At 40.3% G+C, this 288,358-nt stretch overlaps 2 protein-coding genes across 2 annotated transcripts; one reads left to right on the forward strand and one right to left on the reverse strand.

The window, feature by feature from the left end:
- Positions 1–74,924: 74,924 nt before the first annotated feature.
- Positions 74,925–191,636, reverse strand: SERINC5 (serine incorporator 5). The gene is made up of 12 exons (XM_010588243.3): positions 191,485–191,636; positions 144,716–144,883; positions 117,608–117,786; positions 117,042–117,124; positions 115,014–115,107; positions 106,094–106,305; positions 102,722–102,817; positions 100,625–100,751; positions 88,921–88,987; positions 83,812–83,851; positions 82,983–83,127; positions 74,925–79,077 (listed from the first exon to the last, which is right to left on the reverse strand). Exons 1-12 carry the CDS (start codon positions 191,509–191,511, stop codon positions 78,930–78,932), a joined length of 1,386 nt encoding a protein of 461 aa, XP_010586545.1. The 5' UTR covers positions 191,512–191,636; the 3' UTR covers positions 74,925–78,929.
- Positions 191,637–242,506: 50,870 nt separating this feature from the next.
- SPZ1 (spermatogenic leucine zipper 1) lies at positions 242,507–244,464 on the forward strand. Its single transcript, XM_010588301.3, has one exon. The coding sequence runs from the start codon at positions 243,025–243,027 to the stop codon at positions 244,129–244,131; it is 1,107 nt and encodes a 368-aa protein (XP_010586603.1). The 5' UTR covers positions 242,507–243,024; the 3' UTR covers positions 244,132–244,464.
- The last annotated feature ends 43,894 nt before the right edge of the window (positions 244,465–288,358 follow it).

Genomic DNA, 288,358 nt, shown 5'->3' on the forward strand with positions numbered 1-288,358 from the left:
GTATTTTCTGCAACCACCTAGCAAGGGACCCGAGCTTACATACCATTCCAGTTGGGGCCAAGGATCATTGTTTTTCTCCCACATCCTTGGGCAGTCAGTGTTCCCAAGGACTTCATGTCCAGGCCCAGATGTTTTCCTTCTTGTTGCTAAGGCATTCTTCGGCCTTGGCCACTGGCCCAGTCATGCCTCTCCCGGCTTTGTACCTTAGCCCAAGTCCATCCCAAATTCATCTCCAGCATGCTTCAGGAAGAGCAAAGCTGATTCCACTAGGGAGGGGATGCATATAGCTGAATAGCATTACCCTACACTGGTGTATAAAAATCCCAGCTCTCTCATCACGTGGGGATTGCTCTGAGGCAAGCATTCTACGTTGTTCCAGCATGAATAAGCTTCAGTTGCCCTCAGTGGCATTTGCCTCACTCTCCCCATGGTTCCTTCACCTCCCAAATAAACAAGCAACACTCAAAATCCTTACCTCAGGGTCTGCTTCTGGGGTAACCAACTTAAATTCCCATCAGCACCGGCCCACTCAGACTTTACGTAAATCCAGAATTGGGTCATCTTAGGTTGGAAAGGACACCCTGTGCTCATACGTGCAGAAATTTCCAGCTTCTTCCAGAACCAACTATTCCAAAGACATCCATCTCATTCAACCACTGGGCTAGGCTTTATTGCCCCTCCAAGAATATCCCCGAAGCCCAATAAGTAAACCAAAAACTAGAACAAAAAAGGAATATGGTACTGGTTCTCAGTTACCTTTTTAACCCCTCCCACCACAGCCCCTGGCCCTAGGTAAATATCTGTTCATCAGAGAAGCAACTGGAATACAGCAGCCTGCCTCTGATTGACAACACTCCTCCTTCCAATCCTCTACTAAGCTATCTTATCTTCGTGGGCAACAAGTCTGCTTCCCCTAGTATTACTCTTTCTGCACATGACTTGATAAAGAAAATGCATTTGGTTTTTTCAAACTATTCTTCTGCATCCTCAGAAGAGTGTGCCAGGAACATACTCTCAAAACAGCCTGTTTATTCCTAGTATATTTTCATTTTAGCAAGAGCAGCTGTCACTCCTACTGGAGATCTGCTGACTTATTGAGGACTGCTCTGTCTCACCCCTTGCCGCTTGCCCAAAGGGAAAATTTAATTCACATGTAGAATGCCTGCTTCAACCTCCTACCCAATTCAGGGATCCCCTCAAGTGCCTCCCTGAACAACAGTTACTTTAACGCATAGATGAGAAGCAGGGACAGATTACCCAAAAAACAAGGTAAGCCCGTGCTTAGGATATCAACAAAACAGGGGCACCACTTGGCTAAAGCAAAGACCCATGGGACGCCAAGCAGACAGGGCACAAGGAAAGGTGAGCGCCACAGTGGAAGGGAACTGATAAGGCACTAAATGAAATCGATACCAGCTCCAGTGCATGAGAACGTACTGGCTGGAAATAAAGTTCATGCAGGATCATGAGGCCGCCCACATGCAAGGTGTTTAAGCTATGAGGCCCCTACCACTTCAACACCTTTGTTGACATCTGTCTCTTGTGGTCCCCTCCCATGTAATTGAAACTCCTTATCTTAGTGGGTCTGTTGGGAGTATATCATGTCTTTCTAAGAAACAAGACGTGGGGGTGTGCCGTCCAGCCTAACTCTCCATACATTCACCCAATACGCAACTGGATCCAACACGAGCAGTTACTGGTCAAGGACAGATTATATCAGTAGCTAATAGGTCTCTGATCCATTTTGAGAGAACCGTCTTATACATGCACGTCTACTGACCCAGAAACTCCAATCAGGAGGGCGACCGATGCTCTTTGCCATGATACAAACGCAAAGGTATGCTATTGCGCACATTCTGGTAAACAACCTATGGGAACTCCAGTTCCAGATGACATGCAAAAGCAAGGGAAATTGAATAAGTCAACCATTGCAATGAATTCAATCAAATTACTTTTTAACCGTATAGCATTTACATACAGAGTTATGTCCTAAGTTTTGCAAACAATAATATTTATAACTTTAACTTTAAAATATGTTTGGCATACATGTGGATGCAATTTAGCATACATTTAATATAATACTAATGAGTAATAATTTAATATAATACTAACATAGAGAACATCCAAAAATACTGGAAATATTGATATTTAACATGAAAAATTTTATTTTATGTATCAAATGAAGTTCTTTCAAATAGATTTTCCTTCTTAAATAATGTGGATATGCCTGATGAAGAATGCATAAAGGCATCCCAGAAATTAGTGCAAGCTTACACTGATGACTTAAATACAAACCTTTACAGAGAAGTGTGACAATTTCATTAAGCGAGAACTAAGTTTACAGATTCAGGAAAGACAAATTTTACTAATGTAGGGTTCCATAATAAAAGATAAAATACAATGTGTATTTTCCAACGTTGAAACTGTTTTACACATATTCTTAACATTAATGATCACAAACTGCACAACAGAATGCTCATTTTCATCCCTAAGGAGACTCGAAAACCCTCAGCATACAATGATTCAAGAAAGACTCTATTCACTATCCTTATTACGTATGGAAGTAGATATTGTTCGGCAGCTTAATTGTGACAAAATCACTGAAGAATTTGTAAGAGCTAAGAACAGAAAGAAATGTTTTTAACTATAACATGTTAGAGGTGAAAAATCTGTCTAAAAATAAAATAGTCATTTGTTTAAATACTTGTTTTCTGACAAATTTCTTTTATGACATCTTTTCATTTGTTCATTTATAATTATAGCATTTATTATGAAACAGGCATTAAATCTGAAATATGAGCCATTTAAAGCAAAATTGGTGAGGTCAATTTTTTGTTGTGGGAGAGCAACAGAATTTTACACTGACTGTTGAAACAACTAAATTCACTTACTCATTTTCTTTGTTGTAGAATATTCTTTTGTAGAAAATGTGGTATATAGTAAAAACCTTAGTATCCCACATTCACTAAAAATTTTATAACCCAATTCCTCTCATTCCACTAAAACAGCATATTCCACTTTTTTGTTAAATTGCTAATATTATAGTCACATTTGAAAGTTACATCCAACTAAAAAATATGTGTCTTTTGGTTACAGAGATATATATGCATGAGTAAATATGTACAAGAAGGCATATATGAATATATGGATGTATAGGTATAGATGTAACTGTAGGCATATGTACATAAATCTTTATGCATGATGCATATATTTTTAGATATAAAATAAACACATAGGGGGCACAGTTATGGATACTTCCTAGACACAACCAAACACTTCACGGGATTGTTCTACTGGGTTTCAGGGTTTAGGACCATGGTCTCATGGGGCAAGTCGGTCAATTGGAACAATATAGTCCATAATGACAATGTTCTACATCCTAATCCCGAGTAGTGTCTGGAGTCTTAAAAGCTTGTGAGTGGCCGTCTAAGATACAACTATTGGTCTCTACTCATCAGGAGCAAAAGAGAAAGAAGGAAACTGAAGGCTCAGTGAAGAAACTAGTTTACACAACCAGTAGACTACATGAACAATGACATCACCTATCTTGAGACCAGAAGAACTAGATGGTGCCCACCTGCCGCTACCGGTTCCAGCTGGGGACTGAATGGATGGTCCCAGATAGAATGGGAAGATGTGCGTAAGGGTTGTACCCTTTCGCCATACATATTCAGTCTGTATACTGAGCAAATAATCCAAGAAGCTGGACTATATGAAGAACGGGGCATCAGGATCGGAGGAAGACTCATTAACAACCTGTGTTATGCAGATGACACAACCTTGGTTGCTGAAAGTTTTGTCATCTGCATAACACAGGTTGTTAATGAGTCTTCCTCCGATCCTGATGCCCCGTTCTTCATATAGTCCAGCTTCTTGGATTATTTGCTCAGTATACAGACTGAATATGTATGGCGAAAGGGTACAACCCTTACGCACACACCTCCTGACTTTAAACCATGCAGTATCATTTTGCTCTGTTTGAACAGCTGCCTCTTGATCTATGTACAGGTTTCTCATGAGCACAATGAAGTGTTCTGGAATTCTCATTCTTCACAATGTTATCCATAATTTGTTACAGTCCACATAGTCAAACACCTTTACCTAGTCAATAAAACACAGGTAAACATCTTTCTGGTATTCTCTGCTTTCAACTAGGATCCACCTGACATTAGCAATGATAACCCTTGTTCCACATCCTCTTCTGAATCTGGGTTGAATTTCTGGCAATTCCCTGTCAATGTACTGCTGCAACCGCTTTTGAACGATCTTCAGCAGAATTTGACTTGCATGTGATATTAATGATACTGTTTGATAATTTCCACATTCAGTTGGATCACCTTTCTTTGGAATAGGCATAAATATAGATCTCTTCCAATTGGTTGGTCAGGTAGCTGTCTTCCAAATTTCTTGGCATAGACGAGTGAGCACTTCCAGCGCTGCGTCCATTTATTAAAATATCTCAATTGGTATTCTGTCAATTTCTGGAGCCTTGTTTTTTGCCTTCAGTGCAGCTTAGACATCTTCCTTTAATATCATTTGTTCCTGATCATATGCTACCTCCTGAAATGGCTGAACATCTGCCAGTTCTTTTTGGTATAGCGACTCTGTGTTTTCCCTCCATCTATTTTTGATGCTTCCTGTGTTGTTTAATATTTTCCCCATGGAATCCTTCAGTATTGCAACTCAAGGTTTGAATTTTTACTTCAGTCCTTTCAGCTTGAGAAATGCTGAGTGTTCTTCTCTTTTGTTTTCCTCACTCCAGGTTTTTGCACATTTCATTATACTACTTTACCTTGTTTTCTGGAGCCACTCTTTGAAATCTTCCATTCAGCTCTTTTATTTCATCATTTCTTCCTTTCACTTTAGCTATTTGACATTCGAAAGCAAGTTTCAGAGTCTCTTCTGACATCTTTTTGATCTTTTCTTTCTTTCCTGTCTTTTTAATGACCTCTTGCTTTCTTCATGGGTGATGTCCTTGATGTCATTCCACAACTCGTCTGGTCTTTGGTCATTAGTGCTCAGTGTGTCAAATCTATTCTTAAGATGGTCTCTAAATTCAGGTGGAATATACTCAAGATCACACTTTGAGACCAGACTTAATGGTCTGACTGAGACTAGAAGGACCCCAGTGGTCATGGCCCCCGGACCTTCTTTGCCCCAGGACAGGAACCATTCCCAAAGCCAACTCTTCAGACATGGATTGGACTGGACAATGGGTTGGAGAAGATGCTGGTGAGGAGTGAGCTTCTTGGATCAGGCGGACACTTGAGGCTATGTTGGCATCTCCTGCCTGGAGGGGAGATGAGAGGGTGGAGGGGGTTAGAAGCTGGTGAAATGGACACGAAAAGAGAGAGTGGAGGGAGGGAGTGGGCTGTCTCATTAGGGGGAGAGTAATTGGGAGTGTGTAGCAAGGTGTATATGGGGTTTTGTGTGAGAGACTGGCTTGATTTGTAAACTTTCACTTAAAGCACAATAAAAATTACTTTAAAAAAATTACAGCCAAGAAAACACTAAAAAAAAAAAAATCACCCTTTTGTTCTCGTGGACTTGTTCTAATTTTCTTCAGCTTCAACTTGGACTGGCATATGAGCAGTAGTCGCCCTTTAAGTTGTTGAAAAAAGGTATTTACAATGAAGAAGTCTTTAGTCTTGCAAAATTCTGTCATGCAATCTTCAGCATCATTTCTATTACCAAGGCCATATTTTCCAAAAACCAATCATTCTTCTTTGTTTCCAACTTTTGCATTCTAATCACCAGTAATTATCAAGGCATCCTATTTGCATATTAAATCAATTTCAGACTGCAGAAGTTGGTTAAAAAAATCTTCAGTTTCTTCACCTTTTGCCTTCCTGATTGGTATGTGAATTTGAATAATAGTCGTATTAACTGATTTTCCTTGTAGGCGTATGGACATTATCCTATCACTGACAGTGTCGTATTTCAGGATAGATCTTGAAGTGTTCTTTTTGACGATGAATGCAACACCATTTCTCTTCAAGTTGTCATTCCTGGCATAGTAGACTGTATGATTATGTGATTTCAAAATGGCCAACACCAGTCCATTTCAGCTCACTAATGCTTAGGATATGGATGTTTATGCATTCCATTTCATTTTTGATGATTTCCAATTTTCCTATATTCATACTTCTTACATTCCACGTTCTGATTATTAATGAATGTTTGCAGCTGTTTCTTCTCATTTTGAGTCATGTCACATCAGCAAATTAAGGTCCAGAAAGCTTGACTCCATTCACATCTTTGAGATCAACTCTACTTTGAGGAGGCAGCTCTTCCCCAGTCATCTTTTGAGTGCCTTCCAACCCGAGGGGCCCACCTTCTAGCACTATATCAGACAATTTTGGTGAGTATTCATAAGGTTTTCACTGGGTAGTTCTAATGAAATATGAGAAGACACGTATCCATGGAGGAAAAAAAAAAGAACCAGAATTTTGTATTTAGGGAAAAGTAAAAAGGATAATCAGAAAACAGAAAAAAGCTCTTGGGAGTTAGAATTACCGTAGCTGAAATAATAAGTTCAATAGAAATAATAGAGGATCAAATAGAGGAACTATCTAGAAAAATAAAATATAGAAAATGGGAGAGAAAAAAATGACCGATCTAGAAGGCCCAGTATCTATCTAACTGGAATCCAGAAAGAGAAAACAGAGTCAATTTCCAGGATAGAAAATTTAATTGGCCAAACCCAAGTCATGTGCCCAACCCATGGCTGAGAAGAGAGGGGAAACTTTGAGTTCTATAAGGAAAGGGCACTGACTCTCACCACAACTATACCCAGGAGTGTGGTCCCAAAAGAGGAACTAATGGGTGCTATTAGGAAGTGAGGTTAGATGATGGACAAACACTACAAACGTCCACTACACTGGAACCCATGCTGACTCTTAGTAACTAAAACATACTTCTCTAAATACTCATAACATTTTAAATAGGATCTTAGAAGCCTATCTAATGCAAAACCTACCTTTTGTGCCTGGGACCGTTTATTACATCATCATATAACCCATTCACATCAAGTTGATTCTGACTTGTAGATAAGACTTATTGTATATATCCTACACACCAGTTCCTTCACATGGATTAGCCCATTAAAGGCTTAAACAAAGCAAAAACATATGCTTTCTATCTGCCCAAAGAGGTTAAGAAGCGTGCCCACGTTCATTCAGCTAATAAGTACAAAAGCCCAGACTCAGATATAGATAAGCTGACTGTGGAACTGCACCCGTAACCTTACACCACCTGTCATGAATTGAACTGTGTCCCCCAAAGATATCGGTCAGCTCAGCTAGGTCATGATTCCCTTATATGATTGTCTACCATTTTATTATCTGATGTGATTTCCCTGTGTTGTAAATCCTATCACTATGACGTAATAAGATGGATTAGCGGCAGTCATATTGATGAGATATACAAGATTAGATTGTGTCTTAAGCCAATCTCTTTGAAAGATAAAAGAGAGAAGATAGCAGAGAGAGAGGGGGACCTCATACCACCAAGAAAGCAGTGTTGGGAGCAGAACGTGTCCTTTAGACCGGGATTCCTGCAAGGAGAAGCTCCTAGTTCAGGGGAAGATTGATGAAAAGGAGCTTCCTCCAGAGCTGAGAAAGCTGAGAGAGGGAGCCTTCCCCTGGAGATAACACCCTGAAATTGGACTTGTAGCCTACTAGACTGTGAGAAAATAAATTTCTCTTTGTTAAAGCCATCCACTTGTGGTATTTCTATCATAGCAGCACTAGATTACTTAGACACCACCCACTTTTGCATACTTCTCCCAGAAGGTTTCCTAGGGCTCCTGGAGACCCTAATGCCTCGCCATACCTGGGCCTCCAAACAGGATTGAAGGTGGGTCATTAAATGGCCATAGGAAGGGTTATAAGTTGAATTGTGTCCCCCAAAATTATGTATCAACTTGGCTGGGCCATGGTTCCCAGTATTGTGTGACTGTCCACCATTTTGTCATCTGATGTGATTTTCCTATGTATTGTAAATCTTACCTCTATGATGTTAATGAGGCAGGATTAGAGACAGTTACGTTAATGAAGTAGGACTCCACAAGATCAGGTTGTATTTTAAGTCAATCTCTTTTGAATATAAAAGAGACAAGCTAGCAGAGAGACAGGGGGACCTCATTCCACTAAGAAAGCAGTGCACATCCTTTGGACCCAAGATTCCTGTGTAGAGAAGCTCCTAGACTAGGGGACGGAGACAGAAAGCCTTCCCCTGGAGCTGGCACCCTGAATTCAAGCTTCTAGCTTCCTAGACTGTGAGAGAATAAATTTCTCTTTGTTAAAGCCATCCACTTGTAGTATTTCTGTTACAGCAGCACTAGATAACTAAAACAGGAGGCCTCTGCGTACCAGGAGCTTTCTGCATGCAGCCCAGCACCTTGGCTCAGAGCATGTCTGGCATGCCTGGTCACCCACAGGCAGTTGAGGGAGGGCCTTCAGCTTTCCCCCAAGTCCACCAGCATGTGAGAGCAGCCAAAAGCACTCACCTCTCCTTCTCTTTTCACATCTTAATCAGGGGCTGCCCACAGATTTGCTCGAGCTATGGAACTGGAACCCCTGCTCCTTCCTGTCTGGGAACTGGACAAAGCAGCTCCTTGGGTGGTTTTGAGAGCTACCAGGCAGCTGACACCCCAGCAGTAACAGACAAGTTTCAGTGTTTCACAAGCATAAGTACATGACAGCAACTATAGGTAAGAATTATTGGGCACATCCTACAAGGAATGTGCCGGCATTCTTTGGGCTGGTGGAGGGTTCCATGGGCACAGGTGTGAGCAGAGGTGGACACCTGCCTTGGAGCATCCTTGTCTATTTTTTCTGCCTCTCTCTTGCTCTTTTCGTTTCAAATGTTGACTTGGACCAAGAAGCTCTCAACATTTGGGAAATAGTAATTCTAACTCCGTGGAACATAAGATCTCTTTAAAAACTCGAGGAGCTGCGAGGGGGCCAAGATTGTCCACAGACCCCCAGGGGAGCTGGGCTTCTGTGATATCTCAAGCCCAAGAACTTGAGGCGGAAACTTCCAGGACACCCTTCACCCCAACCAGACCGTCCCTTTCCCCCACTCCCTTCCACCAATCCACCCTGCCCAGCACCATGTAAGTGCTTCCTAATGATGCCCCCTCTGCAGCCCTGGGGCTTCTTGGGGATTTGCACATTGTGGCACACTCACTGCTGAGATGGCTTGTTCTCTGCATCAGGCTGGGAGTTCAAAGAAAGACTAAGTCACAAGAGCTGCAGTGAGTGCCTCAAACCCATCTAGAAGGACCTCATGGCTTAGGCCCAGCCCCATCCCTAACCATGCCAGAAAATCTAAACATAGAATTGGAACAGAGGAGGGAGGAACGCACTTCAAATCAGCGTGGTTTTGTTGAGCTTCTGGCCAGCACCGTGCAGGGAACTGTGGAGTATAAAAAGAGAACTTACTCTGGCCTTTGCTCTCAGCAGTTTACAATCGTTAACAAGAGCCAGGACTTTCACATAATTAGACAAGACGCCGCTGAAGAAAGGAACAAGGCCTTGGACAAGGCAAGTCTGTGTGTAATAGGAAAGTGTTCTGGGTGAACACAGAGGAGGGAAGTGTGTAGGGGGTCAGGAGTTACCAAGGGTGGCTTCAGAGAGGAGGGAGGACTTGAAAAGGGAGAATGTCCTTGTCTGAGAGAGCAGGTCCCCAGGCACAGGTGGGCACCAGGTGGTTCTGCTCTTTGTGATTGTTGAATAATTTTTTAGGGAGGGATCTAGGGCAAGGCTTCTAGGGTTCGGAACCATAGGAACATCTTCTGGGCTTGAAGATGCCATGCCTGGCCAGCCTTCTTCATGCATGCCCAGAGCATGGGGGCAGTCAGGTCCTGGCCCCTGGGGAGACTGCATTCAGCAGGGGCATTGGCTGAACCAAGCCTCCACCCTTGGCCAGCAAAAAGCAAATTTCTAGGATCCACAGGAGGGGCTGAAGGGGAGAGTGGTTCTGAGGGCAAGAAGCAGCTAGAGTAGAGTCAGGGGAAGGGAGGACCTTTCTTCCTGTCCTTCCCCAACCCCACAGAAAAAGTCAGACACTTGCTGCTGCCCACATGGGTGGTTCGAGGGTCCAGAACTCAGACAAGGGTAGGAGCAAGAGGGCCACTGGGCCTGGGTCCTACATTCCTGAGAGGGATTCCTTTTAGATTTTGATGTGTTTTCCAAATTATGGTAAGTCTATATTCACTTTGGGATTCCCAGTGTGGTGCAGATAGCTAATGTGCTCAGCTACTAACTGAAAGGTTGGAGGTTCAAGTCCACTCAGAGACACCTTCAAAGAAAGGCTTGGCAAATCTGCTTCCCAAAAAGCAGCCACTAAAACCCTATGGAGCACAGTTCTACTCTGACACACATGGGGTCACCACAATTCAGAGTCAACTCTATGGTAACTGGTTTGGTTTGGTGTATTCACTTTGTATGTGTGTGCTTGCAGGGGTAGGTTTTATACTAGTGATTGAAGGTTTAATGAGAAACAGGATATTAATATAGTTTTTTGGTGAAAATATGCACAACAAAACACACACCCATTCAACAATTTTTACATGTAGAGTTCATTGAAAATGGTTACATGCTTCACATTGTATCACCATTCTCCCTATCTCTGCCCACATGGTTTCACCACTGTTAACTTAGACTTTTTGCCACTTAAGGTTCTCATCTGTGCTTTAGAGTTACTATGGTCATTTCCATCTCATACAGGTAATTTTTTAAAAGGACACAATGCTCCAGGCAAAAGGGCACAATGCTCAAAGCAAACATTATTTATTGACCTGAACTGCTGTTTAGTTTAAAGATGACTTCATGGGATTGTTTCGGTTCAAAGTTTAACAGTTGTTTACAGGCAATAGATTCCAGGGTTCTGCCAGTCTCAATATATACAGTAAGTCTGGTATTCAGTAAGAATTTGAAGTTCCATTCCACAATTTTCCTCCTTTTGATCAAGATCCATCTATTGGGTCCCTGATCAAAACATTCTGTAATGGTAGCCAGGCACCATCCATTTCTCCTAGTCTTAAGGCAAGGGAGGTAGCAGTTCATGGAGGCAATTAGACTTGCAGATCATTTCCTTATCCAATTCCTGGGTCTCCTTCGTCTGTTGCTCCAGGCAAATAGAGACAAATTGTTGTATCTTGAATGGTGGCTAGGATGCTTTTAAGACCCCAGGCACTACTCACTGAACTAGGTAATACAGCAGAAACTTTAAAAAATATTAGGCCAGTTGACTGGGCAAGCCTAAGAAACCATGAGCTTAAACTTTTGCACCATGAGGTGTTTTTTTGTACCTAAATGTAGCAGCTCTGCAGAAGAAAAGACCTGGTGATCTGCTCCTATAAAGATTACAGTCTAAGAAACCCTATGGGGCAGTTCTACTCTGTCCTGTAGGGCTGCTATGAGTTGGAACCAATTCAGTGGCACACAGTAACAGCAAGAAAGTATCAACAGTTGCAGCCCCCCCCCTTTTTTTTTTTTTGGCTGCTGTTTTTGTTGTGAAAGTAAGTATAACAATCTATTTGTCATTTTCATCTTTTCTTATTGTACTTTAGATGAAGGTTTACAGAGCAAACAAGCTTCTCATTAAACAATTAATACACATATCGTTTTGTGACATTGGTTGCAAACCCCAAGATATGTCAACACTCTCCCCTTCTCAACCTTGGGTTCCCCATTACCAGCTTTCCTGTCCCCTCCTGCCTTCTCATTCTTACCCCTGGGCTGGTGTGCCCATTTAGTCTTGTTTTGTTTTATGGGCCTGTCTAATCTTTGACTGAAGGGTGAACCTCAGGAGTGACTTCATAAAAGGTGCCCGGGGGCCACACTCTCGGGGTTTCTACAGTCTCTGTGAAACTAGTAAGTTTGGTCTTTTTTTTGGCAGGGGGGGCGGGGGGTGAGTTAGAATTTTGTTCTACATTTTTCTCCAGCTCTGACCTGGACCCTCTGTTGTGATCCCTGTCAGAGCAGTCAGTGGTGGTAGCCAGGCACCATCTAGTTGTGGAGGACTCAGTCTGAGTGGAGGCTGTGATAGTTGTGATCCATTAGTCCTTTGGGCTAACCTTTTCCTTGTGTCTCTGGTTTTCTTCATTCTCCCTTGCTCTAGACGGCATGGGACCAGTGGTGGCCACTCACAAGCTTTTAAGACCCCAGACGCTACTCACCAAAATAGGATGTTGAACATTTTCTTTATAAAATATGTTATGCCAGTTGAACTAGATGTTCCCCAGACCAATTTTCACCCTTGTTTATTTACTTTTTGTACTGGTATACAACTTAGTGATATCAGTTACAATACTCAAATTCTGTAACTATTACCCTTAGTTAATGCCTCACCTCGTATGTGTTTTTAAACCATTAATTTTTAAAAGTGCAAATATTTAAAGTAGATCATAACACTGGAACCATTCCCAAAACCAAATCTTTGGGCAGGGATTAGACTGGACTCTAAGATATATAACGATACTGGTGAGGAGTGAGCTTCTTGGCTCAAGTAGACACATGAGACTATGTGGGCAGCTCCAGTTTGGAAGGGAAATGAGAAGGCAGACAGGGACAGAAGCTGGCTGAATGGACATGGAGAATACAGGGTGGAGAGAAGGAGTGTGCTGTCTCATTAGGGGGAGAGCAACTAGGAGTATATAGCAAGATGTACATAAATTTTTTATGAGAGACTGACTTGATTTGTAAACTTTCACTTAAAGCACAATAAAAATAAAAAATAAAATAGACCATAACATTTTTAACCTGTTTTGGCATCTCCAGATTTGCAATACATCCTAGAGCTACCACTGCCCCTCTCAGCCCCAAAATGAAAGTGGCCAGGTCTCTCTGTACTTCTAAGAAGCCCCAGTACAGGGCCTTGGCATCTCTCCTGGGATCTGGAGTGATGGTGCCTGGGCAAAGCCTCCATATCTGGCCTGAGAGCCAGCTGGCACCATTAGGCTGAGGAGAGGATGCTGAGCGTTCTCAGTAAGCTGGCAATATCCCAGCTTCTCTCTCTGCAACCCCTATAAAACCATCTGGAAAATGAAACTAATACATTCTGCTTCCTACGAAGCTCCAGGGACCCTGTGAGGGACAGGGAGAGATTATCCACTAAGCCCCCTCATTCCTAGAGAAGGTTGCTCTGGAATAGGCTGTTGTATGGCTTCTTTTACCCTAAATAGCACAAGTAAGATGCTAACCAGTGCTCCTTCCAGCTGCCTCTGCCTCCTTTCAGGAGCCACTTCTGCTTCTAATCTACCTGACTTACAGTGAGGCTTCCCACAAGGCTCCCACTAAACTCCTCAGCGGTCTCTTCCCCCTCCCTGCTGTCTCTCAGCCCAGTCTGAGCTTCAACCCCTACAGGTGAGTCAAGCAGTGCTATACAAACTCAATGTGCTTTTTTTTTTAATTACAGTAAGTACATAGGTAACAGAACATTTGCCATTTCTATAATCTTCACATGTACATTTCAGTAACATTAATTACATTCATCATTCATACATCAATGGCCCCTGAATTTCTCCATCACCCTTAACAGAAGCTCAGTGTCCCCCAAGCATTATGTCTTCCTTTCCCCCTCCCTCCAACCCAGCCCAAACCCAAAAAAAATGAACCCGTTGTGTCAATTCCAACTCGCAGCAACCCTATAGGACAGAGTAGAACTGCCCCATAGAGTTTCCAAGGAGCACCTGGCGGATTCCAACTGCCGACCTTCTGGTTAGCAGCGGTAGCACTTAACCACTAGGCCACCAGACTTTCCCCCACCCACCCCAGGTAGCCACTAGTAAACTGGTCTCTGTATACTACTCGCCTTTTCTAGATATTTCGTATAATCCAAAGTGCTTCTGAGTCACCTGAGGATTTGCTAGAATGCAGGTTCTGATTCAGTAAATCCAGGATAAGGCTCTGAGATTCTGCACTTCTAACTAGCTCCCTGGAGATGCTGCTGCTACTGCTGCTGATCTGAGCAGAAAGCGCTAGACGGTACAGCAGGAGGGGATTGTAGTTTCCAATGCATTGAGGCCAGGCGAGGATGCCTTCTGCCAGAAACCTGAGCTCCTGGGGAAGCAGCTTGATGGTTTTTTGGAGGCAAATGTGATGCTCTCCACTGGCTGCTCGGCCCTGCTTCCAGGGGGATGAAACCCCGGTCCACCCCGAGCTTCTGCCCAGCCACGTTGCCGCACACTTCAAGGCAGCACAGCGACACAGCCCTAGGGTCAAAGTGACATTTAGCCAGCTTCAGGCTGGCGCCAGAAATTAATCTTTGGGTCAGGGCCTTGGGAATAGGTAGGGGCGCACAGCTCAATTTGGAATGCATATGAGAAACAAAGCTGCCCCTCTCCCCAAATGGGCTTCTCTGCACCTTCCCTCCTTCCAGCTGGGGCTGGCCAGGCCCAGGGCAGATTTGTTCTGGTTAAGTGCACTTTTCCTGGCAGAGCTTCCAGAATCATGAAATAGGTCTCTTGCCAAAAGCAGAGGACCATCTGGCAGCAGAGAATGCAAGCTGTAGCTAATCAGGTGCAATCACTTCTTAATGACATCTTTTTTTTTTTAGTAATTATGAAAATAATACAAGCGTATTTTAGAAAATGTCGAAAAATATCAAAAAGGAATAATCCTGCAATCCTGGAACTCAGAGGGGCTCAGTTTTAACATTTTGGAAAATGCCCTTCCAAGGGTTTATGTGCATAATTGGAATGAGTACACAGTTCTATATTAGACTTCTCTACCCTGCAAAACAGGGAGCCCTGGTGACACAGTGGTTTAAACGCTTGGGGGCTGACTGAAAGATCCATGGTTTGAACCCACCAGCCCCTCTGTGGGAGAAAGATGTGGCAATCTGCTACCGTAAAAATTGACAGCCTTGGAAACCCTGTGAGGCAGGGCTACTCTGTCTTATAGGGTTACTATGAGTCAGAATCAACTCAGCGGCCACAGAAACGGTACCCCAAAAACTTAACATTGTAGGAAGTGCATTTATCCGTGCCGAAGGGTCCTTGAAATCATGATTTGTAATAGTCGCATAATAGTCTATTCTATGTTTTTTAGTTTCCTGGGGCTGCTCTGGAGACCGTGGTGGTGTAGTGATTAAGGGCTACGGCTGCTAACCAAAGGGTCAGCAGTTCGAATCCACCAGGCGCTCCTTGGAAACTCTATGGGGCAGTTCTACTCTGTCCTATAGGGTCGCTATCAGTCGGAATCGACTCGACAGCACTGGGTACTGGTACTGGTAGGGCTGCCATAGCAAAGTACCACAAGCTGGGTGGCTTAAAACAGCAGAAATATATTATCCACTGTTTTGGAGGCCAGAAGTCAGAAATCAAGGTGTGACATTGGTTGTCATCCCTAAGACATGTCAACACCCTCCCCTTCTCTATCTTAGGTTCCCCATTACCAGTTTTGCTATCCCCCTCCTGTCTTCTTGTCCTTGCTACTGGGCTGGTGTGCCCATTTAGTCTCGTTTTGTTTTATGGGCGTATCTAAACTTTGGCTGAAGCATGAACCTCAGGAAAGACTTCACTACTGAGCTGAAAGCGCATCTGGGGGCCATACTCTCACGGTTTCTCCAATCTCTGTCAAACCAGTAAGTCTGCTCTTTTTTTTTTTCTTTTTGGTGAGTTAGAATTTTGTTCTACATTTTTCTCCAGCCCTGTCCAGGACCCTCTATTGTGATGCCTGTCAGAGCAGTCAGTGGTGGTAGCCGGGCACCATCTAGCTGTGGTAGATTCAGTCTGACGGCAGCTGTGGTAATTGTGGTCCATTAGCCCTTTGGACGAATCTTTTCCTTGTGTGTTTTGTTTTCTTCATTCTCCCTTGCTCTAGACGGGGTGAAACCAGTGGAGTATCTTAAATGGCCACTCACAAGCTTTTAAGACCCCAGATGCTACTCATGAAAGTAGAACGTAGGACATTTTCTTTATAAACTGTGTTATGCCAATTGAGCTGGATGTTCCCAGAGACCATGGTCCCCACAGCCCTTAGCCCAGTAATTTGGTCCCTCAGAGAGTTTGGATGTGTCTATGGAGCTTCCATAACCTTGCCTTATACAAGCTGTGCTGTATGAAGGATATGACAGTACAGTAACAGTACTGTGTACTGTCATATCCTTCACCAAAGTTACCATTTATCTATTGTCTAGTTAATGTTTTTCCAACCCTGCCCCCTCCTTGTAACTTTAAAAGATTGTTTCTTTTTGTGTGTAAATCTTTTCATGAGTTTTTATAGTAGTAGTCTTATATAATATTTGTCCCTTTTGTGTTTGACTTACTTCACTCAGCATAATGCCCTCCAGATTCATGCATGTTGTGAGATACATTGCAGATTTATCATTGTTCTTTATCATTGCGTAGTATTCCGTTGTGTGTATGCACCATTGTTTGTTTATTCATTCACCTGTTGATGGGCATCTAGGTTGTTTCCACCTTTGTGTTATTGTAAATAATGCTGCAATGAACATGGGTGTGCATATGTCTATTCCTGTGACGGCTCTTATTTCTCTAGGCTATATTCCTAGGAGTGGAATTGCTGGATCGTATGGTATTTCTATTTCTAGCTTTTTAAGGAAGCACCATATCCTTTTCCAAAATGGTTGTATCATTTTGCATTCCCACCAGCACTGCTTAAGACTTTCATTTGCCCCAAAGCCTCTCCAACATTTGTTATTTTCTGTTGTTTTTATTCGTGCCAGTAATGCTGGGGTGAGATGGTATCTCATTGTGGTTCTGATTTGTATTTCCACAATGGCCAGCGATCGCGAACATTTCCTCATGTGTCTGTTAACTGCTTGAATGTCTTCTTTGGTGCAGTGTCTGTTCATTTTCTTTGCCCATTTTTTAATTGGATTATTTGTCTTTTTGTTGTAGAGGTGTTGGATTTTCCTATGGATTTTCGAGATTAGACCTTTGTCGAATTTGTTATGGCCAAAATTTTTTTCCCAGTCTGTAGGTTCTCTTTGTAGTCTTTTGGCAAACTCTTTTGATGAGCATAAGTGTTTAATTTTTAGAAGATCCCACTTAACTAGCTTATCTTCTAGAGTTTGTGTGTTGTTAGCTATGGTTTATATCCTGTTAATGCAGTGTATTAGGCCTCAGTATTGATGCTATTTTTTCTTCTATGCTCTTTATAGTTTTTGGCTTCATATTTAGGTCTTTGATCCATTTTTAATTAATTTTTAATGTATGGTATGAGGTACGGATCCTGTTTTTTTTTTTTTTTTTTTTTGTCGGTGGACATCCAGTTTTGCCAGTACCGTTTGTTAAAAAGACTGTCTTTTCCCCAGTTGATGGACTTGGGGCCTTGTCCAAGATCAGGTGACCACAGGCGGATGGATTTATATCTGGGTTCTCAATTCTGTTCCATTGGTCAATGTAACTGTCTGTATACCAGTTCCAGGCTATTTTGACTACCTTAGCTGTATAGTAGCTTCTGAGGTCAAGTAGAGCAAGTCCTCCTGCTTTATTCTTCTTCTTTAGTGGTGTTTTACTTTTCCAGGACCTCTTCCCTTCCCATATAAACTTAATGATTAGTTTTTTCATCTCTTTTAAGAATGTTGTTGGTATTTCTATTAGGATTGCATTGTATTTGTAGATTGCTTTGGATAGAATTGATATTTCACAATGCCGAGTCTACCTATCCATGAGCATGGTGTGTTTTTCCATTTATGTAGGTCTCTTTCAGTTTCCTGCAGTAGTGTTTTGTAGTTTTCTTTGTGTAGGTCTTTTACATCCCTGGTTGGATTCATTCCTAAGTATTTTATTTGTTTAGGGGCTATTATAAATGGTATTATTTTCCTGATTTCCTTGTCATCATTCTCCATAGTGGTATATAGGAATCCAGCTGATTTTTTTATGTTTATCTTGTATCCTGCTATTCTGCTTGGTCTTTCTATTAGTTCCAGTAATTTTCTTATGGAGTCTTTTGGGTTTTCTACGTATAGTATCATATCATCCACAAGTAGGGACAGTTTTACCTCTTTATTACCAATTCGAACGCCCTTTATTTCTTTTTCTTTTCTTATTGCTCTAGGTAGGCCTTCCAGCACAATGTTAAATAGAAGTGGTGATAAAGGACATTCTTATCTTGTTCCTGTTCTCAGTAGGAATGTTTCCAGCCTCTCTCCATTAAGAAAGATGTTGGCTGTTGGTTTCTCATAGATGCCCTTCATCATGTTAAGGAATTTCCCTTCTAGACATATTTTATTGAGAGTTTTTATCAGGAATTGGTGTTGGACTTTCTCACATGCCTTTTCTGTGTTGATTGACATGATCATGTGATACTTTTATTTATGTGATGCATTATGTTGATTGGTTTTCTAACGTTAACCATCCTGGCATACCTGGTAGGAATCCTACCTGGTCATGGTTTTTGGGTTTTTTTTAATACATGATGCTGAATTCTATTGATTAGAATTTTGTTGAGAATTTTTGCCTCTGTGTTCTTGAGAGACACTGTTCTTTAATTTTCTTTTTTTGTGGTGTCTTTGCCTGGTTTTGGTATCAAGATCATGCTGGCTTCATAGAATGAATTCAGAAGTATTCCTTCTTTTTCAGTGTTCTGAAATATTTTGAGTGGTGCTGAGGTAAGCTGTTCTCTGAAAGTTTGGTAGTATTCTCCAGTGAAGCCACCTGGGCCAGGGATTTTTTGTTGTTGTTGGGAGGTTTTTGTTTTGTTTTGTTTTTTACCTTTTCAATTTCTTCTCTTGTTATGGGTCTGTTCAGATTTTCAACATCAGTTTGTGTTAGTTTGGGTGGGTTGTGTCTTTCTAGAAATTTGTCCATTTCCTCTAAGTTTTCAAATAAGTTGTAGTATAATTTTTCATAGTATTTTGTTATGATCCTTTTTATTTCAGTTGAGTCTGTCATAATGTTCCCTATTTCGTTTCTTATTTTGGGTTATTTGCATACTTTCTTTTTGTCAATTTGGCCAGTGGTTTGCCAATTTTATTGATCCTTTCAAAGAACCAACTTTTGGTCTTGTGGATTCTTTCTATTGTTTTTCTATTCTCTATTTCATTTATTTCTGCTCTGATCTTTATTATTTCCTTTCTTCTGGCAGCTGTGGGCTTCTTTTGCTGTTCTCTATTTGTTTGAGTTGTGTATCTAGTGTTTTGATTTTGTCACTTTCTTCTTTTTTGATGCCATAAATTGGCCTCTGAACACTGCTTTTGCTGTGTCCCAAAGGTTTTAGTATGATATGTTTTCACTCTCAATTCACTTTAGGATTTCTTTAATTCCATCTTTGATTTCTTCTATGACCCAGTGGTTTTTAAGCAGGGTGTTATTCAGTTTTCATGTATTTGGTTTTTTTTTTTTTTTCCCTTGATCTTCCTGCTGTTAGTTTCTACTTTGTTGGCATTGTGATCAGAGAAGATGATTTGAATTATCTCAGTGTTTTGGATTTTTTTGAGGGTTGCTTTGTGGTCTAAGATGCGGTCTATTCTGGAGACCGTTCCATGTGTATTGGAAAAGAATGTGTACTTTGCAGCTGTTGGGTGGAATGTTCTATATATGTCTATGACACCAAGTTTGCTGATTGTGCCCTTCAGATCAGTATCTTTGTTGAGTTTCTTTCTAGATGTTCTGTCCTTTACCAAGAGTGATGCGTTGAAGTCTCTGCCTATTATTGCGGAACTGTCAGTTTCTCTTTTCAGTGCAGTTAAAGCTTGTTTTATGTATCTTGGAGCCCTGTCATTGGGTGTGTAGATATTTATTATGGTTACGTCTTCATGATGGATTGTTCCTTTAATCATTCTATAATGCCCTTCTTTGTCTTTTATGGTGGGTTTTGTTTTAAGTCTATTTTATCTGATATTAGTATTACCATTCTTGCTCTTTTTTGGTGGCTGTTTGATTAATATATTTTTTCCATCCTTTGATTTTTAATAAATTTAAGTCTTTGTTTCTAAGGTGTGTCTCTTGTAGACAGCATATTGATGAATCCTGTTTTTTAATCCATTCTGTCACTCTCTGTCTCTTTATGCGTGCATTTAGGCCATTTACGTTCAGTGTAATTATTGTTAGGTGTGAGTTTATTGCTGTCATTTTGTGGTGTTTTTTTCCTGTGGTGCTGATGTTTTCTTTGTTTCTCTTACTTTCATGCTGAATTCCTTTTATTTGTGGGTTTTTTTTTAATTTCTTTGTTTTTGTAGATTTTGTGTTTGCTGAGATTTTATGTTTTTCTTCTTAATTTTGATGAGTAGGTTTGTTAACTTCCTTTGTGGTTACCTTGAACTTTACCCTTATCTTCCTAAGTTTGAACCAGTCTTCTATTACTTGGTATTGCCTTGACTTCCTCTCCATTTGAATGTTCTGTATCTACACTGTTTATTCCCTCTTTTATTGTTCTGATGTTTTTGTCATTAAAGATTAACTTCCCTGGTTCCCTGTTGTAAATCTTTTAGTTTTGATTTATCCTTGAGAGTTCATTACCTGTGTTGGTATCTGGCTCATGTGGTCTTGCATCCTAGATTCAGGCTGTCATCTGATGTTGTGGTTCTGTAATGAAAGGACTTCTTTCAATACTTCTTATAAGTTTGGTTTGGTTTTTACATATTCCCTTAATTTCTGTTTATCTGTAAATGACCTAATTTCACCACCATATTTGAACAAGAGTTTGCAAAATATATTATTTTTGGTTGGCAATTTTTTTCTTTTAAGATTTCATATATGTCATTCCATTGCCTTCTTGCATGGTTTCTGCCAAGTAATCAGAGTTTAGTCTTATTGTTTCCCCTTTGTATGTGACTTTTCATTTTTCTGGAGATGCTCTCAGAATTCTGCCTTTATCTTTGGTTTTAGTGAATGTGATTATGATATGCCTTGGTATTTTTCTTTTGGGGTCTACCCCATATGGGGTTTGTTGAACTTCTTGGATAATCAGCTTTTCATCTTTCATGATATTAGGGAAATTTTCTGTCAGCAATACTTCAATGATCTTTTCTTGTGTTTTCAGTTTTCTTTCCTCCTGTTCTGGAACTCCAATCACGTGCAGATTTTTGCTTTTTATTTTATCCCACATCATTCTCAGGGTTTCTTCATTCTTCTCCATTCTTTTCTGATTTTTCCTCAGACAAAGTAGTAGCCAAGGATTTGTCTTCAATTTTGCTGATGCTGTCTTCCATTGTTTCAAATCTGCTCCTCAAACCTTCTATGAAACTGTTCATTTCTGAAATCTCGTTGTTTATCTTTTGGATTTCTAATTGTCGTTTTTGTATGATTTCTAGTTGTGAATTTATTTTCACACTTTTTTCCTGTATTATTTTCCTGAATTCTTCCATTGTTTTGTCTGTCTTTTTCATGATTTTGTCTCTTTTCCTCATTTCCTTCTGCTTTTTCCTTCAACTCTTGGATAGCCCTGAATATTAGAGATTTGAATTCCCTATAAGGTAGTTTGAGTGCCTTTTCTTCTACTGGAAGGTCATCTAGAGTTTTATTTTAGGTGCTCACTGGAATCATCCTGTCCCTCCCCCCTCCCCCCCTTTTAAATGTTTTGATATTTTCTGCTGTCTTTGGGACATCCAGTAATTATTTTCTTTGTTTATTGATCATAGATTTGTTTCATCCTGCTTTTTGTTTTATTTGTTTATGTCTGAGCAGGCGAGCTGGGTGTTCCTTGTTGTTGCTCATCTGTGGGTACAACACTTGTCACCACTTTGTCCAATGGGCAGGGCTAGTTGCTCAGCTATGGTGCAGCAGGGCAGGTCCAGTGGAAGAGAGGGGCTGGGATGGGTCATTTGTGGCATGTACTGGATCTGACAGGGTGGGGGCAGGGGTCAGTGCAGGTCAGGTTCTGGTAGACTGTGCCCATGCTGTTTGGGGCTGCAATGCTCAGTGCACAGTACAGATAAGCAGGAGGGAGAGAGGAGTTTGTGATGTGTGTGGGAAAGAAGAGAAAGAGAAACAGAAGCCAAAAAAAAAAAAAAAAAAAATGGAGGGATTCTGCCATTGGAGTGTCACAGACTCAAGTTAGCTGTATGCTGGAGGCTTTCCAGTTGAGCAATGAGACACAGCCCCTCAAGAAGGGACAGACACAGCACAACACATAGGTAGGTGGGTGGGAGAAAGGAAAGGAAGGAAAGGGGAGAGAGATAAGAGACTAGATTTAAAAAGGAAAGAAAGAGAGAAAGGCACATATGGCTAGGTGGTCAGGAAAAAGGAATAGAAAAAATGTAGATAGAGACAAGAAACTGAGAAAAAGAAAAAATACGTATGCCAGATGGCTGGGAGAAAGGAAGATAGAGACAGGAAACTGAGGGAAAAAAAGAAGGAAAGAAAAAAAATGCCCCAAGGAAGCCTACCAGAAGCTGGGCCCTAGCCGAATAGCACTGCACAGCCTGTCAAGAAGCAGCAGAGATGGCACATGGTGACAAGTGTTCAGGAGAAGGTAAGGAAGGGAGGTAGATACAGACACAAAATAGGAAAAAAAAGCAGAATGATAGGGGGAAAAAATGCCCCAAGGGAGCCCACTGCTGTGTTGGTGCAGACCAGGGAAGTGGCTACCCAGCTGAGAGGCACTGCACAGTTTATCTAGAAGGGGTAGACATGGCACACAATGCCTGGTGTTCAGGAGAAAAGAAGGGAAGAATGGTACAGAGAGACAAGAAACCAAGAAAAGAAAGAAAAAAGAAACCCTCAAGGGAGCCCAGACCAAGGACACAGACCAGGGAAGTGGCTTCCAAGCCAGCAGTGCTCACAGCCCGTCTAGAAGGAGCAGAGATGGCACACAGTGCCAGGTATTAAGGAGACAGGAAAAGAAGGAAGGTAGAGAGAGATGAAAAACTGAGACATGAAGAAAAACAAAAAGGGAAAAAGAATAAAAAATGCTCCCAGGGAGCCCACCGGGTTGGCAGTATGGACCAGGGAAGTGTTTCCCCAGCACAGCGGCACTTCACAGCCTGTCAAGAAGGAGCAGAGATGGCACAGGGAGCCAGGGGTTCAAGAGAAAGGAAAGGACAAAGGTGAGAGAAAGAGAAACCAAAAGAAGCAAAAAAAAAACCCAACAGCAACAAAAAAATGACATTGAAGGAGCCAGCCAGTGTGGGCAGGGTGAATCCAAGTGGCAAGGAGATCGCTCCTCCCTGGCTGAGTGACCACAGCTCACTAGAAAGTGACAGAGGCTGAGCAGGGGGAAGAATGGTGGGGGATGGGAAAGCATGTATCACTGGTTATCGGTTGCTCTGTCTCCTGCTGGGACCTCTGTAAAGCTGCCTTCCTGTACTCCCTGTCTACCGATATTGGTGGCTGAGGAGTCCAAGATGGTGAATCCATGCTGTTTTAGCTGATAGGGGACCTCCACTCCATATCTCTCCTCGCTCTCTATTTTCTGTCAGTTTCTTATTCCATTTGGTACTTGGTTGAGTTCTTTATCCCCTCATTTGACCCTTAGGATTCCAGGATTGATGTTTGTCTCTATTTTACTTAGTGTTTTGGGTCTTTGCTGTGGAAGGACAGCGTGGTGATTCTGTTTATAGCACCATGTTGGCTCCCCTTGGCATTTGATTTCTTGACTGCTGCTTCCATGGGCATTGATTGTGGATCCAAGTAACATAAAATCCTGGAACACTTCAATCTTTTCTCCACTTATCATGATGTTGCTTACTGATCCAGTTGTGAGGATTTTTGTTTTCTTTATGCTGAGGTGTAATCCATACTTAAGGCTGTAGTCTTTGATCTTCATCAGTAAGTGCTTCAAGTCCTCTTTGCTTTCAGCGGCAAGGTTGTGTCATCTCTATATCACATGTTGTTAGTCTTTCTCCAATCCTGATGCAACTTTCTGCCTCATATAATCCAGCTTGTCAGATTATCTACTCAACATACAAATTGAATATGGTGAAAGGATACAACCCTGACTCACACGTTTCTGATTTTCAGTCAGCCATGCAGTATCCCCTTGTTCTGTTTGAATGATTGCCTCTTGGTCTATGTACGGGTTCCTCATGGACACAATTAAGTGTTCTAGAATTTCCATTTTTCACAATGCTATCCATAATTTGTTATGATCGGTCCAGTCTAATGCTTTTGCAAAGTCAATAAAACACAGGTAAACATCTTTCTGGTATTCTCTGCTTTCAGCCAGGATCCATCTGACATCAGCAATAATATCTCTCATTCCATGCTGTCTTGTGAATGTGGCTTGAATTTCTGGTAGTTCCCTGTCAATGTACTGTTGCAACCATTCTTGAATTATCTTCAGCATAATTTTACTTCCGTGTGATAGTAATGATACCGTCCGATAATTTCCACGTTCCACTGAATCACCTTTCTTTGGAATGGGTACGAATATGGATCTCTTCCAATCAATTGGCCAGGTAGCTGTCTTCCAAATTTCTTGGCATAAACAAGTGAGTGCTTCCAGCGTTGCATCCTTAAACTTATTATCTCAATTTATTTCCTTAGACGAAATTACCAGAGTTGAAATATTGAATATTTTTTAAAGTTCCTGATAGTGTCTTAGTCATCTAGTGCTACTATGACAGAAATACCACAAATGGATGGCTTTAACAAAGAGAAATTTATTTTCTCACAGTCTTTGTTTTTTTTTTTTTCACAAGGCTAGAAGTCCAAATTCAGGATATCAGCTCCAGGGAAAGACTTTCTCCCTCTGTGGGCTCTGGAGGAAGGTCCTTCTCATCAATATACCCCTGGACTAGGAGCTTCTCCCCTCAAGGAACCCCAGGTCCAAAGGACATGCTGCTCCCGGCACTGCTTTCTGGGTGGTATGAGGTTCGCTTCTTTTATATCTCAAAAGAGATTGGCTTAAGACACTAATCTTACAGATCTCATCACTATAACTGCCAATAATCCATCTCATTGACATCTTAGTGATTGGATTTATAACACATAGGAAAATCACATCAGATGACAAAATAGTAGATAATCACACAATACTGGGAATCATGGTCTAGACAAATTGTCAGATATTTTGGGGAGACACAATTCAATCCATGACAGATAGTGTTGAATTGTTTCCAGAAAGCTCTCATGAATCTGTTCCCTGCCAGTGTGCACCTGTTTCAAAGCATGCTTGTCAGTATTGCACATTGTCTACTTGTTTTCTTTCCCAACGTGAAAAGTAAAAGTAGTATCTTTTTTTTATCCACATTTTGTTTAACTCCCAGTGCAGCTGAACATTTTCTTCTGAGTTTACTAGCCATTCATGTTCCGTCTTCTGTGACTAGTCTATGTATATCCTTTGTGCTCTCATTTTTAAGGAGAGAGAGAATGGGCCACAGGGTGGTATCTGTGCAGGATCTCCAGCCATGCTGTGTCCCACTCATGCCTGTTGGCAAGACTGACCCCCAAACATGACACTACCAAGCTTGCCTTTGGTGCTGGACTTGGGGTACTTTCACTACACCTCTATTCTTGGGTGCCCTCAAGATAGCTCAGTGTTCCCATTATCCTTCCCTCATTTCTTCCAGCTCCTTCTCCACATCAAGGTAAAAGAAGGGGGTTCAAGACAATAAACTAATCAAAGCTAAATATCCTGACCCTAGTCAAAATGTTCACTGTCTACTAAAGCTTCTTAACAAGTGGACTTGACTAGGGGTTTTAAGCAAATATTTTCAAATGAGTGATGCTTTTATAGACAAGAATAGTGTGCCTCAGAGGCTTTATTGATTCCACATAAACTAGGGGTGTGGCTGAGACAAAGCCTGATCTGGTGCTTCCCAAACCAGTTGTCCACCCCCTGGGCTTGATGCCATGGTCCCAAAAAATGGTCTGTCCTCCAATGTGGTTACTGCTATTACTGGCTTAATTATCCTCATTTTTTTTTCAGACATTTTACTATTAAAATGAAGCAGGGAGGAATTAAGCTATAAACTTCTCCCAAGAGTCATAATTGCTTGGGTGAAAGTGGCAGACACAGATTCCTAGCAGAAATTCCAGACCAAAGGCCCACCCAACCCTTGCTCAGCCTCCATTCCAGGAACCAAGAAATGTGTTATAAAACTACAAGACTGTCCTCCCCAGTGACTTTAGTGGATTAAGAATTGCCCTCTAAGGTCAGAAGCTGGCCAAATGGACAAGAAAAGAAAGAGTGGAGGGAAGGAGTGTGCTGTTTCATTAGGGGGGGAGCATTTAGGATTATATAGCAAGGTGTTTATAAATTTTTGTATAAGAGTCCAACTTGATTTGTAAACTTTCACTTAAAGCACAAAAAAAAATTAAAAAAAGAGGTGGGAGCCAAGATGGTGGAATAGACAGATGCTTCCAGCGAGCCCTCTTTACAACAAAGACCCCCCCCCAAAAAGTCAAACAAGTGTATTTGTGACAAGCTGGGAGCCCTGAGCTTCAAAGGCAAGCTTAGACAACAAACTGAGGAGCAGGGGGAGGAAGAGATGGTTCAGAAGTGGAGAGGTGTTACCGGACCTGACTCACGGGGAACCCTCAGGCACCATTCCCGGAGCCACAGCAGCAGGCTGGTACTAGCATTTGGCCACAGTTTTCTCAGGCAGAAGCAGCCAGCCACACAGTCTACTCACATGTCCAGAACCTGAGAAGAACAGTGCTCCCAGCAAAAGCCAAGTATTTGCGTATATTTTACCAAGCCCCCCCGCCCCGCCCACCCCCAAGCCAGCTTCAGCGGCTAAATTCCCTGGGCCTGAGATAGGCACTGTGGAGCACCTAGAGCCATCCTTCTGGCCTTGGAGAAGCAAAAAAATTGCAACTGGGGGAAAAGAAAATTTGCTAGCTCCACTAACCAGGGAAACTCAGGACAGAAGTGGCTCCTGTCCGGGCATAAACTGTCCATGGATTTTGAGCACCTTTCCTTTCTGGATGGATTTGTGTGGGCCTATTTTGGGAGAATAGGCCCTTGTTGGCAGAATCCAACCATTTCAGCTGTGGGGCAGAGGTGGGTGTTTGATGTTTGACATTTCTTTGCCTATTAAACAACGTCCTCGCTTACCCATATCAGGGATCTAAGGACTGGTAGCTCCACTCAGGTTACCCAGCCACCCACTACATGGGTCCAAAGATAACTGATACCTCCCAGTACTTAAAACCAAAAACTTTGGGTGACCATGGTCCCTCTGCAGAACCCACCCACCTGCACACTCTAGGAAACTGGGATGTATTTTCCTCAGAGACATGACGGGGCTGGTTCTCAGCTCCATGCCTTGTTCAGAGCATGATCCCCTGCTGCAATCAGATACCAGTATATATGACAACCACCCCTGCCCCTCTAAGACTGTAGGACAGAGCCTGTGCCACACACTTGATGATCAGCTAGCTGGACACCTGAGCTGAATTCATACAAGAAAACTGAATGGACTCCTAGACTCATATACCTGATAACAGCTCTAGCCAGCTGGGGACAGGACTTCAGAGCTCCAAAGGCAAAAATAATCAAGCTAGCTCACTCCAGTAACCCATAGGGGTATACCAAAACAAAACAAAGCAAGAAGCTGCAACACAGTAAGCAAAGATAAACTAATGCAATAACTTATAGATGGCTCAGAGACAACAGTCAATATCAAGTCACATAAAGAAACAGACCATGATCACCTCAACAGGCTCTCAAAATGAAGAATCCAGGGATCTTCTAGATGGAAGTGCATTTCTGGAATTACCAGAGGCAGAATACAAAAGTTTAATATACAGAACCCTTCAACACATCAGGAAGGAAATGAGGCAATACACAGAACAAGCCAAGGAACACACAGATAAAGCAACTGGAGAAATTAGAAAGATTATTCAGGAACATAATGAAAAGTTTAATAAGCTGGAAAAATTCATAGACAGCAATCAGAAATTCAGAAGATTAACAATAAAATTACAGAATTAGATAACTCAATAGAAAGAAGAGCAGAACTGAGCAAATAGAAGCTAGAATTTCTGAACTCGAAGATAAATCACTTGGCACTAATATATTTGAAGAAAAATCAGATAAAAGAATTTAAAAACATGAAGAAACCTTAAGAATCATGTGGGACTCTATCAAGAGAAATAACCTATGAGTGACTGGAGTACCAGAACAGGGAGGGATACTAGAAAATACAGAGAGAATTGTTGAAGATTTGCTGGCAGAAAACTTCCTTGATATCCTGAAAGATGAGAAGATATCTATCCAAGATACTCATCGAACGCCATATAAGGTAGATCTTAAAAGAAAGTCACTAAGATATATTATAATCAAACTTGCCAAAACCAAAGATAAAGAGAGAATTATAAGAGCAGTGAGGGATAAACGAAAAGTCACCTACAAAGGAGAGCCAGTAGGAATAAGCTCAGACTACCCAGCAGAAACCATGCAGGCAAGAAGGCAATGGGATAACATATTTAAAAAATTGAAGGAAAAAAATTGCCTGCCAAGAACTATAAAAAAAAATATCCAGCAAAACCGTCTCTTAAATATGAAGGTGAAATTAAGACATTTCCAGATAAACACAAGTTTAGGGAATTCGTAAAGACCAAACCAAAACTACAAGAAATACTAAAGGGACTTGTTTGGTTAGAAAATCAATAATCTCAGGTATCAACCCAAGACTAGAACACCGGGCAGAGCAACCAGAAGTCAACCCAGACAGGGAAATCCAAAAAAACAAAACAAGAATTAAAAAAAAAAAGTTCAAAACAGGGTAACAGCGATGTTATCATATAAAAGAAGACAACATGAAAATAATAAAGAGGGACTAAGAAATGAAATCATAGACCTTCCATATGGAGAGGAAGATACGGCGATACAAAGAAATAAAAGGTTTAAATTTAGAAAAATAGGGGTAAGTAATAAGGTAACCACAAAGGAGACAAACTGTCCTACACATCAAAATAAAATACAAGGGAAAAATTGAAACAAAATCAACAACAATAAATAAGAGAAAAGGACAACATATAAAGATAATCTACTCAGCACATAAAATTAAGTGGGAAAAAGAAACTGGCAACAACACACAAAAAAAGACATCAAAATGATAGCACTAAATTCATACCTATCCCTAATTACCCTGAATGTAAATGGACTACGTGCACCAATAAAGAGACAGAGAGTGGCAGAATGGATTAAAAAACAAGATCTGTCTATATGCTGCCTAGAAGAGACACACCTTAGACTTAGAAACACAAACAAACAAAATCTCAAAGGATGGAATAAATACAGCAAGCAAACAACAATCAAAAAACAGCAGGAGTGGCAATATTATTTCTGACAAAATAGACTTTAAAGTTAAATCCATCAGAAAGGTTAAGGAAGGACACTATATAATGATTAAAGGGAAAATACACCAAGAAGACATAACTATATTAAATATTTATGCACCCAATGACAGGCCTGAAGATACATAAAACAAACTATCAGCATTGAAAAGTGAGATACACAGCTCCACAAGAACAGCAGGAAACTTCAACACAACAATTTTGGTGAAGGACAGGACATCCAGAAAGAAGCTCAATAAACACGTGAAAGATCTAAATGCCACAATCAACCAACTTGACCTCATAGACATATACAGAAAACTCCACGCAACGGTAACCAAGTATACTTTCTTTTCTAGTGCACATGAAACATTCTCTAGAATAGACCACATAAAGCAAGCCTTAGCAGAATCCCAAATAGTGAAATATTACAAAGCATCTTCTCTGACCATAAGGTCCTAAAAGTGGAAATCAATAACATGAAAAGCAAGGAAAAGAAATCAAACACTTGGAAACTGAACAATACCCTGCTCAAAAAAGACTGGATTATAGAAGACATTAAGGATGCAATAAAGAAATTCATAGAATCCCTTGAGAATGAAAACGCTTCCTATCAGAACCTTTGGGATACAGCAAAAGCGGTGCTCAGAGGCCAATTTATATCAACAAATGTATACATCCAAACAGAAGAAAGGGCCGAAATCAAAGAATTATCCCTACAACTTGAACAAATAGAAAGAGAGCAACAAAAGAAACTCACAGGCACCAGAAGAAACAAGTAATAAAAATTAGAGCTGAGCTAAATGAAAAAGAAAACAGAAAAGCAATTGAAAGAATTAAGACCAAAAGCTGTTTTTTTGAAAAAAATCAACAAAATTGATAAACCACTGGCCAAACAGACTAAAGAAAACCAGGAGAGGAAGCAAATAACCCGAATAAGAAGTAAGATGGGCGATATTACAACAGACCCAACTGAAATGAAAAGAATCATATCAGATTACTATGAAAAATTGTACTCTAACAAATTTGAAAACCTAGATGAAATGGATGAATTCCCAGAAACACACTACCTACCTAAACTAACACAAACAGATGTAGAACAACTAAATAGACCCATAACGAAAGAAGAGATTGAAAAGGTAACCAAAAACTCCCCCCCCCCCCCAAAAAAAACCCTGGTCTGGACAGCTTTACTGCAGAGTTCTACCAAACTTTCAGAGAAGAGTTAACACCACTACTACTAAAGGTATTTCAGAGCATAGGAAAGGACAGAATACTACCAAACTCATTCTATGAAGCCACCATATCCCTGATATCAAAACCAGGTAAAGACACCACTAAAAAAGAAAATTATAGACCTATATCCCTCATGAATGTAGATGCAAAAATCCTCAACAAAATTCTATCCAATAGAATTCAACAACATATCAAAAAAAATACTTCACCATGACCAAGTGGGATTTATACTAGGTATGCAGGGATGGTTTTTTTATCACATAAATAAAAGACAAGAATCAGATGATTTTATCAGTTGATGCAGGAAAGGTATTTGACAAAGGTCAACACCCATTCATGATAAAAACTCTCAGCAAAATAGGAATAGAAGGAAAATTCCTCAACATAATAAAAGGGATTTATACAAAGCCAACAGCCAACATCACCCTAAATGGAGAGAGCCTGAAAGCATTCCCACTGAGATCGGGAACCAGACAAGGATGCCCTTTATCACCACTCTTATTCAACAATGTGTTGGAGGTCCTAGACAGAGCAATTAGGCTAGATAAAGAAATAAAGGGCATCCAGATTGGCAAGGAAGAAGTAAAAGTATCTCTATTTGCAGATGACATGATCTTATACATAGAAAACCCTAAGGAATCCTCAAGAAAACTACTGAAACTAATGGAAGAGTTTGGCAGAGTATCGGGATACAAGATAAACATACAAAAATCAGTTGGATTTCTCTACACCAACAAAAAGAACATCAAAGAGGAAATCACAAAATCAATGCCATTTACAGTAGCCCCCAAGAAGATAAAATACTTAGGAATAAATCTTACCAGAGATGTAAAAGACTTATACAAAGAAAACTACAGTACACTTCTGCAAGAAACCAAAAAAGACTTACATAAGTGGAAAAACATACCTTGCTCATGGATAGGAAAACTTAACATTATAAAAATGTCTATTCTACCAAAACCAATCTATACTTTAATGCAGTTCCAATCCAAATCCCAAGGACATTCTTTAATGAGATGGAGAAACAAATCACCAAATTCATATGGAAGTGAAACAGGCCCTGGATAAATTAGACATTACTGAAAAAGAAGTACAAAGTGGGAGGCCTCACACCACCTGATTTTAGAGCCTATTATGCCACCACAGAAGTCAAAACGGCCTGGTACTGGTACAACAACAGATACATGGACCAGTGGTACAGAATTGATAATCCAGACCTAAATCCATCCACATATGAGCAGTTGATATTTGACAAAGGCCCCAAAACAGTTAAATGGGGAAAAGACAGTCTTTTTAACAAATGGCATTCGCAAAACTGGATATCCATCTGCAAAAAAATGAAACAAGACCCATACCTCACTCCATGCACAAAAACGAGCTCAAAATGGATCAAAGACCTAAATATAAAATCTAAAACAATACAGATCACGGAAGAAAAAATAGAGACAATGTAAGAAGCCCTAATACATGGCATAAACAGTATATAAAACATTACTAACAATGTAGAAGAAAAACTTGATAACTGAGAGCTCCTAAAAATCAAACACCTATGTTCATCCAAAGACTTCACCAAAAGAGTGAAAAGACTACCTACAGACTGGGAAAAAGTTTTTGGCTATGACATTTCTGATCAGCACCTGATCTCTAAAATCTACATGATTCTGCTAAAACTCAACCACAAAAATACAAATAATCTAATTAAAAAATGGGCAAAAGATATGAAGAGACACTTCACTAAAGAAGACATTCAGGTAGCTAACAGATACATGAGGAAATGCTCACAATTTTTAGCCATTAAAAAGCCAAAAAAACCAAACCCACTGACATCGAGTCGATTGTGACTCATAGCGACCCTAAAGGACAGAGTAGAGCTGCCCCATAGCGTTTCCAAGGATCGCTTGGTGGATTTGAACTGCTGGCCTCTTCATTAGCAGCCGTAGTAGTTAACCACTATGCCACCAGGATTTCCATTAGCCATTAGAGAAATGCAAATCAAAACTACAATGAGACTTCATCTCACTCCAACAAGGCTGGCATTAATCCAAAGAACACAAAACAATAAATGTTGGAGAGGTTGTGGAGAGACTGGAACACTTATACACTGCTGGTGGGAATGTAAAATGGTACAACCACTTTGGAAATCGATTTGGTGCTTCCTTAAAAAGCTGGAAACAGAACTACCATACGATCCACCAATCCCAGTCCTTGAAATATAATAAGAGTCTTTACATGAACAGATATATGCACACCCACGTCCATTGCAGCACCGTTTACAATAGCAAAAAGATGGAAGCAACCAAGGTGCCCATCAACGGATGAATGGATAAATAAATTATGGCATGTTCACACAATGGAATATTACGCATCAATAAAGAACAATGATGAATCTGTGAAACATTTCATAACATGGAGGAATCTGGAAGGCATTATGCCGAGTGAAATTAGTCAGTTGCAAAAGGACAAATATTGTATAAGACCACTATTATAAGAACTGCAGAAATAGTTTAAACAGAGAAGAAAATATTCTTTCATGGTTACAAGAAGGGGGAGGGATGGAGGGTGGGAAAGAGGTATTCACTAATTAGTAGATAAGAACTACTTTAGGTGAGGGGAAAGACAACACACAATACAGGCAAGGTCAGCACAACTGAACTAAACCAAAAGCAAAGAAGTTTCCTGAATAAACTGAATGCTTTGAAGGCCAGTGTAGCAGGGGTGGGAGTTTGGGGACCATGGTTTCAGGGGACATCTAAGTCAATTGGCATAATACAATCTATTAAGAAAACATTCTGCATCCCACTTCGGAGAGTGGCGTCTGGGGTCTTAAACACTAGCAAGTGGCCATCTAAGATGCATCAATTGGTCTCATCCACCAGGATCAAAGGAGAATGAAGAACACCAAGGACACAAATTAATTACGAACCCAAGAGACAGAAAGGGCTACATAAACCAGAGACTACAACAGCCTGAGGCCAGAAGAGCTAGATGGTGCCCAGCTATAACCGATGACTGCCCTGACAGGGAACATGACAGAGAACACCTGAGGGAGCAGGAGAGCAGTGGGTTGCAGACCCCAAATTCTCGTAAAAAGACCAGACTTAATGGTCTGACTGAGACTAGAAGGACCCTGGTGCTCATGGCTTCAGGCCTTCTTTTGGCCCAGGACAGGAACCATTCCCAAAGCCAACTCTTCAGACATGGATTGGACTGGACAATGGGTTGGAGAAGATGCTGGTGAGGAGTGAGCTTCTTGGATCAGGCGGACACTTGAGACTATGTTGGCATCTCCTGCCTGGAGGGGAGATGAGAGGGTGGAGGGGGTTAGAAGCTAACGAAATGGACACGAAAAGAGACAGTGGAGGGAGGGAGTGGGCGATCTCATTGCAGGGAAAGCAATTGGGAGTATGCAGCAAGGTGTATGTAAGTTTTTGTGTGAGAGACTGACTTGATTTGTAAGCTTTCACTTAAAGCACAATAAAAATTAAAAGAAAAAAAAAAGAGCAAATGTCACTTTGAGGACAAAGGTGTGCCTGACCTAAACCATGGTGTTTTTCAATCACCTCATATCCATGCAAAAGTTGGACAATAATTAAGAAAGACTGAAGAAGAACTGACACATTTGAATTTTGATGTTGGCAAAGAATACTGAATATACCATGGACTGCCAGAAGAACAAAGAAATCTGTCTTAGAAGAAATACGGCCAGAATGCTCGTTAGAAATGAGTATGGTGAGACTTTCTCTCTTGTATTTTGGACATATTATCAGAAGGGACCAGTGCCTGGAGAAGGATATCATGCTTGGGAAAGTAGAGGGCCAGTGAAAAAGAGGAAGACCCTTAATGAAATGAATTGACACAGTGGCTGTGACAATGGGCTCAAACATAGCAACATTGTAAGGATGGTGCAGGACTGGGAAGTGTTTTATTGTGTTGTACATAGGGTCGCTATGAGTCAGAGCCAACCTGACAACATCTAATAACAACAACAACAACACAATGGGTTAGGAGGTCCCTGGGTAGCAAAAATGGTTTGCACTCAGCTAAGCAGCAGAACTGTGAAAGAAAGGCCTGGCTATCTGCGCCCATAAAGATTTGTTGTTGTTGTTGTTAATTGCTGACAAGCTGATCCTGACTCGTGGTGATCCCATGTGTGCAGAGGAGAACTGCTCCATACGGTTTTCAAGACTGTGACATTTCAGAGGCAGATCGCCAGGCCTGTCTTCCGAGCCACCTCTGAGTGGGTTCAAACCACCAGCTTTTCGGATAGTAGTCAAGGGCTTAACCATTTGCGCCGCCCACAGGCACCTTCCATGAAGATTACAATAAAAAAAAAGCCCTATGAAGCAGCTCTACTCTATAACACATGGGGTCACCACAAATCAGAAGTGGCTGGAATGGGTTGGTCAAAAAGTTAATTCAACATTGAAAGACATACAAGACATCAATTCTACACAAAAGTAAAAGAAATCAGCAATCTGGCTTCATCTGGTAAACCCATGCCTGTGAGGCTGGGACTGATGGATGAGGAGTGTGGGGGCAGGGTGGGGAGCCTCCCTCTGATGCAATAACGCAGAAAGAGGCTCCCTTTGGCCCCTCTGGTGCTCTGCCTCTTTTCCCTCTCCTTGTAGAAAAGCAAGCTATATTCAATCACAGTTTCAAATCCTAAAACCAGGTTTCTCTGTCAGTTAGGGCCAGAGATTTTCCATTTCTTCTCGTACTGAGGATTTTTTTTACCTGGGCCATAAATCCACTGCACTGACAGTTTCTGGGAAAGGAATAAGACTTAAAATCCAGCTTGGTGTCTCCCTCCTCTTACTGAACAAAGAGAGTGCAGAGGAGAGGTCCAGACAGTCCGAATCACTATGAACCTCACAGGAAATTTCAGTCTGTATCTCCCCTCCTCACCTCCCCAGCGCCATTTCCTTCTCTGGGATGACTTGCATGGATATTTCCATCTCCTCTCCTACTCCCACCCACCCGCCCCACCCCTGTCTGTGGGTGAGGAAGGGAGTGAGTGCTCACCTTCCTTCTCCCCCACTGCAGGCAGAAGCTCAATGCTCTGCTTACCTGCCAAGGGGATATTGAAACTCCTCCACATGGCCTTGAGACTAACAAACACCCTGGAGCCAGGTCTGCTCTGGCCTGGAGGGGGATGCCCTAAACTAGAGGACTCAGGTTGGAGAGCATTACTCTCTCCATCTCTCTAGGACAGGACACCTGAACTGTTGGGATCCTTAACTTCAATGGATAAGCATATGAGTAGGAACCAGTTAAAAAGGGATGTAACAGTTATCTAGTGCTGGTATAATGGAAATACCACAAGTCCATGACTTTAACAAAGAGAAATCTATTCTCTCACAGTCTAGGAGCTAGAAGTCCCAAATTCAGGATGCCAGCTCCGGGGGAAGGCTTTCTCTCTCTGTCGGCTCTAGGGGAAGGCCCTCATCATCAATCCTCCACTGATCTAGGGGCTTCTCAGCTCAGGGACCCTGGGTCTGAAGGACACACTCCCCTTTTGGTTCTTTACTGTTGGTGGCATGAAGTACCCTTGTCTCTCTGCTCACTTCTCTTTTTTATATCTCAAAAGAGATTGATTCAAGACACAACCTAATCTTGTAGATTGAGTCCTGCCTCATTAATATAACTGTCTCTAATCCTGCCTCATTAACATCCCAGAGGTAGGATTTACAATACATAGGAAAATCACATCAGATAACAAAACAGTGGACAATCACGCAATACTGGAATCATGGCCTAGCCAAGCTGACACACATTTTTGAGGGACGCAATTCAACCTATAACAGGAAAAATGGTATAGTGAAGTGCTTAAGCCAAGACTCTGGTGTAAAATGGACTTGAGTTCGTCTTGGCTCTGTCACTTACTCTCTATATAACCACACATGGAAAATCACTTCTCTGAGCCTCAGGTTCCTTATTTGTGAAATAGGTTAATACCAGTACCTACCTCATAGAACTGGTAGGGGTTTTAACTGAGGTGATACAGGTAAAGCACTTAGCCTGGTGCCTAGTCCATAGTAAGTGCTCAATAAGAAATGACAAAGGTGATGAATACAATGTGAGTTTAACACAAAGAAGGGAGAGACAGATATCAATAGGTAATTACACAGGACTGACTGACTCCCAAATTTCAGTGGCCTCTTCCTTTGATTTTCAGTTTTCCTTATCATCTGTCAGCACACAACTCTCCTTCAACCTTGAGTAATATGCTCTCCAGTGTCTTTGCTTTTACAAAACAAACAGGGTAACTGAGAAAGTGGGCTTTAGAATCAGACTGACCTGAATTCAAATACCAGCCCCACCACCACTTACTAACTGGGTTACCAGTTGCTCCCAAGTTGACTCTGACTCATGACAACCCCACGTGCATCAGAACAGAACTGTGCTCCATAGGGTTTTCAATGACTGATTTTTTGGAAGTAGACTACCAGGCCTTTCTTTTGAGCTGCCTCTCTGTGTGGATTCATACTTCTAGTCTTTTGGTTGGCAACCAAATTCATTAAACTTTTGTACTACCCAGTGACTTGTACTAGTTAGGCTACCTTGATTAAATTACCTAATGTCTTCAAGCCTCAGTTTCTAAAAAGAGTTCATAATGCCTATTCCACAGGGTTGTTTGTGAGAATGAAATAAGCAAACCTGTAAAAAAAAAAAGTCCTAAGTCAATGGTTTTGTTTTGTTTTCTAGTTGCCGTTGAATCAATCCCAACACATGGCAACTCCATCTGTGTCAGAACAGAACTGTGCTCCATAGGGTTTTCAATGGCTGATTTTTCGAAAGTAGATCTCCCAGGCTTTCTTCTGAGGTACCTCTGTGTGGACTTGACCTTCCGATCTCTTGTATAGCAGCCAAATGCCTTAACTGTTTGTACCACGCAGGGTGTAATCCGTAACAGTCTATAAGAATAACGGCGGCAATGGGATTTGTACACAGGAGTGTCCTAGGCAACTCGACTTAAACGTTGTTGAAAAGTCACCGTGGCTGAGAAGGGGTTAGGGCTGTGAAGATGGAGACCCAGTGGGCAGTTGTTTGCAGTAACACCAGCCTGAACAAGACAGCAGCCCTGAAGGTAGAGAAAAACAAACAGATTCAAGAGATGTCATCAAATGGGTCAGGAAAGGCCATGCAGTGGGTGGGCTGGTAAGTGGATGATATATTGATAAAGTTATTACTTGAAATAAGGAAAGATTGATTTTATCATTATTTATTCTGCAAAGTCTCGAGACCGATTCTTGAGCTTTCCTGCAAACTTAAAAATGTTTGTTCAGTTCAGAGACTAATTGAGGGAGAGAAGCTTGTGAGTCACCCATCTATGTGCTCTTGAGGTTTTTCTTGTCTCCACGGGACAAAGAAGAAGAACACTTAAGGCCATCATTATGAAAATTCAGTTGAATACACTGAAAAGCCAAAAGGGGGCGGAGAGGGGGGAGGCCACAGGAGAAAAAGAATGGAAAATGTGATTTAGTCTTGGCCACCAAGCAGGATTGGGACAGAAACAATCAATCAGGCAGTGATTCAATATGGATTATTAAAATCTAGTTCACCAGTGTGATCAGTATCAAAAAAAATCCAAACCCATGCCGTCGAGTACATCAGTACCGACTGTAAAATCAGAAGCAAATAAGAGTCCATTAAGCACAAAAGTTTTACTGAGACAAAATGCTGTGAAATTCAAACTGTAAAAAAGATGAAGTTTCCTTCCAAGGAGAAACATAATCTTCCCTGGTGGCAGAAGTCAGTGTTTTATGACATCAGCCAGATAACCACAAAAGAATGTATCTTGTAATGCAAGATGCTTCTAAGTCATCATGAGACCATGCTTTCCCCACCCAACTAACCAATATGCATCATTTACTCCTTTACTTAATGAACACACTCCATTTCATAGCCACAGTGTTTCAAAGCTCACAGGTTGAACAGAGATAGACCAAAAAGCCAAGCTTACCCACCATACATCTCCAAATGTATTTCTTTCTTCAATATTTATTGTGAGATATGTCTTTCTAATATGTTCTGTACACATCGCCCTTCCTGTATTAAACACAACAAACTAGTTATCTGCTGCCTTTTTTGTCCAAAGAAAGCTTATAATTTAATCTAGCTACACAAGATATATATATACACATATTGCAGAAAATTTTCAGAATATGAAAAGAATGCACAAAAAAGAAAATTAAAATAATAAATACAGGCATACCTTAGAAATATTGTGGGTTCAGATCCAGACCACCACAATACAGCAAATATCTCAATAAAGGAAGTCACACGAATTTTTTGGTTTCCAGGTATACATAAAAGTTATGTTTACACTATACTGTAGTCTATTAGGAAACCCTGGTGGTGCAGTGGTTTAGTGCTACAGCTGCTAACCAAAGGGTCGGCAGTTCAAATTCACCAGGCGCTCCTTGGAAACTCTAGGGGGCAGTTCTACTCTGTACTACAGGGTTGCTATGAGTTGGAATCCACTTGATGGCAATGGGTTTGGTTTTGGTGGCCTATTAAGTGTGCAATAGCATTATGTCTAAAAAAAAACAATATAAGTACCTTAATTAAAAAATACTTTAATTGCTAAAAAATTCTATCATGTGACCCTTCAGCTGGTGGAGGGTCTTGCCTCCGTATTGATGGCTGCTGATTGATCAGGGTGGTGGTTGCTGAAGGTTGGAGTGGCTGTGGCACTTTCTTAAAGTAAGACAACAATGAAGTTTGCCACATTGACTGACTCTCTTTCACAAAAGATTTCTCTGTAGCATGCGATGCTGTTTGATGGCATTTTACCCACAGTAGAACTTCTTTCAAAATTGGAGTCAGTCCTCTCAAACCCTGCTGCTGCTTTATCAACCAAGTTTATGTAATATCCTAAATCCTTTGTTGCCATTTCAACAATGTTCACAGCATCTTCACCAGGAGTAGATTTCATCTCAGAAACCACTTTCTTTACTCATTCATCAGAAGCAACTCCTCATCCATTAAAGCTTTATAATGAGATTGTAGCAATTCAGTCACATCTTCAGGCTCCGCTTCTAGTTCTCTGGCTATTTCCACATCTGCAGTTACTTCCCCCACCGAAGTCTTGAATCCCTCAAAATCATCCATGAGGATTAGAATCAACTTCTTCCAAACTCCTGTTAATGTTGATATTTTGACCTCCTCCCCTGAGTCACGAATGTTCTTAATAGCATATAGAATGGTAAATCCTTTCCAGGAGGTTTTCAAGTTACTTTGTCCAGATCCATAGGAGGAATCATTATTTATGGCAGAAACAGCCTAACAAAATGTATTTCTTAAATAATAAAAGTCAAAATTCCTCCTTGATTCATGGGCTGCAGAATGAATGTTGTGTTAAACCCGTTAACCCGTTGCCATCGAGTTGATTCCAACCCATAATGACCCTATAGGACAGAGTAGAACGGCCCCATAGAGTTTCAAGGAGCACCTGATTGATTCAAACTGCCGACCTTTTGGTTAGCAGCTGCAGCACTTAACCACTATACCACCAGGTTTCCGGATGTTGCGTAGGCAGGCATGAAAACAACATTAATCTCCTTGTACATCTCCATCAGAGCTCTTGGGTGACCAGGTGCATTGTCAATGAGCAGTAAGATTTTGAAAGTAATCTTTTCTGAGCGGTAGGTCTCAACAGTGGACTTAAACTCTTCAGTAAACCATGTTGTGAACAGATGTACTTCATCTAGTCTTTATTGTTCTAATTATAGAGCACAGGCAGAATTGATTTAGCATAATTCTTAAGGGCCCTAGGACTTTCAGAATGGTAAATGAGCATTGGCTTCAACTTAAAGTCATCAGCTGCATTAGCCCCTAACAGGAGAGTCAATCTGTCCTTTGAACCTTTGAAGCCAGACATTGACTTCTCCTCTCTAGCCATGAAAGTCCCAGATGGTATCTTCTTCCAACATCAGACTGTTTCATCTATATTGAAAATCAGTTCTTTAGTGTAGCCACCTTCATCAGTTATCTTAGCTAGATCTTCTGGATAGCTCGCTGCAGCTTCTACATCAGCACTTGGCTGCTTCACCTTGAACTTTTATGTTATGGGAATGGCTTCTTTCCTTAACCCTCATGAACATTTGCTAGCTTCAAACTTTTCTTCTGCAGCTTCCTCATCTCTCTCAGCCTTCAAAGAACCGAAGAGAGTTGTGGCTTGCTCTGGATTAGGCTTTGGCTTAAGGGAATGTTGTGGCTGATTATCTTCTATTCAGAACACTAAAACTTTCTCCGTATCAGCAATAATCGCTTTCTTATAGTTCGTGTGTTCCCTGGAGTAGCACTTCTAATTTCCTTCAAGAATGTTTCCTTGCATTCACAACTTGGCTAACTGTTTGGAGCAAGAGGCCTAGCTTTCAGGCTATCTTAGCTTTTGGTGTAACTTCCTTAATAAGCTTAATCATTTCTAGCTTTTGATTTAAAGTGAGAGATGTGCGACTCTTCCTTTCACTTGAACGCTTAGAGGCTATGTAGGGTTATTAATTGGCCAAATTTCAATATTGTGGTTTCTCAGGGGATAGGAAGGCCTGAGGAGAGGGAGAGAAATGGGGGAATGGATGGTAGGTGGTGCAGTCAGAACACACACATTGATCGATTAAGTTCACCGCTTTCTATGGGTGTATTTCATGGCATACCAAAATAATTATAAGAGTAACATCAAAGATCACTGATCACAGACAGATATATTAATGATGGAAAAGTTTGGAATATTGCGAGAATTACCAAAATGTGACACAGAGACCCGAAGTGAGCACATGCTGTTGGAAAAATGGTGGCGATGGACTTGCTCAAGGAAAGGTTGCCACAAACCTTCGATTTGTAAAAAATGCACCATCTGTGAAGCCTGTAATTCCAGAACCCCATCATAATTATGTGTATACCTCAGGACACACTGACAGCATGTCTAATAGAAGCAAAAGCAAATTGTAAGAATTTTTTTTAAATCTCCTTTTTCTCTATTGTGGTAGATTGTATTATTGTTGAGAATAATTACTGCTCACCCTGGGGAAGGATACTTCCCTGCCTCATTGCATCAGCCTTAGGTATGTGACTTGAGGTGCCCCTCCTAGTGGGAGGATCCCCCACCCTGTCAAACTCAAGAGTGGCCATGAGACTTGCTTTGCCAATGCAATGGTAACAGAATTAATGTGTACTTCTTCTAAGAGGGAACTTTGAGAGTCCTCATGTGGTTCTACCATGTTCTCTCTTTCCTTCTTCCATAAGACCAGCCTGGTTACCAGAGTGAAAAGAACTTGAATCCAAGCTTCAGACAATTGACATGTAATGTGACTGAGAACTAAACTTTAGTCACTGTAAGCCATTGAGATTTTTTGCAGTTGCTTGTTAACACAGCATAAAGTAGCTTAAACTAATATACCGACCACCAAAGTGTCAACGGAGCACTTCTTATGTGTCAAGAGAGTTTTTTGCATTCAAATAAACATTTGCTTGGATTTCAATTTATCGTTCATGTGCTAAAATATATGTTTCAAATTTTAATTTTTTAGCCTTAAACTCAGGAGTATAATTACCAATTTATTTTCATGTTAATATTTTAAATTATCCAATTTTATTTGCTCTTGGATTAATAGCTAATTGGCACATAAATTTGATAAAGTACACCCAAATATTTATCAAAATTTTTTTCTATTTTTTTATAATATGTATTTTATTTTTCGTGAAAATATACACAGCAAAGCATACACTCATTAAACAGCTTTTACATGTCCAGTTCAATGACGTTGGTTGCATTCTTCTCATTGTATCACCATTCTTGCTGCCTCTACCCGTATTGTTTCACCACCATTGTCTTAGACTTACCACCTTCTAAACTTCTCATCTATGCTTTAGAGTTACTGTGGTCAATTTGATCTCATATAAATAATTCTTTAAAACATCTCAATACCCAAGACAAACATTCTTTACCAACTTAGTTAAATTTTTGCTTAGTTTAAAGATGACTTTAGGGAATAATTTCAGCTCAGGATTTAAAGATTATCTAAGGGCAATAGTTTGTGGGTCCCTCCAGCCTTTATGGGTCCAGTACGTCTGGATTCCATATTTGTCAAAAACTTTTTAAATTAAGTTTTTTAGAAATTTCAAACTACAATGTAATTTTAATAATATTTAATTTTCAAACACTTAAAAAAGCAGACTCACATTTCTATAGACAAAAACCTTCCTAAAAACTTACAACACACTAAACTAAAAAGCTTAATCTTAATAAATTAAAATAATTTAAACATTTAAACATTGATCCCAAACTTAATCATTGTTGTTAGGTGCCATCAAATCAGTTCCAACTCATAGTGACCCTATGCACAACAGAAGAAACACTGCCATCCTCACAATAGTTGTTATGCTTGAGGCCATTGTTGCAGCCACTGTGTCAGTCCATCTCGTTGAGGGTCTTCCTCTTTTCCGCTGACCCTCTACTTTACCAAGCATGATGTCCTTCTCCAGGGAGTGATCCCTCCCGAGAACATGTCCAAAGTATGTGAGACGCAGTCTCACCATCCTTGCTTCCAAGGAGAACTCTGGTTGTACTTCCTCCAAGACAGATTTGTTTGTTCTTTTGGCAGTCTATGATATATTCAATATCCTTTGCCAACACCACAATTCAAAGGTGTCAATTCTTCTTTGGTCTTACTTATTAATCCAACAAGTCCATTCTCCCTGTCTTTTCCCCCCTCACCCCCTACCTCTTTCCCTCCCTCCCTCCTTTTCCCTTCTCTCTTTTTACAACTGCTGCTGTGCCCACGTTTTAATCCTGTATCTTACTGCAAATTGGCTTTCTGTGTCCCAAACCATGATGCCTAAAACAGCCACAAACAACATCTTTTAAGCTCTTAAATGCCCCAGTTCAAGGGACTAGCCCAACTAAAGCTGAACTCTTTCAATTCCAAGTCCAAATTTTCAGACAGAGACCAAATGCCCCAGCTTAGGTTGGAAGTCCACTCCTGGATCAATTTACTGTAGCTGTGACAGTGGGTTCTCGTGGAAAGAAAATGGCCATTCCTGCTACAACTATGAGGACAATTCCCAAATATGGAGGAGGAAAAGCAGAGCGGGGGATGCTGCTGTGAAGACAAAACAATGGATGAGTACTTGGGGACATTTCCTTTGTGAGTGTGAGCCTGCACATGCATTGTGTTCACACACATGATTAGAATCACATTATCTAAAGAGTTTTCTAAATTATTTTTCACTTAACAATGCATCTGAACACATTCAATGAAATATTTTTCTACAACACTACTTTATTAGTTACTTATAATTTCCATGTGTAAATGTTCTGAAGAAATTTATTTCCATTATTTTGCTATTACAAACATTGTAGGATGTTCTTGTAATTAAAATAGTTGTAATTATTTCTCTTTAATCCCTTAGGAATATTCTTTGAATTGAAATAGCCACATCAAAAGGTATGCCATTTTTTAGGGCTTTTGCTGTTATTGTTGTCATTAGGCGCTGTTGAGTTACAGTTCCAACTTACGGCAACCCTATAGTGACCCTACCTACAACAGAACAAAACACTTCCTGGTCCTGCGCCATCCTCTCAATCGTTGCTATGTTTGAGCCCATTGTTGCAGCCACTGTGTCAATCCATCTTGTCAAGGGTCTTCTTCTTTTTCTCTGACCCTCTACCTTACCAAGCATGATGTCCTTCTTCAGGGACTGGTTTCTCCTAATAACTTGTTCTAAGTGCATGAGACGAAATCTCACCATCCTTGCTGCCAGGGAGCATTCTGGTTGTATTTCTTTCAAGATAGATTTTGCTCAATGCCCTAGGCAATTTGAGTCACACTCACACCAATCCAAAACCCCTTACTGTCAAGTTGATTTCGACTCATAGCAACCCTACAGGACAGAGTAGAACTGCCCCATAGTATTTCCAAGAAGTGGCTGGTGGATTCAAACTGCTGACCTTTTATTAGCAACCAAGCTCTTAAACACTGTGCCACCAGGGCTCACCACAACCTATGAAAACACCGTTTTCCTTTATCATCTTCAGCACTTAGTTAAAATTATTTTCCAATTTGATGGGCGAAACAAAATTTCTTTAATTACTAATAAAGCTGAACATTATTTTCATATGTTCACTGATTATCCACTTTGCTATAGGAGTATCTTTTTCTTATTCATTTTGTAAGGTCACTTTCAATATTAAAAATATTAACACTTGTTTATATTGCTTACGTTTTCCCCGTATGCCATGATAATTCTTTTTCTATATACATTAATATACAGATATGGACATTTCAATGTTATATGTAAAGCCCTTCTTGAGACATCAAAATTTCTCTAGTCTTGTCTTTCACTATTGCCTTTCAGAAATACTTCTTTCATCCACTCATATGTTCATTAATTCATCACTATTTGTTGAGCACCTATTATGTGCCAGGCACCATTCTAGACAACGGGAATACAGCAGTGAACACAGCAGATAAAAATCCCTGTCCTCAGAGACCTTACATGCTAGTCTCGGGAGAGACAAAATAAACAAATAAACAGCAGGTCAGATGGAGCTAAGTGCTATGGAGAATAATAAAGCAGGAAAGTGGGGTAGAGGATTCAGGCAAGTGGGGGGAACCTTGAGTAATCAGGCAGAACTTCATTGAAAAGGCAATATTTGAGAAAAGTGTGAGAGTGGGTCAGAGACAATGGACTTTATTACTTTTGGCACAGGAAACCATGAACATGAGCTTCATGTTTGTGCTAGCTCCTCTTTTCCCCGCAAAGTCCCCCGGTGGCACTGCTGAGTGGCCCAGGTGGATGCAGTACAGCTGAAGAACCCCAGTTGTTAATAATGGGCTGCAAGAAAACTTTCCTAACATTTGGCCCTGAAGTAAACTTTGTTTTTATTCTACCAACAAGTCTGCCCTCTGCCCTAGAAGGAGGCACGATCTGTGTTCAACCTCTGTTCGCACTACAAACATCCTTGAAAACGGACTCCAAAACAAGCACTGTCAGTGCCTCTGCTTGTAAGTCAAGGAGGAATGTGAGAGACCTATGAAGAATTATCTTCCAACAGACATTAATAAAACAACCCATCAATAACTGAAGAATACACACTGTTGTCAAGTGTTGTTGTTGTTAGGTGCTATCAAGTTGGCTCCAACTCATAGTGACCCCATGCACAACAGAACGAAATACTGCCCAGTCCTGAGCCATCCTTACAATTGTTGCTATGCTTGAGCCCATTGTTGCAGCATAGTAGACTATATGATTGTCTGATTCAAAATGACCAATACCGGTCCGTTTCAGCTCATTCAAATCTGTCTTGGAAGAAGTACAACCTGAATGCGCCTTAGAAGCAAGGATGGCAAGCTTACATCTAACATACTTTGGACATGTTGTCAGAAGGGATCAGTCCCTCAAGAAGAACATCATGCTTGGTAAAGCAGGGGGTCAGCAAAAAAGGGGAAGACCCTCAATTAGATGATTGATACAGTGGCTGCAACAATGGGCTTGAGCATAACAAAGATTGTGAGGATGGCACAGGACGAGGCAGTGTTTCATTCTGTTGTACATAGGGTCACTATGAGTTGATGGCACCTAACAAAAACAACAATACCTAGGATATCAATCTTTATGTATTCCATTTCATTTTGGACAATTTCCAATTTTCCTAGATTAGTATTCCGTACATTCCATGTTCCCGTTATTAATGGATGTTTGCAGGTGTTTCTTCTCATTTTGAGTACTGCCACATCAGCAAATGAAGGTCCCCAAAGCTTGACTCTATCCACATCAACTCTACTTTGAGGAGGCAGCTCTTCCACCACTGTATTTGAGTGCCTTCCAACCTGAGAAACTCATCTTCCGCCACTATGTCAGACAAATGTTCATAGAAAATCTAAGATTTTCACTGGCTAATTCTTTTCAGAAGTAGACTACCAGGTCTTTCTTCCTACTCTGTCTTACTATGGAAGCTCAACTGAAACCTCTCTCCCATGGACTCTGCTGGGATTTGAATACTGGTGGCATAGCTTCCAGCATCACAGCAACACACAAGCCCCCACAGTACAACAAACTGACAGATGCATGGGAGTTGTCAATTGTATATTTACCAAAATAGACAATTAAAAAAAAAAATTGCTGTTGAGTCAATTCTGACTCATAGCAACCCTATAAGCCAAAGTAGAACTTCCCCATAGGGTTTCCAAGGAGTGGGTGGTCAATTTGAACTGCCAACATTTTGGTTAGCAGCCAAGCTCTTAACCACTGTGCTACCAGGGCTCCAAGAAAGACCATATACTAGGATATAAAACAAGTCTCAATAAACTTAAAATGGTCAAAATCATATAGTTGTGTTCTCTCACCACATTGGCATTAAAATAGAAATTAATAACCAAAATATGTTTAGTAAATTCCAAATTATTGGATGTTAAGTAAAAAAATTTCTAAATGACCCATGACGGAGAAAAAAATCACAAGATATATTAGAAGATACCTAAATGACAATTGAAACACTATCAAAACTTGTGGCACGCAGCTAAAGCAGTGCCTAGAGGGAATTGTGTAGGCCTAAATACTTACACTTCAAAAAAAAAAAGTCCTCGAGTCAATAATCGACACATTCACTTTATAAAGTTAGGAAAAGAAGAGAAAATCTTAAAAGTAAAATAAGGAATGAAATAATAAAGACAAAAGCAAAAATCAAGTATATAGAAAACAGACAAATAGAGAAAAATCAATGAAATGAAAAGTCAGTCTTTGCAAAGATAAATAAAATTTTTAATAAACTTCTAACTGGACTGATCAAGAGATAACAGAGGATACAATTATAAAATAAAGAGGGTACATTGCTTTTTGAGAGTGTAAATTACATAGTAGATAATAAAAGCATAATAGTGGAATATTGTTGACAATTTTATGTCAATAAATTTGACACCTAGATAAAATAACGAAATTTCTTAAAAGATACCAATGACCAAAACTGATTAAAAAAGAAATTAAAAGAAATCTGAATAGTAGTATATTAATTAAAGAAACCAAACACATAATTAGAAAGCTTTTCACAAAATAACCTCCAAGCCCAAATGTTTTCACCGATGAATTTTACCAAAGCTTTCCAGAAAATAGAGGCGAAGAGCATACTTCCCAACTTATTTTATGAAGCTCAATTTACCCTGATACCAAAACTAGAAAAACTCATTACAAGACAAGAAAATTACAGACCAATATTCTGCATGATCACAGATGCAAAAATACTTTACAAAATATTAACAAATCAAATCCAGCAACATATAAAAAAGATAACATCATGGTCAATTGGATTTTATTCATGGAAAGTAAGATTAGCTTAACATTTGAAAATCAGTCAGTGTAATACTGATGGATAAGATTATGTGTCAAAAAGGCTAGGCTGTGATACTGAGTGGTTTGGCAGATATTATGTAATCATCTTCCGTTTTGTGATCTGATGTGAGTAGTCAATCAGTGGAAAGGGGAGTTTCCTTGGGAATATGGCCTGCATCCAAAACACTTGGGTGTTTTGGCAAAGCCTGCCCTCCTCTCTCGTTCTTGCATCTGACTCATCATCCTCTGACCTCCAGTTCTTGAGACATGAGCCAGCAGCGTGCGGTCTGAATTGCAGATCTTGGAATTCATTAGCTCCCGAAGCCCCGTGAGCCAGCAGCCTGTCATCTGACCTGGCGATTTTGGGTTCATCAGCCCCTGCGACCACGTGAATCAGAAGTCTTCAGCCTGATGCCTGACCCATGGATTTGGGACTTGCTAGCCTATATATATACGTTTCACTGGTTTTGCTTTTCTAGAGAACTCAGCCTAAGGCATTTGGTACCAAGAGTGGTTCTAGACGACAAAATCCTAGGAACGAATTTTCTGAATTAGTTCTCAAGTTTGGCTAGTCTTTAAGGCAGCAATGACTCTGCCTCCAGTAGTAAGTAGGGCACTGCTAATCCATGGTGGGAGGTCACAATAGAATAATAAAAAATATCACCACCAATTGATTAAATATATGTGAGACACAAATATTTGGGTGATTGCATATTTAATACTTTTCTACAATTTCATCAGAATGAGAAGCATAGGGAAGCTGGTTGGTTAATTCTCCTTTCAATAGACAAAGGTGAAAAAAAGGATGAGCCCAAAGCTTCAGTTCAAGTGCCACATACAAGATTTGAAAGTTGCCACTTGCACCTTGAAAGAAAGTCTTATTTCTTGTAGTAACAGAGCTGATATTGCCAAAAAAAAAAACCCTAGAGTAAGAGTGGCTGGATTGCAAAGCCAGTTGAATTCCTAACACAGAATGGTGTCTGAAGTTAAAGTGAAGGCATTGATTGGAAAGAAATGGGATCCTGAAAATTCGGATGGGGACATATGGGCAGATAATCAGGAAACTGAGGAACTGGAGCCTGTAAGTTCTGTTGAATCACTCCTGCCAACAGAACCAGCTCTCTTACTCTCATCTCAAGGGATTATTCCATTTTTGTCTGCTAAACCACCCTCCCCAGTAAAACCATTATCTCTTCCACCCCCATCTGATGAGATTAATCAAACTGTGCCTGAAGAGTCTTTGTCTGAGATATCACCTGAGGTGGCTCCTGGGGCATTGACTGGGGCATTGCCTGAGGCAGATGCCTTGCAAGACATTGCTGAGTGTTCCCAAGTTCTGCCCCCACCACCCATTTTTGCTTCCAGGCCTGTAACTAGACTTAAGTCACAGAGAACCCCAAGAGGTGAAGTACAAATTATGACCCAGAAGGAGCTACACTACACTCCAAAAGAACTGCTTGATTTTTCTAATATATTGGTTAAAGGGATCAACTGTTAACTAAAAGATCGGCAGTTCGAAACCACCAGCTGCTCCAAGGGAGAAAGATGTGGCAGTCTGCTTCTGTAGAGATTTACAGCCTTGGAAACCCTTTGGGGTCGCTCTGAGTCAGAATCAATTTAATAGCAGTAGATTTGGTTTTTTGGTATACAAACAGAAACCTGGAGAGTATGTGTGGAAATGGCTATTACCTTGCTTATCTAGTGCTGCCATAACAGAAATACCACAAGTGAATTGGATGGCTTTAACAAAGAGAAATTTATTCTCTCTCAGTCTAGAAGGCTACAAGTCCAAATTCAGAGTGTCAGCTCCAGGGGAAGGCTTTCTCTCTCTGTCAACTCTGGAGGAAGATCTTTCTCCTCAATCTTCCCTGGACTAGGAGTTTCTCCAAGCAGGAACCCCAGGTCCAAAGATTGCACTCTGCTCCAGGTGCTTCTTTCTTGGTGGTATGAGGTCTCCATGTCTCTCTGCTCACTACTCTCTTTAATATCTCAAAAGAGATTGGCTTAAGACACTATCTAATCTTGTAGATCTCATTAATGTAACTGCCGCTAATCCATCTTATTACATAATGGTAATGGGATTTACAACACATAGGGAAATCACATCAGATGATAAAATGGTAGACTATTATACAATACTGGGAATCATGACCTAGCCAAGTTGACAGATATTTGGGGGGGGACACAATTCAATCTATAATAGATATTAAGGATGTGGGATAATGATGTAAAGTACATAAAATTGGATCAGTCTGAGATTGTTGATATAGGGACCTTGATCGTCTTTTTTTTCCACAGACATTACACTGGTCTGTTATATTGATGACATTATACTGATGGGACCTAGTAAGGAAGAAGTGTCAATGACTCTAGTCTTATTGACAAGACATTTCCATGCCAGATGGCAGGTAATTAACCTGACAAAAATTCAGGCCCCTTCCACCTCAGTGAAATTTCCAGGGGTCCAGTAGTGTCATGGATTGAATTCTGTCCCCCCAAAAAATGTGTGTATAAATTTGGCTGGGCCATGATTCCCAGTAATGGTTGGTTGTCCTCCATTTTGTGATTGTAATTTTATGTTAAAGAGGATTAGGATGGAATTGTAATAAGGTCACATCCCTGATCCAATGTAAAGGGAGTTTCCCTGGGGTGTGGCCAGCACCACCTTTTATCTTACAAGATGGAAAAGGAAACAAGCAGAGAGTTGGGGATCTCATACCACCAAGAAAGCAGAGCATGTCCTTTGGACTTGAGGTTCCTGTGCTGAGATGCTCCCAGATCAAGGGAAGACTGATGCATCACAAGGATCTTCCTCCAGAGCCGACAGAGAGAAAGCATTCCCCTGGAGCCAGAGCTCTGAATTCAGACTTGTGACCCTAATACTCCCCAGCATGTTTTCTCCTTTTCAAAATGGGTGACTGAGAGCTTGACATAACTAACACCATGATGAACCTATAAGTTTTTTTTTTTTCTTTTTTGCCTGCCTTCTCCTTTCTGCATACCTTTGTTAATGACTTTGATTTGCTCTGTCCAGCCACCTGTGACTTATGAGCTCCCCACAGGAAGATTAAAGCCCAGATGTCTGGCATGTATGTCTTTAGCCTGATAAGGAGATGTTCCTCATTTATCTCTTTAATCTGATAAAGAGTCTTTTGTACTTATCTTGCAATTAATAACTCTCTGGCCATGCCATCTGCAGGCTGCAAAGACAGTTCTAATCTTTGTAAAAAAAAAAAAAAAATCATATATAAACTCTAATGTAAAATTGCCTTTTGGAACTCCACAGAGACAGCCTGTGTTGCCGTCAGACTTCCTGTTGGTGGACACCTCCTAAATAAACTTTCTCTCTCTTTCTGACTTGGAGTACGTTTCATTGGCTCAACTGCTCCAGGGCATGGACCCTAATCGGGCAACAAATTTTTGGCACCCAACTTGGGGCTCAAATTACTCTGGCCATGGTTCCTTCTCCCTAAGGACCGGCCCTCTGGGAAGGACCCAGGGAGAGAGAAGATGCACTCCTCCTCAAGTTGTGAAGGTCCCTCAACCTGTGGTGGCCTGGAGGTCGGGCGATGGGGGAGGACTCTGTGGCTGCAAGCTTCAGACGGAAGGAGGCAGTTTCTGTTGGCCACAGTAGGTAGCTGAGCATTGAGTGGAAAGTTCTCTGTAAAAGCCACAGGGGCACTGGTTCTCATAGACTCCGTCCAAGAAGGGATGACTAGGTCCCATGAGGTTGGAAAAGAGACCAGTGAGGCTCCCCATTGCAAATGGGTACCCAGGGAAGTAAGGTTCTGGCTGAGAGTCCGTTAGGTCTTATTCTTTCTAACTGGACTTATTTTGGGAGAGATCCACTAAGAGATACCTTAAAAGTTTATGTAATCAGGTGTAACCTCAATACCAGCTCCCCGGTGGGGTCAGGTAGCCTGTAAATGGTTCTAGGGATTTTGGTACTATTATACAGCTTGATCTGTTTTGTACTCGAACTAACAAGTGAGATGAAAAACTGTATATAGAGTATTTTATGACATTATGGAATGAAAAAACATAAAGCCTCTGTTTTAGTCCCTCTTGTGCAGGCAAGTGATGATGGTGGGGTAGGAGAGGAAGAACTGGAGGATTTTTTTCATTCCCCCACCTCAAAACACCCCCTGGTATCAGAAGATGAGGATGGGAAGGCATTAAAGTGGGATGAAAGAGGTGGGACAGATATGGTCTCTCCACCCCATACTAGGAGTGGGGTACAGTTTGGCCCAGTTCCCACAGGAGGGATTTACCCACTCCGGGAGGTGCCAGTCCCTGCTGCAGAAGGGCCACCTCAGATGATGCAGGTCCATAATATGTTCCCAGCTTCGGATTTGTATAACTGGAAGCGAAACCTTCTGGAGTATCGGTCAGACCCACATGCCATAACTGAACATTTTTCTCACATTTTTGCTACCTACCATCCTACATAGGCTGATTGTCAGACTTTAGTAGATGCACTCCTCACTGCAGAAGAAAGACGGATGGTCTTAGCAAAAGCAAAAGAAAAGGCAGACGAAAAATACAATGAGGAAGAAAATGTAGCTGGAGTACCAGCAGATGAAGCAGTACTGGCTAAAGAGCCAAGGTGGACTTGAATACAACAGAAGGCAGATGGAGTCTCATAGCTTCCCAAGGTTTCCTCCGGTACAGGCTAAAGTTTACCTAGACAGATAAACTTTTGTAAAATCAAGGAGATCATTCAGGGGTCAGAAGAAAACTCATCAGCCTTTCTGGAATGGCTCATGACAGGGTCCCATAAGTATACAAACATGAACCCTGTACTGCCCCAGAATGGTCCTCAATCAGCATGACTTTTATTCGTCAAACTGCTACTGACATTTGAAGAAAATTGCAGAAGGTGGAAGGAGGACTAGGGGCACTGTCTTTAACTCAATTGGTTGAAATTGCATTTGAGGTTTTTACCAAGAGAGATCAGGTAAAAGAGGCTGAGAAAAAGAAAGAAAAATACCAAGACGTGAAGAAACAAGCCAATCTACTGTCTGATGCTCTAGAGTCATCTGAAGGAAGACAATGAGACCAAGATAAGGACAAGCCCCAACTAAAGAAAAACCAGTGTGCATTTTGCAAAGAGGAGGGACACTGGAAATATGAATGCCCCAAAAGAAAGAATGGAAAAGGGCCAGGCAAGATTGAAAAGGGGAGAAGCTTTTTCAAGGAATTATGAAAGAGCTGGAGGAGGACTCTGAAAGACAGAGATCAGGGGAAACAACTTTTGATTTACTTCCTACTGATCCCCTGGTAAAAGTTATGGTAGGAGAACAGCCAGTAGACCTTTTGGTTGATACCAGAACAGCCTTCTCAGTGCTCACCCAGATGACTGGAAAAGAGGTGACTAGATCATTTTGGCAGCCAAAGGGCTGTGAAATAGGAGAAACTAAGCTATTCCACCAGTTTCTATACATGCCTGAATGCCTGGTCACCCTTTTGGTGTGGGATTTCCTGAGTAAAGTGCATTCTGAAATCTCTTTTGATGAGAAAGACTTGTTTCTGACAGTACCACCAGCAAATGCCTAGAAAATACAAGCAGCTCTCTTGGCCCTCACCCAATTAATGCTATCCCCGGCACCCATCTCACCCATGGCTCAAAAAGTGGTTGATGCCATGGCCCCATGGGTTTGGGCAAGTGGCTGGCCAGGATGAGCTTGGATTGTCCTCCCTGTGACCATGGAGCTGTTACCCAACGTCATACCTCCTTAGATTAAACAATATCTGCTGGGACCTGAGGCTCACCTAGGACTGCAGGGACTGATCGCTCAATACCTAGAGTAGGGACTGTTACGAGAGTGCCTATTCCCATTCATCACTCCTATTCTGCTGGTGACGAAGGTGTCAACTGGTAAGTACCATTTTGTTCAAGATTTGTGGGCTGTTAACAAAGTTGTGAAGACCTTATACCCGGTAGTCCCAAACCCATATACCCTACTGTCAGCCTTCCCACCTTCCTGTGTTCATTTTACTGTTTTGGATTTAAAAAACTCTTTTGTATCCCACTGGCCACTGAGACCCAGCTGATCTTTGCTTTTGAATGGGAGGCAGACAAAGGAAAGAAGCAGCTCTGTTGGGACTGTGCTACCCCAAGCATTTAAGAACTCCTCCACAATTTTTGAAACAGTGCTGGCCCAAGATCTAGAGCAGTTACCTCCCCTCAACTGAGGAGTGGTCCTGCAACAAGTGGATGACCTCCTGATAGAAAGTGAGTCTGAAGAAGACTCACAAATACTGTGATTGTCTTCAATTTTTTGGCCAAAGCTGGATACCAAATATCTTTAGGAAAGTTACAAGCTAACCTCACAGAGGTAAAATACCTAGGTTTCTTCAACTCCCAAGGGCAAAGGCATTTACTACCTGAAGTAATAGAAACTATCTGCTGCCTAGCCCCTCTCAAGACACATAAACAGCTCAGAGGATTCCTAGGAATTGTGGGTTTCTGTACCATCTGGATTCCCAATTTTGGGGTCCTGTACAACCTCTCTATCAGGCTACTCAGGGGGCAGAGAGAGATACTTTCAAATAGACTCCCGAGTGTTAACAAGACTTTTTTGATTTAAAGTCCCAGTTGACGAAAGCCCTAGTCCTGGGGCTGCCAGATTATCAAAAATCCTTTAAACTATATACCAACGAAAGAAGAGAAGTAGTTGTTGGTGTATTAACCCAGCTTTGGGGACCATGGAGAAGCCCTGTTGCCTATTTCTCTAAAAATCTGGACCCTGTATCAAAGGCTGGCCAGCCTGTCTCTGAGCGGTTGCTGCAGATAGCATTTTCATTAAAGAGGCTATCAAATTTACTTTAGGACATGATACTATCACATTTGTCCCTCACACAGTGACTATAGTATTGGAACAAAAAGAACATTTGTGGCTCTCCTCCAGTTGGCTACCACTATATCAAACCCAGCTTTTGGGGGAATCAAATTTGACTTTACAGGTGAGTTCACAGCTAAACTCAGCCTCCCTGTGCCACTTGACCCCTGAGAGGAAAGTATCCATAATTGTATTGAGGTCCTTGATGCTATTTATTCAAGTCCACCCAATTTCCAAGATGAACCCCTGCTCGACCCAGACAATACCTGGTTCACTGATGGTAGAAGGCCAGTGTGCAGGGTATGCGATTGTCTTTATCAGCAGTTATTGAAAGCAAACCCTTACTAGCCGGCACCTTGGCCCAGAAGACTGAACTCGTTGCCATGATAAGAGCCTTGGAATTGGCAGAAGGTAAGAAAATTATAATTTATACGGATTCCAATTATATTTTTAAAGTGCTGCATGAGCATGGAGCCTGTGGAAAGAAAGGGGTCTCTTAAACGCAAGAAAGAATTATTAAGTATGGAACTGAACTGTTGCAAATTTTGGATGCTGTCCTAAAACCTCAGCAGGTAGCAGTAGTGCACTGTCGAGTTCACCAAAAAGGGGACTATTTTAGTCATCTAATGCTGCTACAACAGAAATACTACAAGTGGATGGCTTTAACAAAGAGAAATTTATTTTCTCACTGTCTAGTAGGCTCCAAGTCCAAATCCAGGGTGCCAGCTCCAGGGGAAGGCTTTCTCTCTCTGTCAGCTCTGGAGGAAGGTCCTTGTCATCAGTCTTCCCTTGGTCTGAGAGCATCTCTGTGCAGGGATCCAGGTCCAAAGGACATGCTCTGCTCCTGGCACTGCTTTCTTGGTGGTATGAGGTCCCCATGTCTCCCCGGTTGCTTCTCTCTTTTATATCTCAAAAGAGATTGGCTTAAGACACTATCTAATCTTATAAATCTCATCAATATAACTGCTGCTAATCCATTTTATTCCATCATAGTAATGGGATTTGCAACACATAGGGAAATCACATCAGATGATAAAATGGTAGACAATCATATAATCATACAAAGGAATCATGACCTAGCCAAGTTGACAGATATTTTGGGGGGGACACAATTCAATCCATGATAGGGACCATGCAATAATATGAGGGAATAACGCAGCCTATCAGGAAGCCAAATGAGTAGCTGCTGGAGTCTGCCCAATTTGCGCTCTCCTCCCAACCCTCTCCATGCCAGGCAAACCTCCCCAATATACATACTCAGGAAGATCTACAGAGAGGCCAGGACTGGGGAGCCACACAAGAGAGTCAGGGCTGGAAACATAGCCCTGATGTTAGGATTTTCATCCCTGCCAATCAGGTTTTTAATTTTATTTTTCATTTATATCAGGCTTCATAGTTTGGGAAAGAAACCATATTTGACTGGGTTAACGAAACATGTCTTTCAAGAAAAGCTCATTATAGCCACTCACCACGCGGCTGATGCTTGCTTACTTTGTGCTGTCAATAATCCGAAGACTTATGGACCCAAGATTTCTGGCCCTCAAGGAATAGGACCCTTTCCCTGTGAATTGCCTTTTGTGAAGTATTCAAAACTAAACATCAGATAAAATATTTACTGGTGTGTGTAGTTCTTTTTCAGGATGGGTAGAAGCTTTTCCCTGCTGGACCGAGATGGCTAAAGAGGTAACCAAGGCCCTTCTGAAAGAAATCATCGCCCACTTCGGGCTTTCAAGAGGTCTCAATGGTGATGATGGCACCCATTTTGTATCCGCAGTGGCACAACAGGTTTCAGCTGCTTTAGGAATAAAGTGGAAACTCCAAGCAGCATAGACACCCCAATCTAGAGGAAAGGTTGAAAGATTGAATCAGACCGTAAAATATCACCTTAGTAAACCATGCCAAGGGACCAGGCTGCCCTGGACAGGTCTGTCACTAGCTCTCCTCCGAGTCTGTATTTCACCCCAGGGAAAACTTAAAATCAGTCCCTTTGAAGTACTTAATGGGAAACCATACTCAACCAACTCTCCCTGCAATCCTCCACCCAGACCCCTAATGTAATGTCCATATATTTGCTTTCTCTAACCAAAATTCTGTCCCAGTTGCATATGGCAGTGTGGATTCAGTAGAAGTTACCTCTTGAGATAGCCATGCACTCTTTGCAGCCCAGCGACCAGGTGCTCCTTCGAAAGTGGAAGGAGCTCCTGTTACAGCCTAAGGGGTACCTAAGTAGTACCCTTCACTGTACTGCTCAGCACTCACACAGCTGTAAAGCTTGCAGGATCAAACCATGCATCCGTCATTCCTGTATCAAGCCCTGCCCCGTCTACCGTGACAAGAAGGAGTGGAAAGCCCAGTCCATCAACGGCCTGAAGTTAAGGCTTTCTAGAGTTGAAGAGTAAAAATGTTTTTAATGTTAGCTTGGATGGGATTACTATCAGGTGCCAGAGAGACTTCCGCCCAGGGAATCCTTGTACCTGAGATGAACACTCCCCCAACCCCTTGTTAAAAGATGGAAATTTTGGGGTCTATATTGCTACAGAAGTGTTAAACGTTACCGATTTGTCTGGAGGGGGGGTGTTGCATGCCAACTGAGCCCTCAAGTCCTGTCTCATCAGGGTTTGTACTCCCCTAGAGGCAATTCAGAAATTTCACTGTTTTCAAACACACAAAGAAAGAGCTACAATATTCTGATATTTATAGCTGGGGCCTGTTACAAGATTCAAAGACAGAGATGTATACTCTTCAGGTTTCCTTGGGGGAACTCCTCATGCGGAGTTCCTAATGACCAGTTTACTGAGGAAAAGAAAACTCATTCCTGGTTTACAGATGGTTCTGCACAATATGCAGGCACCTCTCAGAAGTGGACAGTAGCAGCAAGGCAGCCCGTTTCTGGGATTTCCCTGATGAACAGTGGTGAAGGGAAGTCCTCCCAGTGGGCAGAATTTCAAACAGTGTACCTGGTTGTTCGTTTTTCTTGGAAGCATAGGTGGCCAGATGTGAAATTATATACTGATTCATGGGCTGTGACCAATGGTTTGGCTGGATGGTTAGGGACTCAGAAGGAACGTGATTGGAAAACTGGAGACAAGGAGTATGAGGAAGTGTCATGTGGATAGACCTCTCTGCATGGGCCAAAGAAGTGAAGATATTTGTGTCTCATGTCAATGGTCACCAAAGGGAGACCTTGGCAGAGGAGCAGTTTAACAAACCTAGTGGATAGGACGACACGTTCTGTGGATACCAGTCATTCTCTCTCCTCAGCCACTGCTGTCATTGCCCAGTGGGCTTATGAACAAAGTAGCCATGGTGGCAGGGACAGAGCTTATGCTTGGGCTCAGCAACATGTACTTCCACTCACCAAGGCCGACTTCGCTATAGCCACAGCTGAGTGCCCAATCTGCCAACAGCAGAGACAAACACTGAGTCCCCAATATGGCACCATTCCTAGGAGGGATCAGCCAGTAACATGGTGGCAGGTTGACTACATTGGACCACTTCCATCATGGAAAGGGCAGCATTTTGTTCTTACTGGAATAGACATTTATTCTGGATACAGATTTGCCTTCTCTGCACACAATGCTTCTGCCAAAACTACCATCCGTGGACTTACGAAATGCCTTATCCACCGTCATGGTATCCCACACAACATTGCCTTGGATCAAGGAACTTATGTCATGGCAAATGAAGTGCGGCAGTGGGCCCAGGCTCAGGGAATTCACTGGTTTTACTATGTTCCTCATCATCCTGAAGCAGCTGGCTTGATAAAACAATGGAATGGCCTTCTAAAGACACAACTACTGTGCCAGCTAGATGGCAATACTTTGTAGGGTTGGGACAGTGTTCTCCAGGAGGTTGTATATGCTCTAAACCAGCGCCCAATATATGGTGCTATTTCTCCCATAGCCAGAATTCATGAGTCCAGGAATCAAGCAGTGGAAATGAGAATGGTACCACTCATTATTGCCCCTAGTGACCCATTTGCAAAATTTTTGCCTCCTGTCCCTGTGAACCTATGCTCTGTGTGTCTAGAAGTTCTTATTCTAAAGGGAGGAATGTTCCCACCAGGAGACACAACACTGATTCCACTGAACTGCAAGTTAAGAATGCCATCCGGCCACTTGGACTCCTCATGCCTCTGGATCAACGAAGAAGGGAGTTATCATATTGGCTGGTGTGACTGATCTTGATTATCAAGGGGAAATCGGATTGATATTACATAATGGAGGTAAAGAAGAGTATGTCTGGAATACAGGAGATCCCTAAGGAAGTCTCTTAGGACTACCATGCCCTATAATTAAAGTCAATAGAAAACCACAGCAAATTAATACCAACATGACTACTCACGGTGCAGTCCCTTCAGGAATAAAGCTTTGGGTCACCCCCTCAGGCAAAGAACCACCACGAGCTGAGGTGTTTCCTGACGGCAAAGGGAATACGGAATGGATTTTGGAAGAAGGTAGTTCTAAATACCAGCTATGACCACATGACCAGTTGTAGAAATGAGGACTGTAATTATCTTAGTATTTCTTCCTTGTTTTCTTATGTGTAAGTGTGCAAACATCTTTGTTTTCTTCCTTCCCTTACCCCAGTATTTATTATAAAATATAAGCTGTAAATGGGGCTAGTGCATTTTAAGTTGTACACATGTTATTTGTATCATGTAAGGCAGAAATGACTTTATAATTGTCTTTATTTAGAGATTTTGTATGGTTTAAGGTGATGTGTATAGATGCCAAGTTGACAAGGGGTGAGCTATGATCATTAAGGTTATGTGTCAACTTGTCTAGGCCATGATACTCAGTGGGTTGGCAGATATTATGTAATTGTCTGCCATTTTGTAATCTGATGTGAGCAGCCAATCAGTTGAAAGAGGAGTTTCTTTGGGGGTGTGGCTTACATCCAACATATGTGGATGTTCTGGCAAAGCTTGCCCTCCCTGAATTCTGCATCTGACTCATAATCCTCTGACCTCCAGTTCTTGGGACATGACCCAGCAGTCTGCCATCTGACCTACAGATTTTGAAATTTGCCAGCTCCCACAGCCCCATGAGCCAGCACCCTACTGTCTGACCTGCCTATATGGGTTCATCAGCCCCTGCAACCACATGAGTCAGTAGATGCCTCCAGCTTGATACCTGATACATGAATTTGGGACTTGCCACCCTTCACAACTGTATAAGCCATTTCCTTTAAACCTATTTCTCTACATATATATTTGTACATATATATACACTTCACTGATTTTGCTCTTTTATACTAAGACAGTAATTCATGGAATACCAGGGAAAAACCAATGTCAAGAAAATAGATCTACAAAAAGACATTTGACAAAATTCAACAGTAACTTGTGATAAAAATCTCAGCAAACTAGGAATAAAAGGGCATCTACAAGAAACCTATGGCTAACATACTGAAAACAAGACAAGGATGTCCACTTTCACCACTTCCATTCAGCATTGTACTGGAGGTACTAGCTAGTAGCTAGTGAGATGAGGGAAAAAAAATTTTTTTTTTAAGCATATAGATTGGAAAGAAGTAAATCTGTCTCTATTTGAAGATATCATGACTTGTCAGGAATATTCTAAGGAATCTTTTGAAAAAAATTCTTGTGGGACTAGTGAGTTTATCAAGATCTCTTTACACTTAACGGTCAATATATTAAAATACATAAAAGGACCGATTGTATTTCTATTTACTTAAAAAAAAAAAGACTTTAGAATATTTTAGGTGAAAGTTTGTACAGCAACTTATGTTCCCATTTAACAATATTTGTACAAATTATCCCAGGACATTGGTTACGATTTTTTGCAATGTGTCAGCATTCTATTTCCACTTTGTTCTGTTTCCATTTATCTAGCTTCCCTGCCCCTCCTTGCCCTCTCATCCTTGTTTCTGGGCAAATGTTGACCATTTGGTCTTGTAGAGTTGTTTAAGGCAGCACATTCCTCACAAATGATCTTGTTTATTTTATAAGTCAATCTATTATTTTGCTGAAAGGAGACCTCCAGGAGCAGCTTCAGTTCCAAGTTAAAAGTGTGTCTTAGAGAACCCCTGAGGGAGCAGGAGAGCAGTGGGATAAAAAAAACCTCAAATTCTCATAAGACCAGACTTAATGGTCTGACTGAGACTAGAAGGACCCCGGTGGTCATGGCCCCAGACCTTCTGTTGCCCCAGGACAGGAACCATTCCCAAAGCCAACTCTTCAGACATGGATTGGACTGGACAATGGGTTGGAGAAGATGCTGGTGAGGAGTGAGCTTCTTGGATCAGGTGGACACTTGAGACTATGTTGGCATCTCCTGCCTGGAGGGGAGATGAGAGGGTGGAGGGGGTTAGAAGCTGACAAAAAGGACACAAAAAGAGAGAGTGGAGGGAGAGAGCGGGCTGCCTCATTAGGGGGAGAGTAATTGGGAGTGTGTAGCAAGGCATATATGGGTTTTTGTGTGAGAGACTGACTTGATTTGTAAACTTTCACTTAAAGCACAATAAAAAATTATTTTTTTAAAAAAGTGTACCTTAGGGCAACAGTCTCAGAAGTTTCTCTAGTCTCTATCACTCCAGAAGCCTGGTCTTTTTTAGGAATTTGAGTTTTGTTCCACATTTTTCTCTCATTCTATCTGGGATCTTCTATTTTGTTCCTGGTTAGAACAGTCAGTAGTGGTAGCCAGGCACAGTCTTGTTCTGGTCTCAGGCTAGAAGAGACAAGGTTTTTGTGGTCTATTTATTTTTAACAGACAATCAGAAATTTATATATATGTATATAATTTATAACAGCACCCAGAAGAATAAAATTCTTAACAGTAATTTAACAAAATATGTACACGATCTGTATAGGTGTCCACACAGAGGCTTGAATGTGAAAATTCATAGCAACTTTATCCTTAATAGCCAAAAACGATAATCAACTCCAATGCGCACACACAGGTGAGTGCATACGGTTCATTGTATACTCACGCAGTAAATTACCATCAGCAAATAAAACTAGAAATTACCGATACACGCAGCAACATGGATCGACATCAAAAAAACATGTTAAGTGAAAGGAAATAGGCACAGAATTGTGCATTCTCTGTGATTCCATTATTATAAAACTCTAGGAAAAACAAATTAGACTAAAACCAAGATATATCCTAATAAAATTATTTGAATTTAAAGAAGAATAAAAATTCTTTGAGCACCTAGAGAAGCACAGCAAGTGATTTACACAAAGGAAAGAAAATTATATTAGCTTCCCACTTTTTGAGAGCAATGCTTCATGCCAGAAGAAAGTACACCTTAAACTCAAAAGAGAATGTGACCATGAGATTTTCTATCCAGCGAAACCAACACAAACTGTTACCAGCATGCAAGAACTCAAGGAATATTGTTTTCATGAAGAATTTACTAGAGAATAAACTTCAGACAACCAAAATAACTGGAAAGACGTTGACATAAGGACTGGAAATGGTCATTAACATACAGTTATTTATAGAATTGAGATTAAACGAGGATTAAAAGAAGGAAAGTGTAATGTATAATCACTATAAGCTCACGTACTTTGGACATGTTATCAGGAGGGACTAGTCCCTGGAGAAGGACATCATGCTTGGTAAGGTAGAGGGTCAGAGGAAAAGAGGAAGACCCTCAACAAGATAGATTGATACAGTGGCTGCAACAATGGGTTCAAACATAGCAACGATTGTTAGAATGGTGAAGGACCGGGAAATGTTTCATTCTGTTGTACATAGGGCCGCTATGAGTCATAACCGATTGGAAGGCATTTAACAAGTTTTTGCATTGTTGATGTTGTTGTTGTCAGCTGCTGTCGAGTATATTCCAAATCATGGTGGACCCAAGTATGCCGTGTAGAACTGTCTCATAAAGTATTCAAGGTTGTGACTTTTCAGAAGCAGATAACCAGAGCTCCTCCGCGAGGGTTCAAACTGCCAACATTTCAGCTAGTAGTCGAGCGCTTAACCTCCTGCACCACCCAGGGACTACAATTATTTTAAAAAATGCATGGAAAATGGTAATAAATTAATAAAAAAAAACACTTTAAACTGATCATAATTGGTGGTAATTGTATTAGTATTTTCAGAAACTGCTGTGTGTGAAATGTGGGATAAAGGTAAGTTTGGAATATCCTATCGTCCTGTACATTTTTTTTTAAATAATTTTTATTGTGCTTTAAGTGAAAGTTTACAAATCAAGTCAGTCTCTCACACAAAAACCCATATACACCTTGCTACACACTCCCAATTACTCTCCCCCTAATGAGACAGCCCACTCCCTCCCTCTACTCTCTCTTTTCATGTCCATTTCGCCAGCTTCTAACCCCCTCCACCCTCTCATCTCCCCTCCAGGCAGGAGATGCCAACATAGTCTCAAGTGTCCACCTGATCCAAGAAGCTCACTCCTCACCAGCATCCCTCTCCAGCCCATTGTCCAGTCCAATCCATGTCTGAAGAGTTGGCTTTGGGAATGGTTCCTGTCCTGGGGCAACAGAAGGTCTGGGGGCCATGACCTCCGGGGTCCTTCTAGACTCAGTCAGACCATTAAGCCTGGTCTCACGAGAATTTGGGGTCTGTATCCCACTGCTCTCTTGCTCCCTCAGGGGTTCTCTGTTGTGTTCCGTATCAGGGTGGTCATTGGTTGTAGCCGGGCACCATCTAGTTCTTTTGGTCTCAGAATGATGTAGTCTCTGGTTCATGTGGCCCTTCCTGTCTCTTGGGCTAGTAATCGCCTTGTGTCCTTGGTGTTCTTCATTCTCCTTTGATCCAGATGGGTTGAGATCAATTGATGCATCTTAGATGGCTGCTTGCTGGCGTTTAAGGCCCCAGACGCCACTCTCCAAAGTGGGATGCAGAATGTATTCTTAATAGATTTTATTATGCCAATTGACTTAGATGGCCCCTGAAACCATGGTCCCCAGACCCCGGCCCCTGCCACGCTGGCCTTTGAAGTATTCAGTTTATTCAGGAAACTTCTTTACTTTTGGTTTAGTCCAATTGTGCGGACCTCCCCTGTATTGTGTGCTGTCTTTCCCTTCACCTAAAGTAGTTCTTATCTACTATCTAATTAGTGAATGCCCCTCTCCCACCATCCCTCCCTCACCCCTCTCCTAACCACAAAAGAATGTTTTCTTCTCAGTTTAAACTATTTCTCAAGTTCTTATAATAGTGGTCTTATACAATATTTGTCCTTTTGCAACTGACTAATTTCACTCGGCATAATGCCTTCCAGGTTCCTCCATGTTATGAAACGTTTCACAGATTCCTCACTGTTGTTTATAGATGTGTAGTATTCCATTGTGTGAAAATACCATAATTTATTTATCCATTCATCCATTGATGGGCACCTTGGTTGCTTCCAACTTTTTGCTATTGTAAACAGTGCTGCAGTAAACATGGGTGTGCATATATCTGTTCGTGTAAAGGCTCTTATTTCTCTAGGATCTATTCCAAGGAGTGGGATTGCTGCATCGTATGGTAGTTCTATTTCTAGCTTTTTAAGGAAGCGCCAAATCAATTTCCAAAGTGGTCGTACCACTTTACATTCCCAACAGCAGTGTATAAGTGTTCCAATCTCTCCACGGCCTTGCCAACATTTATTATTTTCTGTTAATTGGATTAATGCCAGCCTTGTTGGAGAGGAAATCTCATTGTAGTTTTGATTTGCATTTCTCTAATGACTAATGATTGTGAACATTTCCTCATATATCGGTTAGCTACCTGAATGTCATTCTTTAGTGAAGTGTCTATTCATATCTTCTGTCCATTTCTTAACTGGGTTATTTGTCTTTTTGCAGTTGAGTTTTTGCAGGATCACGTAGATTTTAGAGATCAGGCACTGATCAGAAATGTCATACCTAAAAACTTTTTCCCAGTCTATAGGTAGTCTTTTTACTCTTTTGGTGAAGTCTTTGGATGAGCATAACCCAGAGAGCATAGGTGTTTGATTTTTAGGAGATCCCAGTTATCTAGCTTTTCTTCTACATTCTCTACAATGTTATGTATACTGTTTATGCCACATATTAGGGCTCCTAATGTTGTCCCTATATTTTCTTGCATTATCTTTATCATTTTAGATTTTATATTTAGGTCTTTGATCCATCTTGAGTTAGTTTTTGTGCATAGAGTCAGGTATGGGTCTTGTTTCATTCTTTTGCAGATGGATATCCAGTTATGCCAGCACCATTTGTTAAAAAGACTGTCTTTTCCCCATTTAACTGTTTTGGGGCCTTTGTCAAATATCAGCTGCTCATATGTGAATGGATTTATGTCTGGATTCCCAATTCTGTCCCATCGGTCCCTGTATCTGTTGTTGTACCAGTACCAGGCTGTTTTGACTACTGTGGCAGTATAATAGGTTCTAAAATCAGGTTAAGTAATTTGTTCTTCTTTTTCAGTAATGCCCTACATATCCGGGGCCTCTTTCCCATCCATATGAAGTTGGTGATTTGTTTCTCCATCTTATTAAAGAATGTCATTGGATTTTGGATCGGAATTACATTAAATGCATAGATCGCTTTTGGTAGAATAGATATTTTTATAATGTTAAGTCTTCCTATCCACGAGCAAGGTATGTTCTTCCACTCATGTAAGTCTCTTTTGGTTTCTTGCAGAAGTGTACTGTAGTTTTCTTTGTATAAGCCTTTTACATCTCTGGTAAGATTTATTCCTAAGTATTTTATCTTCTTGGGGGCTACTATAAATGGCACTGATTTCGTGATTTCCTCTTCGATGTTCTTTTTGTTGGTATAGAGGAATCCAACTGATTTTTATATGTTTATCTTGTATCCTGATACTCTGCTGAACTCTTCCGTTAGTTTCAGCAGTTTCCTTGAGGATTCCTTAGGGTTTTCTGTGTATAAGGTCATGTCATCTGCAAATAGAGATACTTTTACTTTTTCCTTGCCAATCTGGATGCCCTTTATTTCTTTATCTACCCTAATTGCTCCAGCTAGGACTTCCAGCACAATGTTGAATAAGAGTGGTGATAAAGGGCATCCTTGTCGGGTTCCCAATCTCAGTAGGAATGTTTTCAGGCTCCCTCCATTTACAGTGATGTTGGCTGTTGGCTTTGTATAAATGCCCTTTATTATGTTGAGGAATTTTCCTTCTATTCCAATTTTGCTGAGAGTTTTTACCATGAATGGGTGTTGAACTTTGTCAAATGCCTTTTCCACATCAATTGATAAAATCATGTGATTCTTGTCTTTTGTTTTATTTATGTGGTGGATTACATGAATTGTTTTTCTAATGTTGAACCATCCCTGCATACCTGGTATGAATCCCACTTGGTCATGGTGAAGTATTTTTTTTGATATGTTGTTGAATTCTATTGGATAGAATTTTGTTGAGGATTTTTGCATCTACATTCATGAGGGATATAGGTCTATAATTTTCTTTCCTTGTGGTGTCTTTACCTGGTTTTGATATCAGGGATATGGTGGTTTCAGAAAATGAGTTTGGTAGTATTCCATCCTTTTCTATGCTCTGAAATACCTTTAGTAGTAGTGGTGTTAACTCTTCTCTGAAAGTTTGGTAGAACTCTGCAGTAAAGCTGTCCAGACCAGGGTTTTTTTTTTTTGTGGGGAGTTTTTGATTACCTTTTCAATCTTTGCTTTTGTTATGGGTCTATTTAGTTGTTCTACATCTGTTTGTGTTAGTTTAGGTAGGTACTGTGTTTCTAGGAATTCATCCATTTCTCCTAGGTTTTCAAATTTGTTTGAGTATAGTTTTTCATAGTAATCTGATATGATTCTTTTCATTTCAGTTGGGTCTGTTGTAATATCGCCCATCTTACTTCTTATTCGGGTTATTTGCTTCCTCTCCTGGTTTTCTTTAGTCTGTTTGGCCAGTGGTTTATCAATTTTGTTGATTTTTTTAAAAACCCAGCTTTTGGTCTTGTTAATTCTTTCAATTGTTTTTCTGTTTTCCATTTCATTTAGTTCTGCTCTAATTTTTCTTATTTTGATGCCTGTGGGTTTCTTTTGTTGCTCTCTTTTTATTTGTTCAAGTTGTAGGGATAGTTCTTTGATTTTGGCCCTTTCTTCTTTTTGGATGTGTGCATTTATTGATATAAATTGGCCTCTGAGCACTGCTTTTGCTGTGTCCCAAAGGCTCTGATAGGAAATGTTTTCAATCTCATTGGATTCTCTGAATTTCTTTATTGCATCCTTAATGTCTTCTATAATCCAGTCTTTTTTGAGCAGGGTATTGTTCAGTTTCCAAGTGTTTGATTTCTTTTCCTTGCTTTTCGTGTTATTGATTTCCACTTTTATGGCCTTATGGTCAGAGAAGATGCTTTGTAATATTTCACTGTTTGGGATTCTGCTAAGGCTTGCTTTATGACCTAATATGTGGTCTATTCTAGAGAATGTTCCATGTGCACTAGAAAAGAAAGTATACTTGGTTGCAGTTGGGTGGAGTGTTCTCTGTATGTCTACGAGGTCAAGTTGGTTGATTGTGGCATTTAGATCTTCCGTGTCTTTATTGAGCTTCTTTCTAGATGTCCTGTTCTTCACCAAAAGTGGTGTGTTGAAATCTCCTACTATTATTGTGGAGCTGTCTATCTCACTTTTCAATGCTGATAGAGTTTATGTATCTTGCAGCCCTGCCATTGGGTGCATAAATGTTTAATATGGTTATATCTTCTTGGTGTATTTTCCCTTTAATCATTATATAGTGTCCTTCCTTATCCCTTCTGATGGATTTAACTTTAAAGCCTATTTTGTCATTATTAATATGGCCACTCCTGATCTTTTTTGATTGTTGTTTGCTTGATATATTTTTTCCATCCTTTTAGTTTGTTTGTTCCTCTGAGTCTAAGCTGTGACTCTCTTCTAGGCAGCACATACATGGATCTTGTTTTTTTAATCCATTCTGCCACTCTCTGTCTCTTTATTGGTGCATTTACTCCATCGACATTCAGGGTAATTATGGATAGGTATGAATTTAGTGTAACATTTTGATGTCTTTTTTTGTGTGTTAAGTTTCTTTCTCCCACTTGATTTCATATGCTGAGTAGATTTTCTTTATATATTGTCCTTGCCTCATATTTGTTGTTTTTGATTTTGTTTCTGCTGAGTCTATATTTTTCCCTTGTATTTTATTTTGATGAGTAAGATAGTTTGTCTCCTTTGTGGTTACATTACTTACCCCTATTTTTCTAAACTTAAAACTAACTTTTATTTCTTTGTATCGCAGTATCTTCCTCTCCATATAGAAGGTGTATGATTACATTTCTTAGTCCTTCTTTATTATTTTAATGTTGTCTTCTTTTATATAATAACATCGCTGTTACCCTGTCTTGGGTTTTTTTTTTTTGGATTTCCCTGTCTGGGTTGACTTCTGGTTGCTCTGCCCAGTGTTCTAGTCTTGGGTTGATACCTGACATTATTGATTTTCTAACCAAAGAACTCCTTTTAGTATTTCTTGCAGTTTTGGTTTGGTTTTTACAAATTCCCTAAACTTGTGTTTATCTGGAAATGTCTTAATTTCACCTTCGCATTTAAGAGACAGTTTTGATGGATATGATTCTTGGCAGGGAATTTTTTTCCTTCAGTTTTTTAAATATGTCATCCCATTGCCTTCTTGCCTGCATGGTTTCTGCCGAGTAGTCTGGGCTACTTCTTATTGGCTCTCCTTTGTAGGTGACTTTTCGTTTATCCCTCACTGCTCTTATAATTCTCTCTTTATCTTTGGTTTTGGCAAGTTTGATTATGTCTTGGTGAATTTCTTTTAACATCTACCTTATGTGGAGTTCGATGAGCACCTTGGACAGATATCTTCTTTCACCGTATCAGGGAACTTTTCTGCCAAAAAATCTTCAACAATTGTCTCTGTATTTTCTATTATATCTCCCTGTTCTGGTACTCCAGTCACTCACAGGTTATTTCTCTTGATACAGTCCCACATGATTCTTAAGGTTTCTTCATGTTTTTAAATTCTTTTATCTGATTTTTCTTCAAATATATTAGTGCCAAGTGATTTATCTTCGAGTTCAGAAATTCTAGCTTCTACTTGCTCAGTTCTGCTCCTCTTTCTATTGAGTTATCTAATTCTGTAATTTTATTTTTAATCTTCTGAATTTCTGATTGCTGTCTATGAATTTTTCCAGCTTATTAAACTTTTCATTATGTTCCTGAATAATCTTTCTAATTTCTTCAGTTGCTTTATCTGTGTGTTCCTTGGCTTGTTCTGTGTATTGCCTCATTTCCTTCCTGATGTCTTGAAGGGTTCTCTATATTAAACTTTTGTGTTCTGCATCTGGTAATTCCAGAAATGCACTTTCATCTAGAAGATCCCTGGATTCTTTGTTTTGAGAGCCTGTTGAGGTGATCATGGTCTGTTTCTTTATGTGACTTGATATTGACTGTTGTCTCTGAGCCATCTGTAAGTTATTGTATTAGTTCGTGCTTGCTTACTGTGTTGCAGTTGCTTGCTTCGGTTTGTTTTGGTATACCCCTACCGATTGCTTGAGTGAGCTAGCTTGATTATTTTCGCCTTTGGAGCTCTGGTGTCCTGTCCCCAGCTGGCTAGAGCTGTTATCAGGTATATCAGTCTAGGAGTCCATTCAGTTTTCTTGTATGAATTCAGCTCAGGTTTCCAGGTAGCTGATATCAAGTGTGTGGCACAGGCTCTGTCCTATAGTCTTAGAGAGGCAGGGGTGATTGGTGTATATACCGGTATCTGATTGCAGCAGGGGGTCACGCTCTGAACAAGGCAGGGGGCTGAGAATCGGCCCCCAAGTGTCTCTGAGGAAAACGCGTCTCTGTCCCCTAGAATGTGCTGGTGGGTGGGCTCTGCAGAGGGACCATGGGCACCCAAAGTTTTTGGTTGTAAGGACTGGGAGGTACCAGTTATCTTTGGACCCTCTCGCGGGTGGCTGGGTGAGTGGAGCTACCAGTTCTTAGATCCCTGATGTGGGTAGGTGAGGACCTTGTTTAATAGGCAAAGCAATGTCAAACGTCAAACACCCACCTCTCCACCACACAGCTGAAATGGCCGGAGTTTGCCAATAAGGGCCTATTCTTCCGAAATAGGCCCACATGGGTCCACGCAGAAGAGAAAGGTGCTCAAGGTCCACAGACGGTTTATCCCTGGACAGAAGCAGCTTCTGTCCTGAGCCCCCCCATTTAATGGAGCTAGCAAATTATCTTTTCCCCCCAGTTACAAATTTTTCCTTCCCCAAGGCAGGGAGGATGGCTCTAGGTGCTCACCAGGGTCTATCTCAGGCCCAGGGATTCAGCCGCTGAAGCTAGCTTGGGGGTGTGGGGGTGTGCTAAAATATACACAAGTACTTAGCTTTTACCGAGAGTGCCATTCTCCTCAGGTTCTGGAGTTGTGAGTAGGCTGTGTGCTAGCTGCTTCTCCCTGAGGAAACTACAGCCAAACGCGAGTACCAGCCCACCGCCGCCGCCACCACTGCTCCAGGAATGGTGCCTGAGGGCTCCTTGTGATTCAGGTCCGGTAACTCCTCTCCACTTCTGAATGGCCTCTTCCTTTCTTGCCCCTCAGTTCGTCGCCTAAGCTTGCCTTTGATGCTCAGGGCTCCCAGCTTGTCACAAATATACTCGTTTCACTTTTTTTTTTCGGTCTTTGTTGTAAAGAGGGCTTGACGGAAGGGTCTGTCTATTCCACCATCTTGGCTCCCCATCCTGTATGTTTTAGAGACAGAATTCTTGGTGTAGAAGAAATGAGATGCTAATACAGAACCAAAACCCAGTGCCGTCGAGTTGATTCTGACTCATAGCAACCCTGTAGGACAAGGTAGACCTGCCCCATAGAGTTTCCAAGGAGCACCTGGCGGATTCGAACTGCCGACCCTTTGGTTAGCAGCCGTAGCACTTAATCACTATGCCATCAGGGTTTCCATTATAATATAGAACAGTGGAGTAAAATGCCTGTAGTCTTCAATCCTTATGTTACCACCAAGTAAGCTCTGACTCATGGGGACCTTATGTGTAACAAAATGTTGCCCAGTCCCACACCATCTTCACAATCGTTGGTATGTTTGGGTTCATTGTTACAGTTGTGTCAATCCATCTGATCGAAAGTTTCCCTCATTTTCCTTTAAAAAATTTTTTATTGTGCTCTAAGTGAAAGTTTACAAATTAAGTCAGGCTCTCATACAAAAAATTATATACGCCTTGCTATGTACTCCTATCTGCTCTCCCCGTAATGAGACAGCACACTCCTCCTCTCCACCTTGTATTCCCCATGTCCATTCGGCCAGCTCCGGTCCCCCTCTGCCTTCTCATCTTGCCTCTAGACAGGAGCTGCCCACATAGTTTCATGTGTCTACTTGAGCCAAGAAACTCACTCCTCAACAGTATCATTTTCTGTCTTATAGTACAGTCCAATCATGTCTGAACAGTTGGCTTTGGGAATGGTTCCAGTCTTGGGCTAATAGAAGGTCCAGGGATCATGACCTCCAGGGTCCCTCCAGTCTCAGTCAGACCATTAAGTCTGGTCTTTTTATAAGAATTTGAGGTCTGCATCCCACTGCTCTCCTGCTCCATCAGGGATTCTTCAGTTGTGTTCCCTGTCAGGGCAGTCATTGGTTGTAGCCGGGCACCATCTAGTTCTTCTGGTCTCAGGCTGGTGTAATCTCTGGTTTATATGGCCCTCTCTGACTCTTGCGCTCATAATTACTTTGTGTCTTTGGTGTTCTTCATTCTCCTTTGTTCCAGGTGGGTTGAGACCAACTGATGCATCTTAGATGGCAGCTTGCTACCTTGTAAGACCCCAGATGCCACTCTCCAAAGTGGGATGCAGAATGTTTTCTTAATACAGTTTGCTATGCTAATTGACCTAGATGTCCCTTGAAACCATGGTCACCAGACCCCCGCCCCTACTACTCTGGCCTTCAAAGTGTTTGGTTGTATTCAGGAAACTTCTTTGCTTTTGATTTAGTCCAGTTGTGCTGGCCTCGCCTGTATTGTGTGTTGTCTTTCCCTTCACCTAAAATAGTTCTTGTCTACTATCTAATTAGTGAATACCCCTCTCCCTCCCTCCCCACCCTGTAACCATCAAAGAATATTTTCTTCTGTGTTGAAACTATTTGAGTTCTTTTAATAGTGGTCTCATACAATATTTGTCCTTTTGCAACTAATTTCACTCAGCCTAATGTCTTCCAGATTCCTCCATGTTATGAAATGTTTCAGATTCATTGTTCTTTATCATTGCATAGCATTCCATTGTGTGAATATAACAATTTATTTATCCATTCATCCGTTGATGGGCACCTTGATTGGTTCCATCTTTTTGCTTTTGTAAACATTGCTGCAATGAACATGGGTGGACATATTTGTTCGTGTGAAGGCTCTTATTTCTCTAGGATATATTCCGTGAAGTGGGATTGCTGGATCGTATGGTAGTTCTACTTCTAGCTTTTTAAGGAAGTGCCAAATTGATTTCCAAAGTGGTTGAAATATTTTATTGAAATTCCCTCATTTTCATTGTCCCGATTTTACCAAACATGACGTAATTAGATTTGGAAATACCAGTATGGAGCTGTGAGTTATTTTAAGTTTCATGTATGAATTTCTTTAAAGTTTACTTTTTTGCTTATGGAAAATGCCTGAGTGTGTGCTCTGGAGTCAGACTGCCTTCTTTCCTGACTCCACCACTTAACTTGTAACTTAGAACCAATTACTTAACCTGGTTGTGCCTCGGTTTCCTCATCTATAAAATAGGGCAGAACCACTCTAGGATTGTGGAGGAATAAAGTAATACTTCTGTGTCAATGCTTACTATTATATGTATAGGTTGGTATCCTCACTCCACCAGTAAACTTTGTTCGGAAGGTACTCAGCTCTCTTGCTCTATGGGTCAGCAAGCCTAGCTCCACCAATAAGTGGCCAGAGACACCCCATTCCCCTAGAAAGCCTCCTGTGCAAAGGTACTCAGCTCTCTCTCTAGCTCTGTGGTCAAGTCCAGTGTCGTCTTGCACTGGTCTCCAGGTTCTGCTGCTGCCGTTTCTGTGTTATTGCTGTTTCCCTGCTGCTGCTTCTCGAAGTCTGTGCCGTCTCCAGTATAACAACGCTCATCACTTCCTTCTGAGTCCTCACCAGAATTGTCTTTGATGTAATTCCACCAAGAGTCTTTTAAAACACTTTCAGTCTCTACCCATTCAGAGTTTCAAAACTGCTTCTGCAATTTAGGTATTTGTTATAACAACACTCCGCTCTCAGTGCCAAATTCTGTCTTAGATATCTAGTGCTACTATAACAGAAATACCACAAGTGGATGGTTTTAATAAACAGATGTTTTCTCTCAGAGTTTAGGAGGCTAGAAGTCCAAATTCAGGGTGCCAGCTCTAGGGTAAGGCTTTCTCTTTCTGTCGGTTCTGGGGGAAAGCTGTTGTCATCAATCTTCCCCTTGTCTAGGAACTTCTCAGTGCAGGAACCCCAGGTCCAAAGGATGCGCTCTGCTCCCGTAGCCACTTTCTTGGTGGTCTGAGATTCTCATGTCTCTCTGCTCACTTCTTTTAGATCTCAAAAGAGAGTGATTAAAACACAATCTAATCTTGTAGATTGAGTCCTACTTCATTAACATAACTACTGCTAATCCCACCCTCATTAATATCATAAAGGTAGGATTTATGACACATAGGAAAATCACATCAGATGACAAGACGGTGGACAATCACACAATACTAGGAATCATGGACTAGCCAACTTGACACACATTTTTTGGGGGGGATACAATTCAATCTGTAACACCTGCATTAGGTCAGTCTAGCCATCTCTTGATGGGATTTTACCTGGCCACTTTGTTCATTGCTGTTGGCTCACTGCTTAGTCAGAGTTAGACCATGCTGATATTTGTTGCACTCAACTTGCTGAGGGGCATTTCTTTAACTTCACAATAATCATTTGTATCTAACTTGGGCAATGGGACCAAAACCAAAGAGGCTTCCTTTGGACCAGAAGGATGTGCTACTTTAATTTGGCCAAAGCAGTGTAGAGGGTCAGCGAAAAAGAGGAAGACCCTCAAAGAGATGGATTGACATAGTGGCTGCAACAATGGGCTCAAACATAGCAACAATTGTGAGGATGGTACAGGACCAGGCAGTGTTTTGTTCTGTTGTACACAGAGCCACTGTGATTTGGAACCAACTAGAAGGCACTTAACAACCCAAAGCAGTACTTCCTAGAAAATACCCAGGTGTCCTTAAACACTTGCAGAATCAAAATAACTGAAACCTACCCTCTTTCAAAACACAGACAAAGCACCCAAAAGATATTCAGGTATAGTTTCCTGGGGAAGGCAAAGGTTAAACTCCATAGAGTGGCTGCATTCCAACAAGGGTTAATTTTCCAGTGTAAAACTTGGTGCTTCTCTAGTTTTGCAACTTGGATGACTAAGGAGAGTAAAAAAAGCAGAGAGGAAAAAAGGAAGCATTCCAGACGTTTTCAAGGAGGAAGACCAAAAGCTTGGGTTTTTGTGTTTGTATTTTCATTCTTAAGAGTCAGAACCAACTTTATAATACTTAAGAGGCCTGAATAACATCTGAAGGCAACATCTTGAGAAAATAATTACCTAGATCTAACAGAAGAGAGTGGGTGGGTGGATTTTTTAACAGAAGGGATGTGGAGCCCTGGTGGCAGAATTGTTACAAGCTTGGCTGCTAACCAAAAGGTTGGCAATTCAAATCCACCAGCCACTCCTTAGAAACCCTATAGGGAAGTTCTACTCTCTCCTATAAGGTCGCTATGAGTTGGAATCCACTCGATGGCAATGGATTTGAACAGAAGGGATAAAAGACAACATGGTTTTCAATTTTATTCAAGTACAGAGTTAACAATTTTTGCATTTTCTACATAAGAAAAGACTGGTCAGCTTCAGACACTTTATAGAAAAATTAGCATTCTAAAAACAAATATAAATCCATAGTTGGCTTTGTGGCCAAGGGTGAAAAATAACTATGAAAAGTTATCAAAATCCTAACCACCTCAGAGACCATTATAAATTTCAAACAGTAGTAGACTTGCTACACATACTACATTTTCAAATTCTAATATAAACAAAACATAACCACATAATTCGGCTACAGCTAATTGGTTTCAGAAAAGTTTAAAAAAATCTGCAAAACTTATCACCTAAGTTATAAGACTATAAAACTTTTGTAGATTCTTTTTGCAAAGTTAAAAAAGCAAAAAATGTAAATCTTTAATAAAGAAAAACAAAACAATTCTCTTAAATTTCTTATATATACCTCTTAAGACATATATTATACATTTGTTGCAAACTTTCTTTACCTGAGAGTATTTCCCAGGACCCTTTACTCCAAAGGATTACCATAAAGAGGTCTTTCATCACCTTATTCACATAAATGATTAAATTTCTATAGGAGGAGATCTGGACATACTCATTCTTTATCAGTTATTCTCCATCTTAGTTTTTTTCTTAAAGGATTTTGCTTTTTTATAGTGGAGAAAAAAAAAAAAAAGACAAATACCTCTTTGGTAAAAGCCAAATATTTTCCCCTTTCAAAAACACTGCTCCTGCAAATTTGATTTACTGAAAGATCTTTAGAATGGGTAGCATTTGTTCTAAAGGTCTGTGTAAACAGCTCTCCACTACTGTGAAATAGAAGGTCCAACATTACAGAGTCCATCTCTGCCTGAAATACAAAACTAAACTAAATGTTGGATGGCTTTACAAATATATTGACGATGGCAGAAAACATGGCGGTCTTAAGAACAAAGCCATCAGAAGTTAGTTCTATTAGCAAGTTAAGGAGACTAACCCACAGAGAACTCTACTAGCCAAGTGGCTAAAGCACTGTCCGATTACAGAGGGCCCAGTGTGCAGGGTCTTAACACAAGGTTAAACCCTTCTTAGGTCTAGGTTAAGCCCTCTTTCATTTCCAAAAGATATGACACAAGTGTACACCAAAATAAGGTACTATTTAGAAAGGCAGTAAAAGGAGGGAAAAAAAGCCCAGGAAACTGAAACACAGGCTCTAGGATTCCCTTTGAAGGGTATCAGGAAGCACCAATGGTGGTAAACGTCTAGAAAAAATTAAATAAGTACATAATCTTAAAAAGGCAAAGGCTGACAATACTAGGTGGGTGGGGGGATTAACACTACACTGAGGTCATTCATAATGAAGGATTCTCTGAGGAACTAGAAATAAAAAATGTGGTGTGGGAGCTCTCCTGTTAGCCATTCCTTATGGGAACCAGAACCCCAAATCCCCAGTAACTCCACCCTCCAAAAAACCCACATCCACACAATCTACCCTACAAAAGAACTCCAAATACCTCTGGCAAGCAATTCTCTCCAACCATTTCCCAAGAAACTGTGAGGTCAAGAACAAAACCAACTAACTAGCCAGTATTACTAAAAAAAATGGTCAATCCAATAAGAACAAAGTACGGTTTTTCCCAAGGCTTATGTGAGAAATAGTCTCCGGTCTTCAGTCAGGTAGCAGGTCTAGTACAACAACATCCCCGTAAATACCCCTCCCCCCACAATATAGTGTTTTACTAGGAACACGAGAGGGAAAAAAAGAAGAGTATTACAATCTTCTCCAAGTCAGACAAATGGCAGGGAGGAAACACACACATACAGCTTTTTAAAAATTCTTCTTTGGCATTCACAGCTAAAGAAGTCTGACCAGCAGCTTCTAGGAATGCGCTTTTTAAATCATATACAAAAAGTTGTAAGAAACAAAGGTCTATCTTTTTAAAAAGTTGTCAGTGAGTTAATCAAATTAGCACTATTATCGGAAATCAAAACAGTTGGCACAATTTTTCCAGTTTCTTAAATCACAACAGCATAAAAATACAGGGTTCCTTAAACCCATCAATGTTGACTCCTCACCTGAGTATTGTTATTACAATTAGTAATCCTTAAAGTCAACTTCTTATTGGTGTATTTATATGCCCTCGGTCCTCAGAGCACATCCATCTCTCTTTAGATCAGCCAGATAAACTTCCTAACGTTTTTAGTTGAAGATAAAAATCACAGTGACTGTTCTTCCATTCCATCAGACCAACCTTCAAAGGGGAACTCTGTGCCACAAACCAAGCCTTAAAAAAGCCTTAAGGAGCTGGAAAAGGTGGGTTCGCTGGACTGGCTGATGAAGGAAGTTTCGAAAGTCCTGCTACTGGTAATGTCTTTTCATTTGTTTTCCTGAGCTTTTCTGCTAGGGGGAAGGGAAGCCAACAAGGGCCAGGCAAGGAATACATGACATTGTCACCTAACCTTGAACTGGTACCAGTGCTGGTTCTAAAGGCAAACCAGCTTGTTGCCAGGCCCAGCTGAAAGGGCAAACCAAGGACTCTACTAGACCTCAGCAGGAGGAAAACATAATGAAACTAGTCACTGGTACTACCCTGGCTCTTGATCTGCATCTTCTCATGGTGCTTCCTAAGCTTGCTCAGAGCCAGAGCTTACCCGGAGCTCCCCACCCCATGTTATTGCTCCAATCACTGCACAGGCCCTCCACAGCGCCTGCTACACAAACCACCCAGGCTGCGCTCCCTGTGCCTGTGCCCACAGGGCTCCTCCTCCCCCCTGGCTTACTTAGGGTTTCTGAGGGTAGCAGGAGGCCATTCATCTTGTGACTCCAGATGGATCTTTGAGAGGCTGAGCACAAAGACCTCCTGCCCCAAATAAGGAAATTTTAAAAAGTTTACAAAACAAGACTCTCTCTCACACAGATTGAGTGCCTTCAAAAACTAAAAAAACACTGAATGTAAGGCAAGATCCTAAAGGAATCCATTCATTTTATTTGTCTCTGCACCACACCACACCTTCTTTTTTCTTCTTGGGAGTAGGGCAAAGGAGGGCAAATGAAGAATTTGAAGAATTTCCCATGTCAGCATTTTGGCACACTGGAGCCGAGCTTCACTGGGACTCAGTTCTGCCCAACTCAAAAGTAGCACAGAAAGAAGGTCCAGGCTGAGTCTTCTTATTCTCAGACTCTCTTTTCCAGGGAACCTGACCAAAAGCATTCTTTCCATCCCTACATGAAATACTAACGAGAGAGTCCCTACTATGTCTCCACAGGTATATTCAAAGGGCTTCCCACTGAGTACACCTCTTCCCTGACTGAGAACATTGACACTGAAAATGGACATCTTCTCGGGCAGTCAAATCTGCTATGAACATTACTTCATGAGTATGTATTTTGGAAATTTCTGTGAATGTTGTCCATAGCTTAATCAAATACCCACACCCACCCCTCCCCCACTACTTCTTCTAAATATAGTTGGTCACTTCCACTACTTGTACAGTAGGCCTTAACTGGTCATCCCTGTTTGAGGTGCTGCTGCCTGGGATCCTTGCCTCAGGAATTTTACTCCTAGGAAACCAAAATGGATGTTAACAGTGTGGTCACATTTCAGATCTGGAATACAAAAGCCCTTTGCTTTTACAATTTCAAAGATCTCAAGGTGGAGAGGAAACTCAGGGACTGACCTTAACAACTGAAAGAGGGGTGCAACAGGCTTCAGTCAAGAAGCGACTTTTCATTAAGGTCCTTAAGCGTATTACTAACAGCACTAACAATGAAGGATTATGGCCTTCCAAAGAAAACAACATGAGTATTGTTCTGGAACTGTGTGAAAGACAACACAAATCAGAGTCATAATTATTGCAGTAACTTGGATCAAGCAGTGTTAGTATGGGGAGAGGGGGATTTCACCCGGGGGTGATGGCAAATTGTGCTTTTTCACATTATAATGAAGATGCTGAGCCCAGAAAAGACAGGGTACCTCTGGGAAGGGACAGGGCAAAAATGAAGTCTTTTCCACTATCACAATTTCAAAGGGCATCATTGGGAGGCCATGAGGAAACTGCACTAAGGGTAGATGGAATTTTAAAGCAGGTGCTGCCTCCTTGACCCCAAGAATACCAGGGAGCTGTGAGCAAGGAGGTCTGCAGTCTGAGGCCGGTCCTCAGAGGCCATGGGCTCCAGAGGCAGAGGAGCTTGAGAGAGGCCTGCATTCTGTCAGGGACAGGAGGCTCAAGGTTTTGGTATGATTTCTATTCTAAGAATGAAAAACAACAGGCCACACAACATAGGCTATTATCCCTGTGAAAAGATGTTGTGCCCCCAACTCTGTTGTGGTACAAACATACACAAGGGAAGTATCAACGTAACCACTATTCCAGTATCTGGGGGCAAAATATATCACCCATGATCAGTCTGGTTGAAAAGTCCTTTAGGAGAAACTGGTAGTTTCTTTTCCAATTTCATAATTAAAAAGCTAATTAGGAGATTTTTTGCTGAAAGTTTTTTCAGACCCACTCAAGCTAGCCAGGAGTTGTCAGCTTTTCAGAGGGCATCAGTCACTGTGTAAACACGTGGGACACTTGGTCAAAGGACATCACTCTAGCCTGCACGTGTGCTGAACCCAGGGTTTGCTCAGATCCTCACACGGAGAACTGTCGAGAGGGACAGCAGAGGGGAGCGACCAGCCTCCACAGGTACAGCAGCACACACATCCAACAGGACACCATCTTGACCCAGAAGATGGACCAGCTCCCGCTGAAGAACGTTTCAATGTTGGCACTTTCATAGCTGGGGAAACAAGAGATCCAGATGTGGTCAGAGCAGGAAGACAGCAGTGGGTAGGGAGGCCTTACCCACCAAGTGTCTCCCTGCTTCCCACTCTCTCCATCCTTTCTTTTAATAGCTTTATTGAGATATAATTCACATCCACAGAATTCAGCCATTTAAAGTGTACAATTCAGTAGCTTTTATTATGTTCATAGACTTGTATAACCATCACTATAATGAACTTTAGAATATTTCTTCACCCCAAAAAGAAATCCTACACCCCCTTTAGCCATCATCCCCACTGCCTCCTAAACCACTAACTTACTTCCTATTTCTATGAATTTGTGTATTCTGGATGTTTCATACAAATGGAATCACATACTATGTGGTCCTTTGTGACTGGCTTCTTTCACTTAGCATACTGTTTTCCAGATTCGTGCATGCTGTAGCATGTAACAGTACTTCATTTCTTTTTATTGCCAGATAATACTCCACTGTATGGACATGTGACATTGTTTATCCATTCAACATTTGATAGACATCTGAATTGTTTTCACTTTTTGGCTATTATGAACGATGCTGCTGTGAACATTCATGTACAAGGTCTGTGTGGATATATGTTTTCATTTCTCTTGGGTATAATGCTAGGAGAGAATTGCTGGATCATATTGTAGCTTTATGTTCAATCATTTGAGGAACTGCCAGACGGGTTTCCAAAGTGGCTGCACCGCTTTACATTTCCACCAGCAGTGTGTGAGGTGTCTGATTTTTCCACATCCTCGTCCACACCTGTTACTTATTTTTTGATTATAGCACCCTCCATCCTTTCTTCAGCTTCCCGAGCCCAATTTTCCAGTAATTCCCTAAGCAAGTCAGCATCACTTGGAAGCATGAAAGCAACAAACCTCCCCCCTCTCTTCCTTCAGGAGGAGGCTCGGGAGACATCTTCTCAGTGAGTCTTCCCTGACCACTGTTTGAAACTGCCACCCCACCATCCTGAGCCCCACCAGGCTCTCCTCATTCCCCGTCCCCATTTTATTTTTCTCCCAATACTCATTACCATCTGACTCACTGTATTTGATTTTGATCACAATCTGTCTCTCCCACTACAACATAGGTCCTACTACCTAGAACAGTGGGGCATATAGTAGCCACTCAAATATTTGTTGAATCAATGAATAATCAGAGACTGAACCTTACAAAATAAATGAATCTCTATGAAACTAGTTGCTGTTGAGTAAATTCCAGTTCATGTGACTCAATGCGTGTCAGGGTAAGACCGTGCCCCATAGTGTTTCCAAAGGCTGATTTTTCAGAAGTAGATGGCCAGGTCTTTCTTCTGAGGTGTCTCTGGATAGACTCAAACCTCTTTTCAGTTAGCAGCCAAGTGCTTAACCATTTCTACCACTCAGGGACTCCTGAATCTCTATATAGTGACACAGGCAATCACGTCTTTCATGTGTTGGCAAGTTAAAAAAATAACACCACCTCAAGGGGGAAAATATACACATTCACATTTAATGTTTTTAAAAATTATACATGCTTGTAAATGCATAGAAAAGGAATAGAAGGACATGCACCATATTGTTAGCAGCGGTTATCTCTGGTTAGGGAGAAGTGAGAGGGAAGTGTCACTTAATTACTTTCCATATTTTTTTCAAAAAACACCACGTTTCATACTTTTGTGATGCAGAATAAAAATAGTATTTCCTCTTTCTTAAAGCAGATGACTGCTTAGGAATTCTAAGAAATGTTCCATCACGAAGTTTTTCCTCCATTACTATGACTATGTACTTCAAGACTGCCCATAATAGAGTTTGCCTTCTATTTTGTTAAAGTTACAGTATGTCTCACCAATTTCCAGGGTTAAAAAGCATGCCAATGGACTGTCAGGAAATCAGAACTGTTTCTGGAAAGGTTGTGCATGCAGCAGGATGGGAGAGTTTAGTTTGTTGCTGTTGTTGTTAGGTCCCATCTAATCAGTTCTGATTCACAGGGACCTTATGTACAATAGAAGGAAACACTGCCCCGTCCCATGCTATCCTCACAATGGGCTATGTTTGAGCTTATTGTTGCAGCCTCTGTGTCAGACCATCTTATTGAGGGTTTTCCTCTTTTTTGCTGACCCTCTACTTTACCAAGCGTGAAGCCCTTTCCAGGGATTGGTCCCTCCTGATAACATGTCCAAAGTATGTAAGACAAAGTCTTGCCATTCTTGCTTATAAGGAGTACTCTGGCTGTATTTCTTCTAAGACAGATTTGTTGGTTCTCCTGGTCAAAACCAAGAACCAAACCCACTGCCATCGAGTCAATTCCAACTCATAGCGACCGTTATAGGACAAAGTAGAACTGCTCTATAGAGTTTCCAAGGAATGCCTGGTGGATTCGTACTGCTGGCCTTTTGGTTAACAGTCACTGCACTTAACCACTATGCCACCAGGGTTTCCAGTTTTTCTGGCAGTCCATGGTATATTCAATACTCTTTGCCACCACCACATTTCAAAGGCATTAATTCTTCTTTGGTCTTCCTTATTCACTGTCCAGCTTTTGCATGCATACAAGGCAACCGAAAATACCATGGCTTGGATCAGGTGCACCTTGTACTCAAAGTGACATCTTTGCCTTTGAATACTTTGAAGAGGTCTTTTGCAGCAGATTTGTCCAATGCAATACATCATTTAATTTCTTGATTGCCGCTTCCATGGGTGTTAACAGTGGATCCAAGTAAAATGAAATCCTTTACAACTTCAATATGTTCTCCGTTTATCATGTTGCTTATTAGTCCAGTTGTGAGGATTTTTATTTTCTTTATGTTGAGGTATAATCCACACTGAAGGCTGTGGTCTTTGATCTTCATCAGTAAGTGCTTCAAGTCTTCTTACTTTCAGCAAGCAAGGTTGTATCATCTGCATACTGTAGGTTGTTAAGGAGTCTTCCCCCAATCATGATGCCTCATTTTTTTTTTTTTCATATAGTCCAGTTTCTGATTATTTGCTCAGCATATAGATTGAGTAGGTATGGTGAAAGGATACAATCTTGACACATACCTTTTCCTAAACCATGTACTAAGTACCGTATCCCCTTATTCTGTTAGAACAACTGCCTCTTGGTCTACATGCAGGTTCCTCATGGGCACAATTAAGTGTTCCAGAATTCCCATTTTTCACAATGTTATCCATAATGTGTTATGATCCAAACAGTTGAATGCTTTTGCGCAGTCAGTAAAGCACAGTTAAACATCCTTCTGGTATTCTCTGCTTCCAGCCAAGGCCCATTTGGTATCAACAATCTACTACCTGGCAATCTACTTTTGAAAAAAAATGGCCAGTGAAAACCTTATGGATAGCAGCAGAACATTGTCTGATATGGTGCTGAAGAGTTTAGTTTAAACTCTAGGAGATTTCATCTGTGTCTCAGTACCTTTAAGAACAGTACTTACCTGGAGATATATATATATATATATATATATATATATACTTCCCCCGTGTTTTGTGAAATTATTATTATGGCTGAAGTGAAAAGATCAATTTGGGTTGGAGGGGACAGAGGAATAAGAAGAAGCTATAGGGAACTACCACAAAGAAAAGGGGAATTACGGTGGTCAGGTAAGAATATATAAATGGTGGTAGCTGGGAAGAGAGGAAGGGTAAAGATCAAGGAAAAATCCTTAAAATATTATCCAGATCTCTGTAAGTTTCATTATTACTAAGCAGTAAGACTGGTATTATAAAATACTAGCAGTTCTCTCCCCCAAAATGAGTAAAGCACTCCTCCTCATTGGTTCTGGTAGATGGTTCCAGAAATCTTAATTCAATGTCTACCACAGACCTCTTCAGTCCTTGAACCTCAATGGATTGGGGAAATAACTGGATTTTTTTTTTTTAAGACTGCGCCTTCTAAAATATCTAAGGAAACGGGCCACATACTTGAACCAGTTGGTAACGGTCATCATCACATAGAGGGATGCCAAAAAGAACATGAAGTGGAAATAGGAGTAGTTATAGACGGTGTCTCTCTTCTCATCATAAATAACCCGTGGTCCTTCTTTCATATTCCGCTGCTCTTCAGCATCTGTGGGTCACAGAGGGAAGCATAAGTTTCATGTGTGTACATACGTACACTTGCTATTTCAGCAAAACCATGCTCACTAATTTCAATCCCAGGGGGTGTTGAGTAGAAAAGATGTTCGAAAATTATTTGTATCCTCAGAAACTTTTGTCTTTGCCATAAACACAAGACCCCCACCCCACACCAGTACCTTCCTAAACAGGACAAGTAACCTAACACCACATTTATTTTAACAGAGCAAAGACAGCGCTAAAAAACACGAGACTTATTAGAAACTTAAAGAGTAGGCTGAAATTTCCCAAGCTCTGGTGTCCTCCAGTCCAAGAAGAAAAGTAAGTGGAAGGAAGGAAATAGTTAAAAAAATTAGGTATCAAGACCTCTTGGTATTATCCAAATCATTCCTTAAAAAATTGTATTTACAGCTTCCCTAAATCTCACTGTATAATTTAACTCGAACATGAGCCAAAATATGGACTGATTTTCCCCTGCCAGAATGTCAACACAAACAAACAAAACCCCAGCAACCCTTGTAGAAGAATGTAAAAGCATATAAACAGTAAACCAGCATTGGAATAAATTTTTTCCCGCTTATCATTCAAGTTCTCTGTGTCTAAATCCCAAATGGCTACAGAGCAGAGGTCTAGGTCTAGGTTGTACAAGATAGATGCACAGAAGTTCTCTATTTACCCTCTCCGTCGGGACCAAAGCAAAAACAACACCGAGTTACCTGTGAAGGCAAGACCAACAAAGTCAGGTGGCTTGTTTTCAGCTCCTCTACCTCCATATTAATAAAGCACTAAAGCTCCCCTCCACCGCCTGTCTGTCAGTTTGTCATACTGTGATGGTTTGCATGTTGCTATGATGCTGGTGTTCTGTATGTCTCTATAATGATCTCAAATCCCATAAGCTATAAGACACTATTATGCTTTCAAAATACATACGTCTAAATACTCATAATAAGAACTTAGAAAAAGAAATATGTCTAACATTAGCTATAAGTCATTAGAAACCTGGAAATCACTAGAAAGTTCGATATTTTTGAACTTAGACATAGAAGTATGTGAAGTATGTCAAGAACAAAAACATTTAAATTTACTTTGACCCGGCATGCTGTGACACAGGGAAACATGATAGAGCTCATCTCTAAATAAACCCCATGATCTCTAGCCCTGAGGAAAAGATGTGTCATCCAGCTGGCCTCCAACCCTGGAGAAAAGACATAACACACTAGTCTCTGATGCCACACTGGCCCTTGTCATGTGGAGCCAAGGTGACAAATTCACATATAGTGAAGCCTGTGAGAGCTGGAACTCAATAAGGCTGCCTTGTTTTTCTGGGTCTTGAAAGTGTTCAACCTTTGACAAGGTGCAATCTAACCACTTTTCTATTGCTCTCTATTAGTGGAAAATATTTGAATTTTCCTTCTCTGACCAGTTTGATACATAGGTTATGGTTTTTGCAGGTGTTACTGTTTAAACCCTAAATTTCTGCTCACTCACTGAGAGAGGGCAGAGATATCAGATTCTGCCTGCTGCTGCCGATCTTGGGCTCTGGCTACAAGGAACCTCCGCTGAGTTCGAACCATGGTTAAACCTTCCTCCCAAGACCTGAAGTCTAAAGATTTGGACTCTAACCACTGAGCTAACATTGTAATTGTAAATTCTGATTCTCTGGTTCTAAATGAATGTGGTTGTGAGGTCTTACTTGCATACCCTGCCATGACTACCTTGCAAAAAACTGAACGAGTTTATGTGTGTCAGACCTGAGTATCTCTGTATTAATTTCTAAGGTATTAAACCCTAGACAACAGCTGGAGCTATGCCACTGGTACTTCAAATATCAGCAGGATCACCCATGGTGGACAGGTCTCAGTGGAGATTCCAGATTAAAAAAGGCTAGGAAGAAAGGCCTGATGAATTACTTGTAAAAATTAGCCAATGAAAACCCTATGGATCACAACATAATGTTAGGCTTAGTGCTGGAAGATAAGCCCCCCAGGTTGGAAGGCACTCCAAATACACAGTGGCCACAACAATGGACTCCAGCATACTAACAATTGTGAAGATGGTGCACGACTGGGCAGCATTTCATCCTGTTGTACGTGAGGGTACCATGAGCTGGGGCTGACTTGATGGAAACTAACAACTACAAAGGTCCTCACCCACATGCCAAACTTTCACCTATCTGAACTGCATCCCAGGCCCTCAACTGTTATTTTTTTCCTTCAGTGGGCTTTCATTGAGCATCTGCTTTTTCCCAGCACTGTTCTGGGTACTGGTGGCAGGAAATATGAGGAACATGAGGATGTGCCCCCCACAACTCCTTTAAGGAAGGGCTTGTTGCTCACTCACACTACTCAGCGTGCTGTCAGCAGCCAGCCTCCAGGCTCAGCTCTTCAGGCTTTGCCTCAGCTGAAGAGAGCCTCCTTGTCCTAGAGCGAGCCTTTCCTCGGAAACCCACATCCAAGCCCAGCCATCCTGACCACCTGGGGGACAGCTCTGATGGGTCATCTATGCTCCAGAGCCCCTCATGAGGTTGGTGGAGGCTTTGTTCAGCCCGCACTGCACTCTGACATCACCCTCTACCCAATCCTGCTTCTTTTCCCTCCATCCTTAGATATGGGTGCTGATCCCTAATATATACCCTGCACATCAAACTCTGCTTCTGGAGGCCTCAACCTGCAACATGAAGTGAATAAGACAAGGTCCCTATTCCCATGGAACTCACCTTCCGGTGCTTTGTTTTATGTGCTAATCCTCTTAAACCTATGAGGCTGGGATTCTTATTCTGTTTACAGCTGAGGAAACTCAGGTTTAAAAAAATTTTAGGCAGGTTAAATAACTAGCCTGAGGTCACAAAACTAGCTCAGTGACAGCTGGTACACAAATGCAGCATAGCACAGCGGCTCCAAGGTCTAAAAGCCACAATAGGTGCTATGTAACATGTGTTATCTGGGAGACGGTGGAGCTGACAGAATCTGAAATTGTAAAAGCTAAGGAATTCGGAAGCAGGAGGCCTACCCAGATTTCCTGTTAATATCAGGGGGCTGAACTGGCTGCCTCCAGGGAACAGAGGTGGGTGCCCCCAGGGACAACCGTGGATGGGAGGCTTTCCACTGAAGAGTCTTTGGCACCTCTGGCATTTCATACCATGTTTCTTACCTACTCAAGACAATATTCTTAATTAAAACTATCAGGTTATAAAAAAAAATAACTTACTACGTGTGTCCAGAAGGATTCTGGCAAACAAGGTAGGAAACACTACATGTACGAAGACAGTCCAGCAAGCGCTGGATCCTTGATACATTCTGGCTGAAGATATCTGAACTGCAAAGCACAGAGGCTGAGGGAGCTTGAGCCGTCATCCCATTTATGCATTGCCAGGCAAACCTGTGTTTCCACCCTGCATGGCAAGAAAACTTGTAACAGAGGTAGTGGTAGCCTTGACAGAACCTTGGACTAGGTGACGCTGTCTAAGACTCACTAATCTCATTCAGTAAGCCAAGACATCATGTACTAAGGCCCTCCTTGTTTTTAAGGCTCAAGTTACCATGAGAAAGTACTAACTCTCTGTTTCAAGGGTAGATCCTGTGAAACGTGATGCAAGGAGAGCTAGCCACCTTCCTTTCTGCATGCTCTTCGGGTCAGAAGGATACATGGGGATGGTTTTCCTCGGAATGAGCAGAAGAAAAAACTTTCTCACTTCCTGCTCTTAAATCTAACTTAGAGACTTGCTGTTCTTTGAGCTTTAACTCTGTACACAATAGGGATATTGAAACTGCAAGCTTACAATCTCAGCAGGTGGTCACCCAGTCAGTGGTAGAACAATCGTCTGCCTTCTAGAGACAATTTTCTTCAGAATAACAGGCAGTAACCTATTCAAACTCAGCGGTTTTCTCCCCTCTTACTGTGACAAAAAGAACCGGTGAACAATGCTGGCAGGCTGACAACCCTTCTTAACTATCTCCAGGTCAGGTGCAGGAAACACCATCCCCTGAGACCCAGCTGCAGAGTAAAGTGCCGGTATCTGGATAGATAACAGGCTGCCCTCATCCAGAGAAAGCTATTAGAATGCAACCAGTGGCCAGATTCCAGGCAGGGTCAGCAGCAAGGACCAGGAGACCCTGGCAGCTGAGCTCTTGGGCTTCAATGGCTAAGAACACAGAATCAGAACTGCAGAGTACAGTTTAGATCCTGACAAATGGAAACCTGTAGGGTTTTAAATAACTTACGTTTCTGTTTCCCCCTCTATAAAATGGAGATAATAATAGCACCTCATTGGGTTTTATGTTGACTAAATGAAATCACATGTGCAGAGCTTAGAACAGTGCCTGGCAGACGGCAAGTCTAACGTCCTAGCCTTCACTGGAACCCCCAGTTCTTTCCATTTTGGGGCCACTGTTGAGTCTACTGGTGCCTCCATTAGATTAGGTCTTTGGCTTTATGTTCCATAAACAAACAAACAAAAAAACCAGTTGCCATAGAGTTGATTCCCAATCAGGGGAACCCCATATGTGTCAGAGTAGCACTGTGCTCCATAGGGTTTTTAATGGCTTATTTTTCAGAAGTAGATCACCACGTCTTTCTTCTGAGGCGTCTCTGCGTGGACTCGAACCACCAACCTTTCGGTTAGCAGCAGGCACATTAACCACTTACACCACCCAGGGACTCCAGATGTTCCACAGAGTTCTAGAAAAGAATTTTGAACGAATAAGAAAATAACATTTTGCCAACCAATGGGCAGCTGTGGACCACCTCAATTCTTTATATGCGAAGGTAAAAAGCCTCACAATCCTGACACTAATGTATTTACTGTTCAAAATTCTTTACTCAGTGAAACACCTACTTGCTGGGACTGTTGTGCAGTTAAATGAATTAATAAAATGCTCGGCGCAGTGTCTGGCACAGAGCAGAAACTTAATGGATGCTGGTTCTCTTCTCTTCCCCATCTTTCTCCAGAATATTTATTACATAATTTTATAGGCATGCTAAGGAGGACACAGGTGGGTATAAAACAGATGAATGGAAGTTAAAAAACTATGCACATCAGAGAAAAAGAGCAGGGTGCAGCTTGATAAGGTTTACCCATGCCTCTGATGGGAGGTGAGCAGCAGGATGCTGCTCAAGAAGCCAACTTTGTTGAAGGAGAATCAAGAATTGATATAAGTTAACCCTACAGTATGTACAAGACAACATTTCTTTTTCTCTTAAACAATCTTTTTTTTGGTGCACTCTTTTTTTTTTTTTTTGCCTTTTTTTAATTGTGCTTTAAGTGAAAGTTTACAGTTGAAGTCAGTCTCTCATACAAAAACTTATTCGCACATTGTTATGTGACCCTAGGCGCTCTCCCTACAATGTGACAGCACACTCCTCCTCTCCACCCTGTATTTCCTGTGTGCATTCAGCCAGCTTCTGTCTCCCTCTGCCTTCTCATCTCGCCTCCAGACAGGAGCTGCCCACATAGTCTCATGTGTCTACTTGAGCCAAGAAGCTCACTCCTCACCAGTATCATTTTATGTCTTATATTCCAGTCTAATCTTTGTCTGAAGAGTTAGCTTCAAGAATGGTTTTAGTTTTGGGCCAACAGAGAGTCCGCGGGCCATGACCTCAGGGGACCCCCCAGTCTAATTAAGTCTGGTCTTTTTACTCTCTTAAACAATCTTATTCTTCCTTTTCAAGAAGAGAAACAGGATCACAAAATGCAGATCAATACAGATACAAATAAACACAAAAAGCCTTCATGAAAAAAATGCATCTTCAGAGATGAAGCAAGGCAAGAAAAGGAAATGAGCTTTACCTCTAGCTCAGGAGCTGCATATCGCCCTTGCAGCGCATCAGAACTCCACCTTGTTGTCGATGTCAAACTAAGAAACAAGCAAAAAATCATCATGGCATATTATATCACAATGAAGGAAAGGGACAGCTGCCTGACCAATGCTCTAATTTGAGGCTCACTTTTTTTTGTAGCCCACAAGGCTGGTTACTTAAATAAATGTCCTCTATCTTCACATCTTACCGTATTCCAAAATTGGCTAACCGACTCTATAGCTGATGGCTTTTTACATGGATTGCATTAGGTCATTTTAAGCAAAGAGAAGTTTGCGTAGGTAAAGAAATAAGATATCTTTTGTTCCTATATGTTGGTTTTCATCTCTCTCCCTTCAAATGCCAAAAGAATTTTCTGATGTAACTTTTACCTTTGCCATCCCTCTGACTAATTTCAGTTAGAGGAGATCAAAATCAACAAAAGAACCCAGAGAAAGCAATAAAAAGCAAAGGTCATGATTATTTACTGAGAGGTAATCAGTCTATGACAAAACAAAATTTCCTGCTTGAAAATTCAATAGAGTAGTTGACAGTATGACAAAAATATCTTCCTACCACGTTCCCCATACCTAGAGAAGGAGCCCTGATGGCGCAGTGGTTAAGAGCTTTGCTGCTAACCAAAAGGCTGGCAGTTCGAGTCTACCAGTCTCTCTTTGGAAACCCCGTGGGGCAGTTCTACTCTGTCCTACAGGGTCACTATGAGTTCAAATCAACTCGACAGCAACAGGGTTTTGGAGAGGTAAAAAGGAGCCCTAGTGACGCAATGGTTAAGCTCTCGGCTGCCAACTGAAAGTTCAGCAGTTCCAACCAACCAGCTGCTCCCCAGGAGAATGATGTGGCAGTCTGCTTCGGTAAAGATTTTCAGCCTGGAAAACCCTATGGGGCAGTTATACTCTGGGTTGCTATAGGGTTACTGTGAGTCAGAACTGACTCAACAGGAGGACAGAGGTAAAATGTTATGTAAATTTGGCTTACTGGAGTATAAGTTTTTTTTTTTTTTCCTGAAAAACAAAAACCTGGACTATTTTAAGCAACTAGAAATGTACACAAAAGATAAGCTACTAAAATTAAGGTTCAACTTTATATGCTGCCTTGACCTCTGGTAAAATACAGAGGGCCTCAAATGGCCTAACCACAAGTTCCCCTCCCACAGATAGGGTCCCACAGCCAAACAACCCCCTTAGAGAAAGGACCAAGTGCAGTTCCTACTTACTCCTGAGTAGCTGGTTTCACTTCCCGACCAGCCCACGGAATTATTCAAAGAAGCCAATCACATCCTCACGATGGCACCTCGGGGCACCCTGCCCCCTTGATACTGCAAAGCCTGCCTCCCACAGCCCTTCGTTGTTCACTCTTTCCTGGATGCAAACCCTCTGTGGCCAAATCCGGCCTGCAGTGTCCATCTCCCCACCCCTCACCCTCCACCCCCTACCCGTGAGTACGTATGACTAATAAATCGCAGTCAATCTCTTTGTCCAGTGTCAGGGGTCATGTGCTTGACCATCCCCATAACCCTAGGGCAGATATCCCTTCCTCACCAACAAAATAAATAGGAGACGGTTTAAACACTAGGGTTCTAGCTAACTGTATACTTACTGAGCGCCTGCTATGCATCATGGTCTGCACTAAGCACTGGGGATTCACCAGGAACAAAAAGGTAACAATCCCTGTCCTCACGGAGCTTATTAGTTAGCATGGAGACAGGTGGGGGAATATTGCTCAAGAAGCTAGTCTGCTAGTGGAGAAGTAGAAGCCAAATAAACCACACAAGGCAACACTGCCTTCCCTGCCCATCCTTATCCTCTCTCCCAAGCAGCAAAGAGATCGATGTGATGCAAATAAACAGTAAAAAGCCTTCCTCACAAAGAGGTCCTCTGTGATGAAGATGCAATTCTTATTTTGTGGTCCCATCAACTATAACCACATCACTTTCACTTCTACTTTGAACATATGGATGCTAATACATACCTACTCCACTCCCACTTCACAGTTCTTAGCCTATTCGGAGGATTGATAGAAATATTTCCCAAAGGCAGTGCATCCAGGAAACACACAACAGCTTGCTCCTGCAGTTAGGAATTTTATGCCCTCAACACATAGGAATTACGATTTAGTATAGTATATTGTTGTTGTTAGGTGCCGTGGAGTCAGTTCCTACTCATAGTGACCCTATGTACAACAGAACAAAACACTGTCCAATCCCACACCATCGTCACAATTGTTATGTTTGAGCCCATTGTTGTGGCCACTGAGTCAATCTGTCTCTTTGAGGATCTTCCTCTTTTTTGCTGACCCACGACTTTACCAAGCATGATGTCTTTCTCCAAGGATTGGTCTCTCCTGATAACATGTCCAAAGTGCATGAGACAAAGTCTTGCCACCCTTGCTTCCAAGGAGCATTCTGGCTGTACTTCTTCTAAGGCAGATTTGTTCATTCCTCTGGAATTCCATGGTAGATTCAATATTCTTCACCAAAAACATAATTCAAAGGCATGAATTCTTCTTTGGTTTTCCTTGCACTGGTTTTTTTAAATTCATTCTCCAGCTTTCACATGCAAATGACGTAACTGAAAATATCATGGTTTGGTTCAGGCATACCTTAGCCCCCAGAGTGACATCTTTGCTTTTTAACACCTTAAAGAGGTCTTTTGCAGCACAATATAATACAATATATGTTGTTTGACTTCTTGACTGCTGCTTTCATGGGCGCTGACTGTTGATCCAAGTAAAATGAAATCCTTGACAACTTCAATATTCTCCATTTATCATGCGGTTGCTTACTGGTCCAGTTGTGAGAATTTTTGTTTCCTTTATGTTGTATAATACATACTGAAGGCTATGGCCTTTAATCTTCATCAGCAGTATAGTGCTTCAGGTCGTCTTCACTTTCAGCAAGCAAAGTTGTGCGATTTGCCTATTGCAGGTTATTAGTTAGTCTTCCTCCAATCCTGATGCCCCATTCTTCATACAGTCCAGCTTCTTGAATTGTCTGCTCAGCATACAGACTAAGTGTGGTGAAAGGATACAACCCTGACACATACTTTTCCTGACTTAAAACCACGCAGTATCCCCTTGTTCTGAACAAATGCCTCTTGGTCAATATACAGGTTCTGCATGAGCACAATTAAGTGTTCTGGAATTCCCATTCTTCGCAATGTTATCCATAGTTTGTTATGGTCTATACAAATGCCTGTGCATAGTCAATAAAACACAGGTGAACGTCCTTCTGGTATTCTCTGCTTTCAGGCACGATCCATCTTATGTCTGCAGTGATATCCCTGGTTCCACGTCCTCTTCTGAATCTGGCTTAAATTTCCGGTGGTTCCTGTCAATGTACTGCTGCAACTAATTTCAAATTATCTTCAGCAAAATTTTACTTCCATGTGATATTAATAATACCGTTGGATAATTTCCACATTTGGTTGGATCACCTTTCTTTGGAATGGGCACAAATATGGATCTCTTCCAGCAGATTGGCCAGATAGCTGTCTTCCAAATTTCCTGACATAGATAAGTGAGCAGTTCCAGAGCTGCATCTGTTTGTGGAAACATCTCAGTTGGTAATCTGTCAATTTCTGGAGCCTTGTTTTTTGCCATTCCCTTCAGTACAGCTTGCACTTCTTCCTTCCGTATCATCAGTTCTTGATCATATGCTACCTCCTGAAATGGCTGAACATTGACCAATTCTATTTCCTGTAGTGATTTTGTGTACTCCTTCCATCTTCTTTTATTGCTGTCTTCCTGTTGAATAATTTCCCTAAAGAGTACTTCAAAATTGTAACTCCAGTCTTGAATTTTTTCTTTGGTTTTTTCGGCTTAAGAAATGCTTAGCATGTTCTTCCCTTTTGGTTTTCTAATTCCAGGTCTTTGCACATTTCATCCTAATACTTTGCCTTCTCAAGCAGCCCTTTGAAATATTCTGTTCAGCTCTTTTACTTCATTTCTTCTGTTCACTTTAGCTACTCTGTGCCCAAGAGCAAGTTTCAGAGTCTCTCCTGACATCCATTTTGGTCTTTTCTTTCTTTCCTGTCTTTTTAATGACCTCTTGCTTTCTTCATGTATGATGTCCTTGGCGTCATCCCACAAGTCATCTGGTTTTCCATCATTAGTGTTCAATGGGTTAAATCTACTCTTGAGATGGTCTTTAAATTCAGGTGGGATATACTCAAGGTCATACTTTGGCTCTTGTAGTGTTGCTCTAATTTTCTTCAGCTTCAACTTGAACCTGCATACAAGCAAGTGATGGTCTGTTTTGCAGTCGGCCCCTGGCCTTGTTCTGACTGTTGATGGTGAGCTTATCCACCATTTGTTTCCACAGATACAGTCAATTTTGATTTCTGTGTATTCCATCTGGCGAGGTCCACGTGTACAGTCGCCATTTTTGTGGTTGAAAAAAGGTACTTCCAATGAAGAAGTGGCTGGTCTCTCAAAATTCTATTATGCAATCTCTGGCATCCTTTCTATCACCAAGGCCATATTTTCCAACTACTGATCCTTCTTTGTTTCCAACTTTTACATTCCCAGTAATTATCAATGTATCCTAATTGAATGTTTGATCAAGTTCAGACTGCAGGAGTTGATAAAAATTGTCAATGTCTTCATCTTTGGCATTAGTGGTTGGTTCATAAATTTGAATAATAGCTGTATTAATGGTCTTTCTTGTAGGCCCAGAACCCAGTGCCGTCGAGTCGATTCCGACTCATATTCTTGTAGGCATATAGATATTATCCTATCACTTAAATGTTCTTTTCAATGATGACTGCAATGACATTCCTCCTCAATTTGTCATTCTTGGCATAGCAGACCGTATGGTTGTCTGATTCAAAGTGGCCAAGACCAGTCTATTTCAGCTCACTGATGCCTAGGGTATCTATCAATCTTTATGCGATCCATTTCACTTTGGAGGACTTCCAATTTTCTTAGGTTCATACCTCATACCTTCCACATTCTGATTATTAATGGGTCTTTGCAACTGTTTCTTCTCTTTTTGAGTCGTGCCATCTCAGCAAATGAAAGTGCCAAAAGCTTGACTCCATCCACATTATTGAGGTCAACTCTACTTTAAAGAGGCAGCTCTTCTCCAGGTGTATTTTGAGCCCCCAACTTGAGAGGCTCATCTTCTATACAAGAAAATGTTCTGCTGCTATTCATAAGGTTTTCATGGGCCAATTTTTTCAGAAGTGGACCGCCAGGTCCTTCTTCCTAGGAAGAAGGTGAAATCTGTCCATCATGGATGACCCTGCTAGAATTTGAAATACTGGTGGCACAGCTTCTAGCATCATGGCAATACACAACTACCACAGTAAAACAAACTGACAGATGCATGGTGAGTACAGTGTATAGTTTTCAGGAAAAAAAAATTTTTTAAAGATATTAATATTTGAAATTTTCACCTAAAAGATGTTTTTCATCCTTGCTTTTCATTCTGGCAGATTTGCCACTCTATTCCAACCATCACTGAGCACTAATGGGGGAGGATTGGTTTTTATTTCTAAAAATGCCTACATTCAGTCCATCACTGGTGACAATATGACTGCTACATGTAGATGTTACCTTAAGATAAGGTCTTTATTCAGTCATGGCATTTCCTCAACAAACATTCTACTTAAATATTTTCAAGGAAACAGTAAAACCTGTGAAAACTGGAAATAGTGTAAGGTGGAAACCTGCTAGAGAAGGACAACACAAGTTATTTTCCACCAACAGAGAGTGATAAAATAGTGATAAGACTACACCCTGTCAAAGGTAGACAACCTGTGAGACAGAAAAAACAAGGCAGTCTGGTGAGTTCTGGCTCTCACAGGTTTCAGTATATTATTCTTACAAGCTCTTTAGCCTATGAAATTCTTATTACCTGCATTCTGGCTACTACTAAGCCCCATCTGCTCAGCGAGTGCAACAAAGTTGCCATAAAACAATTTCTAGGTTATCCATTAACTTCTTCTCTCTCAGGACTAAGGTATGCGAGACTTTAACCCACTATTTCCTGAGGTGGGAGTAGGGCAGTGGTGTGGGTGGATGGAGACTAGCAGCATTTTGTTGCAACACTGCTTCACTGTGATAGGATGTCTAATACGCTGCAGCGTGTTGAATATGTCTGCCCCCACCCACTAAATGCTAACCCTGGGACAACTAAAACAATGTCTGCCCTCCCCCCACCAACACCTGGGAACTCCTGCAGTGCCCAGAACCCCTTCCACATTGGCAGAATAACTCACAATGCAGGTGCCCTACACACCTGCTTCCGATGCTCTTAGAGCTGGCTGAAGTCCCCTGGATCACAGAAAATACCTAAAGAACACATCCAGAGTTTCCTATTGGAGACCACAGTTTCTGCATTCCCCATCCCCTACCCCGCAACAAATTTACAGGGCAGGCTTGTGACTGTTCCCAGCTTTTGTGTGATGAAGTTTAATCATGTTCTCACTGTCCTATGCAGTCTGACTTGAGGTTCCCAGAGGGGACCACAGTCCTATGAGAGTGGGATGGGGGTGAGGGGCCACAACATATCTCCGAATGCAGAGTCATGAACATTTCCTGCTGGCAGGTTAGGGAGTGGCAGGATTTAATAAAGACACAAACTCCCCTCCCTTTTTTCTTACATACAAGTAGCAGGCCCAGAACACATCAAAAGAATTAATGCTCCTCCCTTGATTTGTCAACTTTTCTCAGGTTCTTCTAATCTTCTCTCCAATGTCATCATGCCAACCTTGTTCCTACTTCAACATGGCCTGCCACATCCCTGTAAATGTTCCATTTTGAAGTAGCAAATTGTTTGACATTTAATAAAGATTCTTAATTTTTCCAACTTTGTATTCAAAAGAATATTATTCTATAAAGCTTAAAAAATAATTATTTTTTCTTTTAAGCATAGCTAAAACTGAAACAGGGGACATTTTACAGCACAAATGCCTCCTTATGCTGTAATTATATAAGTCACCCAGCTTATCTTTCCAGCTCAGAGAAGGACCTGATTTACAAGTCACCTCAGAAAAAAAACTATCAACCTGTCTCTCCAAATACTCCAGTAAAGGAGACTCAAGTAAAGGTTTCCTGGGGCTGGAGCTAGAGGGCTATGGCAAAGGGCTCCGTGCCTCAGTTACCTCATTTTTTACAATGACGAGACTGAACCTGACTGACTCCAGGGTCCTGTCCAGATTGGGAGTTTGAAATTGAAGCCAAAAGAATAATAATTTCAATTAAAATCTAGAGACCAAGGAGGAAATTAAGGAATAGTTGGTGGAGGCTGAGTCTTGTTACAGTGAGGATCCAGACATAAGAGAGGAATAGGTGCTCAGCCTACAGAAGGAGCCATCAGAGATCACCTGCACAGGAGCTAAGATGAAGGCCTCCTACTTCACAGTGAGGTGAAAAAGCTGTGGAGTAATAATGCCTGGGAGCAATGAACAGTGTTCTAGACAAAGGGTTGCCTCCCTCAAAAGCCAGGGAGTAGGGTTTTAGTTGAAGCCTTCTTCCAAGTTGAGACAAAGTGAAATATACTGACAGAGCCCAGAAACAGGGCTTAGGACAGACAGCCAGAGACAGAAGATGGGGGTTATTGTGAGAGCCCCTAAACAAGTATGTGTATATTGTGTGGAGGTGGGGGGAATAAGCTGATGGGGTGGCACCACAGAGGGGTGAAAGGAGAGTTCAATGAGCCCTCCACAGCTTTACAAAAAGTCAACCCTAGGCAAGCTTGGGCTTTCGTTGAAAATGCATGATTGCTACCAAAGATTCAAAGAAGAAACTAGTCTACAGGACTGATAAACTATACAAACCGTAGCCTCATCTACCCTAAGACCAGAGTAACCAGACGGTGCCTAGCTACCAACTACTGATTATTCTTATCAGGGCCACAATAGATGGGCCCTGATAGAACGGAAGAAAAATAGGGAACAAAACCTCAAATTCAATTAAAAAAAAAAAAAGCAAGCAGACTTAACAGACAGGTTGAGACTGGAGGACTCTCGGAGACTACTTCCCTGAGATACTCTTCAAGCCTTGAACTAAAACTAACCCTTGAGGTCACCTTGTAGCTAAATAACAAATTGGCTCAAAAAATAATTAGCATCACCCATATGAGTTGGAATTGACTCCAAGGCAATGGGTTTTTTTTTTTTTTTTATAAGTACTGTGCTCCTTTACAAAAAATCACCTATATGCGACCAAATGGTCAATAATTACCTTAAAACAACAATGAGAACGTAAGGGGACAGGGAAACTAGAGTAATGGAAACAGAACGACAAAAAATAGAAGTAATGAGAACATTCATGCTTTGTGAAGAATGTAACCAGTGTCACTGAACAACTTGTGTAGAAATTGTGGAAGGGGAGCCTAACGTGCTATGTAAACCTTCACTGAAGACACAATAACATTCTTTTTTTTTTTTAAAGGGGAAATGTATGGTTTCTTCTCCCTTTCCTCTACATGCAAGGAGCCCAGGTGGCACAGTGGTTGAAGCAATCGACTGCTAACCAGAAGGCCGGCAGGTCAAAACCACCAGCTGCTCCACAGGAGAAAGATATGGCAGTGTGCTTGGGTAGAGATTTATAGCCTTGGAAACCCTACGGGGTTGCTATGAGTCAGAATTGACTCAATGGCAGTAGATTTGGTTTGGGTTTTGGTTCCTCTACATGCAGTCTTCTGCATTCCTGCAACTTCTATTAAGCGTTCTAGATACTCCTACAACCATGTTCAAATGGCAGTTCCCACCTAGATGTTGCAACTTTTTTCTGGTAACACCTTCCATGATTTTACTCCTCCGAGTCTGGGAGAAAAACTTAATGCTTCAAGAAGTCATGACTGGAAAATGTCCTACATTGGGCTGAATCCCACCCCTAGCAGCATTCCCCCTTTTTCAAAAGCCTACTAAGCCTGAACTTGCTTTCCTGTGAACTCGAAGACAATCTGTGCATAAAGCTCTCAAAGCTGACTCCTGGAGCTGCAGCAGATAATTACAGCAAACATTAATCACCCAACCCCTGCGTGGCCTCTTTGCTAACTCCTGGGAGGAATAAACTGCCAGTCATCACGTTCATGCTTGGGTGTTGCAGAAACACCCCACAGAGGAGCAAATTGCTTATTCCTTATCTCCACTTTGTGCAAGCTGCTGTTTTATATCTTCTCATTCCACTGGGCACTACAGTTCTGCAGCTTAATTACCCACATTCAGTAACAACGTTTATTATTGGCATTTACACAGATTTAAGTAGCAGCTGTCAAGCTTGAAAACTGACAGCTTTTGGGAATATCAGATTAGACTTTGCCAAGCTGCATTATGATGCCTCTAAATTCTGAAAGGAACATCATATTTATCATCTCTTACTCCAAAAAGGTGATTTTTCTACATCTGCTAGAAATAGTAAAAATCTGATAGGGTGAAAATCCCATGGTGTAAAATAACTCCACATGTGGGGACTCCGCACGGCACAGGGTAGAATTTTTGCCATTTTTTCCATTTATCTGAGAGACAAAAAAAGTTTTTTTCTTGAACTGTTAGGCATCCAGCAATCCACAAAAACACATGACTTTACGCCAACATACACCTTCACTATTTTTTCTGATAATAAAAGAAACATGAAAACAAAACAAGATAAAAGCAAGCTCGTTGTAAATTAAAAAAAAAAAAAAAATTTAGAAAGAAGGGAAAAAATAATTTACCCTTATATCACCACTACTAAAATTTTGGTTATCTCCTTCCAGGATTGTTTTCTAATATAAACATGTTTTATTTTTAAAACGAAATATTCCTACATAAACAGTTTAGTAAGCTACTTTTTCCTCACTGGATTTAAAAACATTCTCCCAAGTTAATATAGAACAAAACTGAGTGACAAAATCATGAGATTAGCCTATGTTTCTGCCATTTCTTCCCCAAAGTCTAACAATAACAGACTCAGGAAGGAAAAGCTTACTCAAGAAAGGGGCAGCTGAGAATCTGGATCCAAATTTTTGGTGGCTTTACAGTTTCTCTGAAATCAATGACTCGAGCCTGATATGGGCTATGAATTCCATCCACTGCTTCATACATTGTACTTCATATATAGTAGATAGTAAGCAATTTGTGGAAAAACAAAAACGAAAGGCCAAGAAGTAGTCACCATGGTCTCTCCTGATGAGACAGGGAGAATCTGTCACTAAGTCATGAAGACACCCAGAATCAGTGTTATACAAAAGTTATCTTAAGAGCAACCTGCAACACAAGCAAGCATTTTACAAAACTCAGTTCTCCCATCTCTAAAACACATATGCCTTTGTTGGTCTCTTTCTGGCAATAGGATGTGTTGGAAGCTTGTCATGGATTGAATTATGTCCCCCCAAAATATGTGCCAATGTTGTTAGGCCATGATTCCCAGTATTGTGTGGTTGTCCTCCATTTTGTGATTGTAATTTTATATTAAAGAGGACTCTGGAGGGATTTTAATACCCTTACCCAGGTCACATCCCTGATCCAATGTAAAGGGAGTTTCCCTGGGGTGTGGCCTACACCACCTTTTACCTCTCAAGAGATAAAAAGGAAAGGGAAGGGAGCAGAGATGGGGAACCTCATACCACCAAGAAAGCAGTGCTGGGAACACAGCGTGTCCTTTGGGCCTGGGGTCCCTGTGCGGGGAAGCTCCTAGCCCGAGGGAAGATTGATGAGAAGGCCAACAGAGAGAGAAAGTCTTCCCCTGGAGCTGACGTCCTGAATTTGGACTTTTAGCCTACTTTACCGTAAAGTAATAAATTTCTCTTTGTTAAAGCCATGCACTTGTGTATTTCTGTTATAGCAGCACTACATGACTAAGACAGAAGCTGTATGAGAATGCCAAAGTACTTGGGAACACATTTTATTTATATAAACTATCACCACCAGGATTGTTAATTTCAGCAAAAGGGAAATTACAATGTGCCTATGACAAGTAGACTTGACGGCACTGGGGTATGACAAGTAGATTTTTTTACACTCTGAAATGTAGCAAACAAAACACACAAGTAAAACCTAAATGTGAAAAGGTTATTGTCAAAGGGAAACGTAATTACCAGTGACATATGTACCCAGAATAAGTAACCAACCACTTCCCTCCTTTCTCGTTTCTCCCTTTAGCAATCTTTTATATCTTTAAGGTGGAATAAACCCCCACAGTCACACCAGCAATAAGCATCTGATATGCAGTCTGCTTATCTATCACGTCTACTGTGGGAGGAGCTGCCTCACCTTTTAACACCAGCATGGTGAGCTTGAGCATAAAAGACAAGGAACATTTCCTGTCTTTCCTGGACTGTGCACAAAATGATGGTGTATGTGGTGCTTTGAGCTCTTCCCATCTACAGCAGAACAAACACTATTTCGCTATTTCCTTTGGACTAGAAAGTTGCCAAAATATTCTGGCACACAAGATCTTTTCTTCATTTAGTGCTCTCCCGCCCTCCAATAATGCTTTAGCAACCATTATCCAAAACCGTTGTTTAGAGGGTGTGGGGCAGTGCAGCTGCAACGTCACCATACATTTCTTTCACTCACCCATACAAGTGCAAATAAGGTGAGTGAAGTCCTGGCACCTAGATGTCATGTTGTAATTCCACCTTTTTGTTTCTGGCTCTTTTTCCCCTCCCTCAGACGGTATTTGCTTGGCTACTTTGAAGCTGCTGAAACTTGTACTTTTAAAGTCTGCATATAACTCTGAAGACTTACCATGAATACAAGATACATGCAAACAGGAGGGTGGTGCCCAGTCCAGTAACCAAGTTCTCATCTCTGTACAGATCCTGACCAAAGTCTGGCACACAGATTGTAACATTCTTCCCATGTTCATCCAGAGCTAAAGAAAAAACAAAGAACTAACAGTCAAATTGGAAAAGTCTGTTATAACTCCCATAAGCATCCACTTTGGGAAAATTCATGCAGCTTTGGTGTACTTCCTCAGTGGAACAATTACTGATCACTGGGAACTTTACAGTCACATTTGACTCAGACTAAATTTTTGCTATTGCTCTGGTGGGTCACATTGCTGTAGATTTCAAAGTACTGCTCTTCCAACATTGGCTCATTCTTAGACCAAGGCCCTTGGATTGCAGAACAGCTAAAGGATCCTACAGTTCCAGGACTTAACAAGGGTCTTGCTCTTTTTCACAGTCCCTGGATGGTACAAACTGTTAATGTTCTCAGGGGCTAACCGAAAGATTAGAGGTTCAAGTCTACCCAGACGTGCCTTGAAAGAAAATCCTGGCAATCTACTTGGGAAAAATCAGCCACTGAAAACCCTACAGAGACAGTTCTACTCTGATGCTCCAACTTCTACATGGAGTTGAATCGATGGCAACTAGTTTGCTCTCTTGCTCATTTTCAGAACTATTCAAACAACAGTAAAAATAAAAGTTAGCTCCACTTTTCAGTTGATTCAGCAGCCCCTGAAGACAGAGAAGTAGTGTACAGATAAGTGAGAGCTTCCTCTGTGTCTTATCCTCTCTGGAGAAGCGTTGAGGCTAATCAACAACCACACGTGTAATAGCAGTAGACAGTAAGTGGTCTGGCCAACAACAGCCTCCGAACCCTGATGGGAAACCAGGCAGGATAACGGCTGTGATATCTTCAGTCTGTAACCTAGGAACGTCTTGAGGAGGTCTGGATTTTTTGAAAAATTCTTTCAAAAGACGACATACTGAATACTCCTATAATATTACCATTGGTGATAAACTGTATTTACTTTTTATCTAATACAGTACACAATTTTGAACATCAAAGCTAGGGTTGATCACCAACCACGCCCAAAAATACAGGAGTATCAACATAAAATAACGGTCTAGAAACCGTTTTACAAACATGCACTTTCTCAGTGTTTGAAGTTAAGACTAAAATTATCACAGGTAATCACACTTGAAACATGGCTGTTTATGATATGGTTTAAGGAATTTCTATTCTTAGCCCAATAAAAATGTTTTTAAAAAAAATTAACCAAAACATGAATTTTTTCCCATTTCAGTTATACCACCTGAAATTAAAAATAACATTTTTTTCTGTTTTTAAATGCTACTTGTATTTAAAAATTATAATAATACTGTAACCAAAAACTCTCTTTCACCAAAATCAGAGATCAGTACCCAAAAAGTCATAAAGAGTCTTAAAGAGGGTAGATTTAAATAAACTTACGGACTCAAAATAGGGCTTTAAAAAAGAAAAGAATTAAATCGAGGTAGACTATACTTAATAGAAGACCTCTGATTATATCACTTTCCACTATAAACAGCTATATAGACAAGATCCATACATGGTACATGTATATGCTGAAACTTTGAAAAATTATCTTTGTATTTCTCTTCTAAATTTAAAAGAGGAAAACAACTGTATTACACTGACCAATTCTGATTTAATTCTAGAGAGAAGACACTATGTTTATTTAACTTAGTTTATACAAAATCAAATATATCCAAACATAAACCAGTTGTCAATGAGTCGACTCCAAGAGTAGAACTGTGCTCCGTAGGGTTTTCAATGGCTGGTTTTTTCAGAAGTAGATTGCCGGGCCTATCTTCTGAGACTTCTCTGAGTGGACCTGAACCTTCAACCCTTTGGTCCGTAGCCAAGCACATTAATTACAAACAAGCAAACTTTAAAACTGGGGGTGCTTGGCATGACTGAAATGGTTAATCCCAGACCTAAATTGAAATTCTAATTTTAAATCAAGCTGCATCCCCAATATTTAAACAATAGCTTGTAGAGATATGTATTCCTTCTTCCACAAATGATAATGGTCACACCATAAACACATGTTCCCTGACAAGGCTGGCTTACCAAATTCTACAGGTTTGCTAGACAGAGCTGAAAAAGTGAGGTATGTGACATAGCAGCTTATCAGCCCGGACTGCAGTAATCCAGAGTGTGGTTGTTCTGTAAAACACAAGAGACATTTCAATGATAAGACAGCATATGCCTGTGAGGGCTGTGGGGACCATGGTCTCGGGGAACATCTAGCTTAATTGGCATAACATAGTTTATAAAGAAAAAGTTCTACATTCTACTTTGGTGAATATTGTCTAGGGTCTTAAAAGCCTGTCATCTAGGATACTCCACTGGTCTCACCCCTTTGGAAGCAAGGGATAAAGAAGAAAACTAAAAATACAAGGGAGAGATCAGTCCAAAGGACTAATGGACCACATCTACCATGGCCTCCACCAGACTGAGCCCAGCACAGCTAGATGGTGCCCAGCTACCACTACTGACTGCTCTGACAGGGATCACAATAGAGGGTCCCAGACAGCTGGATAAAAACGTAGAAAAAAATTCTAACTCACAAAAAAAGGATCAGACTTACTGGCCTGACAGAGACTGGAGAAATCCTGAGAGTATGGCCCCAGATAACCTTTTAACTCAGTAATGAAATCACTGCCGAGGTTCACCCTTCAGCCAAAGATTAGACAGGCCCATAAAACAAAATGAGACTAAAGGGGTACACCAGCCAAGGGGCAAGGACTAGAAGGCAGGAGGGGACAGGAAAGCTGGTAATAGAGAACCTAAAGTCTAGAAGGGAGAGTATTGACATGTCTGGGGTTGTTAACCAACGTCATAAAACAATATGTGTACTAACTGTTTAATGAGAAACTAGATTGTTCTGTAAACCTTTATCTAAAGTACAATAAAAATAATTAATTAAAAAAGAAGAAGAAAGCATGTACCTCAAAAGAAATCAGATACCCTGCCCCACTGATACTCCTTAAACTTGAGTGACACCTTTAAAGAAAAAAGGTATATAATGTATTTCTCAGAGAAAACTAAAAGAATTTCGGGGGAGGGGCTATACACTGAGTCTAACGCTGCCGTTTTAGACATAAATTCTAATATTTTATCAACACCTACAATACCTTCTCGAGCCTATAGCTGTACTTAAACATACTGCCTAGTCCCCCTGAGATTCACAGCATTAGTTCCTGAATCACAAGATCAGAAAAAATTTACCAGCATTACTTGTCTGCACAAGGGATAGGTCTCATAGGGCATGGACTTCGGTTTCTACAAGGCCATCGGACATTTACAGTACAGTCTGCCGCAGGGGAAAAAAAGCTCTTATTTGTCAAAGGACAAAACTCTGGGGAATACTGAGTAAGCACCAGAGCTGGTCCAGGGTAAAGAGAAAGCTATGGGGCTCAACACCCATGAGGAGAAGGGCTTCAAAGTTACAACATTTAAATCAAACCTAGTGTTCAGATCTTTCTGAGGAACAAGATATGATAAGGGGATTCCGCCCCCCCCCCGCACCCTCTCTCATTTGGGTGAAATTTTTAACCTGTTGACATGAAAGGATCCCATTTTACCAAATCTTCCCTCTGATCAAATTTATGTACAGAATCATCAGTAATGACATTAAACCAAATACTTCAAAATTATTATACCTATTTCAAATGGTAGCCTTTAACCCAAAGGAGATTTTAGAGATTTTTAATCTGAATATTAACAATTTGCTTTTAAAAATGCATAGTTGATAATTAAAGGAATTGGGAGAATACATTCTCAATTTTAATAACAGATTTGAAAAATTTAGTACTGAAAAAATTACTTAAAATTATTCAATTAAAATTTTTAAAAAATTAAAAAAAAATTTTTTTTTTAATCACTTTATGTTAGGATTCAAGGGAGTATATGTTTATTGGCCATATTTTTCTTTTTCTACCTAGAAACCTGAATGCCATATGCATTTTCACCACTGGCAGAGTAAGATACCTATGGGAAACCTTAGACCTGGGACCTCTGTCTCTACAATCCCAAAGACAGCAAGCTTCCTTAAGACATCTAAAGTAGTATATGAATGACAATTCACATCTATACTTTAGAAAAAAAAAACAATAAACCCACTGCCATCGAGTCACTTCCAACTCCTATTGATTCTAGGACAGAGTAGAACTGCCTCATAGGGTTTCCAAGACTGTAAATCTTTATGGAAGCAGACTGCCACATCTTATTTCCCAAGAACAGCTGGTGAGTTCAAACCATTGACCTTTTGGCTAGCAGCCAAGTGTTTAACCATTGCACCACCAGGGATCCTTTCTAAAGCACTGTCAATTCCCAGTGTCTCTTCTTTTTGGCTTTGAAACAATCATGAGCAAGGTTAGGCTCACGTTTCTGTTGACTTCACTGAGGGATAACTTGGATCCAAGGGAGGCTGGAAACCCTGATGGCATAGTGGTTAAGTGCTACGGCTGCTAACCAAGAGGTTGGCAATTTGAATCCGCCAGGCGCTCCTTAGAAACTCTATCCGGCAATACTACTTTGTCCTATACGGTCGCTGTGAGTCAGAATCGACTTGATGGTAGTGGGTTTGGTTTTTTCTTTTTTGGTAAGGGAGGTTAGTGCCTTAGTGGCACGGTGTTTAAGAGGTTGGCTGCTAACCAAAAGGCTGGTAGTTCAAATCCACCAGCAGCTCCTTAGAAACCCTATGGGGCAGTTCTACTCCATCCTATAGGGTTGCTAAGAGTTGGAATTGACTCGACGGCAACAGGTTCAGTTTGGTTTTTTAAGGAAGGTTAGCTCACAGAGCCAGCTGCTGACCAAGCGGGGATCAGATTTCCTGCTTCTTGACTCCTAGATCACACTGTCCCCCGGCTTTTTCTTGTCCATAGTCCTTGAGCAAAGGATGACATGGGAAACAGCTCTGAGAACACTCTTATTCAACTTTTACACAGAAATTACAGGGAAGCTCACAAACACCATTTTTAATATACACCAAGAGCAATTTCCATTTAAAGGCCCCTTGTGGTAGATTTGGATCCCTGGTGGTGCAGTGGTTAAAGTGCTCAGCTGCGAACTGAAAGGTCAGCAGTTCAAACTTACCAGCCACTCAGTGAGAGAAAGATGTGGCAGTCTGCTTCCATAAAGTCTTACAGGCCTTGGAAACCCTATGGGGTAGTTCTACTCTGTCCTTTAGGGCACTATGGTTGGAACTGACTTGATAGCTGCCGGTTTGGTTTTTGGGTCTCCTGACATGAGGCTTGACCATCACATTCAGCCCAAGTGTGGAAGATGAAGAAGAGACCGCATGAGTCCCACCTTTCCTACTGCAGGCTTGTCTACAGTAAGTTAAGGAATAACCATTGTTTCAAAGAGAAATCATTGAGTTTGCTAAAGATACTTAGAGGGGTGCATAGAAAGAAGAATGGAAAGAACCATACTCACCGTTTTGAACACAGGGGGAAATGGCCACCGATGAAATAAGCAGGCACAGCCCTCCGTTTATTCCTAGGAGAATTTTGTTTTCCATGCAACCTTCTCTCTGTGTATAAAACATTGCCATCAAAATCAAGCCTCCAGTGGCAATGGAATACATGATGAGCGTCACCAGGGCCAGACAGGCGTACCACAGCTTGTTAGTCGCTGTTCCTGCAGTCCTGTTTTTCCAGGAAGACGGTAAGAGGGAGAGGAGAAAAGACAGGTCCGTGAAGCACGCAGTTCTGACAACACTTACCATCCTTCAGGCACTAACTAACCACTACCAGGCTCCCAGGCTATTATAAGATGCCTTACCCGGAAGGCATATCATTTAAGCAATCATTATGCTCTATCAAAATTGGAAGGTTCTGGTAAATACGCAGACTTCTCGGTTCAAGCTTAGAATTTCTCTAAACGCTGAAAGAATTCCGTTTTTGATTCATGTGCCTCATCTATTCAAAGAAATAGATGTAGACAGGCTTCAAATCCGACTTGATTTTAGCTTCTCCATTCTGAATTTGAACTACCCTGGGACAGGTTTTCGAAGTGTTAAAAAGTGGTTCCTCTCTGGGGTTCAAGTTTTCCCTTAAGCACAGAGTCTGGAGCGCCACAGTCTCTACTCCAAGTGATGCCAGCAGTTTCCGCTGATGCCCGTTTTTTCTTTAGAGACAGAAGGACATTAGCTTCATTTAGAAAGACTGGCTGACCTCAGCTCTTTTCTCCCTGCACTGAAAAGAAAGATCTGTAAAAGTAGTGCTTCTCCAAAATAATACCAATATTAAGGGAGAATGTGATGTAGAGAAAAAAAATGGAATATAAAAATCAGTTGTAATGGGATTTACAACAAAAAAATTAACAGACTGGAATAATGTGCTTTACAGTTTATATAAATACTAATAAAGGGAAGGGAGAAATAAGCGGTGGTTTAAATCCACAGCAGTTGTTCAGAACAAAGAAAAGCTTGTTTCTAAACTCTAAATGAAGAGGACACAACAAGAGGGAGAAGGAACTGAATCACTGTCATCTGGCTTATGGTTAAATTGCTCTTTGTAACCACATTCTCAGAAACCTTCATACAGCAAGCTGCTTGCTTAATGTTTTCACAAAACTGCAAAGTGTTCAAGCAACCCAGCTAAAATGTTTTAATGATGAAAAAGTTACTGCAGTCAGAGACAAAGAAAACAAGGAGGAAAGGCCAAAATGATAATGACCACTGTATTCCTGAAACCAAGCCAAGTACTCCAACGACGAATGTAATTCTAATATAAAAGGCATACAAAGGAAATCAGAGAAAATGAGACTCACAAAAGGAGAACAAAGAAAAAAAAGAAAAAAATCTAAGAGCCAAATAATAACTCATGACAGCGAGACAGAATGATTTATATATAAAAAGGTAAACACTGCGACCTGTGGTGTATGGATGCAATTTCCTCCCTCCAATAATCTTCTGGGTTATGGTATTAGTATATGAAGGACTTTCTTATGTTTATATTTCCAAAGTTAAATCTTTCCTGAACTCCAGTGTCATATCCAACTGTTTACTCAACCCCTTCACTAAAAGGTCTAAAAGGGATCATCTCAAACTTAGCAGGTCTAAAGCGCTGTTGTTGTGTGCCATCGAGATTCCAATTCATAGAGACTCTATACGACAAGAGTAGGATTGCCCCATACTGTTTCCTAGGCTGTAATCTTTATGAAAGAGATTGCCAGATCTTTTCTCCTGTGGAGCTGCTGGTGGGTTTGAACCGCTGTCAAAAAAACTGTAAGTTTTGCATTATGGAAATATAAAGAATTCTCTTACCAACGACACTAAAGGTCATCTTTTAGCTATGCTTTAAACTACTCTTTAAAAGTAGCTAGGTAACTAGACCCACTGAAACCAGAAAGGCTGGTTTCATTACACTAACTTTCACTTAAAACTCAGAAAACAATTGAAATTAATAAAATCTTGTTTTCGAAACTAATGAACATACCCTGTTTTTAAGACCGATGAACACATTCTGTTTCTAAAATTTTAGAAGTCTTGTGACCAAGACTCACTGATCTTGTGACTGTCTTATTGTTCAGCCAAGTTTACATAAATGTCAACCAATCAGAAATTTTGTTCAAAAGTTCCTGAGAACTTTGTATATAAGCACTTTAAGGACTCTGATTAACTGGAGCACCCATTTCCTGGGCAAATGATGCGCTGCCCAACCTTAAAATGGTCTATTAGACCTGCACAGCCATCTATTAATGGTGTCCTGAGTTGTTTATTTTTTGACACCGCCAACCCACAGGTTAGCAAGTTAGCAGCTGAGCGCTTAACCACTGCACCACCAGGGCTCCTTTGAGGTCTAGACTAATCTCCCAATATTCCCATCTCCACTCCCAATTCTGTTCTTCTACAAACTTCCCAATCTCAGAAAATAGCAATTCCATTCTTCTCATTGTGTGTGTGTGGGGGGGGAGGGAGTAAAAAGAATAGCTGTCATTCTTTTTCTCCTTGTCACCCTCCTTCGCCTCCTCCATTACCACCCAGAGCCATCTATCACCTATCAGCAAATTCTACTGTTTTCAACTTCAGAATAAATCCAGAATCAAACTACTGCTACCACCACACTACCTTGTCTCTCATCTGGATTATCTTCTAATTGGCCTCCTTACTTGCACCACTGGCCCCTTCAGTCTCTTTCCAATTTAAAACATAGATTACATTCCTCCAGTTTTAAAACTCTCCAAAGCACTGCCATTTCACTTTAAAAACCAAAGCCCTTACATTGGCCTCAAAAGCCCTGTATGATACCGCTCAGTGCCATCTTTCTGATTTCAGCTGTCTGATTTCAGCTCCGACCGGTCTTTCCTCACCACTGGGTTCCAGCCATAGCGGTAGCCCCTTTGTTCCCTGCACAGGCCAAGCACAGACCTGCCCCAGACTCTCCCTTATTTCCTTCCAGTCTCTCTTACATCTTATGCTCTTCCCTGATCGTAAGATAGCAACCTGCCCAGTTCTCCCTAGCCCTTTCACCCTGCTTTATTTTTCTTCAGAGACCTTTTAACACTGGACATATTACATATTTGCTTGACTACTATTATCTATTATCTATCTCTTCGCTAAAGAATGTAAGCTCCACGGGGCAGGACATGGCTGTGGTCACTGCTAGACTGTTATTGTCTAGAATATTGAATATAAGTTCAAGGACTGTTGACTGTTAAAAAAAAGTAACATGTTGTAAGGGCAAATACAAATTAAAACATAAGAAGTTTTAATTCTCCTCATGGAAAATAAGGGAAGAGACTTCCCCCTCCCTTTTCTTTCAGCATTCACTTCAGAACACTTGCAACTGTGATTTCTTTCTATGTCTCTTTGAAAACTATGTAAATCTAGGACTCGATGGCACTGGGTGTTTTTTTTTTAAGGATGTTTCCTCCAGAACCTGGTAGACATTTCTTTTAAAATGTAATCATCCCAGTCTCCTGGGAGGAGATGAGCTTAACTTTGTTCCGGTGGCACTGGACTCCAAATTCTCTGACCAAAAAGATAACGGAAAATTCATCTTCAAAACGTGAATGCAATGGGTTGTATCCACGTAGCTACATAAAACAGGAAGATTTCTTTCTGTCTTTGCAATCTCTTTAGCATGATGCATCACATTCCGGTTTAATGCCTATTCAGTAATAATACTGTTTTCTTTCTTTTCCATTTCCCCAACAGCAACAGTGTTAGCAGAGTGTCGGCTATTCCTGCTGCACCAGATTCATTCAGTCTTCCAGATGACATCTTGTTTTTGCAGATATCCCAAATACCTATCCTGACAGGTTTATCTTTATATTCTCACTGCCTACTATACTGTCTGGCACACGATGAATATTCAAAAAATTTTGTTGGATAGAGAGCATCAAAGAGAGATACTGATAGCAGATATCTTGCTTTGATTTTGTGGTTTTCTTACTCATGAAACCAAGAAATTCCTGACCAAAAATAATCTGCCATCAGCTTTTCTTTCACCCAAAGTTGCAAATCCTCTTTCCAGTTCCAAACTAGGCTTACTAAATTTGACTTTCAAAAGATATGGCTGGGTGCAGGGGCAGAGTCCATCTTGTAAACTAATATGCACTAGTCTAAATAAAAGGGGATGGCAGGGTCTAATCAATCATGTTAAGATTAGCCAATGGTTGATCTATATTTCTCCCTCCTCTTCTCTCTATAAACCTTGCTGTACCTAGCTTCCACAAGCCATTTGCTTTTTCTGGAATCAAAATGGTCTTCCTGTATACATATACAATAACCGCTCAGAATAAACATTATGTTCAAATTTCCTTGAGCTTTGATTATTTTTAACAATCGTAAATGCACTCGAATGGAGATTAGAAAAGGATCAGCAACAGGGCCAAATGGACAGACCTAGCAGCAAGTAGACACCAGGTTGAGAGTTTTGACTGGGCTCAGGCTCGGCATAAATTTTATGATTAAATAAAACCCAACAATGGCAGCAACGAAGTAAATAAAAAATCTAGTACATTTAAAAAATGGGTGTTTAGAAATACCTCAATATACTACCTACATTTTTGTTATTTCAATTTGGATATAGAATTGGTTTGTAAAATCACAAAATTTGAGCTAGAAAGAAACAGACATTAAACATCTAGCTGAACCACATTTTATAAGTATGAAAACTGAGATCAGAGAGGCCAAGTGACATGCTCAATGTTAAATAAATAGCAAGCTAGAGAAAAAGAGTCATTAAAATGACAGCCTCCTAGGTCCCATGGCCCTTCTAGTCCACTGTCACTGGAATCATCTTAGTCTCAGGAGATATATATACATTTTTTTTTCTTTTTTAAGAGAAAAAGGGGGAAAAACAAACTGGATTTGCCATGAAGAGTAATATGATGAGTATTATATTTTCCAGACTAACCTTGTAAGGAGGAGGCTTTGTTAGAACACATACACACACAAAACTACCAAACTCGAAAATTTAACCAAAAATAACAATGTTAGTGAGCTTCCTAACTGATTCCTAATTGTGGGCAGAAAAACCAACTACAAATTTGTTGACAAAAGGGATTTCGTTGGGCTATCAGTCTCAAGGCCTGGACAACAGCAGCATCATTTGGTTGCAAAGCTCTTAAGCCATATTTATTGAGTGGTTTCTATAAAGTTTTTAAAACAACCAAACTCTTCTAAAATTCCTATTAAAACTTGGCATTGATATTTAGTCTCAGAGAATGGCTTAGAATCAATCAAAACATTAAAGTCAGAGTGAAGAAGGAAAACATTCTTATGGGAGCATGCTATTTAACGGGCAAATCAGGCACTCATTGTCAAAGATTTTAATATTTTACCACAAAGTTCCCCATTTGAAGTATATCTGTGAAAATTTTAGGAAAAATTTAGGATGGCATATTTATGTTGTCTAATAAAAATTTCAGAGTGAAAGTACATTAAGGACAATCATAGAAAGAGTAATATTTAATCAATTAGAATGCATTTCCATCTTTGTAGGCAGTTTTTTCTCTACAACTGAGAAAATAGGGTCACATAAGAACTCTAATAACCCACTTGGGTTATTTTTAAGAAAACTGCTGCCTCAAAGCAAGATCTAGTAGAAATTACACACATAAATTACAAGGTTTTAAGGATGACTTGAAAAGCAGAACAGCAAGCAATAGAATAACTTATCCAAGAGCATGACCCAGCTCTGAAAATCAGTATTATTTTTATGATTAAGCCTTGGAAAAAAAACAAAATATATCTGTAGGGGTACTTGTGTGACTATTTAGTGTGCTTTAAAAAATTGGTCATAACCTTAGTCTCATGAGAAAACTCAACCAATTGGCATAATATTTCACAAACTTCACGTTCTGCATCCTAGTTCAGGTAGCTTCGGGGTCTTAAACTTTACGAGCAGCCATCTAAGATACAACTATTGGTCTCTACTCATCAGGAGCAAAAGAGAAAGAAGGAAACCAACGTCTCAGAGAAGAAGCTACTCTACAGGGCTAATAGCCTACACAAGCCATGGCCTTATTTACCCTGAGACCAGAAGTAGATGGTGCCCAGCCACCACTACTGAACATTTTGATCAGGGCCACAAAAGATGAACCCTGATAGGTTGGTAGAAAAACATGAAACTGAATTCAAATTCTTTAAAAGTCCAGATTTACTGGACTGGTTGAGACTAGAGGATTCCCTGAAACTATCACCCTGAGATACTCTTTAAACCTTGAAACAAAACTATCCCCTGAGGTCACCTTTTAGAGAAATAACAGATTGGCACACAAAATAAAGGATCTTACCTGTGAGTCTGGTGCTCCATTAAAAAACCATCTAAATGCACATTAACAGATGAATGGATAAACAAAATGTGGTTCATACAATGGAATACTACTAAGCCAGTAGAAGAAATCAAGTCTTGATACATGCTACAATATGGATAAAGCTAGAAGACACTATGCTGAGTGAGGTACGTCAATCGCAAAAGGACCAACACTGTATGACGTCACTTATGTAAAAAGACAAGAAAAGGCAAATGTAAAGTGAACAAAGCTTATTAGTGGTTACCGGGGCAAAAGGGAGAGAGAAAAGCAGGGTTAACAGTGATAGAAATATCACATTAATTAAGGGTTGGGTTTGCACAGCCCACTACTGTAATTGCTGTCAACAAGTTGTATACCTGTAAAAATCGAACTGACAAAAGTTGTGTGACAGTTATATTCACAAAAACAACAACAACAAAAAAGAGTAGCTGCTGAGGCTGCTTATGTACAACCAAAAACCTCAGGGGATTTGGTTTCTTGATCGGGAGGTTTAGGGTCATGGTTTTATGGGACATCCCGTTAACTGGCTGAAAATATACTTAGTGCTTTTGTTCTACCTCCTAGTTCGATGTGTAGTGCCTGGGGTCTTAAAAGCTTGTAAGCCACCATCTAAGGCACAATGATTAGTCTCTGTTCGCCTGGAACAAAAGAGGAAGAAGAGACAGGAATAGGAGGAGGATGTGGAATGTGTGGCTAACTGCCTCCTTTGCCATGAGACCAGAAGTGGATGGTACCTGGCTACTGGACTGAACATTTTAATCAAAGACTCCATAGAAGAATCTTGATCAAAAGGGGAGCCTTAAAGGTTGGATGAGCCTCTGAAGCTATTGCCCTGAGACAATCCTTAAACCTTAAACCAAAAATACCCCCTGCGGTGCTCTTAAAACCAATAGTTTAGATTAACTAACAAAAAATGTCTGCCCTAAGCATTATGCTCTTTTAAGAACTACCTATATGGGATCAAACTGATAAAGGCAACTTGAAAGATGAGACAGAATCTTAGGGGGCAGTGAATTTATGTTAATGAGGAAGGAACAGCTCAGAAAAGGAGGGTGAGAATGATTATACAACTTGAAAAATGTAATCAATGTCACTAAATAGTACATGTAGAAACTGCTGAATTGGTATATGTTTTGCTGTGTATATTCTCAGCAACAAAATAAATAAAATTATATTTAAAAAAAAAATTATATATATATATATAAAAGGCCAAAAGGTCAACAAATACTTTAAAGCAGAGAAGATAAGGAGGTGGGGAAAATAGAGTATTGGAAATGGAACAACCGAAATGCAGTTAGAGAGAACGAATGTTGACATGTTGTTAAAAATGTAACTAATGCCACTGAACAACTTGTATAGAAATTGTCAAATGGAACCTAATTTGCTTTGTAAACTTTCACCAAAAAAAAAAAAACAGTAAAATACTTTAAAAAAAAACCCACTGGTCCTAAGTATGCTTAAGCTAATATTTACCAAATAATAAAATAATTAACAACTATCTTTTCACTCATGCATCCTGACAACTACATCTTATGATATGATCCTTAAAAAAACAAAACCAAAAATTAACAATAACTACCAAGCTGAGGAATATGTTCAGAATATAAAGTATTCTGAGTAATATGGATAGTGTATTTTGCTTTGTTCAAAATAAAAATAACACATTCATGTAGCCCTATGGTTCATTTGTTTTTCAAAACTTAGTGTAAAATATAATGATGCCTATAAAATAACAAAAGCCTTACTGGGTACAACAAGCAGGTATTTTTTTTTGTATCTTACAAACAAGGAAAATATGACAAAGAGCAGTTAATTCTTTGCCCAGAGTCACAAAGAGAGAAAGAGAGTCTACTTGGCCTTAGAACGAAAAGAGCTGGACCCCTTTGTCCAGTTGTCATTTCCTCAAGTGTCTCAGGAAGAAATAAAACTGGCTATTAATGGTTTGGTATTTCCCACTCAGCCTAGAATGTGAATTCTATTTTCAAGGCATGTAGAAAATGTCTTTCTTTCTAAAAGGTAGGATGGCTTTCTAATGTCGCACAATAAAAAAATACATCTTCCTAATGAAGGGTAAGGGTCTTTCCACTCTGAGCCAGTTGAAAAGGAACAAAAATGGTACGGATAGAAGGTATTCAATCTTGTATTCTTTGCAGAAGGTGTACCTTTGGTTTGAGAGTAATGTGTTGTTTTCTCACTTTGTAAGGATGGGTGAATCTGAAGCCCAACCAAGTTTCCTGCTACCATAAAAAACACAGACTGAGGGCCAACAGGTGCCAGCAATCGGGCTGAATGTGGTTAGCTCATACCATTAGCTGGCTCAGAGCCCAAGTGAGAGAGCTCAGGGAAAAAGAGAGCCAAAAAGTGAAAGAGAGAAAAAAAAAAATGTGGAATGAGGAAAGGTAGAAAGAATGAGTGAGTATTAACTGAGGAGGTATAAAGGGCAGGAGTGAAGTAAAAAGCGCCAGCAAAGATTACTGTCGGAGTAAACAGGCTGTTAATCCCTAAAAATACACTTCCTGGTGCACTATACCCTGGACAGTTTCTGAGTCAATGAGTTAGCTTGGAAGCTTTCCGTGAAGGCACATACCAGTTCTTGTTCCATTTATGTGCAAACTCCACGAGCAGGATGAGCTGGATGAGTATGAAGATGAAGCCTCCTACAGCTCCCACGTAGCGCCAGGCTGCAGAAAATGATCAACAAAAAGACGAGGTGACTGATCCATGTGTTTACCTCAAAATAGAGAAAATGACTATAGCCAATTTCTACTGAATGCCCACTGTACATGTAACGCATTTAACTCCCACACAACCATCTAAGTGGGTACTACTATTACACCCACATTACACATGGGAAAACTGAGAGTCTAAGTAGTACAAAGTCCCACAGCCAGTAAAGGGCATAGTTAGGATTTGAACACAGGCATTCTAGATCCAAATTTAGCCTCTACACTATATAACTTCCAGATAGCTAACAGATGCAGTGATTTATAAAATTCACAATGTCCCACAATTTAAAATCATGAGCACATTATGACTTGAACACTCAAAGTCCAGATTTTATTAGACATCACCAATATCTGGTGAGGGAATGAGGTCCAGACAGGGAAGGCAGGGCTCAGGCTCTACTTCTGACTCTGCCACAGAGAGGCTATGGCCTTGACTGAGCCACATCACATCTCCGAAAATGACTGCAGACAGGGAACTTCTAGGTCTCTTCCCATTCTAATCATGATTCTAATAGATATAAAAGTACCTACATAGGGAACAGAAAACTATTAACAGGTTTTATTTTAGCTAAAATCAAGATATACTCTTTGTTGCTGTTTTGAAAGGGCTTTGAAAATAGAGGTCCCATTTTATATAGTGACTGATAGTGGACATAAAAAACATTCCTCTAGTAACTCATGACTGGATGCAAATATCACTATGCCAAAACACCGCAGATGACTTTTCCAAACTTCCAAACCTAATATCCGAAAGACAAGGGCCCTTTCTCTCCAACACCTGATTCTTGTCATAAGTTTCAATTAACAAATTATAAGAGGAATATCCATTTTCCTGTGGGATTAAAGTTTTTTTTTTTTTTTAAGGTGGTAAAAAGGCATAAAACTTCCTTAAGGAGTATATGAAAAACTAATATGGCTGGCTGGACCCTGATACAGGACTATTTGAGGCACCGTGGCTGTTCTCTGGGAACTGACACAATGCGAATATTTTCAGCATCTTGATTGGGAAAGTGAACCCATCTCGGCTGAACAATGTTTTTAACTACTGAAATCCCGGCTCCCCCACCCCCACCCCGAGCTCATATGAAGGGCTTCCAGATCCAGCTGCGATTAAAGGCGTTATATTAAAGTAATTTGGGCAGGTTCTATCAGTAAGGATGAGCCCTGGTGGCGCAGTAGTTAAGAGCCTACCAAAACGTAGGCAGTTTGAATCCACCAGCTGCAATTTGGAAACCCCATGGGGCAGTTCTACTCTGTCCTATAAGGTCGCTATGAGTTGGAATTGACTCGAAGGCAAGGGGTTTGGTTTTTGGTTTTATCAATAAAGAATATAACTCAACGTTATACAGCTTCACATAAAGTAAGTTTACAAACTGGAGGCTGCCCTTCTTAGCCCTCCTAAAGCTGTGCAGATGTACAGCTGCTACAGAGCCCCGCATTCTGTGGTGGGGGGTTTTCCGGGCTGTGCTCAGAAATAACAAGCTCTCCCTGAGCCTCTTCTGACCTAGCTGGTGAAGTCAGGCTGGCATGCCAAACGGGTTTTCAAACAAATTTTAAGTGCCTCATTTTCCTACAGGCCGATTAACCTTAGAGTTATCATTTCAATCCTTCAGCCATGTAACAAAAAGTCCACTAACACCCTGCCAGGAAGAGAGGTGGTGGGGGAGAGGCTGGAAAGAGGGTGAGGGGAGCGGGGAGGGACGGTTGAGAGGAGGGAGTGGACAGGGTGAATAGTGTGCTGCAGGTAAGGCAGGGATTTCTTTTTTAAGCCACAAGGTAATCAGTAATTCAAAGTATCAAAGGCACTCTGGACTTCGCCTTTGAACAATTCTACAAAATGAGTAAAAACAGGATGAATAGTATAGGTACCCAAAATAACCCATTTGTACCATTCAGAAAAGTCTCCTGATCTGGGATGAAGAAAGCTCCTGAGCACATGGCCCCCAACAGCAGAAGTTTAAAGAACCAAAAGCTGGAAGGAAAAAAAAAGGAGAAAATGTATTTAAATGATATTCAAGGAAGGACAAAAGATCTCTTAGAAGGTAAATGTGTCAATCCATGATTCCACCCATTGGTAATGTTCTCTCCAAATTGAGGGGAAGTAATTAAGTGACTGCCTTTTTCCTTAATTAAACAGACTTGGCATGGCCTCTGATTGTGCCAAGCACCATTTCAATGCAAGACTGGAAATGACCTGGGGAAAGGTCTTGGTCCAAGAAACAAACTCCTTTGTCTCCATTGAATTTCTCACCACTGTAGCAGGTGTTACAAATAGTGTGCTAGCTCTTAGGACACCATGTGGTGACAAGTATAAGTTCCACCTTCCCTAAAATCAGTGTCAATAGTTACTACTAGAGGAAGAGCTGTGAGAAGGGTCCAATGAGTTAGAAGGGGTGCTGGAATACTGTTCAGAAAATAATAAAGGAGCAAATGCCCACACAGACCCAAGACTTACCCATTGTGAATATAAGCTCGACAACTTTTGCTGTTGTTGATTTTGAGGGTCAGTAAGAAGAAGATAAAGAAGAAACATGCCATTCCAAAACAGACTTTATACACTGCAGAATACCCTACCAGCTTCTCGCAGGTGTCACCAGCTTTAATGCCTTTACAAATATCTTCATAAAAAGGAATCTGAGAAAGAGAGAAAAGTCATCTGTTAAAACTGACTAAAAGATGTGCTGTCACAGGACATTTATTCACCCTACATGTCACAATCCAGTCGTGGAAATGCACCACATGCTAAAGAAGCAGAGGCTGAGGAAGCAAAACGTATCCTCTAACAGCTTTTCCTTAATTCTCTATGAATCTTTCCTAAAGATATGGTGCTCACAAAGTACTGCTCAGTCTGTACTTACCCAGAATGATTCGAAGTAAACGACCTGCATAATCAAAATATTTAAAATCTTACACAATAACAAGTAGCACATTTCTATTAATGTCAAAATACAAGGATTTAGTCAATTGTAAAAGAGTGCTTCTAAAACATCGTATCAACATCAGAGTTGAACAGTCTTTAGAACAGAAAATAAGTTGAAAAAGTCTTTATAAAGTTACTCATATTATAGCTGTTATCCACCAAAAAGAGACAAAAACATTGCACAGAAAAAAATATTACTAACACAAAGCCAGAGGTAAAACTGAAGAGTGATAATCATGAAGAAATTTTATAGCTTCTCTTCCAAAAAGGTCTTCAAGAAATAATAATGGCTGAGGCTACTAACGTTCCCATAAACAAATTTAATGAGAGCTCATCTCCCTGAATGAGGACCCCCTCCTTATCTCCCCAAAAAAGGGCTCCAGTTTTTTTTATTTATAATTTTCATTGTGCTTTGAGTGAAAGTTTACAAATCAAGTCAGTCTCTCACACAAAACCCCATATACACCTTGCTACACACTCCCAATTACTCTCCCCCTAATGAAACAGCCCGCTCTCTCCCTCCACTCTCTCTTTTCATGTCCATTTCGCCAGGTTCTAACCCCCTCCACCCTCTCATCTCCCCTCCAGGCAGGAGATGCCAACATAGCCTCAAGTGTCCACCCGATCCAAGAAGCTCACTCCTCACCAGCGTCCCTCTCCAACCCATTGTCCAGTCCAATCCATGTCTGAAGAGTTGGCTTTGGGAATGGTTCCTGTCCTGGGGCAACAGAAGGTCTGGGGGCCATGACCACCAGGGTCCTTCTAGTCTCAGTCAGACCATTAAGTCTGGTCTTATGAGAATTTGGGGTCTGCATCCCACTGCTCTTCTGCTCCCTCAGGGGTTCTCTGTTGTGTTCCCTGTCAGGGCAGTCATTGGTTGTAGCCGGGCACCATCTAGTTCTTCTGGTCTCAGGATGATGTAGTCTCTGGTTCATGTGGCCCTTTCTGTCTCTTGGGCTCGTAATTACCTTGTGTCCTTGGTGTTCTTCATTCTCCTTTGATCCAGGTGGGTTGAGACCAATTGATGCATCTTAGATGGCTGCTTGCTAGCGTTTAAGACCCCAGGCGCCACTCTTCAAAGTGGGATGCAGAATGTTTTCTTAATAGATTTTATTATCCAACTGAATAAGATGTCCCCTGAAACCATGGTCCCCAGACCCCTGCCCCTGCTATGGTGGCCTTCGAAGCATTCAGTTTATTCAGGAAACTTCTTTAGGGCCCCAGTTTTTACATCTGAATCTGAAAATATGTTTTTCCAAGTAAGTGCCCCAGACAAAAATGCATTATTTCTGAGACTCTGCTAGACAGCTCTATTTTCATGAACAGACGTGAAAGATTTAAGAAAGAAATGTCAATCGTTTTGTTTTCAGTCAGTTCTTGCAACTGCAATTTTTTTGGAACACAGGGAGGCATAAAGAGATATGTTACTGTATTTGACTGGGCTACAAAACAAACTAACACACTTGGAGGATTGCCAGATAAAACACAGGATGTCAGTTAAACTGGAATTTCAGATAAACGACAATAATTTTTTTGTAGTTAGTATTTAGTATAATACTAAACAGCAGAGTACTGCTGGCACAAGCCAGTTGTGTCCATGCTAACAAATCTGGCTCCCATTCTATACGCAAAGGGAAATGACTATTTAACTCTTAATACTTTTGGCTGCAAAAGTGGAGGGCATATTGGAAAGGAGACAAATTTGAGGCAGCAGGGTAAGTTAGAGGGCCACTGGCTTAACAGTCCAGGTAACAGATCAAGAAGACAAACCAGTGGCCAGGAAATCAGAGATTCTGTAGGTAGAAGTCGTAGTTGGCAGGACTGTATGGATGACAAAAACTCAACTGAAGGATGAGGAAGGGTTCTTTCTTTTCAGGTGGAGGGGAAGAGAGGTGGGAAGGACAAAGAAGGGAAATGCTAGAACAGATTAGGGATTTCTTTCACAACGTACAGGGTCTGAAGCACTCTGAGGCATCCCTGTGAGAATGTTTCTGGAAATTGGTTCAGAACAGCAGTTAGGACTGGACACAAAGACACAGGAAAGGTGCCTGCACACAGGTAGTAAGAGAAGTTACACGTGTGATTTCTCAAGAGGTCTGAATTTTTTGCTGTTTTAATTAGAGTAGGCAATCTGCATTGTTAAAAGCAGATGGTGAAGTAATGGGGGACCACACACAAAATGAAAGTTTCGGAGATTCTAATCTGAAAGTTATACTTGTATGGGAAGTACTGGTAACAAGGAGGTAAAACTATTTTAAATCTATAAAAGCTATATTCGTGACAGAGAAACCACACTTGTTAGATTGTTTGATTTATATGCGATTCATTGCTCTATAATATTCATTAAACTCTTTGCTTCCCTCCCATCTCTCTTCTGTTCTCATCAGCAACATCAAAAACCCAAGACTAAAACCTTGCCATGGAGTCAATTCCGACTCATAACAAACCTATATAGGACAGAGTAGAACTGCTCCGTATGGTTTCCAAGGAGAGGCTGGTGTATTCAAACTGCTGACCTTTGGTTAGCAACCGAACTCTTAACCATTGTGCCACCAGGACACCTGAACACCACCACCCGCCCGTTAAACTACTTTCTGACAACTCCACCCATGCAACCCCTGTCCTCCCTATAATACATGCCTGTTGGCACTTCTTTCATCTACACTAAACCACCTTTCACCTGCAGGCTGTTCTCCAGCTCCCCACCCCCCCCCCACAACTCACTGCTCACTCCTCCTCCCCCTAAACTCCATTTCAAAGAAAACGTTAATGTTCAGAGGGAGGTATAAAGAGATGTTACTGTATTTGACTGTACTACTCTGAGAGGCAGGAGCTTCTATCCTGTCACCCCAACAAATCCCCTCCCTTGTTTACTCCAGCCCACCTCAAATGTGCCCAAAGCTTTTAGTTCATCAAAGACTGAGTATGTGGCAAACAACTCCCCGACCCCCCCCACCCCAATACTAACCAAGACCTCCTTTATGCTTTGTGGGTGACTGGGCACATTTAGCCTTCAGTAAGTGGTGAATATTTTTAGGCAAAAAAAAAACCTCCATGTTGAACAAGCTGGCAGAATTTTAGCAGGGAATTTGTTCTGGTTAAATATTTGCTGTTCCAAGCTCCATCCCAGTTATAGAAAAAGAAAATATACATTACACACAGATTCCACACCGCGGGGTGAGGCAACGCGTCTGCTACGGCTGTTGCCGCTTAAGACTGGCTCTGGGCATCCAAGGACAAGCATGTAAACTGGGTTCACACTGAGCCTGTGCTGTTTCTGTACAGGCCTCTGAGAGCAAGGGGTGTCCTCCTGATCCTCAAAGCAACCAAAAGCAAAGCCACAAATTATCAAGTAAGAATAAACAGTTCACGTGGACTTGCAATCCTAACTCTACCACTTACCGTGTGACCTCAGGCAAGTTACACACCCTCTCTGGGCCTCAAGTTCCTCATCTGTGTTATTTCATCTGTAAAAATGAAATAATACTCCCACTCACTGCAGGAAGTTGACAATAAAATCAGATGATCCTTATAAAGTGCTTACCACAGGTCCTAACATGTAGAAGTTATTAAGTAAACTTCTTTAAGGCACTATCTAGCACATGGAGTTCCTGGGTGCTGTAAATAGTGAGCTGCTGGGATACTAACCAAAAGAGGCACCTCAGAAGAAAGACCTGGCGATGTGCTTCCAAAAGATCACAACCATGAAAATCCTGTGGAGCACAGTTCTACTCTGAAGCACGTGGGGTTGCCATGAGTTGAAATCGACAACAGCAACTGGTTTATCTAGCATAGGTAGTCCCTGGGTGGTGCAAACAGTCAATGTGCTCAGCTGCTAACCAAAAGGGTGGAGGTTGAAGGCTAGCAGAGGTGCCTCAGAAAAAAAATCCTGGCGATCGACTTCTAAAAAAATCAACCATTGAAAACCCTATGGAATAAAATGTGGTGCACACATACAGTGGAATATTATTCAGCCATAAAGAGAAATGAAGTCCTGATACATGTTAAAACACGAATGAACCTTGAAAACGTTGTTGTTGTTGTTGTTAGCTGCCATTGAGTTGGTTCCAACTCATAGTGATTCTATGTACCACAGAACAAAACACTGCCCAGTCCTGTGCCATCCTCACAATCCTTGTTATGCTTGAGCCCAGAGTTGCAGCCACTGTGGTAATCCATCTCATCGAGGGCCTTCCTCTTTTTTGCTGACCCTCTACTTTACCAAGCATGACACCCTTCTCCAGGGAATGATCCCCCCTGATAACATGTACAAAGTATGTGACACCTAGTCTTGCCATCCTTGCTTCTAAGGAACATTCTGATTGTACTTCTTCCAAGACAGATTTGTTCATTTTTGGCAGATTTGTTCATTTTTTGGTGTTGGTAAAGAATATTGAATATTCTTCACCAACACCGTAACTCAAAGGCATCAGTTCTTCAGTTTTCCTTATCCATCATCCAGTTTTCGCATATGAGGCAACTGAAAACACCATGTCTTGGGTCAGGTGCACCTTAGTCTTCAAGGTGACATCTTTGCTTTTCAACACTTTAAAGAGGTCTTTTGCAGCAGATCTGCCCAACGCGTCGTTTCATTTCTTGATTGCTGCCTCCAGGGATGCTGATTGTGGATCCAAGTAAAATGAAATTCTTCACAACTTCAGTCTTTTCTGTTTGTCATGATGGGGCTTATTGGCCCAGTTGTGAGGATTTTTGTTTTCTTTATGTTGAGGTGTAATCCATACTGAAGGCTGTGGTCTTTGATCTTCCTCGGTAAGTGCTTCAAGTCCTCTTCACTTTCAGCAAGCAAGGTTGTGCCTGCCATCTGCTTATTGCAGGTTGTTAATGAGTCTCCCTCCAACTCCTGCTTCTCGGATCATCTGCTCAGCATACAGATTGAATAGATACGGTAAAAGGATACAACCCTCATGCACACCTTTCCTGACTTTACACCATGCAGTATCCCCTTCCTCTGCTTAAATGACTGCCTCTTGATCTACGTACAAGTTCCTCATGAGAACAATTAAATGGTCTCGAATTCCCATTCTTTACAATGTTATCCATAATTTGTTACGATCCACACACAGTCAATAAAACACAGGTAAACATCTTTATGGTACTCTCTGCTTTCAACCAGGGTCCATCTGATATCAGCAATGATATCCCTGGTTCCACGTCCTCTTCTGCATCCGGCCTGAATTTCTGGCAGTTCCCTGTGGATATACTACTGCAACTGCTTCTGAATGATCTTCAGCAAAATTTTACTTCTGTGTGATTATTAATGATATTGTTTGATAATTTCCCCATTCAGTTAGATCACCTTTCTTGGCAATAGGCATACATATGGATCTCTTCCAGTCGGTTGACTAGGTAGCTGTCTTCCAAATTTTTTGGCATAGACAAGTGAACACTCCCAGCACTATATCTGCTTGCTTAAACATCTCAATTGATAGTCCATCAATTCCTGGAGCCTTGTTTTTCGCCAATGCCTTCAGAGCAGCTTGGACTTCTTCCTTCAGTACCATGGGTTCCTGATCATATGCTACCTCCTGAAATGGTTGAATGTCGACCAGTTCTTTTCCTCACGGTGACGCTATGTATTCCTTCTACCTTCTTTTGATGCTTCCTGCATCGTTTAATATTTTCCCCTTAGAATCTTTCAATACTGCAACTTAAGGCTTGAATTTTTTCTTCACTTCTTTCAGCTTGAGAAATACTGAGCCTGTTCTTCCCTTTTGGTTTTCTATCTCCAGCTCTTTGCACATGTCACTATAAAACTTTCCTTTGTCTTCTTGAGCCGCCCTTTGAAATCTTCTGTTCAGCTCCTTTACTTTATCATTTCTTCCTTTTCCTTTAGCTACTCAATGTTCAAGAGCAAGTTTCAGAGTCTCTTCTGACACCCATTTTGATCTTTTCTTTCTTTCCTGTCTTTTTAATGACCTCTTACTTTCTTCATGTATCATGTCCTTGACGTCATTCTACAACTCATCTGGTCTTCCGTCATTAGTGTTCAATACAACAAATCTGTTATTGAGATGGTTTCTAAATTCAGGTGGTATATACTCAAGGTTGTATTTTGGCTCTCATGGACTTGTTCTAATTTTCTTCAGTTTCCACTTGGACTTGCATATGAGCAATTGATGGTCTGTTCCAAGGTCGGCCCCTGGCCTTGTTCTGACTGATACTGAGCTTTCCCATCGTTTCTTCCCACAGATGTAGTTGATTTAATTCCTGTATATTCCATCTGGCAAGGTCCACGTGTATAAAAAAAAAAAGTCACCATTTATGTTGGTGAAAAAAGGTACATGCAATGAAGAAGTCATTGGTCTTGCAAAATTTTATTCCATGATTTCCGGCATTGTATCTATTGCCAAGGCCATATTTTCCAATTACCAATCCTTCTTTTTTGTTTCCAACTTTCTCATTCCAATCCCCAGTAATTATCAATGCAGTCTGAGTGCATGTTTGATCAATTTCAGACCTCTTGGTTGGTAAATTTGGTAAATTTCCTCAATTAAATTTCTTCAATTTCCTCATCTTTGGTCTTAGTGGTAGGTGCATAAACTTGACTAACAGTTGCATTAACTGGTCCTCCTTTAGGTATATGGATGCTATCCCATCGCTGACAATGTTGTACTTCAGGACAGATCCTGAAATGTTCTTTTTGACGATGAATGCAACACTACTTCTCTTTAAGCTGTCATTCCTGGCACAGCAGACCATATGACTGCCCAAGTCAAAATGGCCAATACCAGTCCACTTCAGCTCACTAATGCCTAGGATATCAATGTTTACGGGTTCCATTTCATTTGTGAGGACTTCCAATTTTCCTAGGTTCATACTTCATATATTCCATGTTCTGATTATTAATGATTATTAATGGATGTTTGCAACTGTTTCTTCTCATTTTGAGTCATGCCACATCACCAAATGAAAGTCCCAAAAGTTTGACTCTAACCACATCATTAAGGTCAACTCTACTCTGAGGAGGCAGCTCTTTCCCAGTTAACTTTTGAGTGCCTTCCAACCTGAAGGGCTCATCTTCTGACACTATTATCAGACAACGTTCCACTGCTATTCCTAAGGTTTTCACTGGCTAATTCTTCTCAGAAGTAGACCACCAGGTCCTTCTTCCTAGTCTCTCATAATGTGGAAGCAACCTGTTCACCATGGGTGACCCTGCTGGTACCTGAATACTGTCGGCATAGCTTCCAGCATCATAGTAACACGCAAGCCCCCACAGTATGACAAACTAACAGACATGTGGGGATTGAAAACATTATGCTTAGTGAAATAAATCAATCACAAAAGGACAAATATTCTATGATCTCACATAAGATAATAAGAATAGCCAAAGGTATAGAGACAAAAGTTTTTTAGTGGTTACCAGGGGCAGGAGGGAAGGGAAAAGAGGGAGTCACTGTTCAGGAACCCGTGAGTTTCTATTTATGGTGATGAAAAATTTGGTAATGATTACTGATGATGATTGCACAACGTAATTAATGTAATTGGTATCACTAAATTATACATCTGAAAAAATGCTGAACTGGCAAATGTTGTGCTATGTATTTTTATAACGATCAATAAAAAGAATACCTACGGAGCACACTTCTACTGTAACACATGGGGTCTCCATAAGGTGGAATCAATAGCCATGACGTATAATCAACACGGTGGCAACTGGTGGTTATCTAGCATATAAAAAGAACTTTTGGGAGGGGGCCAGGTACTACCACATTAAGTGAGCCATTGAATATATGATGCCTTCTCCCTTTCAGAAGCACTTATGAACATGAGGGGAAGCTGAGCATCTTAGGGCTCAGCAAATGACCTATTCGCTTCACTTAAGTATTCACTACGGCACTGGGTGGTTTTTACAAGGTAACTTTCAGAAAGGTGAATCCTTCTCTGGTACATTCATACTAGACCTCAGTTCCCCAAAAAACATAGCATTTACCCTACCTGTCTTTCAAAGATCTAGCCACTACACAAAATAAATTAGATCTGAACTCACACCTCAGGGAATATATCATCTCCAAAACATGAAAAAAGTATTAAGCTTGAGGAGATGGACGCCAGAAAAAACTCCATGTAGTTTAGCCTACTATGGAAGTGATGCTAGCTATGCCCTCAGGGCAACTTAAATCTCAGGCAAAGAACTATAGTGAAATAACAGAAAAGCTATACAAAGGCCTGCAGGTCTACTTGATCAGGAGCACAGATGCTACAAACTTAGAACAACAGGGTAGCCTTTGAGAGTGGTTCTTACAGATATAAAGAGGAAGAAGATGAGAGCCATGTGTCTATAATATTAAATTACTACTTGGGAGATGAGAAAATGAGCATTGGGCAAATTTGCTACAAAAGACCTCTTTAAGGTGTTAAAAAGCAAAGAAGTCACTTTAAGAACTAAGATGCGCCTGACCCAAGCAATGGTGTTGGCGAAGAATACTGAATATACCACAGACTGCCAGACAAACAAACAAGTCTGTCTTAAGGAAGTACAGCCAGAGTGCTCCTTGAAAGCGAGGATGGCAAGGCTTCATCTCACATACTTAGGACATGTTAGCAGGAGGGACCAGTCCCTAAGAAGCACATCATGCTTGGTAAAGTAGACGGAGGGTCAGCAAAAAAGAGGAAGATCCTCAAAGAGACGGACTGACACAGTGGCTGCAACGATGGGCTGAAGCATAACAACAACTCTGAGGATGGCACAGGACTGAGCAGTGTTTCGTTCCGTCGTACACAGGATCGCCATCAGTCAGAACCAACTCAACCGCACCTAACAACAACAATTTTTCATATATTTCACCATATCAAATTCCTAGAGCATTAAGTGAAACTAAGCTGCAAAGAAAGTTTTGGGCAGCCCAGTCTGAGTGTTAGTTCATGAAACTAACAGAACTGGATCTGCAAGTTTTGGTTACTATCCCTCACCTGAAAATGAATTTGGGAGTAAAGAGCCTCTCCTAGTGTACCTCTCCTCTGATATTCTACTTTATCTTCAGGCTTCCCAGGAAAGTGTGCTTTTCTCTGTGGAGTAATCCCAGGGTCAAGGACAGCGATGTCAGTCTGTTGCACACCAGTGGGCAGCTGTGGGAGCTAGGAGAATCAGTTTCCATCCTCCCCAGGCAGGCTCATTTTTCAGTAAGCTATTATCTTTGAGGCCCTCTTTGGAATCTGGGGTTATTTTTAAAACAATAACAACGAGTACTTGCTTCTCTTTCACCTGCTTTTCTGAACATTTTTTAGAGAAAAGCCTACATTGTGTCATTATTAAAAGCCAAAAGAGGAACTAAAATTTCACAGAGTCTGGCTTGATTTGACCCAGATACCTCTCAAATCAGGAAGTAAGCATCCCAAAACAGTAGCAATGCAAATACAGAAATTAACACTACAGTTCAGTTATTCCACCAAAGAACCCCCACATATGATGAAACAGCCAGCAAACAACTCTAATCAAACTGTTTAACAAAAAACTGAAAGCTTGTTTGGTCCTCCAAACAAACAAGACCACAGGAAGGGGACTGCCTAATTATAAAGATAATAAGGGCTCTCCCATAGAATGGGGACAGGAATCAGCTTAATCTCCCTTGAGAGAATTAGATAAATGGAAGCAGAATGTGCAAACAAGAACCATACCAGTTACTGATCTTAAAGGGGAATAGGACTTTATTCCAGTGAAAATAAAGCAATAGCAATGGGGATTAGGGGAGATAGAACGCATCGGACCTGTTTGCCAATTTGATGTGGCCGGTGAATAAAAGCAGAGGAACCTAGGACTAAGAATCCTGGTTTCTACTTTAGCAGCTGTTTGGATGGTGGGCGGGCAGGCAATTGTGGATAGAAATCTCTCAGGTGAAGGGCAGTTTCAGGGGAGATGAGGTAGTAATTCACTTAATAACAGGTTGTGTGAGAGGCGCCCCTATCAAGGGGACTGTGTGGGCAGATGGGTAAGCAAGGGTGTGGTGCTCCGAAAAGACAGCTGTGCTGGAGATAAGGATTTGGTAGTCAGCAGCTTAAAAGTGGCAAAGGTGGCAATCAATGAAAGTAGATAAACTCACCCCAGAGAAATGTGCAGAGGGAGGGGGAGACAGGAGCACAGAGCCTGGAGCACTGGGGAATACATTCAGGGTTTAGGAGGAAGAAAAAAAGACAAGAAGGAAATTGAAGAGGTTTTTTTTCATAGTACAGGAGAGAAGTTGAAAGGGGGACTTGCAAGAAGCTCAGAGTGGTCACATCTGGCCAAGAGGACAAATGTGATGAGGACCAAGAAGTAACACTGGATTTAGCAACAAGGAGTCATTTGGAACCCTCATCAGAATCCTCTAGAGCATAGAAGGGGCAGAACAGGGCTGCAAACGACTGAAGAGACAGGGGCTTGGGGGAGCAGTCAGGAAGTAAATTCAGTGCTTTCAAGAAATCTAATTGCCAAGGAAAGGAGGGAGAGTGGGCCCCAGGGTCCAAGGATTGTGTTAAGTTTTATTTATTTGCAATTATACAATACATAATTATATTCTCTTGGCAAAAGAAAAAATACTTTACAATAAAGATATAGGTAGTGTACAACAGAGTCCCCTTTCCTGTCATTGATGTTGTTGTTAGTTACTGTCCAGTCAATTCTGACTCATGATGATCCCCATGTGTTGGAGTAGAACTGTGCTCAGTAGGGTTTTCAATGGCTAATCTTTCAGAAGTAGATCACCAGGCCTTTCTTCCGAGGTACCTCTGGGTAGACCTGAACCTCTAACCCTTTGGTTAGTAGCCAGGCACATTAATAGTCTGCACCACCCATGGACTCTTACCATCATTACCCCAACTCTAATTTGATTGTTTCCCAGAGGTAACTACTGCCCCAGTTTTGTGTGTCCTTCTAGATCTTTTTCTATGCCACTATTCTGTACTTGTTAGGTCTTGAGGATCATTCCATGTTCAAAACACCAATCTATTTGCATCCTTTTTAACTACTCTTTAGAATTCTACATCTAGACCAATTTAGTTTGTTACCTTACTGGTAGGTATTTGAATTGTTTCTGATTTTTCACTATTACAAATAATGTAGAATGGATATTCCTTTGCATACTTCCCTATATACATGTAAAGTGTTAAGGAGGATAGGATAAAAAGGGGGGGAGGGATACTCGATTGTAAAGCTGGTACATTTTTATAGATCCTGCCAAATTCTGCATAGGGAGAATTTTTAAAAATTTGGGGTAAAAGGTAATAATAGGGAGAATAGATAATAGGAGGTACCAATGAAACAATTACACCCACCCCTACTGCCATCCCAGGATCAACAGCTCAGTTCTCATTTCGAAGGGCCTTTGACAGTAAAAACTGCCTCCTCCAATGGGGGGCAGGGCAGGAGGGAAAGTTCTGAGTTGAAGAGACAAGTCTGCTCCTAACCACACAACTTAAAACTATAGCCATGGAGATCTGAACTTTGTTTGCCTGGAAAATATGGTTATTGCCCCCCACTGAACATAGGGTCTGCTGCTCTGAGATGGACAAGGTAGACTGAAAGAGTTCTCTCTGAACACGGAGATGCAGGAATAAGTATCTAAACAGACAGATCTTTCTTTTCTGACCACTCATCAGAGGGAGGAAGTACTTAGAGTCTAAAAAACACTTGTTGCCATCGACTCACAGCGACCCTATCGTTCCACCAGGGCTCCACCAGAGTCTTGGAGCCTAAGTGAGCCCCAAATCAGTTTCCTCTCCTCTTGAGTATCTGGACCTCAGATGCAGCAGTGAGGCATTATGTACAAATTCAACTATGCACGCTACTGCCTTCCATAAGTGATTTTTAAATGCTCAGTGAAATTATAGAGTTTGCATGTGTATTCTTTTTTACATACTATACATTACATTGGAGACCTGGTGGCACTGTGGTTAAGAGCTTGGCTGCTAACCAAAAGGTTGGCATTTCAAATCCAGCAGCCGCTCCCTGGAAACACTATGGAGCAGTTCTGTTCTGTCCTATAGCTTGCTATGAGTGGGAATCAACTTGATGGCAATGAGTTTGGTTTAGTTTATATGTTACACTATACAAGGTTTGATCACTCAGTTACTCATTCATTCGGAATCTACTATGCACAGGTATTGTCCTAGGCTATGGAAATACAGGAGCCCTGTGGCGCAGTGGTTAAGAGCTTGGCTGCTAACCAAAAGGTCAGCAGTTAGAATCCACCAGCCGCTCCTCGAGAGCCCTACAGGAACGTTGTACTCTGTCTTATAGGGCTGCTATGAGTTGGAAACGACACAACAGCAATCGGTTTGGTGTTTCGTTTTGTTGTCATGGGAATACAAGTAGGTGAATAAAGCATACATGCTATCACTGAAGCTCCCTTTCTAGTGAAATGTTGATACCAAAATCATGTGTGCTATACTTTATGAATTATTTCAAGTATTTTCATAATTAATTTTGACAACTCATGATTTTTGTTTTATGAGGGACTTCAGAGCCTAATACCCCAATCAGATAGAACTCCAATGTACCTGTAAGCCCAGGTTTCTGAGAGCCCCTGGTCACCCTGTTCCCCAATCCTACTATTGGTAAAAGGCAGTGGCAGACATTCAGGCTCTGGTCTCAGCACCTCTCTCATTTTACATTAAACCTGGAATTGAGAATCCCCAACACTTGGGGAACATGCTTGGTTTGGCTATATAAAATAAATACTCATTATATTAACTCATAATTGATTTATTATTTATTTCAAAATGCCACACTGAACAATAATGGACATATGAACTGTTAAAAATGTCACATTAGATTTATTGCTATATTATTCATGCCTAGTCTACCATGTATGTGGTTCACACAGCCCAGTTACATGAAATTTCAGTGAGAACTCTGGTACCCTCAGCACAAAGTCTAGGCCACGGAAGTTTCCTCTTTAGAGAGAATTATTATTGCATGTAACATGCATAAAGACACTGAAGGTCTAAATCTAGCAGGCCAAATCCAGCCACCCTCCTGTTTATGTAAATAAAGTTTTATTGGAGCACAGCCACTTTCATTTTTTGACAAACTGTCTACGGTTTCTTTTACACTACAATGGCAGAGTTGAGTAGTTGCCAGAGAGATCAAATGGCCCCCATTTACTAGCTGGGCCTTTACAAGAACAATTTGCCTATCCCTGGTCTAACAGGAAGAATAGCTGAGGAGCTGTGCTGAGCTGTTAACTGCTAAGTACAAGTTAGCATTTCAAAGACAGATGGCAACTGGTGATAACTTACTCCATCGATCAAAAGCCAAAGGAGTAGCAGAGAGTTGTAATTATTAGCTGCCAAGAACAGAACAAAACGCTGCTGGGTCCTGCACCAAGCCCATGACTGAACCTTTGTCATCCAGAGGGTTTTTATTGGCTGATTTTCAGAAGCAGATCTCCTGGCCTTTGTTCCTAATCCATCTCAGTGGAAACTCCACAGAAATCTGTTCAGCATCATAGCAACATGCAAGCTTCCACTGACACGTGGTAGCTGCCCATGAGGTGCACTGGCCAGGAACCGAACCCCAGTCTCCCTCATGGAAGGCGAGAATCCTACAACTGAACCATCACTGCCCCACAGCAGAGACATTTTATTTGGCTTGTCTTCTGGGTTCCCTAACTCTGTGCTCTAGCCTTCTCGCCTCTGTGCTCATTCCCTTCTCCAGGGTATTTGGGAGTGGGGGTGGGGGTGTGGGGGACAAGCCTGTTGCCATTGAGTCAATTTCAACTCATAGCGACCCTACAGGAGACGGTAGAACTGCCCCATAGGGTTTCCAAGGCTGGAAATCTTTACAGAAGCAGACTGTCACATCTTTCTCCCACAGAGAGGCTGTGGGTCCGAACCACTAAACTTTCGGTTAGCAGCCAAGCATTTAAACACTGTGCCACCAGGACTCCTTCCCAGAGTGCTTACTGCTGTCCTCAAATGGAACTTGTACTTTAAGTGAATCAATTTGTATATCTTCCGTAGGCCATTTTTAGAGTAGCAAATTAAGTATTTGAATTTATCTGCCCACAAAAAATATTTTTTTAGAAGGAGCAGTGGTGGGGTTTAGGGGAGGATATAGCTGGGCGCTTCTAACACTCTTCTCTGTGGGTCAGAAACCCTGAACAGTTCTAATAGAAAAAGAAGTTCCACATCTGTTACACAAACACAGCCTGTGGAACCAAAAATAAAACCATACTGATGAAAGCCAGCTTGTCGAAAGATCATTTTAGACTTATTTTAAGACTCTAGAACAGTCACACTGAAATCTAAAAACCACACCCCCAAAATACTCAATCCCTTGTGATTATGCTAGACCCTGCTGAAGAGGACAACATGCTCCATCCCTTTTATAAGCCTCCTATCTCACCTCAGCTCTCAGCCTCCAGAGATAAGGAGAAGTTATTCCTGAGTTCTAAAGGTGACCCCAAAGGTCAACAGAGGTAACAGGTAAGCTGACCCACTGTCTCCAACTAGCTAATAGAATCCACATGCTTTTAGCTTCCTAATGTTAGGAATTCCTTCTCTACACACTTAACCACCCCAGTGAGGTCCCACTCCCAGAGGACAAGGGCTGTAGGTTAGTCATACCTGTATTCTCAGCACCTTGCACAGTGCCTGGTACCCACACTTGACTGACTGAATAAATAATGCGGTTTAAAAAGAATGAACTCAGACTACAGTTTAATCAACGAACACGATCACCCTTATTAAATCCTGTGAAGAGTATCAAGATTCAACTATTCCCAACATTTATGCATTATTTCCTGCTCCCAGCTTTCTGAGGCTACTTTTATCTTAGTTCATTTTGTGTTGTCCCATTTGTCTGTTCCCTTTGTCTCTGTTTTTATGGGGACTGACACACTGTCCATTTCCAACTGTAAGCTCTTGTCTGTTCTATTTATCTGCAGAGTGCTCTCAGGATCCGTCTGTGGACAGTTGCTTAACAGACGCTTTTGATGGTTAAACAGAAAAGCATTAGGAAAACTTCTACTCTCACATCTTATCGTCCCTCTCCCACAGTCAAACCAATCCTGAAATAGAGATCCCGTCAACATCTGATGCTCCCCAAAAGCTTCTGGGTAAGGGATTCTCACAGACCAAGTACAATAACCATTGTTTCTTATTTTCTGTCTCCCAGTAAGCTCATTATTACTGGACAAGGATCAAACCTCTTTGTCCTTGGTTTGGACTCAAAAAAAAAAAAAAAAGACTCTCAGCAGGGTATCCATTAGTTCAAATCGCTGCCTCCAGTACAAAACTATTTCCCACTGCCATTTTCTCAGCATTCATTTTTGTGTGGGAGGGTGAGACCTGAGCAGAGAGAAGTGAGGGATGGGAGGTTATGGGACCTGTTGCTTTCTCACATATGGTGTTATGTCTGCATAGGATTGAGACCAAAGGTAAAGCTGTTTAGAAATGTGTGCCCCCAGAGTGCAGGCGAAGAGACCTAGGAGATTTAAGAGGCAGAACTCACACCCAGCACCCCACAGGAAAACTCTGACATGGCCGTAGTGATAATTTCCCCTCAGTGTTCCACAAAGGGTTTGAGGTTTAACAATCCAAACCCAATCTTAACCTCAAAATCTTACTCCTCAATACACTTGACACATATAAAACACAAGAGCACAATGAACTCAGTTACCGTTCAGAAAGGGAACTTTTGAAAAGCATTTTATCGCAACTGCATAACAGGAATAGTCCAGAATCAAAGGCCTAGGCCACTAATATTTGGCTGTTGTTAATTTAACATTTATTCTAACACTAAAACACAAAAAGGAAGCTGATAACATTAAGTTCTACTTGGGGCTTAAATGCTCCTATTAACACCGCCTGATGCTAGGTCTCAGGTACAAACTTCTTAACAAACTTAAAACAAGAACCGTACTCTGCAGCTTCAGCATGAATACCTGTCATTCTATGCAGGGGCAAACAAACTGTGGTATTTTGGATCAAAGTGTAATATTTTTCATTGATGATGTTTGTCTGCTTTGAAAAGATGGCTACACCAAACACAGTTTGAGAGCAGGTTCAATTTTACATGTAAAGCCACTGAATAAACAAACACTAGGTTTCTGCTGGCCCTTATTTTCTACTTCAGACTAACAGTCCTGCCTTGAGCCCAGCTTCTGGCCTTCACAACAGGAAGGAGGTAGTGGGGAAGATAAGCTAAGAATGCTGCTTAAGGCCCAAGGTTATTCTGTTTCTAGATGGAATGTTCCTCCCTTACCACCTGCACCCAGAAGAAAATGTACGAGCCAGGATATGTTTTCCAAGGCCCTTTTTACTGTTAATTCTTAGTGTACTTTAGCATCTAACAAGCAAATCTACTTGGTCGGACAAGCAGGAAAAGTTCGGGTCAGATGACCAGTAGCTCCGGAGTCTAGTCCCATCTCTACATAGTGTCACAAACTCAGAGAAGCCACTTCCTTCCTAGGGCCACATCCTCTTACCTGTCAGAAGAGGGGCTGGTTAAGGTTACCATAAAGGACTCTTCCATGTAAAAAATTCTAACTTCTTATTCAAATTATACCCTAAAAGAGATCATCACATTTAACACCACACAATATAGTATACGCTTATAGTACACTTAGCATAAATGTGGCTGCATTCTTTTTTCCATTTCTTATCTTGTTAACCAGATCCATACTAGGAGCCTAGTTTCATGTATTTTTTTCTGTCCCCTGGAACTAGCAGAGGGAGGGCTTCCCACAAACCCATACTTACTATTTTGCCTTTACATTCCTCTTAAACTTCAGGTTGAAAATAGTAAAGTAGCTCATCTACTAAAGTTCAGAGGCTCAAACATAATGAGCCTAAACCTCTGTTGGCCCTGGGAACCTCCTCAGTGCTGTCAAAGGTCACTGTGAACTGATTAAAAGATGAACTGATGAACAGACTTTTGAAACTTAAGTTGCTTCTAAGGCAAATAGTGCCTGTATGCATCGACAGTGACTGTACTGCAGTGACCCTAGCATTTGGAAACGGTATCATCTAGGAGAAATACAAGTAAGAAAGGAACAGCATCCTTAGTTCACCTATGAGATTAGTTACCTGGAGAAAGAAGTCTGAGGGAAATGAATGCGTGAAGCCAGAGGTATTCGGGAACAACCTTAGTCCAAATAAGAGGACTGGAATATGACATCAGGAAGCCTGGTAGTGCTGAAATGTGACTTACTGGAATGCAGAGTGGAAACCCAATGCTTTTATGATCTATTTGGGGAAAGTATGCAGCCGGTATCAGATCTACAGAATGGAAGGTGGGGGGAAAAGTATGTTAGTGCCCCCTGCACTGTCCTGAGAAAATGGTGTCCAAACTAACAGATACACACATAGAAATAATCAAAGTCAGAGTGCCCAAGGAAAAGCAAAAGATTCAGAAGGGAGATAGCAGCGTTTAAGGCGCAGGGAATGAGGAGACGACCACTTTACACCCTCTAGGACGGCTATAACCACAGAGACAAAAAGTGTTGGCAAAGATGTGGAGCAACTGGAACCCTCATACACTGCTGGTGGGAACGTAAAATTGTGCAGCCACTTTGAAAAACAGTCTGGCAGTTCCTCAAAAGATTAAGCACAGAGTTAACCATACCAGTTACCATTAAGTTGATTCCAACTCACAGCAACTCCACATATGTCAGTGTAGAACTGTGATCCACAGAGGTAAGATTGCCAGGCCTTTTTTTTGAAGAACCTCTTGGTAGACTCAAACCTCCAACCTTTCCCATCAGCAGCCAAGCACGATAACCATTTGTACACCCCAGGGACTCTAGAGTTAACCATATGACCCAGCATACCAAAGAGAACTGAAGGAACATCATATGCCCACACAAAAATCTGTACACAAATGTTCACTGTGGCATTATTCATAATAGCCAAAAAGTGTAAACAGCCCAAATGTCCAACAACAGATGAATGGACAAATACAATGTGGAATATCCATATAACGGGATATTTATTATTCACATAAAAAGGAATGAAGCACTGATATATGTTAGAACATGGATAAACCTTGAAAACAGTATGCTAAGTAAAAGAAGCCAGATACAAAAGGCCACATATTGTATGATTCCATTTACAGGAAACGTCCAGAATAGGCAAATCCATTGAGACAGAAAAGTAGATTAGTGGCTGCCTAGGGCTGGGGACAGGGGAATGAAGAGTGACTGCTAATGGATATGAGTTTTCTTTTAGGGGAGATGAAATTGTTTTAATTAGATTGTGATGTTACTATCACAACCCTATGAATATTCTAAAAAAAAACACTGAATTGCACGCTTCACAAGGGTCAATTATATGGTACGTAAATTCTATTCCAATAAAACAGTTAAAGAAAAAAAAAGGAGGTGAGTTTACAGGGCTTGGAGAAGGCAAAGCCAGGTCAGAGGATAGAAGGAAAGATGAGGAGAGGAACGTGGAGGCCTAGAAGCCAAGGGAGTAAAGCAGAGCTGCTAAAGGAGGAGATTCTCAGTGTCAAATGCAGAGAAAAAAGAGTAAGTTAGACAAGGCGCTTTCAATTAGGAAGTCTCTGGTGAGCTTAAGAAAGGCTGTGTGGGGGGCACGTGTGTGGATGTGTGTGGGGGTCCACTCACATGTCCCACAGACTGGTAAAAGCAATGGAGGAAGTAAGAGAAACAGCCTTTATGAATGAGAAGGGGAGGAAAGAGAGCAAACGGCAGCTGGAACAGCAGGTGTCAAGAGGAACTGTTGCTGTTGTTGGAAACCCAAAACCAAACCTGTTGCCATTGAATCGATTCCAACTCATAGTGACCCTATGAGACCCAGGACAGAGCAGAACTACCCCATAGAGTTTCCAAGGAGCACCTGGAGGATTTGAACTGCCAGCCTTTTGGTTAGCAGCCATAGCTCTTAAACACTACAAATGTCAACGTGTTCATGTGCTGGTGAGAAATTATGTGCCAGGCATTGTTCTAAGCACTTTTAATGATAAATCATTGAATTTTCACAAAACTCTAAGAAGTAGGTCTCTATTATGGTATCTTTTTAGACAGAAAATTGAGGGAGATTAAGAAATATAGTTAGATTCAAATTCAGGCAGTCTAGCTCCCAAGTCCAAAGTCTTAACCATGATGTCACACTGTCCGTAAGCTGTAAGGATGAACACAGTCAAGGAAAATGTAGAGCTACAAGAATCTGAGGAAGATCAGCCTTGGTGGCTGTGGTCTCAGTGAGGAGGAATACGACCAAGGAGGGATACTTGAAGGTTGTAAAAGTCTAGAATGGAGGAAGAGAGAAGCAGATGGAGGCTGACAAAAGTTTGAAGCTTGTTAATGAGGACCGAGCTGATCAAGGACATCGTGAACTTGTATTGGGCTATGTGGGTTGAGGAATCCAGGGGATGGACCACAGCACTATGGTCCAGGGTTGGCGTTTTACTAAGCAGGCACAAAGGATAGGGGTGCAAGGGAATCAAGTGGATGGTGAGAGTAGTTTAGAGGGCTTCTCAGACACCCTGGGGCTGTGCAGACCACTTCAGTACACTAGCAAAATGTTGCTTCCATATTCCCCACATTAATGGTGTGTAAGAGAGCCCTGGTGTCAGTTTTGACATTTACAGTCTTCTCAGAACTCAAAGAGTTTAAGCTATGGCAAACTCAAATGCCTTCTTCAAGGACAGGAAACTATGGTGTGCGTATGAGTACTATGGATTGAATTGTGTCCCCCCAAAATGTGTTGTAAACCCAAACCTCTATATTTATGGATATATAGGAGCCTGGTGACGCAGTGCTTAAAGCGCTTGGTCGCAAACCGAAAGGTCAGAGGTTCAAACCCATCAGCAGCTCCACAGGAGAGAGATGTGGCAGTCTGCATCAGGAAAGATTTTCAGCCTGGAAAACCCTATGGGGCAGTTCTACTCTGTCCTACAGGGTTGCTATGAGTCGGAATCGATCTGATAGCAAAGACTTTGGCATTTTTTTTTTTTTAAGTATTTGTTAATTTTTTAAATAATTCCAATTGAGAATAGGGTTCTTTGTTATGTTAATGAGGCCATATCGGTGTAGGGAGTGTCTTAAACCAATCACCTTTGAGATACAAAAAGAGCAGATTAGGCATAGAAGCAACAACTGGAGAAAGACTGATGCCACCTGGAGATCACCAAGGAACTCCCGGAAGAGAAGCTGGAAGAGACGAGGATTTTCCCCCAGAGTGGACAGGGGCAGCCTTCCCCTACAGCCAGAGCCCTGAATTCAGACTTCTAGCTCCTAAACTGTGAAAAAATAAATTTCTGTTCATTGAAGCCACCCATTGGTGGTATTTCTGTTATAGCAGCACGAAGAAACTAAGACAGTGATACATGGGTGTGAGAAAACATTTGTGATGAGGTCTGTGATGAACTAGAGCATACTATCCCCTTCTAGAAGTAGCCAAATTTAAATTAAAAATCCGCTAACCAAATGGGGAGCTTGCAGGTCAATTTAAAACACCTAGGTAGTTCATAAAGAAAATGTTCTATATCCTAGTTTGGTGAGTAGCATCTGGGATCTTAAAAGCGGCCATCTAAGACACAACTATTGGTCTCCACTTGTCTGGAGCAAAAGAGAATGAAGGAAATCCTCAAAGAAGAAACTAGTCCACAGGACTAATAGACCACACAACCATGGCCTCTTCTAGCCTGTGACCAGAACTGGCTACCACTACCGACTGTTCTGATAAGCGACACAATAGAAGGTTCCAGATAGAATGGGAGAAAAATATAGAACAAAATTCAAAAACCTAAAAAAGGCCAGGCTTTCTGGACGGATAGAGACTAGAAGAACTCCTGAGACTATCACCCTAAGATACCCTTTGAACTCTGAACTGACATTACTCCTGGAGGTTACCTTTAATCCAAATAGTATATTGGATTTAAAATAAACACCATCACCCAAGAGTAATGCACTCCCTTAAACAATCAACTATATGAGACTGAACAGTCAACATTTACCCAAAAAGCGAAGATGAGAAGACAAAGAAGGGAAGAGAAGCTAGATTAACAGAAACAGAACAAACCAGAATGGAAAAAATAACAATGCTGACACATTGTGAAAACTGTAAACAATGTCATGGAACAATCTTTATAAAAATTATTAAATGGAAACCTAATTTGCTGTGTGAACTTTCATCTAAAACACCATAAAATATTTTTTAAAATAAATAAATAAAACATCTGGGCTAGGGGTCTTTCAGAGCTTGATCTAGACGCCTCTGAAATCTCTGGGTATGGTACAGAGCCTGGGTGATGCAAGCTGTTTGCAACTGATTGCTTAACCCAAAGGTTAGCAGTTTGAAACCACCCAGCAGCTCTGTGGAAGAATGGCCTGGCAATCTGCTTCCATGAAGATTACAGCCAAGAAAACCCTCTGAAGCAGTTCTACTATGTAACACATGGGTTCTCCATGAATCGAGGGACAACTCAATGCAGCTAACAACAATTCTGGGGTGGAGTATACTAACCATGAAACTGGCTCATTTTCAAGGAGAAAATGGAGTTAAGGAGCTGTTTTTAAGACACTAAGGAAGCAGCAGCCATGAGGCTCCCCATGTCCAGTATTCTTTTGAAGCCCATTCTACCCTGAAACATTGTCATTCTATACAGAAAAGAACCAAAAGGCTCTTTTCAACCAGACAAGGATAACAAATCACAGGACTGCTGTCTCTGCATTATTACCCACTCAAAGAAAAACTGTACGCAAACTCACCAAAAAAAAATAATGTGTAAGGAAAAAAACTTGCTTCCAGGAGAGACGAAGTAAGATTATGAACAAAACATAATGCCTCATGAAATAAAAAAAAGACCACTACTAAATAAAGATCTTGGTAGCCTTGCCTCTCAATAGAAAGAGTAATTCAAAATTTAATTTTAAAATAAGCACATAACAATGACAATAACAACCAGTCTTCCATGATTAGAATCCTTTCAACACTCCACACACAAAACAAATAATTTCACTGTGTGGTTTATGTTGTGTTTTGTTTCTAAAACAAGTAAAATGCAAAAGATTCGGCCATCTCAATCCCAGGAAACAAGAAGAATCTACCTTTCTCCTCTCTCCAAAATGCCTATGTAGCTTCCCATGGTGCCAAACCTGAATGTGTTACCATCTGCCACTAAATGTAGAACTTACATATCGATTCAGTAGCACAGGTCAGGAGGATTGAAACCTCTCATGTTTTTGTTTTTCTTTTTCCTTACATTCTACATTCTAAAATGGATTTTAATTCCTTCAGGTATCAAATATCTCAAGACTGTACCTGCTTGAATTACATGGTTAGAGACAAGAATAACCTGTAATAAAATGGCTCCTAGGTTTTGAGATGGAAAAAATGCTCCAAGAGAAGGCAGAAATCATGCCTTATTCAGCCAGCACAGTAGAGCTTTCTCTGAGCCAAGGTTTCATGGGAAAAGGAGTTTCCTTGGTGAAAAACAGCAGGGCAAGGCTTGGCCCCACATCTCCTCACTCTTGCAGTTCACTCTCACTCAAACTCAAACACAGGCCACTATTCTGAAACCAAGGCAAAAACTGAGAATATCTGAAAAGGGAGCTGCCCTTGTGTTCTTAACCCACGTATCAAAGCCCAGTGTGACTCTGGACAGAACCCCCCACACATGGCACATAATGGAGAGAATGTTGGGTGGGAGGAATTACATACTCCCGCTGTGGCCATCACAAGCATACAGTTCTTTCTCCTATTCGAATCACATCCTCAAACATTTCCACAGGCCAACAAAGAGGGGGTGAGGACTCCAGCAGGAGCCCACTGTGTGTTCCCACAAGGGGACTTTTCAACGCCCACCCTCAAGCTCCGGCTGAGGATGAGGTCAGCCTCCATTCTGCAGGCCAGGGAACAAGCTGACTTTGTGACCAGTTGGCCAGCTCCCTGTGGGGCTCTGAAGATGGAAAAGGATTGGTTTGGCCCACACAGACCTCATTCCCCATGCAGGAAGCCCAGCCTAAGTATTTTTAAATAGGTACATTCAGGGGGCAGTCACAGAAACACGCACATGAGCCTCTGTGATGCCTCAGGGCTGCCTCTTCCCTCCGTCTTCTCCATTGACTCTCAGACGCCATGTCACTACTGCTGGGCTCACCTGCCTATACATCTCCCTCTGTTTCCATGATGACAGCCTCCTGCTCAAGAATCTATAATGGTTTCCCACTCACGTCAGAACATGTTCCAACACCTCACCTTAGCACTGAAATTCCTGCAAGATTTGGTTCATTTAATCTACCCAACGTCTCCTCTCTGTTCTTCTACATGTGCTTTATCCTTGCTCTTTTTTCTTCCCTCAACCTATACAGCCTAGTAGCTAAGAACACATTCAGCCTGGGTTCAGATCTCAAGTCAGTGGTAGAACTCTCACCTTCCATGTAGAAGGTTCCTGGCTAATGCACCTCATGTGCAGCCACAAACCATCTGTCAGTGGAGGCTTGTGTGTTGTTATGATGCTGAACAGGTTTCAGCAGAGCTTCCAGACATCTTAAGATGGGCTAGGAAAAAAGGCCTGGTGATCTCCTTCAAAAAATCAGCCAATGAAAACCCTATGGATTACAACATCCTGATCTGCAACCAATCATGGCGATGGTGCAGGACCAGGAAGCACTAGTTCCGTATGTGGTCGCCATGAGTCAGGGCCAACTCGATGGCAGCTAACAACAATTAAGAGGAAGGGAATTGCTGGAAAACACCATAGAGATGGATTAAAGCCTGGTTTAGACTAATGAGGAACAACCTGTTATTTCCTGATCTCCCCTGTCTCCAAATTTCCACAGCATTTCATCCATCCTTTCATAAAAAAAAAAAAAAGGCATTATTAATTTCTACCTTGTCTTATTTGTGTATTTCTTACCCAGCTTCACATACCAGGCCTTCTTTCAGCCTCAGAAGATTTCACGTCTTCTCTTCTGCACTACAAGCTCCATTTCTCATGTCTGCATGCGTCATGGCTCCCAATACAGTGCCTTACTGAGTAGCGATCCAATGTTTAAGGCAATTAGAGAAGCTAAATTTCACATATTTTGACAATTAAACCCATTGCCATCTAGTCGATTCTGACTCAGAGCGACCCTATGCAACAGAGCAGAAATTTCCCATAGGGTTTCCAAGGCTACAAATATTTACAGAAGCAGACTGCCACATCTTTCTCCTGTGGAGTGGCTGGTGGGTTCCAATGGCAGATCTTTCAGTTAAAGGGCTCCTGTTTTGACAATAGTTTCTACTATATTCAAGACCATGCAAACACAGTTATAAAAGCATTACCCAACAGAAGCCTTCAAGGGCCTACTTAAAGTAATAGATAAGAATTTATCAAGTGCTTTTAAGAAAATGGTTGTTTTGAAGCACTGGAGTATATGTGGAATAGTAGTAGTTTCAGCCTAAGGCTGAAGAGGACACTTCTCAGGAATTGCTCCTCCTGATGACATGTTTATTGTGGAGGCAATTCCATTAGAGTAGTGCTCCTGGCCCCTCCCTACCTCCTCACTCATTCTGCCCCCAGACGATGGAGTGCTGAGTGTTAAGTTTGTGAGGAGATACAAGTTTGCACAGCTAGCCTTTCTTCTCCCTCTTTCCCTGAGACAAGAGCTATCCCCAGGGAATGTGTCTTCTGGGTGGGTACGTCTGACTCATTCTGAGGTTCAGTAGTAGAAAGCACACCCCCCTGCAGATATGAACCACACTGTCTCATCTCACATTTAGTTTTTTCTTCAACTGGTTCAGAATCTGGGAGGGTGAATATAGTGTTATTTATTGAGCTCCCTCAAAGACCCCAACACATTCCCTTATAATCTTGCTGATCAAGAGCCTCTTACAGAGAAAGAGGAAAAACCCAGAAAGAGGTCCTATATGTATCTCCATCAGCCTCACATACCAGGCCTACTTCAGCATACATTGCCCAAGAAACGGCTGGAAATCCATCCCTCACCATTGGAGACACCTGCTCTTTAACTGACCTGTCCAGAAAGGTGAAATCATCCATGGCCCACATCCCACTATCTGTGAGACTGTCTAAGATTTATTAGACTTTCCACATAGGCCAAATCAGATACTTATAGAACACTTGCTATTTGAGATACCAGCAGCCATTCTATGATTGGGAAAAACACAAAGGCCTACAAGAAGAGGCTACATGAACTGGGAACAGCTATAAGCAAAGCTAAAACATAACACAAAATCCTCTAACTTAAACATTCTTTGCCCAAAGCATCAGATTACATCCATTACAGTATTTCTAAAGATCAAGCCCTTAAATGGTATACCTGCTTGGCAGTAAGGCATTAGAGGCCTCAGGGGTTCAGTGAGAGCAAGCATACCCAAAACCACATTGAGGTGGGTGAGCACCAACTGACCAGTGGCCATTGAGTTGACTGACCGATGGCAGCCCCATGTGTGTCAGAGTAGAACTGTGCTCCACAGGGTTTTCAATGGCTGATTTTTCAGAAGTAGATCACCAGGTCTTTCTTCCAAGGTGCCTCTGGGTGGACTCAAACGTTTAACATTTGTTAGCAACCAAGCACGTTAACCTTTTGCAGCACCCAGGGACTTTTTTTTTTTTTAAGCAAAAAAAAATTTTATCCGGCAAATGTTCAAAGAGGCAAAAGTGGAAAAATGGAAAAGCATGCTGCTAGAACCATGTCTGTCTGAGCCCAAGGATTACGGAATGGACAAAAATGGGAATGGAAAAGCATGCTGCTGGAGCCATGTCTGCCTGAGTCCAAGGAAATATTACAGAATAAGCAAAACTGGGAAAATAGACAAGCATGCTGCCACAGCCATGACTGCCCAAGTCTAAGGAACATTACAGTCTTCAGTATATATTAACATTACAAAAGGGTAAAACCATTGAAAGCTTCACCTTTTCACAGATTGGCTAGAAACTGTGATCATACATTTCATATTATCTTTCTTAATAATCACTGATACAGATTTCATTAAGACAGTCAGAAGGGTCTTCACTGGTCCAACAAATCTTACTAATCACTAAATGCTAACAAAAAAAGCTAAGAGTGGAAAGTATGCGGGTCTTTTGTGCCATGTTTTATAATTTGTTTATGTGAAAAGTTCCCTAAAAGATGTTTTCCAATATTGTCCTAGCTATTGTCTTTACACCTCAAGGCCCAGTTAATACGTTCTTGTGAAGTCCAGCTCCACCTGGGTCACATTCTAGGACAGGGAACAATGGCTCCAATATTATCTCCTAAGTTATTCTCTCCTTTAGATCGGAGACTGGAGATAACACATTGATGATCAATACCTGGACTTAGTTAAGTTCCTAGATGGCAGCCATGGCAGGCTCTTTAAACTCACGGTGCTGGTCTTCCACCAGATACCATCTGGTTCTTCACCAGGATCTTAAGTAAGAGTGATATTCCCATCAATCACATTACCAAAGTGAGCAGACTCAATGTATATATATAAGCATTTTAGCCCAAGGCCTTCTTAAGACAATAGAAAATAAGTTTTATTACGCCTAATGCTATCAGGATGCAGACTAAGAACATTCCTCTTCCTTGCAACAGTGATTTAGCCCATGTATTTATTCCTGATGGTAACCAAACAAATGCACCCAGGGACCCTTCAGGTGGGTGGGCACCATCTTCTAAAGCTAATGTTTCCCACTGCCCAAATCAAACATTAGAAATAGGAAGAGTTGAAGACAGGGCGACTTACGTGCTCTTTCATCTCGTTGGCCACAGTGCTTGACATCATAACGCAGCAGATGATGACGACAAGGATGAAGTAGAGCGCATACATGAAGCGGGTGCTGCGAGACTGTCGGACCTTGGGGCAGCAGCCGAAGCACAGGGAGCACCCGGCAGGCCCGCAGCAGCAGGCCAGCTAGAAAATGAACACAAAACAGCCTCTTAGAGCCACTACTGCACACGATACTCACATGCAGCTTCGACAAGTTGGCCTTCCAAGCTACGAGGTGTCCATTCTTCTGAGGCACCCACAATGGAGCGCACATTAACACAATTTATTGTGTGAACAAAACTTTCACCAGAATTGGTCTGATAATATCTTCAGTGGTAAGCATTATGACTTGGGAGATGTCCAGTAATTAAGCAAAAAAGGCATGGCTCATATAAACCACTAACATCATTGCTCTTAAAGAAAAAAAAGATTTCTGGGATCAGTGAAGAGGGAGATAAGAAGGCAAGATGTAGAAAAAGGACAGAGAGGTGGGAAGAATATGGAAAACAAGGTGTTGAGCCCAAAATAGGGTCTTGTCAAAATCCATGAGCCTAAGTGTGAATTGTATAAACATCAAGGGACATTTTAGGGTGGGAAAGGCTACGTTCCATCCACTCACCTTCCTAAGAAATAATGAGTATGTAATGTGAAGTTCGAAATGAGTGGATTCCTCTTACACATATACTGTGTAAATGACCAACCGTTGTTGTTGTCAGCTACCATCAAGTGAGCCCCTGATTCATGATGACCCCATGTGTCACAGAGGAGAAGAGTTCCATAGGGTTTTCTTGGCTGTAATCTTTATTGAACCAGATCACCAGGCCTTTCTTCTGCAGAGCCTCTTGGTAGGTTGCTTGCCAGCAACCTTTCAGTTAGCCACCCAGGCTCCAAATAGCCAATTAGGTTCACATTATATATCTATCTGTTCCATTTTTCCCCTCTATGGAGATGAGGAAACCCTGGCAATGTAGTGGTTAAGTACAACAGCTACTAACCAAAGGGTTGGCAGCTCAAATCCGCCAGGCAGTCCTTGGAAACTCTATGAGGCAGTTCTACTCTGACCTATAGGGGCACTATGAGTCAATCGACTCAATGGCAACGGGTTTGGGTTTTTTGGGGGTATGGAGATAAGTGGAGCCCTGGTGCCTTAGTGGTTAAGTGCGATGGCTGCTAACCAAAAAGGTCAGCAGCTCAAATCCACCAGCTGCTCCTTGGAAACCGTATGGGGCAGTTCTGCTCTGTCCTATAGGGTCACTATGAGTTGGAATCGACGGCAATGGGTTATAGAGATAAGTAAATGTTTGACTGAACTGTACATGTGAAGATTCTTGAAATGCCAAATACTTTTTTAGATAGATATTCGCCACAATAAAAAATTTAAATGTTCATTCTGCTGTGGAAAAGTTCCACCATGGGGTGCGGGGGCACATTCACTGCTTCTAAAATATTTCTTTTCCCACATAGAGTAACTATTTTACTTATCTCATTTGAATCTGAAATATTGTCAGACTGGTTATCTACCATTAGGCTTAACAAGTTTAGGCTACTGAGTGGGATGAGGGTACAGAGGAGCACAGAGTTCCTGCTGTAATACTCAAAGAACACACACTTATTCTTTGGGAAACTAAACCTTTAATAAAAGCACAGAACAATAGCTCAGGTTCCAAGTCAGTCTGCCTGGGTTCATTGCCTGGCTCTGCCACTTTGTGACCATAAGCAAAGTTATTTGACCTTTTAACAGTAACTACAGACTCCTCGTTTAGAAAGTGGGGGTGACAACAGTACTTATGCTTCATAAGTGTATGAGAGAGACGGTTCAGTACCGGGTGCCTTCTCCTTCTATTAAACAAAGGTATCTGCACCTTTTTTTTTTTTTTTATCTGCACCTTAGTAGTCAATTCCTAAGGACAAAAATCTTCCCAGTGTAAAGGAATGAAAATACAATTTCTTCTCGTGATCCATACATCACTCTTTAATTTCAATCTCCAAAGAGAAGTAATGCCTAAGAATCTGACATACACTTTCAGAAAAACTAGCCACCTTAATATGCACCATTCCTAGTTACCAATTCTTAAGGAATATAATCAAACAGGTCTATCCATATATTAAAAGATTTGCTTCTTGAAGCACTTGTAATAAGTAGTGTTCTACGTAACAGGTAATCCTCCTCGGGGGAAGTCATGGGATCATTTAGTCTATAGTATAGTATTTGCTTTCCAACTCAAGAATTAAAATTCACAATTGAAGAATTTGAAATATTAATGGGAAAAGCAAGGTTTGGACACCAAAAAAAATCTAAAACAGCTCTTAAAAGTATTTTATGTTAATAATAAAAATACAGCTTATACAAACACATACACGCCAGGAACATGTCACACATCTTAAGTAACAAAAGATATAATTTAATTTCTTTCTGCTTGCCAACATGTGCTTATTGTAGCCTTCTTAGGATCTCTCTCTCTCGGTTTCAATGAGATGCTTGTAAATTCATTTGGTTGTGCTGCAGAGAAAATGCATTTTATGGATACCAGTACCCTTACCCAATGTTCCACGACTTTCTGAGTCTTATCTATTAGTTCAGGAAAACACAACAACTTGGCTGAGATAGACTCATCTGACTCTTGCAGTCTCTTTTATGCATATCTCAGCAACTTCTCTACTATCAACCACAGGCTCCATTTCTACTTTGCCTCCCTTTTTTCTTCCCACAGTTGGTTCCCTCTTTTCCCTAACAGAAATGAGTTAAAATCTACACCAAACTGTACTGAAATTTCTCCAGCTGAGGAAAGTAACAGGAAAGTCTATTTGTGAATAGGAGGAAATTCTGGTAGGAGGAAGGGTATGAGGGTGTACCACTCAGATCCCCCTCAAGAGAACTTGGCTCATCTGGCTGCTGTATCACCACGGCCATGCTCTTCCTGGTGGCTCCCAGCCAATGACTGCGTAGGGTGAAGGTACGAGGGCTGGACCATTCCTGCCTGCCACAGGACTCTCTAACAAACCATTTTTGCACTGGCTGTGGGCATGGTTGAGACTTCTTCTGAGCTGACTTCAAACTGAGGCTCTTCCTACCCAACCCTCCTTCTCGTCACTTTCGTTCCACAAATGATAGTCCTGTATCACCACCTGATGGTTTTCCCCATCTATTCCTACTCTCTCTCCTCTTTATCTGTCACAGGCATCTCCCCCAATAAAGCTCTTATACATCAAATTATACCTTGGTGCCTGCGGCCTCTTGAAGGACCTACATTGACACACTTGGAGTTAGGAGTTGATTTTGGTTAAGCAACTAAGCAATTCTACAAAAGATATTACCATAAACTGAAAATAACAACTAAACCCATATGCATTAACACCATACGCTACATAAAACCTAACAATTCCGCCTCTTGATAATGACTTGGAAGGAAGTTCAGGACTTTGCAATACTTCAGAACAAATATCAATTAGAATGCCACACCGTAAACATCATTTACAGTGAGACATGACCATATGAATACAGGTGCGATGCAGGCAGGCTGTAACCAGGATGACGTCATGACGTGCAGCCATTTCTGAAGCTATTTCATCCACTTCATGGAGCTGGCAGTGTTTGAGCCCTTTGTTACTCTGTGCTATTTCATCACTTCAAATTTTAGTTAATACACTTTCTCCATCCTACATTCAATTTTCTAAGCCATCTTCTTCAAAAAGCTCTTCTTGACTCAGGATTCCAGGCCACTGCTTTGTAAAATAAGTGATTATATTTGGGCTGGGCTGAGGTAACATAACAGAAGATCGTAACACTACTGCTGGTATGGTGTTTTTATGGGCCACCTTCCTTTATAAAAGGGACCTGGGTGGTGAAGCGGTTAAAGAGATCGACTGCTCACCAAAAGGTCAGCAGTTTGAAACCACCAGCACCTCTGTGGAAGAAAGATGAAGCAGTCTCTTCTGTTGAGATTTACAGCCTTTGTCTTAGTTATCTAGTGCTGCTATAACACAAATACCACAAGTGGATGGCTCTAACAAACAGTTTATTCTCCCACAGTCTAGTGAGCTAGAAGTCGAATTCAGGGTGCCAGTTCTGAAGGATTTCTCTGTTGGCTCTGGGGAAAGGTCCTTGTCATCAATCTTCTCCCGGTCTTAGAGTTTTCCAGTACAGGGGCCAGGTCCAAAGGACATGCTCTGCTCCTGGCTCTTGTTTCTTGATGGTACAAGGTCCCCATGTCTCTGCTTGCTTCTTTTATATCTCAAAAGAGACTGACTCAAGATACAACCTAATCTTATAGACTGAGTCCTGCTTCAATTAACCTAACTGCCTCTAATCCTGCCTCATTAACACCATAAAAAAAAAATAACATCACAGAGGTGGGATTTACAAGGCAAAAGAAAATCACAACAGATGACAAAATGATGGATAATCACACAATACTGGGTATCAAGGTCTAGCCAAATTGACATTTTTGGTGGGGGGGACACAGTTCAATCCATAACAGTCTTGGAAACCCTATGGAGTCACTATGAGTCGATATCAACTCGAAGGCAGCGGGTTTGGGTTTTTAGTTTTCCTTTCCAATTCATTCACTCCAATTTTATGGACTCAGGGTTGTGTCCTTTCACCACACCTATTCAATCTGTAAACTGAGCAAATAATCCGAGAAGCTGGACTATACGAAGAACAGGGCATCTTGACTGGAGAAAGAGTCATTAACCTGCATTATGCAGATGACACAAACTTACTTGCTGAAAGTGAAGAGGACTTCAAGCACTTACTAATAAAGGCCAGAGACCACAGCCTTCAGTATGGACTGCACCTCAACATAAACAAAACAAAAATCCTCACAACTAGGCTGATAAGCCATATTGTGATAAATGGAGAAAAGATTGAAGTTGTCAAGGATTTCATTTTACTTGGAACCACAATCAATAGCCAAGGAAACAGCAGTCAAGAAATCAAATGACGCGTTGCACTGGGTAAATTTGCTGCAAAGGACCTCTTTAAAGTGTTGAAAAGCAAGGATATCACCTTGAAGACTAAGGTGCGCCTGACCCAAGCCATGGTATTTTCAACTGAATCATGTGAAAGCTGGACTATGAATAAGGGAGACCAAAGAAGAACTGAGGCCTTTGAATTGTGGTAGTGGTGAAGAATATTGAATATACCGTGGACTGCCAAAGGAAATCTTGAAAGAAGTGCAACCAGAATGCTCCTTAGAAACAAGGATGGTGAGACTGCGTCTTACATACTTCGGACGTGTTGTCAGGAGGTATCAGCCCCTAGAGAAGGACATCATGCTTCGTAAAGTACAGGGTCAGCAGAAAAGTGGAAGACCCTCAACGAGGTGGATTGACACAGTGGCTGCAACAATGAGCTCAAGCATAACAACAATTGTGACGATGGTGCAGGACCGGGCAGTGTTTCGTTCCATTGTGCATAGGGTTGCTGTGAGTCGGAAGCGACTTGACGGCACCTAACGACAACAACCTTTCCACTCAAACCCTCAAATCATACAACCACACGCAATTCTCCCCTTCTCCTGATTTAGCTGGCATTTCTCTGTGTTCCACCTCCTTCTTCCCCCTGTCTCCTATTTTTTTTTCCTACTGCCTCCTTCATTAGTTGCTAAACTCTTTAAGACTTACAGTGGGCAAAGTCTTAGATAACCAGTCTTACTATATTTCAAATTCAAATGATGAATATTTACCTTATATGGGAAAAGAAATACCGTAGTTTAAACAAATAACATGCCCACAGAGAATGCACCCGTACATATAACGCACACAGTGCCTAGGAAAATAATAAGCTAGAGGGTTGTGTGATTGGCAAAAAAAAAGTACAACGAATGCGTTATTTGCATAAAAATACAGTATTTTAGAATCAGTCAATATCACCCGTGATGGAACTTCCCCGCAGCATGTTGTTGTTGTTGTTAGGTGCCGTCAAGTCGGTTCCCACTCATAGCGACCCTACGCACAACAGAATGAAACACTGCCCAGTCCTACGCCATCCTTACAATCGTCGTTATGCTTGAGCTCATTGCTGCAGCCGCTGTGTCAATCCACCTCTTTGAGGGTCTTCCTCTTTTCCGCTGACCCTGTACTCTGCCAACCATGATGTCATTCTGCAGGGACTGATCCCTCCTGACAACATGTCCAAAGTATGTAAGATGCAGTCTCACCATCGTTGCCTCTAAGGAGCATTCTGGCTGCACTTCTTCCAAGACAGATTTGTTCATTCTTTTGGCAGTCCGTGGTATATTCAATATTCTTTGCCAACACCACAATTCAAAGGCGTCAACTCTTCTTCGGTCTTCCTTATTCACTGTCCAGCTTTCACATGCATATGATTCAATTGAAAATACCACGGACTGGGTCAGGCGCACCTTAGTCTCCGGGGTGACATCTTTGCTCTTCAACACTTTAAAGAGGTCCTTTGCAGCAGATTTACCCAGTGCAATGGTCTTTTGATTTCTCGACTGCTGCTTCCATGGCTGTTGATTGTGGATCCAAGTAAAATGAAATCCTTGACAACTTCAATCTTTTCTCTGTTTATCATGATGTTGCTCATTGGTCCAGTTGTGAGGATTTTTGTTTTCTTTATGTTAAATTTTTTTTTTTTTTTTATGTAGAGGTGTAATCCATACTGAAGGCTGTGGTCTTTGATCTTCATTAGTAAGTGCTTCAAGTCCTCTTCACTTTCAGCAAGCAAGGTTGTGTCATCTGCATCATGCAGGTTGTTAATGAGTCTTCCTCCAGTCCTGATGCCCCGTTCTTCTTCATATAGCCCAGCTTCTTGTGTTATTTGTTCAGCATACAGATTAAATAGGTATGGTGAAAGAATACAACCCTGACACACACCTTTCCTGACTTTAAACCAATCACTATCCCCTTGTTCTGTCCGAACAACTGCCTCTTGATCTATGTAAAGGTTCCTCATGAGCACAATTAAGTGTTCTCGAATTCCCATTCTTCGCAGTGTTATCCATGGTTTGTTATGATCCACACAGTCGAATGCCTTTGCATAGTCAAAAACACACAGGTAAACATCCTCCTGGTGTTCTCTGCTTTCAACCAGGATCCATCTGACATCAGCAATGACATCCCTGATTCCACGTCCTTTTCTGAAACTGGCCTGAATTTCTGCCAGTTCCCTGTCGATATACTGCTGCAGCCGTTTTTGAATGATCTTCAGCAAAATTTTGCTTGCATGTGATATTAACGATATTGTTCTGTAATTTCCACATTTGGCTGGATCACCTTTCTTGGGAATAGGCTTTTCCAGTCAGTTGGCCAGGAAGCTGTCTTCTATATTTCTTGGCATAGACGAGTAAGCACCTCCAGCGCTGCATCTGTTTGCTGAAACATCTCAATTGATATTCCATCAATTCCTGGAGCCTTGTTTTTCGCCAATGCCTTCAGAGCAGCTTGGACTTCTTCCTTCAGTACCATTGGTTCCCGATCATATGCCACCTCTTGAAACGGTTGAATATCGACTAATTCTTTTCGGTATAATGACTCTGTGTATTCCTTCCATCTTCTTTTGATGCTTCCAGCATAATCAACATTTAAACCTATTATCTCTATAAACTCATTGCCGTTGAGTTGATTCTGACTCATAGCAACCCTAAAGGACAGAGTATAACTGTCTCATAGGATCTGCAAAGCTACAAATCTTTACGGAAGCAGACTGCCCCATCTTTCTCCCACAAAGCGGCTGGAGGGTTCAAACTGCTGATCTTTTGGTTAGCAGCCAAGAGCTTAATGACTGCATCATCAGGGCTACTTTACCTCCATAAAATCAGACCAAACCCACTGCCGTCGAGTCGATTCCGACTCATAGCGACCCTATAGGACAGAGTAGAACTGCCCCATAGAGTTTCCAAGGAGCGCCTGGAGGATTCTAACTGACGACCCTTTGGTTAGCAGCCGTAGCACTTAACCACTACGCCACCAGGGTTTCCATAGAGGGGAGAAATTAACAGATACATATATAATGTGAAACTAATTAACTAGTCATTTAAAGGCGGGAAAATAATGACAGAACAGATGTGATTATGGAAAATGTATTAAAAAAGTCCTATTAGTTTAATTACTCATTGAAGTCTTATATCACTGTATGGATCTGATTTCTCAAACTTACTTTTCACTTTCACTCTATATAATGCTATGGTATTAAAATAAATAAATACACACATATGTATATTACATATATACACACACATACGTTTATGTATACGTGTGTGTATACGTGTGTGTGTGTCCTACGCTAAATGCTAGACTTCAAGAGCCTCTACTAGCCCCAAAATGACTCAAAGCAAGCTATGCCAATAACCAAGGCAACAAGTGCATTATCTTAAGCTGAACATTGATAGATATCACCAGGCAGAAATTCAAAGCAACTGTCATCTAGGAAAATCTCATAGCTGTGCTGATTTACCTACTTCTGTGAAGACCTGGGTTCAAGTCCGGCCCCTGCAACTTACTACCTTTATTACCCTGAGCATGGAATTGACTCTGATCTTCACCTTCAAAACTGGAAAAATCAATTCCCGGACAGCCTAAATTACAGGGCTGATGCAAGTTTGTAAAGAAAAGCCAGCATTTTATCATCCTGGCTCCAGAGGACCTAACACAGTTAGGACCTAACACAGTTTTATTGAGGTCAGAGCTTAAAAAGCATATAATGAACAATGCCTCAATAAATGGATGCTGAATGAATGTTGCTGTTAGATGCCATCGCACTGGCTCCAACTCACAGCAATCCTATGTACAACAAAACACTGCCTGATCCTGTGCCATCGTCACAATCACTGCTGTGTTTGAGCCCACTGTTGTAGCCACCATGTCAATCCATCTCATTGAGGGTCTTCCTTTTTTCTGCTCTACCCCGACTTTACCAAGCATGAGTCTTGCCATCTTGACTTCTAAGGAGCATTCTGGCTTCTTCCAAGACAGATTTGTTAGTTCTTCTGGCAGTCCATGGTATACTGAATATTTTTCACCAACATCGTAATACCCATCAATTCTTCTCTGGTCTTCTTTATTCCTTGTCCAGCTTTCGAATGCATATGAGGTGACTGAAAACACCATGATTTAGGTCAGGCGCACCTTAGTCCTCAAGGTGACATCTTTGTTTTGTTTGATTTCTTGCTTGCTACTTCCATGGACGATGACTGTGGATCCAAGTAAAATGAAATCCCTGACAACTGTAAAAATGTCATGAGGAAAGTGGCTGACCTCCTCTAACTCACAAAGGGAAAAGAGGATTAAGACCAACAGCCCGAGGCTGATTCCTATGAGGTGAGACATGCCTCCTCTCTCTCTCTGCAATCTTTACCAATTCTGACGCATCCCTCTCATCATTCTCTACTGATTTAGGGGACAATATTGGAACCATTATTCACTGTCCTCCAATGTGACCCAGCTGGAGCTGGACTCACAAGGACACATCAACTGGGCCCTGAGATATAAAGACAACAGCTAGAACAATCTTGGAAAATATATTTTAGGGAAACTTTCATATAAGCAATCATAAAACAGAACACAAAAGAGTTTCCACTCTTCTTCTATTAGCAGTTAGTGAACAAAATATTTGTTGGACCAATGAAGACCTCCTGACTGTCCTTACTGAAACCTGTACCAACGATTGTTAAGACAATTCAAAATGTAGGATCACAGTTTCTAGACAATCTGTGAAAAGGTGAAGCTTTCAATGATTTTGCCCATTTGTAATGTTAATATTTACTGAAGATTCTGTAATATTCCTTGGACTCACTCAGGCGGATATGGCTCTAGCAGCACGCTTGCCCGTTTCCCACTTTTGCTTATTCTGTAATATTTCCTTGGACTCAGGCAGTCATGGCTCTAGCAGCATGCTTGTCCATTCCCTATTGAATGGCCTCTTTGAATATATGCTGAATAAGACTTCCTTTTTCTTTTACTAAACTTTGGGATGGTTTTTCTCCTACAACACTACTTCTCTATGAGTTTGATAATTCATTACAATGGCCACGCAGAACGCACAGACGATACTCACTATTATGGGATTTATTAGGAAAGTAATAGGTTACAATTCAGATTCAGGAACACTCAGGATACAGTTCTTCAATCAAGACAGCCTCTTCTCAGCTGTGCCCACACGCATGTCCCTCTCTGGCCCCTCGGCCTCTGTTCTGCTCAGGCAAGTGTTACAAAGCTCTTTTAGCTCCACTAATAAGTACCTAGAGGCACCCCACTCTGCCTTAAGCCTCAGCCCAAAGGCACTCAAGCTCTGGCTCTATGAGTGACCATACCTAGCTCCACCAAGTGCCAGGGGTCACCCTACTCTGTCAGGAAGCCTCCTGACTGAAGGCACATGGCATTCTGGCTCTGTGGCCTGAGAAGCTTACCACCCCATCTCCCACTGGTCTCCTGCCAGTCTCCTGGGTCTGCTGCCTCTGCTGCTGCCATTTCTCTGCCGCTGCTTTTCGTAATCTTGCCGCCTTCGGTGTTACAGTTCTGTCTCTGTCTCCTGGGTCTAGGAAGGTCTCAGCATAGAGATCCCAGGTCCAAAGGATATGCTCTACTCCTGGCTCTTCTTCCTTGGTGGTGGTGAGATCCTTTCTTTTCTCCCCTAGGATGGCTCATTTTAAGCCTAGGAGAATGGCAAAACTGACCAATCCCCTTGGTGGACCACACTTACCTTATTTGCACAGTCCCACCCAATTACTTGGGTGGGAGTTACAAGACCATGGTGAGAGAGTCCATGTAAAAGCCATCCACTGAATCACAGCAACGTCAATATTTTCTGTTTATCATGATGTTGCTTATTGGCCCAGTTGTGAGGATTTTTGTCTTCTTTATGTTAAGGTACAATCCATATTGAAGTAGGCAGTCTTTGATCTTCATCAGTATGTGCTTCAAGTTCTCTCCACTTTCAGCAAGTAAGGTTGTCTCATCTGCATAATGCAGGTTGTTAATGAGTCTTCCTCCAAACCTGATGCCCCATTCTTCTTCATGTAGTCCAGCTTCTCCGATTATCTGCTCAGCATACAGATTGAATACATATGGTAAAAGGACCTGATACACACCTTTCCTGATTTTAAACCACACAGTATCCACTTGTTCTGCTCAAACGACTGCCTCTTGGTCTATGAATGAATGATGTATAATGAAGTCCCAGGGCCACCACTCTGCCAACAGAGAGAGGTTGGCAATCCCACTTCACAGGACTAAATTCGCAGTCTCAGGCCACACTCTGAGTTGCTCACACTGGCATCACATCACAAAGAGTATTAATAGCTTTAATCTGGAATACTGCACATAGAGCCTCTACTTTCCACAAGAAACTATTTACGCTTTTTGGAGGATAAGTTGTATACCCAATCCTCACTTACCAAATGGCTAGGTTCCAAAGACCAGGGTGTCAGCAAAAATCAGCAAGATGTAAGAACAGAGGATGACCACTTCAGATCACAAGAAGGAGAATGACTACATCATTATATAACTCCCAAATTACATCATTACATAACTGTCAAAGCACTGAGAATCATGGCTCAGCCAAGCTGACACATAACAGTAGTCATCACAGCCAGTGTTATTCTCACCTCTTACCTCAATGTTCATTACTGAAAGATGTATGTCGTTAATGCCCAAATAGCGGGAGAGTAGATTTTTTACTATTGTCGTAAATGTGAAACGTCAAATAACAAGATGTTGGTAAGTAAGGAGTTGTTGCTGTTGTTGTTGTTAGGTGTCGTTGAGTCAGTTCCCACTCATAGCAACCCTATGTACAACAGAGCCAAACACTGCCTGGTCCTGTGCCATCCTCACAATCGTTGCTGTGCTTGAGCCCATGGTTGCAGCCACAACGTCAATCCATCTCACTGAGGGTCTTCCTCAACTTTGAGGACTAGGTGTATTCACTTAACACAATCTTACAATTGTTCTACCTGTTCATCCTTAAGATACCATACATACCAGGCACAGAGATTTAGGTAGAAGAATGTTCATTACAAACACTGGAAACACCTTATTGTTCAGCTACAGGGGACAGATTAAATGAATTATGGGCTATCTATAAAAACCAAAAAACCTAACCCATTGCCGTCAAGTTGATTCTGACTCATGGCGACCCTACAGGACACAGGAGAAACTGCCCTATGGAGTTTCCAAGGAGTGCCTGGTGGATTCGAACTGCCAACCTTTTGGTTAGCAGCCATAACTCTTAACCACTACTCCACCAGGGCTTCCATGGGTTATCTATACAATGGAATATTGTTTAAAAGAGTGGGCATAGATGTGGGGAGGAAAAAGAAACATCTTACTTCTCACTGTTCTGCTCTCCTGTTTGGATTTTTACCACGTGTACATATTACTCTTAAGATTTAAAAAAAAGAAAAAGAGAAACAAAAACTATTTTGTTTTATGTTTGAAGATACTGATATAAAAGCATCTTACAAATGTGCTATTTATTATGTGGTTGTTCTTTCTGAAGAACCTCCCCCTCCCACAAACATAGTGGAAAGGAAAATCTTTCACTCGAAGAGACCCTCGCATCCTCCCCACAGCTGATTTCTGGTCTGCCTTGGAAATGGCAACAACATGAATAGCAAAGGCTTTTCTAACTAGAAGGTGCTTTGTTCTTGCCAGGGAAAGTGGTCAAAATGAAACGATAGGTCAACTGTTTGCTACTACCTGAAGCTGGCTGTCCTCGGGTGTTACTTTTCTTCTCCCCCTATCTAAGGCCCACTCCCACATACTCACACGCATACCACAATAAGTAAGTAAATATCAGTCTACTCCGTTGTCCTCTCCACTGGTCTTGGGCACAAATTGTCTTCCCAAGGACTGATGCCAGTTGTGTGAAGAAATGCTCAGACACATGAGCCAGGGCTTCTAGTAACTTCCCAGTTCTTCCATTAAATTAAAACGCACAATGCCTTGATTATCTAGATTTCCCAGCTGGTAATAACACCAGCTGGAAATAGCAAAGGATTAAGAGGAAAGCCACACAGATGTCAGGGATCAGTATACAAAGTACCTCTAAATACCATATACACACGCACACACACACACACACATACACACCATGTACTTCACTCAGAAAAAGAGTACCTTACTTTCCCTCCCTCGAGTCTTATTTTACACAGTTCTAACAGGCTTGGCTACCAGGTTCTTAGACTCACAGTGAATAGGAGACAAACTCGTGGGAAGAGCACAGGTCCCAGTTCCAAGAACAAGGGGACCTAGATTCTAAGTCTTTGTGGCTCTGAGTTAGTGACCTTCCTTCTCTGGGTCTTCTTTATATATGTAAATTGAAGGAGCCTCAGTGTATGATGAATGGTAGGTAAACTGGTTTCACCTCACATGCCATATACAGCTAACTGGCAGTGGCTGCCTGGAATGCTGTGTTAAGGTGGATTCTAAGGCTGAACCCACCAGCTGCTCCATGGGAGAAAGATGTGGCAGTCTGCATCCCTAAATATTTACAGCCTTGGAAACACTATGGTGCAGTTCTACTCTGTCCTATAGGGTTGCTATGAGTCAGAATCGACTGGAAGGCAGTGGGTTTGGTTTTTGGTCTTTTGAATGCAAATGTCTCAGCAGGGAATATATAATGGTCAATGCATAGTATCTGCCATAGGCATGGAAACAGTGTGGTGGCATCCATTCCACATTCTTGCCAATCATGCGAGAGCTGATCTGACATTCCTACCAGCCCTAAAATACTTAAATTTCGGAGGAAAAGCAAGTTGCAATAGGCAAGCACAATGAGTTAACCCCAAGGACAGAAGAGAGAAAACTATCAAAAAAGAGACGAGGATATCCGGGAAGATGACAGCATGAGCAGGTCCATGATTCTGACCCCCTCACCTCCCCACCACATATACAATCATCAACGAAAGCAACTAGAAATCTGGTAACTTACCTGTAAGAACTCTGAAAAGCTAACGGAAGGTTACGGCAACTAAGCATACACAGAAACAAGAAAAAGGTGACTTTTAAACTCTAGGAAAACTTTTTTCCCTGCTGTCTCCACCCCTACACCTCTCAGCTTGGTGACTGCAGAGGCTGTGGCTGTAGCTGTGGCAGAGGCAGACCATGGTCCACATTCTCAGAGAGGGGGACCATCTCTGGCTCTACGATTAGCAAGGATGACCTTGCTGGTATCTGTACTGATCTGTCTGGGCCTGCCTAAAGGAATGAAGCCATGGTTTGGCCTGACCTGGAGCTCATACCGGGTGGAGGGGAGAGCAGTGAACAATAACTGAAGGCCATGACCACCCTTAACTGCAACTGAAAAGCAGACAATTAATTCCTATGAACTGAAACCAGAGTGAGAGTTCCTTGCAGAAGTTAGCTTTCAAAAGCACCGTGTACGTGGGATACTTGAGAAAGCCACACATATGCTCAGAGCTAATGCACTGTAATATTCTAATAGCCCAGCTTCAACAAAAGATTACACAAGGCATACAAAGAAACTAGAAGGAATGACCCATTCTAAAGAATAAGACAAAGGGTGAGAAATCATCTCTACGGATGCTTGGATAATGGACAGACTAGAAGATTTTAAAACAAAAGTATTAAATATGCTCAAAGAACTTAAGAAAAACAGGGACAGAGAACTAAAGGAAATCAGGAAAATGATACAAGAACAAGAATATCAATAAAGAGGTTGACACTATAAAAGAGAACCAAACAAAATTACTAGCACTGAAAAATACAATAATTGAAATGAACAGAGGGGTTCAACAGCAGATTTGAGCTGGCAGAAGAAAAAATCAGCAAACTAGAGAAGGCAATCTAAACTATTGAATCTGAAGAGCGAAAAGAAACACAGAATGAAGAAAAGTGAGTAAAACCTAATAGAACTGTGGGACACCATCAAGCAAATGAACATACACATCATGGGAATCTCAGAAGGAAAAGAAAGGGACAGAAACATTTGAAGAAATAAAGGCAGAAAACTCTCCAACTTTGACAAAGAACATGAATCTACAAACTCAAGAAGTTCAACAAACTCTAAGTAGGATAAATCCAAAGACACCCACAAGGAGATACATTATAATCAAACTAGACCTGTCCTACAAGAAATGATAAAGGAAGCCCTTCAGATAGAAAAAAGGACCCAAAGCTGTATGTTAAAAAATAACGATCTCTGATAAAGGCAATCTCATGGGCAAATACAAGGACCAGTTTTGTGGTATTTTTGGTCTGTAACTCTAGTAGTTATGCCCTACTTGATTCAAAATGAGAAATTCATAAAATATAATACAAATTTATGTTATCAGGCATATTATAAACAAAGATGTAATTTAAGATAATTACATAAAGGAGGGGGGAGGAAAAGTATAGTAATAGAGTTTTTGTATGCTATTGAAGTTATCAATTTAAACTAGGTTGCTATAAATTTAAGATATTAAACATAATCCTCATGGTAATCACAAAGAAAATATCTAAAAAATATGCACAAAAGGAAAATAAAGGGAATCAAAAAGGTTCACTACAAAATATCAACTAAACAAAAACAATTGGAAGAAAGGAGAGACCGATAAAAATATGAGAGAAGCAAGAGCTAAACAGCAGAGCAGTTGGAAGCCTTCAAGTACCCTACAGGTAATTTAAGCATCCTTGTATCTGCTGTATGGTCTATGTTCTGCGTGGTATTATATCACACACAGTAGTGGGGCAATTTGCATTCATGAAGACAGCCCAGAACATCACATTAATTTGTGTTCCTTTTGTTCCACTTAGAAGTGTAGGACACTTCAGTTACAAGAATGAGCCAAAATGTGCGTCACATTTTACAGTTTCAGTAGTTTAGTTTTAGAGAGTATAAACCTGTCAGAAATGTGGAAAACACCCATCAGAAAGGCATTCCTTGCAGGTTCTGGACAGCAAAATTGGCTCCGGTGTGCCTGAACTAAGCCCAAAATTTAAAAGGAAAGGAAACCTTCAAACCTGACACCACCCTTCATTCAGTCCCTTTTTCCTGACTTTTAGAAATACAGAAACCCTAGCAGAACCAAGGAAAGACAGAGGGATTTTGGTTAACTACAATAATAATGATACCATTCCTTCATAAATGACACCTGGAGGTGGGTGCTGGGGGGGGGTGTTAAGGAAGTGCCTCAAAACTCAAGGAAATCATTAAAGAGGTTAGAATCAGAACTCAGGTGTTCCTGGACATTCTGAGGGAGTTTTAATTTCAAGGAAATAGAAACATTAAAGACATAAAACCGAATTCAATTTTTTTTTTTTTGAAGTAGACAAATTCTCACATCTTTCAGTTACATACAATACTACTCAACTATGTCAAGACCTGCTTTTCTTTCTTCTCTTGAGGCTTTAGGATTACCTATGAATCACCTGTATGGAAACCTTGGTGGCGTGGTGGTTAAGTGCTACGGCTGCTAACCAAAAGGTCGGCAGTTCAAATAAGCCAGGTGCTCCTTGGAAACTCTATGGGCCACTTCTACTCTGTAGGTTCACTAAGAGTCAGAATCGACTTGGCAGCACTGGGTTTGTTTTTTTTGTTGCTGTTTATGAATCACCCGTAGTCAGCACTGAGGAAATGAACAATTTGCTCTGGACCCCACAACCAACATTTTGCAGTTCATGCTCGCCACCCTAAGCTCAGAAATACAGCTTCCCATTGAGCTTATGCAGACTTTTTTTTCCTACTACAAAGAGGGACAGTGGTGATGGTGGGAGAATAGCAATGGTAGTGGTGGTAAATAGCAACTAACATTCACTAAACTCTTGCTGCCGTGGTGCCAGGCACCGTCCCTACTGATAGCTATGGAATAGAATGATGCGACTTGAAGGCTAATACAAGACACACAATTCTTCCACTCAACAAAGGAGTATCTCACTACACAAGTAGTGTAGTTGCAGGTAGTCCCTAATTCACAAGATGACTGTTTCAGAAAACTCAAAGCTTATTACACGTGTTAGTAAGTTTGTTTGTTTAGATGTCACAGTGGATTTCTCCCAAACAAAAGAATATAGGGCAACTTTAAAGTTTACTTATCCAAAATAGGGGCAGTGCTGGTAGAATTCTCGCCTTTCATGCGAGAGGCCTGGGTTTGATTTCCAGCCATTATACCTCATATGCAGTGGAGGCTTCTTAAATGCTGCTATAATGATGAACAGGTCTCAGTGGAGCTTCTAGAATAAGACAAACTAGAAAGGCCTGGTGATCAACTTCCAAAAATCAGCCAATTAAAACCTACAGATCACAACGGTCTGATCCACAACTGATCATGGGGATGGCACAGGACTGGGAAGTGTATCATCCTGTTACACATGGGGTTCACCAGGATTCAGGGGCTGACCTGACAGCAACTAATAACAACAACATAGTAGGCGCGTGTATATATTAGTTAAGGGAATGGATGGCCTAGTTATTTCCGTAGGATAAGGAACAGACTTTTGATATGGGGCAAGACTTGGTGATAAGGTAGGGACCTTGGTAATTAGTATGGCTGCACTGCTTGGGACAGGGAGATAACAGAGTCACCCAGGTCCACTGAGGCCAGAGCTGGCTAAGGAGAGAGGACGGGGCACAGAAAGTGAAATGACTTCTTCAGATGTTCACTGAATGCTTGCTGTACACATAAGGCAGAAAAGAAAACAACTTCTTTTCTCTCCTCCTCTGTCCCATGCAAGTCTCCCTTCTGTAGGAAACCAAGGTCTTGGGCCAAGCGTTATCCATTCTGTTCACCCTCATTACACCAGCTGTAAGTAGAACAGAATGGCAAAGAGCATGAACTCTGGAACTAGCCAGCCAGACTTAAACTCTGGCTCTACCACTTGACAGTTTCGTGACCCTAAGTTGCCTAACTTCTCTGAGCCTTGCTCTCATCACTGTAAAACAGGGGCAATAATAATAATAGCCAATAATTACAGTTATTGTACCTTGCAGAGAATAAGAGGTCAGTGTTAGCTATTGTTAGCTAATATTGTTATGGATTGTTGTTGTTGTTAGCTGCCCTCAATCGGCCATGGTGACTTCATGCACAACAGAACTAAATACTGCCAGGTCCTGCCGCCAACCCCGTAAGAGGTTGCAGATCAGATCATCACTATTCATACGGTTTTAGAAAGAAGCTCTCCAGGTCTTTCTTCCTAGTCTGTTTAAGTCTATAAGCTCCGCTGAAACCTGTTCAGCACCATAGCAATACACAAGCCTCTGCACATCAGGTGCATTGGTGGGAACTAAAATCCAGGTCTCCCACACGGAAGGCAAGAATTCTACCACTAAACCACAACTGCCCCCTCCTACTAGGCCCAGTATTAACTGCTGGGAATATAGCAATAAACAAGAGTCCTTGTTTCCGCCCCCACTAAGAAGGAATATAAAGATATACGTAAGAATGATCATCTGCATCTGTTTAGAAGAAAGGAAAACCAGATGTTCAATGAAAGAGTACTAATCACTTAAATTATGGTACATTCATATTTTAGAATATAAGGCACTAGTACTGATCACTTACATTATGGCACATTAGCATTACAGAATGCAATGCACCCAACTGGCATGATTACTATACACATAAGCCTATTCCTATTGAAAGATATCCACACTGTATTAACTGAAAACAGCTGGTAACAATAGTATGGAGTAAGACAGCATTTTGGATAAAAATATGACATACCTCAGCAAAAACAACAACAATAACAAAAATCTAAAAGTATATAATAATTATGTCAACAGAAGTTATAAGACTTACAGGATAATGAGTGGCTATGCTTTTCTGTATTTTCTGAACTCTTTGCAACAAGCACATATCTTGTAATTAGCAAAACATTACAAGTTTCTATTCTGGAAGAAAACAAAACAACATCCTGTTCTAGCTTGTAGGTGGTAAGCACTCAAAATATTTTTTTCAATGAATCAGTGAACGAGTAAAGGAAGCCTACTTCAGCTATGTGACTGGTAGAAAATAGCCAGAATGAACTAACACTGTAACTGAGGTATAAAAAATGAAAATGCCTTAACCCTTCCAGTATGTTTTAGAGTTTAAGTAATGCAATAAAGCTCTAACTGGTAGAGTCCAAACAATTAAAAAAGAAATGGAAAAAAAAAAATTTTAATTACCTAAAAGTCCAAGAAGTTGACTAGGAAGCTACATATTTGCCTAGCTTATGAATCAGCTCCTACATTTCCTTTATCTCAGCTTCCGAAATTTCCCTCTTTTGAGGTTAAAAAAAAACAAAAACCTGTCGCTGTCGAATCAATTCCGACTCACAGTGACCCTTTTGAAGCTGTTATCAGGTGCCGTTGAGTCGGTTCCGACTTGAGTTGGTTCCGACTTAAGCGACCCTACAGGACACAGGAGAACTGCCCCATAGGGTTTCCAGAGAACGGCTGGTAGATCTGAACTGCCAACCTTTTGGTTAGCAGTCAACCTCTTAACCACTACGCCACCGGGGCTCCGTTTTGAGGTTAGAGTTCCTAAAAAATCCAAGGTCACAACAACATATTAGAACATGTGTGACCCCAATACCACCCAGCATGTTTTCTCCTTTTTCAAAATGGGCAGCTGAGAGGTTAACATAACCAAGGCCATTATAAATCTATAAGCTGTTTTTCCTCTGGCTGCCTCCTTCACGTACCTGTTAATGATTTTGTTTTGACCAAATGTCAATGACTTTGTTCTTTGTTTTAAACTGATGCAAGTAACCTTTTGTTCTGTACGGACTACCTGTGGCATACAACCCCCAAAGGAAAGCTGGAGCCTAGGTATCAGATATGTATGTCTTTAGCCTAATGAAGGAGACTACAAAGATACCTGTAACCCTTATAAGTTTCTATACAAGCTCTAAAGTAAAACTGCTCTTTGGGACTCCAGAGAGACAGCCTGTGTTGCTGCCGGGTCCTCAGCGATGTACGCATCTCCTTAATAAACTTTCTCACTCTTTCTGACTTAGGGTATGTTTCATTGGCTCGACTGCTCCAGGGCACAGGCCCTAATCGGGTAACACATGCTAGCTTCCACCTTTGAGAGTGCGTCTATGAAACCATTGTCTAGTGTTAACACGCTGCCTTGAAAGGCCATTAGAACCAAGTCTAAAACAGAGAAAAGGATAATCTTAGAACACACATGATGTTGGCAACTGGCTTTTAGGTTACAAAGGGGCCCTGGATGAAACCATTCTTTTTTTAGCGTCTCTACCAAGAGCTTGGGTTGGAAAAGAATGCTTATCAAGTTCTCTATTCTCAGCAGTTGAATTCTTTGAATTGTTCCATCATACCACCCTCGACTTATAACCTATTAAAAAAATGCCACACCTAATAATACATTTTATCTACTGCAAAAGACCTCTTTACAGTGTCACTTGAAGGACAAAGGCGCCCTGACCCAAGCCATGATATTTGCAATCGCCTCATATGCAAGCGAAAGCTGGACAATGAATAAAGAAGGCCAAAGAAGAATTGATGCCTTTGAATTATGGTGTTGGTGAAGAATACTGAATATACTATGGACTGCCAGAAGAACTAACAAGTCTGGCCCAGAAGAAGTACAGCCAGAGTGTTCCTCACAAGTAAGGATGGCGAGACTTCATTTCACGTACTTTGGACATGTTATTAGAAGGGACCAGTCCTTGGAGATGTCCTTGGAGGGTCAGTGAAAAAGAATACCCTTGATGAGATGTATTGACACAGTGGCTGCAACAATGGGTTCAAGCATAACAATAATTGTGGAGATGGCACAGGACCGGGCAGCGTTTCGTTTTGTTGTACACAGGGTCACTATGAGTCGGAACCAACTCGATGGCACCTAACAACAACGACAACATGTGGTAAGTACTATTATTATTATACCCTTGGTAGTAATGAGACACTTGAGCTCAAAGATGTAAAATAAGTTGCCCAAGATCACTGTTCATTAGGGGCAAGGGCAGGGCTCAAACCCAGGTGTGACTTCAAAGCCAAAATTCTTCACCACCTTACCAATCTGAATGCGGAAAAGGAAAATGGCATAGCATGTTTTTATAAAAACAATATTTTGGAAAATCCAATCAAAACTCATTTTCCATTTTAATGATTGCTTAATAAGTAAAAAATATGTATTAAATAAGGAACGGGATACTGCTCCATTTGGCAAGGAAGCATGCTTTAGTCCTGACATTCCATTACTCAGGAGCACAAAACTGTGACATAGAGATTGCTTCAGTTACTACCACCACAATGTTTATATTTTGTAATTTGTATAAACAAAGTCATTTCTCATGACTCTAACAGCATCTACTGTACCCGTGTGTAACTTACAATTAAACTTTATAAATATTTTAATCTTATGATCACACAAAGAGATCAATCAACCATCTAAGAGTAGCTGGTCACCAGTTGCCAAACAGCAATCTCCAGCCTAATGACTGCCAGCCCCACTGTGTCTAAATCTCAGATGAATAATTCCTCCAAAGTACACTCAACTAAAACACAAAATTAAAAGAACTGAAAATCCAGAAATAAATTCTAATATTTACTGATTTTCAACAAGGATGCCAAGACAATTCAATGAGGAGAAAGAAATTTTTTCAACAAATGGTGCTAGAACTGGATATCAAAAGACTGATGTTGGACCCTTTCCTCACATTATACACAAAAGTTAACTCAAAATGGATCAAATACCTTAAAATAAGAGCTAAAACTATGAAACACTTAGAAGACATAGGGATAAATCTTCATAATCTTGGATCAGGCAAATTTTTCTTAAATATAATATCAAAAGCACAAACAACAAAAGAAAAAAATAGAGTCATTGGACTTCATCAAAATTTAAAACTTTTATGCTGCAAATGATATCAAGAAAGTGAAACACACAACCCACAGAATAAGAGAAAATATTTGCAAATCACCTGTCTCATGAGGGACTTGTATATAGAATATATAAAGAACTCCCACAACTCAGCACCCCCATGCATCTGTGAGTTTGTTATACTGTGGAGGCTTGTGTGTTGCTGTGATGCTGGAAGCTATGCCACCAGTATTCAAATGCTAGCAGGGTCACCAATGGTGGACTGGATTCAGCTGAGCTTCCACACTAAGACAAACTAGGAAGAAAGACCCAGCAGTCTACTTCTGAAAACAATTAGCCAGTGAAAACCATATAAATAGCAGGAGAACACTGATATAGTGCTAGAAGATGAGCCCCTCAGGTCAGAAGGCACTCAAAATAGGACTGGGGAAGAGCTGCCTCCTCAAAGTAGAGTTGACCTTAATGACATGGATGGAGTCAAGCTTTTGGGACCTTCATTTGCTGATGTGGCACGACTCAAAATGCGAAGAAATAGCTGCAAACGTCCAATAATAATCGGAACCTGGAATGTATGAAGTATGAATCTAGGAAAATTGGAAATCGACAAAAATGAAATGGAACACATAAAGATCAATATCCTAGGAAATAGTGACCTGAAATGGACTGATATTGGCCATTTTGAATCAGACAATCATATGGTCTACTATCCCGGTAACAACAACTTTAAGATGAATGGCATTGTATTCATTATTAAAAAGAATATTTCAAGATCTATCCTGAAGTACAACACCGTCAGTGATAGGATAATATCCATACACCTACAGGAAGATCAATTAATATGACTATTATTCAAATTTACGCACCAACGACAAGGCCAAAGAAGAAGAAATTGAAGACTTTTACCAACTTCTGCAGTCTCAAATTGATTGAACGTGCAATCAGGGTAATTACTGATAATTACTGATAATTACAGGGTAATTACTGAGAATTACTGGTGATTGAAATGCAAAAGTTGGAAACAAGGCAGAAGGATCGCCGTTAGTTGGAAAATATGGCCTTGGTGATAGAAACGATGCCAGAGATCGAATAACTGAATTTTGCAAGACCAACAACTTCTTCATACCTTTTTTCACCAACATAAACGGCAACTATACACATGGACCTCGCAAGATGGAATGCACTGGAATCAAACTGACTACATCGATGGAAAAGCTCAATATCACCAGTGAGAACAAGGCCAGGGGTCAACTGCGAAATAGACCATCAATTACTCATATGCAAGTACAAGGTGAAACTGAAGAAAATTAGAACAAGTTCATGAGATCCAAAGTACGATCTTGAGTATATCCCACCTGAATTTAGAGACCATCTCAAGAATAGATTTGACCCATTGAACACTGATGACCAAAGACCAGACAAGTTGTAGAATGACATCAAGAACATCATACATGAAGAAAGCAAGAGGTCATTAAAAAGGAGACAAAGAAAAGACCTAAATGGATGTCAGAAGAGATTCTAAAACTTGCTCTTGAACATTGAGTAGCTGAAGAAAAAGGAAAAAATGATAAAGTAAAAGAGCTGAAACAGAAAATTTCAAAGGATGGCTCCAGAAAACAAAGTAAAGTATTATGATAACATATGCAAAGACCTGGAAACAGAAAACCCAAAGGGAAGGACACACTCAGTATTTCTCAAGCTGAAAGGGCTGAAGAAAAAAAATTCAAGCCTCAAGTTGCAATACTGCAGGATTCTACGGGGAAAATATTAAATGATGCAGGAAGCATCAAAAGAAGATGGAAGGAATACAAAGAGTCACTATACCACGTTCAATCATTTCAGGAGGTAATACATGATCAGGAACCGATGGTACTGAAGGAAGAAGTCCAAGCTGCACTGAAGGCACTGGTGAGAAACAATGCTCCAGGAATTGACAGAATACCATTCAACAAACAACGGATGCGGCCTTGGAAGCGCTCACTCATCTCTGCTAAGAAATTTGGAAGACAGCTACCTGGCCAAGGGACTGGAAGAGATCCGCATTTATGCCAATTCCCAAGAAAGGTGATCCAACTGAACGCAGAAATTATTGAACAATATCTTTAATATCACATGCAAGCAAAATTTGCTGAAGATCATTCAGCAGCGTATCGACAGGGAACTGCCAGAAATTCAATCTGGATTTAGAAGAGGACGTGAAACCAGGGATATCATGACCAATGTCAGGTGGATTTTGGCTGAAAGCAGAGAATACCAGAAAGATGTTTACCTGTGTTTTACTGACTATCCTAAGGCACTCAACTGTGTGGATCATAACAAATTATGGGTAACACTGCAGAGAACGGGAATTTCGGAACACTTAATTGTGCCCATAAGGAATCTGTCCATGGATTAAGAAGCAGTTGTTCAAACGGAACAAGGGGATACTGCATGGTTTAAAGTCAGGAAAGGTGTGTGTCAGGGTTGTATCCTCTCACCTTTCATCTATTCAATCCGTATGCTGAGCAAATAATCTAAGCGGCTAGGCTATATGAAGAAGAACGGGGCATCAGGATTGGAGGAAGACTCATTAAGTACCTGTGTTACGCAGATGACACAACCTTGCTTGTTGAAAGGGAAGAGGACTTGAAGCACTTACTGATGAAGATCAAAGACCACAGCCCTCGGTATGGATTATGCCTCAACATAAAGAAAACAAAAAATCCTCACAACTGAACCCATAAGCAACATCATGATAAATGAAGAAAAGATTGAGATTGTCAAAGATTTCATTTTAGTTGGATCCACAATGAACGCCCAGCAGTCAAGAAATCAAAAGACACATTGCATTGGATAAATCGGCTGCAAAAGACCTCTTTAAAGTGTTGAAAAGCAAAGATGTCATCTTGCCTGACCCAAGCCAAGGTGTTTCAATCACCTCATATGCATATAATAGCTGGACAATGAATAAGCAAGACCAGAAAAGAATTGACACCTTTGAATTGTGGTGTTGGAGAAAAACATTGAATACACCACAGACTGCCAAAAGAACAAACAAATCTGTCTTGTAAGAAGTACAATCAGAATGCTCCTTAGAAGCAAGGATGATGAGATTACACTCATGTACTTTGGACATGCTAACAGGAAGGATCAGTCCCTGGAGAAAGACATTATGCTTGGTAAAGTAGAGGGTCAGCAAAAGAGCGGAAGCCCCTCAACGAGATGGACTGACACAGTGACTACAACAATGGGCTCAAGCATGGCTAGTGTTTGCCAATGGGAGCAGGGGTGACAAAAATGTTCTAAAACTAAACTGTGGTGATCGTTGCACAACTCTGTTATTAAAAACCACTCAATTGTACACTTTAAATAAACTAGTTTTTAATTTATTTTTATAAATAATTTCTTTAATTAAACCTAATATAGCCCTTTTGAATCCCTGGTGGTGCAGTGGTTAAGAACTCGGCTGCTAACCAAAAGGTCGGCAGTTTGAATCCACTTGCCACTCCCTGGAAATCCTAAGGGGCAATTCTACTCTGTCCTATAGGGTCACTACTAGTCGCAATCAACTTGCCAACAAAGGGTTTGGTTTTGAATACAGTCCTTTTAGAATAATTAAGGAAGTGTATAAAACAATGTTTTTAACTCAAAATAAATATTAACTTCATTTAGAAGTCTGGAACTTTCCACTCAACGGGGAAGGAGTAAAAGCTTGGGCATTTCTCCAACTCCACTTTAAGAACAAAAATAAAACGATGAGATTTTTTGGTAAGTCTGTTAATTTAAACAAGAAAAAGGTGTCCCCAAAGGCAAATTCCCAGCATTTTAGGAGATGAAATTGTTTCGTGTGTTTCTTAAACTATTGGTCTGCTGTAAAATGCTCTGTAAAGTTTATATATTTTATGGCTCTTTCAACATTTCGAGATTGAGATTCCACATTTGAAATGCCTGAATCTTACTTAGCTCAAGGGCTCCCATTATCTGTAACAATTTTCTCGTCTTGTACCATAATATGTCCTAATAATCCACAGTCACCTGGACCACTGACAAAGACTGATTTGATATCTTAACTATAATTCTGGGCCCCATCTTTATGAGTGGCATACCCCCTCTTTTTTTTTAGCTCTATTTAGCTCAGTAAAATTTAGTTAAGAAATATCTACATATGCATATGTACATTACAGATGACAGAGAACCAGTTAGACAATTAAACTAACAATCTCAGTTCTCTTTTTAATGCAAAAATGGGTTAAAATCTGTACTGTACTCTTCAAACCCACCTCCTAAATATATAAAACAGACATATTTCACCATCAGCTCCAGAGGCAAGAGTTAATATCAAAACAAAAACAGTGCTAGGAAATGCAATTACACAACATGTTGAATCTTTCACATTTAGGCTTGCTAAAACAAGCCTTAAAAAATTAAAGAAGCAACCAACACATGCTCACGATAAATTCAAACTGCACAGCAAGGCCTTCAATGAAAAACAAATGTCCCAACGTTATCCCTCATCTCAAAACCTCCCAATGTCACTCCACTGCGGTAACCACTTTTGACAGTTTCTACTGTATCTTTAAAACATTGTCAGAAATTGTTATGCACACACCCGTATTTACGTATACAAGTATTTGTGGATCCTTTTTGAAAAGCACTTAAATGGTTGGCAAGGGTTCAGGGTGAGGCAAGAGGGATGAATAGGTGGAGCACAGGGCTTTTTGTGGGCAGTGAAACTCTCCTGTATGATTCTATAATGGTGGACATATGACATTGAGCAAAGCCCACAGGACTGTACCAACAGAGTTCATAATTATGTGTCAATATCGGCCCATGAATTGTAACAAACACACCACAGGAATGTAAGATGTTAATAGGAGAAACAATGTGTACAGGGAAGAGAGTAAATGGGAACTTTTTGTACTTTCTGCACAATTTTTCTGTAAACCTAGAACTGCTCTAAAATATAAAGTCTATTAAAAATGCATACAAGTGGGGTCATCATACACACACTGTTCTTCAACTTCCTTTTCTTTCTTAACCCCTACTCAACAGGCTATCCTGTACATCTTTTCTTTCTGTGCAAATTTACTTCATTCATTTTAATGGCAAGGTAGTAATCCACTATATGGAAGCCTCCCCGCCCCCCCCCCCCCCAAAAAACCAAACCCACTGCCATTGAGTCGATCTGACTCATAGTGACCCTACAGGGCAGAGGAGAACTGCCTCAGAGTTTCCAAGGAACATCTGGCAGATTCGAGCTGCCAACCTTTTGGTTAGCAGCCATAGCTCTTAACCATTACACCACCAGGGTTTCCATATGGAAGGCTTGTAACTTTTTATTTTAGTCTCCATTCTCAATGATTAAGATGTTCCCAGTTTACTTCTAATACAAAAAATAGAAGTGGAATTGCTAGTTTCAAGAACATGGACATATTTAATTATGACTCAAAGGTATCACCCTAACTTAAATATTTCTTCACCGGTGAGGTGAATCACAATGACTATTTTTCCATCACGTTGCCAACTCTGGGTATTATACTTTTTAATTTTGCCAGTCTCATTTGTGAAAAATATAATTTCGAATTATACTTGTTTTAGAGTAAGACTGAGCAACTTCTCACGTTTATTGGCCATTTGTACTCTCTCTTGATTTTTAAGAATGCTCTTTGTAAATAATGAAAATCGGATTCTGTTCTGTGAATCACAGAATCTTTTGTGTTTTGACTGTTTATATTCTGTTATGGGCAAGTTTTTAACTTTTATATAGTCAAACAACATGGCTTGTGGATCACGTGTCATGCTTAGAAGAACCTTGGCCATTCAAAGATTACTTAAAAAAAAAAAATTTTTACTTATATTTTCTTAGTACCTTTTATGAACCCATTTTTCACTTTTTATAGTTAAATATTGGATCTACACATAATTTGTTTTGATGGAAAGGGTGTGAATCAAACCTCAAAATAAGCATATTCAAAACTTAAATTTGGTTATTGCTATCCTAAGAGAAAGTGATAGTCCTCCCCATAACAACTAACATTTATTGATCTCATATGATGCACCAGCTACTGTTCCAAGTGCTTTACATGCATTAATCTGTTTAATCCAAACAAAATGCTATGTCGGAGGTACTGGTGATCACCCCATTTTACAGACGAGGAAACAAAGGGACAGATAGATAATGCCTGATCAAATAAGTGGTAAGTAGTGGGAGTCTGGATCTGAATTTGGGTTGCCTGTCACTAGACCCCACTCTTAATTATTTGGCTATACCACCTTTGGACTATCTGAACAAATTGAAAGTCTAAAAATGCAGAGAAGTGTGTTTAAATGAATTCTCTCGCTATGAAGCATGCTTTTTATTTTCCTATCAAACATATAACGTCATTTAACTGACTTAGCTTTAGCACTAAATCTTAAAATGATACTTCTGGGGCAACATTTAAAATTAACTACGTTTAAAATACAGCCTGCCATCTTTGGTTGTTTAAGTCAAGGTCGTGCCGTGGTAGACTCATCTACTTTACATTTGTCTTTTTTCTAGTAGGATTCAGTCCATTTTGCCACAGTTCTTAAGTTATATTTAAAAAATCACCAAGCCCAAACCAGTCGGTGGTTTTTGTGGGCCAGCACCATCATCCCCCTAGGGCCTTGTGTGTATCTGGTCATAAAGGTAGGGGCAATGTTTTCACAAAGACATGTGAGTGCTACTGGTATTCAGGTTATCCACAATTCTAAGTATCAGCTAAGCACAAGACTTCCTCACAAGAAAGAACTGCCTCCCCCCAAATACCAACAGCATCCCCACTGGGAGACACGAGCTGATTATCATTCCTCCCAAATGCCACCGCTCACTTACTAATTAATAGCTTTTTTCTTTACTCTCTTCTCATAATAACCTTATTCTTGTTGTTGTTGCGGGGGGTGGGGGGTGGTGCTGTCGACTCTCCAGGACAGAGCAGAGCTGCCCTGTAGGGTTTCCTAGGCCGTAATTTTACAGAAGCAGATTGCCACACCTTTCTCCAGTGGAGCAGCTGGTGGCTTCTAACCACCAGCCTTTCAGTTAAAGCCCGTAATCACTGCGCCACCAGGGCTCCTTAATACTTTTTTTTGTTTTCTTTCTGATCAGAGACTCCCAACCTCGTTTACAGTACCTATTTTCAACACTCCCAAAGTCTTACAAACATCAGGAAAGAGGAATGGGAGGATAACCTAAGTGGGAGAGGAGGAGGCATCCTCCTCTCCAACCATTCATAATGAGCATCAGCTTCTTCTGAAGCACTGAGCCCTGCATTCTTCCTGCCACACCACAGCAGGAAAAAAAACAGTCAGAGACTCAGCTCTGCTGGACCTCTTGCTTCCAAGAATTGCAAACCCGTGACAAACCCCCATCATAAGGAAATAATTTACCGCTTCAAGCTTTTCAAAGCCTCCAGCCAGAAGCTGCCCCTGGGCACAATGATTTGCATAAAGTCCCTCATTGGTTAACCAGCTCTTTCGAAATGGCCTAATACCGCTTACTCAGCAACCTGCAATGTTCACAAAGTACAGTCCCTTGGTAAGAAAACACGTTGTTAGAAACTGCTTCCTGTTAAATCCTATGATCAGATTCACACACAGAAAGGATCCTTCCAGAAAAAAAAAAGTAAACAATTGCTTGGGGGTTTAAGAGAAGGGAGAGGAAAAAGATTTAAACTGATTTTATTACAGCAAAATACAGTATTAAAAAAAAAAACTTGAGATTTAAAATCATAAGATTATGTTTATAATCTATACCCATGAGCTCTTTGTTGAACTGCTCCGCAAAGACAGCAGATATCTTCTGAAAAAGTCCAGCATTCACCCAGTCACTCCCATTATTTCAAACCAAACCCATTGCCATTGAGTAGATTTCAACTACAAGACAGAGTACAACTGCCCCACAGGGTTTCCAAGGCTGTAATTTATGGAAGTAGACTGCCACATCTTTTGCCCGCGGAGCAGACAGCCCACGGGACGGATTATCCCATAAGCAAGGTACACACAGGTTTACTTACTAATCTGTAGTGCACAATTTCACCCATGGTGAAACCCATGTGAAATTGTACACTACAGATAAGTAAACAGAATTAAGCCTGCACATAACTTGCTTACTGTAAACCCGTATGTACCTTGCTTACTGATTAATCTGCTCCTGAGAGGGCTGGTGGGTTTGAACTGCCAACATTTTGGTTAGCAGACAAGACTGCTTAACCACTGTACCCCAGGGCTCCACACTCTCATTATCAACTGTCAACTACATGCTGGGCAAATGGCAAAGGCCAGGGGAGCTGGGTGGCAGTCTCTGCTGTAAGCTAACCAAATGTGTGGCCTTCAGAGAGGCCCTCAGCTCTGGGGGCCTGATTCCTCCTCAATAATATAAGGGTGTGGACATGCCACTCCCTTAAGGATCCTTCTAGCTCCAGAAGATGAAGGCTGCTTGACCTCCCAGATTCTACTTTCAATACTATTTTATGGATATAATTTCTAGTTCACTTACCCTCCATGGCCAGCCCATAGTTATCCAAGAATGGTATCTCATGACCACAAGAGGCAGGCATCACTCCCATCATAAACTCATCAACAGTGAGGCTCTGGTTTCCTAACAACCATGGACATCTCAAGATGGTTCTAATTTCAAATTGCCTGACCATCAGCCTTAAAAACTATTTAAGTGTGCCAAGAAGTTGTAATACTTTGGCTTTCAAGTGAACTTTCTCACACCCAGAGGCACAAGTCTCCTTTGTCAGCATGTCTCAGATTGGACACTGGGCATTCTCATATTCAGGAGCAGAAGTGTTAACCCAACTGTGGTCCTCTGTGACCCTTGAGCCACAGCCCTTGCCTGCCTCTTCTGACTTTACTATCCAAAAACTACTGTATCCCTCCAAGATAGGGGTAGGTCATTTTAGCCAAGACAGGGGCAGGAGGAAGAATTAAATCGGAGCTCTCTAAGGATAAAGCAGAGCCACTTCCAAAGATAGTAAGTTCTGTCTCTGGAGCCTTCCCTGATTACAGTACAAGGAATCTGAGCACAGCTGGGTCAGGGGAGTAGATGATCCTTCCGGTCCCTTCCAGCACCAACTTTCTGTGAGTTGGTCAAAGGGAGCCAGCTCACTCCCTCACACACAGCTACCAGGAGCGTGAACTGGTCAGCTTTCCTGAGAAAGATATGGCAATGTAACATGTCCAGGGCTTCTGAGTTATTCCTCTGTTGTCAGTTCTACTATAATGCTAGCTTTGAAAACACAAATTTGTCCCAAAAGGATTGATGTATTAGGATTTTATCTGTGAGAAATACTAGGTGAGGGCAGAAAACTGCTGCCAACTAAACCAAGCCACTTAGGAACACACAAAACACACACTTCAGTTTACCATGTGTGTTGTGAGTCATACCCATCCACACCTGGTGGTACAACTTTCCATCCAATTTCACATAACCATGTCTTAGTTATCTAGTGCTGCTATAACACAAATACCACAAGTGGGTGGTATCTCCCACAGTTTAGGAGGTCGGAAGTCTGAATTCAGGCTACTAGCTCCAGGGGAAAGCTTTCTCTCTCTGTCAGTTCTAGGGCAAGGGCCTTGTCATCAATCCTCCCTTGGTCTAGGAGCTTCTCAGCGCAGGGACCCCGGGTCCAAAGGACAAACTCTGCTCCTGGAGCTTCTTTCTTGGTGGCATGAGGTCCCTGCCCCCCTGCTCACTTTTCTCTCCTTTTATCTCTTGTAAGATAAAAGGTGATGCAGGCCACACCCCAGGGAAACTCCCCTTACATCAGGATCAGGGCTGTGGCCTGAGTAAGGGTGCTACATCCCACTCTAATCTTCTTTAATATAACCTAATCCTACCTCATTAACCACAACCAGAGATTAGGATTCCCAACACATAGGATAATCGCATCAGATCACAGAATGGTGGATAACCACACAATACTGGAAATCATGGCCTAGTCAAGTTGATACACACTTTGTGAGAGACATAATTCAATGCATAACACCCCCTTCCACCACTTCACAATCATACAAACTGCAGCCCTTATGATGCCTATTTACAAAAGCAAACTTGAAGTTTTTCTCAGGGTAAAATGCTATGTTTATTTTAGTATTTACATACTTCTTTGCCATTTAACATTTATAAAGCTGTATTTACTAAGTTCCTTTTTTAAAAATGTTATCACTGATGTTTTTTGAAGCTTGCCCCTAATTTCCATTTTCCCCATAAGGTCTGTGGCTTTTATTGTGTGATTTTGCACAGTGGGATGATTTTTAGGAATATACGTCATGTTGTGCTATGGCAGATCTAACTGTACTTCCAGAGATCTAGCCTCAAGTAAGAAGCATAGACATAGAGAAAGGTCATGAGCTATTTATGGTAGTTAAAAAAAATAAAAATATACTAGCTGTCTAATAAAGGGGGAACAGTGAAAGAAGTGCTGATATGGTCAATTAAATGTGATACCATCATTTAAAAGTTTGCTTTTGAAGAATTTTTTATGATATGTGAAAGTGTTCACAATATTATGTGAGAATAAGTTAGGATATAAAACTGTATACATGGTATGGTCCAATTTATTTTATTTTAATACTAGAATGAAATACAGTAAAATGTTAACAGGTTTGTTCTCTCTGGAGACTGATTAGAAGTATACAATTCCACATAACTTGTATTGCACATGGTCAATTATCTCACTCAGCCTCCATTCCCACCTCCTTCTCTGTGTCTTCCAGGACTGAAGAACCTGGAAAGTTAAGCCACGTTTCCCAGACTCCCTTGCTGTTAGGGTCTTGGCAATTAGGAGCATTGATAATATGAATATTCATAATATGGGAATGTGAAAAAGAAGTGGAGGCCACTTTCCTGCTGTGGTGTCTACAACCAGGCAAGTTTCCAGGAAAGGATGAGCAGTTGTGCAACCAGACTCGTGGGTCCAGCATCACGCCACCAGCTGCGTGGGTATCAAGAGGCAGTGGGGTGGTGGCAGTCACTTCAACTTCCTGACCTCTGGATCACAGCTGTGGTGGTATGTTCTTAAGCTCAAGAGTTCCAGGGGTGTCCCGATTCTTCTAATAATTTGTTTTTTGTTGTTGTTGAGAATATACACAGCAAAACATACACCAATTCAATAACTTCTACATATACAATTCAGTGGCACTTGACTACATTCTTCAATTTGTGCAACCATTCTCACAGTGCTTTTCCAAATTGTTCCTTCCCCATTAACGTAAACTCTTGGCTCCCTAAGTTTCCAATCAAATCTTTCAAGTTGCTATTGTCAATTTGGTCTCATATGGATTATTTTTAAAAGAGCACAATACTCAAGGCAGACATTCTTTACTAGTTATGTCAGGCCCCTAATTCTTGCTGCTCTAGTTCTTCTAATTATTTTTTAAACACCTAATTCCCTACATTAAATTCCCTTCTGCTTAAAATACCTACAGTGGTATGTTTCCTGCACTGAACCCTGACAGAGCTGCTATCACTTTACAGATAACCAAAAGCCTTACATATATCATCTTATTTTGATACCTTCAATAACTATGAGGGAGGCAAGGCAGAAATTTCCCTATCTTACAAAGAAACCAAGACATGGAAAAAATTAAGAAATCTGAAGAGTAAGGAGCTCCCCATCACTGGAGAGGTTCAAACAAACCATATGAACATTTAGCAGGGGCATTAAAAAGGACATTTAAGCATCTGAGGGAGAGTTAAAAGGGATGACTTTTAAGGTGCCTTCCGACCCAGAGTTTCTCTGATTCGATGAGTTGCCTCAAAAATCACTAGGCAAATAGCAAAACTTGCATCTCTCCAGAAGCAGACCTGCTTCTCCAGAATTTTCCAAAGATGAATAAATCCCAGTTGACCAGAGTTAACAAACTTAAACAGTGGGGGAACACAGTTAAACTCATAACATCATCCAAATACCACCCTTTATAGGGCTGCCAGAAACCCCTTCAGGTTTTTAGCCAGCTCCTTCTCTTCACCTTGGCAACCTGCTCAGTTACCTTCCATCTAAAATCAACTAAAAAAAAAACACTCTCCACTCAAACATCACTTCTCCCTCTAGCTACTAAGCTCCTCCAGCATCGCCTCCCATTTTAAAAGATAATGATCTACCTTCCCTGGCTTCCTTTCTTCAGCTCCCCAGTACTCCTCAACCCACAACGCTCTAGGCTGCCCAAAACCCCAGGCATTTAGCAGTTTTCCTGTTAATTGACTTCTCTGCCATCTGACAAGGCCAGCGGTGCCCGCACTGCCCTGAACCTCTGGCTCTTTCCTGTTTCAGAGACCCTAAAAAACAACAAAAACCAAACCCTGGTGGTGTAGCGGTTAAGAGCTACAGCTGCTAACCAAAAGGTCAGCATTTTGAATCCACCAGGTAGGTGCTCCCTGGAAACCCTATGTGGCAGTTCTGCTCTGTCCTAGAGGGTTGCTAGGAGTTGGAATCTGCTTGACAGCCATGGGTTTTTTTATCGCCGTACAGTCAATTCTGAGCCGTGGCAGCCCCATGTTACAGAGCAGAACTGCTCCACAGGCTTTATGGAAGCAGATCACCAGGGCTTTCTTCCACATTACCACTGGTTGGGTTTGAACTGCTAACCCTTCAGGTTAATAGTCAGGTACAAATCACTTGCACCACCCAGGGACCTTAATTTTCTTTGGTTCCTTATTTGCTACATGGAATATCTGCCATTCAAACAGAAATGTCTCTGAGGGTTCTACTGTTGGCCTTACCTTCTTGTTCTACATCTGTTTTTCTGAGGTCATAAGATTCCTTTGGGAAGCTGAGAAATAGTATGGACTCTTTTCTTAGACAAGTGTTCCGAAAGCACACAGCATGCAATGGTGTACGTAATGGGAGGGCTGCACAGAGCCCCTTCGTGGGGATCCTGCTCTCCACATGCTGCCTTGGACAGGCTCCTACACTTACAGGAGCAGTCTTCCCCAGGGGACCACCACCTTCCTTCCCTTTTACAGGGAGAAAAGGTATTAAAGTACGATGTTTGAGCCACCAAGTCATCTGTGAAGAAGTTCTGCCCTAGGAGAAATCTTGTACTGCTAGGAAATTCAGCATCAATCACAAGTTGCTCCCAAGCACAAGGAAGTGGGCCTAATTAATGCCTTTGAATTTTAGTATTCTGGGTATCCAACCAATATTTATCAATTGATATATTGCTTTAGGGAGTTTTGTTATTTATTTATTGGTTTGTTTTTCCTCAGCAAATGAAATAAGTCAAAAACGTACTAAAGTCCTTAGGGGTAATGCTATCAAAGCCTAAGAAAATTCCTGTTGATATGGAATCCTATTATAGAGAACAATTTCATTTACCATGGTTAAAAAATACTGCCATTGTTTCTGAGAAAGCCACTGGAGAAAATCAATCAGTATCTAGTCAGGAACAAAGGACACTGAATCCCTCCCCAGTGTTAGTGAACCACAGGCCTCATGGATCAGGGCATCGGACTTACCCTCCATTCAATTACTGAGCTTTAATCTGAGAACAGAAAACTAGAAAAAAAATAACACATTGTAGGCTTTGTTTCAAAATGCAGTTGCCAGTTTATAAAAAAAGATACTTAAACAAACAGGAGTCTGATTTTTCATCTCCTTAGTTAGATTTAAGGGGTTGTGTGTATGTGTGTTTCTCCTACTTTTGTTTTGACTAGACAGTTTTCAGGAGGGGAAAAAAATGTTGTCTAATCACTATATACTGTAACCTTACTTCAAACCCACAAATTGTTTCAAAATTTATTCTGTGATAAAAACCCACTCTAAATTTCTGCACAACAGCTGCTTTCCTTAAACATGAGCTCAATTTAATCTCACAAAGCAAACTACAGAAAAGCCAAAAGTAAAACCCTGTTTCCCTGAAAATTCAAACAGATGTTTTATGTAATCAAACCAATCCACTATTTGAATTTCCCACATACACACCACGCTGACTCCCAGATTGTATTCTAAAATCATTCAAAATACCATTAATACACAAGCTAGCAGATCTGAGGATATACCCCCCTGGAAATCTGTTTTAAAATATATTTAACTAGGACTGTTGAGGTTCATTGTGGACTACTTGGGAAACCTGATATTTGGAGACAGTCATAGTCGTATAGATTAATTGGTAACTTGATGGATATTGCTCTGAGCATCCAATCTAAACCTTAAATTCAATGGGCAACAGAAGTACGTATTGAAAATTCGTAAACAATGCTGTCCAATTCAGGACACTAAGAGAATACAGGATATCTTTATAATTGTTGTTAGTTGCTGTTAAGTCGATTCCGACCCATAGAGACCCCAGGCGTGCAGGATAGAACTGCTACAACGGGTTTTCAAGGCTGTGACCTTTCGGAAGCAGATCACCAGGCCTCACCTCTGAGGCATCTCTGGGTGAGTCTGAACTCCCAACCTTTCAGTTAATACTCAAGCACTTAACCATTTGCAACACCCAGGGACTCCTAGGCAAGTATTACCACCTTTTAAAAATATTAAAAACTTAGTTAAGAAGTAAAAAGCAATTAGCTGTCCATGGCTAGTCCTGCAAACAGATTATGAGGACTCCTTTTTTTAACATCAAATTATCATAAATAAACCGTCTATGTACTGCTGCTCTGAAATATAAGTAGTTATTAGCTGCCCCGTTGAGTCGGCTCCCAACTCATGGTGACCACTTGCACAACAGAACTAAAAGCTGCCCCATCCTGGGCCATCCCCATGGCTGTGGACCACTGTGATCCATACGGTTTTCACTGGCTGATTTTCAAAGCAGATCAGCAGGACTTTCTTCCTTGTCCGTCTTAGGGTCGCCATGACAACTAGATGGCAATTGGTTGAAATACAAGTAGAAAAAAACCAAAAAACCAAACCCACTGCCGTCAATTCCGACTCACAGCGACCCTACAGGACAGAGAACTGCCCCACAGAGTTTCCAAGGAGCACCTGGTGGATTCGAACTGCTGACCTCTTGGTTAGCAGCCGTAATACTTAAGCACTATGCCACCAGGGGGTTTCCATATACAAGTAAACTATGCCATAATTACTAATCTCCTATCTCTGAAGCTTCTAAAAGATTATTTACCTTAAAACACCTAGAAAACTGAACCTTCACTGTCATGGTCTCACAGATAATTCAGCACCTATGGGAAATCTACAGGCAGTATGTATACAGAAAACAGAGGCCAGAAGCAAGCAATGTGGGAGGGGATGTCACCTTCAGTTGCATTAACAAAGGGACATGACTCAGAGGCTGCCTTCCACTGTGAAGAGGTCTGCCTCTCCTGGGCCTTCCCAGTAAAGCCATCCATCCCACTCAGACTTGCTGTAGCCCAAAGCTATCTGTCAGCTCGCGCAAGAAAACAAATGCGAATGAGCCATTTCTTCATTTTAACTCTCCAGCTAACACTACAGCCTCCACTTCACCCTCCCTACTTTACAGGGTAAATAACAGACACTCTTATCTTTCCAACAACCTGAATTTGGCTATACTATACTACCTGAGACATCTCCAAACCACCCCTCTTGTAATTTTTTAAAAAATTAAAACCAGAACAGAAACTTTAAAAGGATTAAAAGAATCAGGAGATGAGAAAACCCTTCCCATGGAATACTTTATCATCAGCATTACACTATTAGTTCCCGAAATAGATTCCTGCATTAAAAGGAGATAATCTGTCTTCAAATGGTTTTAGGTATTGTAATCCTCTAGTGAGAAGTTTCCATCATAAACTTAGAAAAGCTGTAAAGACCCTAACGAGAGAAATATCTGAAGTTCAAGCTTTAATTTTACAAAACAGACTAGAATTACAGATTTCCTGTGAAGTCTCCCAATGAGGAGTCTGTACCTTAATAAGTAAACTTTGCTGTGTCTATATTAATATGCAATCTGAGGTTTCCAGAATGTAGCTGATGCTAAAGCACAACGAAAGCATTTACTGATGCTGCTTGTATATAACCAAATACCTCATGGGATTTGTTTTCTTGGTTCAAAGGTTTAGGGTCATGGTTCATGGTTTCGTGGGGCGTTTTGGTACATTAGCCTAATACTGCTACATTAATAGTGTTTCTGTTCTACCTCTTCGTTCATTGTGTACTGCCTGGGGTCTTAAAAGCTTGTGAGTGGCCATCCAAGGTTCCACAATTGGCCTCTATTCATCTGGAACAGCAGAGAAATAGGAGAGCCAGGCAGAACAGGAACTAGACTCCATTTCTGATTGCCTTCATTAACAACCATCTTGTCTGTCACAGACCAAAAGGAAACTGGATGGTGCCCGGCTACCATTACTGAACATTTCCAATCAAAGATTCTATAGCAGAATCCTCATCAAAAGAGGAAAACTGAGGAACAAAGTTTTTAATTCTGGAGGAATTCAGATTTCTGGATTCCATGCAGGCTGAGGTAACCACCCAGGCTATCACCCCAAGATAATCTTTGAACCTTGAGCCTCGAGAAAACTAGTTTCCTAAAAGTCTCCTTCAAGTCAAATAGTTGCTGTTGTATGCAGCTCATAAACCAAAAAAGAAACCAAACCCACTGCCCTCGAGTCGATTCCAGCTCATAGCGACCCTATAGGACAGAGTAGAACCGCCCCATAGAGTTTCCAAGGAGCGCCTGGCAGATTCGAGCTGCTGACCTTTTTGGTTAGCAGCCGTAGCACTTAACCACTACACCACCAGAGTTTAGAGACCGTATATGACAGGGTAGAACTGCCCCATAGAGTTTCCTAGGCTGGAATCTGTATGGGAACAAATCACCAGGTCTTTATTCTCTCAGGGCCGCTGGTGGGTTCAAATAGCACAGCTTTCAGTGAGCAGGAGCTTTTGGCACCAGCAAACCAAAACCAAATCCACTGCCCTCAAGTCAATTCTGACTCAGAGCAATCCTACTGGACAGAGTAGAACTGCCCCTTAAATCCAACAATAGTCTAGATTAGTAAAGGACATTTTGCCTTGAGCATTGTGCTCTTTTAAAGAATTATCAAAGTGCAGTTTCATCAACAGAAACTCCAAAGGCCAGACAAGAATCTACGTTTTAGGATAAATCAGTAATTAATTGTTCTTCAAAATAATGCTGCATGGAGTCCTTCATGACCACTAGTTGTTTTACTAGCTATAAACTGGAGTATAAAAATCTGTAAAAGATTTTTCTTCTTTGGGACATTTTTGACTAAGTCAGAAATGTTGCCCCAATTTGCAAATTGTATATTAAATAAACTTCAATTTCTAGTTTGGCTTAATATTTTTATTTAATGGTAGAAATCATATTGAAAGGTAGAGGGCTACCTACCTCTAAACGTAAGCCCAGGTAACATAATGGTTGCAAATTAGTTGCTGGTGCATATTAAAACTTCCTTGGTCACCCGCAATTCAGTAAAAAGAGTAGGATCAAATACAGGACCTATAACATAATCCTAATTTTGCAAAGTAAAATTATATATTAAATATCAGTGAATGGATTATAAAACATCAAAACATGATTCTCTCTGGGTGATGACGTGCGATTCTCCCACTGTGTTTCACTGATACCCTACATTGTTTAAAAACATCAGTCACGGAAAAAATGAATTTTTGTGCCTGGATCCCTTCCAGGGGTGGAAGCAACACATGATAATGAGGATCTAACATTTCCAATCACTATAAACAAAGAGCTGTAGGGAAAGTTTTGTAAGCAAAGGCTCTGCAGAGGAGTCTGGGGGAGGTGTTAAGCTACGTCATGGTCTGCAGTCTGCCTCAGAGAGGAAACACATACTTGCTATACCCAGGAAACAATTTCAGTGAATCATATGGTCAAGTACTTGGTGGTGTGGACAATATAAATTCTGAAGAAATGGTCAAAACAAGGGGAAGATCATGACTGAAAAAATTCATCTTGAGCTGGGCCTTTAAAGTACAGATTTGGTTTTATAGAGAAGGAGGAAGGGCATTTCAGGCAAATCATTACTATTATGTGCTCTGTTATTTACTTTTTGAAGAGTCCACATGGACTGTCTGTGTGGGTGTTTTAAGCTACAATCAAGTTACCCTAAAGAGGAAGACCCCACTCCAAGAACATCTAATCAGAGGCGACACTCTAAAGGCGTTTCTTGCATGGGCTTCAATTACCTCTAACTCGGATCAAGACCAGAGGTTTTGTTAACTAGCATAATACCCTGGTGGCACTCTTGTCTTTGTTAATTAACAGAACAGACAACAGAAATGGGCTTTCATTGGGGAAAATTTTAGTGATCATGAAATGTGAACTGGCTGGAAACACATTAGCCCAGGAATTCCTGCTCTTGCAAGAACCACCTATAAGAGTCAAGTGAGTTTTCACCCTGAGAATGACATCATGGGCTTAATTCATCCATACAGTCCTACTAGTGTAGTCGGTTCTTCAGTCCAACCAGAATGTCAGCCAAGTTCTTCCTACTAGAATGTTGTCACATCTGCCTCAGGTACGAGGTGTACATCAGAGCACTGAGAAAGGCAAAGAATAGGGACTTCAGGAAGCCTCAGAATGACTGTTCGGTGCCTGTCTGTCAATAAATGTCTCTAGGTGTGGCAGAATTAGATATGAGACTTGCTTTCTTTATAACTTAGGCCAGGTGATGAGGGAGAAGCTAAACTCACCCACTCATAACTACCGGCAGCTGCCAATATCTAACAAAAACAGTCTAATAATGAATGGATTAATAAATTATGGTATGTTCACACAATGGAATACTATGCATCGATAAAGAACAATCACGAATCCATGAAACATTTCATAACATGGAGGAATCTGGAAGGCATTACACTGAGTGAAACTAGTTGCAAAAGGACAAATATGAGACCACTATTCTAAGAACTCAAGAAACAGTTTAAACACAGAAGAAAATACACTTTGATGGTTACAACAGTGGGGAGGGACGGATGGAGGGTGAGGGGTATTCACTTATTAGATAGTAGACAAGAATATTTTAGGTGAAGGGAAAGACGACATACAATACAGGAGAGGTCAGCACAACTGGACTAAGCCAAAAGCAAAGAAGTTTCCCGAATAAACCAAATGATTCAAAGGCCAGCATAGCAGGGGCAGAGGTTTGGGGACCATGGTCTCAGGGGACATCTAGGTCAATTGGTATAATAAAATCTATTAAGAAAACATTCTGCATCCCACTTTGGAGAGCGGTGTCTGGGATCTTAAATGCTAGCAAGCGGCCACCTAAGATGCATCAGTTGGTCTCAACCCACCTGGAGCAAAAGAGAAAGAAGAACACCAAAGACCCAAGGTAATTATGAGCCCAAGAGACAGAAAGGGCCACATAAATCAGAAACTACATCAGCCTGAGACCAGAAGAACTAGATGGTGCCCGGCTACAGCCGATGACTGCCTTTACAGGAACACAATAGAGAATCCCTGATGGAGCAGGAGAGCAGCAGGATGCAGACCTCAAATTCTCCTAAAAGGACCAGACTTAATGGTCTGACTGAGACTAGAAGGACCCTGGAGGTCATGGTCCCCAGACCTTCTGTTAGCCCAAGACTGGAACCATTCCCAAAGCCAATTCTTCAGACAGGGATTGGACTGGACTACAAGATAGAAAATGATACTGGTAGGAGTGAGCTTCTTGGCTCAAGTAGACACATGAGACTATGTGGGGAGCTCCTATCTAGAGGGGAGATGAGAAGGCACAGGGGGACAGAAGCTGGCTGAACGGACACGGGAAATACAGGGTGGAGAGGAGTGTGCTGTCTCATTAGCGTAGAGCAACTAGGAGTATATACCAACGTGTATATAAATTTTTGTAAGACAAACTGACTTCATTTATAAACTTTCACTTAAAGTACACACACACAAAAAAACAGCCTAATAGCTGTGTATTCAAAACTGCTTAGGTCCACTGGCAACAGTTACTTGTTATTATTTAATAGATCATTGTTCATCGCCTGGCTCCATGATCATGTGACCTTGATCAAGTTAATTCATTTCACTGTACTCCAGTTGCCTCACTGTAAAAGGAACCCAATCAGAGCATCACCCAACTCACAGTTATTGGAAAAACGGATGATGATAATGTACGTGAATGCACACAGCATACTGTAGATAAGAAATAAACCAGCTATTATTATCATTAACACTTATACTTACCTGCATTAAACCCTGACAAGCCTTGGTCTCAAACTGCCTTAGAAGAGTTATCTTAATTTTCTGAGCAAACATCTCATTTCATCTCTGACAGCGTGTACTTTCTTTTTCTCTGGCTATCTTCCCCCACTTCTACTCCCTCAACCAGCCAGTAAATTACACGAGGGGCAAGGAAGCTCTCTGTTCATCACCATATCTTCAGAGGTACCTACCACAGTGCTCTGTACCAAGGAGGTGTTGAGTGACCACTCTCCTATTATCTCTGCCTCCCTTGGCATCCATCAACTAATGACCTAAGCAAAACCTAAGTATACATCAAAGTGGAAACAAAAATAGGATGATGTGGGCACTATCCTGGAACAAGTGAGTAATGTCCACTAACAAACTAACATTTCTGGGAGTTCCTTATTCTGCCAGGGTTATTCCTTACTGTGCCAAACCCTGTATTAAAGACTGTATGTCTACTATCACATGTAATCCTCATAATAATCCTAGGAAGTATTATCACAGCCATTTTACAGTTGAGGAAAACTGAGGTTCTTAGAGGTTAAGTAACTTGTCTAGTCATACCAACCTGGCTGTCCAGGTTTCCCAATTCAAACCCAGGTATGAGTTTAAAGCCCAGGTTCTTTTCCAGTTGATACGTTGTTTCTGATGGTGGTGGCTCCGTGGTTAAGAGCTCGGCTACTAACCAAAAAATTGGCAGTTCGAATCCACCAGCCGGTTCCTTGGAAACCCTATGGGGCAGTTCTAGTCTGTCTTATTCAGTCACTATGAGTCAGAATTGGCCTGATGGCAATAGGTTTGCTTTTGGTTTTTAGTTACTCAGGACTATAAGCCAATTCCTTAAAATAAATCTCTCTCTCCCTCTTTCACTCTCCACACACACATATACATATACACACACACACACACACACCCCTCAACCGGTTCTGTTTCTCTAGAGAACCCTACTAAGTCGAGTCCTCTGAAATGTAACAAAGCCATAGGAAAACTATGGATTCTCCTCCCCCAAAATTCCCTTACCCCCTTCCTACCAGCCTCCTGATGGTCCTCAGTGATGGCACACCATCATCCATCCAGTTTCCTATGCCAAAAATCAAATCCCTTTCTTATTCTATAACCCACATCTAACCCAAGTGAAAGCCCAGCTCTACCTCCAAAATACACCCAGAAGCCAAGGACATCCCACCATATCCTCTACCACCACCTTAGCCTAAAACTCAGGTACCAGACTCCCTCCTCCCTGTACTACAGCGAGAGGAGATGGACAGGACTTAAGCTGTCAGCAAGTGATTTCTGTGTACCATTGAAGCCTAGAACAGTGCTTGCCCATTGTTATGGATTGAACTATGTCCCCCAAAATATCTGTCAACTTGGCTAGAAGATTCCCAGTATTGTGTAACTGCCCACCAATTCCGTCATCTAATGTGATTTTCCTATGTGTTATAAATTCTACCTCTATGATGTTAATGAGGCAGGATTAGAGGCAGTTATGTTAACGATGCAGGACTCAATCTACAAGATTAGGTTGTATTTTAGGTCAATCTGTTTTGAGATATAAAAGAGAGAAGCAAAGAGAGAGACATGGGGACCTCATACCACCAAGAAAGTAGTTCCAGGAGCAGGGCACATTCTCTGGACCTGGGGTCCCTGCACAGAGAAGCTCCTAGACCAGGGGAAGAATGATGACAAGGACCTTCCTCCAGAGCCGACAGAAAGAGAAAGCCGTCCCCTGCTGCTGGCACCCTGAATTCAGACTTCTAGCCTCCTAGACTGTGAGAGAATAAATTTCTCTTTGTTAAAGCAATCCACTTGTAGTATTTGTGTTATAGCAGCACTAGGTAACTTCACCTCATTGTCATCAAGTCAATTCTGACTCACAGCGACCCTACAGGGCACAGTAGAACTGCCCCAAAGGGTTTCCAAGGAGCAGCTGGTGTAGATTCAAAGTGCTGACCTTTTGGTTAGCACTTGGTTCTTAACCACTGTGCCACCAGGGCTCCAGACAACTAAGACACTCATTTAAAAAAAAAAAAAAAATCACCATCGAGTCAATTCTGACTCACAGCAACCCTACAGAGGAGAACTGTTCCCAAAGGATTTCCAAGGCTATAATCTTTACAGAAGCAGACTGTCACATCTTTCTCCCTCAAAGTGGCTAGTGGGTTCAAACCACCGACCTTTCAGTTAGCAGTCAAGCGCTTAACCACTGCACCACCAGTGATCCTCTTAGGAGGTAATTAAAAAGTATTCACTGAATGAACAGCTCCTGACTGCTCTCCCTGACTCCACTCTTGTCCCTGGTACAGCCCAGTCTTCATAGTACCCAAAGTCATCTTCTAAATGTAAATTCAATCAAAGCTCTCCCCTTCACTGCAACCAGAATACAATACAAAGTCCAACTGTGGCTGACAGTGTCTGGCCACGTCCGGCCCTGCCTCCCTCTCTGATCTCATCTAGTCATCTATGATACTCTAACCACGCTGCTCTCCTTTATGTTCTTGGAACACCCCAAGTCTGGAAGGCCCCAGCATGGGTGCCTGCTACCCACAGATCAGTCTCAATTCCAGGGGCCTCTCCTTGGACAGGCTTCCCCAACAGCCCTACCCAAGGCAGCTCCACCACAATGCCCTCTTACACAAACAGTACCTATCCTTGTTTTCTTGTTTACTTGTTGATGGAATGCCTTCCTTCTCCTACTCCAACTAGACCAACCAACCTTTGAAGGAAGAGACTGATGTTTAAAAAAAGAAAGAATTAGTAGCCTTAAATAACCTCTGATGAGTTCTTTTTTTAAAAATATTCAAACTTATTCACAGCCCCATTCATATGAAATCATAGTGTAACTGCCGTTTAGCTGTGAAAGAGACCCACTGAAATGATGCCTCAAGCAGCCCAGAAAGCAGAAGCTAACTTCCCCTTTGATGAACAACCAGAACTTGGTTCTTTCCAAAGTCCTAGGAGAGGGACTTTTAGAAACCAGTCATTAAATCCTGCCAAAATATCAACCATAACAATATTTCTTTTACAAGGCCCATTTGAGTGCTTGTAATAATTTTCAGAGCCTGAAATTAGGCACAGGGGAGGGGGGCTGCCAGAGAAAGTCTCAAGGGTCTTTCGAAGGACTGGGGGGGGGGGCAGATGCTTCCAACTACCTGAGTGTAATTACATTATGAAGTATGCATCAAATTGGAAATACGTATTTCAAAGCAACAAGAATAAAAGATCTGCAATGCTTTCTTGAGATTCTGAACATTCAGAAAATATCCTTTTTCGTTGTTCCAACCCTGGTCTCAAAAGCCCTGGTAAGGTGGCAGGCATCCTCTCTTTCCTTCTAGTCATTTGCAAGTCACTTCACCTCAAGACAAAAGCCTCAATTTCCTCGTCCCCGAAAAAGTCAGCTTGAATGCTTGCCAAGGCAGTACTAGACCTCAGAAACCAAAAGATAACTCCACATCGCTACCGGAAAAGAGAATGGCTTATCTGCCTGTATAACTGGCCGGTTACAGAACCCACACCTTAACTCCGGCATCACTTATGCTATGGCCTCAAGTGCGGTTAAGACTGAATTTATTAGTAAGCAAGAACACCCCTATACCTGGATGACCTCGGGAATTAGATTCATTTGTGAAAACACACCCACTAAAACTGTACTGAAATGCTGATAATCAATATGGATGAGAATGAGGGCCCTCGACATCCAAAAGGCTTTTCACCTACTTCGTTTTTTTTCAGGCTCTGTGGGAAGGGGTGCAATTAGCATTAAAGCGCTGTTCTTGTTGTGTGCCTTCGAGTCGATTCAGACTCATAGCGACCCTATAGGACAGAGTAGATAGAACTGTCCCATGGAGTTTCCAAGGAGCATCCTGGTGGATTCGAACTGCGGACCTCTTCGTTAGCGGCCTGAGCTTTTAACGACTTCGCCACCAGGGTTCGGACTAAAGCGGTAAACCAAAAAAACCAAACCCAGTGCTGTCGAGTACATTCCGACTCACAGCGATCCTATAGGACAGAGTAGAACTGCCCCATAGAGTTTCCAAGGAGCGCCTGGCGGATTTGAACTGCCGACCCTTTGGTTAGCAGCTGTAGCACTTAACCACGACGCCACCAGGGTTTTGTAGGACCTGCTAATTTCGCCCCGATGCATTACTAACCGGTAGAGACGTCTATCCCAAGCGGGTATATATGTTCTAAGACATCGCCGGTTTAACAGGGAGAGTTACAAAACAGGTTCGGGCAAGTCAGTTGAAAAAAGGGCCGGGAACGTTCGCGCTTTACTCAACCGGCCGTTTTTGCGCCGAGCCAGGGCTGGGTCGGTAAACTCATGGGGCAGGGCTGAGTCTTCCCGGCGCCCAGACCTGCGCCGGGTAGTTAAGAAATCAGGCATCCAGGCGTTCTCGGAGGTGCAGAGCTCTAGCTCTGCGAAATGTCAAACGCAACCTGCGTGGGCTGTTTGACCTGAGTTTTGTTGAGGACATGGGAAAGGAGACGTTCCCCGAACCCATGTCTTTTCCTGGGATCATCGGGCAGGCAGAACCGAGTCAGCCTCGAAGCTCAGCGCCACTGCCAGGTGCCCCGGGCAGGAAGCGACACGCCCCTGGAGCAGTCGGCATCCTCCGATCAGGCCCTGCCCGCTACTGCCTCGCGGAGTCCCTGAGGCCGAGCCGGAATATCTCGGGGTTGTCTCTCGGGCTTTCCCGTCCCCCGCCGCCCGCCCCGGACACTGGGCTTCCCCGACGGCTGAGAGGCGCGCTCGGGCCCAAGGCGCTCACCCAGGCAGTGCGGGGCTGGCCCGGGAAGACACCGTCGGACCCCGCCTTCGGCCGCGGGACTGGGACGCGCACCCAGGGAAACCCGCCCGGGCTCCTGGCCCCGTCGCCGGCGTGGCCACCCGGCGCAGCGCCTGGCCCCGCTCACCTGGCCCGCGCAGCACTGCGCAGACATTTCGGCGGCCGACGACGACGGGCGCGCTCACCCGCTCCGGCACACCTCCGGCCTTCGGGTTCCCCCTGCAGCGAGCACTCCTCTCCGAACGAGCTCACGCCTCCGCAACGCACGGCGCCAGCTGAGCGCCGAGGCACTGCGGCCTTGGTAAAAACAACCGCCGCCAAGCCCCGCCCCGCCGCCGCAGGCCCCGCCCCGCCCGCCCCCTCGAGCCGCGGCCTCTGGCGGCCCCGCCCCGCGCCCGCCCCTTCCCGGGCGCCCCGCTGCCCAGCGGGCTCGCACTGGGCTCGCACTTCCGCTGGCGTCAGGCGCCGGGGGGCTGCAGCGATCTCCTCTCCGGGGAGCAGCGGTCCCCGAAGTTCCCCCACCGACGGGGAAGCTGGCTGTTCCTGAGTCTTGCGCCGGCCTGACTCCGCTCGCCCTCTCGCCCGGGAGGACTCAGCGTCCCTTCGACCCCTGGCTCCGGCGAAAGAGCTGGTGCTGCCTCCGGTTTTGGAGCCTTTATTGGGCGCTTTCCTGAGTACCTTGCGCGGAACTGGCACAGTGCAGCTCTCTGAAGGTCCCTGCGGCGCGCTAACTGGAACATTCACGGGATCCCTGTTGTTGAAATGCTTTTATCTCCCTCATCTGCCGAAAGAGCTTCACAACTTTCCAGCGTCACCTCTGCCCAATCTGCACGCATTCCTGGACAATATTTGGCTGTTCTACCCTGACGTTCATGCGGCATTTTGGGGGAATCCTGTGAGAGCCCTTAGAGAGCTCCTCTGGACATTGACCTGTTTTCCAGCCTCTCCCCCTTCGCCAGCTTGAGAGTACTCCTGGCCCAGGGGCTCAGTTTGCATCCGGGCCTCTTTAGAAAGGGGATATCCGATAATTGTTCAGTGTAGAAGGCAGGGACGCCGCTCCCTCCCCAATTTATTTCCCACCCAGATCTCTTTTCACAGCCGTGTCCCCAAAAAGCATAAAGGAATTTTTTTTAGTGTGAATTCTGCACCACGCTTTTACTCTTTGTAGTAAACATTACTGTACACAGGGCTGGATTAAGGCATGCGAGGGCCCTAAACACTGATGAACTGTGGTGCCCCTTCCTCTGCTTACTCGCGCATTCCAACGGGATGTGGACTTCCCATTGGTTGTTTACCAGGATGTGGACGAGAGCATATCCTTATGTTTGTATCGTGGCAAACAGTATTGCTGGCCCACTTGGTTGGAGCTGCTGGATCAGCAGATGTGGATGTACAAAAGAGTTCTCTCAAAATGGATCAGAGACCTGTTATCTATTAATATAATCCATCCTTGAACAGTAACTGGTCATGTTGGATCCAACTGCATACGGGGTGAATGTAGCCAAGAGTTACACTAGACAACCCACCCCCCACCTCTTCTTTATTAGAAAGAAATAGTATACACCCAAGAGACCCACTGAGATAAAAGTTTCAATTATAGCATCAGGGATTGTAGGAGATAGATGTCAACTAAGGTGTTGAAGTGGTAGGGGCCGCATAGCTTAACCAACCTTGCACATGGGTGCCCTCATGACCTTTATTTCCAGCTGTTACATTCTTATGCACTGGAACTGGCATCAGTTTCATTTAGTGCCCTGTCAGTTCCATTCCATGCTGGTGCTCTCTTTTTCTTGTGTCCTGTCTGCTTGGCATCTATGGGCCTTTGCTTTGTACAACTGGTTCCCCTGTTTTGTTGATGCCCTAAGCTTACCTGGCTTATTGGATAATCTGTCCCTGACTGTACCCATTTTAAAAATGAGGCAACTGAAGCCCAGAAGCTTAAATTACTAGTCCAAAGCCTCACAGCTGGGGACCAAGCAAAGCTGGGGCTGGAATCCACACGTCTGATCCCCATGTGCACATAGCAAGACTTGACCTTAACTAGACTCGCTTCCAGACTGGGCCTTGTGCAAGGGAATGTCTTGTTGGATGGTTAGGAATTGGGGACTAAGAGGAAAGTCTAATGGGAACCAGTCCTGGAGTTAAGAGGTACACAAGATCTCCCAAAATCTCAGACCTTCATGTTTAGAGGAAGAGAAATAATGGAGCAGGACCACACAAAGCCACACAGTGCAGCAACCCGCTGGGGGACAGCTCGTGATTTATCAGAAGACAAGGGTCTCACCTGGATTTTGTGGTGAAAAGTCCTAGTGCAGCAGTCACTTCACTTCTGTTTACTCCTAACCTGCAAAGATGGTTGGAGCCTGGAAATTCTGCCCCGCTGGGAAGACCTGGTAATTTCCTGGGAAAGGGAAGACGTGAAATCTGTATGTATTTTAACCAGTGGGGACTCACTCCTCACCTTTTAGGGAAACTGAGGCTCAGGACAACAGAGAACCCTCACCAGGGCCCACTGAGGTAGGGGCAGAACTAGTACTAGGATCCAGGGCTCCTGACTCTTAATCCTGTGTTCTTTTTGCCAACACCTTGCTAATGTGGGAGGATTCTGTGAATATATCAATGCTAGCCTCTTTGAGGAAACCCTGGTGGCATAGTGGTTAAGAGCTACGGCTGCTAACCAAAAGGTTGGCGTTCCCAGTCCACCAGGTGCTCCTTGGAAACTCTATGGGGCAGTTCTACTCTGTCCTATAGGGTCGCTATGAGTCGGAATCGACTCAACAGCAATGGATTTTTTTTTTTTTTTTTTTGAGGCCCTTTGAGCAAGAGAGGCCATAAACCTTAATAACCTGGGGATTTACAAAATGTGTCCCAAGGTACTTGAAGAGAATAGAGAAAGCCTGAGTTTCCGAAGTCAGAAAGATAAAAATTTTAACTCCACAAAGAGCTGGCTGGGTGACTTCTAAGCCACAGTTTCCTCATCTGCAGAACTGGGCTAGTAGTACATTCTCCAGAAAAAAAAAAAAAAAAGATTAGGTAAACTCACCCATATAGGCCATGCAGAAACAGGGCCTGGCCTCCATTGTAGGTACAGACTAAATGGTACCCCTGATTACCTACTTAGTATTGATAAATGAGTTTAAAAGATGTTAACAAAAAAAATGTATGCAGGCTCATTTTCCCTCACTGCGGTAAGACCACAAAAGAATGTGGCCAGGTGTGGAGGTTTACTGGCCTTCCTAGCACTGAGGCCTGGGGAACTAGTGTTTAAGGTCTGGTTTGTAGCATCTTTTGCATCCGTGGTTGGTTAACAAGAAAGAGGTAATGTAAGCATGAATACTCTGCAGACTTTTTCAAAGAAGACAGTTGTACATGGTGTTCCTGGCATGTAGCTTTACAGTTGATCTTTTTTTATGTGGATATTTCAGGAACAAGCAGTAACAGACCTGTTTAAAAAAAAAAAAAAAAAACTTGTAGCTCTTGGCAGACCATGAGAGACAGCTCTACCCACAAAACTTTTCTAAAATTAGCTGAATTAGCTCCTTTTTAATCAACGTAATTATATATGTATATATATAACATTATAAATAATTACAATTTGGTTATTTTTTTCTCTTGAATTTGAAGATTTTTCGGTTTTTCCTTTTTTTAGAAGGGAGAGGTCAATGTTCAGTTTTGAAAATACATATTGCAACCCAAACTGAAAACAACAGTGAATGAATACATATATATGTGTGTGTATATTTATGTATGGGTTTTTTAATATATATACCCATTGCCAACGAGTCAGTTCTGACTCATAGCAGCACTATAGGACAGAGTAGAACTGCCCCATAGAGTTTCCAAGGAGCAGCTGGTGGGTTCAAACTGCCACCAGCGTTTCCATGTATGCATTAAAAAAAAAAAAAAAAACTTGCTGCCATCAAGTCGATTTTGACTCATAGTGACCCTAGCCAACAGAGTAGAACTGTCCCATAGGGTTTCAAGGAGCGACTGGTGGATTTGAACTGCTAACCTTTTGGTTAGCAGCCAAGATCTTAACCACTTTGGTACCAGGGACCCATATATATATATGTATGTGTATATACATATGTATATATATACATATACACATTTTAAAAACTTCATCGAAATTTTAATTATTTAATTTCTTGTTCAAGAATGATTTAAAAGCAAATAAAATTAATTATTCTAACTCCCATTTTGAACTTTTACAACTTTGAAAAACCTAGTGATGTCTTATGTTGGTTTTTTAAATATAAAAGAAATTTCTCTAATCATCACTTATAAAAGTCTCTAGGGACCTCAATCTAGAGTGTAAAGTTTAATTAATTTCATTAAAAAGTAAGTTAAGTATTAATCTAGTAACAAATAGCTATAAATATAGGGCCCCAGCCAAAAAAACAGTCAGAGCCCCATAGTGCTCCTTACCCTACTCCTTCTGGTCAGTGTACCCTTCTTTGTTGTTGTTAGGTGGCATTGAGTTGATTCCGACTCATAGCAACCCTGTGTACAACAGAACAAAACACTGCCCAGTCCTGCATCATCATCACAATTGTTGCCATGCTTGAGTCCATTATTGCAGCCACTGTGTCAGTCCATCTCGTTGAGGGTCTTGCTCTTTTTTTTGCTGACCCTCTACCAAACATGATGTCCTTCTCCAGGGACTGATCCCTCCTGATAACATGTCTGAGGTATGTGAGACGTAGTCTTGCCATCCTCGTTTCTAAGGAGCATTCTGGTTGTACTTCTTCCAAGACAGACTTGTTCATTCTTTTGGCAGTCCATGGTATATTCAATATTCTTCACCAACACCACAATTCAAAGGCATCAGTTCTTCTTCAGCCTTCCTTATTCATTGTCCAGCTTTCCCATGCATATGAGACAATTGAAAACACCATGGCTTGGATCAGGCACACCTTAGTCTTCAAGGTGACATCTTTGCTTTTCAACACTTTAAAGAGGTATTTTGTAGCAGATTTGCCAAATGTAATGCATCTTTTGATTTCTTGACTGCTGCTTCCATGGGTATTGATTGTGGATCGAAGTAAAATGAAATCCTTGACAACTTCAATCTTTTCTGCATTCATCATGATGTTGCTTATTGGTCCAGTTGTGAGGATTTTTGTTTTCTTTATGTTGAGGTATAATCCATAAGTGCTTCAAGTCCTCTTCACTTTCAGCAAGCAAAGTTGTGTCATCTACATAACACAGGTTGTTAATGAGTCTTTCTCCAATTCTGACCCCCCATTCTTCTTCATGTAGTCCAGCTTCTTGGATTGAATACCCACTGCCATCCAGTCGATTTTCGACTCATAGAGACCCTATAGGACAGAGTAGAACTGCCCTATAGAATTTTCAAGGAGCGCCTGGTAGATTTGAACTGCTGACCTCTTGGTTAGCAGCTGTAGCACTTAAGCACTACGCCACCAGTGTTTCCAACAGATTGAATAGGTATGGTGAAAGGATACAACCCTGATGCACAACTTTGCCAACTTTAAACCACTCAGTATCCACTTGTTCTGTTCGAACAACTGCCTCTTGATCTGTGTACAGGTTCCTTATGAGTACAATTAAGTGTTCTGGAATTCCCATTCTTCACAGTGTTATCCATAATTTGTTATGATCCACACAGTCGAATGCCTTTGCATAGTCAATAAAACACAGGTAAACATCTTTCTGGTATTCCCTGGTTTCAGCCAGGATCCATCTGACGTCAGCAATGAGCCCTTGTTTCACATCCTCTTCTGAATCCAGCTTGAATTTCTGGAAGTTCTCTTGTCGATGTACTGCTGCAAACGTTTTTGAATAATCTTCAGCAAAGTTTGACTTGCGTGTGATATTAATGATATTGTTCGATAATTTCCGCACTCAGTTGGATCACCTTTCTTTGGAATAGGCATAAATATGGATCTGTTCCGGTTGCTTGGCCGGGTAGCTGTCTTCCAAATTTCTTAGTATAGACAAGTGAGCGCTTCCAGTGCTGCATCCGTTTATTGAAACATCTTAATTGACATTTGGTCAATTCTTGGAGCCTTGTTTTTGACCAATTCCTTCAGTGCATCTTTGGACTTCTTTCTTTAGTACCATTGGTTTCTGATCATATGCTACCTCCTGAAATGGCTGAATGTCAACCAATTTTTTTGGTATAGTGACTATGTATTCCTTCTTTTTTTTTTTTTTTTTTGATGCTTCCTGTGTCATTTAATATTTTCCCTGAAGAATCCTTCAGTATTGCAACTCGAGGCGTGAATTTTTTCATTAGTTCTTTTAGCTTGAGAAGTGTTGAGCTTGGTCTTTCCTTTTGGTTTTCTATCTCCAAGTCTTTGCACTTGTCATTATAATACTTTACTTTGTCTTTTTGAGCCACCCTTTGGAATCTTCTGTTCAACTCTTTTACTTCATCATTGCTTCCTTTTGCTTTAGCTACTTCATGGTCAAGAGCAAGTTTCAGAGTCTCTTCTGACATCCATTTTTGTCTTTTCTTTCTTTCCTGTCTTCTTAATTATCTCTTACTTTCTTCATGTATGGTGACCTTGATGTCAGTCCACAACTTGTCTGGTCTTCAGTCGTTAGTGTTCAACACATCAAATCTGTTTTTGAGATGGTCTCTAAATTCAGGTTGGATATACTCAAGGTTGTACTTGGCTCCTCTATTTCTATTAATATATGCTCAATTTTTTTAATGTCCATAATATTACAAAACTTACTTAAAATGAAAAATAGTATCTCCCTTCCCCATACTGGATGGCTTAGTCCGCTCCCCAGAAGCAACCACTTTCAATTATTTTAGCAGCTTTTTTTCTGGTTTTTTTTTTTTTTTTGATCTATATTTTCAAGTAATATTCTTATGCTCTTACTTTCTGATCTGTTGATGGTGTTCATTGTGGATTATCTTTTATGTTTCTCGTGGGCTGAACTCTTAACCCACTGAGCACCTCCCCTGCCATCTTGCCAATGTAAATATACTACATATTTTCATAAAATTATCAGCCATTATTTATACCATGGAGCCCTGGTGACACAGTGGTTAAGCTGTTCGGCTACTAATCAAAAGGTCAGCAGTTCAAATCCACCAGGCTTTCCTTGGAAAGTCTATGGGGTAGTTCTACTCTGTCCTGTAGGGTCACTATGAGCCAGAATGAAGACTATGAGTTGGAATCGACTTGACCGCAATGAGTTTGGTTTTTGGTTTTTTTGTTGGAGCACATCCTCTGGTAGCTTCTGACTCCAGAACCTCTGCTTTTAACCCTATATTGATCTTCCTTGAGCTGCCCAACTTAAACATTGTTCATCGTTTTTAACACTAATCCTATCATTGTGTCCTCATTCTACGTTCAATTCCATTACCTCCTGCCTCTTCGATTTTCCCAAGTATTTTCCAATCCTTCCTTGCCATGGATCATTCTTTTCAAGCTACAAACGTGGTCAAATTTCTCCCCAACTACAGAACAAATGAAAACCTCTCTTTGACCTAGCCATCACACTTTCTCCTTTTTTGGTGTCGGGGGAGGAGTGGGATCAAAGGGTGATGCTCCTCTCTCTTACACCCTTTCCGAGTCTGGCTTTTGCTGCTCCGGGCCCCACTAGAACCGCTTCTTCCAAGGTCACTCTGCTCTCTGCTCTTGCTCCTTAGCCTCTGGCTAGCTTTTGACAGACTTAAGTGTTGAGTAGCCCCTCCTTAAAGGAATTTTCTTTTTAACTGTTTATCCAAAAGCAGAAAGAAAATTGTACCTCCACTAGTTACTATTAAGATAAATTTTTAATGAATGCATTTTTATTTTCTAAGTTTCAGAAATGACTGCAAATAGTCTAAAAATGTGTTGCCTGGTCAAAATTTTTAGAGGAGATGCTTTAGGGAACAGGAAAATTATTTTTTAATTATTATCCATGATTTTTAAACTTCAAGAGCTTTGCCTCAGTAGTTTAAAGATTCTCCCTTTAATCTACTTGGCATTATTAATTTCCTTTGCAAATCCTTTGAGTACAGACAATATAAAGGGAAGTACTCCTTTATAACTCCCCAGGGAACCCAAATTCCAAATTAATGAAGAGGGTTGCTCAACAGGTTCTCCAGCTCTGTTCAGCCCTCCTGGGAATAAATTAATTTTATAAATCCTCTTAGATTAGGGCCTAGTCTTGATATTAATGGAGGGAAGAAGAAATATATATATTTGGATTTAAACATGGATTTAATATAAATGTCATGTATTTATATAATATACCTGTATATTACATATAATATGTTTAGATATTAATATATGTTTATGTATCTATTTAAAATCTCAATACCTCCCCTCCCATCTCTGAGTCATTTCAGGGACACTCAGGTTTTGAGTTAATCCTTTGTATTATGGAAATACAGTGGGAATGTTTAGAGAGGCTTTGCCTTTTTAGCTTAAATAAAATATGTAATAATCTTTCAGTAGTTTTTTTTTTTTTTTTAAGTCTCCATTTCCTTCTCTCAGAAATAAATGTTTGGTCAGCCCGAGACCAGAAGAACTAGATGGTGCCTGGCTACCACCAATGACCGCCCTGACAGGGAACACAACAGAGAGTCCCTGATGGAGCAGGAGAAAAGTGGGGTGCAGAACTCAAATTCTAGTAAAAAGATCAGACTTAATGGTCTGACAGATTAGAGGAACCCCAGAAGACATGGACCCCAGACCTCTGCTAACCCAAAACTAAAACCATTCCCAAAGCCAACTCTTCAGACACAGATTAGACTGGACTATAAAACACAAAATAATACTCCTGAAGAATGTGCTTCTTAGTTCAAGGAGAGACGCTAGACTAAATGGGCAGCTCCTGTCCGGAGGTGAGACAAGAAGGCAGAAAGGGGTAGGAGCTGGTTGAATGGACCTGGGAAATCTGGGGTGGAAAGGGTGAGTTGCTGTCACAATATAGAAATAGCTACTAGTGTCACATAACAATATGTGTATAAATTTTTGTGTGAGAAACTAACTTGAGCTGTAAACTTTCACCTAAGGCACAATAAAAAGAAAAAAAAAAAACAAAGAAATGTTTGTGTAAATCAGGCAAAGAATCATTAAAGTCACTATTCAACTTCAGTATAAAATTTTTAAACACAGTTCTGAAATCCATTAATTTCTGTTCTTCATACCAAGGAAAATTATTCTGGCTTCTTTGGTTTTAAAACTCAATCCAAAAATCTTTCCATACCATGGTTTGAAGTAAACACATTCAGATAGAGTTGAGGTTCAGAGAAAGAAAGAAAGAAAAGAAGAAGAAGAAAAACAAGGGAGAGAGCATTCACTGTCTTCAGTTTTCCTGGCTAATCCATTCTAATTAATTTCCTGAGGGAAAGTATAAGAGGTGAGCCCATTTCTTCAAATAAGAGCACACTGCAGTTGTCTTATCTTTTTAATGTGTATTTAAAGAGGCTACCCTTCAATGGCACTGGGTACCCTTTGAATTGGTTTCTTTTAAATTCACTTTTATATGATGCACCCTTTGAAGTAAGCCCTCTTTAGAGGTGATTGGTTTTAAAAGAACCACAGCCTGTGCAACCTAATAGTTTCATGAAAATCAATAAAAGGCTTTCATTGAGGGTTTCACTTGGAAGATGTTTACATTGTTCTGTGAAGGATGGAAAAGTGGAAGGAGCTTTCTGGGGTTTCACAGGAAGACAATCAAGCCTATTTATTCATAATGGGATTTCAGTTACAGAAGAACGTTTTACGTTCAAGCTTAGGAAATTTTTAAATGGCTGCAAAAGATGGGAAGAAAATGTTCAAAGACGATTTCATTTTTTTTTCCTTCTTTTAAATACAAAAGAACTAGGAAAAGGAAATGACTTTGAAACCCAGACAAGAAGTTTAAAAACAACTGCTTAACAATTAAAAAAAAAAATTTTTTTTAAGTACCCATTTGTCAATCAATCAAAACGTGGATATTTCCTTTTTGTGTTGTCTCTTTCTGTCCTCACTCTACAAGTTGAATGCAAGATTAAACACTCTTATTCCTTTCCTTTATTTAAAAGCAGTGGGCTTCCATTCCACAACAGGACTGGATTTGCTGATACATTCATTTCTGACCCACCACTCGAAGTATGAAATCCAAAATGGGATTGTGTGACTGGAGCCACGGAAACTGAGGCAGGGAACAGGCACCAAATGTTTTTTGCTGGGATATGGGACCAATTAGCATTACTGCAAGACACGGATTCGAGCCGCCTGCTGCAAACCCAATACTGAGACAGGGTGAAGCTAAGCAGCAACAGGGCTTTACTGTATACCAGTATACAAGAGAACGAGGGGAGTGGGCTCCTCCAAAGTCTGTCTGTCTGCTGGAGACTAACTGAAGGGTTTTACAGGGTTTAGGCCTTAGGCTTGAAGAATCTGGAGACTGGCAGTTCTCCTTTGAGATGAGTGTGTTGACCACATTCCAGCATCCTGGTTTTGGTCACAAGATGGGCCCCCATTGTCAGGTTGTCTTATCCCAGGTTGTTGTTCTGCTTATTCAGGAGCAACACTGGTTAATTTTAAACTTTATAGAATCATGGAGAATGGGAGAGGGAAGGGACAAAACAAGGCACAAATCACAAAATCACTGGGGTATGCAAAAGCTAACTACACACACACAAAAAAAAAGCCATGAAGAAACAATGCAACAATACCCAGGATGATAGACCCCTATAATCTCTTTCACACACTGCCCTTTTTATTAGTGGAAAACACAGAATTAAAGCCATATTGTAGACTTGGGGGTGGAGGGGTAGACATAAGAGGAGTAAATCAAAAGACTGGCCATTTGGTAGAGAAAAGGCTCAGCTGAAACCTCTTTTAAGGATGAAAGGGTTATGCTGTTGTCAACCTCCAGATTTACCATCTAGCTCCTGAAAGGCTAATGATAAGGACTTCACACCTTCATCAAGGAGATAACTTTGGGAGATTTCTCTTTTAGAAGTACAAGATTTCCTGCTGCTACTGGCCTGGAACAGGGCCAGGAGCCAAGGAATGTGGGCAGCCTCTGAAATTTGAAAAAGGCAAGGAAACAGATTTTCCCTTAGAGCCTCCAGAAAGGAATACAGCCCTGCTGATGCCTTGATTTTCGCCCAGTAAGGTTAGCATTTCAGACTTCCTACCTTCACAACTGTAAAATCTTAAATAAATTTGTATTGTTTTAAGCTGCTAAATTTGTGGTGATTTGTTACAGCTAGTAATAAGAAATTAATACAGGAGTCAAGAAATGTTTTCTATAGTTAAATAAACAAAGAAAAAAGATGTAGGCATGTTAGCTAAAATTATAAAGGTCAATGCTTATAGGAAGTAGGCAGGTGACAGAAATGAGTGAATAAACCAAACCTGTTGCTGTCAGGTGAATTTCAACTCATAGTGACCCTAAGGACAGAGTAGAACTGTCCCATAGGGTTTCCAAAGAGCAGCTGGTGGATTCGAACTGCTGACCTTTTTGGTTAGCAGTTGAGCTCTTAACCACTAGAAACCCCATGCTGTCAAGTCGATTCTGACTCATAGCAACCCTGTAGGACAGAGTAGGACTGCCCCATAGGGTTTCCAAGGAGCGCCTGGTGTATTCGTACTGCAGACTTTTTGGTTAGCAGCCGTAGCACTTAATCACTACGCCACCAGGGTTTCCCTTAACCACTAAGGCAGGGTGTAAAACAATGGGGACAGTGAGGACCCTGGGGAACTAACTAGTGAGTATGCACTGCAACCCCATCTAAAGACATTCCACTTCAATTTTTAAAAACTGCACAGGTCAAGCAAAGATAGCTGTGGATAAAATCTGTCCAGAAGACTTCCCCTTTTGAAACCCCTGATTAAAGAACATGAAAATAGTGAGAACGTTACTGGGATCAGGGAGGTGGAAGGAAGAGAGGCAAGGTGCTAGTGACATTACATCATTTTTCACCTATCAAAGCAAGAAGCCAAGGGATAATGTCAAAAATTTAATAAGCCAATGAATACTGATGTAGCGATATTAGTTTTAGATAGATAGCCACTCAAAGAACAAGAACAGAAATAGTCTAAGATTAAAGTAGTTGCCCCTGAGAAGCAAGACTAGTGGTGAGGAGGAGCGGGGTTAGGGGATGCTGCTTTTCAATATCAAACTCTTCTTTCCTGGTTGTTTTTTCTTTCTTTCTTTTTTTTTTTTTTTTTAACCCTATTCTAGTATGGAGCCCTGGTGGCACAGTGGTTAAGAGCTCAGCTGCTAACCAAATGTCAGCAGTTTGAATCCACCAGCTGCTCCTTGGAAACCCTATGAGACAGTTCTACTCCATCCTATAGGGTTGCCATGAGTCAGAATCAACTCAATAGTAATGGGTTTAGTTTTCTGTTTGGTTATTCACATACGGCTTCATAAAAAAAGAAGGGAGGGACAACCACTGATTTCAGAAGGGACATCCCAAAGGCCCAAGGAATGTCAAATTTTCCAAATTCCAAGATTGACTCTGGGTACTTCTTTAAGACAGGTTGATTTCGGACCTGGGGACCACACACACACACACACACACACACACACAATTCATTCTGATGTGTATGGTGTTTGTCATTAACAGTGAATATAACAGTATTTGGGAATGCTTTGATTTTAAAAATTACTTAGAGCAACTTCTAGGTTATCTCTCCCACAATTGCATTCCCAAATGCTTTCTTCAGTGGAAGAGAAAGGAGTGGAGTCAGAACTACCTATCACCCTGGTATGCTGAGGGTGGTGTCCCAAGAGAAAATACCATCCATCATGAGTGTCAAAGATCAAAGCCCAATTAACTGTTGCGCCAGAAGACTTACCCTAGATAAATAAAAAAAAAAAAAAGATAAATAGGGTAAAAATCCACCATACCTCTCACCCTAAAAAAAAAAAAAAGTCCTCAGGAACACAACCCTTGGAGGCACCTGTCTAAAAAAAAAACAAAACCTTTGTTTAATTCCAAAACGTATCAATCATTTATTTAAAACATATCAGTAGCAGTTTAAAGACTAAAAAAACAAATACCTGCGTATCCCCTTCTTTCTCCTTCAAAGGTAACTGCCATTCAATAAAACAAGGAAAATCTATGTTTTAAAAATGGAGCAAAGGAGGCATTTCACAGGAGAAAAAATTGGAATAGCCCATAGGCACAGGAAAAGATGCTCAAACTACTTAGTAATCAGAAAAGGCAAATTACAATTACGAGATACCATTTTATATCCACCGGCTTAGCAAAATTTGTCTTCTTTAAGAAATCCTTCCCTACATGAGGCAGTAAAGAAATTCTCTTGTATTACCTTTTTAAATTCTATAGTATTCCTTTGAGCCTTTAAACGATCATTTGTGATTCATGTTTGTGCATGGTGCCAGGTAAAAAAAAAAAAAACAGTGCCATTCTCTCGTATTACCTTTTTAAATTCTGTAGTATTCCTTTGAGCCTTTAAACGATCATTTGTGATTCATGTTTGTGCATGGTGCCAGGCAGGGACCTAATTATTCCCCCATATGGCCAACTAAATATCTCTGTGCCCTTTACTAAACAGTCTATTCTTTCGCCATTCATCTTCAGTACCTTTAAAACCGTGAATCAAGTTTTCCTATATGCATGGATTTGTTTGTTTATGGGCTGCTTTTTACATTCTGTTCAGCTCTTTGTCTATCCCTACACTAATCCCTGTTTTAAATTCTATAGCTTTGGAGTAATTCTGGATATCTGGTAGAGCAAGTCCTACCACGTTCTTCAGGAGTGTGTTAACTAATCTTGGCCCTTTGCTCTTCCGTGTAAATTTTTCAGTTACCTTGTAACATTTCTCAAAAATTCTTTTGGGATTTTTTACTGGAATTGCAATAAATCTGTAGATTGTGAAGAATTGACATCTTTACAATAATGAGCCTTCCTATCAAAGAATGCAGTATGTATCTCTCCATTTATTTGAGTCTTTTTTTATTGTCTGTCATTAAAATTATATCATTTTTTCCGTATCTTTTTTTGTTAAATGTATTCCCAGGTTCTTTTTTTTATTGTTATTGCAAACGATATATTTTAAAATTTTTAATTGCAATATACAACACACCTACAAAGAGTGTATAAACATATATGTATAGTTTAAAGAATAATTATAAAGCCATCACTCATGTAACCCCTATCCAGGTTGAGAAATAAAACCTTGCCTATACTATAAAACCCTCCCCTGTTGGTACCCTCCTTAATCACATCCCTCTTCTTCCTCCCTGGAGATGACAACTCTCCTAACTTTCGTGTAATCATTTCCTTGCCTGTCTTTATAGTTTAACTACCAGTGTATGCATCTCTCATTAGTTTAGTTTTGCCTATTTTTGAAGCTTGTATAAATGGCATCCTATTGTTTATATTATTTTAGACTTCTCTTGTTCATTGCTATTTGGTGAGATTCATCCATCTAGGTACATCTAGCAGTCTTGATTAATTTCATTAGCATGTATTCCATTGTATACACATCGTACACTACCATTTATCTAGTCTACTCTTGTTGGATATACCTTGTTTCCACCTTTTGGTTATTAAAGCAACACTGCTATGAATATTTGTACTCATACGATCTCTATGTATTTTATGGGACACATGTACAAAAATTGTTCTAGGTTAGCGTTTCTTCAAGTGTGATCTGAGGACCCGTGTGAGCCCCTGAAACCCCTTTATTGTGTCTGTGATGTCTTGACTTTTCTAAATACATATCTGTGTGGGTCCAGATTTTCTTCATGTCCTTCAGCCAAAACAGTATATCGCAACAGATTAAAAGCAAAAGGAGATATGAAAATCTACCTATATTCTGTTAAGTAGACAAAACATTTTTCTGAAATGTAAAACGATGCCTCTTTTCTCACTAACTTTTGTTTTGGAAAATACAGTGTTTTTTTTTCTAAAAGTATGTTATTTATGTTAGCATGTAATGGGTTTATTATTTTTTAAAAATGAATTAATTAAATACTTAAATTTTTTTGTCTCAACATTTGATACAATAAGTATCAACAGACATAACCCATATAAAAAATGCTCTATGGGGTCCTCAATCATTTTTAAGAGTCAAAAAGGGTCCTGAGACCAAAAAGTTTGAGAACTTCTCCTCTAGGGCATGGTCTTCAAACTGGGTGCACCACCCAAGGTGCACCCAAGATGCAGATACTTTCTAAGAGAGCCTATTTCCAGATCTGCACTCTGTACTAGCTTCACATAAGTCTCCTTTCCTATTTCTCACTACAGAATACTATATTTTATTGATTCTAAGATGCTGATTTTTTTCCCCCTTCCACATTTTGTATTTCTGAAATATAAAATGTGTATTATCATTTCTGTGGGCCAAGTGGTAGTCTTGCCATAGCTGTCTTTGCCTGCCACCTGCTGGTAAGAACAAAAAAATGCCAGTACAAAACTTGGAGAATAGATGCCTGAAACTTTGAAGAAAACTTCTGAGACAACAATGAAGCAGTTGTTTTTGTTTGTTTGTTGTTGTTTTAAGAGCTGCTGTTTCACCAGTGCTCCTGATAACTCTGAAATGATGTTGTATGAACAAAAGGATTTTGACTTTAAGAGTGGTTCATATAAGCCACACTGATTGTGAAGACTTTTTAAAAATATTTATTTTACAAGGTTAAAAAAGTCTATGTCAAAACGGAACATCCAGAATGGAATTAATGAAAATATTCATGGATTGTGAAGAATGTAACTAATGTTGCTGAACAATTTGTGTAGAGGTTGTTGAATGGGAACCTAATCTGCTGTGCACATTTTCACCGAAAACACAATAAAAGATTATCTTTAAAAAAAAAAAAAAGTAAATTGTTAAGAAACATGATGAATGTAATTAACGTCACTGAACTGTACATGTGAACACTATAAAGATGGCAAATATTTTGTTACCTATATACCTACCCTGGTGTCACTTTGAGGACTAAGGTGCACCTGACCCAAGCCATGATATTTTCAATTACCTCATATGCTTGTGAAAGCTGGACAAAGAAAGAAGGAAGAACAAAGAAGAATTCACTCATCTGAATCATGGTGTTGGCAAAGAATATTGAATATACCATGGACTGCCAGAAGAATGAACAAATCTGTCTTGGAAGAAGTATAGTCAGAATGCTCCTTAAAAATAAGAATGGCAAGATTTCGTCTCATGTACTTTGGATGTGTTATCAGGAAGGACCAGTTCCTAGAGAAGGCTATCATGCTTGATAAAGTAGTGCGTCATTGGAAAAGAGGAATACCCTCAACAAGATGAATTGACACAGTGGCTGCAACAATGGACTCAAACTTAGCAACAATTGTGAGGATAGCACACGATGGGGCAGGATTCAGTCCTGTTGAACACTTCTCAGTGATTTTTATAGTATTCTGTGAAACATATTAACATCTTTATTAATATAACAGATTTTTTTTTTTTTTCTGGGAGAAACTAAGCCTGATTTGACTGATTGGTTGGAAGTAGAAACTAACTTTGCTAGTTAGGTTGTATTGTGAGTATTTTCCATAAGTTAAATGAATAAATCTACAACTCCAAAGTTTTACAAAAAACATGAGATAACATAAAAACATTTCATCAAAAATATGTTGTATTGGCAGAGCATATTAAAATTTAGCATACTGTTTTTTTCCCCAACCTTTTCTAAATAAATTGATTTAAACAAAGCACCTCTAAATACTACAGACACACATACATATATACACACCAAATAAAGTTCATTTCTAATTCTTGGTAAAGCCTTTCTGGTAAAGTTTCTGAAAATGGAGAATGTGAGTACCCTAGGACTAGATGGCAAAGTCTTTTGCAGGTTAGGTGGTTTTCAATTCTTTGCCATCAACAAAATTGAGGGAGGGTCTAATCCACTTGTTGGCTCTCGAATTATTATTTTTTTTAATTGTTTTTGATGCTAGATCACTATCTGATTTTTGACATATAACTGGGAAGGCATTAAAGAATTGTGTGATTTTTTTTTAATTAAGAAAAAATTCTATTCCCATCTCCCTTCCTTGAGAATCCCACAAAATGACAAAAGAATAAAGTTAATGCTCTCTCATTGTAACAATAACTCACCCATAGGTACCTGAATTAATTGAATTAATTGAAAAACTCAGCTCCCTTTGTTTTCACTGAGATGTTACTCTTTGATAAAATTTTACGTTTGGTGTAATAATTCTTTATCAAGATTTGTAATATATCTATGCTTTTATTGAAATTATAATTGTTATAATTTACACGACATATCCTTATGGTCACAGGAACTTACACAAAACATAAGATTTAAACATACATACAAATTTTTATCACAGAGAATTATATGAAGTAATATAAAAGCAAGCCCTGATGGAGCAGTGGTTAAGAGCTCAGGATATTAATCAAAAGGTCAACAGTTTGAATCCACCAGCCACTCCTTGGAAACCCTATAGGGTCGCTATGAGTTGGAATTGACTCCATGGCAATGGTTTTTTCATTTTGTTTTTTTTTAAATATAAAAAAGATTTTCAAACATAAATACATATTACATTAGGATACAATTCTGGGGGGAAGCGGGATGGAAATATTAGTTCTAAGAATAAAAAGGAGTGATATAAATTTCCCATTGTTAAAGAGGAGCTTGTTTATGTATTTTTAACTGGACGATGGTATCAAATCACTATAGCGTTTAGATTCCACTGGACACATTGAAAAGTATGATGTATCAGTTAAATTATTTATCTTTTCAATTAAACTTTTAATGTCAAAATGTTAATATGCAGGAATTATATCATTATACCTAAGTGAAATTTGATGAGAAATTTTAGATGTCAAACTAGAAATGTGTGAAGGGGTATGTAATTTTTCAAGACTTTTAGAGAGTATGCTAGCAAAAAGATTTGAAGACTACTGATCTAGAATGTTGACAAACAGGATTAAAAAAAAAAAAGTCATAGGATTGAATCCAGTGGCATCAGTAGTGTTGGTGTCACCCAGTGAGGTAACTTATGGTGTTACCACCCCCTTGTACCTCCTCCCGTACCAGGCCATACAGAATCCTTAGTAATGTTTATTATTAATTTTAATCATAGAATAATATGTGATAAATATAGTTGCAAATTGCTGAAATGTAACATTTCTTAAATTATATGAATACTAACAAAAGTGTTTTGTAAAATCTCTGCGTTGAATTACATTTTTCGTTACGTTTTAGTAACTGAGCGGAAACCTTTTTTTATTTTTCTCCTTCTTATCTTTTAATTACTACTTCATTCTCAAAAAAGGTATTAATATAGGTTCACAAATACTAATTACCACAATATTGTAGCTAAAACACCAGAAACTTTGACAAAATCAGCGACCGTAAAAGCATTGTTGCAACGAAAACAACAGTATGTGCTTATAGCACAGGCAGATGAAACTATGGGATTCGAAGCGTCATTGCAATTGGGTAATAATGACAGCTCTGGCCAGGCACATTAGAAGTTTCAAAAAGTAAATTCGCGTAGAGAATCAGGAAATAGAAGCTGAAGAGGCAAGGACCTTCCCACAGAGCTGGCAGAGAAAGAAAGACTTCCTCCAGAGCCAGCGCTGTGAATTCAGACTTCTAGCCTCCTAAACTGTGAGAAAATACACTTCTGCTTGTTAAAGCCATCCACTTATTACTTCTGTTACAGCAGCACTAGATAGCTAAGACACCCTCCAACTTCCATCACTAATTAAGTCTTCTTTTTCAAGGCAGCTGTGTATTGTCTCAAACTTAGGAGTGGTTTCTTTGCTCTTAATGAACAAGATTCCTCTTTACTCATTTTTTAACCACTAACCCCTTGCTGTTGAGTTGATTTTGACTCATAGTTACCCTACAGGACAGAGTAAAACTGCCCCATAGAGTTTCCAAGGAGCGCCTGGTGGATTCGAACTGCTCTCCCGTTGGTTAGCAGCCATAGCATTTAGCTACTACGCCATCAGGGTTTCCCCTTTGCTCATGTGAAAATTCTATTTCTGTGACTCCCCTTTCCATGGCTCATTCACCTCTTGCGCTGCTGGGTCCAAGGCCGCCAGTTGTCTATCCCAGTATTTTTCACTTTTTAAGAATTCTTATACCAGACAAGGTCAGCACAAGAACATTAAAAATCAATCTCATTTATGAACATAGATAGAAAAATTCCAAATAAAACACAAGCATCATTTCTATTTAAATCCTACTAACCTTAACTTACAGTCGCATGACCACACCTTATTGCAAAGAAGACTGGGAAGTATAGCCTTTACTTTAAGTGGTCCTGTGCCCAAATGAAAATTGGTTATAAATTCTCAAAGAAGTCATTTTCCCCTCCCACTACTCAGCAACAAGGTCAATATAAGCAAGTTTCCCTTCTGTGATGTGCATTTATTTCTAGTTCACCATTACACAAAGTATTTAGTCTTTTGCAGATTCCGCTCGATAGGGAAATTTTCTATTAGACTCAGGTAGGCTTTGTCACCTACCCTACTGCATTAGGCTCTGCTGAAATTCAAGTTCACCAGGATTTGGAGATGCCCTGAAGGAAGAATCTGGTTTCTTCCTTCCTCTGAAGTCCTACTTTCCTCTCATTTTTAATTTTTTCTTTCTTTCTTTTTTTTTTTTGGTCAGCTCAGCAATGCAGTTACATAATTTTAAAAATATTTACTCCAACATGTGTAGTTATTTCACTGGAAAGTTTCAAAGTTTGTTTAGGGTGTCTAGACACCAATCTACGCAGGTAGAAGTTTACCTTGATATTTTTAGAGTTTAGTTTAATTAAACTTCAAAGAATAGCTAATTTTCATTTCATACAAACTATTTCAGAGAATAGGAAAGTTACACAACTCATTTTACAAGACTTGTTTAGCCTTGACACCCAACCCAGATAAGGTCAGCACAAAAAAAGAAAAATTAAAAATTACTCTCATTTATAAACCTAAGTGGAAGAAGCCTAAATAACATACAAGCAAATCCAGTCCAATGGTGTATTTAAAAAAATGTACACGATTCTAAAATAATTCAAGGATGAATTCTAAGTAGTGTATTAAAAAAAAATCCAATAGTAGGAATTTGGAAGGCATTACGCTGAGTGAAATTAGTCAGTTGCAAAAGGACAAATATTGTATGAGGCCACTATTATAAGAACTCAAGAAATAGTTTAAACAGAGAAGAAAATATACTTTGAGGGTTACGAGAGTGGGGGGGGAGGGAGAGGGGTATTCACTAATTAGATAGTAGACAAGAACCATTTTAGGTGAAGGGAAAGATAACACACAATACAGGCAAGGTCAGCACAACTGGACTAAACCAAAAGCAAAGAAGTTTCCTGAATAAACCACATGTGGGGGGCGGGGGTTTGGGGACCATGGTTTCAGGGGACATCTACGCCAATTGGTATAATAAAATCTATTAATCTTAATATTAATCTATTAAGAAAACATTCTGCATCCCACTTTAGTGAGTAGCCTCTGGGGTCTTAAATGCTAGCAAGCGGCCGTCTAAGATGCATCAGTTGGTCTCAATCCACCTGGAGCAAAGGAGGATGAGGAACACCAAGGACACAAGGTAATTACAAGCCCAGGAGACAGAAAGGGCCACATGAACCAGAGACTACATCATCCTGAGACCAGAAGAACTAGACGGTGCCTGGCCACAACCAATGACTGCCCTGACAGGGAACACAACAGAGAACCTCTGAGGGAACAGGAGAGCAGTGGGATGCAGACCCCAAATTCTCCTAAAAAGACCAGACTTAATGGTCTGACTGAGACTAGAAGGACCCCAGAGATCATGGTTCCCAGACCTTCTGTTAACCCAAGACTGGAACCATTCATTCCCAAAGCCAACTCCTCACACAGGGGTTGGACTGAACTATGAGATAGAAAATGGTAGTGGTGAGGAGTGAGCTTCTTGGCTCAAGTAGACACATGGGATTATGTGGGAAGCTCCTTTCTGGAGGGGAGATGAGAAGGCAGAGAGGGACAGAAGCTGGCTGAATGGACACAAGATTATAGGGTAGAGAGAAGGAGTGTGTTGTCTCATTACGGGGAGAGCAACTAGGAGTATATAGTATATAAATATATAGCATGTTTTTTATATAAATTTTTGTGTGAGACTGACTTGATTTGTAAACTTTCACTTAAAGCACAATAAAAATATATATATTTTTAAATCCAATAGTGTGTTAAAAAATTAACAAGATTCTGTAATAATTCAAGGATAGTTTGGCATCAGAGAATCTATCCATGTAATTCACCATATAACCAGATTAAAGGAGAAAGTCATATGATCCTTACAACTGATGCACAAAAACACATTTGATAAAAGTCAACATTCATTCATGACAGAGCAGGAATAGAAGGAAATTTCCTTCATCTGATAATGGGACTCTACTGAGACTTTCATATTATGGCCAACACCTCCATAATTAGAAGGCAAAAGGAGCCCTGACTTTGATGTGAAAGCAACACAAGGGAAGCGTCAGGTTGCTTGTCAGGTCTAGGTAGTATGACATGATCAATTCCCCCCAAAGGAGCAATTCCCCCAAGTCAGGTCCTCCCAGAAGAGAGGCTCACCTATTTCGCGCTGTTCCTTCAGAATACAGTTACTAACCCCTGACCCTTGGACAACCAAATGCAGAAGCAGCCCTCACGATTACCTCACTCAATCCACTTGTCTTATGGGTGACAGCTGTGAAGCCCAGACACATAAAATGTCAGGGATCATCCAGCTTAGCTAATGGCACACCTGGGATTGGGACCCGGGTTCCTAATGTTCTTTACACTTCCCACTCATGAGCAAAAACAAATTCTTCTCAATCTCTTATGCAGCTTAAGTACCTCCTTTAAATTCTTTGGACTTCTATGAGTACTCCTAACCTTTGGGACTTACCTTCTATCTGGAGTAGCAATACTGGGAGGGGATGGAAGAAAAGGAAAGTCAGGTGGAATGAAATGAACAGGAAACTTTCTCAGAAGGAGGGGAGAATTTACCAGAAGAAGGGGAATGCTTATTTTCAGAGTTAGTCTAGGGAAGGAGCCCTGGTGGTGCAAACAGTTCAGAGCTCAGCTGCTAATCGGAAAGTTAGCAGCTCAACCCTACCCAGCATCTCCACAGGGAGAAAGACCTGGTGACCTGCTTCCATAAAGATTACAGCCAAAATGCTATTGGTGAGAACATCGCTCTTACTTAAGATCCTGGTGAAGAGCCAAATGGTATCCAGTGGAAAACCAGCACCGTGAGTTTAAAGAGCCTATAATGGCCTCCATTTAGGAGCTCGACAAAGTCCAGGTATTGGTCACGGATGTGTTATCTCCAATCTCTAGTCAAAAGGAGGGAATGATTTAGGAATTAATATTGGAGTCATTATTCCCTGTCCTTGAGCACAGAGAATGTGACCCAGCTGGAGCTGGACTCACAAGGACACATCAATTGGGCCCTGAGGTATAAATAGCTAGGATAATCTTGGAAAATATCTTTTAGGAAACCTTTCATATAAGCCAATCAAACAGAACACAAAAGACTTCCCACTCTTATCTTTTTCTATTAGCATTTATTGAGTAGAAAATTTGTTGGACCAATGAAGACCTTCCTGACTGTCATTACTGAAACCTGTACCAATGATTGTTAAGAAAGTCAATTCAAAATGTAGGATCACTGTTTCTAGCCAGTCTGTGAGAAGGTGAAGCTTTCAATGGTTTTGTCCATTTGTGATGTTAATATATACTGCTGACTCTGTAATGTTCCTTTGACTTGGCAGACATGACTCTGGCAGCATGCTTGTCCATTTTCCAATTCCTGTCTATTCTGTAATATTTCCTTAGGCTTGGGCAGGCATGGCTGTGGCAGCATGCTTGTCCATTTTTCCACTTCTGTCTATTCTGTAATTTTCTTGGATTTGAGCAGATATTAGCTCTGGCAGCACGCTCGTCTGCTTTCCTACTCTTGCCTCTTTGAACATATGCCGAATAAAACTTTTAGCTTTACTGAAAAAAAAAAAAAAAAAGCCAGGAAAACCCTCTAGGGGCTGTTCTACTCTGTCACGTAGGGTCACTATGAGTCAAAGTCAACTCAATAGCACACAACAACTAGGGTAGGGAGTCAGAGAAGCCTGAAGGGGGTCTAGGGCGATGGACTCATTCTTAGGGAGTAGAACGGACAGCTCACTGTGTTGTGGAGGCTGTGAATGGTAGGACTTTAGGGGACCCCATTCACATCATATTCATTGTAGACTTATGCAGTTATTACTACAATTTTGGGGCAGATGGCAACAAAGCATCCTGGAAGCCATGTCTGTTTCAAATTTCTATATAGTTGCCATTCAGACTAGCTATACTGCTGAGGAGAAGGTCCAGCTGTAGCACAAATAAGATCTGGGGATGGATCAAGTCTGTGTGATTCTGGAATTAAGACCTGAGTGCTAGGGCCAGGGTGCCCTGGTGGCGCAGTGGCTAAGAGCTCGCCTGGTAATCAAAATGTCGGCAATTTGAATCCACCAGCCACTCCTTTTAACCCTATGGGGCAGTTCTGCTCTTTCCTATAGGGTCACTATGAGTCCGAATTGACTTGAAAGCAACAGGTTTTTTCTTTTTTTTTTTTGGCTAGGGCCAGACCCTAGACAGCAGGAAGTCCTGGAGGAACCAATTCACTCCAAGCTCAATTCGTCCTTTTCCTTGGCTTTTCTTCTCACCCTGGCTATGCCACGAATAAGCTTCAACTGGTGCGCTCTCTTTCCGTTTCCAAGTAGACTCTTATCTCTGGTCCCTGCTGGCCTCAGGCTTCTCTGCCATATCACTTTGACAATCTCCATAACCTTGAACTCGTTGCCATCAAGTCAATTCCAACTCCATAGCCTTGGGAATCTATAATTACAACTGCCTTATTAGGAAGTAATAACTGTGGCATTTTCTTCAGGAGGAATGTCCCTATCCATAAAAAGAAAAAGGTAAGGAGTGATTGGCAGTACATTATTAGAAGTTTAAAAATTCCCTAAGGAAAAAAAAAAGAAATTCTTAAACTAATCATCAAATCTACAAAGAAATCTGTTTTAAAAATTTTTATTGTGTTTTAGATGAACGTTTACAGTGCAAATTAATTTCCCATTCAAAAGTTTATACATAAATTGTTTTGTAACATTGGTTGCAATCCCAGCATTGTGTCAGCACTCTCCCCCTTTCCCTTTCCACTCTGGGCTCCCTGTGTGCATTCGTCCAGTTTTCCCGCCCCTTCCTGTCTTCTCGTCTTTGCTTTTGGGCAAGTGTTGCCCATTTAGTCTCATATACTTGATTGAACTAAGAAGCCCATTCCTCACATGTGTCGTTGTTTGTTTTATAGGCCTGTCTAATCTTTGGCTGAAAGGTGAACTTCAGGAGTGGCTTCAGTTTTGAGGTAGCAGGGTGTTCCAGGGGGCACATTCTCAAGGGTTCCTCTAGTCCCTGTCACCCTAGTAAGTCTGGTCAATTTTTTTGTGTGTGTGTGAATCTGAGCTTTGTTTTGTATTTTTCTCCCACTTTGTCCAGGACTCTCTATTGTGATCACTGTCAGAGTGGTCAGTGGCGGTAGTTGGGAACCATCTAGTTCTTCTAGGCTCAGGCTGGTGGAGGCTGTGATTCATGTGGTCCATTAGTCCTTTGAACTAATATTTTCCTTGTGTCTTTGGTTTTCTTCATTCTCCATTCCTCTGGATGGGATAGGACCAATAAATATATCTTAGATGGCTGCTCACAAGGTTTTAAGACCCCAGAACGCTACTCACCAAAGTAGAATGTAGAACATTTTATGAACTGTTTCATGGCAATTGACCTACATGTCCCCTGAGACAATGGTCCCTAGCCCTCAGTCCCAGTAACTCAGTCCCTCAAGGTGTTTGGATGTGTCTAGGAAGCTTCTATGACTTTGCCTTGGTCAAGTTGTACTGACTTCCCCTACATTGTGTGTTGTCTTTCCCTTTACCAAAGTTAACACTTGCCTACTGTCTAGTTAGTGATTTCCCCTTCCCACCCCTCCTCTCCCTTGTAACCACCAAAGATTGTTTCTTTCTGTGTGTAAATCTTTTCATGAATTTTTATAAGAGTGACTGACATTTCACTCAGCATAATGCCTTCCTGATACATCCATGTTGTGAGATATTTTGCAGATTCATCATTGTTCTTTATCATTGCACAGTTTTCCATCCTGTGTTGTACCATAATTTGTTTATCCATTCACCTGTTGATGGGGACTTAGGTAGTTTCCATCTTTTTGTTATTGTGAAAAATGCTGCAATGAATATGGTTGTGCATATGTCTATTCCTGTGATGGCTCTTATTTCTCTAGGATATATTCCTAGTAGTGGGATTGCTGGATCCTATGGTATTTCTATTCCTAGCTTTTTAAGGAGGTGCCATATCGTTTTCCATCGTGATTGTACCATTTTACACTCCCACCAGCAGTGTATAAGAGTTCCAATCTCCCTGCAACCTCTCCAACATTTGTTATTTTCTGTTTTTTTTTATTAGTGCCAGTAATGTCAGGGTAAGATGGTATCTTATTGTAGTTTTGCTTTGCATTTCTCTAATGGCTAATGATTGCGAGCATTTCCTCAGGTGTCTGTTAGCCACCTGAATGTCTTTCTTTTGCCCATTTCTTAACTGGATTATTTGTTGTTTTGTTGTTGAGGTGTTGAAGTATAGATTTTAGAGATTTGACCTTTGTTGGGTATACCGTAGGCAATTTTTTTCCCCCAGTCTGTACGTTCTCTTCTTACTCTTTTAGTGAAGCCTTTTGATGAGCATTTAAGTGTTCAATTTTTAGGAGATCCCAGTTACCAAATACATCTTCTGGTGTTTGTGCATTGTTAGTTACGGTTTGTATTGAATTTATTCCATATATTAGGGCCCCTAGCATTGTCCCTATTTTCTCTTCCATGATCTTTATCATTTTAGGTTTTATATTCAGGTCTTTGATCCATTCTGAGCTAGTTTTTGTGTATGGTGTGAGGGATGGGTCCTGTTTTCACTTTTTTTTACAGATGGACATCCAGTTTTACCAGCACCATTTGTTAAAAAAATGGTCTTTTGCCCCATTTAATGGACTTTGGTCCTTTGTCAAATATCAGCTGACCATAGGTAGATGGATTTAAGTCTGGGTTCTTGATTCTGTTCCATTGGCCTATGTGTCTGTCGTTGTACCAATACCAGGCTGTTTTGACTACTATGGCTGTATAGTAGGTTCTGAGATCAGGTAGTATGAGGCCTCCTACTTTTTTTTTTTCAATAAAGCTTTGCTTATCCAAAGGCTCTTTCCTTTCCAAATAAAATTGGTGATCGGTTTTTCCATCTTGTTAAAGAACACTGCTGGGTAATTGGATTGGGATTGCATTATATCTGTAGATTGCTTTGGGTAGAATTGACATTTTCACCATGTGAAGTTTTCCTATCCAAGAGTATGGTATGTTTTACCATTTATGGAGGTCTCTTTTGTTTCTTGCAATAGCGTTTTTTAGTTTTCTTTGTATAGGCCTTTTATGTCCCTGGTTAGATTTGTTCCTAAGTATTTTGTCTTTTTAGGGGCATTGTCTTTTTAGATAGTATGGTGTTCCTGATTTCCTTTTTAAAGTTCTCACTGTTGGTTTATGGGAATCCAACTGATTTTTGTATGTTGATCTTGAATCCTACTGCTTTGCTGAATCTTTCTATTAATTCCAGTATTTTTCTTGTGGAATCTTTGGTGTTCTCTATGTATAGGATCATATCATTTATGAATAGGGATAGTTTTACTTCTTCCTTTCCAATTTGGATGCCCTTTATTTCTTTTTATTGCCTTGTTTCTCTAGCTAGGATTTCCAGCACAATGTGAATAGGAGTGGTGAGGAAGGGCATCCTTGTCTTCTTGTTCTCAGGAGGAATGCTTTCAGTCTGTCTCTGCTGAGAATGATTTTGGCTATTGCCTTTAAATAAAAACCCTTTAAATAGGTGCTGTTTATTCTGTTGAGGAATTTCCCTTCTATTCCAATTTTATTGAGAGTTCTTATCAGGAATGGGTGTTAGATTTTATCAAATGCCTCTCCTGTGTCAATTGAGATGACCATGTGATTTTTTTCTTTTCTTGTATTTATGTTGATTGATTTTCTAGTGTTGGACTATCCTTGCATACCTGGTATGAATCCCACTTGGTCATGGTGTATTTATTTATTTATTTATATGATGCTGAATTCTATTGGCTAGAATTTTGTTGAGAACTTTTGCCTCTATATTATGAGAGATATTGGTCTGTAATTTTCTTTTTTTGAGGTGTCTTTGACTGGTTTTGGTATCATGGTTATGCTGGCTTCATAGAATGAATTAAGGGATATTCCTTCCTTTTCTATGCTGTGAGATAGTTTGAGTAGTACTGGTGCAAGCTCTTCTCTGGATCTTTGGGAGAATGCTCCAGTGAAGCCATCTAGGCCAGGCCTTTCTTTTGTTGGGAGTTTTTAAAATTACCTCTTTGATCTCTTCTCTTGTTATAGGTCTGTTCAGATTTTCTATCTCAGTTTGTGTTAGTTTAGGTAGGGAGTGTGTTCTTAGAAACTTGTCCATTTCCTGTAGGTTTTCAAATTTGTTGGTGTGTAATTTTTGTAGTATTCTGCTATGATCCCTTTTATTTCAGTAGGGTCTGTTGTAATGTCCCCCATCTCATTTCTTACTTGGGTTATTTGCTTCCTCTCCTGTTTTTCTTTTGCCAGTTTGGCCAACGCTTTGTTGACTTTGTTGATCTTTTCAGAGAACCAGCTTTTGGTCTTGTTGATTCTATTGTTTTTCTGTTCTCTATTTCATTTATTTCTGCCCTAATCTTTATTATTTCCTTTCTTCTGGTGCCTGTGGGCTTTTATTACTGCTTTTTCTGTTTGTTCAAGCTGTAGTGTGAACATTTTGATTTTGGCCTATTTTTCTTTTTTGATATGTGTTCTTATTGCTATAAATTGTCCTCTGAGCAGTGCTTTCGCTGTGTCCCAAAGGTTTTGATATGATATGTTTTCATTCTCCTTTGATTCTAGGAGTTTTTTGACTCCTATTTTCCAGTTGTTTTTAAGCAAGGTGTAATTCAGTTTCCGTGGTTTGTTTGTTTGTTTGTTTTTCCCTTGCTCTTCCTGTTAATTGACTTCTACTTTTATGGCATTGTGATCAGAGAGAATGCTTTGTATTACTTCAATGTTTTGGATTTTATTGAGGGTTGCTTTGTGGTCTGAAATGTGGTCTATTCTGGAAAATGTTCCATGTGCATTGGAAAAGAATGTATACTTTTCTGCTGTTGGGTGGAGTGTTCTGTATATGTCTATGAGGTCAAGTTGGTTGATTGTGGCCTTTAGATCTTCTGTATCTTTGTTGAATTTCTTTCTAGATGTTCTGCCCTTTAGATGCCTGGTTTGTTAACTTTCTTTAGGGTTACCCTGGAATTTACCCCTATTTTCCTAAGTTTGAACCAGTCTTTTATTACTTGATAGCACCTTGATTTCTTCTCCATTTGAAAGTTCTATACCTATACCATTTACTCCCCCTTTTATTGTTTTGACATTATTGTCATTTACAGATTGACATCTGTTTCCCTGTTTTAAGTCTTTTAGCTGTGTTTTACTATTGAGAGTTCTTTACCTAGGTAGGTATCTGGCTGATGCTGTCCTGTGTCCTAGACTCAGGTTTTTGTCTGATGTTGTTGGTTATCTAACCAAAAAAAAAAAGGTTGCCATCGAGTCGATTCCAAATCATAGCAACCCTGTAGGACAGATTAGTACTGCCCCATAGAGTTTCCAAGGAGCGCCTGGTGGATTCAAACTACTGACCTTTTGGTTAGCAGCCACAGCCCTTAATCACCAGAGTTTCCATCTAACCAAAGGGCTTCCTTTAATATTTCTTATAAGTTTCATTTGGGTTTTACAAATTCCCTTAATTTGTGTATATCTGGATATGCCCTAATTTCACCATTGTATTTGAGAAAGACTTTTACAGAATATATTATTCTTAGTTGGCAGTTTTTTTCTTTCAAGGTTTTATATTAGTCATTCCATTGCCTTCTTGCCTGAGTAATTTCTGCCAAGTAATCGGAGTTTACTTTTATTATTGTTTCACCTTTGTATGTGACTTTTCATTTTTTCTCAAACTGCTCTTAGGATTCTTTGTCTTTGATTTTGGCAAGTGTGGTTATATAAATCTCGGTGACTTTCTTTTGGGGTCTATCCCATATGGGGTTCGTTAAATTTCTTGGATAGTCAGCTTTTTGTCTTTCATGCTATTTGGGAAGTTTTCTGCCACAAATCTTCAACAATCCTCTCTGTGTTTTCCATTTTCTTCCACTGTTCTGGAACTCTGATCACACACAGTTTTTTGCTCTTGATTGTGTCCCACATAATTCTTAGGTTTTCATCATTCTTTTCTCTGATTTTCCCTCAAAGTGGCATCCATGAATTTGTCATCAATCTCACTGACTCTCTTCCATTGTTTCAAATTTGCTCCTAAAACCTTCTATTGAGTTGTCCATTTCTGAAATAATAATAATAAATAGCGGCATAGTGGTGGCCAGGGAGTGGGGGTGTGGTGGACCCTGGGGCCTGTGGGAAGGGAGGGGAGGTGACAAATGGGGCTAGGTGGGAGGGAGAAAGAAAAGAGAGAAGAGAAAGAAGAAAAGAAAAAGAAAAAAATGGCACAGCAGGAACATTCAGGTGGGGGTGGGGTGGACCTTTGGTGGTGGTGAGCTGGTAGCTCTCTAGCCATAGTGGCACCGCAGCGGGGAGGGTGGGGTGTTGGCAGGAAGGGAGGGGAGATGGTGTACAGGGCTAGGTGGAGGGAGAAAGAAAAGGGAAAAAAGGAAAAACAAATGTTTTCCATCAGTTTCTTCTTTCATTCAGTGTTTGATCTAGTTCTTTATCCCTTTATTTGATGCTTAGGGTTCCAGAACTGATGTTTATATCTGTTTCACTTAGTTTTTCAGGTTTTTTTCTGCAGAGGGACAGTATGGTATGGCTGTTTAGGGTGTCATATTGGCTCCACCTCAAAGAACTTTTTGAAGCACCCAAGATACAAATAAGAATAATAAGAATACCTTTCAGGAAGTGGGCTTAAAGGCACAATCGAAGCCTTGAAGGACCAAATAAAATGCCAGTGATTAATCTCCTTGTTATTTAAGCCCCAAGGAAGAACAGGAAAGCAAAGAAAGAAGAAAAAATTATGGAAAACAAGAACTCCGTGGAAACGCTACTAGTTTTCACAATGTCTTTTGCAAAACTTTCAGGGGTGAAAAGAGCTTTTAAAGAAGTTCATCTAAGTAGAGAGATAGAATTCCCAAAAGCAAAAAAGAATACACTGAGTTTGAGAAGAGCTTGGAACATTAAAAGAGGAGGCAGAAAACTGGAGTAAGCATAGTGATCTAATCAAGCATTGTCAGACATCTCTGAAAAACATACTAAGAGCACTTGCTCACAAAGAAAATGAAAATCAAACTTGGAGTGATGGCATTCCACAGCTGAAGCATCTGGCAGGTGACCAGACTGAAAAAATTTTTTAAAATGATGGATGACTTACAAATAGAGTCTCCATTAACAATGGTTTAAAAAGATAAAGGCATTTCTGATCTAAGCGAAGTACTGAACTGATAGCTAGGCAACACCTGGAAATCAGAAAAGTTAGAAAATGAATCTTGCTCACTACATTAAGCCAAAGCCCCATTGGAAAATGAATGCAAAATTCTACACCAGAAAGCTGATATCCTTAATAAACTCAGCAGAAAAACAGCATTCTTCAAAAAAAAAAAAAAACTACAGGAAGAGAAAGTCTCAAATATCAGATGTAGAGTAGGCAAAATTCTACAAGGAGAGAATTTCAGAAGTACAGGGTGAAATATAGAAAACAAAGATCTTATGGATGGTCCTATTTCTGGTCCTAGGAAGTCATTTCAGCTATCTGTAACACTATCTATTTTTTTTTTCTTTTTAATTTTTATTGTGCTTTAAGTGAAAGTTTACAATCAAGGCAGTCTCTCACACGAAAACTTACATACACCTTGCTACATACTGCCAGTTGCTCTCCCCCTAATGAGACAGCCCGCTCACTCCCTCTGCTCTCTCTTTTCGTGACCATTTCGCCAGCTTCTAACCCCCTCCAGCCTCTTAACTCCCCTCCAGCCAGGAGATGCCAGGAATGGTTCCTGTCCTGGGCCAACAGAAGGTCTGGGGGCCATGACCACCGGGGTCCTTCTAGTCTCAGTTAGACCATTAAGACTGGTCTTTTTATGAGAATTTGGGGTCTGCATCCCACTGCTCTCTTGCTCCCTCAGGGGTTCTCTGTTGTGTTCCCTGTCGGAGCAGTCATTGGTTGTAGCTGGGCACCATCTAGTTCTTCTGGTCTCAGGCTGATGTGGTCTCTGGTTTATGTGTCCCTTTCTGTCTCTTGGGCTCATAATTACCTTGTAAAACACTATTTCTTATTTGTGTCTTGGCATGGTTTCATTAGTAAACCTTACCAGGGAAACTCACCAGCTTCCCACATTCATTCATTCATTCTTCAAATTTTATTAAGTGTCTTTCATAAGTCAGGTATTTTATAAGTTTTAAAAATAAAACAAGATTCTTGCCTTTGTAGAGCTTATGCTCTAACAGGAGAAACAAACAAGGAATAAAAAAACCAATAATCTATTGCCAGGCAGGGAGAAGGGTTATAAAGAAAATTAAGCAGAGTAAAGGGGTCATCATGGGGGTGTTATTTTACATATGGTAATCAGAGAAGGCTGCATTAATGACATATGGGTGGCAAACTTTGTGAAGATCTAGGGAAGAGTCTGCTAGGCATAGGGAACAGCCAGTGCAAAGTCCAGAAGCATGTTTGGTGTGTTGAAGGAACAGTAGATATTCCAACTCACAGGGACCCTACAGGACAGACTGGAACTGCCCCATAGAGTTTCCAAGGAGCCTCTGGTGGATTTGAAGTGCCAATCTTTTGGTTAGTAGCCATAGCACTAAACCACTACACCACCAGAGTTTAGAAAGGAGGATATAGAGGGGATGAAAACCCATTAGAAAGCAGAGATTAAAGGGAAAAATGATGATGTCCTGGACCCTGACAATGAGGGTAGAGATAAGAAGAAAGAGATGATCTTGGGCGGTTCAGAAAGTACGTGGTTGGGATTTGGTGTTTGATTGGATCCACAGAGGGAGGGAGGGAGAAATAAGGAGGAGTCAAAATTGATTCTCAGATTTCTGGTTTGTGAAATTCTATAGGTACCATTCAAAGAGACAAAGAATGAAGGACAGGAAGTATGGGAGTTAGGTGAAAGAAGTTGAGTTAGGGGGAAGATGGTGCGTGGCTTTGGATTAAGGTATCCATAAATATTAAGTAGGCAATTGGATATATGGATCTGGAGCTCAAAAGCAGGGTTTGAGTCAGAATTAAAAACAAGGTCATCAGAAGCATTTTTGGAATGGGGGAGTGACTTCTGAAAATCCACTCCTTCATAAAAGCAATGAGAATACTGGCAAAAAATTGTCAAAATCAACTTTTCCAGACCTCTGGAAGTTAACCAAAAGTTTACAAGAATCCAAGCAGTATTTACTTTAGAAAAATGGTTGAATCTTTGCAAGAACAGTGAGCTTTGTGGGGTTTTAACTTACCCTATTCCCATCACCCCTACCTCGAGCTCTGTGGAAGTCTTGAAAAAACCAATAGCCTTGCAACCACACAAGGAGCCCTGGTGATGCAATGGTTAAGCGCCAGGCTACTAACGGAAAGGTCAGCATTGAATCCACCAGCCATCCCGAGGGAGAATAGACCTGGTGATCTGCTCCCATAAAGATTCCAAACAAATAAAAAAAAAACTCATTGCCATCAAGTTGATTCTGACTCATACTACCCCATAGGACAGAGTAGAGCTGCCCCCATAGGGCTTCCAAGCAGCAGCTGGTAGATTTGGACTGCCTACCTTTTGGTTAGCATCCGCGTTCTTAACCATTGCACCACCAGGCTCCTCCCATAAAGGTTACAGCCTAGGAAACCATATGGGGAGGATCTACTCTGTCATATAGGGTTACTACGTGTCGGAATTGACTCAAGAATCTGCAACTACAATAGCTGTGAAACCCAAAGTCCCAGAAGGGAGTAGAAGGAGCCCTGGTGGCACAGTGGTTAAGCACCTGGCTGCTAACCAAAAGCAAGGCAGTTTGAACCTACCAACTGCTCCGCAAGGGAAACATGTGGCAGTCTGCTTCCGTAAAGATTACAGCCTTGGAAACCTTATGGGGCAGTTCTACTCTGTCCTATAAGGTCACTATGAGTCAGAATCAACTTGAGGGCAAAGGGTAGAATGTGCTTGGAGCTCTCAAAAAGCCCTGCCCCAGAGAACTGTCACTATTTGACTAACGTGGCAACTTCCTAAAATGCTCCATTCTCAGAGCTTATCTTTAGCGACAAGAGAGCTCACACTGTGAGAACAGCCCTACCCTCAAGGCATTTGACAAAAGGATCAGCAGCAATTGCTGCAGTTGCCTGAGGCAGCAATACCAGTTTTGGCTAATGAAAGTCTGATTACAAAAAAATTAACAGAATTTTAAAAAGTTAAAAGAAAAAAATGGACAATGATATTCCTAGGGAGATTTGAAAAGCTCAAACATATTCCTGGGAACCTAGAAAACCATGCACTATGCAAGGCCGTGTGTTTTCCCAGAAAGAGCTGAGGAGGCTGTAATCTCTCACCTCTGACTGAGCTGTTATTAATAAATAAATAAAATAAGGACACCATCTTTGTTTTGGGTTTAATGAAACCTCTTGGGGAGAGGGCAGGCTGAGAAGAAAGGAAGGCCCAGGACAGGGCCCTGAGGAACCTCAGCATTTAATGTTAATGGAGAAGAATTTTTAAAAGAACCTGGGAGAGAGTGACGAAGAATAGGGCAGAAAATCAGGGGAGGAAGTGCCACGGAAGACGAGAAAATAAAAGGAAAAAAAAATCACAATTCAGTGCCAGGCACTGTTCTCAGCCCTTACGATATCCTGTCTCATATGGTATATAATTCCAGTCCCCATGTAACATTTTAGGAAGCTGAGGCTCTGTGAGATTAGGTAAGTGGTCAATGTTGTGGTGCTAGTAAGTGGCCAAGCTGTGATTTGAACTCAGGTCATCTGCCTTCAAAGCTTGTTCTGGTCTGGATGTCCAGAATGGCCAAAGTATAAAATATTGCTGAGGGCACCAGGAAATAAAGATGGAAATTTGCCATTTGGATTTGTCAGCAAGAAGGTTGTTGTGGAACTTTATGAAGTGGTGGGACAAGAAGGCAGATTCTAGTAGTCTGAAGAGTGAGTAGGAATGAGGAAATGGAAATAGTGTTCAGCAATTTGCCTGGAAATGGGAAAATAGTGAGATATGTTTAAATAGTGAGATATAGATAGTAAATAGGTCTGATCTTCAAGGAAGTGAAAAGGCCTGGCATTCTAGGCCCAGAGGAGAGAAGGAACAAAGATTGTTACCGGATTGGGGTCCATGCCCTGGAGCAGTTACTCCAAGTCAGAAATAGAGAGAAAACTTATTAGGAGGTGACACCAACAGAGGCCACAACAGCAATGCAAATTTTTACGTCAGAGCTTATATATCATTTTGGTAAGGATTACCCAATGTTTTTAAACACATAGTCCACAGATGGTCATATACATCACAAAACAACTACCAGAAACTCTTTAATTAATCTACAGATATACATATCGGACATCTGGACTCTAATCTGTATGTTTGTAACAGGCTGAAAAAACTTACATAAGAAACTCTTGGCTAGTGGAACTGGCCTGCTAAGTTCAGTCCACTGTGACTGAGATAAGAAGCAAGCAAGAAAGTCGCAGATCAAAAGCGCCAGGCAGCCTTCCTAGCTGCCATCTTGCAGGCTGAAAAAAAAAAAAAAGAGAACAAAGAAGAGGAGGGACACCAAGGCCACAGAAGCCAAAAGGGCTTCACAGCCCTTTGGAAAGAGATCAGTGCAGCTGGTACAGTAAAAAAAAATGCTTATAGATCACTTAGAGCATCATTATGGCATTAGTTATGTCAAGCTCTCAATCACCCATTTTGAAAAGGAGAAAAAAATGTCTTGAGGTATTAGGGTCAAAGGATGGAGGGGATGCTAGCCCTGATAGCCAAGAAAACTGAAAGTTTTTAATCTTATTCTTGGATTGATCTCATTGTTTGTTATTTTTGCTTTAGAGATTGAAGCTTATCTTTAGCAGTTAAGGACCAAGGCAGAATTGATGATCAAGAGGCCTCATGGTAAAGAAAGATTATTTACATCACTCAAGTCCTTCTGCAATTCTTTTAATGTAGTTACATAACCATTGGTCTTATTAATTACCATAAAAGCACGTCGATATCAGGTTTATAGCATGCCACCTTTATAATTTGTCTTCAGAGACTCCCAAAAATTCTGACACACTTTATGCAGGAGATTAAATGAAAAATGGGGACATGACTCTACTGGTTCACAAGCATGGCTGCGTATTGAAATCTACTGGGGAGTTTTAAAAAGTACTGATGCCTGAGTTCCAATCTATAAACTGTATTCAAATTTTAAGTATGCCAATAGTGTCCTTTATAGATAATTTTCTCCAGTTAAGGATCCAGTCCAGGATCACACATTGCATTTAGTTGTCATGTCTCTTTGGATAGATGGATGGATGGATGGAGGGAGGGAGGGAGGGAGGGAGGGAGGGAGGGGTGGGTGGGTGGGTGGGTGGATGGATGGATAGACAGACAGCTGTTGTCAAGTTGACTTCAACTCATGGTGATCTTATGTACAATGGAATGAAATATTGCCCAGTCCTGAATCATCCTCACATCACCAGCATATTCGAGTCCATCGTTGCAGCTATGATGCCAATCCTTCTCACTGGGGGGTCTCCCTTGCCCTTGCTGGCCATCTGCTTCACCAAACCTCATGTCCTCCTCCAGCGATTGATGTCTTTTGATGCATCCAAATCAAGTGAACTGAAAAATGTTCTGTTGTGATCCATAAGATTTTCATTGGCTAAGTTTCAGAAGTAGATTTCCAGGCCTTTCTTCCTAGTCTGTCTTAAGCTGGGTGCTCCACTGAAACCTGCCCACCATGGGTGACCTTGCTGGTATTTGAAATACTGGTGACATAATTTCTAGTATCACAGCAATATGCAAGCCACTACACTGTGACAAACTGACAGATGGGCTTGTCTATTTACATTTAATGTAATTACTGATAAGGTAGGATTTACATCTGCCATTTTGCTCTTAGTTTTCTATATGTCTCTTTTGTTCCTCTATTCCTCCATTATTGCCTTCTTTTATGTTAAATAAAAATTTTCTAGTACACCATTTAAGTTCCCTTGTTATTTCTTTTACTGTATCTTTTTGAAATATTTTCTAGCATTTGCCCCTAGGATTACAATTGACATTTTAATTTAAAATAATCTAGTTTGAATTAATACCAACTTGAATCTGTTTGGACCTGGAACTATGGCACAAGTGACACTGTATGACTTCTGAAGCTAGGTTATAAATGGCAATGACAATACACCTGATTCTATTGGGGCACTTGCTCTTAGACCCCAGGCGCCATGCTGTGAGGAAGCCCAAGCAGCTCATGCAGAGTCCCACATGGTGAGAAATTGAGATATCCAGTCCTCCATAGCTTAGCTGAACTACTAGCTGACAGCCGGCACCTACTTGCCAGTCATGTGAGTGACCCACTCAATATGCCTTAGCTGATGCTACATGGAGCAGAAGTGAGAGGTTCCTACTGAGCCTTGCTCAAATCAGATTTGTGATTAAAAAAAAAAAAAATTGCTGTTGTTTAGATCCACTATGTTTTAGAGTGGCTTGTTACACAGTAATTGATAACAAATATATAGAATGTTATTTTCACTATCAGTAACAGCAATAAAAAGACTCCAACTTTAATACATATAATTGGGAAAAAAATATACTTGGGGGAAAAATCCTTTATAATTCATTCTTAACATTGCATTAAAAGAGTATCCCTAAAAAAAATAAAAAACAATAGTATTCCTAAGAATATCAATTAAGCAAAATAAACAGTCCAGTTCCAGTTATTGGCTGTTCCTAAAAATAGTGCATCATTTTTTACATTCACAGAATTTTAGATCTAGGCAAGATTCTGTCTTTAAGGGTATTTCATCAATTCTATCAGTCCAGACTACTTAAGTGAATTTTTACTGCATTCTCCATAAACATCAAGTTGTAGAAAAAGTGCTGAACTTTGAGCCAAAAGACTTGAGTTCTTAGGTCTTATCACTTATGAGCAGCCTGATGTTGACTTCATGTCTCTAAAACCAGGTTTTAAACCTTTGAAAAGGGAATGATGTTGGCAGTGTTGCACAGTGAAATGAATATCAGTCTCCAAGGCAGGAGGCTTAGGCTCTCACCCCAGCTGTCCTCCTAACTAGCTGTAACTTTGGACCAGAGCTTTGAACGACTTCGAACCAGTTCAGTCAAGGCCGCCAAGTGAAACTGGAAGAGATTCAAATTTTTACAGTTTGGGTAATCCGGAAGGATAAGTAAAATGGGAGAAATTGCAGGTCGAAGCCCTGGACTGGAAGACTCAGAAGAGGCATAGTGGGCCCTTTCAAGGAGACGGATGCATGAGACTGGACTATTGGCAGGGGTGTGGAGAGTGACACACATTCAAAGAGGTGCCATAGGCTCAGAATCTGAAGGGCAAGAGATTTAGTTGCTATACAAGGTACGTTGCTCTTGTTTTCTAAGAGGGAGATTAGATTTCTAGCAGGGCTGCGACCTATAAGAACCAGTTCGAAGCCCTGTTTTGGACAAGTCATTTAGCAACGTCAATCCTCAGTTATGGGGAAAAAAAAATGTTGACGATACTATCTCTAAGGTTCCACCCGTTCTAGAGTTCAGATATGCCCCCCCCAAAAAAAAAAAAAACACTAATATAGTTGCATAATAATTTTTAAAAGCCCACAGCACCACCTGGTGGTCAAAGAGAAGAGGTTGTTTGAGTAAAAATTTCACATTTTCAGGTAATTTGCACTCTAAATTGACTACATACTACATCTAAATGCAATCATACAAGTTATAATGGTTAAAATCACACCCTACATAGTGTCCCTTGTTAATATAACGGCTATTATTTTTTGAGTTAAAAAATAAACAGTTGCACGAAAGAAAAATATAATCAAACCAAACAATTTCAATCATTAAAATTATTCATACACATCTAGCAACAAAAACAAATGATAGTATTGAATTATAAACCAAAGAATAAAAGAAATACCTGAGTCCTAACTGATGTAATAGGAATCCTGGTGGTGGTGCACTGGGCTGCTATCCCACTGGTCAGCGGTTTGAGCCCATCAGCTGACAGGGCATTGGACAATACAAGATGGATCCTGCCCCAGAGGACTCTGGGAGAGAACTAGGGTACCTTATTGAGTGGTGACCTGAGCCGGGAAAAAACACATCAAACGCCTGATTTCACCGTATCTTCAGTTGGAACCCATTACCTAGGACAAAAACAACTCCATCCATCATAATCAGGTATGTTTTTTCCTAGGTCCCTTGCAAATATCTTTGCAAGCAGGCACCAAGTATATAAACCCCCACCACGCACTGCAGTGTGACCCTCTACCTGGGTGACTCAGTGCATTGTTGTCCTTCGTGGGAATCTTGGTATCGACGACCTCTGTCTGTAAGTACCCAGTGCTGTGAAGTCGATTCTGACTCATAGCGACCCTATAGGACAGCGTAGAACTGCCCCATGGAGTTTCCAAGGAGCGCCTGGCGGATTTGAACTGACGACCCTTTATTTAGCAGCCGTAGTACTTAACCACTACACCACCAGGGTTTCCGTTTGTAAGTAGTTCCCTAATAAAAGCTAGATCTGATCTATCTGGCTTTTTTTGCCTCTTTTTTCGGAATCCGACCTGTGCCCCTCAGAGCTACTGCTATGGCTGATGCAGTGGGGCGTGGCACCAGTAGCTCTGAGAAAGATGTGGCAATCTGCTTCCAGAAAGCCTTTAGCCTTGGAAACCCCATGGGCAGTCCTACTCTGTCCTATAGGGTTGCTATGAGTTGGTGTCGACTTGGTGGTACACAGCAACAACAACAATTGATATAGACAAATAGTGAACGCTTTGCTGTCGAGTCAATTCTGACTCATAGCGACCCTATAGGACAGAGTAGAATTGTCCCATAAGGTTTCCAAGGAGCAGCTGGTGGATTCCAACTGCCCATCCTTTTGGATAGCAGCCGAACACTTAACCACTGAGACACCAGGATTCCAAATAAATAGAATAAATAATGGGAGAAAAGACCCCTCTTCTTAGCAGAATAATTCCAATTAATAAACATAAAAGGAATAAAAGAAATAGAAAATCACCATTAGAACACCACTGTAACAGTTGTGCAGGCAAAAATCTACTGATAGATACTCAAGTCAGTAGGCAGAAGAAGTTTGAGGAGAAACAGCATATGTCTGAAGATGTTTATTGATTATAAAAGGGAAGATAGTAACTTTACAGTGGATAAATCCAGCAGACACCATCTTAACAAAGTGATGGAGGTTAACATCTCCAGAAATAAAACATATTAACATCATGTATCCTTTGATATGGTGCATTGAGAAGGATACAGCACCTCTGTGGTATTCTTCTCAGAAATGTATAACCGCAGTCTAAAATGATAAAACATCAGACAAACACAGAGGGAAAGTCTATGAAATAACTGACCAATACTCTTCAAAAGTGTCATGGAAAACAAGCAAAGATTGAGATCTGTCACAGATTAAAGGAGACTAAGGAGACATGAAAACTAAATGCCTCAAATAAGAATAGGACATTAGTGGAAACTGGCAAAGTCCCTATCAAATCTGCAGTTTAATTAATAGTACTGTTCCAGTGTTAGGTTTATCATTGTACTCTGGTTACACAAGACATTACTATTACGGAAGGCTGGGTGAAAGGTATACAGGAACTCTCTGTACCATTTTTGCAACTTTCCTTAAGTCTAAAATCACTTCAGAATAGAAAGTTAAAAAACTATTAATGCATAAAACAATGTTTTTTTTGTTTTTTGCTTCTGTGTTTCTGTACAAGTATCCAAGGTAGTGGCCGGTTGTAAAACACTCCAGAGGAAAGACAGCTAAATCGCAAAGCGTTTACGTAGAGGGAGAGAATATCTTTAATTTGGATAGAAAGCAGTGCTTTATGCTATTATTCTGTTTTACGCACAATGGGGTAGTTTTTGCTATTTTTGTTGTCTTTGCCGAACTGACCTTCATTACTCAGTTTTTTATAAAAAAAACACCACAGTATGCCTTTGCAGAACCATTCTCTGCCTGACTCAGTCCATGATGGGTTATGGCTGGCCCACCCCCAAACTCCAGGGGTGGACACATGACCCAAGTCAGGCCAGTTAGTGCCTTCCTTGGCACTTCCCCTGGAACTACAAAGAAAGAGAAGTGTTCTTTCCTCTGGGGTTGTTAATTTTGTACGATATTAGCCTGGAGCTACCTGTGACCACCATATGGAGAGAAAATTCTGGAATGAAGCACACAGGCAGAAACAGTCTCAGAGATGGTGAGGCCAAGTCCTAGTTACATAACTTAGGGGCCTGAAACTAGCTACCCCTAGACTTCTAAGTTACAGGAGCCAATGCCTTCCCTCCCCAGTCCTGTCTTAGCTTTATTTGGTGTTAGCCAGTTTGAGCTCATTTCTGTCACTTGACCCCTAAAGAATCAGGAGTGACACATTCAATATTTTGATATTTATTTTGAAATGCAAACTTATAAAAGGGGGGAGCATAAGATTTTATATTTTTGACAAGGAAAACTGGTTTTAAAAAGAGAAACTACGCAAAAGTTCACTGTCTAATAATTTTAAGAAACAGTTTTTTTGCTCTTCTTTTTGCACTTCCTTTTTTAAAAGTCATTAAGCTAGGGGAAACCTAGGAGATGGAAACTATATAAGCCAGTTGCCCACCAGTCAATTCTGACTTATGGGACCCTATGTGTGTCAGAGTAGAACTGTTCTCCACAGAATTTTCTTTTTTTTTATTGTACTTTAGATGAAGGTTTACAGAACAAACTAGTTTCTCACTAAAGAGTTAGTACACATATTGTTTTATGTCATTGGTTAACAACCCCATGACATGTCAACACTCTCCCTTCTCAACCTTGGGTTCCCTATTACCAGCTTTCCTGTCCCCTCCTGCTTCCTAGTCCTTGCCCCAGGGCTGGTGTGCCACTTCAATCTTGTTTTATTTTATGGGCCTGTCCACCCTTTGGCTGAAGGGTGAACCTCAGGAGTGACTTCATTCCTGAGCTGACAGGGTGTCCAGGGGCCATACGCTCAGGGTTTATCCAGACTCTGTCAGGCCAGCAAGTTTGGTCTTTGTTTTTGGGTTAGAATTTTCTTCTACGTTTTTCTCCAGCTCTGCCTGGGACACTCTATTGTGATCCCTGTCAGAGCAGTCGGTGGTGGTAGCCAGGCACCATCTAGTTGTAGTGGGCTCAGTCCAGTGGAGACCGTGGTAGATGTGGCCCATTAGTTCTTTGGACTAATTCTTTCCCTTGTATCTTTATTTTTCTTCATTCTTCCTTGCTAATGAAGGGGTAAGACCAGTGTAGTATCCTAGATGGCCACTCGCAGGCTTTTAAGACCCTAGACACTGCTTACCAAAGTAGAATGTAGAACGTTTTCCTTATGAACTATGTTATGCCAATTGAACTAGATGTCCCCTGAGACCATGGTCCCCACAGCCCTCAACCCAGCAATTCGGTCCCTCAGGGAGTTTGGATGTGTCTCTGGAGCTTCCATGACCTTGCCTTGTACAAGTTGTGCTGGCTTCCCCAGTATTGTGTACTGTCTTACCCTTCACCAAAGTTACCACTTATCTATTGTCTATTTCCTGTTTTCCCATCCCCACCCCTCCCCTCCCTCGTAACCATCAAAGGTTGTTTCTTTTTGTGTGTAAACCTTTTCATCAGTTTTTATAGTAGTGGTCTCATACAATATTTGTCCTTTTGTGATTGACTTATTTCACTCAGCATAATGCCCTCCTGTCTCATCCATGTTGTGAGATGCTTCATAGATTCATGGTTGTTCTTTATCATTGCATAATACTCCATTGTGTATGTGTACCATCTTTTGATGGGCATCTAGGCTCTTTCTATCCCTTTGCTATTGTGAACAATGCTGCAATGAACACGGGTGTGCATATGACTATTCATGTGACAACTCTTATTTCTCTATGATATATTCCTAGGAGTGGGATTGCTGGGTCATATGATATTTCTATTTCTAGCTTTCTAAGGAAGCAACAGATCCTTTTCTAAAATGGTTGTATCATTTTGCGTTCCCACCAGCAGTGCATGAGTTCCTATCTCCCCGCAGCCTTTCTAACATTTATTTCCTGTTTTTTTGATTCATGCCAGTAAAGCTGGGGTGAAACAGTATCTCCTTGTGGTTTTGATTTGCATTTGTCTAATGGCTACTGATTGCAAGCATTTCCTCATGTGTCTGTTTGCTGCTTGAATGTCATCTTTGGTGAAGCGTACGTTCATTTCCTTTGCCCATTTTTTAATTGGATTATTTGTCTTCCATAGAATTTTCAATGGCTGGTTTTTTGGAAGTAGATCACCAAACCTTTCTACCTCTGGGTGGACTTAAACACCCAGCCTTTCCGCTACCAGCTGAGCATGTTACCTTTACCACCCAGGGACTCCAGGTAGAGATTATTAAACAATCCTGGTCTTTGTGTTTAACCTCCATAACTCTTCATGCGGATGGGGTCAACAAGAAAAGAGGAGCAGCCTGGGCGTCTCTCAGCACCTATATACATTTCAGCACCTACGGTATACTCAGATCTCAGTAAAATTAACATTTCTCTGAAATTTATTATATTTGTAAGGAAAAAGGAAATATTTAAATCCTGTTTTGATTAATCAAAAAAAAAAAAATCCTCTTGATATATTGACCAAGCTACCACTAAACCAGTTTCCATAAAATTCAAAGAGAAGGATAATATTAGATTTATATTCAGAAGCATTAATAAGCTGCAAGCATAAGAAGAAAATAGAGAATGCAGTTTCTTTTCAAGTATCCATGGAACACATATGAAAATTGATAATCTATTAGGCCAAAAAGAAAATATCAGTTTCAAAAGACAGAAATATACAGACATTTTCTGGTTTACAATGCAATAAAGCTAGAAACTAATTTGTCATTAGGTGCTGTTGAGTCATTCTTGACTCACAGTGACCCATGAGACAGAGTAGAACTTCCCCACAGAGTTTTTTTATTTTATTTTATTTATATTGTACTTTAAGTGAAAGTTTACAAATCAGGTCAGTTTCTCACACAAAAGCTTATATGCACCTTGCTACATACTCCCAATTGCTCTCCCCCTAATGAGACAGCCCGCTCCCTCCCTCCACTAACTCCTTTTGTGTCCGTTTCGCCAGCTTGTGTGCCCTGCCAGGGCAGTCATCAGTTGTAGTCCAGTTGTACTGTGTGTTGTCTTTCCCGTCACCTAACGTAGTTCTTATCTACTATCTAATTAGTGAAAATTCCTCTCCCACTCTCCCTCCCTCCCCCATCTCGTAACCATGAAAGAATATTTTCTTCTCTGTTTAAACCATTTCTTGAGTTCTTATAACAGTGGTTTTATACAATATTTGTCCTTTTGCAACTAACTAACTTCACTCAGCATAATGCCTTCCAGATTCCTCCATGTTATGAAATGTTTCACAGATTCATCACTGTTCTTTATCAATGCATAGTATTCCATTGTGTGAATATACCATAATTTATCCATTCATCTGTTGACGGGCACCTTGGTTGCTTCCAACTTTTTGCTATTGTAAACAGTGCTGCAATGAACATGGGTGTACATATATCTGTTCGGGTGAAGGCTCTTATTTCTCTAGGATATATTCCAAGGAGTGGGATTGCTGGATCATATGGTAGTTCTATTTCCAGCTTTTGAAGGAAATGCCAAATTGATTTCCAAAGTGGTTGTACCATTTTACATTCCCACCAGATGCGTATAAGTGGTGTCCCAATCTCTCCACAGCCTCTCCAACATTTATTATTTTGTTTTTGAGTTAATGCCAGCCTTGGCATGAGATGAAATCTCATTGTAGTTTTGATTTGCATCTCCCTAAAGCCTAACGATCATGAGCATTTCCTCATGTATCTGTTAGCTACCTGAATGTCTTCGTTAGTGAAGTGTTCATATCTTTTGCCCATTTTTTGATTTGGTTATTTGTCTTTTTGTAGTTAAGTTTTTGCGGTATCATGTAGATTTTAGAGATCAGATGCTGATCAGAAATGTCATAGCTAAAAAATATTTCCCAGTCTGTAGGTAATCTTTTCATTCTTTTGGTGAACTCTCTGGATGAGCATAGGCATTTGATTTTTAGAAGCATCCAGTTATCTAGTTTTTCTTCTTCATTGTTAGTAATGTTTTTATATTGTTTATGCCATGTATTAGGGCTCCTAATGTTGTCCCTATTTTTTCTTTCATGATCTTTATGGTTTTACATTTTATATTTAGGTCTTTGATCCATTTTGAGCTCGTTTTTCTGCATGGAGTGAGATATGGGTCTTGTTTCATTTTTTTGCAGATGGATATCCAGTTATGCCAGCACCATTTGTTAAAAAGACTGTCTTTTCCTCATTTAACTGATTTGGGGCCTTTGTCAAATATCAACTGGTCATATGTGAATGGATTTAGGTCTGGATTCTCAATTCTGTTCCATTAGTCTATGTATCTGCTGTTGTACCAGTACCAGGCTGTTTTGACTACTGTGGCGGTATAATAGGTTCTAAAATCAGGTAGAGTAAGGCCTCCCACTTTGTTCTTCTTTTTCAGTAATGCTTTACTTATCCGGAGCCTCTTTCCCTTCCATATGAAGCTGGTGATTTGTTTCTCCATCTCATTAAAGAATGTCATTGGAATTTGGATCACAATTGCATTAAATCTATAGATTGCTTTTGGTAGAATAGACATTTTTATAATGTTAAGTCTTCCTGTCCATGAGCGAGGTATGTTCTTCCGCTTATGTAGGTCTCTTTTGGTTTCTTGCAGAATTGTCTCGTAGTTTTCTTTGTATAAGTCTTTTACATCTCCGGTAAGATTTATTCCTAAGTATTTTATCTTCTTGGGGACTACTGTAAATGGTATTGATTTGGTGATTTCCTCTTCGATGTTCTTTCTGTTGGTGTAGAGGAATCCAACTGATTTTTGTATGTTTATCTTGTATGCCAATACTCTGCCAAACTCTTCTATTAATTTCAGTAGTTTTCTTAAGGATTCCTTAGGGTTTCTGTGTATAAGATCAAGTCGTCTGCAATTAGAGATAATTTTACTACTTCCTTGCCAACCTGGATGCCCTTTATTTCTTTGTCTAGCCTAGTTGCTCTGGCTAGGATCTCCAGCACAATGTTGAATAAGAGCGGCGATAAAAGACATCCTTGTCTGGTTCCTGACCTCAAGGGGAATGCTTTCAGGCTCTCTCCATTCAGGATGATGTTGGCTATGAATGCTCTTTATTATGTTGAGGAATTTTCCTTCTATTCCGATTTTGCTGAGAGTTTTTATCAAGAATGGGTGTTGAACTTTGTCAAATACCTTTTCTGCATCGATTGACAAAATCATGTGATTCTTGTCTTTTATTTTATTTATGTGATGGATTACATTAATTGTTTTTCTAATGTTGAACCATCCCTGCATACCTGGTATGAATCCACTTGGTCATGGTGAATTATTTTTTTGATATGTTGTTGAATTCTATTGGCTAGAATTTTGTTGAGGATCTTTGTATCTAAGTTCATGAGGGATATAGGTCTGTAATTTTCTTTTATTGTGGTGCCTTTACCTGGATTTGGTATCAGGGATATGCTGGCTTCACAGAATGAGTTTGGTAGTATTCCATCCTTTTCTATGCTGTGAAATACCTTTAGTAGTAGTGGTGTTAACTCTTCTCTGAAAGTTTGGTAGAACTCTGCAGTGAAGTCTTCTGGGCCAGGGCATTTTTTTGTTGGGAGTTTTTTGATTACCTTTTCAATCTCTTCTTTTGTTATGGGTCTATTTAGTTGTTCTACCTCTGTTTGTGTTAGTTTAGGTAGGTAGTGTGTTTCTAGGAATTCATCCATTTCTTCTAGGTTTTCAAATTCGTTAGAGTACAATTTTTCATAGTAATCTGATATGATTCTTTTCATTTCAGTTGGGTGTGTAGTATAAGAGCTCATCTCATTTCTTATTTGGGTTATTTGCTTCCTCTCCTGTTTTTCTTTTTTCAGTTTGGCCAATGGTTTATCAATTCTGTTAATTTTTTCAAAGAACCAGCTTTTGGTCATGTGAACTCTTTCAATTGTTTTCCTGTTCTCTACTTCATTTAATTCTACTCTAATTTTTATTATTTGCTTTCTTCTGGTGCCTGAGGGTTTCTTTTGTTGCTCTCTATTTGTTCAAGTTTTAGGGATAATTCTTTGATTTTGGCCATTTCTTCTGTTTGTATGTGTGCACTTATTGATATAAATTGACCTCTGAGCACTGCTTTTGCTGTGTCCCACAGGTTCTGATAGGAAGTGTTTTCATTCTCATTGGATTCTATGAATTTCTTTATTCCATCCTTAATGTCTTCTATAATCCAGTCTTTTCTGAGCAGGGTATTGTTCAGTTTCAAGTGTTTGATTTGTTTTCCATGCTTTTTCTGTTATTGATTTCTACTTTTATGGCCTTATGGTCAGAGAAGATGCTTTGTAATATTTCAGTGTTTTGGAAGAGAATGTTCCATGTGCACTAGAAAAGAAAGTATACTTGGTTGCTGATGGGTGGAATGTTCTGTATATGTCTATGAGGTCAAGTTGGTTAATTGTGACATTTAGATATTCCATGTCTTTACTGAGCTTCTTTCTGAATGTCCTGTCCTTCACCAAAAGTGGTGTGTTGAAGTCTCCTACTATTATTGTGGAGCTGTCTATCTCACTTTTCAATGCTGATAGAGTTTGTTTTATGTATCTTGCCGCCCTTTCATTGGGTGCATAAATATTTAATACGGTTATATCTTCTTGGCATGTTGTCCCTTTAATCATTATATAGTGTTCTTCCTTATCCTTTTTGATGGATTTAAAGTCTAAATTTTGTCAGAAATTAATATTGCCACTCCTGCTCTTTTTTGATTGTTGTTTGCTTGATATATATTTTTCTATCCTTTGAGTTTTAGTTTGTTTGTGTCTCTAAGTCTAAGGTGTGTCTCTTTAGGCGGCATATAGACGGATCGTATTTTTTAATCCATTCTGCCACTCTGTCTCTTTATTGGTGCATTTAATCCATTTACATTCAGTGTAATTATGGATAGGTATGAATTTAAGTGCTATCATTTTGATGTCTTTTTTTTGTGTATTGTTGCCAGTTTTTTTCCCACTTAATTTTATGTGCTGAGATTATTTTTATATATTGTCCTTTCCTCATATTCGTTGTTGTTGATTTTGTTTCTGCTGAGTCTCTATTGTTTCTTGTATTTTATTTTGATGAGTACGATAGTTTGTCTCCTCTGCAGGTACCTTATTATTTACCCCTATTTTTCTAAATTTAAACCTAACTTTCATTTCTTTGTATCGCTGTATCTTCCTCTCCATATGGAAGATCTATGATTACGTTTTCTTAGTTTCTCTTTATTGTTTTAATGTTGTCTTCTTTTATACAATAACATCACTGTTACCCTGTTTTGAGCTTTTTTTTTAAAATCTTGCTTAGTTTTTTTTATTTCCCTGCCTGGGTTGACTTCTGATTGCTCTGCCCAGTGTTCTAGTCTTGGGTTAATACCTGATATTATTGATTTTCTAACCAAAGAACTCCTTTTAGTACTTCTTATAGTTTTGGTTTGGTTTGGTTTTTATGAATTCCCTAAACTTCTGCTTATCTGTAAACGTCCTAATTTCACCTTCATATTTAAGAGAGTTTTGCTGGATGTATGATTCTTGCCTGGCAATCTTTTTCCTTCAATTTTTAAATAAGTCATCCCATTGCCTTCTTGCCTACACAGTCCCTGCCAAGTAGTCCAAGCTTATTCTTATTGGCTCTCCATTGTAGGTGACTTTTCGTTTATCCCTCGCTGCTCTTATAATTCTCTCTTTATCTTTGGTTTTGGCAAGTTTGATTATAATATGTCTTGGTGACTTTCTTTTAACATCTACCATATGTGGATTTCAGTGAGCACCTTGGATAGATTATCTTCTCATTTTTTGTGATATCAGGGAAGTTTTCTGGCAACAAATCTTCAATAATTCTCTTATATTTTCTGTTATCCCTCCCTGTTCTGGTACTCCAATCACTCGTAGGTTATTTCTCTTGATACAGTCCCACATGATTCTTAGGGTTTCTTCATTTTTTAAAATTCTTTTATCTGATTTTTCTTCAAATACATTAGTGTCAAACGCTTTATCTTCAAGTTCAAAAATTCTGGCTTCTGCTTGCTCAATTCTGCTCCTCTGAATTTCTATTGAGTTGTCTACTTCTGTAATTTTATTGTTAATCTTCTGAATTTCTGATTGCTGTCTACAGATTTTTCCACCTTATTAAATTTTTCATTATGTTCCTGAATAATCTTTCTAATTTCTTCAATTTGCTTTATCTGTGTGTTCCTTGGCTTGTTCTGTGTATTGCCTCATTTCCTTCCTGATGTCTTGAAGGGTTCTGTATATTAATCTTTTGTATTCTGTCTCTGGTAATTCCAGGAATGCAGTTTCATCTAGAAGATCCCTGGATTCTTTGTCATGAGAGCTTGTTGAGGTGATCAAGGTCTGTTTCTTTATGTGACTTGATATTGACTGTTGTCTTCGAGCCATCTATAAGTTATCGTATTAGTCTATGCTTGCTTACTGTGTCGTAGCTTCTTGCTTTGTTTTGTTTTGATACGCCCAAATGGGTTGCTCAAGTGAGCTAGCTTGATTATCTTTACCTTTGGAGCTCTGACGTCCTGTCCCTAGATGGCTAGAGCTGTTGTTAGGTATATCAGTCTAGGAGTCCATTCACTTTTATTGTATGAATTCAGCTCAGTTGTCCAGGTAGCTGATCATCAAGTGTGTGGTACAGGCTCTGTCCTACAGTCTTAGACTGGCGGGGTGATTGGTGTATATACTGCTATCTGATTACAGCAGGGGATCACGCTCTGAACAAGGCAGGGGGCTGAGAACTGACCCCAAGTGTCTCTGAGGAAAGCGAGTCCCTGTTCCCTCGAGCATGCAGGTGGGTAGGTTCTGCAGATGGACCACGGTCACCCAAAGTTTTTGGTTGTAAGGACTGGGAGGTACCAGTTATCCTTGGACCCCTGTCATGGGTGGCTGGGTGACCTGAGTGGAGCTACTAGTCCTTAGGTCCCTGATGTGGGTAGGTGAGGACACTGTTTAATAGGCAAAGAAATGTCAAATATCAAACACCCATCTCTCCACTGCACAGCTGAAACAGTTGGAGTCTTCCAACAAGGGCCTAGTCTCCTGAAATAGGCCCACACAGGTCCATGCAGAGGCGAAAAGTGCTCAAAGTCCACAGACTGTTTATGCCTGGACAGGAGCTGCTTTTGTCCTGAGTTTCCCCAGTTAGTGGAGTTGGCAAATTGTCTTTTCCCCCAATTGCATTTTTTTTTCCTTCTCCAAGGACAGGAGGATGGCTCCAGGTGCACAACTGGGCCTATCTCAGGCCCAGGGAATTTAGCCACTGAAGCCGGCTTGGGGGTCGGGGGCATGGTAAAACATATGCAAGTACTTAGCTTTTGGTGAGAGTGCCATTCTTCCCTGGTTCCAGAGGTGTGAGTAGGCTGTGTGGCTGGCTGCTTCTCCCTGAGGAAACTGTGGCCAAATGCTAGTCACCAGCCTGCTGCCACCACCACCTGGGAATGGTGCCTGATGGCTCCCCACGATTCAGGTCTGGTAACTCCTCTCTGCTTCTGAACTCTCTTTTCCTCCCCCTGCCCTTCTGTTTGTTTTCTAAGCTTGGCTTTGATGCTCAGGGCTCCTAGCCTGTCATAAATATACTCATTTCACTTGTTTTTTTGGGTCTTTGTTATAAAGAGGGCTCGCCAGAAGCGTCTGTCTATCTGCCATCTTGGCTCAGCCTTCCCCATAGAGTTTTCTAGGCTATAATATTTACAGGAGCAGATTGCCAGGTCTCACAGAGCTGCTGTGTGAATTTGAACCTCCAGCCTTTTGATTAGCAGCCAGATGTTTAATCATTTGTGGCACCAGGGCTCCTCAGTACCAAATCAGAAATGTCTCCTTAATCTGGAAATTAAAACACAAAACAAACAGCCTTAATTGATTCTTTAGTCAAAGGGGAAATATGAGCCAAAGTGGGACCTTTTGAGACAGAATTGAAGCATAAGGGCAGTCCCCAGCCCCTATGGAATCATTGGGTGAATTAGAAAAGGTGTTCCCTCTTCAAGTAAGAAAGATCAACACTGCTGTACCTGTGGATAGTCAGATTACCGCTCCAGGGCCAGCTGGCTGGGTGATGAGCATGAGGCTCAGGGAAATCAAAGCCAAAGTCAGTTGGTGGCTATGGAAGAAAAACAGATACATTTCTCTCCTCTTAGGAAAAAAATACTATTAGAATATGAATTTTCCCTTAAGATTGGAAGCAAACTTCTAGTTCATAAAATGCTTGCTAGCAAGATTTTTCAAGGCCAAGGGAAGATCTCAACATGTGGGGCGTTTTTCTTGATTGAACTTAATGTTTTTAAGATCCTGACTCTTAAGGACCAAAAGACAAAAATACTCTAGGTTTAATACTCTCCAGTTACTTTTCTATAACCCATTATATATTTAGCCCTTTCAAACACGTTAGATAAATTACGTATGTCGTTTTAACAAGTTACTGTGAAAATAAGTGATTAAAGTTTTACATCACTTGATGTAAATAATTTAGGAGTAAGCTTACTCAGCCTGTCTTAAAGGATACCTGTATTCAAAGCCAAGAGAAGTCCTAATTTTTAATTATGTTGTTAAAGAATCATTTGGATAGTCTCTTCCTATTGCATTACAGTGTATTGTAATGGAGTTATTCCCCCTAAAATTACAAACAAATGCTGTAATTTTTAATTCTGTATTGTTTGGATAACTTTCTTTTACAGTAGCATCTCTCCTAGAATGGGAGCAACAAGGTCTCCGGGTTGCTTGGGCTATGCACTTAGGTGGCAGAAAAACAGGTGCCACGGTGGAGTTTGGAATTGTGGGTAGTGGGGGTGAGATAGGGGAGTCACTGAAAACAGGTGGAATGAGATGAGTAGAAACCTAGAAAAATAAGGTGAGGAAGGACTATCATAGAGGTCCTTCTGGCATGGGAGGTAGAGGTAGCTCAAGGTTGATTTTGATGCATGAGTCACTGGGCAGGAGTTTAAGAGGCTTCCATTGTGACATGGGAGACAGAAGCTGGGATAGGCTATGATGATGCTGTGACAGAATAAAGACCTGGTTGCTAGGGCCAGAGATTAAACACCAGAAGGCTGGTGGAGGAGATGGAGCCACAGCTCCTGGTCCTCTTTCCCACCCTCCTTCACCCCAGGCTGTCTGAGATGTCATCTTCCACCTAAATATCATCTCGCCAGTTCCCAGTCTTCACTCTGGTCTCTAGCTTCTGCTTGGTTCCACATTCTCTACACACTTCCACAGGGGACCTACACCTTCCCTTCCTGGGATCTCTTAAGGTTTTCTGCTTTCCTCTTGCCCTGATTGCCAGCCCTGCTGATTCAGCTGAGATGGAAGCACCCACCCTGCCTGAAACCTTTAGGCTTCCTCCTGATCTTCATCAAGAGTCTTGGGACCCTAGGATGATCATCGCCTTATTTGAAATTGGATCAATATCCCTTTTCTTCTGGAGTTCTCTCCTTTCTCTAAAGAAGAATAGCAATCAAATTTCTGAACAACTGACTGCACAGAAGTTTGAAAAGGTCTTAAACAAAATTGAAGGTATCCTTAAAAATATTACGGGTTTTGAAAAGACCACAGATGCAAAAGTATCTTTTGAGGACACCACTGTTTCTGATGATGCCTCAGAACTTAAAGAAAAAATCAGAAAACTTGACCAAATAAATAAAACACTATTTAAAAATCTGCTTACTAGTTTAGACCCAGAGAAATTCCAGAGTGCAAAGAAACAGGAAAAGATATTGGAAAACCAAAACTCCGAGGACACGGTACATTTTGCAAGGGATCTGGTAAATCATTCAGAAGAAAAAAGAGCCCTTAATGAAACTCAACCAAGTAAAGAGAAAGCAAAATATGGATTACTTCATGATCAAGAAGAAAATATCAAACTTAGGAACAACATGGAGCAGTTACTACAGAAAGCAGAACACTGGAGCAAACAACATACTGAGCTCAGTGGACTAATAAAATCGTATCAGAAATCTCAGCATGACATAAGAGAACTTCTTGAAAATAATGGAGTCCATTTCCAAATCCAACCAAATAACAAGATGTCAGCTAATTATGAGATGGAGGAACAAGTGAGGAAATTGCAACATGACACTTACTCATTGCATTTGACTGCAGCTTTATTGGAGAATGAGTGCCAAATCTTACAACAGAGAGTAGGGATTCTCAACCAACTCCATTATGAGAAAGAGAGAGCTCAGACAGACAACGAACAGGGCAAGAAAGACAAGAAGCCATCAGAAGCAGAAAAAGTAGGAACTCATAAGCAGAGAATGAAACAAATGGAGGGTACACTTCAGAAAAGAGACAACTTTTATATAAGGCTGGATGTTTGTCGTAATAAGAAAGCTCACAATAACTGGTTCAATTCTCGTATTGCTAGAAGAGGCCTTGTGGGAAAAAAGAGGTCAGCCAGCAGACCAAGATAGAAAATACCAAAAGTAAAAGAAGAGGCAATTCTTCAAAAAGTTGTATACATCCAACTCCAGGCACGAGCAATCATCAAACCTAGGTTAGATTTCTTGGATTAACCAAGAAAGAATTATAGAACAGGAAGACTAACACACTATTCATTACTTCAGTAATTATGTAAGTTTGGTCTTTAATGATCATTAGTGCCAACATTAAGTTCATAATTTGCCACCTTTACAATCTGCTTGGCTTTTATAGTTAATAGAGATCTTATAATGCTTTAATCAGGATTAGAATTTATCAGGTCAAATTAAGTAAAGATTTAAATAAAAATCGGGATGAGCCAAAGAAATTATTTATTCTTTATTAATCATTACCTGAAGGGAAAGTTTTGGAAAAAGAAAGTATAAGGTTGTTTTTTTGTTTGTTTTGATAATATTTTTGGTATTTTTGGTGAAAGTGTACACAGCAAACCAGGTTCCCATTCAACAATTTCTACACATACTGTTCAGTGACATTGGTTACATTCTTCACATTGTATCAACATTCTCATTTTCTCTCTAGTTGTTCCATTCCCATTAGCCTAGTTTCCCAGCCCCTCAACCTTCTCATCTATGCTTTAGAGTATTAACCATTTGTTCTCATATAGATTATTTTTTAAAAAGAATGCAGTACTTTAAAAGGGTGATATTCCTTACTTTATGAGTTAACCTGCTATTTAACTAATAGGTGACTTGAGGGAATAGTTTCAGCTCCAGGTTTAAAGAATATCTCAGGGTAACAGTCTCGAGGATTCCTCCTGTCTCAATGGGTCCAGTAAGTCCGGATTTTTTGAGAATTTGATGTTCTGCTCCACACTTTTCTCCCTTTCTATCAGGACCCATTTATTGTAGTGGTAGCCAGGTACCATCTAGTTCTGGTCTCAGGGCTGGAACCAGAGGCCATGGCTCATGTAGACAGTCCTGTAGACTGGTTCCTTCTCTGAATCTCGGGTTTCCTTCTATCTCTTTTCATCCAGATGAGTAGAGACGAATAGTTTTATCTTAGATGGCTGCTTGAGAAAAGCTTTTAAGACCCCAGGCATTACTCACCAGACTAGGATGTAGAACTTAAACTTTAAGAAGTATATTACGCCAATGGATTGAGTTGTCCCATGAGATTAAGACCCTAAATCTCCAAACCAGGAAAACTAATCCCATGAGGAGATTGGTTATGTCTAAAAAGTATCAGTTTCTGTGACTGATGCATATATATGCGTATGTAAATATACATATACATGTATTTTGGTTGTTGTTGTTGCAGAATTATACATAACATAGCATTTACCAAGATATCTTTTTTTGTTTGTTTGATAACCTAGTGGTATCAGTTACCTTGATGAAGCTGTGCACACTTCTCCCACTTTCGGTGCTACCTTTCCAATTACGGCAAATAAAAAGCAACTACTGTCTACCCTCCACCCCTGGTAACCACCAATGAACATTGTTTTCTGTATATACCGTATTTTTATGCAAATAATGGATAATGCGCACCTCTGTATTTGTCAACTGCTCCCTCCTGCGTGGGTTATTTTCTTAAGCATGCTGTGCTATTTTTTTTTACCCCTACCCATTGCTGTCGAGTCAATTCTGACTCATAGCAACCCTATAGGACAGAGTAGAACTGCCCGATAGGGTTTCCAAGGAGCACCTGGTGGATTCGAACTGCCGACTTTTTGGTTCACACTCATTGCTCTTAATCACTCCACCATCAGGATTTCCAAATTTTGTTTTGTTTTTACAGCAACATGTAAAAAAAATTGGCACAGCAGCACTTACTAAAGTACTTCGGGGGAGGGAGCTGTTGACAAATGTAGAAGGTGAGCATTATTTGCATAATAATACAGTATAGCTGTTCTTGTCATTTTATAAAAGTGAGATCATACAATATTTGTCATTTTGTGATTGACTTATTTCGCTCAGCATAATGTCCTCTAGGTTCATCCGTGTTCCAAGATGTTTTGGGAACTCATCTTCTTTATGGCTGTGTAGTATTTCATTGTGAGTGTGTACCAGATTCTGTTTACCCATTCATCTGTTGGTGGGCACTTAGGTTGTTTCCATCTTTTGGCTATTCTGAATAGTGTTACAATGAATATGAAGTTTTAATTGTCCCCTTTAAAGCCCGCTTTCTACTAAATGTGTGTTTCTTTTTTCTATTATCCACTGAAGTGTAAGAAGTAGTAGAATAAAAAAAGAAAATTGTTGACAAAGCACCCCTAAACAAATAGTTTTTCTCCTCTCAAAAACTTCCTCACCCCCTGCTTCTACTTTTCCTAACATTTCTCCCTTGCTCCTCAACTAGTGAATGAGGGGTCTACTGGGCAGCAGAGGCCCTCGGGGAAGGATTTATCCAGCAAAAATATCCTTCAGGAATGAAGATGAAATCAAGACATTGTTAGATGGAGGAAAGCTAAGAGAATGTATCACCATCTGTGGGGTGGGGGGAGCCCGTTTTGTCACATTTTGGTTACATCCTCATTTTGTTTACATTGAAGAAAATGAGTGATGGGCTTTAGCCTTGATTTAGGAAATAATACTGGAGTCATTATTCCCTATCCTTGAGGATAGAGAATCTGACCCAGCTAGAGCTGAGCTCACAAGGACTCCCAGGTGACACTTCAACTGGGTCCTGAGGTATAAAGACAATAGATAAAATAAACTTGGAAGATGTCTTTCAAGGAACTTTTCACATAAGTCAGAACACAAAAGACTTTCCATTCTTATCTTTTTCTATTAGCATTTAGTGAAAAGAAATTTGTTGGACCAACGAAGACTCTCCTGACCATCGTTACTGAGACCTGTACCAATGATGATTAAGAAAGACATTTCAAAATGTAAGATCACAGTTTCTGGCCAATTTGTGAAAAGATGAAGCTTTCAATGGTTTTGTCCATTTGTAATGTTAATATATACTGATGACCCTCTAACCTTCCTTGGACTCAGGCAGACATGGCTGTGTCAGCATGCTTGTCTCTTTTCCCACTTCTGTCTATTCTGTAATATTCTCTGGACTCGGGCAGATATTAGCTCTGGCAGCATGCTTGTCCGCTTCTCAACTTCTGTCTTTTTGAATATGTGCCACATAAAACTTTCTTTTTGCTTTACTAAACTTTGTGACGTTTTTTCCCCTACAACAGCCTCAAACTTTGTCCTCTTCCATTCACAAGCAGGAATTCCACAAAGGAGTTACTAAATGAACAAGTGAAATGAGAAACTACAACATTGCTGAGCCAAACCCTTTTTTTGTGTTTTAGCCTGTTCATGTGTATTACCGGAACAAATTCTGTCAGTGCCAGATTAACTGTCAAATGTTAAATGGCTAACTCACCAGTTCCTAAACTGAGAGCCACAGCAAACTCACAGGGAACTGAGAGATAGTTTAAATTTTTGAGGAAACACAGCAATATGTGACATATGCCACACACTGTACAAACTAACTCGAGGTATTTCATAGTTCCAACATTTGATTGTATGTCACACCATACCCAGAAGTGAAATTTTCCATTGGCAAGAAGTCAGTCACATGGCCACACCTATCTGGAAGAGACTTGGGGAAACATGGTCTTTAGCTGGGTAATCATGTGCTCAGGCAAAAGGAAGAATTTTGGAAGACAGTGGGGTATAGAGAAAATATTCTTGTGCTTTTACACAGTTAAGTCTTTCTGGAAATTTTTACAGAAATGTGGGATATGGACTAAAAGCAAGCTGCAGAAGGTAATTTACAACTGTACAGACAGCACTTGAGAGGGTTACCTAACTTCAGAGGTATGTGTTTATACTTCAAGGGGGATGAGGTAAGGCCTGGGACTTGGGATGCATCACCAGGTTGTAAGGCTGGAGCCCCTGTAAAGATTTATTTACTGTACACTCTGAAAGGGTTAGAGTGAGAACTCATGATCCTTTCCACCTTGTCTTCAAGAAGCAGAGGCTTTTCCCCCTTCTTTTAGAAGGCAAGGGGTCAGCTATCTCTTCCTTCTACATAAACTCCCACATTTTCTCAGTATTCCCCACCATCATCTCAGCACCACTATCACCACCACCAGTTGCCCTGGAGTCAATTCTGACTCATGAGACCCCATAAAATGTAGGGGAACATCTGGTTCTCTTCACATCTCCCCAAGAGTAAGAAAGAATTGAAGCAAGGGGAGTAAGCACGATTGTTTTTATATAAGTAATAATAATCTGTCTCTGATCCAAAAACCTCATGTGTACATTCAGGACAAAATTAATAAAGATAAATATTAAAAAAATCTAACAAAGACAATCACGATTTCCATCACATATTCTCTTATGAGGCTTATATATATATTTTTATATGAGTATAGCATAATGCAGAAGAAATTTTCATACATTGGAAATACTGAAAATACTGCTTCCTCCTCCATAAGCCAAAATTCTTTCCTGTGACTCAAATGTGTTTTAAATGTATATCACTTTATAAATAATCTAGCAGTATAGTTTAGAAAGAAGAGATTTCTGCAATTAAACACTATTGGGAGTATTGAAAAAAATCACATTTCTTTCCATGCGCCTTTCCCATGAGTGGAAATGATCATTCACATTCTTCGATTTTCCAAACATCTTGATTAATAGAGTATTTTACAATTCAGTTCTACACTTCACCAGATAGATACATTGTTGAAATTATCAAGAAAAAAATTGTTGCTAAAAAAACTATCGTTTTTTTAATTAAGCTTCACATATATCAGGCAAACTCTGCTGCATCAGACCCTCTAGATTTAGCACATTTATATTATCTAATCCCAAATCCTATAAATAAGAATCTGTACAAGCAAGGCATTTTTGAAGATGTTTCACATCAGCTCTAGTGAATAATAATCCACTGTATTCCTTCAATTAATGGAAAATTTATTTGGAGTAGTGTAGTCTTAGTCATCTAGTGCTGCTATAATGGAAATATCACAAGTGAATGGCTTTAATGAAGAGGAATTTATTTTTTACAATCTAGCAGGCTTGTTATGTGTTATGTTAGGTGTCAATGAATCAGTTCCAATTCATAGTCCAAATTCAGGGCTTCAGGTCCAGGGGAAGGATTTCTCTCTCTGTCTGCTCTGGAGGAAAACCTTTCTCGTCAATACTCCCCTGGACTAGGAGCTTCTCTGAGCAGGAACCCCAGGTCCAAAGGACATACTCTGCTCCGGGTGCTTCTTTCTTGGTGGCATGAGGTCCCCACTCTCTGTTTGTTTCCCTTTCCTTTCACCTCTTAAAGATAAAAGGTGGTGCAGGCCACACTCCAGGGAAACTCCCTTGACATTGGATCAGGGATGTGACTTTAGTAAGGGTGTTAAAATCCCACCCTAATCCTCTTTGACATAAAATTACAATCACAAAATGCAGGATAATGACACAATACCAGGAATCACGGCCTAACAAAATTGACACATATTTTGGGGGGACCCAATTCAACCCATGGAAAGTATCATGGCATTTATATCTGGAAGGACCTGTAGGCCTCATACATTTGACAGTGAAATGAAAGCCAAGGATGACCACACAGCACATCAGTGAAAATCTGGAACAAGAGTCAGTATTGACCAAAAATTAGTTCAATGTTTTTTAACACTGTATTTTTTCATACCTGAGAGTCAAATTTAAAACAAAAAATTTTGTTTTTGGATGGTTTTTGAGGTCACGTTGGTCCTTTTCTGTCAGTATACTCCTGTTCAACAGCAAAGCTTTCGTTAGGTGCCGTCGAGTCAGTTCTGACTCACAGTGACCCCATATACAACAGAATGAAACACTGCCCTGTTCCATGCCATCCTCACCATCATTGATATGCTTGAGTCTGTTATTGCAGCCAGTGTCAATCCATCTCATTGAGGGTCTTACTCTTTTTCACTGATACTCTGGAGACTCTACCAACTATGATGTCCTTCTCCAGGGACTGATCCCTCCTGATAACATGTCAAAAGTTTGTGAGACATAGTCTCTCCGTCCTCACTTCTAATAAGCATTCTGGTTGTACTTTTTCCAAGACAGAATTGTTCATTCTTCTGGTAGTCCGTCTATTCAATATTCTTTGCCAACACTGTAATTCGGCAATAGCAATTTTAAAAGTATAGTTTTTTGAATAATCCCCCGAGAAAGCAGGGAAAATCCATACAAACTTCTTTGTCAAATAAATTTTTCCCAATAAATTCTTCACAGTAATGAGCCAGAGATTCTCAATCTCAAAATAGTTACATCTCTATAAAGTTTTGTCAAACCATAGCGTTCCACACAATAAAAACAAACAGTTCGAGAAGAACACATACTTTTGTGGTTACGAGGCGGGGAGGGAGGGAGGGTGGGAGAGGGTTTTTTACTGATTAATTAGTAGATAAGAACTGCTTTAGGTGAAGGGAAGGACAATACTCAATACATGGAAGGTCAGCTCAACTGGACTGGACCAAAAGCAAAGAAGTTTCCGGGATAAAATGAATCCTTCAAAGGTCAGCGGAGCAAGGGCGGGGGTTTGGGGACCATGGTTTAAGGGGACTTCTAAGTCAATTGGCAAAATAATTCTATTATGAAAACATTCTGCATCCCACTTTGAAATGTGGCATCTGGGGTCTTAAATGCTAACAAGCGGCCATCTAAGATGCATCAGTTGGTCTCAACCCACCTGGATCAAAGGAGAATGAAGAACACCAAGGTCACACGATAACTAAGAGCCCAAGAGACAGAAAGGGCCACGTGAACCAGAGACTTACATCATCCTGAGACCAAAAGAACTAGTTGGTGCCCAGCCACAATCGACGACTGCCCTGACAGGGAGCGCAACAGAGAACCCCTGAGGGAGCAGGAGATCAGTGGGATGCAGACCCCAAATTCTCACAAAAAGACCACACTTAATGGTCTGACTGAGACTAGAGGAATCCCAGCTGTGATGGTCCCCAAACCTTCTGTTGGCCCAGGACAGGAACCATTCCCAAAGACAACTCATCAGACATGAAAGGGACTGGACAGTGGGTAGGAGAGAGATGCTGATGAAGAGTGAGCTAATTATATCAGGTGGACACTTCAGACTGTGTTGGCATCTCCTGTCTGGAGGGGGGATGGGAGGATAGAGAGAGTTGGAAGCGGCAAAATTGTCATGAAAGGAGAGACTGGAAGGGCTGACTCATTAGGGGGAGAGCAAGTGGGAGTATGGAGTAAGGTGTATATAAACTTATATGTGACAGTCTGACTTGATTTGTAAACGTTCACTTGAAGCTCAATAAAAGTTAACAAAAAACAAAACAAAACAAAAAAAACAAACAGTTCTTGGTAATAATTGATATTTCAGTATGAACAAGCACCTCATTTGCTCTTTAAAATGTATTACTCCATGAGCCAAAAACTATTTTCAAAAATTTATTCCCTATTCAAAGTAATCTTATAACATTAAAAAATTATGAAGTAAAATAGAGACAGGGCCAAGATGGCAGAATAGCCAGACACTTCTGGCGATCCCTCTTATAACAAAGAGCCGAAAAAAAAGTGAAACAATTATGACAAGCTAGGAGCCCTGAACATCAAAGGCAAAGTAGAAAATGGACTGAGCAGCATGGGGAGAGAGAAACAGTTCAGAAGCGGAGACGAGTTGCTGGACCCAAATCACCAGGATCCCTCAGGCACCATTCCCGGAAGTAGCTGCAGCAGTCTGGTAGTAGCATTCAGCTGCAGTTTCCTCAGGGAGAAGCAGCCAGCTGCAAAGCCTACTCACACCTCCGGAACCAGAGAAGAATGGCGCTGTCAGCAAAAGCTAAGTACTTGCATATATTTTACTGCCCCCCTGGCCCCCAAGCCATCTTCAGAGGCTGTTGATTTTCCTGGGCCTGAGATAGGGCCTGTTGAACATCCGGAGCCATTCTCCCGTCCTTGGAGAAGGAATAAATATGCAATCGGGGGAAAAGATAATTTACCAGCTCCACTAACCTGAGGACTGCAGGAAAGAAGTGGCTCCTGTCCAGGCATAAATGGTCCATGGACTTTGAGCACCTTTCCCCTCTGCATGGACTTGTGTGGGCCTGTTTCAGGAGAATAGGCCCTTGTTGGCAGACTCCAACCATTTCAGCTGTGCGGTGGAGAGGTTGATCTTTGATATTTGACACCGCTTTGCCTATTAAACAGGGTCCTCACATACCCACACCAGGGGCATAAGGACTGGTGGCTCCACTCAGGTCACCCAGCCACCCGCGACAGGGGTCCAACGAAAAATGATACCTCCCAGTCCTTACAACCAAAAGCATTGGGTGCCCATGGTCTGTCTATAAAACCTGCCCACTCGTACACTCTAGGGAACAGGGATGTGCCTTCCTCACAGACACTCGGGGGATGGTTCTCAGCCCCCTGCCTTGTTTAGATTGTGACCCCCGCTGCAACCAGATACCAGTACTTACACCAATAATCCCTGCCCCTCTAAGACTGTAGGACAGAGCCTGTACCACACACTTGATGAGCTACCTGGACATCTAAGCTGAATTCATACGAGAAACCTGAATGGACTCCTAGAATGATATACCTGATAACAGCTCTAGCCATCTGGTGACAGGACATCAGAGCTTCAAAGATGAAAATAATCAAGCTAGCTCACTCGAGCAACCCATTTGGGCATATCAAAACAAAACAAAGCAAGAAGCTAGGATACAGTAAGCAAACATAAAATAAATTAATACAATAACTTATAGAAGGCTTGGAGACAACAGTCAATATCCAGTCGCATAAAGAAACAGACCTTGACTGCTTCAACAAGTTCTCAATACAAAGAATAAAGGGATCTTCTGGATGAAGGTGGCTTCCTGGAATTACCAGATGCAGAATTTAAAAGATTAATATACAGAACTCTTCAAGATATTAGAAAGGAGATCAGGCAACATGCAAAACAAGCCAAGGAACACACAGATAAAGAAGTTGAAGAAATTAAAACAAAAACATAATGAAAAATTTAATAAGCTCCAAGAATCTATAGAGAGACAGCAATCAGAAATTCAGAAGATTAACAGTAAAATTACAGAAGTAGACAACTCAATAGAAAGTCAGAGGAGCACAACTGAGCAAATGGAAGGCAGAATTGGTGAGCTTGAAGATAAAGCACTTGGCACCAATATATTTGAAGAAAAAATTAAAAAAAAAAAAGAATTTAAAAAATGCAGAAATCTTAAGAATCCTGTGGGACTCTATCAAGAAAAATAACCTACGAGTGACTGGAGTACCAGAACAGTGAAGGATAATAGAAAATACAATAGAATTGTTGAAGATTTGTTGGCAGAAAACTTCCCTGATATTGTGAAAGATGAAAAGATATCTATCCAAGATCCTCATTGAACTCCACATAAGGTAGATGTTAAAAGAAAGTCACCAAGACATATTATAATAAAATTTGCAAAAACCAAAGCTAAAGAGAGAATTTTAAGAGCAGTTACAGGTAAACAAAAAGTCACCTACAAAGGAGAGACAATAAGAATAAGCTCAGACTACTTGGCAGAAACCATGCAGGCAAGAAGGCAATGGGATGATTTATATAAAGCATTGAAGGAAAAAAATTTCCAGCCAAGAATCATATATCCAGCAAAACTGTCTCTCAAATATGAAGGTGAAATTAGGAAATTTCCAGAAAACAGAAGATTAGGGAATTTGTAAAAACCAAACCAAAACTACAAGAAATACTAAAGGGAGTTCTTTGGTTAGAAAATTAATAATATTGCAGTATCGATCCAAGACTAGAACACTGGACAGAGCAATCAGATGTCAACTCAGACAGGGATATCACAAAAATAAACCAATATTTAAAGAAAACAATAAAGAGGGACTAAGAAATGTAGTCATACATCTTTATACGGAGAGGAAGACAAGGCAATATAAAGAATTAAAAGTTAGGTTTAAACTTAGAAAAATAAGGGTAAATATTAAGGTAACCACAAAGGAAACTAACTATCCTACTCAACAAAATAAAATACAAGAAAAAAATACAGACTCAGCAGAAACAAAATCAACAACAACAAAGAAGAGGAAGAAACAACATATGAAGACAAACCACTCAGCACAAAAAATTAAGTGCGAAAAAGAAACTGTCAATAACACACAAAAAAAGACAAAAATGACAGCAGTAAACTCATACCTACCTATAATTACAGTAAATGTAAATGGACTAAATGCACCAATAAAAATACAGAGAGTGGCAGAATGGATTAAAAAACACGATCTGTCTATATGCTGCCTACAAGAGACACACCTTAGGCTTAGAGACACAAACAAACTAAAACTCAAAGGATGGGAAAAAAAGTATCAAGCAAACAACAATCAAGAAAGAGCAGGAGTCTGTTTCTGACAAAATAGACTTTAAAGTTAAATCCATCAGAAAGGATAAGGAAGGACACTATATAATGATTAAAGGGACAATACACCAAGAAGAATATAACCATATTAAATATTTATGCACCCAATGACAGGGCTGCAAGATACATAAAACAAACTATCAGCATTGAAAAGTGAGACAGCTCCACAAGAATAGTAAGAGACTTCAACACAGCACTTTTGGTGAAGGACAGGACATCCAGAAAGAAGCTCAGTAAAGACATGGAAGATCTATATGCAGCAAAAAATCAACTTGACCTCATAGGAATATACAGAACACTCCACCCAATAGCAACCAAGTATACTTTCTTTTCTAGTGCACATGGAACATTCTCTAGAATAGACCACATATTAGGTCATAAAGCAAGCCTTAGCAGAATCCAAAACACTGAAATATTACAAAGCATATTCTCTGACCATAAGGCCATAAAAGTAGAAATCAGTAACAGAAAAAGCAGAGAAAACAAATCAAGCACTTGAAACTGAACAATACCCTGCTCAGAAAAGACTGGATTATAGAAGACATTAAGGATGGAATAAAGAAATTCATAGAATCCAATGAGAATGAAAACACTTCCTATCAGAACCTGTGGGACACAGCAAAAGCAGTGCTCAGAGGTCAATTTATATCAATAAGTGCACACATACAAACAGAAGAAATGGCCAAAATCAAAGAATTATCCCTAAAACTTGAACAAATAGAGAGCAACAAAAGAAACCCTCAGGCACCAGAAGAAAGCAAATAATAAAAATTAGAGTAGAATTAAATGAAGTAGAGAACAGGAAAACAATTGAAAGAGTTCACATGACCAAAAGCTGGTTCTTTGAAAAAATTAACAGAATTGATAAACCATTGGCCAAACTGAAAAAAGAAAAACAGGAGAGGAAGCAAATAACCCAAATAAGAAATGAGATGAGCTCTTATACTACACACCCAACTGAAATGAAAAGAATCATATCAGATTACTATGAAAAATTGTACTCTAACGAATTTGAAAACCTAGAAGAAATGGATGAATTCCTAGAAACACACTACCTACCTAAACTAACACAAACAGAGGTAGAACAACTAAATAGACCCATAACAAAAGAAGAGATTGAAAAGGTAATCAAAAAACTCCCAACAACAAACAAAAGCCCAGGCCCGGACGGCTTCACTGTGGAATTCTACCAAACTTTCAGAGAAGAGTTCACACCACTACTACTAGAGGTATTTCAGAGCATAGAAAGGGATGGAATATTCCCAAACTCATTCTCAAACTCATTCTGTGAAGCCAGCATATCCCTGATACCAAATCCAGGTGAAGACACCACAAAAAAAAGAAAATTACAGACCTATATCCCTCATAAACTTAGATGCAAAAATCCTCAACAAAATTCTAGCCAATAGAATTCAACAACGTATCAAAAAAATAATTCACCATGATCAAGTAGGATTCATACCAGGTACGCAGGGATGTTTCAATATTAGAAAAACAATGTAACCCATCATATAAATAAAACAAAAGACAAGAACCACATGATTTTATCAATTGATGCAGAAAAGGCATTTGACAAAGTTCAACACCCATTCTTGATAAAAACTCTCAGCAAAATAGGAATAGAAGGAAAATTCCTTAACTTAATAAAGGACATTTATACAAAGCCAACAGCCAACATCAACCTAAACGGAGGGAGTCTGAAAGCATTCCACTTCAGATCGGGAACCAGACAAGGATGCTGTTTATCACTACTCTTATTCAACATTGTGCTGGAGGTCCTAGCCAGAGAAATTAGGCTAGATAAAAAAGTAACAGGCATCCAGATTGGTAAGGAAGAAATAAAAGTATCTCTACTTGCAGATATCATGATCTTATACACAGAAAACCCGAAAGAATCTTCAAGAAAACTACTGAAACTAACAGAAGAGTTCAGCAGAGTATCAGGAGAAAAGAAAAACATATAAAAATCAGTTGGATTCCTCTACACCAACAGAAAGAACATCAAGGAGGAAATCACCAAATCATTACCATTTACAGTAGCCCCCGAGACAATAAAATACTTAGGAATAAATCTTACCAGAGATGTAAAAGACCTATACAAAGAAAACTACAAGACACTACTGCAAGAAACTAAAAGGACCTACATAAGTGGAAAAACATGCCTTGCTCATGGATAGGAAGACTTAACATTATAAAAATGTCTTTTGTACCAAAAGCCACCTATAGATACAATGCAATTACGACCCAAATTCCAACGACATTTTTTAATGAGATGGAGAAACAAATCACCAACTTTATATGGAGGGGAAAGAGGCTCCGGATAAGCAAAGCATTACTGAAAAAGAAGAACAAAGTGGGAGGCCTCACTCTACCTGATTTTAGAAACTTTTATACCTCCAAAGTAGTCAAAATAGCCTGGTACTTGTACAACAACAGATACATAGACCAATGGGACAGAATTGAGAATCCAGACATAAATCCATCCACATATCAGCAGTTGATTTTTGACAAAGGCCCAAAGTCTGTTAAATGGGGAAGAGACAGTCTTTTTAACAAATGTTGGTGACATAACGGGATATCCATCTGCAAAAAAATGAAATGAGACCCATACCTCACACCATGCACAAGAACTAACTCAAAATGGATCAAAGACCTAAATGTAAAATCTAAGATGATAAAGATCTTGGAAGAAAAATTAGGAACAACGCTAGGAGCCCTCATACATGGTATAAACAATATACAAAACATTACTAACAATGCAGAAGAGAAACCAGATCACTGGGAGCTCCTAAAAATCGAACACCTATGCTCATGCAAAGACTTCACCAAAAGAGTAAAAAGATTACCTACAAACTGGGAAAAAGTTTTTAGCTATGACATTTCCAATCAGTGCCTGATCTCTAAAATCTACATGATACTGCAAAAACTCAACTACACAAAGACAAATAACCCAATTAAAAAATGGGCAAAATATATAAACAGGCACTTCACTAAAGAAGACATTCAGGTCGCTAACAGATACATGAGGAAATGCTCACCATCATTAGCCATTACAGAAATGCAAATCAAAACTAAAAGGAAATTCCATCTCACTCCAAAAAGGTTGGCATTAATCCAGAAAACACAAAATAGTAAATGTTTGTGAGGTTATGGAGAGACTTGAACACTTATACACTGCTGGTGGGAATGTAAAACGGTACAATCACTTTCAAAATCAATTTGGCACTTCCTTAAAAGACTAGAAATAGAACTACCATATGATGCAGCAATCCCACTCCTTCGAATATATCCTAGAGAAATAAGAGGTTTTACCCGAACAGATATACGCACACCCATGTTCATTGCAGCACCGTTTACAATAGCAAAAAGCTGGAAGCAGCCAAGGTGCCCATCAACGGATGAATGGATAAATAAATTATGGTATATTCACATAATGGAATACTACGCACTGATAAAGAACAGTGATGAATCTGTGAAACATTTCATAACATGGAGGAACCTAGAAGGCATTATGCTGAGTGAAATTAGTCAGTTGAAAAAGGACAAATATTGTATAAGACCACTATTATAAGAACTGGAGAAATAGTTTAACCAGAGAAGAAAATATTCTTTCATGGTTAGGAGAGTGGGGAGCGAGGGAGGGAGAGAGGGAGAGGAATTTTTATTAATTAAATAGTAGATGAGAACTATTTTAGGTGAAGGGAAAGACAACACATAATACAGGAGAGGTCAACACAACTGGACTAAACCAAAAGCAAAGAAGTTTCCTGAATAAACTGAATGCTTTGAAGGCCAGCGTAGCAGCAGCAGGGGTTTGGGGACCATGGTTTCAGGGGACATCTAAGCCAATTGGAGTAATAAAATCTATTAAGAAAACATTCTGCATCCCACTATGGAGAGTGGTGTCTGGGGTCTTAAACGTTAGCAAGCAGCCATCTAAGATGCATCAATTGGTCTCAACCCACCTGGATCAAAGAAGAAAGAAGAACACCAAAGACTCAAGGTAATTATGAGCCTAAAAGACAGAAAGGACCACATAAACCTGAGCCTGAAAGCAGAAGAACTAGATGGTGCCCGGCTACAACCGATGACTGCCCTGACAGGGAACACAACAGAGAATCCCTGAGGGAGCAGGAGAGCAGTGGGATGCAGGCCCCAAATTCTCCTAAAAAGTCCAGACTTAATGGTCTGACTGAGACTAGAAGGACCCCCGGAGGTCATGGTCCCCAAACCTTCTTTTAGTTCAATACAGGAACCATTCCCGAAGCCAACTTTTCAGACATGGATTGGACTGGACTATGGGATAGAAAATGGTGCTGGTGAAGAATAAGCTGCTTGGATCAAGTAGACACATGAGACTATGTTGGCATCTCCTGTTTGGAGGTGAGATGAGAGGGCGGGGGCGGGGGGTGTCAGAAACTGGCCTAATGGACACGAAAATAGAGAGTGGAGGAAAGAAGTGTGCTATCTCATTAGGGGGAGAGCAATTAGGAGTATACAGCAAGTTGTACGTAAATTTTTGTATGACAGACTGACTTGATTTGTAAACTTTCACTTAAAGCACAATAAAATTTTTTTTAATTATGAGGTAAAATAAACACACAGAAAGGTACATAAGGCATATGTGTAGTTTAACAAATAATTAAAAATTTAAAACCCATTTAGCTACCCCTTGTGTCATGTCAAGGAGCCCTGGTGGTGCAGTGGTTAAGAATTTGACTGCTAACTGAAAGATCAGTGGTTTAAACCCACCAACTGCTCCATGTGGCAGTCTGCTTCCATAAAGATTACAGCCTTGGAAACCCTGTGGGGCAGTTCTACTCTGTCCTATAGGGTCACTATGAGTCTATTAGTTGAAATCAACTTGATGGCAACAAGTTAGTTTGTTTTTTGGTTTGGGGTCATAAAAGCTTTTCTAAAGTGGTTGTACCAGTTTACATGCCATCTATCATTGTGGGAAAGTTCCTGTTGCTCTGTTGCTCTATAGTCTCACCAAATTTGGTCTTGCCAGAGTTCTTAATTTGGTGATCATGTAATAGCATTTTGTTATGGATTTAATCTACATTTCATTGATTACTGAGTTTAGTCATCTTTTTATGTTTCTTGACCATTTGAATTTTCTTTTTCATCAAGTGCTTTTTTTTTTAATTCTTCTTATTGATTTATAGGAGTTCTTTATGTATTCTGAATACCAGGCATATGATGGTTATATGAGTTGCAAACACTGTCTTCCACTGTGGCTTGTCTTTTTGCTTTCTTTGTCGTACCCACTGATGAACAGAAGGTTTCAATTTCAATGTAGTCTGAGTTATTAATTGTTTCCCTTTGGTTCTTCAGGTTTTGCTTAAAGAATGGTATATCCTGAGTAAAAGCCTTCTAAAGATCTTTTAATTTCTGATATTTTACATTTATTTTCTTAATCTATCTGGGATTGATCCAGAGGGGGATTCATCATGGTATTTATGTTGGTTATCCAAGAGTTCTGTGACTATGAGATTTTCATCTTCTTTTTGTATGTCTCTTCTTTACGAGCCAGAATCGATTTGAAGGTGATGGAAATAAGAAAAATTTAAGAAACTTTATATAAGAAAGTAAGGTCAGAATAAGAGGAGAAGCACAACGAAGGAAGTGATCTAGGTCCTAAGGTGTCTGTGTTGTAGTCGTTTCTTTAACAAGGTGGAACTACTTTCTTTTGGACCAAGGACCAATGACTTAAAGATTCTCTGGCTGTCTCAGCTAAGGTCTTATTGCTCTCTGGGAAGTGGAAACATGTTAAATGGGAGAACTAGATACTAATCAGAAGCAAACATGGCCAAAAAAGAACAACAGCAAATAACCCAGACACACAGGTATCTATAAGTTGGGGTCTTTAAGTTGGGGTCTTTGATATTTTACAAACAAAGAGAAAGATAAATACTACATAAAGGAGAAAGTTATCCCAGACCAAAGTAGAGGAGTGGATTTATTATCATCATCATATTATTATTATTTTGTTCTTCCAAAAACATAATGGATATAGAAAATCATTATTTCTTACCATGAGTAAAGGCTTCAGATGAAGATTCATCACAGGAATGTCACAGTTGAGTGCTTTTCTTTTCTAACAATTACACAGTCTTTCAGAGGAAACCATCAGCCACTAATCCATACGTAATTAAACTTGCTGTCATGAGGAAGCATACATCATTTTCATTGCCACTGGTCTGTTACGAAGCTTCGGTTTATGAGGAAATAGATGCTGATATGAACAATCTATTTTGATTTTAAGAATTTTTTTTTTTAATTTAAGAGAAAAGTGCTATTTAGTGGCTCTCCGATTTTCTGTAGAACTACCCCCATTTTTAAAATTTGCATCTTCTCTTTTTTTCTTGATCTACCATATTAATCTTTTCAAAGAATCATATTTTGGCTTTGTTAATTGCCTTATTATTTTTAGCATTCCATCTCAATGATTACTGTCCTTATCTTGATTTCCTTCTTTTTTTAGTTGTCTTAAAGCATTTTTTAAAAATTTCTTGAGTTAGTAACTGACTTGATTTGTAAACTTTCACTTAAAACACAATAAAAATTAAAAAATTTTTTTTCTTGAGTTTAATATTTAATGTGCTTAATTTGAATTTTTCTTGTTTCCTCAAAAATATATTTGAAAGCTATAAATCTTTGTGTATACACTGCTTTGGAAGCCCTGGTGGCATAGTGGTTAAGAGCTATGGTGGCTAACTAAAAGGTCAGCAGTTCAAATCCACCAGGCTGTCCTTGGAAACTCTATGGGACAGTTCTACTCTATTGTATAGGGTTGCTATAAGGTTGCTATGAGTTGGAATCGACTCGATGGTGACAAGTTTGGATTTTTTTGTTTTTTTGCTTTTAATTTATACTGCTTTGCATGTGCATCACAGGTGTTGATAGGAAATACTTCCATTATCATTAATTTTTAAAAAATTTTATTGTGGTAAAATACATATAATACGAAATTTACTATTTTAACCATTCTTAAATGTACAACTCAGTGACATTGGTTATATTCACCATATTGTGCAACTCTCACCACTATCGATTTCCAAATGTACTTCATCACCCTGAAAGAAACCATATACCCATTAAGCAGTGACTCCCTATTTCTACCTCTTCCCAGCCCTGGTAACCTCTTACCTACTTTCTGTTTCTATGAATTTGTCTATTCTATATATTTCATATAAGTGGAATTCTATAATATTTGTCCTTATGTGTATGGCCTTCTTTCACTTAACATAATGCTTTCAAGGTTCATCCATGTTGTAACACGTATCATAACTTCTTTTCTTTTTATGGCTGAACAATATTCCGTTGTATGTATGATGTTGTTTTTAGTTGCCACTGAGTCAGTTATGACTCATGGTGACCCCATGTGTGCAGAGTAGAACTGCTCCATGGAGTTTTCAAGGCTGTGACTTTTTAGAGGTTGATCTCTAGGACTGTCTTCTGAGGCACCTCTGGGAAGGTTCAAACTGCCAACCTTTTGACTGGTGGTTGAGCACTTATAATCCTATTCTCTTCAAATCTTTTTTATTAAGTGATTAAAAACTGTATTTAATAGATGTGTCCTTGTTTCCTAGTGTTACTGTAACAGAAATACTGTAAGTGGGTGACTTTAAAGAATAGAAATTTATTTTCTCATAGTTCAGAACGCTACAAGTCCAAATCTAGGGCACCAGCTATGTGGGAAGGCCCTATCTCTGTGGGCTCTGGGGGAAGATCCTTGACTCAGCTTCTGTACTCCTGGTATTCCTTGGTTCTTTGGAAATCCTCATATGGCAACTATCATTCCCTATTTGCACTTGCTTCTGTGTCTAATCTGCTCTTTTTATAGCTCAGAAATGATTAGTTTATGATTTATCCTATTACATTAACATAGCAAAGAAAACCCTATTCCCAGGTGGGATTATTTCCACAGATATAGTGGTAGGATTCAAATACATATTTTCGGGGGGACACAGTCCTAGTTATTTAGTGCTGCTATGACAGAAATACCACAAGGGGATGGCTTTAATAAACAGAAATTTATTTTCTCACAGTTAAGGAGGCTAGAAGTCCAAATTCAGAGTACCAGCTGGTGGGGGAGACTTTCTGTTGGCTCTGGAGGAAGGTTAGCGTTGATCAGGACAGCGTCTTCTCGGCTGTTGCCACAGGCTCTTTAGCTCTGCTAATAAGGCACCTCACTCTGCCAGGAAGCCTCCTTCCTGAAGGCACTCAGCTCTCTCTCACTCCACAGCGCCTGCTTCTACGCCATCTCCCGCCAGTCTCCTGGTTCTGCTGCTGCCGTATCTCTGCCACTGCTTCTTACCGTCTCGCTCTGTCTCCAGTATTACAGTGCTCTCTGTGTCTCTGGTTCTAAGAGGTTCTCAGCAGAGGGGGCCTGGGTCCAAAGGACACTCTCCACTCTGGTCTTTTCTTGGTGGTATTGAGATCCCTCTCTCTGCTTATTTCTCTCTTCTTTTATCTTTTGTAAGACAAAAAGGTGTGACTCAAGTAAAGGTGTGACTTGAATAAGGGTGATGACTGGTTAAGTTGTTAACTTGAGTCACACGCTGTAGTAATGCAGTGACTCAAGATACATCCCACCCTAATCATGCCTCGCTCCCAAATGGAATCATAACCATAGGCATGTTGTTGTTGTTGTTAGGTGCTGTCGAGTCAGTTCAGACTCATAGTAAATTATGGATAACATTGCTAAGAGTGGGAATTCCAAAACACTTAATTGTGCTCATGAGAAACCTGTACATAGATTAAGAGGCAGTCGTCTGAACAGAACGAGGGGATTCTGGGTGGTTTAAAGTCAGGAAAGCTGTGCGTTAAGGTTGTATCCTTTCACCTTATCTATTCAGTCTGTATGCTGAGCAATAATCCAAGAATCTGGACTATATGAAGAAGAACGGGACATCAGGATTGGAGGAAGACTCATTAACAACCTGACATATGCAGATGACACAACCTTGCTTATTGAAAATGAAGAGGACTTGAAGCACTTACTGATGAAGATCAAAGACCACAGCCCTCAGTATGGATTACACCCCAACATAAAGAAAACAAAAATCCTCACAACTGGACCAATAAGCAACATCATGATAAATGGAGAAAAGATTGACGTTGTTAAGTATTTCATTTTACTTGGGTCCACAGTTAACACCCAAGGAAGCAGCAGTCAACAAATCAAAAGATGCGTTCCATTGGGCAAATCTACGGCAAAAGACCCCTTTAATGTGTTAAAAAGCAAAGATGTCACCTTGAGGACTAAGGTGTGCCTGACCCAAGCCATAGTGTTTTCAGTCACCTCCTATGCATGTGAAAGCTTGTTGATGAATAAGGAAGACTGAAGAAGAAATGACACCTTTGAATTGTAGTGTTGGAGAAACACAGGCATAGAGGCTAGGATTTACAACACATCATAAAATGGAGGATGATTACATCAGATCACAAAATGGAGGACAACCAAACAATCCTGGAAATCATGGCCTAGCCAAGTTAACACATATTTCTGGAAGACACAATTCAACCTATAACAGACACAATTCAATACATAACAGGGTGGTAAACAGTAGGGTGGGAGTCCCTGGGTAGTGCAAACAGTTAAAGTACTCAGCTGCTAATGAAAAAGTTAATGGTTTCAGTTCACCCAGAGGCTCCTCAGAAGAAAGATCTGGCAATCTACTTTTGAAAAATTCGTCATTGAGAACCCTATGGAGCAGAGCTCTGCTCTGACACACGAGTCTGAATTGACTCGACGGCAACTGGTGGTGGTAAACAATAGAGTACAAACAGGCACAGATTTTATTTTCCTAAATCAAATTTAATATGCTTTGAGGTATGGGGTAAAGTCAACCTTAGTTTTTTTTTTGGTGCCAAAACCCGGGAGTGAACCATTAACCTTAGTTTTATTTGAGGCTCTTTTCCTCCAAGGGATTACACAAGAATTCAGGGCTCCTAGTTTTTTTGTTTTTTTTTTTAGGACTCAGAAAACAGGGAGTACGTCTGGCCCTTTGTCCTCTGCAGTTGCATCTTGGCCACTGCTTCAGTGACCTGCAGTGCTAATGTACAGCCCTGAGCCCTGTCGCTGCCCCTTGGGCACTGAGGCTCCAGGCAGCCTCAGGGGTGGGTCTCCTCTGATTCTCCTAGCTGGCTTCGAAACATGCCCATGTTCTCTGCCATCAGGTCGTCCCCATAGTTTCCTGTTGCCTTCCCAGGCCTGACAGAAGCTAAAAACTCTATCTCCCCATCTTGAAAAACATGATCTCTTTGCATTGGTGGGGATAAGCAAATGATATGCTAACTCCTGTTGAATTTTTTATAATTCAATCAGTTTGACTTACATAACTCAAAAATTATCTTAGTCATTCATTTCACCCTTCTTTTTGACAAAATACCTTTGTTAAAGAAAAAAATAAGTGATTTGAATTTTACTTTTCTTCCTGGCTCCAGTGTAAGTGATAACTTTTTTACAGCTCCAACAGTTGCCTGTTCTCTCTATAGATTTGGTTGCATCAGTGCTAGTTTCAGCCCTAATGAGTGTTTCTTTATACCTAGCTTTCAAGCATTCAGTTTAGGTGCTTCATAAAATAGTACATATTTATTTCATAGCTAAGTATATACATTTGTATATGAAAATGTATATATATATATATATATATTTATATATGGGCTTGAAGATATATTTGTATTGTGCCTAACCTTACATACAAAAACAGAATTACATTTTTGAAAAAGTTTTTATATTGAGCACTTTGTGTTGGCTAGTGGAAATATATAGAAACCTAACAATAGATTCATAACTAGATCTTAATCAGATTTGAATTCCAGTCCGACTGCATTGTCTATGGTAATTATAGTTTTGAACTGGGATTTTTGGCAATGAATACTACTTGTAATTATTATATGTTGTGAAAATGCTTAGGTGTGTGAAGGATACAAAATTAGGTGGAATGTCTGATACCTATGGATTGAATTGAGTCCCCCAAAAGAAACGTGAAAGTCCTAACCCTAACCTTTACCTGTAAATATGACCCTGTTTGGAAATAGGAGTTTTCTTTTGTTATGTTAATGAGAGCATGCCAGAGCAGGGTGGGTCCTAAACCTAATCACTTCTGAGTAGTGTCTTATAAGAAGAGCAGAACAGACACAGACACACATGCGGAGGAAGGAGATACGGACGCCATGTGAGGCCTTGCCTACAAGCAAAGGAATGCAAGTACAGCTAACAGACACGGAACCTAGGAGAGGGGACCATAGAAGGAACTGACACAGTCAAGACCCTGATTTGGACCTTTAGTCTCCAAAACTGAGAGAAAATTAATTTCTGTTCTTTAAAGCCACTCACTTACGGTATTTTTTGTTAAGGCAGCACCAGGAAACCTAGACGCCTGGAAAACTGGTTAAAATTCAATGTGACCCTGAAAAATTGGAGAGGTGAGTGGTTGAAATTCACCTAAAATATATTTACCTGAAAAACTGTAAAATGAATAAGTATAGAATAATTTACTTATGAAGAAAAAAACATGCTTCAGAGAAACATGGTAAAGAAATGATGCAATTGAATCAAGTCACTTGAAATATGTTTTTGGTGACTTGTGTAATGATGTTGAAATTGTATATTCTTAACTCAGGAAATATAGTTATCTCTTGTTCCCGGGAAGAATGTAAACCAAATAATACACCTATTATGAAAAGATACCCAGAGTTAACAATGTAGTAAATAATTCCTGTCTTTTTATCAATTTGTTTTATTTTACATAATGTAATCACATTATATATTCAACTTGTGATTACCTGTGTATGGTTTATGTATTTTATGGCTTGTTTACAGAAAAATTTTTCTCACCTTCTAGCTTTTTTTTGTAACAGGTCTTGGCCTCTACCGTATGTGGTATTTGTTAAGAAATAGAAATAATTTTACTATAAGGAAAGTAACTGGGCTACCAAAAATTCAAGTATTTTCTACAAACAAGTGAAATTGTATTATAAAGCATTCATTTATTCATTTACGGTATTTACTATATTCAAGGCATTGTGCTGGAGACAGTGAGAATCAGAAAGATAAATAGTAGATGTTTTTCCCCTGGAAGAGTGATGAATTTGGTGAATCATAAAATCATGACAGTTGTTTGGAATTACCGTTGCTACTATTTCTTTCACCAGGACAGACAGACAGATAGAGAAATGATTGCAAAGTCTTTGTAAAAATATTCAGCCAGTTAAATTTTCTATTACTGCTATGTTGACCGGAATGAAGATGAAAAGTGCATCAGATGTAATACTAAATCAAATATTAATAAAAAAGAATTTTTTTATTGTAAATAATGGCCGAAACTCATTCCAGAGGATCACATTTGTTTTTAACTGAACAGCTGCTGCACTTGGGGAATTCCTCCCAATTCTAAACTATTTCATCAGTTTATCTCCTCTCAAAACTAGTCATCACTTTAATATCAACAGCTTCATTATTTTGCATGTTAATCAAATCTTCTTGTTGGTTCTAGGAAGCTTAAATTCCATAGCAGGATGTTCTTCCAAATTCATAAATTTTTACTCTGAAAATCATATTATTTGTTAATAAGTTATTTCGCATGCATACGTAACCTGGATGGAGAAAATTCTAAGTGCGTATAACATTGAACTATTTGTAGTTTTCCCCTCAGTGTTCATTGCTTTTTAATTGGCCTTATAATAATAAACATTTTTAAACAAGGAATTCAGGGCCCTGAAAAATATAATGTGCTCTGAATTCTGAGATTTGTAGTTAACTGTTGGATTTGACAGTATCTTTATAAGCAGCATGTGCTTCTTTTAAAATAACCACATTTAAATATACATATTATATACATAATTATACACACATATTATATACATTATATATTATATATGTTATATATATTGCCCACATAAAATATATATATGTAATATATACATATTGTATATAGAAAGCAGGTAAAATAATTTCTGAGAATAAAGCATTCTTGTTACAGATTATCTTTTGGTCCAGAATCAGTTACTCTGTTGGTTAGAAGAGTGATACTAAAGAAAAATAGTAATCATTCTCATGAGCACAATAACTGGTTACCAACTTTACTCAGACCCAAAGCTACAGGCTGTAAGTCTACTTATATTTTCTGAAACAAGTATGCTACAGATTAACACAAGATGAGTGGAAAACCACCACTTATTTTTTTAATTTGTATATTTTAGCTAAAACCCATAGTTTATTTAGATTTCCTTAGCTTTCATCTAATATTCCTTTTCTGTCCCAAGATCCCAGTCAGAATACCATGTTACATTTAGTTGTCATGTCTCCTTAGGCTCTTCTTGGTTGTGACAGTGTCTCAGACTTTCCATGTCATTGATGACTTTAACCGTTTTGAGGAGTGCTGGTCATTTATATTTTAGAATGTCCCACTATTGAAATTTGTCCACTGTTTTTCTCATTATTAGAAGGGGTGATGAGCTTATGAAAGGATGATCACAGAAGTAAAGTGCCATTTTTATCAAACCATATCAATGGTAGGCACTATCAAAATTATTTATGACATTGATGTTGACCTTGGTCAGCTGGCTGAAGTAGTGTTTGTCAGGTTTCTCTTCACTGGAAAGTTACTCTTCACCCATCTGCTCCTTCCATACTGTATTTTTTGGAAGGAAGTCACTATGCGCAGCCCATACCACCATTTACTTTCAGATGTAGATCTCCAAGACTTTCTTCCAAGGTGCTTCAGCGTGAATTCAAACAGCCACCCTTTTGGTTAGTCAGTTAGTGGTCAAGAACTTAACTGTTTGCCCAATATAAGGACTCTCTCTAACTGAATACTAGGTTGGATTTAAAGAACAGTTTCATTTTTTCAGAATGAGTGAGGAATGACTCACTCTATATATATAATATATATGGATTATTAATTTTCAAAAGAGTAAAACATAGTAAAATACATTTGCCTCTAAAATTAAACATACATTTATCTATTTGTTTATTGTATGTTGTTACTCTGAGTGGTGAAATCTGTTCCAACTCGTAGCGAACCCATGTGACAAAGTAGAATTGCCCCATAGGGTTTTCTTGGCTGAAATCTTTAAGGAAACAGATTGCCAGGCCTTTCACCCAGGGAGCCTATGGATGGGTATGAACCACCAACCTTTAGGTTCGCAGCTGAGCACTTAGCCAGTGCACCAGCAGGCTCCATATTTATTGTATATATACATACATATGTACATACATTGTTGTTGTTAGGTGCCATTAAGTTGGTTCTGACTCATTGCAACCCTATGTACAACAGAAAAAAATGCAGTCCAGTCTTGAGCCATCCTCACAATCATTGATATGTTTGATCGCATTGTTGCAGCTACTGTGTCAATCCATCTCATTGAGGATCTTTCTCTTTTCACTGACCCTCTACTTTACCCAGCATGGTATCCTTCTCCAGGGATTAGTCCCTCTTGATAAAACGTGCAAAGTATGTAAGACAAAGTGTAGCCATCCTCACTTCTAAGGAGCATTCTGGCTGTACTTATTCCAAGACAGATTTGTTCATTCTTCTGGCAGCTCATGGTATAGTCAATATTCTTCACCAACGCCATAATTCAAATGCATCAATTCTTTAGTATTCCTTACTCGTTGTCCAGTTTTTGCACACATATGAGGTGATTGAAAATACCAGAGTTTGGGTCAGGTGCACCTTAGTCCTCAAGGTGACATCTTTGCTTTTTAACATATTAAAGAGGTCTCTTGCAGCAGATTTGCCCAATGCAATACATCATTTGACTTCTTGACTGCTGCTTCTATGAGCATTGATTGTGGATCCAAGTAAAATGAAATCCTTGACACTTTCAATAGTTTTTTTCTTTATCATGATGATGCTTATTGGTCTGGTTATGAAGATTTTTGTTTACTTTATGTTGAGGTGTAATCCATACTGAAGGCTTTTATCTTCATCAGTAAGTGCTTCAAGTCCTCTTCACTTTTAGGAAGCAAGATTGTGTCATCTGCATATCACAGCTTGTTAATGGAGTCTTCCTCCAATCCTGATGCCCCATTCTTCTTTATATAGTGCAGCTTTTCAGATTATTTGCTCAGTATACAGATTGAATAAGCATGATGAAAGGATACAATCCTGACACTAACTTTTCTTGATTTTAAACCATGAACATACGTACATCAAAAGAAGCATCGAAAGAAGATGGAAGGAATACACAAAGTCACTGTACCAAAAAGAATTGGTCAATGTTCACCCTTTTCAGGGGATAGCATATGATCAAGAACTAATGTTACTGAAGGAACAAGTCCAAGCTGTGCTGAAGGTATTGATGAAAAACAAGGCTCCAGGAATTGACAGAATACCAACTGAGATATTTCAACAAATACATTTAATGCTGCAGGTGCTCACTTGTCTGTGCCAAGAAATTTGGAACACAGCTACCTGGGCAACAGAGGCCCATATTCATGCCCATTACAAAGAAAGGTGATCCAGTGAAATGTGGAAATTATCAATGTATTAATATCACAAGCAAGTAAAATTATGCTGAAGATAATTAATAAACAGTTGCAGCTGTACAGCAACAGGAAACTGCCAGAAATTCAAGTCAGATTCAGCAGAGGACATGGAATGAGGGATAGCATTGCTAATTTCAGATGGATCTTGGCTGAACACAGAGAATACCAGAAAGATGTTTACTTTTGTTGTATTGACTAAGAAAAGGCATTTGACTGTGTGAATCATAACAAATTATGGATAACATTGCAAAGAATGGGAATTCCAGAACACTTTATTGTGCTCATGTGGAATCTGTACATAGACCAAGAGGCAGTTGTTCAAACAGAACAAGGGGATATTGCATGTTTTAAAGTCAAGAAAGGTGTATGTTAGGGTTGTATGCTTTCACCATATTTATTCAATCTGTATGCTGAGCAAATAATCTGAGAAGCTGGACTATATGAAGGGGAATGTGACATCAGGGTTGGAGGAAGACTCATTAACAACCTGAGATATGCAGATAACAGAACCTTGCTTGCTGAAAGTGAAAAGGACTTGAAGCACTTGCTGATAAAGATCAAAGGCCACAGCCTTCAGTATGGATTACACCTCAGCATAAAGAATGCAAAAATCCTACAACTGGACCAACAAGCAACATCATGATAAATGGAGAAAATGTTAAAGGTGTCTAGGATTTCATTTTATTGGATCCACGATCAACAACTATGGGAGCAGCAGTCGAGAAATCAAGTAACATTGCATTGGGCAAATCTACTGCAAAAGACCCCTTTAATGTGTTAAAAAGCAAAGATGTCACCTTGAGGACGAAGGTGCGCCTGACCCAAGCTCTGGTGTTTTCTAAGGCTTCATATGCATGTGAAAACTGTACAATGAATAAGAAAGACCAAAGAAGAATTGATGCATTTGAATTATGGTGTTGGTAAAGAATATTGAATATACCATGGACTGCCAGAAGAATGAACAAATCTGTCTTGGAAGAAGTATAGCGAGAATGCTCCTTGGAAGCGAAGATGCCGAGACTTTGTCTTATGTACTTTGGACACGTAATCAAGAGGGGCCGGTCCCTGGAAAAAGACATCATGCTGGGTAAAGGGTCAGTGAAAAAGGGGAACACCCTCAACTAGATGGACTGACACAGTGGCTGCAACAATGGGCTCAAACATATCAATGGTTGTGAGGATGGACCAGGACTGGGCCGTGTTTTGTTCCGTTGTATGTAGGGTCACTATGAGTCAAAACCAGTGCGATGGCACTTCACAACAACACATAAACATAAATATATATACAATTTATAAGGCACTTCAGAAACCTTGCAATGAGTCTACCAGAGTCGTTAACATGAACAACAATTTGATTCAATTCAGAAAACAACAAGGTTTTTTTTTACTTGAATCATAGATGCTTTCATGTTTTCCTGAAGATGTAGAAAGTATAAAAGGTTTTTTAAAAATAATTTTTTAGTTTTCTTGTTATTGAAAATATACACAGCATAATATACACCAATTCAACAATTTCTAAATGTACAATTCAGTTACATTGATTACAGTCTTTGAGCTACGCAACCATTCTCACTCTCCTTTTCCTGAATTTTTCCACCCCCGTTAACATAAACTCACTGCCCCCTAAATTTTCTATCTAACCTTTCGAGTTACTGTTGTCAATTTGATCCTATATAGGTAATTCTTTAAAAGAAGATAATGCTCAAGGCAGACATTCTTTACTAATTAAGCTAAACTGTTGTTTGGTTTAAAGAAGACTCGGAATTTATATTTGGTTTAAGGTTTAAAGGTTGTCTCAAGACAATAATTTCAGGAGTTCTCCAGTTTTCATAGCTCCAGAAAGTCTGGATTCCATGAGATTTGAAATTCTGTTCCTTATATTCCCCTTTCTCATCAGGGTTCTTCTATAGAATCTTTTTAAAAATGTTTTATTTATTTTTGTTTTTGTTGAGAATATACACAGCAAAACACATACCAATTTGACAGTTTCTACATGAACAGTTCAGAGACATTGATTACATTCTTCAAGTTATGCAACTATTCTCACCCTGCTTTTCTGAGTCGTTCCTCCCCCACTAACATAAACTCACTGCCCACTAAGGATCCTAACTCATCTTTTGAGTTGCTACTGTTAATTTGATCCCATAAGATAGATCTTAAAAGAGCACAATGCTCAAGGCAGACACTCTTTACTAGTTAACCTATTGGGTTTTTTTTTTTTTTTTGGGGGGTTTGGTTTGGTTTTTAAAATATTGTGTTTTGGGTGAAAATTTACATAGCAAATTAGGTTCCCATTTAATAATTTTTGTACAACTTGTTCATTGACATTAGTTACATTACAGTGTGTCAACATTCACATTATTTCTATTCTTTTTGTTCTGTTTCCTTTAATCTAGCTTCCCTGCTCCTCCTTAGCTTCTCATCTTTGTTTTAGAGTAAATGGTGACTCTTTGGTTTCATTTAGTTGATTATTTAAGGTAACACAGTATTCTTGGATGATATTGTTTGTTTTATAAGCCAGTTTATTATTCGCATGAAAGGTGACCATCAAGAGTGGCTTCAGCTCCAAGTTCAAAGGGCATCTTAGGTTGATAGTATCAGGGGTTCCTCTAGTCTCTATCGATCCAGTAAGTCAGGGTTTTGTTTTTTTTTTTTAGGAGTTTGAGTTTTGTTCTACATTTTTCTCCCATTCTAACTGCAACCTTCTCTTGTGTCCCTAGTCAGAAATGTTGGTAGTGGTAGCCAGGCACCATCTAGTTCTGGTCTCGGGCTATATGAGGCCATGGTTCACGTAGGCTATTGGTCCTGTGGACTAGTTTCTTTTTTGAGTCTTTGATTTCCTTCATTCTCTTTTGCTCCAGAAGAGTACAGACCAATAGTTGTATCTTAAATGACCGCTCACAAGCTTTTAAAACCCCAGATGCTATCCACCAAACTAGGATGCAGAAATTATCTTTATGAACTCTGTTATGCTAATTAACCAAGTTGTCTCACAGGACTATGGTTCCAAGCCTTCAAACCCAGTAAACCGATCTCATGAGGTTTGGTATTCATAACTGTGGTTTGAAGTTTAAAGATTATCTTAGGACAATAGTTTTGAGGGTTCATTGAGGCTCCATGGCTCCAAAAAGGCTGGATTTCATGAGAATTTGAAATTCTGTTCTGTATTTTCCCCCTTCTGATCAGGATTCTTCTAAAGAATCTTTGATCAAAATGTTCATTAATGGTAGCTGGGCACCATCCAGTTCTTCTGCTCTCATGGCAAAAGAAGCAGTGGTTAATGAAGGCAATTAGCCACGCTTTGCATTTCTTCCTCCCATTCTTGACACTCCTTCTTCCTCTGTTGCTTCAGGTCAGTAGACACCAATTGTTGTACTTAGAATGGCTGCTTGACAGCTTTTAAGACCCCAGGCACTATGCAATAAACTAGAAAGTTGAACAGAAGCACTAAACACGTTATTTGGTCAATAAGCTGGGATTTCCCATGAAACCATGACCCTAAATCTTAAACCAAGGAAACAAATCCCTTGAGATGTTGGGTTGTACATAATAAGCCTCAGAAGTTGTTCTTATTTATTTTTTGTTGCTGCTGTAAGTATATCTATCACACAACTTTTGTCAATTCAACTTTTCACAGGTGTACAACTTATTGACAGCAATTACATTAATTAGCTGTGCAACCCTACGCTTAATCAATGAGATTTTTCCATCGCCATGAACTGAAACTCAGTAATCCATAAGCAATAACTGTCCCCCCTTCCTCCTCTCTCCCACTCTTGGTAATGGTAACCACTAATAAAATTTGGCCTCTATATATTTGCCTGTTCCTGTCTTTTTATATAACTGAAGTCATACAGTGTTTGTCCTTTTGTGATTGACTTGATTCAGTCAGCATGATGTCTTCAAGGTCCATCCATATTGTAATATGTATCAAGACTTCATTTACTGGCTGAGTAATATTCCATTGTACAAATGTACCATATTTTGTTCATTCATTTGTTAGTGAGCATTTAGGTTGCTTCTACCTTTTGGCTGTTGTGAGCACTGCTGCAATGAACACTGGTGTACGTGTCTCTGAGCCTCTTTTTTCTTTTGGGTATATACCTAGGAGTGGAAGTGCTGTGTCATATGGTAGTTCTATATTTAGTTTTTTGAGGAACTGTCACAGTGTTTTCCACAATGGCTATACCATTTTGCATTTCCACCAGCCATGGATAAGGGCTCCAATTTCCCCATCCTCACCAAGATTTGTTATTTTCTGTTTTTTTTATCTTAGCCATTCTAGTGGGAGTGAAATAGTATTTCACAGCGGTTTGATTTGCATTTCTCTTGTCATTAATGACATCGAGAATCTTTTCCAGTATTTGGTGGTCATTTGAATGCCCTCTTTGTTGAAATGTCTATTCAAGTCTTTTGCCCATTTTATGATTGGGCTATTTGTCTTTTTGTCATTAAGTCAAAATTATATATATATATATATATATATATATTTGTTTTTAGATTCTTATCAAATATTTTTTTTTTAATAGGGCTTTCTCCCAGTTGGTAGCTTATATTTACTTTTTTTTTTTTTTTGGTGAAGTCTTCTGATGAACAAAGTTTTTAACTTTCATGTGGTCCCACTTATTTATTTTTGTCTTTTGCTGCTTGTAGTTTTGTTATTATATTAGATAATTCATTGTTAAAACCTAAGCCCAACAGCCTTGCCCCTGTATTTTCTTTAAAGAGTTTTACTGTTAATTTCCACATGTAGGTCCTTAATCCATTTTGAATTTGTTTTTGTGTATGTTGTGAAGCATGGATCCTGTTTCATTTTTCTGCATGTGAAAATGCAATTTTCGCAACACCGTTTATTGAAGAGACTCTTCTTTCCCAATTGAATGCACTTAGCATCCTTGTCAAAAATCAGTTGGCCATATGTGTGGGTTTATCTCTAGACTCTCAATTCTATTCCACTGGTTTATGTGTCTATTGTTATACTAGTACCAGGCTGTTTTGATTACTGTCGCTGTATGTTTTAAAATTAGCAAGTGTGAGTCCTCCTACTTGTTCTTCTCTTTCAACATTGCTTTAGCTATTGGAGGCCTCTTGCTATTCTGTATGAAGCTGAGGATCGGTTCTTCTCATTCTGTAAAGAAGGCTGTTTGAATTTTGATCAGGATTGTGTTGAATCTGTAGATCGCTTTGGGTAGTATTGACGTCTTAGCAATATTAAGTCTTCCAGTCTACGCCCATGGCACATCTTTCTATTTATTTAAGTCTTCTTTAATCTCTTTCAGCAGTGTTTTATAATTTTTACTGTATAAATTCTTCACATTCCTGGTTAAATTTATTCTAAGTATTTTCTTCTCTTAGATGCTATTGTAAATCGAATCATTCCCTAATTTCCCTTTCTGATTTCTTATTACTGGTGTCCAGAAACCCAATTGATTTTTGTTTGTTGACCTTGTACCTAGCAACTTTGCTAAATTCCCCTATTAGGAAAGCATAAAAAATTTGCATAAATTTGTACTAAGTATGCGACTACCAGGAAGCCGATAAAAAATCAGGTTATCTTATGTTATCTTTTTTTATGTTATCTTGTGAACTGGCTCCAACCCTCTGAACAACTCCCAAACCTGGTTATTTGACTTTTTGATCTTTTGGATGATGAATGCATAAGGGCTTACTCTGACACTCCTTCCAAGAATCTTCAGTGATTACATTGTGAACATAGCAATGTGATTGTCATGGATTGAATTGTGTCCCCCCAAAATATGTGTCAGCTTGGTTAGGTCATGATTCCCAGTATTGTGTAGTTGTCTTCCATTTTGTGATCGTAATTTTATGTTAAAGAGGATAAGAGTGGGATTGTAACACTGTTACTAAGGTCACATTCCTGATCCAACATAAAGGAAGTTTCTTTGGCGTGTGGCGTGCATCACCTTTTACCTTACAAGAGATAAAAGGAAAAGGAAGCAAGCAGAGAGTGGGGGGCCTCATACCACTAAGAAAGCAGTGCCGGGAGCAGAGCGCTTCGTTTGGACCCGGAGTCCCTGCACAGAGAAGCTCCTAGTCTGGAGGAAGATTGATGAGAAGGCCGACAGAGGGAGAAAGCCTCCCCTGGAGCTGATGCCTTGAATTTGGACTTTTAGCCTACTCCACTGTGGAGAAATAAATTTCTCTTTGTTAAACTCATCCACTTGTGATATTTCTGTTAATGGTAGCAGTAGATGACAAAGACACTGTCCTAAGAACACAGATAGAAGCTCTTACAAGAACCAATATTAAGTAATGGTATTTGGTACAAAAGGACTTTGGGTTATCAGCTGTTGGTGACTTTTCCTACTTAATCAAAAACAGTCTTAACACCAATGAGAATTCTTGATATGTAGGTTTAGATCATGACTTCATGGGCATGCTATGTATTCTTCTTTCACCATTGTGACTTTGCAATCCATTTCTGTTTTTAGGGTAAGTAAAATCAGCGGGTCTTAGTACGCCAGAACTGCCCCATAGGGTTTCCAAGGCTGTAATCTTCACAGAAGCAGGCTGCCATATCTTTTTCCCATAGAGTGGCTGGTGAGTTGGAACTGCCAACCTTTTGGCTAGTAGCCAAGTGCTTAACCACTGCACCAGTGTCGCTATGAGTCAGAATCAACTTGAAAGCAACAAGTTTGGTTTAGTATGCCAGAGCCCACCATAAAGCTGTTTTCCTCCATAGTCCAAAAATTCTGGTTCCCTGCTCTCTGTACTTGTGTCACTCTTAGGAACAATATCTACTTCTTAATCATTTAATAACACATCATGATCACAAATGGATAGTTACAAATAATCTTAAGGAGCCCTGGTGGCTCAGTGGCTAAGTGCTCTGCTGCTAATCAAAAGGTAAGTGGTTCGAACCCACCAGCCAGCCTTAAACTTTCACTTTTCCATATGACTGGAGAAATCATTTGCCTTGTTCAGAGACTTTCAGAAAGTTATCATGGGAGTGAGGGAGGAGTATATCAATTTTTATTTTTTTGGCTCAATTCTGCAAGATTTATAATAAAACAATTTATATTTTAATCTGGTATCAAATCAAAGACATTGACAAATGTCTTCATGGAGGCCTCAAGAGACATTTCACATCTTTTATTTCTAACGTGATAGGAAAAAAAAGTTTTTTTTTTGCTCCAAATCATTGCTGTCTGATAATTACATTTTTTACTCAGCTAGTCAGACATATTGGATTAGCTTATCAATAGTGATTTTCCATGAGCCTACATTTTCTCCCCATAGTAATAAATGATTTGCAGTGGAAAATACAATTTGAACAAGACAGACTTAAAACAAGGTCTCGAATCCCTATATATGACATATTTGAATGTTATCATTCCACATTTTTTGTTTGTAGATTATGAAATATATACAACATGCACCCAACTTTACAAGTAGGCATTTGAATTCTTATTTTTCCTCATCTTATCAACTTCTTTTTTCCTATTAGTATTCATTTTCATGCATTCCCCTCCCCAATGAAAAATCTCTACCTGTATTATGGACCTCCCCTTTTTTGCTATATGAAACACGTTTGTACGGTTGCTCAAAGGGAAGCACAGTCCATACCCTTTTAACCATGGGACTATTGGCTTTTTTCCCAAACAAAATCTTATGATGAGCTCCTTTATGGTGTGAATTTAATTTATAATGCCAAATTATAGCATTTACTTTTCAGCAAATCAATAGCAAGACCACTGAGCCTCTTTTAATTGGCCCAAATATGATATCAGCAGTTGTAGTTGGCCTTAGCCTGTAATTTATATCTGTATTTGTTTTGGCTATGAAGTGTGGAGAACATTCTGACTCATGCCCATTCTCATAGGTACTTAGTAGCTTGCCTTTCTGGATACTTTTCATTTAAACCGATGGAGGATAAAGATTTATTCTGAGGTCTGTATAAAAATGAATTATCTGGTAGCACAAGTATCAATTCTTTGGTGATCTCTGGAATATTTCTATAATACACGTTTGAGGGCTCAGATTTTTTTTGTCATAGTCTTAATGTAAAATTCTAATCAAACATTTGCAAATCTCCACAGAAACTCCTTAGAACCTTAAGGTTCTGCAAAACTCAGTTTGAAAGCCAGAGATCTAGAATACTCAGACCATTGGGAAAAGAAATGGTATTTGTTGTTCAGGTGTCTTAGGCTTAAACAGGCAAGGTCTATCTCTCATCTGACTGTAGTGTGTTTTTGTTGGTAGAGAATTAATGCTTTAAATTTATATAGCATCTTTAATTAAAAAGCCCCAAGTTAATAAATGATGATAACAGCTACTGTTTTGATGGTCTAGGGCCAATCCTTATGGGTAAATGTAATCACAAGTGTGTACCATATAATTATTTAGGTGTTTCTACTTTAAGGTGTACATTTAAGTGATGAGCTAGCGATCGCTGCTCTGCTTTCTGTTTTCATTCTTAAATATTTTTTATGCCACTGATGTCAAACAAGTTGAGAAGTTTGGAGATTCACATGAATTCCTATTCAATAAAATATTTTTAATTAAATTTTTAAAAATATGTCTTTTTATGCATGCTTTTCACACTTCGACTAGTAAATATCAATAATTATTAAATTTAATTAAACTTTCAATAAAAAGAGTGGGCACGTTAAATATTTTGAAGCCTCATTTCTGGTACTCTTTTTTTCCCTCAAAGAAAGCAAACAAATATTTATGATGGTACAAACCAAAAAGATCCATTGCCGTTGAGTCAATTTCAACTCATAGCTGCCCTAAAGGACAGTGCAAAACTGCCACATACAGTTTCCTAGGCTATAATCTTTACGCGAGCAAATCGCCAGGTCTTTTCTCCTTCAGAGCTGCTGATGGGTTCGAACCGCCGAGCTTTCAGTTAGCAGCCAAGCGCCACCAGGGTTCCTTTATGATGGTATTCATTTTCTTTCTTTAAGTGTCCTGTTCTTTCTAAGAATACTTAGAAATATGAAAAATTGTATTTTGTATTTTTGTTCTAATAATGGGAGTTAAAATATTCTTATTCAATCATAATGGGTTAATTAAAAAAAACCAAATCTAGCGCCGTCGAGTCGATTCCGACTCATAGCGACTCTATAGGACAGAGCACAACTGCCCCATAGAGTTTCCGAGGAGCACCTGGCAGATTTGAACTGCCGACTCTTTGGTTAGCAGCCGTAGCACTTAACCACTAAGCCACCAAGGTTTCCAATGGATTAATTAGAGTACTAGAAAAAAGGGAATGCTTTTTTTACAGAATATACAGTGAATATATACATATATTTTTATACTGTATAGGCAAGTCTGTGGGGAAATAAGCTCTCTCACATATTATTATTCCTGAGAGTGCAAATTGATGTAATCCTTATGGAGGGCAAAAGTACCAATGCATTTTACCCTTTGATCCAGGAATTACACTTCTGAGAATTTATACTACAGATAAACTTATGTACACATAAAAAATCAAGTACACATGATGTCAGCTGTATACACTGCCTCTAAGAAATTATTATTTATTGGAATAACTAGGCTAGCTAATATCAGAAATTCACATCTAATTCTTTCTAATCTTTCCCTTCTTGGTTTTGAATCCAAAGCATCTGGAGTCCCTGGCAATGCTAAATTTTTTTTAAAAAAAAGAGGATTACTACTCAGGAATCATGTACTGTTTGTAGAATTGCCTTTGTACAGGTGACAGATCTTGAGGTAAGCATCTGAGCATTAAATACAAGAAAAATTTTCTATTTTCATGTTCGTTCCACTTTTTGACACTTCTGGCAAATTGCTGTGGCTTAGAGAACCCTAGAAATTTGAGTTTGAGAGTTCAGGTCAGTACTTCCTGCTTTGCTGGCACCATGTTAGCCATCCATAAAGTTCTCAGGCATTAGGAAAGGGACAGATTTCCCAAGTACTTTCATACACATTTTGTTGCTTCACATGCAACCTATGAATGACATGTAACTGTAATTACTGTCCCATTGTACTGGTGTGGAAATTTAGGCAAAAAAGTTAAAAGACCTTCCCAAGGTGACATGGATTATGTAGCAGGAGAGCCAGGTCTTAAGCCTAGATCTGCTGACTGTTCACTAAATTCCAGATCTTTAGAGGATATATTGTCACCTCCTGCCTGAAGTGCTAAATGCCTTCGCCCTGTGGGGTCTGTGAAAAGAAAGCAAATCAGCAAAAAGGGCCCTGGGGTAAATAAGATGAGATTGCTATTCTCTTCCAGGCAGCACTTAATCATGAGAAGTTATAGAAAAGTCATCCCTAAAAGTCTCTAAAAATAGGCTAATATTTAAAATAAATACAAGAAAAGTTTTACACTCAATGGAAGTCTAGGAATCATTTTATAATAAGTTCCACATGTAGGCTTTTGAAAGACATGGCTTAATATGGTAAACAGAATGTCCCCATTGAATGGTAGTAATCCGAATTTTTTTTGGAAAGTACAACTTCATTATTGGTTGTTGAAATAAGAATCAAATGAAGTGTTCTTTATTTTCATCACTTTTGGGTAAGTCCATCAGGACTGAATTCTACCTTTACATTGGGATAAACAAGGATATATAATTAACTTCATATCTTCTGTGCTAATATAAGGGATCAGTATCGGAGGGATTTTTAAAACAGTAGCTCATCTAAGAAACCTTTTCTCTTTGTCTTAAAATTTTATGGTATGGTTTTGGATTGTGAGGTATCTTTTTTAGGGGTTGGTTCTATGGGTTCTTTCATTTTACTCAACAATATAATTCTTTTGTCATTTTTTAGCACATAACAGTCAATACTAGAAGGAGTTGGCAACAGTCAATGCCAAGCACCAGGGAGAAACCAGCCTGGAATGTTAATTTGACACAGAAGATCCACAAAGTACAAACCTACATACGGATATGCAGAAGTGTTCTCTGAAATTAGGCCCAGTTCCTTCTGAGGGCCTGTAACTACTGAATGTGAATGTCAAGGTTAAAAGGTTTGACAGCAAAAAGGAAGAAGGTGGTGTGTTGTATTTTCTGTTTCAAGTGAAGTGGATTCTTTCCTCATGTGTTATTAATTCCCACTTGAAAATTGTGGCCTCAGCATTTCTGTGGTTCATACTTTCCTTTCTAGTTTCTTTGGACGTGGTGCCAGAAAAATAATTTGCAAACTTTGTGTGCATGCTTTCACGTTTGAGGGCAAGTAAGGCCCTAGGATGCTTCGTGGTAGTTGTCAGGCTTTTTGGGTTTAAAGCTTGCAGTACTTAGCGCCTGCCTCCATTGTAGTCCCTGTTCCTTTGCTAAAGCATCAGCCTCTGTTTGGAAGCAGCTTCTTCCATTCCAAACAAGAGGCTCAGTAATCAGGTAAAACAACAGCTTCGGTTTTTTCTCCATTTTTTATAGAATAAATGGAAGTACTCATTCTGGGTTAACTTCACTGTGGTGTTCAAGGGATAATAGAATTAACTCAGTGATTAGATTTTTTTCCATGTTTCAAGCCTACAAATAGCAGTTGGAATGACATTTGAAGCCATATACAATTGTTTACGTAATTGAAACACAATAGGTTACCTATGATTTTACTTAATATTTCCTAAATTCACATATCTTTCACCTGCAAATGACCCTAGAATTACTGTATAGAGATATAATAAAGTCTGTTTGTGCTGCTTAGAATCACAAGGACGAGCAAGCACTGATTAACGTGAAGATAGTCATAGAATGTATTAGAAAAGTGAAGTGAGGTGGTGAAAAGAACTCGCATCAGATAGACACAAGTTTAAAGTCAAGTCCCACCACCTACATAATCTAGGCAAGTTTTTGGAGTAATAACTACCTTGTGCAGATTAGAGAAAATACTTGTGAGGTGTCTGGCTCAAGGGCCAACATTTGGTAGGGTCTCACTAAAATGAAAACTGCCATATCTGGTCTTGAGGAATAAATACTTAGACTATGATTCTAAAACCATTTTATTTTTATAAAAGGCAGAGAATTTTATTTTAAACCTGCAGCGTAAATATGAAAACAAATAAATATTAACAATGTCTTAGAGGGAAAATCTGGTTGTAAGCACAAACCTAGATTCCTACAGCACATGGCAGCAATTTGAAAGGTGGCGCCATCAGTCAGGGTCCAGGTAGGAAAACAGAAACAGTTATTTTAATATGGATAAATTTAATACAGGGAACTAGTAGTCACAAAAGGGATGGGAGAGCTGAGAGGGCAATCAGAGGTCAGTGAGGCAATCCGAGTTTATCAACAGCAGGAACTGCAACTACTCCCACAACCAGAGGGGCAGAAGGAAGAGGAGGTGATGTAGCCAGAGCTTAGGCACTGGGGAACCTCGAGGGAGATGGAACCATGGCCAAGACTCACCCCCTGCCAGGGTTGCCAGGAGCAGAGAGAAGGGAGGAGAAATACCATGATTTCTCCACTTCTCACTCTCCAGTCTCTAATAGTGGCTTCCCCAACTAGAAACCAGTTGTCAAAGAGCCTGGGAAATGCACAGCGCAGGGCTCAGCTTAGAGCAGAGCAGAACAGCGGAAATGGCAGGGATTGGATCTGAGAGCAAATCGACAAGTAACTAGCAGAGGGGCAGTGACGTTATTCTCAGAGGAATTTTTTGCATGAGCTGGGACAGAATTGCAATTTTGCTTTTTTCTTTTCCTTTCCATGACAGCCCTTCCTTATAGGATTTTCTAGAGAGTTGGGGTTCTACTCTGTTATATACGGTTGTTATGAGTCGAAGGTACTCTATGGCTTACAACAACAACCGAATCCAAAAAGAAGGAAGGAAGATATCACAAGTCAGGCTACCAGTGGTCAGGTCCAGAGCAGAACGCCATGGCAGGAACGAAAAAGGCAAGTAATGTCTTACTAGTCCAAGCAGAAAAAATAAAGTCTTTGTCAATGGCAACAGATTAAAAAAAAAAAATCAATATTAGTGGAACAATATGCAACACACTAGAGATGATGGTGCCTTGCACCAGCTGCTGCAAATGGCCAGATTCTGGAGGTGTTTTGAGGGTGGAGCCACCAGGATTTGTGAATTGACCTTAGTGTGAGAAGAAGAAAAGAAGAGTGAAAGATGATGCCTAAATTTATTCTGAGGAATTGGAAGTCGCCATTTATCAAGGTGAACAAACTATGAGAAGAGAATAACTGGAGAAGACAGGAAGAGTTTGGTTTTCCATAAGCTGAATTTTAGATCTGTTTGTTTTCGAAAGGTCCTTTTTGAAACTACCATTTTTTGTTTATATTTTACGTAATGCAGAAGGGACAGTACTGAAACCAGAGAAATTATAAAGTAAAGGTCTACACATCCAATGGTGAGACCCCCATCCTCCTTCCCTCCTTTGATTCTGAGAAAGCCAGAAGCCAAGCTTTACTCATTCACCCCTCCAAATTGCGCCACCCAAGAGATTGGTAGATTAATCTTGGGCAACTTAACTAGCCTGAGACAATTCCCACAAAAACAAACAAACAAACATCACAAAACCCACTAACAATTAGGGATTTCCGCAAGAAATATCTGGGCCCACAATTGGCCCAAAGTTATTCCGCACAAATTCACAAATTCTGCCCATATACATAGTGCTTCTGATCATATTTCAATGCCAAGCACTATATATGAGCAAATAGCCAAACATCACCAGACTTAGCCTAGGTACAGTGTTAGGCCCTGAGAGAGTCTGGGGGCCAGGAGACTACATCTGCTTATCATCCTCACGATTCAGGTGAGCTTACTCTGAGTTTGTCTCTGATAGCTCATAAACTTCCTTTCCAAAACAGTTAGAACTTCCGAAGAAAAGTAAAGCGTTTACTATATAATGGCAGATGTTCTCCAAAAATTAATGAAGAAAAAGACTGGGCACCAGATTGGACAAGTGGATGAAGTGCGTAGAAAAATATCAGAACAGATAAATTAGAGACATCCTAAAAGGGATATTAAAGTATTATTCTAAGTAAAATTTTTATATTTTTTATCATTTAATATAAAACCAAAACCCACTGCCATCGAGTCGATCTCGACTCCTAGTAACCCTGTAGGACAGAGTAGAACTGCTCCATAGGGTTTCCAAGGAGCTACTGGTGGATTTGAAATGCCGACCTTTTGGTTAGCAGCTGTAGCTCTCAACCACTGCACCATCATTAAATATAATTATTTCAGTTATACTCAGTTTAAGCAATGCTATAATCTATGTTTTACTTAACAGTTGATCCATTTAATGAATTAGTATCTATGACTAGAATAACAGAAGAGGTCATTGGAGGTCACAGCTGCCTATGAGCTATTAAAATAAAGAAATCATCTTTTCAGATTAACAGCAGAATCACTTCTTTGTATTCTCCTATCTCAATGGAGCCCTGGTGGTGCAGAGGTTAAGAGCTCAGCTGCTAACCAAAAGATTAACCTAACCATAAGTTTAGCAGCAGTTTCAATCCACCAGCCAGTCCTTGGAAACCCCATGGGGCAGTTCTATTCAGTCTGTATAGGGTCACTGTAAGTCGTAATTGACTTAATGGCAATGGGTTTGGGTTTTTTTGTTTTTATCCCAAACAACACCAGGTGTAAAGTGGGGGAAAAAATAACAAAATTGTAGATGATTACAGGAGAACTCTGCAGTACTGTAATATTGATAATATTCGTGAAACCCATAGTTGAATTTATCTACCTAATATACTTTTTATACTTAGCCAATATTGAATATATGTGATTCTGAAAGGAACATTTAAGAGTGGGAGAAAAAAAATCTTGGCTTAAATAATGTAATAAACCACTCTCATTAAAAATAGCACTTTTTGGACAATTTTAAACTTACAGGCCTACCAAAATTTTACAACGATTTGAGCTGTTTAGCATTGCGTTTCCTAAACAAAATATAAAAACGGCATGGGAGAGTAAAATTACAATTGGAGAGGTCTTGCTATTTAAACAAAACAGCTCTTATTCTTTAGAGATTGTGGTTTTGTTAAATCTTCAGTGTACAAAAATGATTCTCATTTATTTTATTGCATAGAATTCATGATGTGTAAATTAGTAATGCCAGTCAAATCAAAATTTATTCATCATTGTTAAGGCTAAAGTTTAGAATACACTGTATTAAAATTCTGAGAAGATAATTCTAAGTGTATTATTAAATTTCTTAAACCTTTAACACTAATTTCAGTATTTCTTATATATTGACAGTGACTGTCTAAAATGTTTCCTTTACATTAAAAAAAAAAAAGATACATAACATGGTAGAAGACATCTCTTTCCTTAAAAGATTTTATGGGTTACATTAAAAAAGATATGTATCTATATCTCTCTATCTCTATAGCTGTTTAATCCTATTTATCTATCTACCTACTACTTCCCTTGTTAGTGTTGTTGTGAGGTGCCATCAAGTTGGCTCAGACTCATAGCAACCCTATATGTAACAGAACACATCATTGCCTGATCCTGTGCCATCCTCACAATTGTTGCTATGTTGGGCCCATTGTTGCAGCCACTGTGTCAGTCTACCACATACCTACCTACAAGAGACTCAAAGAGGCCATTGAGCAATAAGATGACCTCAGTGACAGTTCAATAACAAAAATAAAATCAATTTTTTATGACTTTTTCTTATAATAACTTTGATAAAAGCTAAGACTACAACATTAAAAGTCAGTTCAATACTGGTGATTTTACAAGGGGCTAAGTAATATATTCAAGTGTGTAGCCTTCTTGGAATCTAATTTGATCCAAGGAAAAAATAGAATACCACAGGAACACTACGGATAACATTTTTCTAGATGACTTTCCAAGAATGACTTCTCTCAACTAAGCTTTTGATACGAGTTCATCAGCAGTAAACTAAAAAATAAACACTGAGGAGGACAAAGAATGTTGGTATTCTGTGCTGCTGACAAAGCTAAAGCCATACCAGATGGGCCTCTGATTGGGAATGGGCAGGGTGGAATGTAAGACCCTCCATGTTTGCATTTAAGTAGGTGATAAGGATAGGTATCAGTAGGTAAAGCCAGGGATTTTTCTTAAGAGGTAGGTTTGGTTTTCCTCCAACATTTGAGTAACTACTCACTTGCTATCTCAGTGCTCTACACCAGAATACTCAAATCAATCACTTTGATCTGAAAAATTCAAAACAAATGTAGACAAACTTCAGTAATGTTCCATGAAGAGTAAGAGTCCAAGAGGCGTGGCTCCAAATATCTCAGCTTTATTAAAGTATTTGTGGCATATTGAGTTATTACTCTCAATTCTTCTCTCCTGTTACTACATCCACACCATTGCCATGGTCCCAGGTGAGTAGAGTGTACTTTTCCATCCCTTGACTTTGGGCTTGGCTAAATGAACGCCAGTGGACTTGTATGCAAAGGCTTGAAATAAGCAGTTGGGGTTGCCCTGTTGCTCTTCTGCCTTTTGATATTACAATAACATGCCCCAGGTAGCTGATGGTCCAAGGAGGGTAAGGAATCCATGGACCAGACCAGGACCAAACCTGTGTCTTGGAACCAAGCCAGCTGGACCCAGTCTAGATCAGCTTGAACCACAATAGACTCAAAGATGCATGAGCAAGAAATAAGTGCCTATTGTTACATGCTACCAAGTTTTGCAGAGGTTTGTTGTGGAACATTATTGTGGCAATAGCTGACTATTACAATACGTATTTAATGTTTAACAAAATGAATTCATCTATATAAAGCTGTTTCCATTTCTTACAGTTTTCATCACATCTTTGCAGATTTCTCAGTGACAAGATTTGGTTCACTTTGTAAGTGTATTTTAATTTTCTGAAGAGTTACAGTATGAATGTTGGTTAATGCTTTCTACCGGTTTTTCTTCTTGATGTGACAGCTTAGGGAAACTGTGAGGTAGACTATTAAAAATATTTCATTTTAGACAGAATAAATAGGTACATAAAAACCAAAAAAACCAAACCCATTGCTGTCAAGTCAATTCCAACTCACAGTGACACTTTAGGACACAGTAGAACTGTCCCCATAGGATTTCCAAGGTGGATTTGAACTGCCAACCTTTCGGTTAGCAGCCTGAGCTCTTAACCACTGCACCACCAGCTCTAATAGGTACACAGGTTTCCTTCTTACCAAAAACCAAAACCAAACCCATTGCCATCGAGTCAATTCCAGCTCATAGTGACCCTACAGGACAGAGTAGAACAGCCCCATAGGGTTTCCAAGGAGCGGCTGGTGGATTCCAGCTGCTGACCTTTTGGTTAGCATCTGAGCTCTTAAGCACTGTGCCACCAGGGCCCCAGTTTCCTTCTTAGGCAGAGTAAATCTGCTTCTTTTATATCTTGTAAGAGATTGACTCAAGACATACCTTACATTTATCCTGTCTCATTAACTAACAAAGACAACCCATTCTCAGATGGTATTATAACCACAGGCATAGAGGTTAGGATTTACAACACATATTTGGGGGGGATACAATTCAATCCATAACAGATACTCTGTAAATGATATCCCTAAAAGGACTGAGAAAAATGTCCTCTCTTCAATTCACCTAATCTTGAAATAATACAATGCCTGAGGCTCACGTGCTTATTTGTTTCTTATGTAAGAAACTACGGTAAAGAGGAAAAAAAAAAAAAATCACACAACCTGGTATTCAAATCAACAGTGAGTGGTTACCTATATACCAATTTCCTTTGTCTAAAAAGGAAATAGGTAGATTTTCCTTACCACAGTTTCATATGAATGAAATATATAAGCATTGTATTATTTCAGGATTAGGTGAACTGAAGAGAGGACATTTTCTTAGTCCTTTTAGGAATATCATTTATATAGCATCTGTTATGGCATGAATTGTGTCTCCCCAAAATATGTGTTGTAAATCCTAAACTCTATGCCTGTATATATAATCCCATTTGGGAATGGGTTGTCTTTGTTAGGCAGGATTAATATAGTGTATATTTTGAGTCAATCTTTTACAAAATATAAAAGGAACAGATCAAGGAAGCAGAGATAGAAGAGAGAGGCCAAGTCACATGAAGATCACCCAGGAGTAGAAGCTCAGAATAGACAAGGACCTTCCTCCAAAGACAAGAGAGAGAGAAAGCCTTCCCCTAGAGTCGGCACCCTAAATTCAGACTTCTAACCTACTAAACTATGAGAAAATAAATTTCCATTTGTTAAAGCCATTCACTTGTGGTATTTCTGTTACAGTAGCAATAGTTAACTAAGACACCAGCCAAAGGAAAAAAATATTCCTGAAATTTTCTTAATTTTGAATAAAAAAGTCTACTACTATAACAAATTGTATCCTTTCTACGACAATTAAAAAATTCAAAGAACAGCCAGAGTATGTGTTTGAGAGTGTGAGATACTGAACTAACATTATGGAGCACTTCCATATGCCAGGCTCTGCACTAGGATGAGGAAAATGAATCTCTAAAAAATCAAAGAGC

The sequence above is a fragment of the Loxodonta africana genome, chromosome 2 (assembly GCF_030014295.1).
Source record: "Loxodonta africana isolate mLoxAfr1 chromosome 2, mLoxAfr1.hap2, whole genome shotgun sequence".
Lineage (NCBI taxonomy): Eukaryota > Metazoa > Chordata > Mammalia > Proboscidea > Elephantidae > Loxodonta > Loxodonta africana.

Bases quoted from the DNA above. Each gene is read 5' to 3' on its own strand.
- SERINC5 (XM_010588243.3), bottom strand. From the start codon at position 191,511: ATGTCTGCGCAGTGCTGCGCGGGCCAG. The intron at 144,884-191,484 runs GTGAGCGGGGCC...TTCATTTTCTAG, and splicing joins CGCAGTGCTGCGCGGGCCAG to CTGGCCTGCTGCTGCGGGCC. The intron at 106,306-115,013 runs GTATGTGCCTTC...CTGGAAAAACAG, and splicing joins CATAAATGGAACAAGAACTG to GACTGCAGGAACAGCGACTA.
- SPZ1 (XM_010588301.3), top strand. From the start codon at position 243,025: ATGGAAGCACCCACCCTGCCTGAAACCTTTAGGCTTCCTCCTGATCTT.